The 238,101-nt window shown below is 43.4% G+C and overlaps 2 protein-coding genes across 2 annotated transcripts; both read right to left on the reverse strand.

The window, feature by feature from the left end:
• Positions 1 to 452: 452 nt before the first annotated feature.
• Positions 453 to 152,101, reverse strand: LOC309550377 (uncharacterized protein). Its single transcript, XM_082250772.1, has 21 exons — positions 151,968 to 152,101; positions 145,754 to 145,950; positions 144,877 to 145,039; positions 122,003 to 122,152; positions 113,402 to 113,562; positions 109,347 to 109,523; positions 98,458 to 98,599; positions 96,839 to 97,023; positions 81,778 to 81,919; positions 78,593 to 78,766; positions 77,334 to 77,387; positions 60,261 to 60,329; positions 52,799 to 52,995; positions 42,668 to 42,830; positions 33,168 to 33,317; positions 20,481 to 20,641; positions 13,504 to 13,680; positions 10,530 to 10,671; positions 10,016 to 10,200; positions 2,933 to 3,074; positions 453 to 635 (listed from the first exon to the last, which is right to left on the reverse strand). The coding sequence occupies exons 2-21, from the start codon at positions 145,925 to 145,927 to the stop codon at positions 457 to 459; spliced, it is 3,087 nt and encodes a 1,028-aa protein (XP_082106898.1). The 5' UTR covers positions 145,928 to 145,950; positions 151,968 to 152,101; the 3' UTR covers positions 453 to 456.
• A 25,459-nt stretch (positions 152,102 to 177,560) lies between these two features.
• LOC309551314 (cytochrome P450 2B11-like) lies at positions 177,561 to 205,798 on the reverse strand (the record flags this gene model as incomplete). The annotated part of the gene is made up of 9 exons (XM_082251849.1): positions 177,561 to 177,739; positions 181,027 to 181,168; positions 184,928 to 185,112; positions 189,890 to 190,031; positions 191,231 to 191,407; positions 192,904 to 193,064; positions 196,703 to 196,852; positions 199,591 to 199,753; positions 205,625 to 205,798. The coding sequence occupies 9 exons, from the start codon at positions 205,796 to 205,798 to the stop codon at positions 177,561 to 177,563; spliced, it is 1,473 nt and encodes a 490-aa protein (XP_082107975.1).
• Positions 205,799 to 238,101: the final 32,303 nt, after the last annotated feature.

A 238,101-nucleotide genomic window follows, 5' to 3' on the forward strand; every position in this document is an offset into this window, starting at 1 on the left:
TAGACTCATTGATTGATTCATGGTTTATTTAATGGACTTTAGCGCTGTTAGTGCGTGAATGAAGCTTTAGCGCGGAGCTGTTTGAATCTTTATGCACCTATATACATGTAGTAGAATACATATTGGACTAAATTTATGAAGACATTTTTTTTTTTTTACAATTTTTTTATTAGATATGTTTTATAGCAGAATGTAATATATATATATATATATATATAATATATTTTTTTTTTCAAAATCGTTGGTCTTTTTTGCTTTATAGCGCAAAAAAAAAAAAAAAAAACGCAGAGGTGATCAAATACCACCGAAAGAAACTTCTATACATAAGTAAAAAAGTACATACATTTTATTTGGGTACATCATCGCACAACCGCGCAATTCTCAGTTAAAATAATGCAGTGCCTTATCCCAAAAATGTCCTGGTCATGAAGGGTGGTAAATCAACTGAAAAACTGATTAGCTGTGAGGTATTGCACATAGTTGGTAAGGCTTCGGTTCACTGAGTGCTGCTTGTACTGGAGTAAGGTCTATCTCTACCCCAGGGGGAGACTGGAAGGTGAAGTTCTGCACAAGGGATGTAAAGAAGAGGAAAAGCTCCATTTTGGCCAAGGTTTCACCAACACAACTTCTTTTGCCTAGAGAAAGACACAAGTATACTTTAGAGCACAATCAACTGCATTGCTTAGATCTTGCGTGGGCACCTGTTGATCTGTTTGTTGGCAAGTAGACATACGTAAAAATAAAGGTTAACTAAAAGCAATTCAAATAATGAAGATCAAGTATTATCAATCAATCAATAAAGAAATAAATAAATAAATACAGTAGTCCGATTGCAATAAGCTTTCACAATGGTTTAAGGGTTATACAGTAATGATTCAGTGCCATTCATCTTCCCTCATTCTAATACATAGGGTGTATTAGTAATACCAATTCCTCCTAGGGGACATTGGTAATGTATGGGCTTGGGGGGACTTTTACTGGCATCATACTCAGAAATGTACAACTGCATAAATATTTTGTAAAAAAATTCTTATATTTTATTAATATCTAAAAAAAGACATTGTGATTGACACATTAACTTTACAAAACATACATAAAGAAAAAATAATAAATACATGACCAACAAAAAATTGGGGACAATTCAAAGTTGTTTGACAAGTACGATCCTCCTTATTTTGGTGTGGGGCTATTGGTGCCGCTACTTAAATCCTTGCCCAACATGTTTCGCTATACAAAGCTTCTTCAGGGGCGGATAAACTTGATAAAGATATCATTACTGTCTCAGTTAGCTTGTCACTTTGGTGATTACATGTAAACGTGGAGGAGATGGGGATGGACCAATATAGCAAGAACGTGCTGCTTAGATTTAGCTTGGCGGTAGCAGCATCAGATCTGTATTAACGGCTGGGGAGACATTTCACCCTGATGATATACAGGGACCTGCACTTAGCGATTTAAACAGGAGGCTGGGGGCATTTTTCACCAGTTGGAATACCAGAGTACTTATATCTGTTTCTCCCCAGAGACAATACAAGCTAAATCTAAGCACCACGTTCTTGCTATATTGGTCCATCCCCATCTCCTCCACATTTACATGTAATCACCAAAGTGACAAGCTAACTGAGACAGTAATGATATCTTTATCAAGTTTATCCGCCCCTGAAGAAGCTTTGTATAGCGAAACATGTCGGGCAAGGATTTAAGTGGCGGCACCAATAGCCCCACACCAAAATAAAGAGGATCTTACTTGTCAAACAACTTTGAATTGTCACCAATCTTTTGTTGGTCATGTATTTATTATTTTTTCTTTATTTATGTTTTGTAAAGTTAATGTGTCAATCACAATGCCTTTTTTTAGATATTAATAAAATATAAGAATGTTTATACAAAATATATATGCAGTTGTACATTTCTGAGTATGATACCAGTAAAAGTCCCCCCAAGCCCATACATTACCAATGTCCCCTAGGAGGAATTGGTATTACTAGAACAATACAATTCTGGTATGTAGGTATCTATTATAATAATTTAACTAAATACAATAGAGCACAATCAAATTAAGTACATAGGGTGTATTTATAAAAATTGCATGTACATTTGTTCGTGCAAAGGGGGAGCGGGGGGAGGAGACCATTGTTATTAGGCTATATACCCCAAGCTTGTTTTTCATAGAATGGAGAATTAAAATACCCAATTTTGCCACTAGATGGTGCTAAGTATCATTACCTATGATACCTAGTGCCATCTGGAGGCCAAATGCAGTACTCTCATTTTAAATCAGTGAAAAGCATTTGACCAGCACAGGATATAGCCCTATACCAATGATGGCGAACCTTGGCACCCCAGATGTTTTGGAACTTAATTTGCCATGATGCTCCACTACACTGCAGAGTGCATGAGCATCATGGGAAATGTAGTTCCAAAACATCTGGGGTGCCAAGGTCCACCATCACTGCCCTATACCATTATTTTCTTTGTTCCATTTGCACATAAAGAATATAAATAGGCTCTCACTGGGCAAATTACATTCAATGAATACACCCTATTGTGATAAACAAGTAATTTATCATACATTTGATTGTTTAGAATGATATTTTTAGAAATAAAAGTTTAATACAATAATAAAATGAGCAATTTAGTAAATTTTAAATGGATTTTTTTATTAGGACAGATTGTCTCATTTTGACAAAAATGATCAATCATACATTGATTTCAGGACGATGTGATCTTTTCATAAAAGCAGTTATTTCAAATATATTTGTTACATAGTTATGAGTGCACAGGTCCTGTAATGAGAGTAAGAAATACTTAACCGGCTCCAGTAACAGCGTTCGTCAAACTTTTTTTTGTAAACATTTTGTAAGTAATAAAAATGACTGTATATACTGTCCAGTTTTTGAAATTCTCATCATCATGATCTGTTTAGACTTACCTATAGAAAATGGAAGGAAGGCATCATTCTTTTTAAAATTTCCCCCTGCATCAAGAAAATGCTCTGGATAGAACTCGAAGGGTTTTTCAAAATAGGCTTCATCATTTAGTACAGAGTACAGGCAAGGGAAAACAGAAGTGCCCTGCAAAGATAAAGGTCAATTAAAAACTGAACATACAGTACACATATTTTATATAATATACATTTCCAGCTGACAATGATTAAGCATCTGTGTAAGTTTATATAAATCCTTAAACCATGGTATGGGGATTGTAGTAAAGCAAAATTCTGAATTTTCAAGGCGGTGTATTAAAGCTCACTTAATGTCTTCAAATGTATTACTATTAGGCCTCTTGCACAATGCAGCTTAAAAAAGCTCAGTACAGCTTCTTTTTTTTTTACCTAGCTAAAATACAGCCCATTCATTGTAATGTGCCTATGCACATAGGAGCGAAAATGAGCGCTGTGCATTCTTCAGTAAAAAAAAAAAATAGAAAAAACTGCATTTTTGGTCAGTAATTTACACCTCATGCACGCAAATGTGCACAAATGTGCCATTTAACATAATGCACAAAAGCAAGAACGTGAGAATGCGTTTCCACGCATTTGCTCAAAAATGCGTGCATGCGCATGAATGCATATGCGCGTAAATACGCGCAAATACATAAAAAAAAAAAAACAGATGCAAAAGTAAATGGTCAAACAGGGTATATTGTGTGCAAGAGGCCTTATGCAAGCATGCTGCATACACTTTTTTGCATTTTTACAGAAGTACTGTAGCAAGGGCTAAAATGCCTTGTGAAGAGTCTCACGCTGTTTTCACACTCTGTGTACTGCTCTAATCTACAGCGCTGCTTAGAGACCTCCAGTGAGGATAAATGGAGCAGTGTATGGTGGTAGGGGTAGTGTTGGCATGCTGGAGTCCTGGGCAGCTTCCTATGTGTGAGGGCAGCATTCCAACTCTTCAGCATGCCGTGTCTGCTAGAGCAGGGCATTTTAACACTTGCTGCAGAGCCTAATGTAAAAATACTAAGAAAAAACATGTGTATGTATTACTGTACATGCAGTATGACTGGTCAATTCAAATTTGCGAAAAGGCCACATAGGCCATGCACTTGGGTGTTCAAGGCTGAGAGGTGGAGTGGAAGCTTTCAATGATGAGATAAGATATTTAGGCCCACCAGTAGTTAATCATTAGTATAATAGTTTACATACTAGTATAATTGTTGACATACATTTTACTCTAATGCAACCAGCATTGAAAAAGATATTAGACATTACCACTTGATGACCACCATGTTAAACTCCCCTTCCGATCCAGGCAATTTTTTAGTTTTCAGCAGCATTGTCATATTTTCAATGACAATTACTCAAATATACTGTACTCAAATAAATTTTATGCCATGTTTTGAGACAGAGCTTTCCTTTGTTAGAATTTTTTTTTTTACTATATATTGTAAAGAAAGAAAAAAAAAAGATTAAAAAAAAAAAAAAAATTGTAGCTTTTCTTATAATACTGTCAGTGCATATTATTTAGTCTGTGTGAAAGTCAAAGCATCTACAAAAACCTTATGTACTAATTGCCAATATCAACTCTTGAGACCCTAAAATGCCATGACAGTACAAACACCACAAAAAATGCCCCATTTTTCAAAAGTAGACAGTACAATGTACAAACCCGATTCCAAAAAAGTTGGGACACTGTACAAATTGTGACTAAAAACAGAATGCAATGATGTGGAAGTTTCAAATTTCAATATTTTATTCAGAATACAACATAGATGACATATCAAATGTTTAAACTGAGAAAATGTATCATTTTAAGGGAAAAATCAATTGATTTTAAATTTCATGGCATCAACACATCTCAAAAAAGTTGGGACAAGACCATGTTTACCACTGTGTGGCATCCCCTCTTCTTTTTATAACAGTCTGCAAACGTCTGGGGACTGAGGAGACAAGTTGCTCAAGTTTAGGAATAGGAATGTTGTCCCAGTCTTGTCTTATACAGGCTTCTAGTTGCTCAACTGTCTTAGGTCTTCTTTGTTGCATCTTCCTCTGTATGATGAGCCAAATGTTTCCTATGGGTGAAAGATCTGGACTGCAGGCTGGCAATTTCTGTACCCAGGTCCTTCTTCTATGCAGCCATGATGTTGTAATTGATGCAGTATGTGGTCTGGCATTGTCATGTTGGAAAATGCAAGGTCTTCCCTGAAAGAGAAAACGTCTGGATGGGAGCATATGTTGTTCTAGAACTTGGATATACCTTTCAGCATTGATGGTGCCTTTCCAGATGTGTAAGCTGCCCATGCCACACGCATTCATGCAACCCCATACCATCAGAGATGCAGACTTCTGAACTGAGTGCTGATAACAGCTTGGGTTGTCCTTATTCTCTTTAGTCGGGATGACATGGCGTCCCAGTTTTCCAAAAAGAACTTCAAATTTTGATTCGTCTGACCACAGAACAGTTTTCCACTTTGCCACAGTCCAGTTTAAATGAGCCTTGGCCCAGACGCCGGCATTTCTGGATCATGTTTAGCTATGGCTTCTTTTTTGGCCTATAGAGTTTTAGCCGGCAACGGGGAATGGCACGGTGGATTGTGTTCACCGACAATGTTTTTTGGAAGTATTCTTGAGCCCATGTTGTGATTTCCATTACATTAGCATTCCTGTATGTGATGCAGTGCCGTCTAAGGGCCCGAAGATCACGGGCATCCAGTATGGTTTTCCGGCCTTGACCCTTACACACAGAGATTGTTCCAGATTCTCTGAATCTTTGGATGATATTATACACTGTAGATGATGATAACTTCAAACTCTTTGCAATTTTTCTCGGAGAAACTCCTTTCTGATATTGCTCCACTATTTTTCGCCGCAGCATTGGGGGAATTGGTGATCCTCTGCACATCTTGACTTCTGAGAGACACTGCCACTCTGAGAGGCTCTTTTTATACCCAATCAAGTTGCCAATTGACCTAATAAGTTGCAAATTGGTCCTCCAGCTGTTCCTCGTATGTACATTTAACTTTTCCGGCCTCTTATTGCTACCTTTCCCAACATTTTTGGAATGTGTAGCTCTCATGAAATCCAAAATAAACAAATATTTGGCATAACATTTCAAAATGTATCACTTTCAACATTTGATATGTTATCTATATTATATTGTGAATAAAATATAAGTTTATGAGATTTGTAAATTAGTCCATTCATTTTTTACTCACAATTTGTACAGTGTCCCAACTTTTTTGGAATTGGGTTTGTATTTATTAGGATGCTTGGTGAATTTTTTGAAGTTGTAATTTTTGTCACAATTTTCTTTTTTTTTTTTTTTTTATCAAGAAAGACTTTATTAAACATTTACATAAAAAACATAACAGTAACAGGGTCCAAGACCGGTTCACCCCCTCATTGCTTACAAATAATACAGATGTCAATTCCCTCCAACACCCAATCAGCAATTATACATAATACCAATAATTAATAACTCTCCCTTTTTTTTTATATATATTTTTTTGCCGTATCAAATAACAACCCGCTGTGTCGAGACCCACCGGTCCTCATCCACCATACTGGTTATCAACATCCTCTTTCACTTAGGTTTTCTCCTACATTTGCCCACCACCCACCAGCAGCCTATCTAATACCAGGTCCATCGGTTCCAACCCCGGCATAGCTAGCCAGGGGGCCCACAGCTTGTCAAATTTGCCCAAATTTCCCCTTTGTCACAATTTTTTATAAAATAAAGAACATAAATAAAATTTGATTTTATTTCCCAAAGTTGTCAATTTAATGTTTTATAAAAAAACGTTTTAAAGTTATTGCTCACACACGAAATAGGCATTCTTTAATCTACACCCCAAAACACATTAATTATTAATTCATAAGATATTTCTCACAAACAGCTTGGGCATACTTAGAAAACATGCCAAAACATATTCTGCTATGGGGCTACCACATATGTGAGATTTTTTTTTTTTTGTGCAGCCTTGCTGCACAATGGCACCATAATCCAAGGAGCACCTTCAAGCTATAGAGGCATAAATTACACATCCAATTTCCTGAATAACTATCACATGTTCGGAGGCCTTGTAGTGCCAGGGCATTAGAAACTCCAAGACCACATTTGGGAGAGGTAACACTGAAAAGTATTTTTATGAGGCATGGAGAGTCTTTTAAATATTTAATTTTACACCCCAAAACACACTCTTCTACTCCTCCTGAGCATGGTGATACCACACAATTGAGACTTTTTCACTGCCTAGAAGTACAGAGGGGCCCAAAATCCAAGGAGCACTTCCAGGTTTTTAAGGGCCGTATACTGTAAATTACATTTTATTTCCTGACTACAATCACATTTTTTGAAGCCTTGAAATGGAGAAGCATCTACAAAATAACACTATTTTCTAAAGTAGGCCCTCTAAAGTATCTAATTACAGGCATGGTGAGTCTTCTGAAGATCACATTTTTTGGAAAAATAAGAAATCTACTTAAATTGTGTTGTATTTTTTGTTGAAGGCTGAGAAGATGGGAATGCCTTCAACACATCTCTACATGACTACTGAGTGGAGATTCTGCAGCTGCAAATCCAACTCTCTAAACAAACGCTAGAGCGTTACAGTTGCTGACTTTCAATGGTCTGATGACGCTAGGACTGGTGTGTCAGTGATCAGGAACACTGTTGCTGGCTTACACTGGTCTGGGGATACTGGTACTAATGTGGCAGTGAACGGGAACATTGTTGCCTACTCACAGTGGTCTAGTGATACAGGAGCTAGTGTGGCTTACACTGGGTTGGTGACATTGGGACTTGGGTGGCAGGGATCAGGAACATCGTTGCTGGCTGCACTTGTCTGGTGTGGTGGTGATCAGGAACACTGATTCTGTCTACACTAGTCTGGTGACACTGACTGGTGTGGTGGTGACCAGGGACACTGTAAATGACTGCACTGGTTTGGTGAAATATTCTGGTGTAGAGGTAACCAGGGACACATTAGCTGCATTAGTATGGTGAAATTATACTGTTGTGGCTTGTAATCAGAAGAACTGGTTGGCTGTGCTGGCATACAGTGTCCAAGTGGTACAATATCCCAATAACACTGAACTGCTTTGGTGACAGTGTGTGAGACTTCATTCACACAGGGTGAACTATCACATACACCTGTGCAGGACCTATCACTCACACTCATGCAGATGTCAAATTGGGAGCAGCATCTGTGTCCATACAATACATCAATGAAGCTCTTTGCACATGGATGCATGGAACACCTGGGCATCCTTGCGTGGGTGATCACGGCCATGCACGGGCGTACATTATAGTATGCCCCGTGTGAATGGTCACAGTCACCAGTGCAGTGTCACCACGGTAGCATTTTATGCTATATTGCTGTGACTAGTGATCAGAGAAACTGGGGGAGAATTAATAAAACTGGTACATACAGAATATGGTGCAGCTGTGCATAGTAACCAGTCAGCTTCTAACTGCTTGTTCTGCTTTGACAATAAAAGCTAGAAGAGGATTGGTTACTATGCACAGCTGCACCAGATTCTGTGTGTACCAGTTTTAGTAAATTTCCCCCAGCATCTGGCTGCACTGGCATGCAGCGTTAACAGAGCAGCCAGCCAGTGTTTCCGATTACTAGTCACGGCAGTACAATGCCACTATAGTGACAATGCATTGCTCTATTAACTGACTTTTTTTTGTACACTGTAGGAAACACTCTGTTTCCTCTCACAGCCAATCACTACAACATACAGCCCATGTTTACAAGTGTGATCGCTGCAATTGGTCACAGTGATCACATGGCACAGGACCATTGCCGTGTACCCAGATAAGTAATCTGCTGTGTCCGAAGGACACACCCATCACAAAGCGTGCAGCTTTGTGCCCTGGAGGGCACAAACAATCAGAAAGAGTAGAAGACATTTTCATTTGCCTATTGAGTCTTTTGTAGATAAAATTGTCTCTCTTTATCGTGTAGCTACATCATGTTATTCAGTATACTGGAATATGCATCAATTCCTCTTTTTAAACTGCAATTGTTAAAAAATGGCGAGAAGACTATGAGGATCATGTGACCTAATCTCTGAAGCAAACTTTATGGGCCTTTCACAACAAATATTTTTCACTAAATTGTTTGTTTTAACATGTACAAAAAAAGGAATGCAGACCAATACATGTGTCCACATTCAGTAGGGCAGTACAGTTTCTACTCAAAGTCCTCAGAACCATTATATTAAGGCATAGACAACTAGTGGCTCTGGACCATTTGCAACAAAGCAAGGCCAAAATGGAAGACATTAACCTGCACCCCCCAGGACACATCAATAGATGAACTCTAGAAGGACAGAGCTAGTTCGAAAGTGAAAATGTACTATATCTACACTACCCAAAATAATGAAAAAAAAAATAGAGAAAAAGAATGCTGCAAGCATGAATGGAGGTGCGGGGGAGAGAGGTGTGGATGATGGGGTGGGGGGGGGGGGTTGTGTGGTTGGGGAGAAATAGACCAAGTCTCCCATCCCTGGGGGTCAGTCAATCACCTACTTGGGGCTTTGCCTGCAAAGCTCCAGAGCAGGTTGGGAGTAGGCTACCTATGGGGACCAGATTTTAAGAAATTTGGGTATCTAGCAAAAATAGCTATTACTTTTAACTTCTTAAAAAGTTAACACAGAAGACTTCCATGAATGGGAGATGACTTGTTTGTTGACAATAAACATGAAGATAATACATTTTGCCACAGCACGCAGGATTTTTGGATTGGTTTGTTTATTAGGGTTACTATAGAATCTTTCCTCAAGTTACAATTTAGAATTATGTATATACCTGAGTAAACCCAAAGCCTCTATGCCCTGGGGCATGGCAATCAAACATGAAGCAGTGTACCTTCTCACAACTCATTTTTACGAATAATTTATTGTAATACATGTACTGCATTGTCTTTATTCTGCTGCCTTCTACTTTGACACTTTAAATTGTGTTGTGTGAAACTCTTGGCCTGAGTGTTGCTGTAGATAAAACCTGTACAACACTATTATAACAACAGCTACTGAATTTTGCAAAATAAAGTAACATGTAGTTACCTTTGGAATAAAATATCCTCTAAATGTGACATCGTGATTAGCTTCATGTGGAGTCCCAACTGGTACAATATCTGCAAATCGCTGGATCTCATGAATTACGGCATCAGTATACGGCATTCTCTTCCTATGCTCTGCTTGAGGTTGAGCTGTGCCAATAATGTTATCAATTTCATCTTGAACTTTCTCTGCCAAGTGATAGATATTTTTACTGTTTAGATTATATTAAATGAAAATGACTTTAACAAATTTAGATATGTACAGTATATGTTCTCCATTTAGGCAAATTTCAGATCATCTCCAGACAAAAAATCACCCTCTTTTGAACAGCTCTCTCACACATTCTGCACTTTTTTCTACCTTCTAAACCATATTTTACTCACCTAAGTCCCCCATCCAGGTCTCTTGCTGCACCGTTTTAAAATGCTGAAGACTGCCAAGAGGGGTATTTTTTCCCAGTGATGGGCTTTATTAAAGTGAAATAACACAATAAATTAATTAAAACTTGTTTTCTTACTTTGTATTTCTGGATATTTTATCATTAGCAGGATTGCCCATCTCATAGTGGTGGTGGTTGTGTCCATTCCGGCAACAAAAAGATCATACACCAGAGCAACTAAGTTATCATTGTAAAAATACTGAGAGGATTCTGTTTTTCCCTAGAAAAAGTCAAATAAATAATCAATGTAGTGCAATTAGTTCCTTTCTATCTGACGGTTCACATGGCATATGTTTCTGTTCTAATGGAACCAGGGTTATCTAACAAGTATTTATATTTTGTATAGGGGTAGGGGATAACTTATGTGCCTGGTTAGTATGTTCTAAGTATTTAAAGTAGATTTAATCTGGAAACATCATGCTGCAGCCTTTTTAGTCCTTTATAAAGTGTATAATTTATTATTAAGTGCCGTCAAGTTATAGTCAACTGGCCAACACATAGATAGGGTTTCTCCAGATGATCTGTCTTCTTTTTGGGTCTTTAATGTCTTCAAGTTTATTCAGCACCTTATTGCTGGTCATCTTTTTCTTTCCCCTTACCTTTCCAGAATAATTTTATTTTCCAAAAAGTTGGTTCCTCTCATAATATGTCCAAAATAAGACAGCTTCAGCCTAGTTATCAGTGCTATAATTCTTTAGCAACATCAAAGTTCAAAGGTATCAATAATCTTCTAGCCTTGCTTCTTCATTTTTTAGCTTTCACATCCATGACAAAAACAGCAAAGCCTGGACATTTCTGATCTTTGTACAAACTGGTGCAATTGTGCATAGGAACCAATCAGTTTCTAATTTCAGCTTGTTCAGTTAAGCTTTGACAATAAAAACATAGAAGCTCATTGGTTACTATGAACAGCTGCACCAGATTCTAGTAAATCTCCCCCATAGTTACTTTGATGTTTTTCTTTTGTAGCTCTTTTATTCTTGCTCTTATAGACCAATCTTTGTTGCATTTCTTTACAACTACGTTATCCTAAGAGTCCGTTGACACTATGAGTCCATTCACACTAATACGACTTGTCAGGCAACTTGTCAGCCTGACAAGTCATGGACCGTCGCGGTCTTATTGTGTGGTACAGTAACGGTTCTAATAGGAGCGACACAAGTCGCTCCGACTTAGAAAAAGGTTCCTGTACTACTTCGGGGTGACCTGGAGCGACTCGCATAGACATTAATTTTAAGAAGTCCGTGCAAGTCGCACCGAAGTCGCGCTGCACGCGACTTCACAGGTCGCCCCCGAAGTCGTGCCGCTTCAGTGTGAATGCGGTGTAAATATCTATGTCTTCAGTATCAACTTTGAAATTAACTATCCTTTCTGTTGTCATAACCTCAGGTTTTTTTTTTATTAGCTTAAGTCCCATCTTTTTCATTCAGTTCTTTAACTTTCTCTTTGAGGCTTTTGAGGACCTCTATATTTTCAGCTGTGAGCATGTAAACAATTTCTGATGTTTACCAATGCTAAAACCTTTATCATCTTACTCCATCCCTTCTGGAAGAATATTGTATAACTTTTATAATATATAATTTAGGAAATAATGTGGATAATGTGGGCTCTGTGTATATGGATGCGAGTATGGCACTGGACCCACTAGAAAATTGGAGAGTACTGAGATGTGAGTGCTAAAGTGTGACTCACTAGTGGAGGAAGGGTAAGTTACAGCTAATGAGCATGTTAATAATCTTTAAAAACTCTAGTCAAGTTTTGTATTTAAAGTGATTCTAAAGGCTGTATTAAAAGAATATATAATATGATATATATATATATATATATATATATATATATATATATATATATTTATATTTATATATATATATACCTGCTTTGTTTAATGGTTTTGCACAGAGCAGCCCGATCCTCTTTATTTTGGGTCCCCCGCCAGCGATCCTGGCTCTTCCCCCCCCCCCCCCCGCTCAGTGCCCCTAAAACAAACCATTTGCTATATGCTATAGGGGCACTTGCCCAGGCTCCCTCCCGAGCTGCACTCTTGTGAATGAACATTGTCCATTCACATAACGCGCATGGCTCAGCCTTGTCCCCCTCTCTATCCTCATTGGCCCACTCCTCACTGTGAGCCAACGAAGAGAGAGAGACCGGGGAGAGCCGCTGCTCTCATGTGCATTGATAGATCAAAATGGAATCAGGTAAGTATAAGGGGCTGCTGCTGGGAGGGGGGGGGGGGCGCACCTAGAAGGTTTTTTTAACTTTAGGCCAGGTCACACTGGTGCAACATGCATTCTGACTTTAAGAGCACAAGTCACATGAAAAGTTCTGCCCCATTAAGTGCAATGGAACCGTTCTTATAGGAGCGACTTGAGTCACTCCAACTTGGAAAAAGGTTCCTGCACTACTTTTGCTGCGACTTTGGTTAGACTTGCATAGACTTCTGGTAAAGTCGTATATGCAAGTCATGCTGAAGTCAAGCTGGAATCTCGGCTTCCACGTCGTGGCAGTGTGAAACCAGGACTTATGCATTTAATGCATTAAGGTAAAAAAACCTTCTGCCTTTAGAACCACTTTAAATACAGCTGCCAGGAAAAAAATATTTATGTAAATCCATGAATGCTGTATATGCATCTAGAGGGGCCTGAACAAATCATCCGTCCTCCTCAACAATAGGGCCCTCAAATCTCACAACATTCTAATCTATAGGTCTGAGCACTTGGTGTGTTAAAGACCAGACCAGTCCTCCAACCTCCTGCCCATTTCCATTGGCCCATCACTATAAGTGGGCTCACTGGTCAATGCAAAGGTTTGGGGTATGGTGGCTTGACCTTCAACAATGTACAGGTAAGTAAAGCACTAAAAATCATTCTACTATTGACAGATAAACCTACTACACAGCAATAAGACTATATAAATAAGTTTCTTACAAATACCTGCTCTAAATGTGATTGATTTAGAGGAACATTTTTTTTTCCTATTATTTGAGAATATCCTATCTAGATGTCAAATGCTGCAGATCATTCAATGCGTCACTATAAAATGTGATCCTTACCTCTTGCTGCTTCACCAGGAAGGCATCAATGAGATTCCTCTGGTCATTTACATCTAGATTTTTTTTCTGTTCAGTGAATGTTACTCTTATGAAGTCATGCAACTGTCTTAAATTTTCAAAAATTTTTTGGTGAGGTCCTGGAAGCAGGTCTAACAAGGATGGAAAAAGACTGTAAAGCTTTAAAAAAAAAAAGAAAAAAAAAACATAGGGAAATTATTGAAAACATTGTTGTAATTTGATAGCCTGTGAAGAATGAGGGTAAAGAACATATTGTAATTGCTTCTCCTGGGGATGAAAATTTTAGCATATATTAAAACGTATCACATTTAAAGTTAAACGTCTGTAAGAAATAAAAGGTCTGCTTTATGGCCAGGCCCTCGCCCCCCAAAAATCCTAAAAATAAAGCACTGACAAAAAAAAAAAAATAGGATAAGAAAATATGTACTTCGGTCCCAGCTTCCAGCTCCCTGGAAAAAGTGGTGGTTAAAATCCCTTGAGAATGTCCTTGGCAGAAGTTGCATCTTTGTGGGATTTCAAGCATCCAGGAGGCACGTTGACACCCATTACACCACCCAGGAAGAGCGGTAGACTGTAGCCAAGGTTTTTTTTTTTTTGTCAAATCTTTATTTTGGAAGATTTTTAAAACAAACAGTAAAGTGGACATTACATTTTCTTCAAAGGTCCACTTTTAGGCCTTTTCCTGTCCATTATACCTACATGTTCTTTGGATATTACCACTACAATAAAGTGAGGATAAGTCACGGGATAGGTAGGTGTATTTTCTATTCCTGAAAGATAGATAATGCTGCAGAGAGGAAACTATGCCCTGGTTTTTGCCTCCAGTTATTTCTCTGGAGCTTGTTCTCAATATCCGCTACTATTTCTCAAAATTACTGCAACATTCAACTCTACTGAAAAAGAACCTGCTAGAGCTACAATGGTAAGGAAAATGTAAATGTTCAGGAGGAAAGGCATAGTTGCTAATCAAACACACACTTGGTATCTTCAACTACCTTTTTGTATAGTATAAGTGATCAGCACCTCACAAATAGGTGAGAACTCAGGCATGTTTAGATCCTTGTCTGAGCCAACCTGAGCAAGGCCACCAGGAAGCTGTCACTGTATGAGCAGCCAATATATTTACTGCCCCATAGTTGCACGTATGCACACCCCTTTTGTTAATGCAGCTGTGGAGACAGGAATATCCCAGCTGCAGATAATTGATCCAGTACAGTGACAGCTTCCTGATGTTCTCACTCAGATTGGTTCAGACTAGGATCCAAACATGCCTGACTCATGAACAATAAAAAATCCATATTTTATTATTACGCATAATGGTCACACATTAGCTGATATCATCTAAAAATTCTAGCATTTGAAATACTATAATGGGGAATATGTAGGATATTCTATCTATCTACATAAACACACATACACAAACATTGCTGACATATTGACCAGGCCAGAATTTGTCCAAGCCTGCTATATTCTAAATAACAAAAAGAATAGCTAATGACTCTTTGCTATGTTAATTTTATGCAAGATCACCTTGGCCCTTGAGGACCAATCTAATTGAACATTTCAAATGGTACTTTGTTTACATACTTAAGGGTGATAAAGAATGTAAGCTGACCATTCAAGAAGTATTTATTGATGGTAATTAGACTCGAGGGCTATTCACTGGAAATGGTGACTTGTTTACCTAGTAAACATATTAGAGACCTTAAAGTGTTACTAAACCCAGGGCCCTGCATTCACTATATCTGGTCTCCCTCAGTACACAGAACATGGAAATGCATTTATTTTAGTAAATATAAACTGCTAAATATATTTTCTCATCAGCAGTTAGAACAGTCTTGTGATTTCTATCAGTGTCTGGTTAAAGCTTGTAGGAGGAGTTTTCATTCTCCCACGATTGTCCCATGATAATGCAGGAGCCCTGACCCTCTGTCTAGACAGTACTGATTGGCCCTGTGCTCTCTAGCAATACACAAGAAACTGAGCATGTGCAGCCTGTCCTCTGGCTCTGTAAATATCAGGAAATATATTGGAGTCAGTGGAAGAAGGAGATGATCAGAGAAGACAGGATTGAACAGCCTTTTTACACAATGCAGAGGATTCTTAGGTTCCACAGTGAGTATAACAAGCATGCTTTATTACATATACAGACTGATTTTACTGTTGTGGGTTTAGTAACACTTTAAATGCTATTGCCAGTAATTACAAGTAGGGTCTTTTCATCTTGATTAACGACAACAAGATCAAAAAGTGTTTGGTCAACCATTTTGTCAGGGAAATGGCTGTTGGAGAACTGAAAATGTTGCCAATAGTTTAAATGGGCGCATCCCCGTGCGCCCTGGTGCACGAGCGGCGAACGGGTGTACACAAATGCACAACAGCACAAATTGGCGAGCGCACATGCGCAATAGCACGCTCCATGCGTGCAAGATGCAGCCACTCGCTGGCCTATAAAAGACTGCTGTGGGATCCATTAGATTGCTGCATTGTCATCAGCCTCCCTGTGTTCCTGGGCTTCTGTGTACTTCGCTTGGATTTCCCGTTATGACCCGGCTTGTTCCTGACCTGCTTGAGCTCCTTCTCCTGGCCTTGACCCTCTGGCCTGCTTTACCAACCTTGCTTCTGTTTGATCAATCGTGTATGACCCCAGCTTGTCTCAAGGACTCCTCTACACTTCCTGCCAGTCTTCCTGTGTATTACCCCGGCTCATGTTATGGACTTTGCTATTACCTCCTGCCTGCTTTCCTGTTATGACCTCAGCCAAGTTCCTGTTTCTGCTACCTGCCCTATCCCTGGACTGACTACCAGTGTTTGATCCTCAGCCCGGTCTTTACCACTGCTTCCTGTATGCACATGTTTGCCAAGTTCTTCTGGAGCTCCTGTGAGACATCTGTCTGGCTGTGTTTCCTGACTTCTCCAGTACCCACCAGGTGTCCACCGGTCCAGCTCTTCATCACTCTTTGGGCAACCTGTGCTTCTTTGGTTGCTACACCTCCTGTACCACCTTCAGGGGTGTGCTACACTTAGCCACAAAAGGAGCCCTCTCAGCACCTTGGCCTCGGATCAGGTAAGCGACACATTTAGAAACCCCTTCAGTGTTAGACACTAATATTTCAGGGGAAGTTTTTAGCTGTTAAAGACTCGTTCACACAGCCTTTCATTTTTAATTATGGAAGCACAAGTCTAAATTATAACACACATTGCATGCATGGAAGCTACCTAGGTGCATATTACAGATTGGACATAGTATGCTGGATTGTAGTGTCTCTATGCTTGCTATGACAGGAGAAACTGGGTTCTCTGATGGTGTCTGACTGTTGCATGAATATTCCAAGTACCCTGTCATCTACCTCGTCTGTACTTCTGTTGGCTGTTCTGAAGTCTAAATAAATGCATCTTTCTGAATGAACCAAGTTGCTGTGGGAATAATTCACTTTCTTAGATGGGGAGTTTTGCTTTCTATACCAGCTAGCGAACTCTTGTCTCAACAATATTTATAATAATAATTATCACTCATTCATCCTTTCTATATGACAACACATAATCCTGCCACTTACCAAGCAATCTAATGCAGGTAAAGGGCAGCTGCTTAGTTCAATAATTGAAATCAGGGCCTTCTTTAATGAAGGGCAAAAGAGGCAGCTGCCCAGGGCCCAGTCATTGTTGTGGGTCACCAAAGCAGCTGCCCCTTGAGCCTGTGCCAGTGTTGCCATACATTAGACTCCTGCTCTCCACTGTCAGGCAAGCAGTGGTTGGTTGCTGGGACCACCCAGCATCTAGCAACCAATCACGTGGTTACTATGACTCCGCCCCCTGGCATTCAGAGAGAGGAACTTTCTCCTGCAGTCCTGGGCTGGCTGCTGTCACACCTCCCAGCTCACTACTGTAGCTGTCAGTGGTTGGCTGCTAGCAACAAACCACATAGTTTGCCTGACTCCGCCCCCAGTGTGGAACTTCCTCCTTCACCTGGCTGCTGCTAGTGCCCCCCCCTCCACATGTAATGAACTCGAAAAAGGTAAGGAGCTGCTGGAGGCTTATGTTTAATGTTGGAGGTGGAGCAGCTCTGGGGCCCCTGATATAAGATAGTGTGTGGGAACCCTACTGTGGGAGGTGGACCTAAGGACCCTGATGTAAGCGTAGGGAATTTCTGAGGACCCTGATGTACAGACATGGGCTCTGGGGACCCTGATGTACAGAGTGGGGCTCTGGGGACCCTTATGTAAGGAGGTGGGCACTGGAGACCCTTATGTAGGAAAGGGAGCTCTGGAAATGACCCTTATGTAAGGAGGAGAGCTCTGGGGACCCTGATATACAGAGGCAGGCTCTGAGGACCCTCATGTAAGAAGGGAGACACTGGGGACCCTTATGTAAGGATTAGAGCTCTGGGGACCCTGATGTATGGAGGTGGACTCTGGGGACCCTGATGTAAGGTAGGGGGCTTTGGAGACCATGGTGTAAGAAGGGGAAGCTCTGGGGACCCTGATGTAACAAGGGGGGCATTGGGGACCCCAAAGGAAAAAAGGAGATAACTTTGGGGACCCTGATGTTAGTATGGGGGCTATAGAGACCTTGATGTAAGGAGAGGGGCTCTGGGGACCCTGATGTAAGAAGGGGGAATGCTGCTGGGGGCCCTGATGTAACAAGGGGGGCTCTGAGGACCCCAATGTAGGGAGGAGGGCTCTGGGAATCTTGATGTAATGAGGGGGGCTCTGAAGACCCTCATGGAATGAGGGGGCTCTGGGGACCCCGATGTAATGAGGGGGACTCCTGGGACCCTAATGTATAGAGGGGATAATTCTGGGGACCCTGATGTAATTATGATGGCTATAGGGACCTTGATGTAAGGAGGGGGCTCTAGGGACCCTGATGTAAGAAGGGGGAGCTCTGGGGACCCTGATGTAATGAGGGGGGCTCTGGGGACCCTGATGTAAGGGAGGGTAACTCAGGGGACCTTGATGTAGGAGGTTGTGGCTCTGGGGAGCCTGATAAAAGAAGGGATAATTCTAGGGAGGGGACCCTTAAGAAAGGGGGAAATGTGTGGACCCTTATGTAAGCGGCAGTTGATCTGATGTAAGGGTGGGGAAACTCTGGGGACCCTGATCCAAGGAGGGGAGCACTTGGGACCTTGATGTAAAGAGGGGGCTCTGGGAACCCGAATATTTATATATATATATATATATATATATATATATATATATATATATATATAAAAGTGAGTACACCCCTTCAATTTTTTTGTAAAAAAATATCTTTTAATGTGACAACACTGAAGAAATTACACTTTGCTACAATTTAAAGTAGTGAGTGTACAGCTTGTATAACAGTGTAAATTTGCCAAGACCCTGAAACTGAGCTGCAGCACGGTGGCCCAGACCATACAGCAGTTTAACAGGACATGTTCCACTCAGAACAGGCCTCACCATGGTCGGCCAAAGAAGTTGAGTGCACGTGCCCAGCATCATATCCAGAGGTTTTCTTTGGGAAATAGACGTAAGAGTGCTGCCAGCATTGCTGCAGAGGTTGAAGGGGTAGGGGTGTCAGCCTGTCAGTGCTCAGACCATACGCCGCACACTGAATCAAATTGGTCTGCAAGCCTCTTCTAAAGATGATGCACAAGAAAGCCTGCAAACAGTTTGCTGAAGACAAACAGACTTGGCATTTACATGTCAAGTCCAAATACTGCTATCTTTTACATGTTTTATGCAGATTTTTCACTAGGATAGCCCTACTGCTTTTCCCTGTGGCTGATCAGGATGAGATATGTCTGACCAACTTTTGATAAGGCGGGGGTCAAAATTCTGGTGCGTTCTCTAAGGTGTACAGGGGTTTGCAGAGGTGGAGAAGAGCACTGAATGTTGTGGATTACTTGGTACAAAATCTGCAGTAAAAGGAAGTGGAGTGGTTTGTTTACACATGGGCACTGAAATAATGGATGGAATTCAGCAATCAGCATGGGGAACTTTTTCTGAGCACTTGGGCACTTTTTAAAATAGTTGTGTACATTTTCTGAATTTATATGAACCTCCTAAAAACGAATCTGCTAGAGCTAAGATGGTAAACATAGCACTGAATGGTCCATAAGGCATAAGGCATAAGTGATAGAAGGTATAGCTTGAAGCTGAATTCTGGGTTAAGCAAATATTTTCTAAATACAGAAGCTATGTATATTCTTGAATCATGGAGTGCTTTGTGTATTTCTTCCAGAACTGTGCAGTAATCCAGTGTGAGACGTTATCTCTGTGTAGGAGCTTCCTGTAATAAAGACCAGTCACTGCTGCTCTCTCTCCTTGTGCAAGGCGACTTGTCTTGTCTCCGCCCCCTCCTGTAGTTTCCAAATAATCTGTAGTAGGTAGACCCGCAGGGTCCCTTCCACAGCTGTGCTCTCTGCACAGGCCATGTACAGCAAAGTGATGATGTCACCACTATTTTATCAATGGAATATCTGGGTTTACAAAGGCATTTGATGCACACACAGTTGCTTTATATTCTTTATGCCTTTGTGCCTATTGAAGAATATATTTAAAGTAAATCTTTTGTGGCCAGAATTCATCTTTGAAAACAGATTTTCAAAAGGGAATGGGAAATGCACAATTTTAAAAGAGCACGTGATATAGGAATATCTTCAAATCAGGCCACATGCTCTGGGCATTTCCATTTACTTTCTATTGTATCTTTAGGACAGGATGTGAAGGGCAAATCTCGTAATGAGAGCAAATGAAACAAGGCAGGGGTATCAATCGATTCCCCCCCCCCCCCCCCTATTAAAAAAATATTTAAAAAAAAAAGGTTTTGTTTAGAAAAACTCTATAATGATGTTGCAATTTTTCTGTACGTTCACAACTTTTCCAAATTATGTTTGACAGTGTTTTTACCTTGGGTCATTGATGGTGATCCAATGGTGACCAAGCAGTAAATCAATTCAAAACACTTTTCAACCACATATACACAAAGCAACTTACCATGCCCGCAAGGGAACCCATAAGCTTTGAGTTTTCATTAACCAAACCCATGAGTCTCAGTATAGTGGGGTCATCATAACTGAAGCGATGACCAAGTAGTATGGAGATGATTATATTGGTCACTGCAGCATTAAGAATGGTCAGATTGTCAAAAGGTTTACCTAAAATAAAAAAAATAAAAAAAGTAAAAACAAAAAGCATGATTACATAGCAACTAGAAACAGAGTTCACCATGGGGAAAATACATAAAAGAATAGACTACTTCTAATTATCAATGTTGTCATCTAGCATTCAAACATCATCATAAACATATTTTTTTCACTTTTGATAGAGGGGCTGTTGCACATAGAAGGTTTTTTTTATCTTAACCACTTGACCTCCGGAAGATTTTCCCCCTAATGACCAGGCCGTTTCTTGCGATACGGCACTGTGTTACTTTGCGTGGTCATGCGAAATGTGACATTTGCGCGGTCATGCAACTCTTTACTCAACCACTTGCCGACCAGCCGCCGCAGTTATACAGCAGCAGGTTCCCACGAATTGCCATACCTGTATAACGGTCAATGGGAGCGATCCTGGGGGCACGTGCGCATGCCCACTTGCCAGCAGGGGAGCCTTTTCATGGGGCCGGCGGCTGTGATTGCTGCCGAGCACCCGCGATGGCTCCTCGTGAAGAGAGAGCGGCGGTCTGCTGTTGTAAACACAGCACACCATTGTTCTCTCAGGAATCAATGCAGATCTCCTGTGTTCCTCCTATTTAGGATCTCAGGTCTCTGTATTGATTTTTACAAGCCCATCCCCCCACACAGTTAGAAAACACCCCCTGAGCTCACACTTAACCCTTTGATCGCTCCTGGTGTTAACCCCTTCCCTGTTAGTGTCACTATTACAGTAACAGTGCATATTTTTAGCACTGATTACTGTAGTAATGTCAATGGTCCCCCTAAAAGTGTCAAAAATTTCAGTTAGGGGTCCGATCTGTCTGCCGCAATGTCGCAGTTCTGATAAAAATTGCTGACCGCTGCCATTGCTAGTAAAAAAAAATAAAAAATAAAAATGACATAAATCTTTCCCCTAGTTTGTAGACACGATAACTTTTGCTCAAGACAATCAAAAGACACTTATTGGGATTTTTTTTACCAAAAATATGTAGCAGAATACAAACTGGCTAAAATGAAGAAAACATTTGATTCTTGATTTATTTGTGGGGGGAATATTATATAGCAGAAAGTGAAGAACATATATATTATTTTTTTTTCTGAATTTGTCGCTCTTTGTTTGTTTATAGCGCAAAAAATTAAAATCGCAGATGTGATCAAATACTGCCAAAAGAAAGCTTTATTTGTGGGAGAAAAAGACACAAATGTTATTTGGGTACAGCGTGACACGACCGCACAATTGTCTGCTAAAGTAGCGCAGTGCCGAATCACAAAAAATGGCCTGGTCATTAAGGAGGAAAATCTTCCAGTCTAGAAGTGGTTAAATAAAAGTGATGTCCTTTTTTCCCCCCCACAAATAGAGCTTTCTTTTGGAGGCATTTGATCACCTGTGTGGTTTTTATTTTTGCGCTATAAACAAAATAAGACCAACAATTTTGCTCTAAAACATATCCAAAAAAAAAAAGAAAATGTAATTTCTTCATCAATTTTACCGTCCGGATAGACCCGTATTTACTATTGCCCTGGTGTCACAAGTTATGACAGAGTGGGCAAAACGACTACGTGGGGACCTGGAGGGGGAACAGCTCCCCCCTGCCTTTGCAAAGCTGGCAGATGAGTTGGTCCAAGGGCTACAGTTTGACTGACACCTCTTTGGATGCCACTCCCTTGATTTCTAGACGGTCTGTCTCAGTGGTGGTACCGTGCATATTATCTGGCTGAAATGCTGGTCTGCGGATCAGACTTCTAAGAATGCCTTATCCGATCTTCCATTTGTGGGGGATCGGCTGTTTGGAGCTTCCTTGGATGACATCATCAAAGGCCTCACAGGGGAAAAAGTACTCTTCTTCCTCAGGCTTCCAAGGGTAAGGAGTCCTGTCGCAGACAGGGGCCTTTCTTTTCGGCTCACAAGCAGCCTTTTTGTCCCTGAGGGTCCCAAGACAAGGGATCCAAGCCCTTCAGGGCCTCCGCTGGGGGTTCTAAGAGGTCTTGGTCCGGCAAGCCATGAGCGGGTTCTGCCAGACCTGCGGACAAATCTTCCTCTGCATGAAGTTGGGATCTACGGAGTCTTCCCCCGGTATAGTCACGATCAGCGATTTATAGTGGGACTGCGATATTTGACAAATTGGACACTGAAACTTTTTGGGGACCAATAAAACTAATACAGCGATCAGTGCTAAAAAATATGCACTGTTACTGTACTAATGACACTGGCTGGGAAGGGGTTAACATCAGGGGTGATCAAAGGGTTAACTGTGCGCTCAGCCAGTGCTTGTGTACTGTGTGGGAGGTGCTTTTACTAGGGGAAAGCGTTGATCTATGTTCCTGCCTTGCAGGAACACAGGATCAATGCCTTCCCTTCTGACAGAACGGTGATATAAGCAGATTGCTGTTCTGGCTCTATGCCTAATAATCAGAAGGTGTTGACGGACATCGAGACCGCGGTAACCACAGATCAGCTCCCGCTGTGTATAATCACAATAGGAGCAGGTCGCCAGTGGTGTGCATGCGCACCTCAGACCCAGAAGTGCAGGATCATGTATTAGGAACCTGATCTTTCACAGGAGAGCGGTCTTGACACCGTATATGTAAGTTATAGAATGCATTATGGTAAAAAAACACTTCCACCTTTAGTCCCCGTTCACACTGGGGCGACCTGTGAAGCGACCTGGTCGCCTCACAGGTCGCCGTAGGTCACCTTCCATAGGGAAGCTGCGGACCCATTCTAATAGGAGCGACACAAGTCGCTCCGACTTAGAAAAAGGGTCCGGAGCTTCTTTGGGGCGACCCGGAGCGACCTGCATAGACTTCAATGTTATGAAGTCCGTGCCGGCCGCTCCGAGGTCGCGGCGCGCTGCTCGCACCGCGACCTCGGAGGTCGCCCCTGGAAGTCGGATTGCCCCTATGTGAACGGGGCCTAAGAACCACTTTAAAGGAAACCATCTATAGGTTACAAACAAGTTGAATTTGTTTGTAAGTTGGAACAGGTACATTTTTTTAAGTTTAGATTCAGCCAAAAGAATATTTTTTTTATTTTTTTGGATAGCATAGGAAAGGGTTAACACCCCTGTACCATTTGTTTTTCTGTCTGTACCCCTGTTCAGAAGATTTCACCTCACTTTCTGTCCCTATGACAACTGTATATTGAACATTTTGGGTTGTTGTGGAAACAAGGATTGGTGATAAATCTTCATTGGAGATAGCTTTTTCCCATGGGAACTCTTACAGAAGTGAATTTCCCTTCCTAGGGGTAGATTTCTCCTCACTTCCTGTTGTCTCCCTCCGTTTGTAAGTAGGAGTCATTTGTAAGTCGGATTTTTGTAACCCAGGGACCGCCTGTATAGTATTTATAAATTAGGTTGTCCATCTTCTCTCAGGTTTAGATGGATTGATCTCAGACAGCTTGAACCATGAATGTAGCTTGCCAAATCCATAAGTCTTGGCACTGTAATGCTTCATGATAAATTTATATTTTCATATTAAATTAAAAGTGGAGCAACAAAAACAGAATTCAAAGAGAAAATTGTTAGCTGAACATAGAATCCTTTAGCATTGCTCAGCCGCAGTAAAAAAAAAAAGTGTTATAAATCAAAATTGCTGATAAATCATTGCTTTAAACTCAATAAAAAATGAGTCAGAGCTGTACTGAGCAGGCTGGTGGATGATTCCACAGTCTATCAACCGTTGCCAGACATATGCTGGGTGGACCTCCTGGTGGATGGATCCACCGTCTATCAACCGTTGCCAGGCATATGCTGGTTGGACCCCCTGGTGGATGGATCCACTGTCTATCAACCGTTGCCAGACATATGCTGGTTGGACCCCCTGGTGGATGGATCCACTGTCTATCAACCGTTGCCAGACATATGCTGGTTGGACCTCCTGGTGGATGGATCCACCGTCTATCAACCATTGCCAGACATATGCTGGTTGGACCTCCTGGTGGATGGATCCACCGTCTATCAACCGTTGCCAGACATATGCTGGGTGGACCTACTGGTGGATGGATCCACCGTCTATCAACCGTTGCCAGACATATGCTGGTTGGACCTCCTGGTGGATGGATCCACCGTCTATCAACCATTGCCAGACATATGCTGGTTGGACCTCCTGGTGGATGGATCCACCGTCTATCAACCATTGCCAGACATATGCTGGGTGGACCTCCTGGTGGATGGATCCACAGTCTATTAGCCGTTGCCAGACATATGCTGGTTGGACCTCCTGGTGGATGGATCCATCGTCTATCAACCGTTGCCAGACATATGCTGGGTGGACCTCACTATGGGGAAGGGAATGATTTTGAAATTACTATTTCTGTTACCAATTACCCGTACCTAAGAGAACTAAATATTACTTTTCATTCTCTGTAATTGTATGCGTGCGATATTACTCACTGGCGCTATACTTAGGAGCTCAAAATATATATATATATATTTTATTTAATCCCTTTATAGCAGTGTAGGCATGCTATTGATAAACACCATTTCATCTTAAGCCCCTAAAATGGACTCTATCATCTTCTTGTAGGCAATATAAAGGGTCATATGTTGTCCCAAGTAATTTCCTTTCAGTCCCAGTATCATGGTGCAGTCATCTCTGACAGACCACTTCATACCCCAGGGAATTCTAGTCCTAGGATTCCGTTTTCTTATACATCTGGAGGCACCGTCTGTTTATCCGTGGGTTGACTCCCCTTCTCTCTCCAACTCTGGTGGGAAGAGTTGCACTCCCTAGAGGAGGAAGGATCATTCTTTTATACTATTGTCGCTTTTCCACTGCATGGAACCGTAACGGTTCGGCATGCTTTTGTGCTTTTCCACTGCTGGTACCGCATGGTATAGTGTCGGAACGGTTCGGTACGATACGGTATAGGTTTGCTTTTCCACTGCATGGAACCGAACGGTACGGTACGGTACGGCTCTGAAAAAACAGTACCTACTCAATTGTGGTTCCAACAGGTACCAAACTGGTACCATATCCCACAATCCTTTGCATGCAGTCACTACTAGCCACTGATTGGTCAGAGAATCCCACCCACCCCGTTGTTATCCCACCCACTTAACTTTAGTACTACTTTAGTGGAAAAGCAAACCTATACCGTACCGTACCGAACCTTTCCGACACTATACCATGCGGTACCAGCAGTGGAAAAGCAAACCGGGCCAAGCAGGGCCGAGTAGAGCTGAGCCGGTACTTGCAGTGGAAAAGTGCCATAAGTCATGTTATCCATTAGAAAAGTCGAATGGGAGGCGCATGCGCGGCAGCTCCCTGAATGGAGGCTTGATCAGAGAGCTCCGTCACGCCGCGGCACATTAGACAGCCCCGCTGCCTACACGAGCAGGTCTCCGCCTTCACCTGGCACCGATCAACTCCCGGTCACCCAGCGCTCCTCTTGGGAACCCCGATGCCCGACTCCCAGGCTCGTGGGGACCATTCTCAAAGCTCCAACCTGACGGCTCCCTGCCCCCACAGCCCCAAGATGGCGGCCGCATCACCTCACAGCACGGGATCCGATGAGGGGGAGGACATTGCGGATGCTTCCACGCTCCAGCAGCAGCTCAGGTCAGTCTCTGCCCCACTGGACTTGCCACAGATACTGTCCCCAGCCTCTACGATCTCCCTCCTGGTGAGGACCATGGAGGAAATCTCACAGTCCCCAGCTAGGGCCTACCCGGACCTCCCAAGCCTGCCACAGGGATCACAGCCTTTCCCTGTTCCTAACCAGCAGGACTTCTCTTACCTCATGGCTACATTTTCTCAAATGCTCTCTCAGGGTCTGGCACAGACGGCCTCCCAGATCACTTCCGCCATTCACAATGATCTACAGAGCCTGGGATCCAGAATTGAGGCGATAGAGCTTAAAACTGACCAAACTGTAGTTAAAGTTAACCAGAACTCGGCCAGAATGCAGGATTTGCATGATCAACTCGACACGGCCCTGTCCAAAATTGATGAGCTTGAAAATAGATCCAGACGCTATAATTTTCGTATAAGAGGTCTACCTGAGAGTATTAAGAACGTTGATGAAGCTGTCACCTCCTTTATCCGGGACTTGATCCCTGACATTCCACCACACCGCCTTGAGCTTGATAGAGCTCACAGGGCCCTCAGAGCCCCCCTCCCCGATGGATCCCCCAGGGACATTATTGTGAAACCGCACTTTTACAAAGTCAAGGAGGCGGTCATGAAGATCTCTAGAAACTCAGAACGACTATCTATCCAAGGCCACCCCATTCAAGTTTTTGCGGATCTATCCCCCACCACTATTCAGAAACGGCGGGCTCTTAAGCCGCTTCTCCAAGTCCTGCAACAAAAATCTCTTAAGTATTGGTGGTCCTTTCCTTTTCGCCTCACTTTTTTTCATCAGCAAAGGACCTACAGTTTCTCGACTCTCCCAGAAGGGGAACAGACCCTCTTGAAACTTGGCTTCATCTCCCAGGAATCTGCCACTTCCGCCCCACAACGAAGCTCCGGTTCCTTCAAACTCCCTCTCCTCAGAGCCCCCTGGTACCGACCTGGCAGCTGCAACATTTCAAGAGGGCCAAAGATGCTAGACCAGCCTGAAGATTTTCCTGACCTGACTGGCATTTTCCTACTTTTAACAGGACTCACACCTGTTTGATGGTCTCTGGGGCCCATCCCCATTGAGACTTGACCTGACTGTTCCCCTTTGGGGCATTCTCGGTTGCTATGTGTTGAACTTTTAATTGTTTATCTGTTTTTTTCCATATTTAATGCTTTTTCGCGGGTGTTATTCCTTTTGCTACTTTTTATCCATATACAGCCTTTTTGGGGACACCTATTACCCTCCAAAATTTATTTGTTCGCTTGGGGGTCTTTTTCCCCCTTTTTGCTTTTCTTTTTTTTTTTGTTTGTTTAACAGTTTTTTGGCGGCACCTATCATCCTCTTTTTTGGGGTGTCTAGCCGTAGCGGGATCTCTGCTGCACCTCACTCCCTCTCTGCATGGGACTTTTTCCCCCACGCGGTCGGGGACTGATGCCTTTGTCACTCATGGGCATCTCTGGGTTTCAGGTTGAGTTAAGGTTTGGCTTACCTCACCTGAATTGGGTTGGGATTTTTTGGTACTATTGTTTGCATGTACTCATATTTATGTGGCTTTCTCTTCTCTCCCTCTCTTCTCTTCTTGTTTCTTTCCCCTTCCCCTCCTCCCCCCCCCCCTCCGGTCACCAGGGGATTTTTTATTTCTCCGCCACAGGGTTTAGGCCTTCGAGGATCAGCTCCCAGTGTACACTCGGTTTCCTGCATCAAGTTGCACAAGACTCATCGCTATGCTCCACCTCCAGCACTCTACGTTCTTCTGATACGATGAACCCACCGGTCACCTCTACTCGTCCCTGGAAGATCTCTTCCCACAATGTCCAAGGGATTAACTCCCCAACTAAGAGACGTAAGCTTTTTAATCTATACCACTCTCACCACATTGATATTGCACTCACACAAGAGACTCATTTCCCGGCTTCTTATAGACCTTTGTTCGTCCACCCCAAATACCCCCAATTTTATTTAGCGAACGCCACTGACAAAACTAGGGGAGTGGGGATTTTTTTTGCACGCCACGTCCAATTCGACCTTCTAAGGAAATTTGAGGACCAGGAGGGCAGGTATTTGTTGCTGATAGGACACGTGGGGGGGACCAAATACTCCCTTCTCTCCTATTATGCCCCCCGAATAAAGGTCAGGAACTTTTCTTCCAACACCTAGCTACACATATCCTACCCCAAGCCGAAGGTATACTAATCATGGGAGGGGATTCCAATATAGCCTTGGACCAAAGCCTAGACAAATCGCGTCCAGGTAATCCTTCTTTCTGCCGCCCTCCCAGACAGAGCACCCGGATTGCTAAGTTGCTCTTCTCAGAGGGGCTGGTAGATATCTGGCGGGAGCATAACCCCAATGCCAAGGACTATACACACTTCTCATCCCCACATAACGTCTTGTCGAGGATAGACCATATCTTTGCCTCTGCTAAGACTATCCCTCAGACGGTGAAGTCTTTTATCAGGGACTCCCCTATCTCGAGCCATGCGATGGTTGTTTTATTAATAAACCGCACCCACGTTCAGGATGGTACTTTCAGGTGGCGTCTTAACGAAGCTCTCTTGAGCGATCCCGTGCAATGTGCGGTTTTGTCCAAGGAACTGGAGGAATACTTCTCTACTAATGTCACTCCTGAGGTCTCCCCTGAAACCATTTGGGCAGCGCATAAGGCAGTGATCAGGGGGAAAATAATTCAAATTACCTCTAATCTTAAACGCCAGAGACGGGCTGATCTTGTGAAATTAGAATCAGAGTTTCTTGCACTCAGTAAATCCCACAAAAAGGATCCTACCCCAGCTTCCAAAACACGTCTGGAAGAATCCAGACTTCGATTAAATTTAGCACTAACGACTGTGGCGGAGAAGCAGCTTCGCTAGTCGGGAGCAAAATTTTATGCCTCCTCAGACAAAATAGGCCCCAAGCTTGCAGTCAAGCTGTCCCCCAGACAGCGATCCCTCACAATTCCCAAAATTAGAACGACACAGGGAACCTTGTCCCAAGATCCACAACAGGCTCTGCGATCATTTCACTCCTTTTTCTCAAAATTGTATGACTACAATTCTTCCTCTCCCTCCCGGGAAGCGCCGTCCTTTCTGGACGATTTACCCCTTCCAAACCTTAGCCGAGAACATGGGAATTACTGGAGGATCCCATCTCCGAATTAGAAATCTTGAGTGTTATCAAGGCCTTGCGGACGGGCTCCGCTCCTGGTCCTGATGGGTTCTCCACAATTTATTATAAGGCTTTTGGACCTACTTTAGCTCCCCATCTATGCAGGTTTTACAATGCTTTACGGAATGGTGAGTCTGTTGAGAGAACTTTGAACTTGGCATATATTTCGGTCATTCCCAAACCGGGCAAAGACCACAGCGAAGTAAGCAACTACAGACCCATATCTCTCATTAACGTAGACTTAAAAATCTTAACGAAGGTCCTCTCCAACAGACTCTCCACCTTCATTGGTAATTATGTTCATAAAGACCAATCAGGATTTATCCCAGGGAGACTGGGATCTGACCAAATTAGGAGAGCTATAGACCTCATTTCTCTGGTCAACTCCAGGTGGGACAGCGGTTCCCCTCAAGAAGCTCTGATTCTATCCCTCGATTTACAAAAGGCTTTTGACTCGCTCTCTTGGCCCTACCTCTTCGAGACCCTTTGGAGATGGGGCTTTGGCACCAAGTTCCTCAACATTCTACAGGCCCTCTATTCAACCCCCTCGGCCCAAATCCGCATTTTAGGCCACTACTCCGACTCTGTTTCTATTAAGAGGGGCACCCGACAGGGTTGCCCCCTTTCCCCTCTCATTTTTGCTATAGCAATGGAATCCCTAGCGATAGCGATTCGCCACCACCCAGACATCCGCGGGGTTCGATGTGGTCCGACGGAACACAAATGTGCGCTTTTTGCGGACGATATTTTACTTTTCTTGACATCCCCTATCACTTCGATCCCTAACGCTCTGCACCTACTTCGTAAATTTTCCCTAGCCTCCGGCCTCATGGTAAATTTCTCTAAATCTATGGCACTGAATATATCCATTCCAATTCCCTCCCTCGAAGCTTTGAAACCTTCCTTCCCTTTTCTGTGGTGTAAGTCCTCGATCCCTTATTTGGGGGTACTTCTGACCCCATCGATCGATACCTTATACCAGGTCAATTATCCTCCTTTATATAAAAAACTGAAAGCTGACCTAGCAAGCTGGGATCATCACAATCTCTCCTGGCTAGGTAGAATTAACTCTATCAAGATGACACTCCTCCCGAGGATTTTATATTTTTTTAGATCTCTTCCCATCCCCATCAATAAACGCCATTTACTAGACTTACAATCCTGTATAGTCAAATTTGTTTGGAACAAAAAGGGTTATCGCTGCTCGAGGTCGATTTTATTTAGACAAAGAACACGGGCGGGTTGGCTTTGCCCAATCTTTGGAAGTATTATCAAGCGGCCCAACTGGCCCAGCTCTCTCTGATTTATACACGAGGACCTAAACCTGACTGGATTCAAATAGAGAGGCAAGCGATCCCCCACCACACACCGGACTATATCGCTTGGTGCCCGCCCAAGCTGCAACCAGCGATACCAGCACCCACCCTCTCGCACTCGATCAAATTATGTAGACAACTCTATCAACTCGACTCACTGGTCTCGCCTATGAAACCGTTGAATCACCTATTTCACCACCCCCTGTTCTTACCTGGGCATGACATTAAGGCATTTCAATGGTGGACGAACAAAGGTCTATATCGAATTGGGCACTTTCTCACACCCTCTGGCCCACTCTCCCTCTCCCATTGCATCTCCAAGCTTAAGATGCCGGCCTCAGAACAATTCCGGTTTCTTCAAATTTCCCATTTCTTGCACTCAATGTGGTCAGACAAGCGTATCCCTCCAATTTTGACTCCATACGAACGGTGGTGTTCTGAATCTGCTGAATTGAGGGGGGGCATATCGATTATTTATTCTGCACTGATGGAATCCCCCGATAAACCAGCTTATGCACTTATATGGGAACGTGACTTGCAGGTGGAATACTCACAGCAGGAATGGTACCGCATTTTCCACAGAGCCTTTAAGGGCATACTCAATATATCCCTCATTGAAGCGAACGTTAAAATACTAACCCGGTGGTATCTAGTCCCGACCCGTCTGGCACTCATGTTCCCTAACACCTCCCCACTATGTTTCAGGGGGTGTGAACATCAGGGCTCTTTCCTTCATACATGGTGGTCATGTCCCAAAATTCGTTCCTTCTGGAACAAATTTTTTCATTTACTCCGACTGGTCACAAGCCTCCAGATTCCGCAGACCCCTCAAGTGGCCTTCCTGCATGATTTTCCTCACAGATACCCCAAACATCTGTCCACCCTACTGTTCTTCATGCTCCTAGGCGCTAAGTTCACTCTGGCTAGAGCCTGGAAAAAATCCTCAGTCTCCCTCAATTCTGCCAAACAGAAGATTTCCTGGATAATGTCCCAGGAAAAGATTGTAGCCCTTTTACAGGACCGAGTGGACAAATTCGAAGCTACCTGGGATCCCTGGGTGCGCTACCTACAAGTTGAGCTGTAATCCTCCCGGGCCTGCAGTTTGGGATGAATCCCTCGGTGACTCTCTGCTTCCCTCTCCCCTTCTATCTTCTTTCTACTGATCCTTCTCTCCCCTTCTTCTACCTTCTTGTTTTACCTCAACATCCTTTTGCAAGTTAAAGCACTGCTGTTCCTCCATGTGGAGCCGGCACCCCACTAGTATATATTTTGGTATGGGTACAGGGCCCTTTTCTCCTGCAGGGGCCCTGTCATATTTGGACGGGCAACCTGGTCCCCAAATGTGTCGCAACCCACGTGGGTGCTTGGGGTCAGGGTCTCGCCAGGTTCTTTGGCTCCCGGGAGGACATAGTGGTGTACCACCCTTCTTGAGGTAATCTTGGTATTGTGACTCATTGCTAAGCCGCACAAATGTCTCATGTTCTTCAATGCCATGTACGTTCTATTACTTGATTCTTGAAGTTGTTTCACCTAGCTTGTGTTATGATAACGTTCAATTACCATTTCTTTTGTTGTCAATAATGACTGTCTGTATTTTCATTTTTATCTCCAATACAATATTTGAAAGTAGAAAAGTCGAATGGACGTAGAGAAATATTTAGTGGTTATATGAGAAGATTCTAATTATAGCATCAACTACTCATATCTGTGTTTCTCCTGATGAAGCAAACTACTGATTTTGCTAAACGTGTTGAGATCGATATGGAACAGATTGATAATGACAGAGTATCAGAATGTCAGCAATAGATGGTTATATTTTGTATGTACATATATTCAATTTTTCATTGATGAATATCATTGACACTGTTAAGATTTTTTCATGATCTATTTTTATATGTATTTTTTCATGTAATAAATGTATGTACTTTAAATGCACGTTGTGTGTCTCTTCAAAGTCCTGTGGGCTTCTAGTCTCTGTCCTTGAGTATCTTGGTGATGTCAAAACTCTTCACCACCAGTATAAAGACCTGGCTTGGGACACTATCATATCTGCTGGACATAGTTTGATGAGCCCTTAATGTTCAAGGCCAACAGACATTTTTTTCAGATATCCAGTGGCTCAGTTGGGAGTGTTTGTATGTGGAACTCTTGGATGTGCTTATTGTTCTTTTACAAACACTTCTAATGTTCCTCACAAGATGAGCATTTGGGATGGGTTCAAACACCCATATGTGTCAGATATGGCAATCATCATGGAAAAAACTTATCCAAGAATAGGAATTGAAAGACAGCCTGATCTGCCCATATAGAAATACATGGAAATGGCTATCAAGGAGAAACCTGTAAGATCATTCCAATAACAAATGAGGATACATTTGCAAAAAAAAGCAAAAACTAGTAAGTAAAAGACAATCAAATAGATTTTTCTCACAGAACATAGGGCATAAAATGAATAATAAAGACCGATCAAAACAATCACCTCCATAAGATTTCAGTGTCTGCACTAAACATTCAGCTTCTTCACAAATCTTGTCTTCTATAGCTTTTTTTCCCATCCCGTAATCTCGGAGAGTTGAAAGTGTGAATCTTCTCATTACTTTCCAGTTCTCACCATTAGAAAAAAAGACACCTATACAGGAGAAATGTAATATTTTTTTTTTTTTTTTCTGTCAACAAATATAACGACCAGGTAAAAATGCTGCCCAAAATACAGATCCAGGGTTGTTTATAGAATCACAAAATGGTTCCTATTGTTTACTTTATCTTATCTTGGGACCTTAAGGGCTTACTCACACTTGACTACATTTTTAAAACGTAAATGCTCCTATAGCGTTAGTATGGGTATCACATTCGCTTTAATGAGCTTCAGTATGGGCGTTAGACAGGCATTTTCCAAGCGTTATTGAGGAGTTAGAAAGTGCTCCCCAAACTAACTATGGGCAATTCTGAAGCATTTGATGAGTGTTAAGGCACATTAAAACTGCTCCACCAATGCCTATTCGATTACAGTTAACCACTTCAATCAATGTAGCCCTATGTCAGCTCGGAGAAGTGGTTGTACCGGGTTGATGCCTGCAGCTAGAGGCATCATCCTGGTACCATTTTTTAGAGCCGGCGGTCGGCTTTCAGGAGATAACAGCTGATGTAGTTCAGGAGCCGCTTGGCCGTTATCCCAGTGAGCCGCCTTCCACGGCTCTGCCCGGGTCTCCCGTCCCACCGGGAGGCCTGAGCAACCAGCCGACACGTCCGCCGGCTGGTTGGAGTCCTGATAAAAGCCGAATTCGGGTTTGATCGCATTTCCGATGTAGTAACCCGGAAGTGGCATGATGGCTTTACGGCCGAGTTACTCGGCGGCTAAACGCACCCAATTTAAAAAACTGTCAGTATTCAAAAATGCAGATTTATGCATTTTTAATACATTAAAGTGCAGTGGAGGGGTCTTTTAGACCCCCGATCCCTCCATAAAGAGTACCTGTCAATGCCTATTACTGTCACAAGGGATGTTTATATTGCTTGTGATAGCAATAAAAAAGTGATCAGATTTTTATTTTTTTTTAACTGTGCTAAAATTTAATAATTAAATAAATAGGGAAAACATTTTTTAAAGTGCCCCAGTCACTGTAAGCTCGCGCACGAAAGAAAATGCATACATAAGTTGTGCCCGCAAATGAAAGCGGTGTTAAAACCGCAAAGTATTGCCGCAATCGCCAGAGCGAGAGCAATAATTCTAAAACAAGACCTCCTCTGTAACTCCAAACTGGTAACCGTTAAAAAATTTTAAAGTGTCACCTATGGAGTTTTTTATGTACCGTAGTTTGTCGCCATTCCGCGGTTGTGAGCAATTTTCAACCGTAGCAGGTTAGGTATCTATTTACTCGGCGTGACATCATCTTTCACAATATACAAAAAAAGGGCTAACTTTACAGTTTTGTTTTTAAATGCAGTGAAATGCATTTTTTCCCAAAAAAATGGCGTTTGAAAGACCGCTGCACAAATACCACGTGACAAAAAATATTGCAACAACCACCATTTTATTCTCCAGAGTCTTTGCTAAAAAAAATATATATATATATATATATATATATAATGTTCTAAGTAATTTTCTAGCTAAAAATACAGATTTTAACTTGTAAACAACATGTCAGAAATGTGCTCGGTCCAGAAGTGGTTAATAAGCTTATCTGAACGCCTCACAACTGCTCCCCAACTGCCTGCCAGAGCATTTGTGAAGCATTACCATAGACTTGAATGGGAGTTGTTCAAACACCTCTTGACTAGGGTTGAGCGGACACCTAGATGTCCGTGTTCGACGGGTTCGGCCGAACTTTAAAAAAAAGTCCGGGTCCGTGTCCCGGACTTTTACCGAACTTTTCCCGGACACCGAACCCCATTGAAGTCAATGGGGACCCGAACTTTAAGGCACTAAAATGGCTCTAAAACACCAAAGGAAAGGGCTAGAGTGCTGCAAATGGCAGCAAAACGTAATTAAGAGCATGGCAAGTGCTCTGCAAACAAATGTGGATAGGGAAATAACTTAAAACAACAAAAAAAAACAGAAAAATAAAACAATGTTCTTATTCATCTCTGAAGGACGAGGCCCATATGGAGTAGGAGGGAGGTTGAGGTGGTGGTGGATGTGGCGGTGACATAGGCGTGCGCACAGGGTGTGCTGGGTGTGCCTGGGCACACCCTAATCACCTAGGGCACATAGCATTGCCAGTGAGGAGATGGGAAAGATCTCCCTGGGACCTGCTCTGCTCTATTTCTCCTTGCCTACAGGTACATGGCCCCGATACATTACTCTCCCTGCTGGCAAACACATGCATGTGTATTTCAACTTTGGGGTGCACACCTTAATGCAATAGGCTGCGCACACCTATGGGCGGTGTAGGTGGAAGCGGCGGTGGAGGAGGACCAGGGCCGGATTAACAGCATCATGGGCTTGGTGCTGAGGATTTTGAAGGGCCTTAAGGGCCGTGCCTTGCCATGCACCCAGAGGAGGAAGGGTGCAGCCATGCATGCCTAATTCAACATGGGATGCTGTCTCTGAAGCCCATAAACACATCCATGCATCGCCAACTGTCCCTCCTTGTCCGGCCTTCACGCTGTGTGGGGAGGTTCTGAGGGTGCTGCCTGGGGAAGCGAGCATAGAAGCCAGACTTCTGTGTTTACAAGTGACAGAAGAGCGGTAACAGTGAATATGGCCAACCCGGGGCCTATATAAAAGGTAGGGGCCTGGAGCTGCAGCTCCAATAGCCCCTACATTAATCTGGCCCTGAGGAGGAGGACGAGGTAGCCAACACTGCTTCTTTTCAAAAATTTTAAATGAGGGTACACCCCAAAAGAGTGAGAAAGAGCAAAAATGGAACAATGGGTGGGTAAGGTCGGTATCCATTGCTATTCTGCATAAGGTACGGAAAAGTCCCGTGGGATCCATGCCTGGTTCATTTTAATGAACGTGAGCTTGTCCACATTGTCTCTGGACAGGCGGCTGCGCTTGTCTGTTATAACGCCCCCAGCCGTGCTAAATACCCGTTCAGATAATACACTGGCTGCAGGGCACGCCAGCACCTCCAAGGCGTAAAGGGCAAGCTCAGGCCATGTGCCCAATTTGGAGACCCAGAAGTTGAAGGGGGCAGACCCGTCATTCACTACATGTAGGCGTGTGCACACATACTGCTCCACCATGTTGGTAAAATGCTGCCTCCTGCTAAGACGTTCCATCTGAGCTGCTGGTGCTGCTGTTTGTTGTGGCGTGCTGACAAAGCTTTTCCACATTTCGGCCATGCTAACCCTGCCTTCTGAGGTGCTGGCGGTGCCCTGGTTGCGTTGGCGACCTCCTCCTCCTCCTCCTCTGCCTTGTGCTTCCACTGTGGCCCCGCTGTCAGATGGGAATGCCAGCAGCATGGCGTCTACCAGCGTGCGCTTGTACTCGCGCATCTTGCGATCGCGCTCCAGTGAGTGAATTAAGGACGGTACGTTGTCCTTGTAACGGGGATCCAGCAGCGTGGCCACCCAGTAATCAGCACAAGTTAGAATGTGGGCAACTCGGCGGTCGTTGTGGAGACACTGCAGCATGTAATCGCTCATGTGTGCCAGGCTGCCCAGAGGCAACGAAAGGCTGTCCTCTGTGGGAGGTGTATCGTCCGTGTCCTCTGTATCCCCCCAGCCACGCACCAGTGATGGCCATGAGCTGGCCTGGGTGCCACCCTGCTGTGAACATGGTTCCATCTCCTCCTCCAGCTCCTCCTCCTCCTCATCCTCCTCATCCTCCAGAACTGTGCCCCTGCTGGACAATTGCGTCCCTGGCGTTTGCGTGTGCAGGAACCCACCCTCGGAGCCCCTTGCGAATGACTGCCCTGAAAGCCTTGGAAATGTTACCTCTTCATCCTCCTCCTCCTCCTCATCCTGTGCCACATCCTCTTCCATCATCGCCCGAATTGTTTTTTCAAGGAGGCATAGAAGTGGGATAGTTAAGCTGAGAACGGCGTCATTGCCACTGGCCATGTTGGTGGAGTACTCAAAACAGCGCAACAAGGCACACAGGTCTCGCATGGAGGCCCAGTTAAATTAAATAGCGGAATAGAAAATATGATCCAAAAAAAGTGTATGTATATCACACGTACACAACCACACTGGGCCCCAATTACTATTGTTTGTACCCCTAAAAGGCTAGATGAGGAGTAGGGGGAGTATGGAACAGGCAGCACCCTCAAACCTTCAGAAGTATGAGATGAACCCCAACAACTTGGAAAGGTGGATCTCTCTCACACGTACCAACACAGACTATCCCCCAATTTAACTGATCCCCAAAGGTTTTTGATTAAATAGCGGAATAGAAAATATGATCCAAAAAAAGTGTATGTATATCACACGTACACAACCACACTAGGCCCCAATTACTATTGTTTGTACCCCTAAAAGGCTAGGAGTAGGGGGAGTATGGAACAGGCAGCACCCTCAAACCTTCAGAAGTATGAGATGAACCCCAACAACTTGGAAAGGTGGATCTCTCTCACACGTACCAACACAGACTATCCCCCAATTTAACTGATCCCCAAAGGTTTTTGATTAAATAGCGGAATAGAAAATATGATCCAAAAAAAGTGTATGTATATCACACGTACACAACCACACTAGGCCCCAATTACTATTGTTTGTACCCCTAAAAGGCTAGGAGTAGGGGGAGTATGGAACAGGCAGCACCCTCAAACCTTCAGAAGTATGAGATGAACCCCAACAACTTGGAAAGGTGGATCTCTCTCACACGTACCAACACAGACTATCCCCCAATTTAACTGATCCCCAAAGGTTTTTGATTAAATAGCGGAATAGAAAATATGATCCAAAAAAAGTGTATGTATATCACATGTACACAACCACACTAGGCCCCAATTACTATTGTTTGTACCCCTAAAAGGCTAGGAGTAGGGGGAGTATGGAACAGGCAGCACCCTCAGACCTTCAGAAGTATGAGATGAACCCCAACAACTTGGAAAGGTGGATCTCTCTCACACGTACCAACACAGACTATCCCCCAATTTAACTGATCCCCAAAGGTTTTTGATTAAATAGCGGAATAGAAAATATGATCCAAAAAAAGTGTATGTATATCACACGTACACAACCACACTAGGCCCCAATTACTATTGTTTGTACCCCTAAAAGGCTAGGAGTAGGGGGAGTATGGAACAGGCAGCACCCTCAAACCTTCAGAAGTATGAGATGAACCCCAACAACTTGGAAAGGTGGATCTCTCTCACACGTACCAACACAGACTATCCCCCAATTTAACTGATCCCCAAAGGTTTTTGATTAAATAGCGGAATAGAAAATATGATCCAAAAAAAGTGTATGTATATCACACGTACACAACCACACTGGGCCCCAATTACTATTGTTTGTACCCCTAAAAGGCTAGATGAGGAGTAGGGGGAGTATGGAACAGGCAGCACCCTCAAACCTTCAGAAGTATGAGATGAACCCCAACAACTTGGAAAGGTGGATCTCTCTCACACGTACCAACACAGACTATCCCCCAATTTAACTGATCCCCAAAGGTTTTTGATTAAATAGCGGAATAGAAAATATGATCCAAAAAAAGTGTATGTATATCACACGTACACAACCACACTAGGCCCCAATTACTATTGTTTGTACCCCTAAAAGGCTAGATGAGGAGTAGGGGGGGTATGGAACAGGCAGCACCCTCAAACCTTCAGAAGTATGAGATGAACCCCAACAACTTGGAAAGGTGGATCTCTCTCACACGTACCAACACAGACTATCCCCCAATTTAACTGATCCCCAAAGGTTTTTGATTAAATAGCGGAATAGAAAATATGATCCAAAAAAAGTGTATGTATATCACACGTACACAACCACACTAGGCCCCAATTACTATTGTTTGTACCCCTAAAAGGCTAGATGAGGAGTAGGGGGGGTATGGAACAGGCAGCACCCTCAAACCTTCAGAAGTATGAGATGAACCCCAACAACTTGGAAAGGTGGATCTCTCTCACACGTACCAACACAGACTATCCCCCAATTTAACTGATCCCCAAAGGTTTTTGATTAAATAGCGGAATAGAAAATATGATCCAAAAAAAGTGTATGTATATCACACGTACACAACCACACTAGGCCCCAATTACTATTGTTTGTACCCCTAAAAGGCTAGGAGTAGGGGGAGTATGGAACAGGCAGCACCCTCAAACCTTCAGAAGTATGAGATGAACCCCAACAACTTGGAAAGGTGGATCTCTCTCACACGTACCAACACAGACTATCCCCCAATTTAACTGATCCCCAAAGGTTTTTGATTAAATAGCGGAATAGAAAATATGATCCAAAAAAAGTGTATGTATATCACACGTACACAACCACACTAGGCCCCAATTACTATTGTTTGTACCCCTAAAAGGCTAGATGAGGAGTAGGGGGAGTATGGAACAGGCAGCACCCTCAAATCTTCAGAAGTATGAGATTGTGTTCACTGTACCCCACAAAGATTGAGTTCACTGCACCCCACAATGATTGTGTTCACTGCACCCCACAAAGATTGTGTTCACTGCACCTCACAAAGATTGTGTTCACTGTACCCCCCAAAGATTGTGTTCACTGCACCCCACAAAGATTCTGTTCACTGTACCCCACAAAGATTGTGTTCACTGCACCCTAAAAGGATGTTGTTCACTGCACCCCACAAAGATTGTGTTCACTGCACCCTAAAAGGATGTTGTTCACTGCACCCCAAAAAGATTGTGTTCACTGTACCCCCCCAAAGATTGTGTTCACTGCACCCCACAAAGATTGTGTTCACTGCACCCCAAAAAGATTGTGTTCACTGTACCCCCCAAAGATTGTGTTCACTGCACCCCAAAAAGATTGTGTTCACTGTACCCCCCAAAGATTGTGTTCACTGCACCCCACAAAGATTCTGTTCACTGTACCCCACAAAGATTGTGTTCACTGCACCCCAAAAAGATTGTGTTCACTGCACCCCAAAAAGGATGTTGTTCACTGCACCCCAAAAAGGATGTTGTTCACTCCACCCCAAAAAGATTGTGTTCACTGCACCCCACAAAGATTGTGTTCACTGCACCCCAAAAAGATTGTGTTCACTGCACCCCAAAAATGATTTTGTTCACTGCACCCCAAAAAGGATTTTGTTCACTGCACCCCAAAAAGGATGTTGTTCACTCCACCCCAAAAAGATTGTGTTCACTGCACCCCAAAAAGATTGTGTTCACTGCACCCCACAAAGGATTTTGTTCACTGCACCCCAAAAAGATTGTGTTCACTGCACCCCAAAAAGGATGTTGTTCACTGCACCCCAAAAAGGATTTTGTTCACTGCACCCCAAAAAGATTGTGTTCACTGCACCCCACAAAGGATTTTGTTCACTGCACCCCACAAAGATTGTGTTCACTGCACACCAAAAAGGATTGTGTTCACTGCACCCCAAAAAGATTTTGTTCACTGCACCCCAAAAAGATTGTGTTCACTGCAGCCCAAAAAGATTGTGTTCACTGCAGCCCAAAAAGATTGTGTTCACTGCACCCCACAAAGGATTTTGTTCACTGCACCCCACAAAGATTGTGTTCACTGCACACCAAAAATGATTGTGTTCACTGCACCCCAAAAAGATTTTGTTCACTGCACCCCAAAAAGATTGTGTTCACTGCAGCCCAAAAAGATTGTGTTCACTGCAGCCCAAAAAGATTGTGTTCACTGCACCCCAAAAAGATTGTGTTCACTGCAGCCCAAAAAGATTGTGTTCACTGCAGCCCAAAAAGATTGTGTTCACTGCAGCTCACACACAGAAAAATGGATGTGGATCACTGACACCTGCCTATCTCCAATCCCACACCACACAGCAATATCGATTGTAGTTTGTAGAACACAGTTTCCCTAAAATTCAGCAGACTCTGTCCCTAACAGGATTGAGAAGAGATCGTAGATCAGGATTGAGTGCAGATTCACCCCACCCCCCACACAGCAATATCGATTGTAGTTTGTAGAAGACACTGACCCTATAATTCAGCAGACTCTATCCCTAAAATGCCTACAACTCGCCCTGCCTAAACACTCCGACCTGTCCCTCAATTCTATCCGGACACAAATGGTTTTTTCCTGCCTATCTTTCCCTAATCAGCAGCCAGCACATTGATGTGTGCTCTGTCCCTTAGCTAAGCAGCAGAATGACGCTGCTGCGGCGGCTGCCTCGAACTTATAAAGACTTGGTCACATGCTTCAGACGGCCAATCACAGCTACTAAGACATTTGCAGGCATGGCTGGGATGGCTTAAGGCACACCAGTTAAACGATTGTTGATTGGCTGTTGAAAGCCCGCCATGAAAAGAGCGCCAAAGCATGCAAAACCCGGAAATAAAACGACCGAACACGGATTTTTACCCGAACATACAGTAAAGTGTCCGTGTCCGTGTTCGGGTAAAAAAAATCCAATTATTCGGTACGAACACGAATAATACAGTCCGTGTTCGCTCAACACTACTCTTGACTCAACATGAGGCTTTAATTTTTTTAGGTGACGGAACACTAATGCCTCGTACACACGTTGTAGGCTTGTTAGTATGATGCTTCCAACAGCCGACAGCGCATTTTCGGCCGAACAGAATCTGTTGTGCAGGCATTAAAATTTTTGTATGCCAACACCAGAACGGCCGATTGTTCGCCAGTCAGTACAGATTTCGGCCGACAGACAGCCGATTAGCAAGACTGGGCATGCTCAGAAAATAAAAAACACACGGAAAGTTAACCATCACATGACATCTCTTCTGCAGTCGGCTGTTGTTGGCCGACAAAATTCGTGTGCAGTCTTTAGCAGTTTTCAACAGACAAGACAGCCCTGGACAAAAGACGGCCGATCATTCGGCCGACGATCGGTACGTGTGTACGAGGCATAACACTTCATGTTTTGATAGTGTAAACAGCACTGTGTGTTGTCTGTTGTATCTTGTGCATAGGCATTTAGGGGCATTTTTAACGTCTCTCAAATGCCTGCTTTTAATGCCAGTGTGAATGCAGAAAACATACATTTCCTAAAGGATATCTAGAACCAAGAACAAAAATGTAAAATATTGCTGCCTGTCAGTACTGTCAGCTGTAGTGGCTGCGTTACTTTTCTCACCCCCCCCCCCGCCCCCCCCCCCGCTCTTTTCCTTTATTTTCCCCTGGTGATTCTGCCAGTAACAATATTACTGTCATATGGTAAAAATGCTCACTTTCTGTGCTGTATCTTTGGAGAAACGGTGCTGTGTTCCTAGGACGGGATTACAGATCCCCACCCTCCGCATCTCTTTGCAACATGGGTAAGCTATTTTGTAGTCCACGGAGATAGTTGAAAACATTGCTAACTAATAACAGTGAGCACAAATTATCAGCCTCCTGGATTTCTGTAATAATGTACATGAATCATATTGTTTGCCAAAAAAAAAAAAAAAAAAACATAGTTACCATTGTCTTTTGTGGATTTAGAAAATAACACCAGTTTTGGTCTGTTAGAAAATTCATCACCATGGGTGAGTAGAGCATCTTTAACAGTGTCATAGCCAAACAAGAAGACAACTTTTTCCCTTCCGAAATGAAGAGTGATTACTGTGCCATACTTCTTAGGTAGCTGTAAATGCAACATACAGTAGAAGAAACACTTAATGGTCTAAAATTGGCATTAAAGCAGAAGTACATGTTAATACCTTAATTTTTCTCCTGCAATGATTAATGTGAGCGGAGTTCAGCCTTATGTGTCAAAATGAAAAAATTCCAGTTTTTCTACCTTTATTTTGCAGTATTCAGTGCTGTCACATGACTTCACTTCCTCTTCCTGCTGAGTCCAAGAGCAGCAAGTGGGTGTGGTTACTCAAAGCTAGTGACATCACTTCCAGGGAGGGGCACTGTTCATGTGTAGCCAGTGGGTGTATACAGAATGTACAGAATGGGAGGAGCTGATCAAAGCTTCCCGCCCAGTGTCTCTCATCAGTAAGGATGCATTGTACATCCTAGTTCATGAGAAAAGGAAGAAATAAAAAACATCCATCAACACAGAACACAGAGGAGGGGAGGAAGCACATATACAGTATAGCTGTGCTGGGCTTTGAATGAAGACTACCATTGGAGAAAGACACAGGGGGGGGGGGGGCACTGCCAGTGTAGCTGGAAGTGCTCTGGGGTCTCAGCTCACAGTTTACAATCATAGTACAGGCAACCACACTGAGTCTACATGTCCCCTAGTGCGATTGGTCAAGCGACTTTGGGCACAAAAAGTTGCATGACAAGTCACAGCCTATTGATTTCAATGGCACCCTTTCCCACCTATGTTCCTATCTATGCGACTTTGAAAATCAGCAACTTTGAAAAAGGTACCTTCACTACTTTGTTGCAATTTTTGATGCAACTTTGATCCACAGAGTGTAAAGTTCGATCAAAGTTACATAAAAGTCGCACTCTAAAGATTCTTAATGCGATCTAATAAGATCTAGTATTTGCTTTTAAACTATGCTACATCACGTATTGTTATTGCTTTTTGATTCATACAGTTTTCTTGATGTTAGAATGTGATTGAAACCTCATCACACTTGTTAACACAGACGTTACTTTGAATTTGCTGTATGCAAGTTTTTTTCTTTATGTTAATCCTCAATAAAGATATTTTGGAAAAAAAAAAAAAAAAGTCGCACTCTAAATCACAATAGTGGAAACGTAGACTAAAGCTTTGTTTCCACTAGTGCAACTTTTCATGCTACTTTGGACTCACAAAGTTGCCTGGCAATTCACAGCCCATTAATTTCAATGGCATCCATTCCCATCTATGTGACTTTGAAAATCAGGAACCTTGAAAAGGTACCTGAACTACTTTGAGCCAGAGAGTGTAAAGTCACACTCCAAAGTCACACTCTAGCCTAGTGGCTACGTTTCCACTAGTCTCTCTCCTCCCCTCTCCCCTAAACTAGGCTATGAAGAGGAGATCATGTTCTGTGAAGGATAGGAGTAATAAGAGGGATGGGGGTGGGGTGGGGGTGTGGCTGGGCAGGTCTAGGCATGTCTGTCTGACTAAGAAAGACTGACAACCTTTTCAGGAAGTGAAAGACAGCTTAGCAAATTCAGATAAAGGGAGATAGCGTTGTCGGTGAAGAACATGAAGAAGCTGATTGATAAGACTTTCTAAGCTACACAAGCAGCTAGCCAGAAAATGAATAATATCAAAGATAAAGATATTTAACATACTATTAATAGGAAAAATTTCATTTTTGACTGGAGTTTCCCTTTAAAGATGCAACATTTATTCTTTGATGTCTGTATATCCCTTATCCCAGACATACCGTATTTTCCGGCGTATAAGACGACTGGGCGTATAAGACGACCCCCCTAATTTTCATCTACCGGTAATACTTCTACTTAGGTTACCTTGGAGATATTATACTCGGCGTATAAGACGACCCCCCATTTTTGGGGGATTTTTTTGAGGTTCAAAAGTAGTCTTATACGCCAGAAAATACAGTAGCTGCCGTTTCTTCAGGTCCCCTATTCCCAGAGCCTGCAGCCACATTCAGGTTGAAGAGGGGATGCGTATTGTAAATATATTATATATACACACACACACAGTATCTCACAAAAGTGAGCACAAGCCTCACATTTTTTTGTAAATATTTTATTATATCTTTTCATGAGACAACACTGAAGAAATGACACTTTGCTACAATGTAAAGTAGTGAGTGTACAGCTTGTATAACAGTGTAAATTTGCTGTCCCCTCAAAATATATCAACACACAGCCATTATTGTCTAAACCTCTGGCAACAAAAGTGAGTACACCACTAAGTGAAAATGTCCAAATTGGGCCCCGGTGTCATGTGACTCCTAAGTGTTACAAAGTCTCAGGTGGGAATGGGGAGCAGGTGTGTAAATTTGGTGTTATCACTCTCACTCTCTCATATTGGTCACTGGAAGTTCAACATGGCACTTCATGGCAAAGAACTCTCCGAGGATCTGAAAAAAAGAATTGTTGCTCTACATAAAGATGGCCTAGGCTATAAGAAGATTGCCAAGACCCTGAAACTGAGCTTCAGCAAGGTGGCCAAGACCATGCAGCGGTTTAACAGGTTCCACTCAGAACAGGCCTCGCCATGGTCAACCAAAGTGGTTGAGCGCATGTGCTCAGCGTCATATCCAGAGGTTGTCTTTGGGAAATAGACGTATATGAGTGCTGCCAGCATTGCAGACTGAAGGGGTGGGGGGGTAGCCTGTCAGTTCTAAGACCATACGTCACACACTGCATCAAATTGGTCTGCATGGCTGTCGTCCCAGAAGGAAGGCTCTTCTAAAGATAATGCTCAAGAAAGCCCTCAAGCAGTTTGCTGAAGACAAGCAGACTAAGGACATGGATTACTGGAACCATGTCCTATGGTCTGATGAGACAAAGATAAATTGATTTGGCTCAGATGGTGTCAAGCGTGTGTGGTGGCAAACAGGTGAGGAGTACAAAGACAAGTGTGTCTTGCCTACAGTCAAGCATGGTGGTGGCAGTGTTATGGTCTGGTGCTGCATGAGTGCTGCTGGCTCTGGGGAGCTACAGTTCATTGAGGGAACCATGAATGCCAACATGTACTGTGACATACTGAAGCAGAGCATGATCCCCTTCCTTCGGAAACTGGGCCGCAGGGCAGTATTCCAACATGATAACGACCCCAAATACACCTCCAAGACAACCACTCCCTTGCTAAAGAATCTGAGGGTAAAGGTAATGGACCGGTCAAGCATGTCTCAAGACCTAAACCCTATTGAGCATCTGTGGGGCATCCTCAAATGGAAGGTGGAGGAGCGCAAGGTCTCTATCATCCACCAGCTCCGTGATGTCATCATGGAGGAGTGGAAGAGGACTCCAGTGACAACCTGTGAAGCTCTGGTGAACTTCATTACCAAGAGGGTTAAGGCAGTGCTGGAAAAAAAAGGTGCCCACACAAAATATTGACACTTTGGGCCCAATTTTGATATTTACACTTATGGGTGTACTCACTTTTGTTGCCAGCGGTTTAGACATTAATGTCTGTGTGAGTTATTTTGAGCGGACAGCAAATTTACACTGTTATACAAGCTGTATACTCACTACTTTACATTGTAGCAAAGTGTCACATGAAAAGATACAATAAAATATTTACAAAAATGTGAGGGGTGTACTTACTTTTGTGAGATACTATATATATATATATATATACACACACACAAACCCAATTCCAAAAAAGTTGGGACACTGTACAAATTGTGACTAAAAACAGAATGCAATAATGTGGAAGCTTAAAATTTCAATATTTTATTCAGAATACAACATAGATGACATATCAAATGTTTAAACTGAGAAAATGTATAATTTTAAGGGAAAAATAAGTTGATATTAAATTTCATGGCATCAACACATCTCAAAAAGTTGGGACAAGGCCACGTTTACCAGTGTGTGGCATCCCCTCTTCTTTTTATAACAGTCTGCAAACGTCTGGGGACTGAGGAGACAAGTTGCTCAAGTTTAGGAATAGGAATGTTGTCCCATTCTTGTCTAATACAGGCCTCTAGTTGCTCAACTGTCTTAGGTCTTTTTTGTCGCATCTTCTTCTTTATGATGCGCCAAATGTTTTCTATGGGTGAAAGATCTGGACTGCAGGCTGGCCATTTCAGTACCCGGATCCTTCTTCTACGCAGCCATGATGTTGTAATTGATGCAGTATGTGGTCTGGCATTGTCATGTTGGAAAATGCAAGGTCTTCCCTGAAAGAGACGACATCTGGATGGGAGCATATGTTGTTCTAGAACTTGGATATACCTTTCAGCACTGATGGTGCCTTTCCAGATGTGTAAGCTGCCCATGCCACACGCACGCATGCAACCCCATACCATCAGAGATGCAGGCTTCTGAACTGAGCGCTGATAACAACTTGGGTTGTCCTTGTCCTCTTTAGTCTGGATGACATGGCGTCCCAGTTTTCCAAAAAGAACTTCAAATTTTGATTCGTCTGACCACAGAACAGTTTTCCACTTTGCTACAGTCCATTTTAAATGAGCCTTGGCCTAGGGAAAACGCCTGCGCTTCTGGATCATGTTTAGATATGGCTTCTTTTTTGGCCTATTGAGTTTTAGACGGCAACGGCGAATGGCACGGTGGATTGTGTTCACCGACAATGTTTTCTGGAAGTATTCCTGAGCCCATGTTGTGATTTCCATTACAGTAGCATTCCTGTATATGATGCAGTGCTGTCTAAGGGCCGAAGATCACGGGCATCCAGTATGGTTTTCCGGCCTTGACCCTTACGCACAGAGATTGTTCCAGATTCTCTGAATCTTTGGATGATATTATGCACTGTAGATGATGAGAACTTCAAACTCTTTGCAATTTTTCTCTGAAAAACTCCTTTGATATTGCTCCACTATTTTTTGCCGCAGCATTGGGGGAATTGGTGATCCTCTGCCCATCTTGACTTCTGAGAGACACTGCCACTCTGAGAGGCTTTTTTTATATCCAATCATGTTGCCAATTGACCAAATAATTTGCAAATTGGTCCTCCAGCTGTTCCTTATATGTACATTTAACTTTTCTGGCCTCTTATTGCTACCTGGTAAAACAAGATAACACAGCGCTTGCAGAATAATTAATATAAATAACCAAACAAGTGGTACATTTAAAAAGGTGCAAAATTTTTCATGTATAAAGTACAATATGTGACCATAAATGTAAAATAATTAATAGTTAATAAAGTGTCCAGTGCATGAATAAAGTCCACAAATAAAAGTTCAAGTGCACTAAAGTGCAAAATGACTGCAATAATTAAAGTACAATGAAGTGCTCCAGTGCAAAGGTGCTAGAAGATGATCACTCGTGCCAGGTGACTTGAACCCCTTTAGGAACCCTACTCACCAGAAAGGATGGACCCTTGTTAGGGGTCAAAAACGCTTGTATTTAAGTAGGATCATCTAATCTGTACTTATAGCTGATAAGTTTAATAGCATGCCAGGTCTTCTCCTAATTTGAATGGTATCCTTTCAATTTGGTGGCCGATTGAAAGGATACTTTATTAACTATTAATTATTTTACATTTATGGTCACATATTGTACTTTATACAAGAAATACTTTGCACCTTTTTAAATGTACCACTTGTTTGGTTATTTATATTAAATATTCTGCAAGCGCTGTGCTATCTTGTTTTACCATTTCTTCAGAGTTTTTACTTGGTGAACAGCAGCTGCACCATTTAATTATTCTACATATATTTTATTTTTTTGCATTACACCATATTTTAGCGCGGGTTTAAATTCACTTTCAACATCTTATTGCTACCTGTCCCAACTTTTTTGGAATGTGTAGCTCTCATGAAATCCAAAATGAGCCAATATTTGGCATGACATTTCAAAATGTCTCACTTTCAACAATTGATATGTTATCTATATTATATTGTGAATAAAATATAAGTTTATGAGATTTGTAAATTAGTCCATTCCTTTTTCACTCACAATTTGTACAGTGTCCCAACTTTTTTGGAATTGGGTTTGTATATATATATATATATATATATATATATATATATATATACATACACTACTCAAAAACATTAAAGGATCACTTTTTAATTTACTCAGAGTGTAGCATCAAAAAAAAAAAAAAACACACACATATACATATATATATATATACATATATACACACTGTATATAAATCAATTAGAGATATAAAAACAACCCCTCAAATAATACAGTTGTTAGTAAGCCAAAGAGTGATCCCTAAATGCTAGACTGGAGAGGGTCTTGTCTAAGGGACAAATGGTACAACAACAGTATGTCAGTCTGAATTAAAGTGGTTGTAAACCTCTGAAATAAAACATTTAACAAAGCATATTCTTCTATAGTGTGTACTTGCCTCTATCCAAAACATCTAGTGTGATTTATGCCTTTCCCTGATGGTCAACAAATTGAAGTCCAGTTTCGGCACTCAAGCACCCAGAATAAGTTCTTTCTAACCCAGGTATAGGTGCCTGCACTGGGTCCCAAGCAAATCCTACTGTTCCACTTCAATGGGGTGCAGTAGGTTTTAGCAAGTGGCCTCTCAAACTTCTGGGGTAACAGCTGGTCCCCCTTTGTTGTCCTTTGGTGGCTCTGCAAAGTCAGCGGCAACAGAGTTCTCCCCAACAATCAGGCGGCAGCACTGCTCAGCGACATTCTCTCCAGCAATCTGGTGGCAACAACACCCAGCAACAGTGGCATTCTCATGTACCAGGAGATGTTCGTTACTCCGCACCTCTGATGCAATGGCAAAAACTTCTGATAACAGTTTGCAATATGGTCTGTCTCCTACAATGTCCTCACCACATATGCTTCAATCCATTTTCTCTCTACAGAGCCCTGGTCATGTTGAGATATGTAGCCCCCTCCTGCAATTTAAAAACAGAAGTTCAGGATGTCTATTACCTACATCTTCAACAAGTCATAGTTGAACCCTGTCTCTCTCTGCCTACAGATGCTCCTGTCCTTAAAGTGACTGTAAACCCACTTTTAAGACTTTAACCTATAGGTAAGCCTATATTAAAGCTTACTTATAAGTGCTATAAATATCTCCTAAACATGCACCGTTTAGGAGATATTTACAGTGCATGCAACTGATGAAGTCATCGGCGCATGCGCTCTGAAGGAACGGCCACCCCTGCCATTCCTTCAGAGCCCAGTGCCGTGAACGGCAGCTCCCGCGCGCATTTTTTTCATTTTTGGGGGAGTTTACTTCCTCTTTAATAGCTTGAGAGGAAGAAGAAAAGAAGTGAAGGGCAGCAGCAGTGGCAGTAGTCAAGTCCCTACTGCCAAACAGAGCAGAGCTGTGGACAAAGGGCTACATCTGTATGCATATGCATCTATTGAACTTAAAAGAACATTCCACTTTTGCTAAAAACATTTGCTAAATTCCTTGTAATGAATGTAGTTCAAATTGGAGGTGAATATTTTTTTCTCCACAAAATTGGAACAGCAATTTAGTGGTGTTTGTGGACATGTGTTAGACACAAAATGAATTCTAGAGCTTGTGTTATACTACACTAAACCTTTCAACCACCATGTAAATTATTGCACAATTTCTGAAAATAAGCATTTGTGTGTTTAACCACTTAAGCCCCGGAAGATTTTACCCCCATTCCGACCAGGGGGTATTTTGCGATTCGGCACTGCGTGACTTTAACGGAGAATTGCGCGGTCGTGCGACGCTGTACCTAAACGAATTTGGCGTCCTTTTTTTCCCACAAACAGAGCTTTCTTTTGGCGGTATTTGATCACCTGTGCGATTTTTTGATCACGCGCTATAAACAAAAAAAGAGCGTCCATTTTGCAAAAATAGCAATATTTTTCCCTTTTTTTTATATGAAATTCCCCCAAAAAAAAATGTAAAAATCAAAATTTTTTAAAATTTTCGGCCAATTTGTTTTATGCTACCTATGTTTGGTAAAAAAAAAACGCAAAAAGCGTATTTTGATTGGTTTGCGCAAAAGTTATTGCGTTTACTAACTAAGGGAAAGATTTTTGTCATTTTTGTTGTTTTTTTTTTTAACGCGTAATGGCGGCGATCTGCGTTTTTTTTTGCGGTACTGCGACATTGCGGCGGACAGATCGGACCCTTGACTGACATTTTTGACACTTTTGGGGTTACCAGTGACATTTCTACAGTAATCAGTGCTATACATATGCACTGTTACTGTAAAAATACACTGGTAGTGAAGGGGTTAACTTTATTTGAGAGGGAGGGGCTGTGTGTGTCCCTAGGGGCGTGATTCTAACTGTGATTGGCTGGGGCTTCAGCTGTATGCAGAGTGATCAACGGATCTACATAGTAGATCCAGATGATCAGCTCTCATACAGCGAGGAGAATGACAGGCAGCTTGTTTACACAAGCTGCCTGACTTTCTCCCTCTCCCCCGCCGTTCGCAGAGTGGCCGGCGGACATCGGGTCCGCCGGTCACACGCGCGGGGGGGTCCGTGACCACTCGGGAGCGGGAGCGCGCCTCCGGGGGCGCACGCTCGCTCCCTAGACCCTCACAAGCTAGTGACGTAGACCTACGTCACTTTGCCTGTGAGGGGCTGACCGCCGACGTAGATAGTCGTGCGGCGGTCGGCAAGTGGTTAAAGTGATTGTAAAGGAAACATTTTTATTTAAAAAAAAAATAAAAAATTAACAAATGCAGCCTGATCCTCCTCTTCTCGGGTCCCCCGCTGGCCTTGGATCTCATGCACTTTGCTGGATCAGGATCGGGCTTAGGTAATTATTAGGGGGACTGAGGGGGGAGCTGCACACTGAATGTTTTTAAATGTTTCTATGCATGAAGGTAAAAGCCTTCAGCCTTGAAAAACACTTTAAGGCCCCTTTCACGCATGCTGTTGACGGATGAAAAGCGGGCATCAATGTATCTCTATGTAAAAACGGATGACAACGGATGATCATCAGTTAACATCCGTTTTCATCCACTTCCGTCAATGTCCGTTTTTTTGAAAAGATGAATACCCTATTTTTCATCCGTCCAAAAAAACGGATCGGACGAAAAACAGATGACAAACGGATGACAACGGGTGACAACGGATGAAAAACGGATGACAAGGGATGAAAAACGGATGACAATTGATGAAAAGCGGATGAAAAGCGGATGACAACGGATAAAAAACAGATAACAACTGACAAAAAACAGATGAAAAACGGATAACAACTGACGAAAAACGGATGGAAAACGGATGGAAAACTGATACATTTTGACAGTATTCTATCCTCTCAGAGGGAGTAGCAAGAAAAACAAAACAAAACAAAAAAATTGTACTTGACACGTGTTGGTGAAGTCCATCTTTTTCTAGGCATGGCACTGTACATTGTGAAGTAATCTCTTCACTAATGGTTTATTTAGCTTAATACTCGCTACCTGGCCCTGCTATCTGGAATCCAGTGGCAGACCTACTTTCTGTGAATTTGGTTTGTTATACAGTGTTCAATAGAATAGGCTTGTCCATCAGTGAAGCACTGAGTGAGCTCCAGCACTAACAAGATGATCAAGATTGAGGTAGGTCCTTCCTCTTATGGCTAAAGGTCTGGAATGCTTTCTAGAGTGGTAGGCCACAAATCAGCATCAATAATTGCCTAAAGCCCAATTATAGTGACCCAATTTGAGCTCAAAATATAAAATAGGTGATAAAAATGATGCTGGTAAAGCCAGAGCGGCTCAAACAGAAGAAACTAAGGAATTGAAGGAATGTGGTAGAAAACATGAAACTAAATTTGCTGTTATTTCTATACAGAGCTTGCAGGTACATAAGACTGTAGGAACCCTTGTGAGTTCCTGACAAAGACAGATTGGCCATGTGGCATTATGGCAAGTAGGCTTACAGATAAAAGATCCAACAAACTCAAAAGGGAGTCCAGAGTATTTACTTAAGAAGGAGTCTTATGAACTTTATATTCAGCACTGTGAGGCATGTTCAAAAGGTAGAAGAAATGTGGGCCAAATGCCCAATGTTGATACTGATACATGAGGTCTAAAAAAAAAAAAACATATCAAAATATACCTTGACAGCAAGAGAATATGGTTGTATTACCTCCATAAATAATTTGTAAGGACCTTTGATGGCAAGCATGTGCAGATTTCCAATGATGGGTAAAGGTTTGGGCCCAGGAGGTAAATTCTTGTGTTTATGTCTCCTCTGGTTGTTGTAAACATTGGCCAAGAAGAGGATGACCACAACAGATAAAAGGATTGTGACGAGCTCCATGGAGAATATGTTGCATGTGATATCTAAGGAAAGGAAAACAAAAACACCAGATTAAATGGAGAAGAAAATAATTGGGATGTCTGTTATTTTTTTTTTTATTTTATAGTGGTCTGTATTCCCGCATAGATATGCCCTCTTTGTATGTCTTGGTGACCACTGTCACCAAAACAGAAGAAAATGTAAATTTAACATTTTAGAGACTAAGCAATAGCATGCAATGTCAGGCTGCAGCTGCCAAAGCCGGCAGAATATTAGCATGCATAAAGAAAGGGATGTATTCCAGAGATAAAACTATAATCCTACCACTTTATAAAACACTGGTCCGGCCACATCTGGAGTATTCTGACCAGTTATTGTCACCAATCCTCAGAAAGGATGTGCTGGAACTGGAGAGAGTCCAAAGAAGGGCAACTAAACTAATTAGGGGATTGGAGGACCTTAATTACAAGGAGAAATTACTTAGCGCTTAATTTATTCTCTCTGGAGAAGAGATGCCTGAAAGGGGACATGATGGAGATTTACAAATACCTCAACGGTGATCCTAGCATAGGAAAAAACGATTTAGTCTCAGGGAGTGTAAGAGGATACGTGGCCACACAATGAGATAAGAGGAGAAGCGGTTTAACCTCAAAGCAGGGTTCCGGCCTCAAAAATTTTTTTTTGATAAAAATACCCCCCGGGACAGTCAGGGCTAGTGCATTGCAGCAATGATAGCCTCTGAACTGTCCCAGGTTTCACTTACCTTTTAGAAGAAATACTTACCTTGAAAATTTCTTGTCAAGCTCTGTCATCTCAGGTGTGGGCAGCTGAAGCCAGGGCATCCTCTTCGGTGTCCTCTTCGGTCCCAGAATGTCCTGCACCGGCCCCGCTCGTCAGTTCCGGTGCAGGCGTGTCATCTCTGCACAGCTTCTGGGCATGTGCATTGACTCCTGGGAGCGATGACATTCAGCTCCCAGGAGTCAATGCAAGCAGGAAGAGACGGCACACGCCGCAGCCGCAGAGGGAGGAAGTGGAAGGAAGGTAAGTATATTTTCTTCAAAAACAAGGTAAGTAAATGAAAAAAAAATCGGGATTATCCAATTCTTTTTTAGGTGATTTTCAGCAAGCGGATGGACCAAAGTTGTTTTTGAGGCCGGAACTCCGCTTTAAGCTACATAGGGGATTTTTCACTGTCAGGGCGGTAAGAATCTCTTCCCAATTGGTGGTATCAGCGGGGAGTATCGATACTTTTAAAAGACTCTTGGACGTGCATCTCAAAGAACACAATATCATCGCTGACACACACACCTGCACAGGTTGAACTGGATGGACTGCTGCCTTTATTCAACCTTAACTACTGTGTAACTGCTATATAACTATGTAACTAGAAGAAGAGATGAAGGTTATTCTTTCAATGGAGGGACCTATTCCGGTCACATCTGTCTAACATAGGAATCCCCCTCACACTGTAGAGATCTCTGTTGCATCTCCTGAGCAGAAAGTGAAGGGAAATCTCCCTAAGAGGACACAAACAAAAAATAAACTGACTATAACCCTTCCCTACTCTAACTAAAAGCAAAGAAAAGTATGTTTTTTTGGCTATGCCTACACTTTAACTCATTGTCTTACCTATTTAGAGAAAATCAGGTTGTGAATCCTAATCAGTATAACGTGGTATATTCTTTCGGCCAATGGGTCAGTCAACGTAGGATTTCTTTTTACTGTTCTGCATGTTTTTATCCATACTATTATCCACATATACAACCAATCAATACAACTTGTGTATAGTGGTATATATACACACATACATATATTTATATACACACCTAGACATATATAGGTGTGATAGTAGCAGAAATATATTACTGTAAATGATTTCATTAGCGCAAGCATATATTTCTGCTGCTATCACACCTATATATGTCTAGGTGTGTATATAAATATATGTATGTGTGTATATACACCACTATACACAAGTTCAGAAAAAAAATGCCCAGGTGTGTTTTTCCTGGCATTTTTTGGGGGGTTTTGGAGGCAGGCAAAACATCAGAACTTGTGCACAGTACCACTATACACAAGTTCAGATGTTTTTCTTGACTGCAAAGAACCCAAAAAAATGCCTTCTATTAAACCGGCAAGGTGTTACAGCAGCGGAGCCAACCTCCTGTGCTGAAAGTTTTCTAATACAAACAATCTTTTTTTTCATGGTCCTGGACATGCTACAGAGCTGAAACTTCACATGTACCCCCCAGATACTAAATCCAAAGTAAAAATCAAAAAATCTCTTTTTTTTTTTTTTGTTAATTTTTCAATAATTGGCTTTTTTATCAAATATGACAATTTTTAAGAACTTTTTTTGTGTGATTTTGTGTCTGGGGGGTCTAAAAGGTGTACCTGTGAAGTTTCAGCTCTGTAGCATGTCCAGAACCAGAAAAAAAGATCATATAGGTGTTAAAGTTAAAGGAGGGTCCCGACCCACATCCCTGTTCTACTGAAAAATTATCTTTTTTTTTGTCATGGTTCTGGACATGCTACAGAGCTGAAACTTCACATGCACACCTTTTAGACCCCCCAGATACTAAATCCAAAGTAAAAATCAAAAAATCTCTCTTTTTTTTTCATTTTTTCAATAATTGGCTTTTTTATCAAAAATGACAATTTTTAAGAACTTTTTTTTGTGTGATTAATAGTTAATGGGGCATGACCCAGAACCCTAGGCACTTTTAAGGGGCATTTATTGGGTTTTAGGGCTTAAAAATGGTGTTTTTTGATTACCGAAGTTCGGGTCCCATTGATTTCAATGGGGTTCTGAAATCCGAACCGAACTTTTGGAAAATTCGGGTGTTCTGGTCGAACCGAACTTTTCAAAAGTTCGATCATCCCTAGTAAGGACTCGTTCACACTATGTGTAATGACCTGCATTTTTGTGCATTGATAAACACAGATCACCACTAGGGCACATAAAAAACAATTGTTTTCTACATGCCCCATTCACACCACAATTGTGGTTTGATATGGGGTGTAATGCAGTGCGCAGCATGTCTGCATTTTTCTGCACAGCATTGGATGTCACCACCACTCTAAATAAAGTAAAAAACAAACAAACAGTGCACTGTAACAATTATCGCACAGCCTCTGCCGGAGATTGCACCACATTAGCCTGAACAGAAACTGCAAAAACGACAGAGGGTCTCAAAGACAACCCCCAACATTTCCAGATGGCCACACAAAAGCAACCAGCTTTTACACATTGAGTTGTATTGCATCCCCCCCAACACACATTGCTGGTTAGAGTTGTGTAAATCTCAGAAGTGGCTGGATAGGAATACAAATCCTACACATAGGGTAGGATCTCTACAGGAAGTGAATCAGCCACCATTTTGAGATAGAGCAAGGCAGCAAGACATGTTTTTCTCAATCTCTCGCCATCACCCCTGAGAGAGCTTAAAAATCTCAGACTTGGAGAGCAGCCCTCAGAATTGGAAAATTTGCTCTCTTAAAGATTCGCTGGCCACCTGGAGATTATGGGATCCTGATCCATTTAAGGCAGACTGAGCACCATCCTTGATTGAAAAATAAGGAAAGATAGGCGAGGAGCCCTGAGTATTTATCACCAGGCACATGATCTGATATATGGAAGTTAGCGATTAGCACACCCAGAGGGGTACACGAGTGAGAAAAAGCACCCCACAAATTTAACACGGTGTTAGGTGGAGGGTATATACCTCGATGAAGTCTTTTATCACCTGGATATAGTATTGAAATATCTGCATTCCATCTTTGAACTTGTTTGGGTCACCTCCGGCACTTTATAAAGGACTGTGTGACTTTTTTGTTCCAATGCACTGAGCACTTTACCTTGTCACCCTATTAATTGTATGTATTTACACTATTTCAATGAGCTAAGAGTGTGAGTTCATTTTTTTATCATATTTATTACACTAATGCACTTTACACCTGATTGACTTATATGCAAACGAACACTACTATTCATTTTCTCCTATTTATTAGGTATCTAAATATTTACAAAAAATATTTATTATTTATAATATTCACTAATTCACATTTAATCTGCACTTACGTATTTATTCAGAGGTTCGTTAATTCACTTCCCAGAAGCGCGGTATCCCCCACCTCTCAATGTCAGCTCTATTACGCGAAATGACGTACCTGTACATTGTTTCGTGTAATAGACAGTGGGGCCAGAGGCATGCTTGTGCTGATTGGCCAAAGGGGTAGCCAATCAGCGGGTCCGGCGGACACGATGTCTGACGGCCACCCGCGGTTGCTCCACCTAGAGACAGCTCGGCGGGCTGCCAATGTAAACAAGGCAGACCGCTGTTCTGTCACAGATGAACAGAGGGATTCTGTGTTCTTGCTATTCAGGAACATGGATCTCCATGCTCATCTAGTGAGTCCATTCCCCACACAGTTATAAAGCATTGCCAGATCAGGAAGGAATTTTTCTCCTGCTGTAGCAAATTGAGTCATGCTTTGGTGGGGTTTTTTGCCTTCCTCTGGATCAACTGCTGGTATAGGATTGTGTGGTTGTGTTTTCTTTACTGTTTTTTGTTTTTTATTGGTTGAGCCGGATGGGCTTGTGTCCATCCCTCAAATTTTTGTAAATATTTTATTACATCTTTTCATGTGACAACACTGAAGAAATGACAATTTGCTGCAATGTAAAATAGTGAGTGTACAGCTTATATAACAACAAATGTGAGTACACCCTTAAGTGAAAATGTCCAAATTGGGCCTAATTAGCCATTTTCCTTCCCCGGTGTCATGTGACTCAGGTGTGACTGGGGAGCAGGTATGTTAAATTTGGTGTTATCGCTCTCATTCTCTCATACTGGTCACTGAAAGTTCAACATGGCACCTCATGACAAAGAGCTCTCTGAGGATCTAAAAAAAGAATTATTGCTCTTCATAAAGATGGCCTAGGCTCTAAGAAGATTGCCAAGACCACACAGCGGTTTAACAGGACAGGTTCCACTCAGAACAGGCCTCTCCATGGTCGACCAAAGAAGTTGAGTGCACATACTCAGCGTAATATTAACCTCCCTGGCGGTATGATTCTGTCAGGAATTCTGTTCCAAAAGCGGTACAATTCTTTTCATGGAAATTTGGCGTTATGTATTATAGGCCTACAATTCTTAGTAATTACTGACTTAAACCTGACCAAAACAAGACTCTAGTAGACATCCCAGATGTGATAAATTTGAAACACAAACAAGTGAATTATAATTGAATCAATAATATTATTTTATTATTTAATATATAATATATAATAAAATTATATTATTGATTAGATTATAATTCATGCGCTATATATTATATATATATGTGTGTATATAGATATATATATATATGTGTGTGTGTATATATATAGGTATATATATATATATATACCTATATATATATATATATATACATATATATGTATATATATATATATATATATATATATATTTGCATAACGCATGAATTATAATCGAATCAATAATATAATTTTATATATATATATATATGCATATATATATATATATATATATATATATATATATATATATATATATATTTGCATATATATATATATGCATATATATATATATATGCATATATATATATATATATATATATATATATATATATATATATATATATGCATATATATATATATATATATATATATATATATATATATGCATATATATATATATATATATATATATATATATATATATATGTATATATGTATGCATATATATATATATATATATATATATATATATATATATATATATATATATATATATATGCATATATATATATGCATATATATAATATAAAATGTGTTATGTGCAACGTTTTTTTTTTTTTTTTTTTTGATTTTCCCTCCCTAGTTCCGCTCCCATGCAGCATTGCTGCTGCAGGGAACGGAACTAGGAAGTCCTCCTACCGACAGACGAGCGGCGGAGATCTCGCTGGCGGTCACAGCAATGAGAGCTCATCGCTGGATCGCCAGGATAAGGTAAGAGAAGCTCCGCTGCGCTGTCTGCACGCTCTGCCCATTGACCCCGAGCGTGACTCGGGGATACCGCTAATAGCAGAAAATTCCTACCCCGAGTCACGCTCGGGTTTACCGCTAAGGCGGTTAAGAGGTTGTCTTTGGGAAATAGACGTATTTGCAGAGGCTGGAGGGGTGGGGGTTCAGCCTGTCAGTGCTCAGACCATACGCCGCACACTGCATCAAATTGGTCTGCATGGCTGTCGTCCCAGATAGAAGACTTTTCAAAAGGTGGTACATAAGAAAGCCCGCAAACAGTTTGCTAAAGACAAGCAGACTAAGGACATGGATTACTGGAACCATGTCCTTTGGTCTAATGAGACCAAGATAAACTTATTTGGTTCAGATGGTGTCAAGTGTGGGTGGCCGCAACCAGGTGAGGAGTAGAAAGACAAGCTTCTCTTGGCAACAGTCAAACAAGGTGGTGGGAGTGTCATGATCTGGGGCTGCATGAGTGCTGCCGGCACTGGGGAGCTACAGTTCATTGAGGGAACCATGAATGCCAGCATGTACTGTGACATACTGAAGCAGAGCATGATCCCCTAAACCTGGGCCGCAGGGCAGTATTTCAACATGATTCTCACCCCAAACACACCTCCAAGACCACCACTGCCTTGCTAAAGAAGTTGAGGGTAAAGATGATGAACTGGCTAAGCATATCTCCAGACCTAAACCCTATTAAGCATCTGTGGGGCATCCTCAAACGGAAGGTGGAGGAGCGCAAGGTCTCTAACATCCACCAGCTCCGTGATGTCGTCACGGAGGAGTGGAAGAGGACTACAGTGGCAACCTGTAAAGCTCAGGTGAACTCCATGCCCAAGAGGGTTAAGGCAGTGCTGGAAAATAATGGTGGCCACAAAAAATATTGACACTTTGGGCCCAATTAGGACATTCTCACTTAGGGGTGTACTCACTTTTGTTGCCAGCGGTTTGGACATTAATGGCTGTGTGAGGGGACAGCAAATTTACACTGTTATACAAGCTGTACACTCACTACTTTACATTGTAGCAAAGTGTCATTTCTTCAGTGTTGTCACATGAAAAGATATAATAAAATATTTACAATAATGTGAGGGGTGTACTCACTTTTGTGAGATACTGTATGTAACCACCACACCTATAGCAAGGGCAATATTCAACTTTAGTCCAAGCTCCAAGCTCCACCATTTGTTTTATATACAGACTCCCCGTACTTAAAACTAAGCAACTCTAAAAATGTAAACACTTCCCTTTACTCACAGTTCTGTGCCGTAGGTTTACCCTGCTGTCCTCTCTTCCCGGTCTCTGCAGAGAAGACGTTTCCCGTATACAGTCAGTATTTATGTTTCTGTAGTGATCGCCTTTCCTCACATCCTCCTTCAGCAGACCTGGCAGAATTTCAACTTCTCTCAGTCTCCACCCAGCTACAGAAAAAAAATAAAAATACTGTAGTGCAACTCTGGCTGGGGAATTTAGCAGTTTGCAAAACATTCAACTTTAACCTCCCTGGCGGTATGATTCTTTTGGATTTTAGGTGCTGAAAGCGGTACCATTATTTTAGGTGCTGAAAGCATGTAATTCTTGTGAATGAGCAGCCCAAACCAACTGTATACATTTATTATACATATTATATATATATATATATATATATATGTATGTATACATATATTATGTATACATATATTATATATATATATATATACGTATATATATATATATATATATATATATATATATATATATATATATATAATGTATACAGTTGGTTTGGGCTGCTCATTCACAAGAATTACGTGTGTATATATATATATATACGTGTGTATATATATATATATATATATATATATATATACATATATATGTATATATATATATATAATATGTGTGTGTGTATATATATATATATATATATATATATATATATATATATATATATATATGTATATGTGTATATATATACGTATATATATATATATATACTGTATATATATGTATATATATATATATACTGTATATATATGTATATATATATATATACATATATTTACATAAAAAGTACAGTAAAACTGCAGGAAAGGGCACTGGGGGGCAATGTAATGTGATTTTATTTTATTTTGAACGATATCAGTGTGTTTGGTGCATTTTACATTCGAATTTGCCGCCGGTTCCACCCCCCGGCCGACGTCACGTCGCCGGAGACGGAAGCCGGGGCTCGCAGACGATCGGGAGAGAGCTCCGCCGCCGCACACCGCTCGCAGACATCGCTGGATCCCGGAGAAAAGGTAAGTAAAACCTTCTCCAGCATCCAGCGATCTTCCTAGCGCTACCCCGAGTGTGACTCGGGGTTACCGCTTTTGGCACTAAAATCTTACCCCGAGTCACACTCGGGAATACCGCTAGGAAGGTTAATAAATGTGCTTAGTACAAAGGTCAGTGATTGTGCGATGGTAAAAATAGTGACTTAGTGGTTAGTATTGTGGTTTCTTCACACCAGTTCCATTAAATACTTAAGGACCAGGCCTATTTCTGATACTTGTTGTTTACAAGTTAAAATTCATATTTTTTGCTAGAAAATTACTTAGAACCCACAAACATTATTTTTTTTTTTTAAGCAGAGACCCTAGAGAATAAAATGGAGATCGTTGCAATACTTTATGTCACTCCGTATTTGCACAGCGGTCTTACAAATGCAATTTTTTGGGAAAAAATACACTTTTTTTAATTAAAAAAAATAGGAAAAAACAATAAAGTTACCCAAATTTTTTTCTATAATGTGAAAAATAATGTTACGTTGAGAAAATAGATACCCAACATGTCATTCTTCAAAATTGTGCACGCTCGTGGAATGGCGACAAACATTGGTACTTAAGATCTCCATAGGTGACAATTTAAAAATTTCTTCAGGTTACCATTTTAGAATTACAGAGGAGGTCTATGGCCAGAATTATTGCTCTCGCTCTAACGATCGTGGCAATACCTCACATGTGTGGTTTGAACACCCTTTACATATGTGGGCGCAACTTGAGTATGCGTTCGCTTCTGCGCGCAAGCTCGGAGGGACGGGGCACTTTAAATTGTTTTTTTAACTTATTTATTTTACCTTTTATTTTTACACTCTACCTTTAACTTGTATTCCTATTACAAGGAATGTAAACATCCCTTGTAATAGAAATAAGCAGGACAGGTCCTCTTTAAAGTTCGATCTGGGGTTAAAAAGACCTCCGATCTCATATCTACACTTAAAAGCAAAAAAACCCAAAAGAATGTAATTTTTTTCATCATGAAAAAAAATGGGCCCATTTAGGCCGTTGGTGGGGAGCGATGTATGATGTTGCTCCGGTCCTCCAAGGCCATAGAGTCAAGTGGGGGCCATCTTGCCCTCACTCGACTTCCTACCTGGGACATGGATTGACCGGATTGTTTTCCCCACTACCGACGGCTCTGGTAAGCGGGGAAAATGACCGGGAAATGGCAGTGGGACACCTCTCCCGCCCCCCATAAAAGTGATCCAGCAGCAAATCCGCTCCTGGGACCACTTTTTTGTGAAAGAGGACTGCCCACCCTGTAAGAAAATACTGAGGTTATGGCGGCTATTTTCTAACATAGCCCCGGTATTTAATGTCAAAACTGCGGGGGCGGTCCGAAAGTGGTTAAACTGCTTTGACCTGCAGGGATCTATCCAGGCTCATCACCACTCAAAGAACAATTGTTTGCTGTGGGTTGCGATGTTGACCACTTCAGCTCTGGAAGGATTTACCCCCTTCATGTCCAGGTTATATTTTGCAATGCGGCACTGCATTACTTTAACTGACAATTGCGCAGCCGCGCGACGCTGTACCAAAACAAAATTGATGTCCTTTTTTTTCCCCACAAATAGATCTTCCTTTTGGTAGTATTTGATCACCTCTGCAGTTTTAATTTTTTGCGCTATAAACAAAAAAATAAAATGATAATTTTGAAAAAAAAAAAAAGACAATATCTGCTATAAAACACATCCAATTAAAAAAACGTGTAAAAAATACAATGTCTTCATAAATTTAAGCCAATATATATTCTGCCACATTTTGGTAGAAAAAAAAAATCCCAATAAGCTTATATTAACTGGTTTGCGCAAAAGTTATCGCGTCTACAAACTATGGGATTATGCAAAATCTGGATGTCAGGTATTTGAAGAGAAGTAGCTGTAAAAAGAAGCCCTCATATAGAGCTGGTGCTCCATCTGCTGGACAATCTTTGGTACTGCAGCCATTATCTTTTTACTAACTGTCACTCTGGAAAATGTGACATTGGATTTACTGCACACTGGGAGACATTGTTTTATTTTTTATTTTAAATAAAGGACATTTTCAAAAGCATAGGTGTTTCTATTTACAGTTTCCTTTTTCTTTTTTTAGTGAATGAGTAAATTTACAATAGGGTGGGATATCTGGAAACCCCTTATTCTAAAGAAAAAAAGATATGTATGTACTCACATCCAAATAGCTTTACACTATAACCCATCAGGTGCTAACGGAGTGTGATCACATGTTGCGCCCTCCTGGGTTATGGTAGGATTGTTAGGTAAATTTAGTTTGGCTCCTCTGTAATCAGTGGAGCAGGGGTTTATTGGCTAGGGCTGCTCAAATTTTCACAGGCTGCTGCTCTGTTTCTTTTCCTTGGATCTGGGACTCTCTGGAAGTTTACAGAATAGTGGATGGGAGGACAGAGGCTGCAGTCTGAATATTTTTAGGACTTCCACCAATCCCTGGGAAGGTGTGCCCAGAAGGTGGGTGAGGAACCCATAAATGGTTTGAGCCTGAGCAGCAGGGAGAGATTGCAGCATGCTGAAGTCAGGCAGCATTCCAGGGTTGAGGCAGGAGGAGGAGGAGACCCCCTGTTGAGGGGCCTTGCCTTCCTGGGCAGAAGCCAGGGAAAGAGCCAGCAGAAGGCCTTGAGGGTTCCACCTAGGCTTAGCTGGGGGGCAGGAATCCAGGAGAGAGCTCATGGGAGAACAAACTCCTAGATTGCTTTGTGAGCAAGAGATTGGCAAAAATGCTGTGTGCCTGATTGTGTATGCACTAAGGGGAGGAAATAGGCCCAAATTACCAGCGGCTCTCTAGGGATGTTCTACACCCTGGGCCAGCCCTACCATGGGTCCTGATGGGTCCATTGGACCCAGGCAGCACTTGGAGAGGGGCAGAAAATTGACTCCCAAGAGTTTTTTCAGCAGTTTTGTGTGTCATCAGTTTGCAGTATATTACGGGCGGCATTTCCCCATACCATACTGCCGTCCGTAGTGCAAACTGATGAGTATGAGGAGGGGGAGGGTTTCCTCTGGTCCCTCACGTGATCCTGGTGTGGGCAATGATATCAGACATCAAAGAACTCCATCTTACGCAGAGCAGGCTGGATCTTCAAGGGCAGTGGGCGTGGCAGACACAAGAGGAGGACTGAGGACAGACAGTGGGTGTTTGGTGGACCAGTCCAGTAGAAAGTTATGGAAGAAGATAACAATATATATAATATTTTCTAAATTTTATATTTATATCAAATAATTGGATGTGGGGGCCTTTTGTTGGGTGCTATTTTTTTTTTTTTTGGGGGGGGTGAGGGGGGTTGCAGAATTTTATTCTTGGTCCCAGGCAGCACAATGTCTTGGGAAAGCCCTGTCTACACCAAAGAAGAACCATCCCCCTACACCCATTTATTGCAAACTTTGCATAAAAACAGAAAGTTTTGGTTCACACACAATGCGATACTTGTTTAGGCTTGCCAACTGTGTCAACGTAACTCCTCTCGCATACTTCAGTGGATATTGTGTCAAAATCTTGCAGATAAACACAGGTGTAGGAGAGCCCTAAGGCCTCATCAACACTGGTGTACTGCAGCGTATACCTGTGCTAGGATAGTGTTTACCCACAAGGGGATGCACAGGTGTTCCATGCATCCAACACCTACAAATAATCATACGTGAAAAAATATAATCAGTGAAAAAATACATACAGAGTTCTATAAAATCATAAAAAATATGTTATTGCACTAAGCACGTCCATGCAAATATATATATATATATATATATATATATATATATATATATATATATATAAAGTGCTGAGACCGTTTTCACATAAAGTGCAAATATTATAGTTCAAACGGCGAAGAACGTAATAATCAAAAAAAGTTTGTGAAATAAAGTGCCTTCAGATTTCTTCCAATACATATGAGACCAAAACTCCAGTGCTGTCACCACACTCCTGATTGCACCTGTGCCCCTCCAGTGTGCTCTCAATGCTATCACCTTGCACTTATGACCCAAAAACAATTTAGGTCTTATAGTGCTTTTTTATTTAAATTCACATCATCCGCCTCTGGTCTACACTCTACTCTGTGTCCTCTCTGGTGTCCCCTGGATTTAGGGTGTATGTCCCTTGTGTGTCAGACTCCTACCCAATTGACTGTTCTGGATCAATCCTCTACTGCCAGTTCCAGCAATATCTCCTCTCTATTTCCTCCTGACATATATATTTCCTATTCTCCTCAGCTCCATCTAGTGGCCATAGTGCAGCATTTATTACTTCCCCATTTATTACAAGATGAATAGCTCTGTGAATTTTTAAATGTTTTTTATCTTTTTAAACGTATAAATGTTAACTGACAATCTTATATGTAGCACCCTTCTAGGTAGGTGCTAGTGAGAGAGTATAGTTTTTTGGCTCTGTCTGCCTATCAGAGGAGCACCAGGCAAATCTATATTGCTCTCTGCTTATTGGGGTGCAGGATCTGTTAGTGAGGTCTGCTCAGTGTGCTTAGTATGCAATTCATTATGTCTAGAGAGTGATTCACACTGGTCCAATAGGGAGGCCTGTTGGACAGTAGGAGGAAACCTGACAAATGGATGCATAGGCTTTGGTACAGTCCTGGTGATTGGCAGGGGCGGGTTGCCTCGGTGCATTCTGGGAGCCAGGAGCACATGTGCTTCAAGGTCTTTAGCTGGTGAGCAGAATCCTGGAGGGAGGGTGGTGGCTGCCTCCTCCTCTGTAGCAGTGGCCTTGGGGGGGGGGGGGGGTGTCACCCTGAGGGCCAGAGGAACGGCGCTGAACCCAGAGGTCCAGAAGAGCTGACTGAGGGGGAGACACTGGAAACCCTAGCAAAACAGTATTGTGAGTACAGGGGATCGTGTTAAGGGGCCTGACCTGAGGGGGGCCACCCCAAGAGTAGGATAGTCAGCGGACGAGTGCCGGCAGTCAAGAAAGAGGATACTAGGAGAGTATCCTGAAGACAATTTAGTGCATCAAGTCATATGGAAAGAGACTTAACCCTAAACCCACCTAAGTGACAAGTTGGATTAACAGCCTGGCTGTACCGAGAGTTAGAAGTCCTCCATTTTGTGAATAGTTAATCCCTAATTTATGAAATATCACAAAACAACTACATACCCCTGGACGGATTATTGACTGAGCCAAGAAGTAAAGTGATAGACTGTTAATGTCAAAGTTGCTATTGGTAACTCAGGGGGAACCGTAAGTGTGAAATTCAGCAGTCCTCAAGGGGGCAGTGCTACATATAATATAGTTTACTTTTTCAGATGAGTTAATAATCCTGACTTTAAAGCTAAACCACCTTTTTATCCACATATTATATGTATGAAGATGAACTCCTAGCATTTATAAAAGGCACAACTTACAACTCTGTAATCATTAAGCAATCATTAAATGTATTGTTTTTTTTTTTTTTAATGAAAGTAGTGTAAGCACCTGAAGGAGCCAGTAAGGTGTGCTGAAGTGCAAGGAGCCATGTTGATAGGAGGAGAGAGCAGAGTGACAGAGAGATGGGCTAATCAGTCTGCTGCTGCTCTATACACCATCCAGTTACAGGGTAGGGTGTGGAGGGGACTTGCAAATCAACTGCAACAGAAAAAGATCAGGTCTATTTCCCTGCTAGACAGGGCTGTGCTGTAAAACAGAGCTGTGTATACTACAACAGCTCCCATATACTGTATGTATTACATCTGTATGTTTAGCTGTTTGCTTGGCGTTTAGCTTAAGTGTAATCTTTAAACCATTTTCTAATTTTTATCTTTTTTGTTGTTGGCCATGCACATCTTTAGCAACAAGCAATGGTTGACCAGAGTTTATTCTGGAATTATGAAATATTTGCTCCAGGTTGTGTTTCACCTTTGTGCTACCTTTATCTTCTCTATAACACACAGACGGTAAATATTTCTGCTGACTATTCTGTTTGCCGGTTGTATGCTCTGCAATAGTACTATAATAAATTGTGCAATGATATCTATGTCATTTTTTTTCTTTGTGCTGTCTATATGTATTGCTATAAATAAGACATATATCATGGGTATTTGTTTTTGCTATAGGATATTGTTTTTGTTATGTTTGTTTAAAGACAGAAAATTGCTAATTTTATAGAACTTATAAACTATATAGCTGAAAGAACTCATGTTGAGGTCCTCGATGACGCCCTGTGGGAGGGCGAAACGCGTTGACACCATTTTCCTTCACGGAAAGCACACTGGTTACGATGTTACCGGAAGACTCCTTGCACTTTACATGCTCATTTTTATCTTTTGTCCTGTAAGTATATTTCTACTGCACAATAAATACTAGTCTTACAATACTTCAAGCGTAACTCCACTTTTGTTGAGGAAAAAAACATTCCCCTCTGGGTGATCTCTGTACATTACAAGGATTTTACTGAAACTTTGTTGCAGATTCCTACCTTTTGTTATTCTGAAGAAATCTCTGTTTGTTCCTCTGTGCTGAGTGGGTCAAATGGGAGTGGTTTCATAATTATCTATCAGCTGTACAGCTGCAGGTCTCTAAAGAGGAAAGCTGCTGGGCCTGCATCCCTTTAGATGTGTTCCTATTGGGAATATCTCACCAAAAATGACATTTTTGTTGCAGGGGATGCCAGAAATCTGACTTGTATCTTAGTGCAGACTTCTGGGAAAATTGGTGAGCCAATCACACAAGCAGGAAATGATGTTTCTGGGGGTGTGGTCAGTATACATTCTGTGTACAGAACACCTCCAGGTAGCCATATTGCATTGCATTTTCAGAAAATTACAACAGCTGCAGATTGAAAAGGAAAGGTAATTTTTAATAACATTCAATTACAATATGATTTCTGCAATTGTATACGCTATATTGTTTTTTCTTTATTTGCTGATTTACTTTCCCCACAAAAGTGGAGTTACCCTTTTACTGTTGGCTCCCTTTTTTATTCTGAACTTGGTTAGCACCCTGAATGTCTGCGAGCCACACTGGGTAGATCCATATCAGACCCTTGTGGCCTGCCATTCCATATACCAGATCTACGCCTGTTTGACCCCCAGACTGAAAAGCTGGGAGTCCATTACCTTTTAGTGGGGATACAGGAGGGGTGCCACATCACGGAGCAAGTTTATTTGGAGCACATTAGCACTTATAAGAAGATTGGCGCACAAGAGCACTTTATTATATTGAGACAATATTTTAATATTCATTTCTTTATTGGACTGTTTTTGGACTTTTTATTGGATTTTTTCATTTGTATTTTTTTTCACAGTTTTAAGCACTTTACTTATCTATTTTTTATCTTAATGCATAGAATGCATTAAGATAAAAAAAAAACCTTCTGCCTTTACAACCACTTTAAGGGTCTGGTATGGATTTCCTAGGGGGACCACACACATTTTTTTTTTTTCATGAGGCCCCCCTTAAAATTAACACCATACTAAAAAAAAGTCTGCAAAAAGTATGCATTTTGAGGGGGACTCTATGCATTTTTGCTACAGGAAAAGTGACATTTACAGAGGAAAAAATGTAAAATTCACTGCTCCCGGACAAATTTAATTTTTGGGATTTTTTTCACTTGTATATGTTCTCCAGGGCAGTGCCCTCCCTATTCTATTTTTTGACAACCCTTTACAGAAAAATACATTATTTGGCGCAACAAGGGGGCAAGAAAGGGGTATAAAGTCCACTGATATTCAAAGTCCTGAGGGATATAGTCCAATAGTATCCATATCAACCACAAGAACACGTTGGTGAAGAAAAGCTCACTTCTTCGGCCGCTCAGTCATAGGTGCAAGAAGAAGTCAAAACACAGGAGGTGGAAACCACAGGTGCCAGCTAAATGTAGCAGTTGAAAAAAAAACATTAATACTGATAAAAGTAATGCACTCACAAAGGAAGCATAAATTAAGCATGTAGAGCTGTAAATATCTGTCCTCACCAACACAAAGTCTTAGGCCTGGTCCACCAGGTGGTTAGGGACTGTGGTCCAGCTGATCAGTAGCACTGAGGGCTCCCAGGGCCTGTGGAACAAAGTCAGGTGGATGTGACATCACGACCAGAAGTAAACGTAATGGGCGAACATGGTGATGCCTTGTGGAGCATGTGCTACTTTTTCTGGCCATGGTGGCTTTTTGTTGGCGGAGACAGATATTTACAGTGCTACATGTTTGATTTATGCTTCCTTTGTGAGTGCATTACGTTTTTTTTTTTTTTTACTGCTACACTTAGCTGTCACCTGTCTTCTTCCCCCACTGTGCTTTGATAACCCTTTACCTATTAGCCCTGAAAATGCACCTTTTTGATTTGACAATTGATTTTAATGGGGTTCAAATTCAGCATCTCAACTTCTTTGAAGGGCCATTTGGCTCATACAAATTGAAGAGTATTATGGAGGCTACTGCATAGAAAAACATTTTAGACATCTCTGCACTACCACCCTGATGTCAACAGCTTGGGAAAGGCCCTTTTCTGTTCCATCATGTCTGTGCCCCTGTGTATAAAAATCCAGCTCCGTAAAGACATGGTGTTATGCAGTTAGGTGTGGAAGAACTCAAGTAGCTTTAAAAGAGCTCTGACCTCCACCAAACTGAACATGTTTGGAATAAATTGGAGCATCAATTGTGGGCAAAGTCTATTCCTCCAACATCAGTACCTGACCTCACAACTGCTGTTTTGACTGATAGGAGACAGATTCCAACAGTCATATTACTAAAATCTTAGAAAGGCTTCTCAGAAAAGTAGAGGTTAGGAGGGGGTGCAAATCTATATTAATGCTCGTGGCCTAGGAATGTGCAGGCAGGTTGCAAAATGTACACAGTTTAGTTAGGCAGCAGCTGGCCCGGGCTAGGGAAGGGGTTAAGTGTTTTAGCTTCATCCCAGGCTTTTGGTCCTAACCGGCCTACATATGCCATAAAAAGGTGATCAGCTAAGGTCCGAGGCTGCCACCAGCTGCCGGAGTGGGAACAGGAGTTCAATATCTGTGCTGCTAAAGGAACCAGGGATTGTGGAGGACATCTAAGCCATGGACAAAACCAAAATAGACTCTTACCTCATTGAGGTATGCCAGAACTAGCCTTCTGCACTGTAGCCACCATTTGGCTACAGTGCGATTGGCATTGGCAAGTGGTTTACCGTTATGAGCCTGGTCTGAAGTTGTCCAAAGGGGTGCATGTTGGTTCTGACCTATTCCAAAAGAACCAGGGTGTGTAATGCACTATGGGGTATGAAGTAACAGCACTACAAAAGGTTAATTCGGCAAGATAAGAAGAGGAGTGTAGTTGCTATGGGTTACCAAGTGGAGTAAGAAGCTACAAGCAACCAGTCATTAGGCCTGGCACCTGGTAATGTGGGGGTCGATGTCTGGCTCCCCTTCTAGCGGTCAGTATCCAACAGTAACTGGATCTGAATCAGCATTACGAAGATATATGGCCTGATCGCAAGGTACGGAATGGTAAAAGGCCCATGTTAGGTGCTCAGTAGGGTTGCTCCCTCATCCCACTAAACCAGGACACATAATAATTACACAGGTTCTGAGGCTAATATAATGTACATAAGGCACTTAGTGAGTTTATTACCACCTTAATTAACCACAGAACCTGTGTAAATAATGTGTCCTGGTATTAAGGGATGAGGTGGCAACCCTAGTGCTCAGTGGGACCCCATTCTGTTACTGGGAGTGAGATAACAGAGGTACGCTGGACTAGTGGAGTGGTCGCAGGCTCAGCACATCCCTCCTAATGCAAATATAGAAGTTACAGTGTGTAGAGACATGGGACAAGTCACTTTTCAGAGGAACTCTGCACTTTATTACTGCACACAGTGAAGACTCATCTCTAAGTTTAGGGACTGCCTTAATATCAGATTGTTCACATGACCGCAGTCTCCGCCTGGTCCTGGCCATTGATGAGTGTGCTCCACTCGGGAGGTACTCCCAGCTGCATGGGCGTAGATGGCCCTGTCCACAAATCTGATCCCCAAGAAGGACATATTCTGTAGGGGTGATGATCAGGTGCCCACAAACGTATTACCATGTAATAGAAGTTGGTTTAGTCTAAAAATGTGTTTAGTTACATTCCTAACTAATGAAGAATATGGTGACAAATTGCTACATCACCTTCACTTTCTGAAATAAACTCAGGCAACCTTCTCACAAACCAGGAAACTCCCTTCACACCTGTCAACAAGAAAACTCGCTTTACCTCAGACAGAAAGAAAACTCAATTCACCTGCATAATGTTAGGCAACATAATCATTAGCTAAAACTCCTCTGACCTCTTCCCTACCCATTTCCCTTCCCATTTGTGTGTGTTTTAATCAAAAGGCTTGGCACTAAGCCAAAGACATTACATGGTAGTTGTAACATGAATGCCAAAGATTATCTTTCCCTGGGCAATATATAAACTCATATTACCTCTCAATGCAGCAAGCAGACACCCTATGTTAATGCCCATGTAATCTCAGAACAACAGAGATAATCAAAGATTATTATTTTATATATATATATATATTTTTTTTTTTTATTATACAGGATTTATATAGCGCCAACAGTTTGCACAACGCTTAACAAAATTAAGGCAGACATTATTACAGTTACACTACAATTTGGAACAAAAGGAATCAGAGGGCCCTGCTCGTTAGAGCTTACAATCTAAAAGGGAGGGTCAATTGATACAAAAGGCAATAGCTGTGAGGGATGAGCTGATGGAGCAAGTGAAACAGTGTTATTAGTTAGTAGCCGGGTAGGCTTCTTTAAAGAGAAGGGTTTTCAGGGATCGTATATATATATATATATATATTGCCCTTGGATGTTTCCTTTATATTGATGTTTGCTCTCATCAGAAGGTATCAGTACCACCCAATAGACACTTTAATAGGAACCTGCAATTTGCCCACACATTTCCATGAACTCTAACACAACTCCATATAGTAAAATATACACCAATCAGCCATAGCATTATGACCCTCCATCTAATATTGAGTATGGCCCCCCTTTTGCTAAAACAGCCCTGACCCATTAAAGTGGTAGTAAACTCATCCAAGAAAAAAAAAAAACCTGCAAGACAAAGGCATAATGAGCTAGTATGCACCGCACTTACTTTAGAACGAAGCCCCGACACGGACCCCCGGACATCGCTGTGGGCGCTGACATGATCCCTCAGTGTCTCTTCCGGGTTTGGCGGCTCCGTCGCTGTGATTGGCCGGAGCTGCGATGACGTCACTCCTGCGCATGCAATTCCCCCGGGACCTTCAGAGCGCATGCGCCGCACTCGTCAGCGGCTTCATGCAGTGGTAATATCTCCTAAACCGTGCCGGTTTAGGAGATATTAATTGTAACTACAGGTAAGCCTTATTATAGGCTTACCTATAGTTAAAAGTGAAAAAAGCGGTATACTGCCGCTTTAAGGCATGGACACCAAAGTAACATCCATATGAATGGCAGGGAACAAAGAATACATAGTGGCGCAGGCAGGGAACATGTTACAACTGAATAATGTCCATAGAGCAGTCTAGAAGACTACCCTGATTGTCCATATGAAAGATGGGGCACACAGCACAGTCTTTAGACTCAGGGCCAGCCTGGAGGGGAATGGAAGCGATCTCCAAACATGCAATAAAACAGAGAAAACTGGCGCCTCTGACTATAAACTGTGAAAGATTTGATGTAGCAGGACACAATAAAAACTCACATCAGAGTATGTAGAATCAGGCACATGGGATGTCCGGTGTATGTGGTCTACTTGAGGCCGCCTTTTTGGTGACGCATACACGGAAGACGTTGCGGCTCACCCTGCGGTCCAGCCCTCAGATTCGTCCCTCCACACCATCTTCATATCCTGCTGGACAGGACTACGACACAAGTGGCATTTCAAGACCAAAAAGGTGCTCCTGTGCAGACCGGACATTCCATGTGCGTGATTGTGTCCTGCTACATCAAATCTTTCATAGTTTATACTCAGAAGCGCCTTTTTTTTATGTTTTATCACATGAATGGCAGGACCCAAGGTTTCCCAGCAGAACATTGCCCAAAACATCACACTGCCTCTGCCAACTTGCCTTCTTCTACCTCATCCTGGTGCCATCTCTTCCCAAGGTCAGTGACGCACACGCACCACCACCCGGGCATCCACATGATGTAAAAGAAAACGTGATTCAACAGACCAGGCCACCTTCTTCTATTGCTCCGTAGTCCAGTTCTCAAGTTCATGTGACCATTGTAGAAGCTTTTGGCTGTGGACATGGGTCACCATGGGCTTCACAGCCCCATACACAACAAACTGTGATGCCCATTTTTTTCTGCTTTTACCACATCAACTTCATGGACAACATGTTTACTTTCTGCCTAATTTATCTCACCAATTTTCAGATTCTATTGTAGCAAGATATTCCCTTTATGTGTCACTGGTCATAATGGTATCGCTGATCAGTGTATGTATTTATGTAATTTATGTACTGTATGTAGGTGTATTAAAACAGCAACTTATTCCTCAATCCCTTTCTCTGCAGCCTCCGCTGCACTGAACAGAGAATGAACAGAAGGCTCTGTACAGAGTCCCCTGTTCATTCACAAACTGAAGCATAGTAAACATGGTGTATTATGCTTCACTTGTAAATAAGCACAGTGAAGGATTGGTACCAATCACTCACTGCGTTCATTCACAAAAAGAAGGGGTAGGTAAATATATCACCGGCCATTTCCCCCGCTCTCCATCCTGAAGATCCCCTGTTCTGTGTGCCCACAGCAGCCAGCAGGAGAGGAGTGAGGGGAAACCAATAGTGCTGTGGGAGGTGAGGAGCACAGGGGGGGGGGGTCCAGGCAGCAGGGAGATTGAATCCTGGACAGGGAAGTTTATCAGATGTGGGGCAGGACAGGGGATGATCATTGTGGTGGAGGCAATTATAAGAACCAATCCTGGTGTGTGTCTCATGTCATGGTTCTTGGAATTGCCCCCGCCACATTGATCATCCCCTCTCATGCCCACATCTAATTTCCAGGCCCCCGGGACCATTGGCTCATGGGGTGATTATGGTATGCCCAGGCACACCCGACACACCCCATGCATATTCCTATAACAGTACTACACAATGGATACATTTTATTGATCCCTTTAACAATGTAAGTCTACAGCCAGCTGACTAATTGAAAAAACATACTTCCTATTTTGCTGATTTAACAGTCAACAGGACCCAGGAAACAAATATTTTCAATGACACCTTAACAAATCTCAGGAAGCAGACACCAGATGCCAGCTGTAGTTTTTCTGTATTACAAAATATTTCTTTGGTTCAGCAGTTTTAGAACATGATTATTAATATTTTGGGAAAGAAGATGAGACACCCTGCATTGGCTCTCCAGATTTTGGTATATTAACTATTGATCTATGTTGTATCATTAAAACTCAAGGTGACCTAACTTCTAAATTTCACACTCCCAGTAAGGAAATACATTTTGAAATCAATGTTTATTATGTACCTTAATACAATGTACTTATGCATGTGTAGGCTCTTGAATTATGCACTATAAACAAGGAGGGATAGTAAAAATATCTCCCCATATGAAATTGTTAACCACTTTAGTTCTCACATCTGAACACCTTCTATATCCCGAGCAATTTACATCTCTGCTATGGGTCTATTGATTTGGCAACAACGTTGTCATTACCTAAAGCGACTGTAGCCTCAAAAAAAAAAAAAAAGCTCCTGTTCCTTTTCAAGCATGAATAACAGTGTAGTGCTGTTGCAGTGTAATTTGTCCCTTTCTATGTTCTAAAATACCTGGTTGATCCTGCCTGTTCCTGTGTTCACCTATGTAAACTGACCGTGCTAATCATGGCTGTTTATCCATGATACCGTGGTCAGTTTACGCACCTCCGTCATCCCACTGTGTGTTCTGAGTGTCTCCCCTCTCCCCCTCCCTCCCTGCCTGTCATTTCAAGTCTGTGTAGTGAGAGCCGATATCCTCCCCGCCCCTCCCCTCTGCTCTGGTCTCTATTCCGCTGTAACACATAACTCCATTACTTGTATCCTCTCTGTTTTACCAAGCTATAAAATACTATGTGTCAGTTTTTTTTTTTTTAATTGCCAGATAAATTTAGAGTGCTCTCTGCCTACCAGGGAGCTGGATTTATTGATAGGGTCTGCTCATGGTGCTCAGGTGCAGCTCAGCTTGTCTGAATGTTTCACACTGGTCCAATAGGGAGGCATATTGAACAGCGGGAGGAAACCTGACAAGTGAGCACATAGGCATTGTTACAACCCTGGTAAATGGCAGAGAAAAGTGCCTCGTTGTATGTTCGGTGACTGTATAAATGCCAGGGGCACGTATGCTTGGGGTCTTCAGCTAAAGAACAGGGTCCCAGAGGGAGGGAGCAGCTGTCCCTCCTGTGTAGAAGCTGCCATTGCGGCCTTAAGTGGTCAACCTGAGGGCCTGAAAGTCAGAGAGAGAGAAGCTGAACCCAGAGGTCCTGCAGAGCTGACTGGAAGGGAGACACCAGTAAGGATCTAATTCAGCCTACAGTGAGTACAGATCTGTGTCATGGGGCCTGTCCTGTGAGGGCCACCTCCTTCTGCTAGAAGAGTCAGTGGACGAGTATCAGTCAAGGGGATGCTAGAGAGTGTCCTGAAGATAAAGAAGTTGCATCAAGTCTGCTGCTAGAGAGAGCAAGAAGACTTCATTCTTCCATACAAGGGGCAGTATGGTTAAAGCGGCGTGTCTCCTTCCACAAGTAAACCCGTGAGGCCAAGTGACAGCTGTCCTTATCTACTGTGAATAGTTCAGTTGGAGTATCCCACTATTGCCTTCTCCCATCCAAGTTCCAACAATAAATACAAAACCAAATACCCCGTTTATTGAGTATCGAGCAAATGGGAGTAAGGATGGATGTTCCCTAGTGACTGCCTGTAAGGTAACCAGAGGGAGGCCCAAGAAGTCATCACACAGCAAGCCCTATGGGGACAGTGCTACAATTATAATCCCAAATACTATCTTTCACAGCACCGGTCTGCGGCCACGTGACCCCCCTCTGCTGGCCGACTATGGTCAGAGGGGAATCTCAGCCCCTCCCGCTGCTCTCCTTGATTGGGGAAGGAGAGCGGAAGGAGGTCACATGACCACAGAACGGCGCTGTGAAAGAAGGTATTTTAGATTATAATTTTTAAAAAGCTGACACTCAGTACTTTATAGCTTAGTAATACAGAGAGGATACAAGTAATGGGGTTACGTGACTTCACAACCACTTTAAGATACAAGTAAGACAAAAGTAAGACAAAGTAATACATATATTTTATATGAAACAAGGCTTTCTTTTGGTCATATTGTCTTGCAAAAAATATTTAACAAGTTTTCAAAAGACAAAACACATACCAATAATAATAATAATTATTATTATTAATATTAAAACAAAACAGTGTTTGTTCATTTAAAATACTGCTACTGTAGATAAAGGTATACATATTACCCTATAATTTGTCCCATGTAATATAACAATTGAATATGATTATCCTACAAAGCATTGAAAAGTTCTTTTTACAAATTAAATAAAGGTTTTTTTTTTTCATTTTGCACTTTTTTTTATTGTGACACTGAATTAACTTATAAAATAAATAAAACCAGAAAGTTTAATAACACTTTGGCCCCGTTCACATAGGGACGACGCTACTTCGCACCGCGACCTCCGAGGTCGCGGTGCAAGCAGCGCGCCGCGACCTTGGAGCGGCCGCCACGGACTTCATAACATTGAAGTCTATGGCGGTCGCCTCCTGGTCGCCCCAAAGAAGCTCCGGACCCTTTTTCTAAGTCGGAGCGACTTGTGTCGCTCCTATTAGAACGGGTCCGCAGCTTCCCTATTGGAGGCGACCTATGGCGACCTGTGAGGCGACCAGGTCGCCTCACAGGTCGCCTCAGTGTGAACCGGGACTAAAGTGAAAGGGGGAAGAATGAGTTAAGGTTAACTAGGGGTAAAATAGGGGTTAAATAAAAACATTTTATTAAAAAAAAAAATATATATATATATATATATATATATATATATATATATATATATATTTTTTTTTTTTTTTTTTTTACTTGTCAAGATGCTTAAACTTCTGTCATAAGCAGATAGAAGCTCATCTGCTTGATCTGCAAATCAATAAATTATTGAAACAGTAAATACAAAAGTAAGGCCCCTTTCACAGGGGTGCACCGTCCAACGGAGTCCGTTCTGCTCAGCGGCGGATTGATCTGCCGATCCCGACTGAACAGGCGGATGACAGCTCCGTCTCTGCTCTGTGTGCAGAGACAGAGCTGTCAGATCCCTGCTGTCCTCTATGGGGAGATCGGATGAGAATGGACCGCCTGTTCATTCTCATCCGATTCCATCCGATCCGTTCCTCCAGACGGATGGAAAATAGGGTTTCCATCCATCCGGATTTCACGGACAGGATCAGAATCGGATAGCAGCGGGTGTCAGCGGAGATGTCTCCGCTGACACCCGCTGCTCCATAGGGATGCATGGAGGATCCGATCAGGTCCGCCTGAAAAACTGACAGGCGGATCGGATCGCCCGTGTGAAAGGGGCCTAACAAAGTTACCTTGTATATTTCTAAATTATGTCTACACTATATTACCAAATATATTGGGACGCCTGCCTTTACACGCACATGACCTTTAATGGCATCCCAGTCTTATTCCATAGGGTTCAATATTGAGATGGTCCATCCTTTGCAGCTATAACAACTTCAACTCTTCTGGGAAGACTGTCCACAAGGTTTAGGAGTCTGTCTATAGGAATAATTGACCATTCTTCCGAAAGCGCAGGTGAGGTCGGGCACTGATGTTGGACGAGAAGGCCTGGCTCGCTGTTTTAACTATGATTCATCCTAAACCTTGTGGACAGCCTTCCTAGAGGAGTTTAAGATGTTATAGTTGCAAAGAATAGGCCGACTCATTACTGAACCCTACGGACTAAAATTGGGATGCCATTAAAGTTCATGTGCGTAAAGGCAGGTGTCCCAATACTTTTGGTAATATAGTGTATTTACCTAGCAGCTCCCAACTGCTTTTACAGTGGGGATTTGCTGGCAAAGACAAAGGGTTAGCAGCAGAGAGGCCAAAGGACAAGATCCTCCACAGATGGCTTGTGAAATGTGATGAGCAGTATTGGGCATGCATAGTATGTCAAGTGTCCAGTTAAACAACACAAAGGAAACAAACCTATAAAGCAGACATTTCAGAAATATTTTTCTGCAGGTCCAGTATATTTTTTCATTATGTCTTTTTTATTAAATTAGAGGTTTCTAAACTGAGCTTATGTTATAATACTTTGGTTAAATAAACTGATTAGCTGCGAGGTATTGCACAAAGTTGGTAAGGCTTCGGCCCACGGTTTCCCTCCACTGCTGGTTCAAGGTCTATCTCAGCCCCGGGGGGAGCCTGGAAGGTGAAGTTCTGCAGAAGGGATGTAAAGAAGAGGAAAAGCTCCATTTTGGCCAAGGTTTCACCAGCGCAACTTCTTTTGCCTACAGAAAGATACGAAAGAGAGCAATCAATTTTAACTGCATTGCTTAGTTCTCGCCAGTGTTAATTTCGTCGACTAAAACCGACTAAAACGTTTTTGTCGACTAAATTAACACAATTTTAGTCGACTAAAATACGACTAAAACTAAAACAATTCAGATGACTAAAATACGACTAAAACTAAAATGGCATTTTAGTCAAAAGACTATAACTAAAACTAAATTGAAATTTGCTGCCAAAATTAGTGCATGCTCAAAGCTTAATGCCATAAATAATAACATATTAGATTTTTCACTCCAGGACCAGCAGTAGTATATAATGAGTTTGGAAATTGTAGAGAAATGCTTAAATAATGCATTACAAATTACAATTGAACTACACCCATTCGATTATTGATGACTAAAATGAGTTTTAGTCTACTAAAATGTAGGACGTTTTAGTCAACTAAAATGTACTGGAGTTTTAGTCGACTAAATACGACTAAAACTAAAACACTTGCAGAAGACTAAAATGGGACTAAAACTAAAATGCCATTTTAGTCCTAAGACTAAAACTAAATTGAAATTTGCTGCCAAAATTAACACTGGTTCTCGCTTTTGTTCCTGTTGTTCTCCATGTTTCCAGGCAGGCACACATGAAAATGAAGATCAACTAAAAGCAACATAAAACACAGAAGATTAATTACTATTAAAGAGGTTGTAAACTAGTTTGTTTTTTTTTTTTTACACCCTGCAAGAGAAAGACATAATGAGCTAGTATGCATCGCATACTAGCTCATTATGCAATACTTACCTTAGAACGAGCCCCCGCCGTGCCGCTCACTCACCTCTATGACGGGCGACATGTCCAGTCGCCCGTCTTCCGGGATCGCGGCATCCGGCCATCTGATTGGCCGGAGCCGCGGTGACGTCACTCCCGCGCACGCGCGCGGGAGCCGACAGTCTCGGCACGGGACTCTGAAGGAACGGCACGATCGGCCGTTCCTTCAGAGCGCATGCGCCAGTGACGTCACTGGCGGCATGTAAGGTAAATATCTCCTAAACGGTACATGTTTAGGAGATATTTACAGTACCTATAGGTAAGCCTTATCATAGGCTTACCTATAGGTACAAGTTTTAGAGGAGGGTTTACTTCCTCTTTAAAAAAATATACACTATATTGTCAAAAGTATTGGGACGCCTGCCTTTACACGCACATGAACTTTAATGGCATCCCGGTCTTAGTCCGTAGGGTTCAATATTGAGTTGGCCCACCCTTTGCAGCTATAACAGCTTCAACTTTTCTGGGAAGACTGTCCATAAGGTTTAGAAGTGTTTCTATGGGAATGTTTGACCATTTTTCCAGAAGTGCATTTGTGAGGTAAGGCACTGATGTTGGACGAGAAGGCCTGGCTCGCAGTCTCCACTCTAATTCATCACAAAGGTATTCTTTCGGGTTGAGGTCAGGACTCTGTGCAGGCCAGCTAAGTTCCTCAACCCCAAACTTGCTCATCAATGTCTTTATGGACCTTGCTTTGTGCACTGGTGCGCAGTTATGTTGGAACAGGAAGGGGCCATCCCCAAACTGTTCCCACAAAGTTAGGGCATGAAATTGTCCAAAATGTCTTGGTATGCTGATGGCTTAAGAGTTCCCTTCCCTTACCTTCCCTGGAACTAAGGGACCAAACCTTACCCCTGAAAAACAACCCCACACCATAATGCCTGCTCCACCAAATGATTTGGACCAGTGCACAAAGCAAGGTTCATAAGGACATGGATGAGCTTGTTTGGGGTGGAGGAACTTGACAGGCCTGCACAGAGTCCTGACCTCAACCTAATAGAACACCTTTGGGATGAATTAGAGCAGAGACTGGGAGCCAGGCCTTCTCCTCCAATATCAGTGCCTGACCTCACAAACATTCCTAAAGACACACTTCTAAACCTTGTGGACGGCCTTTGCAGAAGAGTTGAAGCTGTTATAGCTGCAAAAAAGTGGGCCAACTCAATATTGAATCCTACGGACTAAGACTGGGATGCCATTAAAGTTCATGTGCGTGTAAAGGCAGGTGTCCCAATACTTTTGACAATATAGTATATATGTAGATAATAGTAATTGTTTCGCAACAAGCTTTCTCAATGACACCATCGTTAGGCAGCAACAGGTTGCAGTCATGATTTGGTGACAATTATCTTTCCTCATAACTATACACAGTGGTGTATTTATAAAAAGAAATCCATAGCATTTCACCCAAAGTACATGCACATTTGTTCTTTGCAAAGCGGGGAAAGAAATTATGTTATTGTATTAGGTGTGTTATCAGGCTATTTCCTTCGAACAGCACAGAAAAAACTTAATAACATTCAATTTTGGGCCCATTTACATAGAACAAGTATATACATGAACTTTCACTGGGCAAATTAAAAATGTTTTACAATACACCCAATAGTGATTAAAACCTAGTTATCATAGATTTAATTGTTTGAAACAATGTTTTTTTTTTTTTTTTTTTTTAAATAAAAGTTTTATGCCACAATAAAAAGACTGATTTCATCTATTTTTAATGATTTTTTCATTAGGGCAGATTGTCCCTTTTCCATGAAAATCATCAATCACATATCAAGGTATTTCTAAATTTCAGTACAACTGATTTCAGGAAGATGAGACCTTTATGTGATCTCTTTATAAAAGTGATAGTTATTTTGAGCAATCGCATCGTTACATAATTATGAGAACATAAGAGTGCATGGGTCCTACAATGAGAGGAAGAAATAACCGGATCAGGTAACAACGCTCTTCAGACTTTTTTGTAAACTTTTTGTAAGTAATAAAAACTACTGTGTATACCAGTGATGGCGAACCTTGGCACCCCAGATGTTTTGGAACTAAATTTCCCATGATGCTCATGCACTCTGCAGTGTAGTTGAGCATCATGGGAAATGTAGTTCCGAAACATCTGGGGTGTCAAGGTTCACCATCACTGGTATATACTGTCCAATCTTTGAAATTCTCATCATCATGATCTGTTTAGACTTACCTATAGAGAATGGAATGAAGGCCTCATTCTTTTTAAAATTTCCTTCTGCATCAAGAAAATGCTCCGGATAAAATTCAAAGGGTTTTTTGAAATAAGCTTCATCATTCAGTACAGAGGACAGCAACGGGAAAACAGTAGTGCCCTGCAAGGATAAAAGTCATTAAAAAAATTAACACACGCAACAGATCATTGATTGACTACAAAGGTGAAAGGATACAGATTTTTTTATGATCTGTCACCTATTACCCTTGCCAAGTGATGTTCCTTTCTGCCTACTAGGGATGGGCTTCGTGTTCGAGTCGAATGGCGAACAAATGGGCTTCTTTGTGGGAACTTTGAGTTCCCGCATCCATAGTGCACTGTGCACTGGCAGTGCTTTATGTGATTGGCCAAAGCATGGACTCTGCCCTCCATGCTTTGGCCAATTAAATCATCTGTGCCATGATTGGCCAAAAGCAGGTGCCTTTAGCCAATTATGGCTCAGGGGCAGCTGTTAAACTCACTACAGCTTTCCCTGGAGGAGTTCCACTTTTAAATCACCTGCTGGCCAAGGGAATCAAACCCACAACCTCTCAATTGAAAGCCTGGTATTCTACCACCTACGCCGCCGTCAAGCCTGCTTAGGCTGAACACACTCTCACTAACTAACTAACTAACTAACTAACTAACCAACTAACTAACTAACTAACTAACTAACTAACCCTACACACAGTGCACGGCAGCCGCCCCTGAGCCATGATTGGCCAAAGGCAGGTGCCATGTAACGTCAGTTACATGAGTTCTCATGGAAACTAACTTTTCATGAGGTGGGTTTTCTCAAGTTTGCTTTGAAACATTTTCCAACTTCCTTATGCTTCTGATCCCTTGGGGAAAGCAAGTGTTACTATATTGATAAAAACATACAAAAAAGTTATCTCTTGCGGGTACACCCCTCACATTATTACAATGTACATGCTCCTAATTCTGCTCAAATTAACTTTTTAAGCAAGGTATTCGATCCACATTTCGAGGCACCTAACCCATTTGTCATAGAAGGTGGGGATTTCAATCTAACTTTTTTGCCCAATAGCGACAGGTTGACTTTATCTGGGGGAAACCCACCTTCCCAGACTATTAAAATGTCAACTACTTTTCGCCAAATGATAAGGGCACATGGTCTTTATGATTCATGGTGGGTCAAACACCCACAACAAACAATTTCTTATCTATTCTCTAATACACAAGATGCATTCTAGACTAAATTATTTTTCAATCACAGCACTTTTACTCTGTTTCTCTTTTGAAATTAAATTTCCTAGTCAGACCATGACTCCATCATCCTAGAGTGTACAAGGTGTCTACTTTGTGGGAGGCTCACAAGGCATTTCTTAGAGGTCATTGTATTTCATGTGGCTCTTATCTCAAATGAGACGATAACTACCGTAAAACTATTTTACGTGAGCTTTTGTTGACTGTATCCACAGTAGCTTGCCCGCCCACTGTTACTTCCAAAGGGAATAGTCCCAAAGACCTTGACCCAAAGAAGGCTGAAAGATCCCTTCTCTGGATAAATCAAAAATTCTATGAATATGAAAATAAACCACACAGGCCACACACAGGCCACACACAGGCCAGTTCTGTCCATGCCTGAATTTACTCTTCAATCTGATGTACCTACCGTACCTAATCTGATGAACCGTACCTAATCTCTGACTAAGATGGCTAAAACCTTTAAGAAATATTACAGTAAATTATATGGTTGCATCTCCCCTGACCTAAACCACCCCTCCCCCTTTTTAAAAGGCAAACAATTGATACCTTTATGTCTTCTCTTAAACTGCCTAAACTCTCCGCAACTGAATTGCTCTCATTTAATTGCGGATATTACTATGGAAGATAGAGTCAAACAATTATCCCTTCACAAAACCCCCGGACCAGATGGCCTGCCTTACTAATATTACAAAACATTTCTCCTGGTGTTGACCATTGGAATTATTTAAAGTGATTCTAAAACCTTAGGGTTTTTTTACTTTAATGCATTCTATGCATTAAGATAAAAAAATCTAAGCTGCATGTGTAAATCGGGGAAGGACTTGGCTTCTATGTCTAACAATAGACCAATCACCCCACTAAATTCGGACTAGAAAAGTTTTAGAATAACAGGAGGAGGTAACACTAAATGAACCATAGATTGTATAGATATTCTGAACAAATCCCCTACACCTGCTTTGTTGCTGAGTCCGGATGCACAGAAAGCATTTGATAGATTGAGTTGGCCTTATATGTTTTCTGTTTTGCAATGCTTAGGATTTAAAGGCTATTCAAGCACTTTATTTCACACTAACCTTGCAGGTCAAAATCCCACATGTCAAATCCTCCAGCTTTCCCCTGTATAATGGTATTAATCGGGGTTGGCCATTATCCCCTTTGCTGTTTATACTAAGCATAGAGCACTTGGCTGAAGCCATATAACAAATATACATGGGGTCAAAGTTAGAGATTGATAATGCAAAGTATCTTTATTCACGGATGATGTATTGCTGACACTTACAGACCTGTTAAGTTGTCGGAGGAAAACGTTAATTCTTCCTAAACAAATGTCTTGTCCACCCTCACCCACCACCCACATCTCTCCTTCCCAGCTCTCATCCTTACAACTTACATGCTAATTATCAATACCACTGGTTTACAGATTCTCTTCAATACCTAGGTGTTTTTATCACCCCAATGTATGCTCCTTATCTGAAGCAAACTTCCCCCTATTGTTTTGGCAAAATTTGAAACATTGAGATAATTTTACACTCTCTTTCTTGGGAAATATTATGACTCTTCAAATGTCTATCCTTTTTAAGTTGCTATACTTATTTGAATCTCCCCTGTACATAGCTTGCACAATATGTACCGTATTTAATATGGATTCCAATCTCAGTTCTATTGTAAGGTTAGTACCATAATAAAATTGTTGTTCTGGAAATAATGGTGCCAGTACAGCTATAGCGGGGGCTGGAGGTGGATCCCTACAATGACAACAGTGCTTCTCCTTCTTCCCCTCCAACAAAAGAGGCTGAATGACAGCAAATCACCTCCATGGGGAGAATTAGAAAGGTCCCCCATTCCTGGGGGGTCAGCCAATCACCTGCTTGTGGCTATACCTGCAAAGCTCCAGAGTTAGGTTGGGAGTAGACTATCCATGGGGACCAGATTTAAAGAAATCTGGGAATTTAGTGAAAAAGCCATTCATTTTAACTTTAAATATTTAGCAAAGGAGGCTTCGATTAATGGACTAGGGTTTGTTTGTTGGCATTAAACACAAAGAAAGTGGATGGTTAACCTCGCGCTTATGGTAAGGGGTAGTATAACTAAATGAGTGTATAAGTATAAATATAAATGTGTAATAGCTGCTGCTGAAAAATAAAGTGCAAGTAGCTTTAAAGTGATCAAGAAAACAAAGTAGATCAGCGCTGCTATCTATAAATAAATATCTCTAATAAATACTCGATTGTGCAAAGTGATAATTGTGCAAATATCAAATCTGAACAAGGGGGAGCATCATTATTGCACTCAAGCAAAAGGAGCACAGCAACACTTTCTAACTTGGTTTGCACTGAAAGACTGTTCATTCAGATTTATATTTGTTTACTCATTTCACTCCAGCGCAAAGGACTTTTTGGTTTTCATTTGATGGTTATGAATAGGGTTGAGCGGACACCTAGATGTCCGTGTTCGACGGGTTCGGCCGAACATTAAAAAAAAGTCCGGGTCCGTGTCCCGGACTTTTACCAAACTTTTCCCAGACACCGAACCCCATTGAAGTCAATGGGGACCCGAACTTTAAGGCACTAAAATGGCTCTAAAACACCAATGGAAAGGGCTAGAGTGCTGCAAATGGCAGCAAAACGTAGTTAAGAGCATGGCAAGTGCTCTGCAAACAAATGTGGATAGGGAAATAACTTAAAACAACAAAAAAAAAAACAGAAAAATAAAACAATGTTCTTCATCTCTGAAGGACGAGGCCCATATGGAGTAGGAGGGAGGTTGAGGTGGTGGTGGATGTGGCGGTGTCATAGGCGTGCGCACAGGGTGTGCCGGGTGTACCTGGGCACACCCTAATCACCTAGGGCACATAGCATTATCGCTCTGTTTGCCAGTGAGGAGATGGGAAAGATCTCCCTCGGACCTGCTCTGCTCTATTTCTCTTTGCCAGCAGGGAGAGTAATGTATCGGGGCCATGTACATGTAGGCAAACACATGCATGTGTATTTCAACTTTGGGGTGCACACCCTAATGCAATAGGCTGCACACACCTATGGGCGGTGTAGGTGGAAGCGGCGGTGGAGGAGGACCAGGGCTGGATTAAGAGCATCATGGTCTTGGTGCTGAGGATTTTGAAGGGCCTTAAGGGCCGTGCCTTGGCATGCACCCAGAGGAGGAAGGGTGCAGCCATGCATGCCTAATTCAACATGGGATGCTGTCTCTGAAGCCCATAAACACATCCATGCATCGGCAACTGTCCCTCCTTGTCAGGCCTTCGCGCTGTGTGGGGAGGTTCTGAGGGTGCTGCCTGGGGAAGCGAGCATAGAAGCCAGACTTCTGTGTTTACAAGTGACAGAAGAGCGGTCACAGTGAATATGGCCAACCCGGGGCCTATATAAAAGGTAGGGGCCTGGAGCTGCAGCTCAAATAGCCCCTACGTTAATCTGGCCCTGAGGAGGAGGACGAGGTAGCCAACACTGCTTCTTTTCACAAATTTTAAATGAGGGTACACCCCAAAAGAGTGAGAAAGAGCAAAAATGGAACAATGGGTGGGTAAGGTCGGTATCCATTGCTATTCTGCACAAGGTACGGAAAAGTCCCGTGGGATCCATGCCTGGTTCATTTTAATGAACGTGAGCTTGTCCACATTGTCTCTGGACAGGCGGCTGCGCTTGTCTGTTATAACGCCCCCAGCCATGCTAAATACCCGTTCAGATAATACACTGGCTGCAGGGCACGCCAGCACCTCCAAGGCGTAAAGGGCAAGCTCAGGCCATGTGCCCAATTTGGAGACCCAGAAGTTGAAGGGGGCAGACCCCTCATTCACTACATGTAGGCGTGTGCACACATACTGCTCCACCATGTTGGTAAAATGCTGCCTCCTGCTAAGACGTTCCATCTGAGCTGCTGGTGCTGCTGTTTGTTGTGGCGTGCTGACAAAGCTTTTCCACATTTCGGCCATGCTAACCCTGCCTTCTGAGGTGCTGGCGGTGCCCTGGTTGCGTTGGCGACCTCCTCCTCCTCCTCCTCCTCCTCCTCTGCCTTGTGCTTCCACTGTGGCCCCGCTGTCAGATGGGAATGCCAGCAGCATCGCATCTACCAGCGTGCGCTTGTACTCGCGCATCTTGCGATCGCGCTCCAGTGAGTAAATTAAGGACGGTACGTTGTCCTTGTAACGGGGATCCAGCAGCGTGGCCACCCAGTAATCAGCACAAGTTAGAATGTGGGCAACTCGGCGGTCGTTGTGGAGACACTGCAGCATGTAATCGCTCATGTGTGCCAGGCTGCCCAGAGGCGACGAAAGGCTGTCCTCTGTGGGAGGTGTATCGTCCGTGTCCTCTGTATCCCCCCAGCCACGCACCAGTGATGGCCATGAGCTGGCCTGGGTGCCACCCTGCTGTGAACATGGTTCCATCTCCTCCTCCAGCTCCTCCTCCTCCTCATCCTCCAGAACTGTGCCCCTGCTGGACAATTGTGTCCCTGGCATTTGTGTGTGCAGGAACCCACCCTCGGAGCCCCTTGCGAATGACTGCCCTGGAAGCCTTTGAAATGTTACCTCTTCATCCTCCTCCTCCTCCTCCTCCTCCTCATCCTGTGCCACATCCTCTTCCATCATCGCCCGAATTGTTTTTTCAAGGAGGCATAGAAGTGGGATAGTTAAGCTGAGAACGGCATCATTGCCACTGGCCATGTTGGTGGAGTACTCAAAACAGCGTAACAAGGCACACAGGTCTCGCATGGAGGCCCAGTTATTGGTGGTGAAGTGGTGCTGTTCCGCAGAGCGACTCACGCGTGCGTGCTGCAGCTGAAACTCCACTATGGCCTGCTGCTGCTCGCACAGTCTTTGCAGCATGTGCAAGGTGGAGTTCCACCTTGTGGGCACGTCACATATGAGGCGGTGAGCGGGAAGGCCGAAGTTACGCTGCAGCGCTGCCAGGCGAGCAGCAGCAGGGTGAGAACGCCGAAAGTGCTCACAGACGGCCCGCACTTTCTGCAGCAGCTCTGACATATCGGGGTAGTTTTTAAGGAACCTCTGCACCACCAAATTCAGCACATGCGCCAGGCAAGGGATGTGCGTCAAACCGGCTAGGCCCAGAGCTGCTATGAGATTTTGCCCATTATCGCACACCACCAGGCCGGGCTTGAGGCTCGCTGGCAGCAACCACTCATTTGTCTGCTGTTCCATGCTCCTCCACAACTCCTGCGCGGTGTGTGGTTTGTCCCCCAAACAGGCAAGTTGTAAAACTGCCTGCTGTCGTTTAGCCCTGGCCGTGCTGAAGTTGGTGGTGAAGGTATTACGCTGTCCGGATGAGGAGGCGGTAGAGGATGAGGTAGCGGAGTAGGATGAGTTAGGAACAGGAGGCAAACTGAAGCGCCCTGCAATCCTCGGTGGTGGAAGGACATGCACCAAATTGCTATCCGCCTCAGGCCCATCCGCCACTGCATTTACCCAGTGTGCCGTTAGGGAGATATAACGCCCCTGACCGTGCTTACTGGTCCACGTATCGGTAGTTAGGTGGACCTTGGCACAGATGGCGTTGCGCAGTGCACACCTGATTTTTTCCCCCACTTGGTTGTGCAGGGAAGGGATGGCTTGCCTGGAAAAGTAGTGGCGGCTGGGCACGACGTACTGTGGGACAGCCACCGACATAAGCTTTTTAAAACTGGGCGTCTCCACCAGACGGAATGACAGCATTTCAAAGGCCAATAATTGTGAAATGCTGGCATTCAGGGCCAGGGATCGCGGGTGGGTAGGGGGGTACTTCCTCTTCCTCTCAAGTGTTTGGGAGATGGAAAGCTGAACACTTCCACGGGACATTGTGGAGATGGTTGTTGGTGACCCAGGTGGTGGTGTTGCTGACAGATCGTCTGTTTGCGGGGTGGCAGGTGCCGGTATGACTACAGAGGTGGCTGGAGCGGCCGAGACTGCAGCAGAAGAGGAAGCAGGATGAGCCAGAGACGTTTCTTGGTTTTGAAGGTGTGTACTCCACTGCAGCTCGTGCTTTGCACTTAGATGCCTGATCATGCAGGTTGTGCTCAGGTTGAGAAGGTTTATGCCTCGCTTCAGGCTCTGATTGCACAGGGTGCAAACCACTCGTGTCCTGTCATCAGCACATTTTCTAAAGAACTTCCACGCTAGAGAACTCTTTTGAGCTGACTTTGGTGCGCTCGTTCCCTTGCTGCGTTGGGCAGTAGCAGGCGTAGTGTCTAGGGCACGGCCGCTCCGCTTCTGCACCCTGCTCCCTCTTCTGCTGTGCTGGTGGCTCTGTGCGACCACCGCCTCTTCCTCCAAAATACTCAGGTCACCTGCATGACCTTCATTCCATGTGGGGTCGAGGACCTCATCGTCCTCCACATCATCTTCCACCCAGTCTTCACCCCTGCCCTCCCTGTCGGTCTCCACAATGCTGAACGCCGCAGCAGTTGGCACCTGCGTTTCGTCATCATCGGAGACGTGCTGTGATAGTCCTTCCATGTACTCATCTTGAGAAATAAGTGGTTGGGCATCGCTGCACTCAATCTCTTCCACTTCTGGGGCAGGGCTAGGTGGATGGCCCTGGGAAACCCTGCTGACAGAGTCCTCAAAAAGAATAAGAGACTGCTGTATGGCTTGGGGCTCAGACTGCTTGCCTGATTTGCAAGGGGGTGAGGTGAAAGACGGTTGGACATTGGCTGCAGGTGCCAACTCTGACCTTTCTGTAGTAGACTGGGTGGGAGACAATGTGAAGGAACTGGAGGCACTGTCAGCAGCAAACCAATCTACTATCACCTCTCAGTGTTCTGGCCTCATCACTTCTAGAGGCGTATGATGCCCTACCAAATACTGCTGCAGGTTCTGTCGCCTACTCACACTTGAGGAAGGTGTTTCACTTGTGCGTGTAGCTGGCACAGATCAACCACGTCCTCTCCTTGCAACAGGAGCTCTAGCAGCAGCACCACGACCCCGGCCACGGCCCCTATTTGACGCTCTCCTCATATTTCTGAAATTTAAGATCTTGCCCTAGAAAGGTCTTTATTGAATAGCAGAACAAAAGAACAACAGTATCGCACGGGTGTATCTCACAGTCAAATATGCAAACTATGCCGCAATTTAATGTTTTTTACACCAAAAGGGTGTGTATTGAATAGCGGAATAGGATAAAAAACTGTGTATCTCACACGTACAAACACAGACTAGGCCCGATTAAATTTTTTCCTACCCTAAAGGGAGGATGAGGAAGAGGAGTATGGAACAGGCAGCACCCTCAAATCTTCAGAAGTATGAGATGAACCTCAAAAACTTGGAAAGGTGGATCTCACACGTACCGACACAGACTATTCCGCAATTTAATTGATCCCCAAAGGTTTTTATTGAATAGCGGAATGGGAAATATGATCAAAAAAAGTGTATGTATCTCACACGTACAGAAGCACACTAGGCCCCAATTACTATTGTTTGTACACCTAAAAGGATGGATGAGGAGGAGGAGGAGTATGGAACAGGCAGCACCCTCAAATCTTCAGAAGTATGAGATGAACCTCAAAAACTTGGAAAGGTGGATCTCACACGTACCGACACAGACTATTCCGCAATTTAATTGATCCCCAAAGGTTTTTATTGAATAGCGGAATAGGAAATATGATCAAAAAAAGTGTATGTATCTCACACGTACAGAAGCACACTAGGCCCCAATTACTATTGTTTGTACACCTAAAAGGATGGAGGAGGAGGAGGAGGAGGAGTATGGAACAGGCAGCACCCTCAAAGCTTCAGAAGTATGAGATGAACCCCAAAAACTTGGAAAGGTGGATCTCACACGTACCGACACAGACTATTCCGCAATTTAATTGATCCCCAAAGGTTTTTATTGAATAGCGGAATAGGAAATATGATCAAAAAAAGTGTATGTATCTCACACGTACAGAAGCACACTAGGCCCCAATTACTATTGTTTGTACACCTAAAAGGATGGAGGAGGAGGAGGAGGAGTATGGAACAGGTAGCACCCTCAAAGCTTCAGAAGTATGAGATGAACCCCAAAAACTTGGAAAGGTGGATCTCACACGTACCGACACAGACTATCCCGCAATTTAATTGATCCCCAAAGGTTTTTATTGAATAGCGGAATAGGAAATATGATAAAAAAAAAGTGTATGTTTTTCACACGTACAGAAGCACACTAGGCCCCAATTACTATTGTTTGTACACCTAAAAGGATGGATGAGGAGGAGGAGGATGAAACAGGCAGCACCCTCAAATCTTCAGAAGTACGAGATTGTGTTCACTGTACCCCACAAAGATTGTGTTCACTGCACCCCAAAAGGATTGTCTTCACTGCACCCCACAAAGATTGTGTTCACTGTAATCCACAAAGATTGTGTTCACTGTACCCCCCCAAAGATTTTGTTCACTGCACCCCACAAAGATTGTGTTCACTGTACCCCACAAAGATTTTGTTCACTGCACTCCACAAGGATTGTCTTCACTGCACCCCACAAGGATTGTCTTCACTGCACCCCACAAAGATTGTGTTCACTGTACCCCACAAAGATTGTGTTCACTGCACCCCAAAAGGATTGTCTTCACTGCACCCCACAAAGATTGTGTTCACTGTACCCCACAAAGATTGTGCTCACTGTACCCCCCAAAGATTTTGTTCACTGCACCCCACAAGGATTGTCTTCACTGCACCCCACAAGGATTGTCTTCATTGCACCCCACAAAGATTGTGTTCACTGCACCCCAAAAGGATTGTCTTCACTGCACCCCACAAAGATTGTGTTCACTGTACCCCACAAGGATTGTCTTCACTGCACCCCACAAGGATTGTCTTCACTGCACCCCACAAAGATTGTGTTCACTGTACCCCACAAAGATTGTGTTCACTGCACCACAAAAGGATTGTCTTCACTGCACCCCACAAAGATTGTGTTCACTGTACCCCACAAAGATTGTGTTCACTGTACCCCACAAAGATTTTGTTCACTGCACCCAACAAATATTGTGTTCACTGTACCCCACAAAGATTGTGTTCACTGCACCCCAAAAGGATTGTCTTCACTGCACCCCACAAAGATTGTGTTCACTGTACCCCACAAAGATTTTGTTCACTGCACCCCACAAAGATTGTGTTCACTGTACCCCACAAAGATTGTGTTCACTGTACCCCACAAAGATTTTGATCACTGCACCCCACAAGGATTGTCTTCACTGCACCCCACAAGGATTGTCTTCACTGCACCCCACAAAGATTGTGTTCACTGCACCCCAAAAGGATTGTCTTCACTGCACCCCACAAAGATTGTGTTCACTGTAATCCACAAAGATTGTGTTCACTGTACCCCACAAAGATTTTGTTCACTGCACCCCACAAGGATTGTCTTCACTGCACCCCACAAAGATTGTGTTCACTGTACCCCACAAAGATTGTGTTCACTGCACCCCAAAAGGATTTTCTTCACTGCACCCCACAAAGATTGTGTTCACTGTACCCCACAAAGATTGTGTTCACTGTAGCCCACAAAGATTGTGTTCACTGTACCCCCCAAAGATTTTGTTCACTGCACCCCACAAGGATTGTCTTCACTGCACCCCACAAGGATTGTCTTCACTGCACCCCACAAAGATTGTGTTCACTGTACCCCACAAAGATTTTGTTCACTGTACCCCACAAAGATTGTGTTCACTGTACCCCACAAAGATTTTGTTCACTGCACCCCACAAAGATTGTGTTCACTGCACCCCAAAAGGATTGTCTTCACTGCACCCCACAAAGATTGTGTTCACTGTACCCCACAAGGATTGTCTTCACTGCACCCCACAAAGATAGTGTTCACTGTACCCCACAAAGATTGTGTTCACTGTACCCCCCAAAGATTTTGTTCACTGCACCCCACAAGGATTGTCTTCACTGCACCCCACAAAGATTGTGTTCACTGTACCCCACAAAGATTGTGTTCACTGTACCCCACAAAGATTTTGTTCACTGCACCCCACAAAGATTGTGTTCACTGCACCCCAAAAGGATTGTCTTCACTGCACCCCCACAAAGATTGTGTTCACTGTACCCCACAATGATTGTCTTCACTGCACCCCACAAGGATTGTCTTCACTGCACCCCACAAAGATTGTGTTCACTGTACCCCACAAAGATTGTGTTCACTGTACCCCCCAAAGATTTTGTTCACTGTACCCCCCAAAGATTTTGTTCACTGCACCCCACAAGGATTGTGTTCACTGTACCCCACAAAGATTGTGTTCACTGTAATCCACAAAGATTGTGTTCACTGTACCCCACAAAGATTTTGTTCACTGCACCCCACAAGGATTGTCTTCACTGCACCCCACAAAGATTGTGTTCACTGTACCCCACAAAGATTGTGTTCACTGCACCCCAAAAGGATTTTCTTCACTGTACCCCACAAAGATTGTGTTCACTGTACCCCACAAAGATTGTGTTCACTGTACCCCCCAAAGATTTTGTTCACTGCACCCCACAAGGATTGTCTTCACTGCACCCCACAAGGATTGTCTTCACTGCACCCCACAAAGATTGTGTTCACTGTACCCCACAAAGATTTTGTTCACTGTACCCCACAAAGATTGTGTTCACTGTACCCCACAAAGATTTTGTTCACTGCACCCCACAAAGATTGTGTTCACTGCACCCCAAAAGGATTGTCTTCACTGCACCCCACAAAGATTGTGTTCACTGTACCCCACAAGGATTGTCTTCACTGCACCCCACAAAGATTGTGTTCACTGTACCCCACAAAGATTGTGTTCACTGTACCCCCCAAAGATTTTGTTCACTGCACCCCACAAGGATTGTCTTCACTGCACCCCACAAAGATTGTGTTCACTGTACCCCACAAAGATTGTGTTCACTGTACCCCACAAAGATTTTGTTCACTGCACCCCACAAAGATTGTGTTCACTGCACCCCAAAAGGATTGTCTTCACTGCACCCCCACAAAGATTGTGTTCACTGTACCCCACAATGATTGTCTTCACTGCACCCCACAAGGATTGTCTTCACTGCACCCCACAAAGATTGTGTTCACTGTACCCCACAAAGATTGTGTTCACTGTACCCCCCAAAGATTTTGTTCACTGTACCCCCCAAAGATTTTGTTCACTGCACCCCACAAGGATTGTGTTCACTGTACCCCACAAAGATTGTGTTCACTGTACCCCACAAAGATTTTGTTCACTGCACCCCACAAAGATTGTGTTCACTGCACCCCAAAAGGATTGTCTTCACTGCACCCCACAAAGATTGTGTTCACTGTACCCCACAAGGATTGTCTTCACTGCACCCCACAAGGATTGTCTTCACTGCACCCCACAAAGATTGTGTTCACTGTACCCCACAAAGATTGTGTTCACTGCACCCCAAAAGGATTATCTTCACTGCACCCCACAAAGATTGTGTTCACTGTACCCCACAAAGATTGTGTTCACTGTACCCCCCAAAGATTATGTTCACTGCACCCCACAAGGATTGTCTTCACTGCACCCCACAAGGATTGTCTTCACTGCACCCCACAAAGATTGTGTTCACTGTACCCCACAAAGATTGTGTTCACTGTACCCCCCAAAGATTTTGTTCACTGCACCCCACAAGGATTGTCTTCACTGCACCCCACAAGGATTGTCTTCACTGCACCCCACAAAGATTGTGTTCACTGTTCCCCACAAAGATTTTGATCACTGCACCCCACAAAGATTGTGTTCACTGCACCCCAAAAGGATTGTCTTCACTGCACCCCACAAAGATTGTGTTCACTGCACCCCACAAAGATTGTGTTCACTGTACCCCACAAAGATTTTGATCACTGCACCCCACAAAGATTGTGTTCACTGCACCCCAAAAGGATTGTCTTCACTGCACCCCACAAAGATTGTGTTCACTGCACCCCACAAAGATTTTGTTCACTGTACCCCACAAAGATTGTGTTCACTGTACCCTACAAAGATTTTGTTCACTGCACCCCACAAAGATTTTGTTCACTGCACCCCACAAAGATTGTGTTCACTGTACCCAACAAGGATTGTCTTCACTGCACCCCACAAGGATTGTCTTCACTGCACCCCACAAAGATTGTGTTCACTGCACCCCACAAAGATTGTGTTCACTGTACCCCACAAAGATTTTGTTCACTGCACCCCAAAAGGATTGTGTTCACTGCACCCCAAAAAGATTGTGTTCACTGCAGCCCACACACAGAAAAATGGATGTGGATCACTGACACCTGCCTATCTCCTATCCCACACCACACAGCAATATCGATTGTAGTTTGTAGAACACACTGACCCTATAATTCAGCAGACTCTATCCCTAAAATGTCTACAACTCGCCCTGCCTAAACACTCCGACCTGACCCTAAATTCTATCCGGACACCAATTTGTTTTCCCTGCCTGTCTTTCCCTAATCAGCAGCCAGCACGTATGTGTGCTCTGTCCCTGAGCTAAGCAGCAGAATGACGCCGCTGCGGCTGCCTCGAACTTATAAAGACTTGGTCACATGCTTCAGACGGCCAATCACAGCTACTCATACATTTGCAGGCATGGCTGGGATAGCTTAAGGCACACCAGTTAAACGATTGTTGATTGGCTGTTGAAAGCCCGCCATGAAAAGAGCGCCAAAACATGCAAAACCCGGAAATAAAACGACCGAACACGGATTTTTTACCCGAACATACAGTAAAGTGTCCGTGTCCGTGTTCGGGTAACAAAAATCCAATTATTCGGTACGAACACGAATAATACAGTCCGTGTTCGCTCAACACTAGTTATGAAATATTGATATTAAGATTGCTATATTGCACAAATTCAGATTTGATATTTGCACAATTATCACTTTGCACAATCGAGTATTTATTAGAGATATTTATTTATAATAGCAGCACTGATCTACTTTGTTTTCTTGATTATACACAAAGCTAAACATTCACAATGGTACGCAGGATTTTTTAGACCAGTTTGTATAATAGGGCTTCTATGGAATCCTTCCTCAAGCTACAATTCAGAATTGTGAATATAAGTGAGTAAAACTGAGTCCGTAGCCCTTGTGCCCTGGGAAAAACCACCAAACATGTTAGCAGGCCTTTGATTCTTGGCCAACAATGACCATGCTGGCTCTGGGCCCCTCCTATAGATCTCTTGCTGGGAATGAGATAGGGTACCCAAGCTGCCATTTTAGGTCACTTACATTCCCCTGGCCTGAAGCCCACCTGCAGAAATAAGGAACTCCCACACGTTCAGCCTTTTAACGATTTTTACTGTTGGATGCATAATTAACAATTCCTTATAACGTGACTTTCACTTCTACTACTTCAGGCCCAACATCAGAAATTTTGCACAGTGTAGAATTAACACTAAAACAGGATGGTCACCCAACTCTTCCATTATCCTCACTGCAGGGTTTTCCAAATGAGTTTATTAGGGGCCTACCCCGAAGGGTTCACTACCTTAGGCTACAGGCTTGCATATACGTATACCGGGGTAGCCTCTTCCATCTCCAGAATATATAGGACTTACTAACTCCATCCATCATACCCACCCAGGGGAGGGGCCTTACTGGAAGGGGTATCAATACCTACTTGCAAACATATAGCATTGTATCTTCTCTAAATACTTTGTAAAAACTAACTTTTACAAGTAATTTCTATTAATACATGTATTGGTGGATTCTTCAATGAATTATCTTTATTCTGCTGCCTTCTACTTCAGAACTTTCATTCTGTCATGAGGAACTCGGCCTGAGAGTAGCTGTAGATATAACTTGCACAAAACTATTATATCTATTGAATGTTGCAAAATAAAATAAGAAAAAGAGTTTTCACCTTTGGAATGAAATATCCTCTAAATGTGACATCTTGAATCGTTTCATGTGGCATCCCATTTGGTGCAATATCACCAAACCGCTGAATCTCATGAATTACGGCATCAGTATACGGCATTTTCTTCCTATGCTCTGCTTGAGGTTGAGCCGTGCCAATAATGCTATCAATTTCATTTTGAACTTTCTCTGCCAAGGAATGGATACTGTTTACACTATAATACATTATATTAATTGGACAAATTTAGACATGTATATGTGCTACATTAGGCAAATTTCAGCGCATCTCCAAACAAAATTGAACCCCCTTCCCATAACTCTGTCATACATCTTGCACTTTTTTCATACCTTCTAAATCATGTTTTACTCACCTAAATCCATTGTCCAACTCCCTTGTCGCAAAGCTTTGAGGTGTAGGAGATTGCTAATCCAGCTTTGCTAAGGAGTCCATGCTGGCCAGTCCCTAACAGTAACCTTGCTCTGATGTTACCACTGGAATTCCTATCCTGGATCCTATGAGAACCCCACCACTAGACAGCCAATAGGAAATGTCCATGTCAGACAGGCAGTGATGTGGGCATGTGAAGAAAGACCTATGTCCTGTAAACCACAGAAAAAAGAAAGCTCAGAACTTGAGCATCACATGATTATGGACATAGATGAGTAAACAATTAGATTTTTTTTTTTAATACCAGGGATTCGTTAGGAGTGGGGTTAGGGGAGCTTTAAGGAGGTGCTACAGGTGAACTTAAAAAAAAAATAAAAAAAAAAAAAGTTTCAGTTTATCCTATTGGGTATGGAAATAAAGAAACAAAAGATGAGGGTATTATTGACTCAACTGTACTTTCTATGTTATTAGTTATAGTGGCAACCATATTACATGCTTAAGTGAGTTAATCATCCAAGCAGCATGGTGTCTGCCAATAGAAACCTTCTTCTGAAAATGCTAGTTGCTTTGGCTTTTAGTCTGATCCTCTGAACTGCGTATTCAACACAATCAGTTACTGATCCAGAACAAGAACACAATTTAAAAGATTAGGACAATCACAGTAATGTTCTCATTTCTTAAGTCATTCTGGGCTAGTTCCTTAAAGTAATGAAGCCATAGAGTTAGCTTTACAGGCATTAAGCCAGTACTTTCAGAAGAAGACATCAGTAATAGCAATCTGCACATTACTGGGTGTCTGACTTCAGAAGCTTTCCCCTTTCCATTGAAAGTTATGCCTTCATTGGACAAAGGGAAGAAAGGTGGCGGGGCTTAGACCTGAATTCACAGCAGAGAAACTTGTATCTTCTGGTTACAGGAGACGGTGGCCTTTTTTCAGAATGTTCACATCACTGCCTGCATGATGTGGACTCTACTTTGTGGCTGTGTAGAGGCAGAGTCTTCTCAGGGTCCATAAGAGGAGTAAGCCGTAATATTAGCACTAGGAGACTTTTGGGGACTGAGATGCCACACTTAAGTGAGTGAAGCTTGCTTTACATAGTTGAAAAAAATTAATACAGCTGAATGGGTGACCGGGTGATGGGAGGAAGCAGTGGGAGGGGGGTTAGTTTTTGCCCCAGTGATGGGCTTTTACAATGAAATAACGCAATAAAAAAATTAAAAACGTCATTCCTTACTTTGTATTTCTGGATATTTCATCATTACCAGTATTGCCCATCTCATAGTGGTGGTGGTTGTCTCCATTCCGGCAGCAAAAAGATCATTCACTAGAGCAATTAAGTTATCATTGTGAAAATACTCTGAGGATTCTGATTTTCCCTAGTGAAAAGAAAAATTAATAATGAATGTAGTGTGTTTTAATAGGCATTCTTAGTTCCTGCTTATCTGAGGATTTTTAATGCATTTTTTTGTGTATAAATTGAACCAGGGGTTATCCAACGAGTATGTAAGGGAGCTTGCGATTGGTGCCAAACTGCTCAAGTCTCCATTCTGTTTCTTCTTGGATAGGACAGCTACTCAACTGCTAGTAGTTGTATCCTTTGCCATATTGTGTCAAACCCCTGGCCATAGGCCCACTCATGACATCCCTGGCCATAGGCCATAGCCCATAATATTTTAGAATAAAGCAATGTCCGCACAAGTAATACACTTCCAGCACTTTACTGTATTGTCTCAAAGTTGGCCATGACATGTAACATCACTGACAGAATTCTTGGGCACAGAACATTATATACAGGAGCAGACATTCTGTAGCTGTCATTTGGCCACAGAACGCCAGAGCATAATTTGTAAGCCATCTTCGCTTATCACCTCCTATTTCTTGTGAGCACAACAGTGTCGGGACCATTACTCCCTGTATACAGTCCACAGCATTCAGCTTCAATCACCGAGTAGGAACAATGTTCCCTCATGTCAGAGGACACTGACCTGGCCTCAAAGGCTTTTTGCATCCTGCTCACAGTCCAAAGACAACTGTAAAAGAGTCAGAGTGACTGCAGCTGGTCTTTCTAGGTGTTGAACTACCTCACTCAGGACTACAGCCTTGTTAAGGGCCCTTGGCAGTAGATGATTGAATTTGAATATCTCGGGGTGTATTTGGCTCCCAACTCTCTAGGTTCCTCCCATCCTGGTACCTATATGGGCACTAATTGCACCCATTACATCACAAAAGGACAGTTTCCTCTTAAAGTTGCCTAGCACCTACTTACAGTATATTATTCCCTCTACCACACTATATTGGGAAAAAAGCTACATAAGAGTAATTAAGCTAACTGCACCTGCCTACAGTTTTCTATATTTTATGGCGGTATGTGAACTAAAGAACTAGCACGTTCTTAGTATTTTTAGATTTAATCTTGAAAAACCATGCTACATTCTTTTTTAGTCTTTTATAAAATGTATATTTTATTTTTAAGTGCCCTCAGGACGTAGTCAACTATTGCAGACCACGTGGAAAGGCTATCCCCAGAATGATCTGTCCTCTGTTTGGGTCTTTAATGTCTGCAACTATATTCAGCACCTTATTGCTGGTTGCATTCTTCTTTTCACCTACCTTTTCCTGCATTGTTTTCTTTTGAGTTGGTTCCTCTTATAATTAGGGTTGAGCGGACACCTAGATGTCCGTGTTCGACGGGTTCGGCCGAACTTTAAAAAAAAGTCCGGGTCCGTGTCCCGGACTTTTACCGAACTTTTCCCGGACACCGAACCCCATTGAAGTCAATGGGGACCCGAACTTTAAGGCACTAAAATGGCTCTAAAACACCAAAGGAAAGGGCTAGAGTGCTGCAAATGGCAGCAAAACGTAATTAAGAGCATGGCAAGTGCTCTGCAAACAAATGTGGATAGGGAAATAACTTAAAACAACAAAAAAAAACAGAAAAATAAAACAATGTTCTTCTTCATCTCTGAAGGACGAGGCCCATATGGAGTAGGAGGGAGATTGAGGTGGTGGTGGATGTGGCGGTGACATAGGCGTGCGCACAGGGTGTGCTGGGTGTGCCTGGGCACACCCTAATCACCTAGGGCACATAGCATTGCCAGTGAGGAGATGGGAAAGATCTCCCTGGGACCTGCTCTGCTCTATTTCTCCTTGCCTACAGGTACATGGCCCCGATACATTACTCTCCCTGCTGGCAAACACATGCATGTGTATTTCAACTTTGGGGTGCACACCTTAATGCAATAGGCTGCGCACACCTATGGGCGGTGTAGGTGGAAGCGGCGGTGGAGGAGGACCAGGGCCGGATTAACAGCATCATGGGCTTGGTGCTGAGGATTTTGAAGGGCCTTAAGGGCCGTGCCTTGCCATGCACCCAGAGGAGGAAGGGTGCAGCCATGCATGCCTAATTCAACATGGGATGCTGTCTCTGAAGCCCATAAACACATCCATGCATCGCCAACTGTCCCTCCTTGTCCGGCCTTCACGCTGTGTGGGGAGGTTCTGAGGGTGCTGCCTGGGGAAGCGAGCATAGAAGCCAGACTTCTGTGTTTACAAGTGACAGAAGAGCGGTAACAGTGAATATGGCCAACCCGGGGCCTATATAAAAGGTAGGGGCCTGGAGCTGCAGCTCCAATAGCCCCTACATTAATCTGGCCCTGAGGAGGAGGACGAGGTAGCCAACACTGCTTCTTTTCAAAAATTTTAAATGAGGGTACACCCCAAAAGAGTGAGAAAGAGCAAAAATGGAACAATGGGTGGGTAAGGTCGGTATCCATTGCTATTCTGCATAAGGTACGGAAAAGTCCCGTGGGATCCATGCCTGGTTCATTTTAATGAACGTGAGCTTGTCCACATTGTCTCTGGACAGGCGGCTGCGCTTGTCTGTTATAACGCCCCCAGCCGTGCTAAATACCCGTTCAGATAATACACTGGCTGCAGGGCACGCCAGCACCTCCAAGGCGTAAAGGGCAAGCTCAGGCCATGTGCCCAATTTGGAGACCCAGAAGTTGAAGGGGGCAGACCCGTCATTCACTACATGTAGGCGTGTGCACACATACTGCTCCACCATGTTGGTAAAATGCTGCCTCCTGCTAAGACGTTCCATCTGAGCTGCTGGTGCTGCTGTTTGTTGTGGCGTGCTGACAAAGCTTTTCCACATTTCGGCCATGCTAACCCTGCCTTCTGAGGTGCTGGCGGTGCCCTGGTTGCGTTGGCGACCTCCTCCTCCTCCTCCTCTGCCTTGTGCTTCCACTGTGGCCCCGCTGTCAGATGGGAATGCCAGCAGCATGGCGTCTACCAGCGTGCGCTTGTACTCGCGCATCTTGCGATCGCGCTCCAGTGAGTGAATTAAGGACGGTACGTTGTCCTTGTAACGGGGATCCAGCAGCGTGGCCACCCAGTAATCAGCACAAGTTAGAATGTGGGCAACTCGGCGGTCGTTGTGGAGACACTGCAGCATGTAATCGCTCATGTGTGCCAGGCTGCCCAGAGGCAACGAAAGGCTGTCCTCTGTGGGAGGTGTATCGTCCGTGTCCTCTGTATCCCCCCAGCCACGCACCAGTGATGGCCATGAGCTGGCCTGGGTGCCACCCTGCTGTGAACATGGTTCCATCTCCTCCTCCAGCTCCTCCTCCTCCTCATCCTCCAGAACTGTGCCCCTGCTGGACAATTGCGTCCCTGGCGTTTGCGTGTGCAGGAACCCACCCTCGGAGCCCCTTGCGAATGACTGCCCTGAAAGCCTTGGAAATGTTACCTCTTCATCCTCCTCCTCCTCCTCATCCTGTGCCACATCCTCTTCCATCATCGCCCGAATTGTTTTTTCAAGGAGGCATAGAAGTGGGATAGTTAAGCTGAGAACGGCGTCATTGCCACTGGCCATGTTGGTGGAGTACTCAAAACAGCGCAACAAGGCACACAGGTCTCGCATGGAGGCCCAGTTAAATTAAATAGCGGAATAGAAAATATGATCCAAAAAAAGTGTATGTATATCACACGTACACAACCACACTGGGCCCCAATTACTATTGTTTGTACCCCTAAAAGGCTAGATGAGGAGTAGGGGGAGTATGGAACAGGCAGCACCCTCAAACCTTCAGAAGTATGAGATGAACCCCAACAACTTGGAAAGGTGGATCTCTCTCACACGTACCAACACAGACTATCCCCCAATTTAACTGATCCCCAAAGGTTTTTGATTAAATAGCGGAATAGAAAATATGATCCAAAAAAAGTGTATGTATATCACACGTACACAACCACACTGGGCCCCAATTACTATTGTTTGTACCCCTAAAAGGCTAGATGAGGAGTAGGGGGAGTATGGAACAGGCAGCACCCTCAAACCTTCAGAAGTATGAGATGAACCCCAACAACTTGGAAAGGTGGATCTCTCTCACACGTACCAACACAGACTATCCCCCAATTTAACTGATCCCCAAAGGTTTTTGATTAAATAGCGGAATAGAAAATATGATCCAAAAAAAGTGTATGTATATCACACGTACACAACCACACTAGGCCCCAATTACTATTGTTTGTACCCCTAAAAGGCTAGATGAGGAGTAGGGGGAGTATGGAACAGGCAGCACCCTCAAACCTTCAGAAGTATGAGATGAACCCCAACAACTTGGAAAGGTGGATCTCTCTCACACGTACCAACACAGACTATCCCCCAATTTAACTGATCCCCAAAACTTTTTGACTAAATAGCGGAATAGAAAATATGATCCAAAAAAAGTGTATGTATATCACACGTACACAACCACACTAGGCCCCAATTACTATTGTTTGTACCCCTAAAAGGCTAGATGAGGAGTAGGGGGGGTATGGAACAGGCAGCACCCTCAAACCTTCAGAAGTATGAGATGAACCCCAACAACTTGGAAAGGTGGATCTCTCTCACACGTACCAACACAGACTATCCCCCAATTTAACTGATCCCCAAAGGTTTTTGATTAAATAGCGGAATAGAAAATATGATCCAAAAAAAGTGTATGTATATCACACGTACACAACCACACTAGGCCCCAATTACTATTGTTTGTACCCCTAAAAGGCTAGATGAGGAGTAGGGGGGGTATGGAACAGGCAGCACCCTCAAACCTTCAGAAGTATGAGATGAACCCCAACAACTTGGAAAGGTGGATCTCTCTCACACGTACCAACACAGACTATCCCCCAATTTAACTGATCCCCAAAGGTTTTTGATTAAATAGCGGAATAGAAAATATGATCCAAAAAAAGTGTATGTATATCACACTTACACAACCACACTAGGCCCCAATTACTATTGTTTGTACCCCTAAAAGGCTAGATGAGGAGTAGGGGGGGTATGGAACAGGCAGCACCCTCAAACCTTCAGAAGTATGAGATGAACCCCAACAACTTGGAAAGGTGGATCTCTCTCACACGTACCAACACAGACTATCCCCCAATTTAACTGATCCCCAAAGGTTTTTGATTAAATAGCGGAATAGAAAATATGATCCAAAAAAAGTGTATGTATATCACACGTACACAACCACACTAGGCCCCAATTACTATTGTTTGTACCCCTAAAAGGCTAGATGAGGAGTAGGGGGGGTATGGAACAGGCAGCACCCTCAAACCTTCAGAAGTATGAGATGAACCCCAACAACTTGGAAAGGTGGATCTCTCTCACACGTACCAACACAGACTATCCCCCAATTTAACTGATCCCCAAAGGTTTTTGATTAAATAGCGGAATAGAAAATATGATCCAAAAAAAGTGTTTGTATATCACACGTACACAACCACACTAGGCCCCAATTACTATTGTTTGTACCCCTAAAAGGCTAGATGAGGAGTAGGGGGGGTATGGAACAGGCAGCACCCTCAAACCTTCAGAAGTATGAGATGAACCCCAACAACTTGGAAAGGTGGATCTCTCTCACACGTACCAACACAGACTATCCCCCAATTTAACTGATCCCCAAAGGTTTTTGATTAAATAGCGGAATAGAAAATATGATCCAAAAAAAGTGTATGTATATCACACGTACACAACCACACTAGGCCCCAATTACTATTGTTTGTACCCCTAAAAGGCTAGATGAGGAGTAGGGGGGGTATGGAACAGGCAGCACCCTCAAACCTTCAGAAGTATGAGATGAACCCCAACAACTTGGAAAGGTGGATCTCTCTCACACGTACCAACACAGACTATCCCTCAATTTAACTGATCCCCAAAGGTTTTTGATTAAATAGCGGAATAGAAAATATGATCCAAAAAAAGTGTATGTATATCACACGTACACAACCACACTGGGCCCCAATTACTATTGTTTGTACCCCTAAAAGGCTAGGAGTAGGGGGAGTATGGAACAGGCAGCACCCTCAAACCTTCAGAAGTATGAGATGAACCCCAACAACTTGGAAAGGTGGATCTCTCTCACACGTACCAACACAGACTATCCCCCAATTTAACTGATCCCCAAAGGTTTTTGATTAAATAGCGGAATAGAAAATATGATCCAAAAAAGTGTATGTATATCACACGTACACAACCACACTAGGCCCCAATTACTATTGTTTGTACCCCTAAAAGGCTAGATGAGGAGTAGGGGGGGTATGGAACAGGCAGCACCCTCAAACCTTCAGAAGTATGAGATGAACCCCAACAACTTGGAAAGGTGGATCTCTCTCACACGTACCAACACAGACTATCCCCCAATTTAACTGATCCCCAAAGGTTTTTGATTAAATAGCGGAATAGAAAATATGATCCAAAAAAAGTGTATGTATATCACACGTACACAACCACACTAGGCCCCAATTACTATTGTTTGTACCCCTAAAAGGCTAGATGAGGAGTAGGGGGAGTATGGAACAGGCAGCACCCTCAAATCTTCAGAAGTATGAGATTGTGTTCACTGTACCCCACAAAGATTGAGTTCACTGCACCCCACAATGATTGTGTTCACTGCACCCCACAAAGATTGTGTTCACTGCACCTCACAAAGATTGTGTTCACTGTACCCCCCAAAGATTGTGTTCACTGCACCCCACAAAGATTCTGTTCACTGTACCCCACAAAGATTGTGTTCACTGCACCCTAAAAGGATGTTGTTCACTGCACCCCACAAAGATTGTGTTCACTGCACCCTAAAAGGATGTTGTTCACTGCACCCCAAAAAGATTGTGTTCACTGTACCCCCCCAAAGATTGTGTTCACTGCACCCCACAAAGATTGTGTTCACTGCACCCCAAAAAGATTGTGTTCACTGTACCCCCCAAAGATTGTGTTCACTGCACCCCAAAAAGATTGTGTTCACTGTACCCCCCAAAGATTGTGTTCACTGCACCCCACAAAGATTCTGTTCACTGTACCCCACAAAGATTGTGTTCACTGCACCCCAAAAAGATTGTGTTCACTGTACCCCCCCAAAGATTGTGTTCACTGCACCCCACAAAGATTCTGTTCACTGCACCCCACAAAGGATTTTGTTCACTGCACCCCAAAAAGATTGTGTTCACTGCACCCCAAAAAGGATTTTGATCACTGCACCCCAAAAAGGATGTTGTTCACTGCACCCCAAAAATGATTTTGTTCACTCCACCCCAAAAAGATTGTGTTCACTGCACCCCACAAAGATTGTGTTCACTGCACCCCAAAAAGATTGTGTTCACTGTACCCCCCAAAGATTGTGTTCACTGCACCCCACAAAGATTCTGTTCACTGTACCCCGCAAAGATTGTGTTCACTGCACCCCAAAAAGATTGTGTTCACTGCACCCCAAAAAGGATGTTGTTCACTGCACCCCAAAAAGGATGTTGTTCACTCCACCCCAAAAAGATTGTGTTCACTGCACCCCACAAAGATTGTGTTCACTGCACCCCAAAAAGATTGTGTTCACTGCACCCCAAAAATGATTTTGTTCACTGCACCCCAAAAAGGATTTTGTTCACTGCACCCCAAAAAGGATGTTGTTCACTCCACCCCAAAAAGATTGTGTTCACTGCACCCCAAAAAGATTGTGTTCACTGCACCCCACAAAGGATTTTGTTCACTGCACCCCAAAAAGATTGTGTTCACTGCACCCCAAAAAGGATGTTGTTCACTGCACCCCAAAAAGGATTTTGTTCACTGCACCCCAAAAAGATTGTGTTCACTGCACCCCACAAAGGATTTTGTTCACTGCACCCCACAAAGATTGTGTTCACTGCACACCAAAAAGGATTGTGTTCACTGCACCCCAAAAAGATTTTGTTCACTGCACCCCAAAAAGATTGTGTTCACTGCAGCCCAAAAAGATTGTGTTCACTGCAGCCCAAAAAGATTGTGTTCACTGCACCCCAAAAAGATTTTGTTCACTGCAGCCCAAAAAGATTGTGTTCACTGCAGCCCAAAAAGATTGTGTTCACTGCAGCTCACACACAGAAAAATGGATGTGGATCACTGACACCTGCCTATCTCCAATCCCACACCACACAGCAATATCGATTGTAGTTTGTAGAACACAGTTTCCCTAAAATTCAGCAGACTCTGTCCCTAACAGGATTGAGAAGAGATCGTAGATCAGGATTGAGTGCAGATTCACCCCACCCCCCACACAGCAATATCGATTGTAGTTTGTAGAAGACACTGACCCTATAATTCAGCAGACTCTATCCCTAAAATGCCTACAACTCGCCCTGCCTAAACACTCCGACCTGTCCCTCAATTCTATCCGGACACAAATGTTTTTTTCCTGCCTATCTTTCCCTAATCAGCAGCCAGCACATTGATGTGTGCTCTGTCCCTTAGCTAAGCAGCAGAATGACGCTGCTGCGGCGGCTGCCTCGAACTTATAAAGACTTGGTCACATGCTTCAGACGGCCAATCACAGCTACTAAGACATTTGCAGGCATGGCTGGGATGGCTTAAGGCACACCAGTTAAACGATTGTTGATTGGCTGTTGAAAGCCCGCCATGAAAAGAGCGCCAAAGCATGCAAAACCCGGAAATAAAACGACCGAACACGGATTTTTACCCGAACATACAGTAAAGTGTCCGTGTCCGTGTTCGGGTAAAAAAAATCCAATTATTCGGTACGAACACGAATAATACAGTCCGTGTTCGCTCAACACTACTTATAATATGTCCAAAATAGGACAGCTTGAGCCTAGTTCACAGTTCAAATTCATCAATAATTTTCCAGCCTTGCGTCTTAATTTTTCAGGTTTCACACCAATGATAAAAACACCTTAGACTGGACTATTTGGATCTTTGTACTTATAGACATATATTTACTTTTGATGTTGTTTTTTAGTCTTTTATTATTGCTCTTATAGGCCCGTCTTTGTTGCACTTCCTAAGTACTACTGTGTTGCATTTCTTAATGACTACTGGATCCATATATCTTCATTATCATCTTTTTTTTTTTTTTAATTAGTTAAAGTAATTGTAAACTTGTAAAACAACCCATTCAGTTTAAAATAGAAATGAAAGCTAAAACATTTGTGTATAGATATTAAAAAAATAAACATTATAAATGCCCTTTTCCCCTTTTTTATAAGTAATCACATTCCCTCTGTTCTCAGCTGCATAAGAGCTGGGGGAGGAGGAGCAGCAGCACACTGAGTTTCCCAGTGAATGGCTGTGGAGCATGTCAGGTCAAGTCTGATCATTGGTGGAGTGCATGCTGAGCTCCTAGCATAACTAGAGAATAGTGATGAGCTGAAAACTAAAAAAATCAAAAGTCCTCATTTTAAAGGCTTAAATGCAAGTTATTGCCCAAAAAAAGTGTATGGGGGTCTGGGTCCTGCCCTGGGGGACATGTACCAATGCAAATTTTTTTTTTTTTAAACGATCATTTTTACAGGAGCAGTAATTTTTAATGATGCTTAACGTGAAACAATAAAAATGAAAAATTCCTTTAAATATCGTGCCTGGGGGCTTCCCTTAATGTGCCTGTAAAGTGGCGCATTTGTGCAATGTATGTAGCCTGCTGCAGCAATACTGACATTTCTAAAGAAAAAAAATGTAATTTAAACTTGCTCGCGGCAATACAGATAGAAAACATGAAAAAAAAAAAAAAAAACGGCGTAGGGTCCCCCCCAGTCCATTCCAGACCATTATCCAAGCAAGCAGCCTGGCTGGACAGGATAAGCGAGCACCCCTCCCTCCTGAATCATACCAGGCCACTTGCCCTCAACATGGGGAGGGTGCGTTGGGGTGCCCCCCAAAGCACCTTGTCCCCATGTTGATGGGGATAAGGGTCTCTTCCCAACAAACCTGGGCTGTGGTTGTGGGGGTCTGCAGGTGGGGGCTTATCGGAATCTGGAATCTGGGCCCCCAGATCCCAGCCCCCCCACCATGCGAATCGATATCAGGTACATCGTACCCCTACCCATTTACCAAAAAAGTCTACATAAAAAATCAAGACAAAAGCCAGTTTTCCTTTGTGAATCACGTCGTCCGCTGCAGAGGCGGGCAACGTGATTGACGATGGATTTACATTGGGGACACTATTTTTTATTTTTTAATAAAGGACTTGTTAAAAACTGGCTTTTGTCTATATTTTTTATGTACACTTTTTTGGTGAATGGGTAGGGGTATGATGTACCCGATATCGATTCACATGGGGGGGGGGGGGTGGGCTGGGATCTGAGGGCCCCCTTCTTAAAGGGGGCTTCCAGATTCCGATAAGCCTATACATGAATCCATGATGCGTGTACAGCATCCTGGAGGAACCTCAACTTATCTTCAGTCCTTGCCCATAGATCCCTCACATCTCACAAACTTTCAATTTTTAAAGGTCTGAGCACTTCTGAGTTTGTTAATGTCCAGCCCAGCCCTCCAATCTCCTGCACATTTCTATAGGATGGGTGAGCTCACTGGTCATTGCAAAGGTTTAGGGTGAGGTGCCTTGGTCTTCAACAATGTACACAAAAGCAAAGAATTAAAAATCTTTCTGGTAATATTATCTACAGATGAACCAATTACAAAACATCAAGGCTATATAAAAAAAAAAAAAACATTTTACAAATACCTGCTTTAAATGTGGTAGATTTATAAGAACTTTTTTTTTTCATTTTATTTGAGAATATACATTTTGGATATTAAATGAAGCAGATCATTCAACTTATATCTAATTAAATTAATTAATTAAATGCGACCCTTACCTCTTGTTGCTTCACTAGGAAGGCATCAATGAGATTCCGTTGGTCATTTACATCTAGATTTTTCTTCTGTTTAGTAAACTTTACTCTTATGAAGTTTTGCAACTGTCTCATATTTTCGAAAAGTTTTTGGTGAGGTCCTGGAAGCAGGTCTAACAAGGTTGGAATAACATTGTATAGCTATAAAAGAAACAAATATACATACAGGTATATGTGACAAACTCACTCAGGACAGGGGCTTTTGGAGGGGACTGCAGGCTAGCCTCTTGCCTACTGACTATGGGCCCTGGCTTTTGAGGGAACACTGCTCTTTGTGGGGTGTATGCTGGGGGGGGACCCTTGGAGTAATGTTACTTTGGATTTAAATCCATGTCTCCCCTAGAGACACAGACTCTGGGACTCTAGGCCTAGGATCAATGTTAAAGGCCTAGCTGCCTATTGCCAATAGGGGACTTCTCCACATATCATCACCAGCTCACCAGTTCCACACATTGTTGATTGTGGTGATTACCTCACTTATTGTCTACTGTGGGGATGTGTTTACACTTATAATAATGTGTATTGTACTTCAGGAGCTCAATGACGGCAAGTCTGCTAGTTAATTAGCTCAATTTAATTAAATCACTGTCATCTATTAATTGCTAGTGGGAAAGTAGAATACTGTTTGTGTTGGTTTTGTCTTAGATATTTTTATTTATTTTTCTGTACACAATTTCATCTGCATATGAAGATGTAATCAGGCACCTTACCGGGTGGGGTATATATTCGGTGTGAGTTTGTTCAATAAATGTTCCAGATCTCATACAAGCTATTCTCAGCTAGTTTTGTATGGGGACGGCTAGAATATCTGATATCTATTTTCAAGACTGAAGGAAACGGTATACTGACGGAATCCCACAAGCACATTATGGGGTTGCAGTTCCGTTGTAGTTTATAATTAAAAATATACTTGAAATTTGATAGACTGTAAAGGGTAGGCTAAGAAAGAAACTGTAATTTTCTCCTTGGGATGAACAAGCAAATAGCAAATAGTAAAACTATTACATTTAGGCTTCAATTCACACTTGCAAAAAATGTTAACATTGACATTAACGCAAACCAAACCACCTATAGTGTTTTTGATGCGATAAATGCACATGCCGGCCTTTTGGAAAAGCTAATGTTTAAAATTTCTTGAGAATACCCCACAGCTCATGGCAGAAGTGCATCATTGTGGGGTTTAAAGCATCCAGGAGGCATGGTGACATCAATCACACCTGCCAGGAGTGTTGTAGGCTATGGCCGAAGGCTTTTTTTAAATCTTTTTTTGTCAACCCTTTCATTTATTTGGTTTTTAAAACTAACTCTGTTTTGAAGGGGTGGGATGAGCATTTTCTTGGAAGGTCTACTTTTAGGTCTATTCTTGTCAAGTACACCTCCATTTTATTTGGCTAATAAAACAACAATATAGTAAGGGTAAGTCATGGGATAATTTGGTGTTTATCCCATGACTATCCCTATTTGGTGTTTATCCCAAGATAGATGATCCTGCCAACGGGAAACCATGAAAATACCAACGAAAATGGCCGCACTCCGACAGATATAATGATGCTTCTTTATTGAACCAACTGAAGACAATACAGGATACAAAAAGGTAGGTGGGTTTCACACGTAAAGTCATGCTTGTTCAACAAGCACAACTTTACGTGTAAAACGCGTTTACTTTTTTGTTTCCTGTTTTGAATGTCCGTTGGTTCAATAAAAAGCATCATTTTATCTGTTGGAGTGAGGCCATTTTTGTTGGTATTTTCAAGTTTGGTGGTGGTGAGCCGAGGAGAGCACCCACAGTTATTTGGAGCCTTCCTAATTGGCATGAGTGGTGTGTATACCTGTTGTTAACGGGACACCATGCCCTGGTTTTTGCCTCCGGTTTTCTCTCTGGAGCTTGTTCTCAATATCTGCTACTATCTCAGAATAATATATAATATTATATAACTCTCCTAAAAACGAACCTGCTTGAGCTATAATGGTAAGGAAAGCGCTAAATGGCCAAAGAGGTAGAACATAGTTGCTAATCCAACAAAATGCACTGCATCACCTTACTTGTATAGTATAAAAAAGTGATCAGTACCTCACAACTATGGATGAGCTCAGTCATGCTCAGTTACTAGTCTAAACCAATGTGAGTGAGGTCACCAGGAAGCCATCACTGTACTGAGCCAATCTTAAGCAGCTGAAGCATTTACCATCCTTATATACATGCACCTTTGGGCAGGGAATGCCCCAGCTGCAGATGATTGGCCTAGTACAGGGACAGCTTCCTGGGGGCCTCTCTCAGATGGGTTTGGACTAGGACCCGAGCATGCCTGAGCTCATTTTTACAAACAAACCAAAAAATCATGATTTTAATATTAATCATTAGTTAAAAATCATAATGGCCAAACATTAACTGGTATCATCTAAAAGTCCAAGCATTTGAAGTACCATAATCCTGCAACTCAGTGAATTACTCTATTGCAAGTAAAGGGCAGGTGCTTACTTCAATAACTGCAATGTTCAACGCCCATTCAAAAAAAAAACCTTATGCAGACTATGTATTTCATCGAAATACTATGCACAAATACTTTTTGGAAATTTGACGTTTCACATGCTTGTGGATCATGCATTCCCTGTCAACAGCGGGCCGCCGACACCTGCTGATCGTTCTGTACACAGGCAGAATGGCAGTCTACCTATGTAAACAAGGCAGAACGCCATTCTGTCAGTAAAGAAGGCATGGATCCTGTGTTCCTGTAAAGCAGGAACACGATCCATGCCTTCCACTAGTAAAAGCACCTCCCCCACAGTTAGAAACACATCTTAGGCACACAGTTACCCTTTGATTGTCCCTAATGTTAACCTCTTCCCTGCCACTGTCATTAGTACGGTGACAGTGTATATTTTTAGCACTGATCACTGTATTAGTGTCACTGGTCTCCAAAAAAGTGTCAAAAGTGTCAGTAAGGGGATTATTTACTACAGCTAAAGAGCAAAATTAGTCACAATTCTCCATAGAAACCAATCAGCTTCCAGGTTTTATTGCCAAAGCTTGATTGAATAATTTGAGGTTAGAAGATGATTGGTTTCTATGCAGAAATATGACTAATTTTGCACTCTCTAGCATTAGTAAATAAACCCCTTAGTGTCCAATTTGTCTGCCACAATATCACAGTCACACTGTTAGTCACTAATCGCCACCATTACTAGTAGAAACAAAATATTAAATAAAAATTCCATAAATATATCCCATAGTTTATAGACGTGATAACTTTTGCCCACCAATCAATATACGCTTATTAGGATTTTTGTTTACCAAAAATATGTAGAAGAATACATATTAGCCTAAACAGATAAAGAAATTTGATTTTTTATATTTTTTATGAGATATGTTTTAAAGCAAAAAGTAGAAAATATTGTTTTTGTTCTTCAAAATTGACGTTCTTTTTTTGTTTATTTAGCGCAATATATAAAAACCGCAGAAGTGATCAAATACCACCAAAAGAAATCTCTATTTGTATAAAAAAAAAAAAAGGACATGCATTTTCTTTTCTAGTACAGCGTCGCACGACCGCGCAATTGTCAGTTAAAGTAAAGCAGTGCTGTATCGCAAAAAACAACCTGGCCAGAAAGGGGGGGGGGGGGCGGTAAATCTTCTGGAGCTGAACTGGTAAACTATAACACCTGCTCTTTATCATTGGTGAGATTTAGCTATTCTCTATTTGTCCTGGTGATGTTCAATCAGTGATGGGAAATTCCCAATTTTAAAAGATCGGAAGTCAGGAATTGAAGGGAAATCTCATGAATGATTCTAATCAATCTCCTTTTCCCCTGCCTATAAAAGATCAAAAGAAAGTTTTGCTTAGGAAAAACTCTATAATAACATTGAAATTGTTCTGCATATGCGCAACTTTTTCAGGTATGCCATGTTTGGCAGTTTCTTTTTCTTTGATCATTGATAGTCTTTTAGAAAATGTTCTATGGGGATCAAATAGAAAACCAATTTATAACACGTCACCCACACACATACAAAAGAAACTTACCATTACCGCACAGGAACTCATAAGTTGTATGTTTTCATTAATCATACCCATGAGTCTCAGTATAATGGGATCATCGTATTTGAATCGATGACCAAGTAGTATGGAGATGATTATATTGGCCACTGCAGCATTAAGAACGGTCAGAATATCAAAAGGTTTACCTGGAATTAAAAAAAACAAACAAAAAAAAAAAAAACATGATTTGTTAGCAACATGGAGCCACATTCATACTGAAGAAATACATGGAAAAAAAAACTGTAGTCGGTCCACAGCGCTGGCAGAGAGGATTCTGCATCTGATCAAACAACAGAAATTTTTTACAGGCACACTAATTCCTGAAGACGCCAAATACAGTGAAACTGGTCACTTCTGGGTCCTGTGTGACTGCCCATCTGGGCTGCCCCTGAGAGCGAGGCATGAACCGCACGCTAACGTTGAAATACCAGGCTCCATATGCACATGCTGTATACCTAGTGCCAGGATTTAGGCACAATTACATGTGAGCGCAACCTTTTTATATTTGTTTTTAACCACCAATAAATATACTACACTAAGAAGTCCTTCTTATTATGTCACCTGTGGAGTTAATTCACTTAGCCTAGCCATACCCCTAAGGCAGTGATAGCGAACATTGTCACCCCAGATGTTTTGGAACTACAATTCCCATAATGCTCATCTACACTGCAGAGTGCATGAGCATCATAGGAAATGTAATTCCAAAATAACTTTTGCGCAAACCAATCAAAACACGCTTATTGCAATTTTTTTTACCAAACATACGTAGCAGAAAACAAATTGGACAAAAATGTTAAAAAAATTAGATTTTTACATTTTTTTGGGGGGGGGGGGGGAATTTCATATAAAAAAAATATGAAAAATATTGTTATTTTTTCAAAATTTACGCTCTTTTTTGTTTATAGAGCAAAAAGTAAAAATCGCACAGGTGATCAAATAGAAATAAAACTCTGTTTGTGGGGAAAAAAAGGACGTCAATTTAATTTGGGTACAGCGTCGCACGACCGTGCAATTGTCCGTTAAAGTCACGCAGTGCCGAATCGCAAAATAGGGCCTTGTCAGGAAGGGGGTAAAATCTTCCGGGGCTTAAGTGGTTAATTTACAGAACATGCCCACAACTTTGAAGATGTTTTTTTTTTTTATTGTGAAGCAAACAACAAATAGGACAAAATAACAGAAAAAGTCAATGTGCATAACTATTCATCCGCCTAAGGTCAATACTTTGTCGAGCCACCTTTTGCCCATTCCTTGCAAAACTGCTCCAGCTCCTTCAGGTTAGATGGTTTACACTTGTGAACAGCAATTTTTAAGTCTGACCACAGATTTTCTATTGGATTGAGGTCTGGGCTTTGACTAGGCTATTCCCCTTAAACCACTCAAGTGTTGCTTTAGCAGTGTGTTTGGGGTCATTGTCTTGCTGGAAGGTGAACCTCCGTCCTAGCCTCAAATCATGCACAGTGTTTGGTTAGCGGTGCCTCTTGCTTAAGTGTTGCAGCCTCTGGGGCCTTTCAAAAAAGGTGTGTATATGTAATGACAGATCATGTGACACTTAGATTGCACACAGGTGGACATCATTTCACTAATTATGTGACTTCTGAAGGTAATTGATGGCACCAGAGCTTTTATGGGCTTCATAACAAAGGAGGTGAATACATACGAAAATGCCAATTTTCTGTTTTCTATTTCTAAAAAATAGTTTTATGTATATATTTTTCTCATTTCACTTCACCAACTTAGACTATTGTGTTCTGATCCATCACATAAAATTCAGATTAACAAAACATTGAACTTAAGGCTGTAATGTAGCAAAATATGTAAAAAGTCAAGGGGGTGAATACTTTTGCAAGGCACTGTATAAGCAGAAGGAAGGGGGGTTTAAATCAGAGTCATGAATACCGGCAACAGGGTGGTCTGGTCTAGTGTGCATCACAAAACATCCCACGATGGCAATGTGAACAGGCCTAATGAACCAGGAAAGGGAGACAAAAGTACATGGGTTGACCTTTTGTTGCTGGCCCCCTTGCCATCACAGGTGTTTACGGTGTACATGCGGCAGAACACAGTGGAATAGAGAAGGCATGGGTGGCGTAGAAGGAAGTGTCCAGGACTGTGAGAATCTCTAGAGTGGTTGCTCAGAGGTCTTTATAAGCTGTGAATGATGGAAGCTGAAGGCTTCCTTTGTCAAAAGACTCAGACCTGAGGTTTGTGGTAGGGTCCTTTATACTCGTGAAGATCAAGTATGCGAGAGACGTGTTGACAAAGTTGTAGCCCACCAAGGGCAGGGATCGGGTAGCCCCTGTTGCCTAACAGGTAAGGACATTATAATACAATTAGCCACCACGAAGGAGCAGGACCAAGCCTCAGGATGAATGTAGAATAATGAGGGTGTATATCCAAACACAAAAAAAAAAACAGAAAACCAAGTAGTTTAGCTCCAGTAGGGTTAACCACAAATTGGAAACTATTGGGAAATATTACTTATCTCCTCAGGTGATGACGCCGAGCATCATCAGTCAGGCATCATGTGGGGTCTCTGGTGAGCTGAAGAGGCAGTCGGGCTACCTTCAGTAGGAGCCCCCGTATATCAGGACTTGGAGGGGTCGCGGGGGTCCATCTGCGATGACAATGTTGTTGACCATGCCATTCCATGGAATCCTCTGAAGTGTTGGTGTTCCATGACTCAGGGAGATGGAGAGAGCGATACCATCCATGTGTAGTTGCCGAGAGGCAGAAGCGGAACATCCATTTGTATGTGACACTTCTGGCTCAGAGAGAATCCAGCAAGAGTTGGAGCTCTCTTCTCTGTTGCAGAGTTATGTTAGAGAGGTCCTGGTATAACTGAATTTCCATGCTGCAATAGAGAATGTGGCATCTCTCTCTGGCTCATCATAGATATCTTTTATGGGGAGCTCATTAGGCAAGACACAATGTTGCAGAAAAAACATAAAAGACTGAGTAGCCAAGGAGGTGTTCTCAAGCCAGACTAAATTAGTCGGCGAGAATCAAATTTGGACACGCACCACACGGTCAGGTGGGACCGGGAACCTAGCGCAACCTAGGAGGCATAAACAAAATGGGTAGGAGTTGGAGGGACAGTGAGATCCCCCCAGGAATGGTTGCAATAAGAGGCTCACTGGGATTACGGTGCAAACGGAATAACTTTATTAGTGAAGATGTACATACATGGATAGAATAAATAATCAATCAGTAAAACAAGTGTGGGGGCTCATCAGGAGAACTGATTGACTCTGTGGACCCCTATGGGTGTCAAGATCATACAGACAGCAAATGGAACACGTGTAGGTCCCCGCCCATCCAATCCCAAAATAGCACTGTTTAGGACGAGCTTGGTGTGATAAGTCGGGGCAAGCCGACCTGAAAATCACTCTGAAAGCCCGAGCAACTGTGCTTGTGGCCAGGAAGAAGACTCATAAGGAGCCCTGTGGAGAAGGCGCCTGGGTATGCCCGAGAAGAGTGTAAGAAATGTTGGGAAAGTCACTCAGAGAGTGACTAAATGTCATCAAGTGTAAACAGTACATCACAGACAAAGGGCAAAGTGCGGCAACATGATCTCATAGAATGTCAAACAACAAGGGCAAAATTCCTGTAATGTGAGTTTCATAATCTAGCTAGAAACCTCCAGAGAAAACCGGGCCCCATAGGGCAGTTCATGGCTTCCAGTGCCAGAGGGATCGTGGCTGAACAGCCAAATTGCTTAAACAGCAGGTGGTAGTATATGGTAGAGTGTGTTGGAGGGATCCTGGCTTAAACAGCCATACAGCTTAAACAGCAGTGGGAGGAGGGTATGTCTCCAAAGTGGGATCCCCCGTGTAAGACAAAGAGGGAACTATAAATTAGTCCCAAGTAGTGGCTGATCGCCAAAGATCTTTACCTACTGACTGGCTATCCAGGGTATGGCAGAACTGGAACAATAAGGGAAAGTATTGGAGTCAATCTGCATCGGGGGAGTCCCGATCGGACCATTGGCTGGGGTTGCTAGGAGTTCCGGGGATATGGTATGGCGACCGTACTCAGTAAAAGATCCAGGTGTGGATGTGTGGAAAGGTATATATAGGTCTTACCAGGGATCACCCGTACTCATCCGTGGATTCAGGGATGTCCGTGCCGAACCCCGCACTAAGGTCAATATCAGGGAGAGCATACGTCGGTGATGAGTTGTCCAGTAGTCCGTTGGGCTTGTTACTGCCAGTGACGTTAGGGCCTTCACCGTCAGAAGAGCTGTAGGGACCGGCTCGATTCCGTATCCGGACGAAATTCTGGCGCTGCTTCCGGGTCGCGGTGAAGAGTTTACCGCCAGTCAGTATAGATCTCTGCAGGGACGAAGGGTGGGCGGGGCGTCAACGTGTGATGTCGACGCGTTTCGCGTGCTTACGCACGCTTCCTCAGGACGTCATCACGTTCTCCGGGGTACGTTTTTATAGGCTGTGTCCGTAGAAACCCCAATCAACAATTAGGTGCTCCCGGAGACTTTCGGACTGAGGCCATCTGGTGGTAAAGATGTAGTACTACCACTGCATTATTGTAATGCATTGCAAGTTCTGTTCCCGATGTCGGCCAGAAACGACCATGTAAAAGCCTGGCGGTAACAAGTGATAAAAGAAGGGATGGGGGGGGGGCGCCTCCCCCTTTTTCCTTGCAGGGGGGGCAAACAAGATTCTCATGTCACAAGGCCAGGGTCTATGTAACTTTAGCTCCTGCTTAGCAATAGCTGAGGTAAAGATGGACCATACAATGTACAAATAACATGGAAAAAATGAGTAAGAACATAATCCCATAAGTAGACCGGCATGTACTGGGTTACAACTCATGTGCAGAGCATGGTCATCTTTTCAGGATGTGAGATTGTACATTCTGCTCTATGGCTCGTTGGAAAGATGGATATATAGTTATATCATAGGTATATTTCCAAAAGGCACAGAAATCATGAAAAATAGATGGAAATTAGGGCATATCCCTTTGCTGGGGGAGAAGAAAGATGAACAGTCGAGAACTAAAATGGAGGGAGATTTTTAGTCAGAGTTGATGAAGGGCCATTGGCCCAGTTGTGAAGATATGATAGGTGGGGGTCGTGTCTAGGGGTCCAGAAAGATCTTAAGGCTTAGCTCATTATTAAGTCCGTAAGGCGTGAGTGTGGAGAGCCGAAAGATCCAGGCTTTTTCCTCTCTAAGGAGTGCCTTGTCAAAGTCCTCCCTCCGGGGTGAAATATTGAGGGCCCAGAATCCCTTGACTTTCAGGCCCCTAGTATTGCCTCCGTGAAATTCCTGAAAATGTTGTGCGAGTGGAGTGTCCTCCTTCAGCCTTATGCTTTTTAGGTGTTCCCCTATCCTGATTCTTAAAGTCCTCTTGGTTTTGCCTATATAGTGTTTGCCACACGGGCATGTGATTTGGTACAGGAGTTTCGAGGTACTGCAGTTGATGAAGGAGGCTATCTTGAATTTTTTCTTTCCTGTTGAGTCAAAGAAGACTAAATGATGCATGGAGAGTCGATGTCTTTGCCTCTTGAATGGAGGGAATGGAAGTCGCGGAGGGTTGGCCGAGAAGATCATCAAAGATCACCACTACTGCTTTAGATATGTCACCTGGTTTGATTGATTCTGGGAGATCGCACACTCTGATGTTGTGCCTGCGCCCCTGATTATCAAAATCTTACAGTTTCCTGTAGAAGTCATGGAGGTGGTAAGAGGAAATTTCAGCAACTTGTACCTGCTGAATGCCTACCACGTGGTGACTAGTCATATGCTCCACCTCCTCTAATCTAGAGCCCAGAGTCTGGAAATTACTGCAGAGATCTGCTATGGCTGTAGTGAATGTGTCCTTAATGACAGCTACTACAGCACGGACACCTACATAGTGGGTGAGCGGCTGAGGAGAGGTCTTGCTGCGGGAGACTGCCACTCCCAGAAACTTGGGAGGAGGGGAACACATCTCCCGACAGGGAAGGGGAGGAAAATGACACATATATTTCAGCTTAGTTACTGTATGTGCCAATGTCTTGGGGGTGTGGGATGCAGAAGAACTCCGCGGACTTTCCTCATTGTGAGTCGGGTGTACTCTCATCTAGACTGCAGGAATAAACTAGAGCAAGTCCTCATCAAGTGAGAGCTCTGTATTCAGGCAGCCATCATGGATCAAGGCCAAACCACACCCCCCATGCAGGTGCCTTTAACTGTGTTCGGAGTGCTCAAATACCAGATTTGGTTTGCAAGGTGCTGACTAGCCCAGAGAGAGTGTTTAATGTAGACTGCCGGGCTGTTATTGTGGCATAACTCTCTTTAGCCCAGTATGTCAGAGTGCATGGTGCTAATTGCGGAGTCATGAACACAGGAAACAGGGGACCCGAGAAAACATCGCCTCCATCGGGGGGTGAGCGCTACATTAATCAAATTATCTATTATCATTGAGGATTCAAACAACATCATCCAAAATTCACACGTTTTTATCACTGAACCTTGTTTAAAAGATGTGTCAATCTTGAATCAAAACCTTGAAAATCTGAATGCTAGTGCTAAAAAAAAAAGTATCACCGACTCAATTGGTTTTGTTGCAAGTGTACTCATATGGGTACAACCACTTCAAGCTTGAATTTTGGATGAAAGTTGTGAATTTTGGGTGAAAAATTTGATAAGCACACAATTAAAGGAAACCATGCATTTATAAATTGGGTTGACCCTCCTCTTTGAGGCATATATAGCTTGATCTCCAACATCTTAAACCATAAATTTGGCTAGCCAAGACCATAAGCCTTGGCTTTAGGCACTGTAATGATTTATGGTACTGTATAATTTTAATATTACACTAAAAGCAGCACAAAAGATTCAGAATTCACAGAGAATATTCTTTGCTGAACCTAGGAGCATTTAGCAGTGGACAGAGTCAGTCAGCAAAGTGTTGATAAATCATTGCTTTTAACACAATTAAAAATGTATCACGGAAATACTAAGCAGATTAATCCATAGTTCATCATCCATTGCCAGACACATGCAGATTGGAACTCACCAGACTTGTATAAAGTACTCGAAATTTCTACTTGAGTAAAAGTACAAGTGCTCGATCAAAAAATGACTTGATTAGAAGTGGAAGTGCTCGCAGAAAAAGTTACTTAAGTAGAAGTACTAAAGTATTCAACATTTTTTTTACTTAAGTATTGCAAGTAGTTTTTTCAAAAAATTTGCTACTTAAGAACTAAAAGTAAAAAGTACCAGTAGTTATGAAAAAAAATTTCTACTCAAGTACTGAAAGTAAAAGTACAAGTACTGTGTTATGTAGTTATTAAAGAAAGAAGTCAAAAGTTTGAACATCATATTATTTTTTATTATTTCAAATGATTTATTCAAATGATTAACCTGTGTTTGTTAGTAGTTTCTTGATGCACTTTAAGCGCTGTAGCACCATTTATTTGTTTGTTTCATATTTTCTTTTTATTGGAAAGATTTGGTATAGCAGCTTTTATTATACACAGCCTTTATTTTCGTATGCGCTGATTTACAAATGACATTATACACATTTTTTTGAGCTTTATGCAACCTGCCATCTACTGTTCTGGCAGTGGTAATTTTTTTAAAAGTAACGAGTAACTATGCAGCACAAAAAAAAATATCGGAGTAGAAGTATCGAAATCATCGAAAAAATGTAGTGAAGTAAAAGTAGAAGTAGGAGAAAAAAATTATACTCCAGGAAAGTACAGATACCGCATTTCGGTACTTAAGTACAGTACTTAAGTAGTTCTACTTCGTTACTATACATCTCTGGAAGATGGAATGATTCCAAGATCGCCATTTCTGTTACCAATTGCCTGTAACTAAGATAAATAAATAATACTTTTCATTATTTTTTACCTGTATGTGTGTAGTATTACTTACTTGAACTACAGTATATTGAGAGGTTTAAAATCAATTATTGTGTGATTTTTTTTTTTAATAAATTATATAGGAGTGTAGTCATGCTATTTGTAAATGTATTTACATCACAAACACCTAAACTAGAGTGTCTCATCTTTTTGTAGGCAATATAAATAATCATATCTTAAGTAATTTCCTTGCAGTGCCAGTATATTGGTGATATCAGAACTCATCACCACCAGAATAAAGACCTGGCTTGGGACACTATAATATCTGTTGAAAATAGTTTGATTATTAGCTATTACAAATGAGTCCCTGATGTGCAAGGCCAACAAACATCTTTTCATATATTTAATTGCTCATTTGGGAGTTTTGTTCAAACGTGGACCTCTTGGATGTGCATATTATTCTTGTCTAAACACTTCTAAAGTTCCTCACATGATGAGCATTTGGGATGGGTTCAAACATCCATATGTGTCAGATATTATAATCATCATGGAAAAAAATGCTTAAGAATGAGCAGTGACAAATAGCCTGATCTACCCATATAGGAACACATGGAAATGGTTATCAAGGAAGAACCTGTTAGATCATTCCAATAACAAATGCAGACACATTTGGGAAAAAAATCCAACAGTAAATAAAAGCTAATCAATGTTCTTTTTCTCACAGAACACAAGGCATAAAAAGAATAATGATAAAGGCAAAGATGCATCAAAATAATCACCTCCATAAGTTTTCAGTGTCTGCACTAAACATTCAGCTTCTTCACTAATCTTGTCTTCTATAGCTCTTTTTCCCATCCCGTAATCTCGGAGCGTTGAAAGAGTGAATTTTCTCATTGCCTTCCAACTCTCCCCATTAGAAAAAAAAATACCTACGTAAGCAGGAAGAATGTAATATGTTATTGGGTGTCAAAAAATATAACTATCAAATACAAATGCTGCCCAAAAGATCCAGGGCTGCTGATATCAATATTAAACAGTTTCTAGTGTCTACTTTATCCAAACACAAGAACAGAAAAAAACACACACATGCTATAATAAATACATACATCCCCCCCCTTAAATTACTTTATTCCAAGCAGCTGTAAGCAGCTGGAAGCAGGAACCAGATGACAGCTTGCTGGACTGTGAGCTGTAGAAGGCTGGATGGGCAAGATACAGGGTAGGACAAGCTGGGTCTGTAATGGTCAGGCAGATCAGGCATAGATGGTAGACAACAGGATGGTCAGGTAACCAGCCAAGTCAACAATAGGAGATGGATCAAGCAGAAACAGGAGGCAAAAGCTGTATCCAAAGACAAGCCAAGGTCGGGGCAGGTAACAGACAAACACAGGTCAGAAGTAAGCTGGATCAGAATCAGAGGTCACACGGAATCAGGAACAACACACAGAAGCTGCAGACCAAATAGCAATGAGCCTGTACTGAACCTGTTTAAATAGCCCACTTGGCGCCAGAATTAGTGACAGATACGTGCACACATTGATGAACGAGGGCCCGTGTGCACTTATGTGCGCCTATGCCCACGGCTATGCACATCTGCCTGACCAGTTGTCGGTCTGCGCATGCACATATGTGTGCACCGAGAGACCCCCCCATCTACACTACGAACATGCCTTCGCTGACAACCCCTCCTTCCAGGTCAATCTGTCTCAAAGTATAATCCCCCCAGGTCAGTTTGTCCCCCAGTACACTGCCCCCACACCCTCATTAATCTGTACTCCAGGATAATCCCCCTCCAGGTCAGTCTGTCCCTCAATACAATCCTCCACTCTGACCCCAAGGTCATATGTGTGCCCCAAGAAACTCAGTATGTCCCCTATGTCCCCCAGTACAACCCCCTATGTCAGTCAGACTGACCTAAGGTGATTGCACTGGGGACTAACTGACCCCCAGTACAATCTCTGCAATAGTTTATTTTTTCGGCATTGCAATAGTTGCACAAATGTTTTTCAAATCACTGTTTTTACTCAAAGTACCCTACAATCATTAGCGCACATAAACACAACATACCTTACAATATTCCTGTTAAATTCCTATTAAGGCCTCATTCACATGTGATGTACTATAGTAGTGTTGAGCGAACACGGACTGTATTATTCGTGTTCGTACCGAATAATTGGATTTTTGTTACCCGAACACGGACACGGACACTTTACTGTATATTCGGGTAAAAATCCGTGTTCGGTCGTTTTATTTCCGGGTTTTGCATGCTTTGGCGCGCTTTTCATGGCGGGCTTTCAACAGCCAATCAACAAGCGTTTAACTGGTGTGCCTAAGCCATCCCAGCCATGCCTGCAAATGTATGAGTAGCTGTGATTGGCCGTCTGAAGCATGTGACCAAGTCTTTATAAGTTCGAGGCAGCGCCGCAGCGGCGTCATTCTGCTGCTTAGATCAGGGAGAGAACACACATCAACGTGCTGGCTGCTGATTAGGGACAGACAGGCAGGAAAAAACCATTTGTGTCCGGATAGAATTGAGGGACAGGTCGGAGTATTTTAGGCAGGGCGAGTTGTAGGCATTTTAGGGATAGAGTCTGCTGATTTTTAGGGAAAGTGTGTTCTACAAACTACAATCGATATTGCTGTGTAAGGTGGGGTCTGCACTTAGTCCCAATCTACGATCTCTTATCAATCCTGTTAGGGATAGAGTCTGCTGAATTTTAGGGAAAGTGTGTTCTACAAACTACAATCGATATTGCTGTGTGGGGTGGGGTCTGCACTCTGCACTCAGTCCCGATCTACGATCTCTTATCAATCCTGTTAGGGATAGAGTCTGCTGAATTTTAGGCAAAGTGTGTTCTACAAACTACAATCGATATTGCTGTGTGGGGTGGGGTCTGCACTCTGCACTCAGTCCCGATCTACGATCTCTTATCAATCCTGTTAGGGATAGAGTTTGCTGATTTTTAGGGAAAGTGTGTTCTACAAACTACAATCGATATTGCTGTGTGGTGTGGGATAGGAGATAGGCAGGTGTCAGTGATCCACATCCATTTTGCTGTGTGGGCTGCAGTGAACACAATCTTTTTGGGGTGCAGTGAACACAATCTTGGTGCAGTGAACACAATCTTTTTGGGGTGCAGTGAACGAAATCCTTTTGGGGTGCAGTGAACACAATCTTTGTGGGGTGCAGTGAACACAATATTTTTGGGGTGCAGTGAACAAAATCATTTTAGGGTGCAGTGAACACAATATGTGTGGGGTGCAGTGAACACAATATTTTTGGGGTGCAGTGAACAAAATCCTTTTGGGGTGCAGTGAACACAATCTTTGTGGGGTGCAGTGAACAAAATCCTTTTGGGGTGCAGTGAACACAATCTTTGTGGGGTGCAGTGAACACAATCTTTTTGGGGTGCAGTGAACACAATCTTTGTGGGGTGCAGTGAACAAAATCCCTTTTGGGGTGCAGTGAACACAATCTTTGTGGGGTGCAGTGAACACAATCTTTTTGGGGTGCAGTGAACAAAATCCTTTTGGGGTGCAGTGAACACAATCTTTGTGGGGTGCAGTGAACAAAATCCTTTTGGGGTGCAGTGAACACAATCTTTGTGGGGTGCAGTGAACACAATCTTTGTGGGGTGCAGTGAACACAATCTTTTTTGGGTGCAGTGAACACAGTCTTTGTGGGGTACAGTGAACACAATCTTTGTGGGGTGCAGTGAACACAATCTTTTTGGGGTGCATTGAACAAAATCCTTTTGGGGTGCAGTGAACACAATCTTTGTGGGGTGCAGTGAACAAAATCCTTTTGGGGTGCAGTGAACACAATCTTTGTGGGGTGCAGTGAACAAAATCCTTTTGGGGTGCAGTGAACACAATCTTTGTGGGGTGCAGTGAACACAATTTTTGTGGGGTGCAGTGAACACAATCTTTTTTGGGTGCAGTGAACACAATCTTTGTGGGGTACAGTGAACACAATCTTTGTGGGGTGCATTGAACAAAATCCTTTTAGGGTGCAGTGAACACAATCTTTGTGGGGTGCAGTGAACAAAATCCTTTTGGGGTGCAGTGAACACAATTTTTGTGGGGTGCAGTGAACACAATCTTTTTTGGGTGCAGTGAACACAATCTTTGTGGGTTACAGTGAACACAATCTTTGTGGGGTGAAGTGAACACAATCTTTTTGGGGTGCAGTGAACAAAATCCTTTTGGGGTGCAGTGAACACAATCTTTGTGTGGTGCAGTGAACACAATATTTGTGGGGTGCAGTGAACAAAATCCTTTTGGGGTGCAGTGAACACAATCTTTGTGGGGTGCAGTGAACACAATCTTTGTGGGGTGCAGTGAACACAATCTTTTTTGGGTGCAGTGAACACAATCTTTGTGGGGTGCAGTGAACAAAATCCTTTTGGGGTGCAGTGAACACAATCTTTGTGGGGTGCAGTGAACACAATCTTTTTTGGGTGCAGTGAACACAATCTTTGTGGGTTACAGTGAACACAATCTTTGTGGGGTGCAGTGAACAAAATCCTTTTGGGGTGCATTGAACACAATCTTTGTGGGGTGCAGTGAACACAATCTTTTTGGGGTGCAGTGAACACAATCTTTGTGGGGTGCAGTGAACAAAATCCCTTTGGGGTGCAGTGAACACAATCTTTGTGGGGTGCAGTGAACACAATCTTTTTGGGGTGCAGTGAACAAAATCCTTTTGGGGTGCAGTGAACACAATCTTTGTGGGGTGCAGTGAACAAAATCCTTTTGGGGTGCAGTGAACACAATCTTTGTGGGGTGCAGTGAACACAATCTTTGTGGGGTGCAGTGAACACAATCTTTTTTGGGTGCAGTGAACACAGTCTTTGTGGGGTACAGTGAACACAATCTTTTTGGGGTGCATTGAACAAAATCCTTTTGGGGTGCAGTGAACACAATCTTTGTGGGGTGCAGTGAACAAAATCCTTTTGGGGTGCAGTGAACACAATCTTTGTGGGGTGCAGTGAACACAATCTTTGTGGGGTGCAGTGAACACAATCTTTTTTGGGTGCAGTGAACACAATCTTTGTGGGGTACAGTGAACACAATCTTTGTGGGGTGCATTGAACAAAATCCTTTTAGGGTGCAGTGAACACAATCTTTGTGGGGTGCAGTGAACAAAATCCTTTTGGGGTGCAGTGAACACAATTTTTGTGGGGTGCAGTGAACACAATCTTTTTTGGGTGCAGTGAACACAATCTTTGTGGGTTACAGTGAACACAATCTTTGTGGGGTGAAGTGAACACAATCTTTTTGGGGTGCAGTGAACAAAATCCTTTTGGGGTGCAGTGAACACAATCTTTGTGGGGTGCAGTGAACACAATATTTGTGGGGTGCAGTGAACAAAATCCTTTTGGGGTGCAGTGAACACAATCTTTGTGGGGTGCAGTGAACACAATCTTTTTTGGGTGCAGTGAACACAATCTTTGTGGGGTGCAGTGAACAAAATCCTTTTGGGGTGCAGTGAACACAATCTTTGTGGGGTGCAGTAAACACAATCTTTTTGGGGTGCAGTGAACGAAATCCTTTTGGGGTGCAGTGAACACAATCTTTGTGGGGTGCAGTGAACAACATCCTTTTGGGGTGCAGTGAGCACAATCTTTGTGGGGTGCAGTGAACACAATCTTTTTGGGGTGCAGTGAACAAAATCCTTTTGGGGTGCAGTGAACACAATCTTTGTGGGGTACAGTGAACACAATCTCATACTTCTGAAGATGTGAGGGTGCTGCCTGTTCCATACTCCTCCTACTCCTCATCCATCCTTTTAGGGGTACAAACAATAGTAATTGGGGCCTAGTGTGGTTGTGTACGTGTGAGATACATACACTTTTTTTGATCATATTTCCTATTCCGCTATTCAATAAAAACCTTTGGGGATCAATTAAATTGCGGGATAGTCTGTGTCGGTACGTGTGAGATCCACCTTTGCAAGTTTTTGAGGTTCATCTCATACTTCTGAAGATTTGAGGGTGCTGCCTGTTCCATACTCCTCCTACTCCTCATACATCCTTTTAGGGGTACAAACAATAGTAATTGGGGCCTAGTGTGGTTGTGTACGTGTGAGATACATACACTTTTTTTGATCATATTTCCTATTCCGCTATTCAATAAAAACCTTTAGGGATCAATTAAATTGCAGGATAGTCTGTGTCGGTACGTGTGAGATCCACCTTTCCAATTTTTGGGGCGCATCTCATACTGCCGAGGTTTTGAGGGTGCTTCAGTCTGCCTCCTGCCTGCTCCTCCTACTCCTCTTCCTCATCCTGCCTTTAGGATACAAAAAATTTTAATCGGCGGGGCCTAGTCTGTGTTTGTACGTGTGATATACACCGTATTATACAATTTTTCCTATTCCTAGGAACTAGGAAGGGGGGGCAAAAAGTGGAAATACAAGAGTCCAATTGCCCCCCGAAACAATGCCAGAACAGGTCAGAAGCACAGAGGTTAAGAAATGATAAGCTCAGAGTCCTGTCCACAAATGCTCGCAGTTTAGGTAAAAAAATCAATGAACTTGGGTCAATAATGGCATCTGAGAATGTAGATTTAGTGGCTGTTACGGAGACATGGTTTAATGAAAGAAATGACTGGGACATAACCATACCAGGGTACTCTTTATACAGAAGAGACAGAGAAGGCAAGAAAGGAGGAGGAGTGGCCCTGTATGTGAAAGATAGCATTAAATCTAACCTAATACAAGTTGGTGAGGCCAACATAGAGTCAGTTTGGGTTACGTTGCAGTTTGCTAATCATGCAGTAACTCGTGTAGGTGTGATATATAGACCACCTGGTCAAGTCAAAGAACTAGATGATCTACTAGTTGAAGTAATAGCTAAAATGACAATGAAAGGAGAAGTTATCATTATGGGAGATTTCAATCTTCCAGATATAAACTGGAAAACCAAAATAGCAAGTTCTACCAGGAGTACAGATATTCTAAATTCCCTACTGGGGTTGTCTCTGCAACAAGTGGTTGAGGAGCCAACCCGGAGGGAGGCCATTTTGGATTTGGTATTCACAAATGGGGATTCGGTATATGATGTCATTGTAGGCGAAACCTTGGGATCTAGTGATCACCAGTCAGTGTGGTTTAATATAAGAACTGTGAAAGAGTCACACCACACAAAAACAAAAGTTTTAGATTTTAGAAAAACAGACTTTTCAAAAATGAAATTAGTCAAAAATTAGTCCTTATCAGACTGGAACGGATTACATGGAGTCCAGGAGAAATGGGACTACTTAAAAGGTGCATTATTGAAGGCAACAGAAAATTGCATTAGACTTGTCAGTAAAAGCAAAAAAAGGAAGAGACCACTGTGGTACTCAGCAGAAGTGGCCCAAATCATTAAAAATAAAAAGCTAGCATTTTGTAATTATAAAAAAACCCAGAGCAATGAAGATAAGGAAATCTACAAGATTAGGCAGAAAGAGGCCAAGCAAGTTATAAGAACTTCTAAAGCGCAGGCAGAAGAAAAACTAGCTCAGTCTATGAAAAAGGGGGATAAGACATTCTTCAGATATATAAATGAAAAAAGGAAATTAAAACAAGGAATAACTAAATTAAAAACAAAGGACGGAAGGTATGTAGAAGAGAATAAAGGGCTAGCCGACTGCCTTAATGAATACTTCTGTTCAGTTTTTACAGAAGAAAAAGAAGGAGAAGGACCTCCACTCGAAAGGACGACTAATGAATCATTTGATGCATGTGTCTTTACAGAGGAAGAGGTTCTAAGATTGCTGTCTAAAGTGAAGACAAATAAGTCACAGGGTCCTGATGAGATACACCCAAAATTATTAAAAGAGCTTAGTGGTGAGCTGGCAAAACCATTAACAGATTTATTTAACCAATCATTAGTAACAGGAGTCGTCCCGGAAGATTGGAAATTGGCAAATGTCGTGCCCATTCACAAGAAAGGTAGTAGGGAGGAATCAAGCAACTATAGACCAGTGAGTCTGACATCAATAGTAGGCAAATTAATGGAAACCCTATTAAAGGATAGGATTGTGGAACATCTTAAATCCCATGGATTGCAAGATGAAAAACAACATAGGTTTACTTCAGGGAGATCATGTCAAACAAATCTTATAGATTTTTTTGACTGGGTGACTAAAATAATAGACGGTGGAGGTGCAGTAGACATTGCATATCTAGATTTTAGTAAGGCTTTTGACACTGTCCCACATAGAAGACTTATTAATAAACTGCAGTCATTGAGCATGGACTCCCATATTGTTGAGTGGATTAGGCAGTGGCTGAGTGACAGACAACAGAGGGTTGTAGTCAATGGAGAACATTCAGAACAAGGTCATGTTACCAGTGGGGTACCTCAGGGATCTGTACTGGGACCAATTTTGTTTAATATCTTCATAAGTGATATTGCAAAAGGCCTTGATGGTAAGGTTTATCTTTTTGCTGATGACACAAAGATATGTAACAGGGTTAATGTTCCTGGAGGGAAACGCCAAATGGAAAAGGATTTAGGAAAACTAGAAGAATGGTCAGAACTCTGGCAACTGAAATTTAATGTGGATAAGTGCAAGATAATGCACCTGGGGCGTAAAAACCCAAGGGCAGAATATAGAATATTTGACACAGTCCTGACCTCAGTATCTGAGGAAAGGGATTTAGGAGTAATTATTTCAGAAGACTTAAAGGTGGGAAGACAATGTAATAGAGCAGCACGAAATGCCAGCAGAATGCTTAGGATGTATAGGGAGAGGTATAAGCAGTAGAAAGAGAGAAGTGCTTATGCCGCTGTACAGAACACTGGTGAGACCTCACTTGGAGTATTGTGCGCAGTACTGGAGGCCATATCTCCAGAGGGATATAGATACTCTAGAGAGAGTCCAGAGAAGAGCTACTAAACTAGTACATGGATTGCAGGAAAAAACTTACCAGGAAAGGTTAAAGGACCTTAACATGTATAGCTTGGAAGAAAGAAGAGACAGAGGGGATATGATAGAAACTTTTAAATACATAAAGGGAATCAACTCGGTAAAGGAGGAGAGCATATTTAAAAGAAGAAAAACTACCACAAGAGGACACTGTTTTAAATTAGAGGGGCAAAGGTTTAAAAGTAATATGAGGAAGTATTACTTTACTGAGAGAGTAGTGGATGCATGTAATAACCTTCCTGCAGAAGTGGTAGCTGCAAATACAGTGAAGGAGTTTAAGCATGCATGGGATAGGCATAAGGCTATCCTTCATACAAGATAGGGCCAGGGACTATTCATAGGATTCAGATATATTGGGCAGACTAGATGGGCCAAATGGTTCTTATCTGCTGACACATTCTATGTTTCTATGTTTCTATTCCGCTATTCAATATACACACTTTTGGAGTGTAAAAAATTAAATTACGGCATAGTCTGTATCGGTACGTGTGAGATACACCTTTTAAATTGGTTTGGCGCATCTCCTTCCCCCGCCAAGGATTGCAGGGCGCTTCAGTTTGCCTCCTGTTCCCAACTCCTCCTACTCCTCTTCCTCATCCTGCCTTTAGGTTACAAAAAATTGTAATCGGGGCCTAGTCTGTGTTTGTACGTGTGAGATACACCGTATTATAAAAGTTTTCCTATTCCGCTATTCAATATACACCCTTTTGGAGTGTAAACAATTAAATTACGGCATAGTCTGTATCGGTACGTGTGAGATACACCTTTTAAATTAGTTTGGCGCATCTCCTTCCCCCGCCAAGGATTGCATGGCACTTCAGTTTGCCTCCTGTTCCCAACTCCTCCTACTCCTCTTCCTCATCCTCCCTTTAGGGTACAAAAAAATTTAATCGGGCCTAGTCTGTGTTTGTACGTGTGAGATACACAGTTTTTTATCCTATTCCGCTATTCAATATACACCCTTTTGGTGTAAAAAATATTAAATTGCGGCATAGTTTGCATATTTGACTGTGAGATACACCCGTGCGATACTGTTGTTCTTTTGTTCCGCTATTCAATAAACACCTTTCTAGGGCAAGATCTTAAATTACAGAAATATGAGGAGACCGTCAAATAGGGGCCGTGGCCTGGGTCGTGGTGCTGCTGGTCGAGCTCCTGTTGCAAGGAGAGGATGTGGTCAATCTGTGCCAGCTACACGCACAAGTGAAACACCTTCCTCAAGTGTGAGTAGGCGACAGAACCTGCATCAGTATTTGGTAGGGCATCATACGCCTCTAGAAGTGATGAGGCCAGAACACAGAGAGGCTATAGTAGATTGGTTTGCTGCTGACAGTGCCTCCAGTTCCTTCACATTGTCTCCCACCCAGTCTACTGCAGAAAGGTCAGAGTTGGCACCTGCAGCCGATGTCCAACCGTCTTTCACCTCACCCTCTTGCAAATCAGGCAAGCAGTCTGAGCCCCAAGCCATACAGCAGTCTCTTATTCTTTTTGAGGACTCTGTCAGCATGGTTTCCCAGGCCCATCCACCTAGCCCTGCCCCAGAAGTGGAAGAGATTGAGTGCAGCGATGCCCAACCACTTATTTCTCAAGATGAGTACATGCAAGGACCATCGCAGCACGTCTCCGATGATGACGAAACGCAGGTGCCAACTGCTGCGGCGTTCAGCATTGTGGAGACCGACAAGGAGGGCAGGGGTGAAGACTGGGTGGAAGATGATGTGGAGGACGATGAGGTCCTCGACCCCACATGGAATGAACGTCATGCAGGTGACCTGAGTAGTTTGGAGGAAGAGGCGGTGGTCGCACAGAGCCACCAGCACAGCAGAAGAGGGAGCAGGGTGCAGAAGCGGAGCGGCCATGCCCTAGACACTACGCCTGCTACTGCCCAACGCAGCAAGGGAACGAGCGCACCAAAGTCAGCTCAAAGGAGTTCTCTAGCGTGGAAGTTCTTTAGAAAATGTGCTGATGACAGGACACGAGTGGTTTGCACCCTGTGCAATCAGAGCCTGAAGCGAGGCATAAACCTTCTCAACCTGAGCACAACCTGCATGATCAGGCATCTAAGTGCAAAGCACGAGCTGCAGTGGAGTAGACACCTTCAAAACCAAGAAACGTCTCTGGCTCATCCTGCTTCCTCTTCTGCTGCAGTCTCGGCCGCTCCAGCCACATCTGTAGTGATACCGGCACCTGCCACCCCGCAAACAGACGATCTGTCAGCAACACCACCACCTGGGTCACCAACCATCTCCACAATGTCCCGTGGAAGCGTTCAGCTTTCCATCTCCCAAACACTTGAGAGGAAGAGGAAATACCCCCCGACCCACCCGCGATCCCTGGCCCTGAATGCCAGCATTTCAAAATTATTGGCCTTTGAAATGCTGTCATTCCGTCTGGTGGAGACGCACAGTTTTAAAAACCTTATGTCGGTGGCTGTCCCACAGTACGTCGTGCCCAGCCGCCACTACTTTTCCAGGCAAGCCATCCCTTCCCTGCACAACCAAGTGGGGGAAAAAATCAGGTGTGCACTGCGCAACGCCATCTGTGGCAAGGTCCACCTAACTACCGATACATGGACCAGTAAGCACGGTCAGGGGCGTTATATCTCCCTAACGGCACACTGGGTAAATGCAGTGGCGGATGGGCCTGAGGCGGATAGCAATTTGGCGCATGTCCTTCCACCACCGAGGATTGCAGGGCGCTTCAGTTTGCCTCCTGTTCCTAACTCCTCCTACTCCGCTTCCTCATCCTCTACCGCCTCCTCATCCGGACAGCGTAACACCTTCACCACCAACTTCAGCACGGCCAGGGGTAAACGACAGCAGGCAGTTTTACAACTTGCCTGTTTGGGGGACAAATCACACACCGCGCAGGAGTTGTGGAGGAGCATGGAACAGCAGACAAATGAGTGGTTGCTGCCAGCGAGCCTCAAGCCCGGCCTGGTGGTGTGCGATAACGGGCGAAATCTCATAGCAGCTCTGGGCCTAGCCGGTTTGACGCACATCCCTTGCCTGGCGCATGTGCTGAATTTGGTGGTGCAGAGGTTCCTTAAAAACTACCCCCATATGTCAGAGCTGCTGCAGAAAGTGCGGGCCGTCTGTGCGCACTTTCGGCGTTCTCACCCTGCTGCTGCTCGCCTGTCAGCGCTGCAGCGTAACTTCGGCCTTCCCGCTCGCCGCCTCATATGTGACGTGCCCACAAGGTGGAACTCCACCTTGCACATGCTGCAAAGACTGTGCGAGCAGCAGCAGGCCATAGTGGAGTTTCAGCTGCAGCACGCACGAGTGAGTCGCTCTGCGGAACAGCACCACTTCACCACCAATAACTGGGCCTCCATGCGAGACCTGTGTGCCTTGTTGTGCTGTTTTGAGTACTCCACCAACATGGCCAGTGGCAATGACGCCGTTCTCAGCTTAACTATCCCACTTCTATGCCTCCTGTGGCACAGGATGAGGAGGAGGAGGATGAAGAGGTAACATTTCCAAGGCTTTCAGGACAGTCATTCGCAAGGGGCTCCAAGGGTGGGTTCCTGCACACACAAACGCCAGGGACACAATTGTCCAGCAGGGGCACAGTTCTGGAGGATGAGGAGGAGCTGGAGGAGGAGATGGAACCATGTTCACAGCAGGGTGGCACCCAGGCCAGCTCATGGCCATTACTGGAGCGTGGCTGGGGGGATACAGAGGACACGGACGATACACCTCCCACAGAGGACAGCCTTTCGTTGCCTCTGGGCAGCCTGGCACACATGAGCGATTACATGCTGCAGTGTCTCCACAACGACCGCCGAGTTGCCCACATTCTAACTTGTGCTGATTACTGGGTGGCCACGCTGCTGGATCCCCATTACAAGGACAACGTACCGTCCTTAATTCACTCACTGGAGCGCGATCGCAAGATGCGCGAGTACAAGCGCACACTGGTAGACGCGATGCTGCTGGCATTCCCATCTGACAGCGGGGCCACAGTGGAAGCACAAGGCAGAGGAGGAGGAGGAGGAGGTCGCCAACGCAACCAGGGCACCACCAGCACCTCAGAAGGCAGGGTTAGCATGGCCGAAATGTGGAAAATCTTTGTCAGCACGCCACAACAAACAGCAGCACCAGCAGCTCAGATGGAACGTCTTAGCAGGAGGCAGCATTTTACCAACATGGTGGAGCAGTATGTGTGCACATGCCTACATGTAGTGAATGACGGGTCTGCCCCCTTCAACTTCTGGGTCTCTAAATTGGGCACATGGCCTGAGCTTGCCCTTTACGCCTTGGAGGTGCTGGCGTGCTCTGCAGCCAGTGTATTATCTGAACGGGTATTTAGCACGGCTGGGGGCGTTATAACAGACAAGCGCAGCCGCCTGTCCAGAGACAATGTGGACAAGCTCACGTTCATTAAAATGAACCAGGCATGGATCCCACGGGACTTTTCCGTACCTTGTGCAGAATAGCAATGGATACCGACCTTACCCACCCAGTGTTCCATTTTTGCTCTTTCTCACTCTTTTGGGGTGTACCCTCATTTAAAATTTGTGAAAAGAAGCAGTGTTGGCTACCTCGTCCTCCTCCTCAGGGCCAGATTAACGTAGGGGCTATTGGAGCTGCAGCTCCAGGCCCCTACCTTTTATATAGACCCCGGGTTGGCCATATTCACTGTTACCGCTCTTCTGTCACTTGTAAACACAGAAGTCTGGCTTCTATGCTCGCTTCCCCAGGTAGCACCCTCAGAACCTCCCCACACAGCGCGAAGGCCGGACAAGGAGGTACAGTTGCCGATGTGTGGATGTGTTTATGGGCTTCAGAGACAGCATCCCATGTTGAATTAGGCATGCATGGCTGCACCCTTCCTCCTCTGGGTGCATGCCAAGGCACGGCCCTTAAGGCCCTTCAAAATCCTCAGCACCAAGCCCATGATGCTCTTAATCCGGCCCTGGTCCTCCTCCACCGCCGCTTCCACCTACACCGCCCATAGGTGTGCGCAGCCCATTGCATTAGGGTTTAAATACACATGCATGTGTTTGCCTACATGTACATGGCCCCGATACATTACTCTCCCTGCTGGCAAAGAGAAATAGAGCAGAGCAGGCCCGAGGGAGATCTTTCCCATCTCCTCACTGGCAAACAGAGTGATAATGCTATGTGCCCTAGGTGATTAGGGTGTGCCCAGGCACACCCGGCACACCCTGTGCGCACGCCTATGACACCGCCACATCCACCACCACCTCAACCTCCCTCCTACTCCATATGGGCCTCGTCCTTCAGAGATGAAGAACATTGTTTTATTTTTCTGTTTTTTTTTTTTTGTTGTTTTAAGTTATTTCCCTATCCACATTTGTTTGCAGGGCACTTGCCATGCTCTTAATTACGTTTTGCTGCCATTTGCAGCACTCTAGCCCTTTCCTTTGGTGTTTTAGAGCCATTTTAGTGCCTGAAAGTTCGGGTCCCCATTGACTTCAATGGGGTTCGGTGTCCGGGAAAAGTTCGGCAAAAGTCCGGGACACGGACCCGGACTTTTTTTTAAAGTTCGGCCGAACCCGTCGAACACGGACATCCAGGTGTCCGCTCAACCGTATACTATAGCGTACACCCATGTGAGGGCCATGTTTACACACACAGGGATGCACAGATGTTCCATGCATCCCAGTGCAGGCAGTCCCATGCATGTCAATTCAGATGCAGCATCTGCATGGACACAGTTATTGCTCCCAATCTGACATCTGTGTGGGTGTGGGTGCAAAGCCCCGAATGCAAAGAGTGTGAGTTCAGAGACATGCACCCTCACCCACATGGAAGTCAAATCCAGAGCAGTGACTTTCCATGCAGCCGCTTCTTCTCAATTGACATGTACAGGACTGCCTGCACGGGGATGCATGAAACAACTGCGCATCCCTGTGCAGGAAACCACAGCCTCGTAAGGTTGTATGCTGTAACATAGAAAAAAAAATGTAAAGTCAGCGTTTAGCGGAAAAAGTAAAGAAAACATCAACTAGAACTAAAAGGTCAATAAACCAAACCGTCCCTGTAAAATAGTAAAAACAGCGCTGTGCTCAAACACAACAATAAATAAAATCAACAAAAACTATGTTACAATATATATAAATATATCCAGTGAAGAATCCAAGTGAACAAATGGTTACTGTCCCTTTAAATAACATGAAGCATTAGTGTGTAAGTAATATATAATTCAGTTTATCTATATATCGTGTGACCACCTTTAAACATACACTATATTGCCAAAAGTATTAGGATGCCTGCTACACGCACATGAACTTTAATGGCATCCCAGTCTTAGTTTGTAGGGTCCAATATTGAGTTGGCCCTCCCTTGGCAGCTATAACAGCTTCAACTCTTCTAGGAAGGCTGTCCACAAGGTTTAGGAGTGTGTCTATGGGAATGTTTGACCATTCTTCCAGAAGCACATTTGTGAGGTCAGGCACTGATGTAGACAAGAAGGCCTAGCTCTTAGTCTGCACTCCAATTCATCCCAAAGGTGTTCTATTGGGTTGAGGTCAGGGCTCTGTGCAGACCAGTCAAGTTCCTCCACCTCCAAACTCATTAATCCGTTTCTTTATGGACCTTGCTTTGTGCACTGGTGCGGAGTCATGTTGGAACAGGAAGGGGGCCATCCCCAAACTGTTCCCACAAAGTTTGAAGCATGAAATTGTCCAAAAATGTCTTGGTATGCTGATGCCTTAAGAGTTCCCTTCACTGGAACTAAAGGGCCAAACCCAACCCCTGAAAAACAACCCCACACCATAATCCCCCCTCCACCAAATGATTTTGAGCAGTGCACAAAGCAAGGTCCATAAAGACATGGATGAGCGAGTTTGGGGTGGAGGAACTCGACTGGCCTGAACTTGCTCCTAAGAACAAGATGCTGTGATCCATCCTTCTAGGAAAAATATCAAAATGCCCATATGCTGCCAATAATTTAAGAAGCCACATCTTCTAGTGAGTGTGGTGTGTTGGTGGTTATCACTAATTATATATATTGTGGGGGATTAGCTCGGTAGCGGGTGTGGATAACCCCTTTTGGGGGGGGTTCGTCACACAGGGAGATAGCCGAGGAGTGGTTGAAAACAACAGTTTATGGTTTATTCGTCCAATTTCTTCAAAACAGTGCATGCAGCAAAAACATCAAAATAAAACAAAACACAAAATAAATCCTGGCCACTGTGGGCGTCTACCTTCTCACACACCGGAACCTATCTAAGGAGTCTTCCCAACCTACTCTTTGGGCAGACCCTGCGGGTTCTACAGCAGACACTCAAATGTCCATTTGTGTTTTCTTTACACAGAAAAAAATTCAACACCTCACCTTTAGAAGTCTCTCATCTGACTGCTCTCCCCAGCTTACACAGCCTCAGGAGACAGCAATCAATAGACTCCCTTTGGACAAGTTATAGAGATCTTAATTGCCTCATTCTGAACAGCTGAAAGTGTTCTCAACTTCCGTACACCTTCCTGCCTACCTCTGCAGCCGACACCTGATAGCAATTAGTGAATTGTCTAAACCAAGCAGAAATATATCTCCCGTCAGTGACAACACCCATAGATTTTCCTGACTTCCTGTCACATACCCCCCCCTCTTGTTTCAACCCTAGGGTTGGGACACAGGTTGACAGGCACGCATGTGCACGGGACAAACCATCTGCATTCCCCATTTGAACACCGGGGCGATGCGTTACCACAAAACTAAATTCCTGAAGGGCCAGAAACCACCTATTTATTCTCCTATTGGTCTCCTTGTTCTGTGCCATCCACTTCAATGGGGCGTGATCCGTCACCAGTTCAAACTGTCTACCCAGGAGGTAGTATCGGAGAGAATCCAAGGCCCATTTCACCGCCAAACACTCTTTCTCAATGGTGGCATAATTCTCTTCATGGGCCTTCAACTTTCGGCTGAGGTACATAACAGGGTGTTCTTCCCCATTGATAATCTGGGACAGTACAGCTCCTAAACCCACATTTGATGCATCTGTCTGGACCACAAAGTCTCGTGAAAAATCAGGCGACTTTAAAACTGGCTGGCTACATAAGGCCTGTTTTAAAGCCTGAAAAGCTGTTTCTGCCTCGGGAGTCCATTTGATCATGACAGACTCCTTCCCTTTGGTCAGATTGGTCAGGGAAGCAGCCTGTGAGGCAAAATGGGGAATAAAACGGCGATAATAACCTGCAATCCCCAAAAATGCACGAACCTGTTTCTTGCTGGTGGGACGTGGCCAATCCTTAATAGCTTCAACTTTGTTTATTTGGGGCTTGATTAGACCTCTACCAATGGTATACCCCAGATACTTCGCCTCTTCTAGCCCAATGGTACATTTTTTTGGATTGGCTGTAAACCCAGCTTTCCAGATGGAATCCAACACAGCCTGAACTTTTGGTAAGTGTGAGTCCCAATCCTCACTGTGAATGACCACGTCATCGAGGTATGCAGCAGCATAGGCTAGATGAGGCCGAAGGGTCTTATCCATGGTGCGTTGGAATGTGGCAGGAGCATTCTGTAACCCAAAAGGCATCCTCCGATATTGGAAAGATCCGTCTGGAGTTACAAATGCTGTTTTTTCCCTGGCCGACCCCGAGAGAGGAATTTGCCAATAACCCTTGGTAAGGTCTAACGTGGTCATGTACCGGGCAGTGCCTAGGCGATCAATTAGTTCATCTATGCGGGGCATAGGATAGGTGTCAAACTTAGTGATTTTATTCAGGCGGCGAAAATCATTACAAAACCGCCAACTTCCATCTGGTTTGGGCACTAAGACAATGGGACTGGACCAATCACTATTTGACTCTTCTATCACCCCCAACTCAAGCATTTTTTTTACTTCCTGGCGAATGGCATCTCGCCGGGCTTCTGGAATTCTATAAGGCTTTAACTTGACCTTATCCCCTGGGGTGGTGATAATGTCATGTTTAACTCCCGAGACCCAACCTGGCAGGTCTGAAAACTTCTCCCTATTACGGAGCACAAATTCTTTAACCTCCTGTTTCTGAAGTTTGGACAGAGTCTCTGCTATCCCAACTTCAGGGACAGCCAGGTGAACTGGAGCAGAAACTCGGGTAGTCTCAGCGACCAAGGACTCTCTATCCTTCCATGGTTTTAACAAGTTCACGTGATAGAGCTGCTCAGGTTTTCGTCTTCCTGGTTGGCTAATTTTATAATTCACCATCCCTATTTTCTCCAATACTTCATAGGGCCCCTGCCATTTGGCTAGGAATTTACTTTCGACCGTGGGGACCAACACCAACACCCTATCACCAGGTGCAAAAGAACGGACCTGGGCCCCACGATTGTAAATCCTTTGTTGAGCCAACTGGGCTTGGGCTAAATGTGCCTTCACAATCGGCATCACTTGGGCAATTCTATCTTGCATTTGGGCAACATGCTCAATCACACTTCGATGAGGGGAACTCTCACTCTCCCATGTTTCCCTGGCAATGTCAAGTAGGCCCCGGGGGTGCCTCCCATACAGCAACTCAAACGGAGAGAACCCTGTGGATGATTGGGGAACCTCTCTTATGGCAAACATCAGATAAGGGAGCAGATAATCCCAATTCTTTCCGTCTTTATCCACCACCTTCCTCAACATTTGTTTTAACGTTTTATTAAACCTCTCCACTAACCCATCTGTTTGAGGGTGATATACTGAGGTACGTAACTGGGTCACTTTCAGGAGTTTACAAAGTTCTCTTGTCACCCTGGACATAAACGGGGTGCCCTGGTCAGTTAGGATTTCCTTAGGTAGACCCACCCGGGTGACAACTTGAAATAACTCCTTGGCTATGGTTTTAGCAGAGGTATTTCGGAGAGGAATCGCTTCTGGGTAACGGGTGGCATAATCCATTATCACCAAGATGTGCTGGTGCCCTCTTGTGGACTTCAGTAAGGGCCCAACCAAATCCATGGCGATCCTCTCAAAAGGAACCTCGATAATGGGCAGGGGTACCAAAGGACTACGGAAATGGGGCATGGGTGCATTAATCTGACACACTGGACAGGAAGAGCAGTACAATTCCACTTCCTTAGTGATCCCAGGCCAATAAAACCTCTGGGTGATTCTCTCCCGGGTTTTTTCTGCTCCCAAATGTCCCCCAAGAATGTGCCCATGGGCCAGTTCCAAAACCATCTTGCGGTACGGTTTAGGCACTACCAGTTGCTCAACAGTGTCCTCTATCCTCTGTGACACTCGATATAAGAGGTCCCTCTCAATAATGAAGTAAGGGAGGGCAATCCTCTCGTCAGGGTTAACTAGCTCCCCATCTATCTTCACTACATTCTCCCGGGCTCTTAGCAATGTGGGGTCCCTCAATTGCTCAGTGATAAAATTTTCTCGGTGCACTTTAAGGTCATCCAACCCTAACGGCCGCTGTTCCTCTTCTGAGGTAGCAGGCTCCTCCCTAGGGACTGGTGTTTCCCCGGCTAAGACTGAGCACGGAAACTCAGGATAATCCTCACAGTTAGAGGATTCTGGAGTAGATGGTTCAGGCTCAGAAGAACCACCTACTGGGGAATCTGGGCAATCCCAGAGTTCCCAGAATTTTGGGAAATCCCTTCCCACAATGGCGTCATGTGGCAGTTTGGGAACTAAACCCACTTGGTGACACAAGTTACCGAGGGAGGTTTCAAAGGAAACTGTAGTCACCGGATATTCTCGAGTGTCCCCATGTACACAAACTACCGCCATTTTCCTAGGATGTACGTTTTTTTTCACCACTAGATCACTTCTCACTAAGGTAACCAGGCTACCTGAATCCAACAATACCACAACATCTTTACCATCTAAACACATTCTATATAAAGGTTTCTCATTCCCCTTTACTGCAGTGTATGTGGTTGCAAAAAAGGACTGTCGTCTCTCTGTCAGAAAGTCACAATGCATGGGTTCATCATCCACTGGGCAAACCGCTGGGCAAACTGCTGCTACATGTCCCTCTTCCCGGCAACGGTAACAAATCAACCTTCCAGTCCTCTCCTGTGGGATGGGTCTTCCAGGTCGCTCTCGCCAAACATTAGTAGTAGTCCTACTAACACCTCGAGTTGCTCTTTGGATCCTCTCTCCACCCCCATCCCCTGACGCAGTCTTACTTATAGGTGGGGAGGGTCTGGTCTTGGGGTGAAAAGTCTGTGCATCTCTGGAAAAAGAGGTCAAATTCTCAGTTGTTAGGTACCTTTCGACCAGGTCTACTAATTTGTCTGCGGTTTCCGGACCACCATGGCTTACCCATTTCTGCAGGGTGTTAGGAAGAGACCTAAGAAATTTGTCCATGACTACTCGCTCCAAAATTTCTGGTCCGGACAGAATTTCTGGCTGCAGCCATTTCTTAGCCAAATGGATGAGGTCATACATCTGCGACCGGGGTGGTTTCTTCAGCTGATAACTCCAATTGTGGACCCGCTGAGCACGGACATCCAAGGTTACCCCAAAACGTGCCAATATTTCCACTTTTAATCGATCATAGTTTTTTGCATCTGCAAGTTCCAAGTCAAAATATGCCTTTTGGGCTTCTCCAGCTAATAGGGGGGCCACTAGTCCAGCCCACTGTTCTTTAGGCCAACTCTCTTTCTCCGCTGTTCTTTCAAACGTGGTCAGAAACATCTCAGGGTCCTCATCTGTAGTCATCTTTGGCAATAAGTGGTTTACCCGAAAAGTCGGTATGTTACTGGCCTGACTCCCAACCTCGGTCTGCTGTCTCTGAAGCTGTTTCACAATGGCCTCCATTTGCTGCTGGTGTCTCTGTTCCACGCCTTCAATGGCCTCTCGGTGAGCTTGTTGTTGAGCTGCAAAGCTCCGCTGAAAATCCGCATTTGCCTGCTGTTGAGCTGCATTTGCCTGCTGTTGGGCTGCATTCGATATAATCAGTTGTTTCAGTATTTCCTCCATTTTTTTGGGTTTACTTTAACTGCCCGCATCCTCCACCATATGTGAGGGATTAGCTCGGTAGCGGGTGTGGATAACCCCTTTTGGGGGGGGTTCGTCACACAGGGAGATAGCCGAGGAGTGGTTGAAAACAACAGTTTATGGTTTATTCGTCCAATTTCTTCAAAACAGTGCATGCAGCAAAAACATCAAAATAAAACAAAACACAAAATAAATCCTGGCCACTGTGGGCGTCTACCTTCTCACACACCGGAACCTATCTAAGGAGTCTTCCCAACCTACTCTTTGGGCAGACCCTGCGGGTTCTACAGCAGACACTCAAATGTCCATTTGTGTTTTCTTTACACAGAAAAAAATTCAACACCTCACCTTTAGAAGTCTCTCATCTGACTGCTCTCCCCAGCTTACACAGCCTCAGGAGACAGCAATCAATAGACTCCCTTTGGACAAGTTATAGAGATCTTAATTGCCTCATTCTGAACAGCTGAAAGTGTTCTCAACTTCCGTACACCTTCCTGCCTACCTCTGCAGCCGACACCTGATAGCAATTAGTGAATTGTCTAAACCAAGCAGAAATATATCTCCCGTCAGTGACAACACCCATAGATTTTCCTGACTTCCTGTCACAATATATATATATATATATATATATATATATATATATATATATATATATATATATATATATATATATATATATTATATGTTATATAACTGTGTGTTATTTAAAGGGACAGATATTATTTTTTCATTTTGCTTTTTAATTGCACAATTACCAATCACACATTATTGCCCCATGTCATTAGAAGAGACAAAAAACATTTATTTACTTGGATTCTTCATTGGATATATATATATATGTTTTGTGGCATAATTTTTGTTGTTTTTATTTATTGTTGTGTTTGTGCCCAGCACTGTTTTTACTGATATGGTAGAATGTGCCCTGTGTTAACGAGGCCTTTCTATTTTTTTTTTTTTTTTTACAGTGTTATTTTATTTTTATTTTTATTTTTTTTTTATTTATTTTTTTGGGGTGGGGGGGAGGTGTGACGGTAACCGTCAATATGAGTGAAAGACAGATAATTATTGGTTTGGATTGCTTCAAGGGGGACAGTAATATTTGTCAAACATCTTCATATAGAAATATGAAGATTTAATACCACCTTACACAGTGTATTCCATGTGCTTGTCTGTGAGAGAGACACAGTCATTGGCAGACTTCCCTATTGTTTGTGTATTGGGAGGGAATGTGGATTGTGCCTGTCTCATTGTTAATGACCTCAAATTGTTCTGTCTGCCTTAAGATAAGCTTATTATGGGATGTATGATGTATATGTGTATGTGGATTGGCTGCTAAGGGGGAGGGGGGATTGTCTCACAGTGTATATCTTTGTGTACACTGTATGGGAGTGTAAAACTCTGTTTTCATTGGATTGTGAATGTCAGTGCCTGTTTTCAACAAGGTCCACCTGGGTGGTAACCTTGTGGGGGAGAACTGTATAAAAGTATGTTTCTTGTTCAATAAAGTTGAATTATACTTCACCCTCAATCTTGAATCCTGTGTCTGATTGGGGGAATATGCTACAAGGGATTGCTATGTCCTTCATACTCCCTTGGATAATCACTAAGCTCTTGTAAGAGCTTGTGTAAGAGCTTGTTCCTGTTCCTGCTGCACTCTCTGGGGAAAGAGAGGTTCATCCACAGGAACCTGGAGCCTTGTCATAGGTCCAGGTTGGGTAGGAGACGGCGAGACCCTAACCAAGCTGTGGGGTCTGAAGTGGTTATGGTGTCTGATGGAGTGCTTGGAGCCCTCGGGAAGCAGTAGGAGCATCCGTCAACAAAGGTGCCCGGTCGGGGTGCTGGTTGATCCGTTACAGGAGGCTTTGGTGAAACATCAGGGCCTCAATGCCTCAGCTGCACTACAGATAAAAAAAATAGTAGCCTCCGTGCAGAGGCTCTTATTTATTCATAAACTGGAGCATAGTAAACACAGCTTACTACTCTTCAGTGATGAATAAACACAGAAGCAGTTGGTACCGATCACTCATTGTGTTTATTCAGGAAGAGGATGGTAAGCATGAAATGTATACCAGCTAACCCCCTCCATTCTCTATCCTGAGACATTGATCATCCCGCTCCAGCAGCAGCACGCTGGAGAGGGAGGTGGGGGAAGCTGGCCAGCAGCACTGCAGGGAGAGAGCTTTGGAGGATCAATGGGGGAAGGGAACAGTACGGGGGTGGCAGTCAAAGTAGTGGGGGATCTATTTAAATAATTAAATCCTCCTGTATCTCCCCTGCAACACCTGAAGCCGATGGGAGGGGAGAGAGGGAGATATAAGCAGCTACAGGGGAGCCACAGGGGATCGGTGCTATGTAAGAGGGGCATATAAGAGCAGAGGGGGGCATTTTAGGAGATAGTGGGTGGAGGGGAGCAGTGGCAGAATCACAATGTGTGCATTGTGTGCTAGTGCACAATGGGCCCCATCCCCCATCAGGTCCCAGTACACACATGGATGATATGCCACTGAGTAACATTCTTCCTGTCATAGAGTGAAAATGCTTACATACTGTACTGTATCTTTGGAGAAGCAGTGTTGTCATGCTAGGACAAGATTACAGGCCCCTATCCCCCCATGTCTCTTTTCAACATAGGGGAAGGTGTTCTGTAGTACACCGAGAAAGTTGGAACTGATAAAAGTGAGCACAGGAAATTATAAGCCTACTGGATTTCTTGTGGGATCAACAGGCTGTCTTCTGCACCCATTAAACGGAGTACAACAGACAACAAGTAAAGCTCAACACATTAATCATATTTATTGTTTTTTACTAAAGATAAAAAAAGATAAAAAAAAAAAAAAAAAAGATTACCATTGCCTTCTGTTGTTTTGGAAAATATTGCCATCTTTGGTCTGTTACAAAATTCTTCACCATGGTTGAGTAGAGCATCTTTAACAGTGTCATAGCCGCACAAGACGATGACTTTTGCCATTCCGAAATGAATAGTTAATACTGTGCCATGCTTCTTAGACAGCTGTAAATGCAACATACAGTAGAAGACATAATTAACGGTCTAAAATGAATGTTAAGGAAATTCTCCACTATTATGTGTAAACACATCATTTATTTTTGATGCCTGTGTACCCCTAAAGAAATTGCTGTTTTTTCAGGTCCCTCATACCCAGAGCCTGCAACTCTACAAGCAGCACCATGCCCCTTGACAAATGACTTACTGAAGCTCTCTCCTGGGCAGAGAGGCAAGCCACTAATCAGCATCAATAACTGTCTATAGCCCAACTATGGTGACCCAACTTGAGCAAGAAATATATAGGATATATAGGATATATACCAATGTTGCTGGTGATGTCCAAAGGGCTCAAACATGAAAAAGTAGGAAATTGGGTGAATGTGGTAGAAAACACCAAAACAAAATGTACAGCTGTTCCTAGATAGAGTTTGCAGGTACAAAAGACTTTAGGAGCCTTGTAGGTTCATGGCAAAGACAGATTGGTCATGAGGCACTATGGCAAGTGGGCTTACAGATATAAGAAGCAAATAAAATAAAAAGAAGGCCCAGACTATTTATTTAACCAGGAGACATATGATCCTTATTTTCAGCACTGCAAAGCATGTTAATAAGGTAGAAGGAATAGCGACTAATTGCCCCATATTAATTAAAAAATCATATATCAAAGTTGGCCTTGAAAGCAAGAGAACATCAGTGAGTTTGGCAAGATGGCTGTATTACCTCCATAAATGTTTTGTAAGGTTGTTTCATGTCAATTATGTGCAGATTTCCAACGATGGGTAAAGGTTTGGGCCCAGGAGGTAAATTCTTGTGTATATGTCTCCTCTGGTTGCTGTAAACATTGGCCAAGAAAAGGATGACCACGACAGATAAAAGGATTACACTGAGGTCCATGGGAAACGTGTTGCCAATGATATCTAAGGAAAGGAAAACAAACACCAGAGTAAATGGAGCTAATTGGAACTTCTATTATTTTTTAATGTCTGTCTGTGTTCATATGTGTGCCCTCTTTGTTTGTCCTGATGACCACTGTCACCAAAACAGAAAAAAATGGAAATTCTAAATTTTAGAGATGTCACAAGAAGAGATGAAGGTTAATCCTCCAATGAAGGCACCTATTCCAGATACATTCATCTAACAGAGGAATCTCCCTCACATTGTAGAGATCTCTTTACACTTCCTGTTGCATCTTTGCAGTGGAAAGTGAAGGGAAATCTCCCAAAGAGTACACTAAAATATAAACTGACAAGGGGATCAATTTATAAAAGCATATTGCATACGGTATTTAGGCTACGTGACACATTTTCCCCAAAAATCGCATGTGATAGTGAAAATGTCAATTCATTATCCCTTTATGTGGTATTTACCTCAAAAAGCAAAAACACTCAGTAATTACCGCATTATACAGGGTTAAACCTAATTCACTAAAGGAAATAAATATTAAATGCATTCTTTAATTAAGTAATGGTCGAGGCATGTGAAATTTAAGGAATGTATGAAGTTTCAGCTGGTTGATAAAGAGCTGGCACCTACCAGCATCCTTAACAACCAGTGTAAGTGGCCACAGTAATCCCCAACATTGGTGTAAGTGGCCACAGTAATCCCCAACATTGGTGTAAGTGGCCACAGTAATCCCCAACATTGGTGTAAGTGGCCACAGTAATCTTCAACATTGGTGTAAGTGGCCACAGTAATCCCCAACATTGGTGTAAGTGGCCACAGTAATCTTCAACATTGGTGTAAGTGGCCACAATAATATCCAACATCGGTGTAAGTGGCCACAGTAATAATCCCCAACATTAGTGTAAGTGGCTACAGTAATATCAAACATTGGAGTAAATGGCCACAGTAATCCCCAACATTAGTGTAAGTGGCCACAGTAATAATCCCCAACATTGGTGTAAGTGGCCACAGTAATAATCCCCAACATTGGTGTAAGTGGCCACAGTAATCTCCAACATTGGTGTAAGTGGCCACAGTAATACTCCCCATCATTAGTGTAAGTGGCCACAATAATCCCCAACATTGGTGTAAATGGCCACAGTAATCTCCAACATTGATGTAAGTGGCCAAAACAATAATCTCCATCATTGGTGTAAGTGGCCACCATAATAATCCCCAGCATTGGTGTAAGTGGCCACAGTAATAATTCCCAGCATTGGTGTACATGGCCACAGTAATGATCCCCAACATTAGTGTAAGTGGCCACAGTAATCCCCAACATTGATGTAAGTGGTCAAAGTAATAACCCCCAACATTAGCGTAAGTTGCCACCATAATAATTCCCAGCATTGGTGAAAGTGGCCACAGTAATGATCCCCAACATTAGTGTAAGTGGTCACATTAATAATCCCCAGCATTGGTGTACGTGGCCACAGTAATGATCCCCAACATTAGTGTAAGTTGCCACAGTAATCCCCAACATTGGTGTAAGTGGTCACAGTAATAATCCCTAACATTGGTGTAATTGGCCACAGTAATAACCCCCTGCACTGATGTTGGTAGCAAAATAATACCAGTCACATTTGTGGTCAGTAGTATTCATTGGCAGGGCTTTTAACCTGACCCATCGTCCTCCTCCCACTCCCACCGCACCCCACATTGGTGACATTGATAACAGTGTTATCAACCCCCCCCATTGCTGGTCAGAGTTGGGTAAATCTTAGTAGCAGCTGAATTTGAAAACAAATTCTACATACACACACACCTTGCTGGTCAGCAACCACATGCCATCAGTTTCATTTTTATTATTTCTTAATTATTTGCATGAAGGTATGGTGCAGGGCTGGATCTAGCCTGTCTGATGTGGGGGTGCAGTAAAAAAAATATATCATGGGGCAGAGGATAGGAGATAATCAGGGTAATGTATAGGGGGTAACCAGGCCTGAGGATAGGAGATAATCAGGGCAATGTATAGGGGGTAAGCAGGGCTGAGGATAGCGTCAGCAGTTTGTAGGGTAGTGTACAGGGGTCAGCAGGCTTGAGGACAGGGTTCAGTTTTTCAGGCGGACCTGATCGGTTGCTCCATGCAGCCCTATAGAGTGGCGGATGTCAGCGGAGACATCTCCGCTGACACCCGCTGCACTCCGATCCGATCCTGTCCATGAAATCTGGACAGATGGAAACCCTATTTTTCATCCTTCAATCTGGAGGATCGGATCAGATAAGATCGGATGAAAACGGACAGGCGGACTGTTTTCATCGAGTCTCCCATAGAGGAGAGTGGGGCTCCGTCTCTGAAAAGTAAGGGGAGACGGAGCTTTCATTTGCCTGCTCAGGGGGGCTCGGCGGATTGATCCCCGCTGAGCTAAACGGAGTCTGTCGGGCCCACCCCCCATCTGAAAGGGGCCTTACTCTCCATTATCCATAAGGTTAACATGAAGGTTTACACTTCCTTCCCTGTTCCCATACACTATAGCAGAGGTCTCCAAACTATGGCCCTCCAATTGTTCAGGAACTACAATCCCCATCATGCCTAGTCATGTCTGTGAATATCAGAGTTTTACAATGCATCATGGGATTTGTAGCTCTGCAACAGCTGGAGGGCCATATGGTGCTTTTCCACTGCATGGAACCGAACGGTTCGGCTCGCTTTTGCGCTTTTCCATTGCATGGTACCACATGGTACGGTGTTGGAACGGTTCGGTACGGTACGGCGGCGCTTTTCCACTACATGCAACTGAACGGTATGGCTCGCTTAAACAGTACCACCTCAGATGTGGTTCCAAGAATGCCGTACCGGTACCATATCCCACAATCCTTTGCATGCAGCCTTGACTGTTTGTCACTACTAGCCACTGATTGGTCAGAGAATCGTTGTTATCCCACCCACTTTACTTTAGTGGAAATGCAAACCGTACCAAACCGTACCAAACTGTTCCAACACCGTACCATGCGTTACCATGCAGTGGAAAACCAGAGCCAAGCAGGGCCGAGTGGAGCCAAGCCGGTACTTGAAGGGGAAAAGTGCCAATAGTTTGGCGATCCCTGCACGATAGGATTCTACTTGCTTTACATTTCCAGTAATTAGACTATACACTTAAAGTGATTGTAAAGTTTAAAAAATAAATAAATAACAAACATGTTTTACTTACCTTCTCTGTGCGGTTGGTTCTCGAGTCCCACTTTGCTGCTCCTGGCCCCTCCCTCCTGTTGAGTGCCCCCATAGCACACAGCTTGCTATGGGGGCACCCGAGCTGATCTGAAGCTCTGTGTGTCCATTCAGACATGGAACTGCCGTTTGGCCCCACCCCCTCTCTCTCCTGATTGGCTAACTGACTTTGCCAATGGCGGCACAGCTGTGTCCCAGACAATCGGGAGGGAAAGTCCCGGAAGGCCGAGGGACTCATGGATATCGCTGGACAGAGAAGGACCTCAGGTAAGTAATAGGGGGTGCTGGGGAGGCTGCTACACCCAGAAGGTTTTTTTTATCCTAAAGCATAGAATGCATTAAGATAGAAAAACCTTCTGACTTTAACCAGCAGCTCAGTTTACTGAATAAATGGCATAGATATAAAATTCCTCTTTACACAGTGAGGTTCCAGCAATCACATGGCAGTGCCACAGGTTATTTGGTGAACATCATTCCTCTTTAACCACTTCAGAAGCAGACACTTTCACCCCCTTCCCAGACCAGTTTTCAGATTTCAGCGCTGTCACACTTTGACAATTACTCATTCGAGCAACACTGTATCCAAATTAAATTGTTATATTTTTTGAGACAAATAGAGCTTTTTTTTATATAAACTACTGGGCTTTTTTTTTCTTCCAAATAAAAGAAAAAAAAAAAGGTTTTTTTTGATTGTTAAATTATTTATTTGCAAAATGTTATTTCTTCATAAATGTACGTCTTCTACAGTACATTTCTTTAGTAAAAATCACCCAAATCAGTGTATATTATTTAGTCTGTAGGAAATTTTATATAGTCTACAATCTATACAGTATACATATATTTGAAAATTGATCAATCCTGATGTATTGACGGCCTATCTAATTTCTGGAGGCCCTAAAATGCCAGGACAGTACAAATATACCACAAATTACCCCTTTTTGGAAATTAGACAGTTGGAGGTATTTAGTATACAAGTTCAAATTTTTTTTGCAATTTTATGGAAAATTAAGAAATTAAATACATATTGGGTTTTACATAATGTCGCCAAAGGAATGCAGTGCCATCATATGACTGGTGTGGCAGTGATCAGGGACACTGACTGCTGAGTGTGTAAAAAAAAAAAAAACATTTATTTTATTTTTTTTGACATACTGTTATAATAGTCACTCTGTACTATTCTGGGCAAGTGATCAGGATTTATTTGTATGCTATGATTGCTTATTACAGTGATGATCACAGTTATATGCAATCATTTTTATGAATGGCATCCATTCATTCATTGTGTGCTATTGTGAAAGCTGTGATTGGCCACAGCTATCACATGGTACAGGTGCACTGTGATTGACTCTGTCTGTACCATGTGATCACTGTGACCAATCACATAGATCAACTCAATAGCACACAATGAATGCCTATGAATAAAAGACTTTCATTATGTATGACTGTGATTGGTCACAGGGATCACATAGTTTCCAGGCCAGCCCGGTACAATCCTCTGTCATCTGCTGTATCATCGGCCGTCCTTTGTCTATAGACAGTTAAGTATTAGGCAGGATTTGGGCTTTGTGGTGGTGTCTCATACCTTTTAGCGCGTGAATGTTCCCAAGTGATGTTGATTTTATCTCTATACAGTCAAGTTTCAGGGTCCTGCCAAGGGGTACCTCACTAATGTTTAGTACTACATCTGTCTATATCTGGTCCTTCTCCTTCCCATGACCAATCTCCAACCACACAACCTCTTCCTGCTTAAATACCCCCTGCTCTGGGAAGCTTCAGAGGACAAATGACAAACACCACATCATGTAAACCCTTGCATCACAAAACAGCAGCTTATAAATACACATATAAATACAAGTAAAAGGAAAAGTACAGGCAGAGCTTGTTTGACTGTACTTCTCCTGTGGATCAAAGGAGTGCATTTTTCAGCAGACAGCGGACTGAATTCCTTTGTCTGCTGACATCGCAGAGCTGTTTAGGCTCAGGCAAGATCTCAACAATGGAGTCAGGATCTGCCCACATGCCTGGACTAGCACCCAGGTCAGCCTGGACTGTCACCTGGCTCAGCCTCTCAGCGAGCCACTGAGAGTCTAAACCAGTCGCCCCCCACTCCCGCCCCCACACCACAGCCCAGAACTCCAGTGAGTGGGGAGGGGGGGGGGATAGAATGACAGTCACCAGCTCCCTGCTCGAGGAGCTCTGAGAAGCAAGCGATTGGAGGTGCTTGATTGCTCGGTTCTTAGTCTTAGAGGTGCTGGGGACAGATACAGCATCTGACCAATGCTGCATCGGACTAGATAAGTATGATTATTAAATTATTAAAATAAAATAACATTCTTCATTTTTAATCAACCTCAGCATTTCATTACCAGATCACACGCTTCCATATTGCTCTTTTTACCTGATGACATCAGGTAGGACTATAATCCTACTGTTATGCACAGATCACTCTGTTCTACAATACCAGCTTCATGTCAGTTTCTGGTTTTGTAGGGGAGAGTGTATCTCAGCACCCGGCACCCTGCTGCCATTCTGCAAGGTGCCAAGCAAGTGGTGGACCCAGTCCAAGATGTGGTGGCCTGCTCACAGAGAGTCGGCAAGCTGTGTGTTGGGCATCAAGGACTCAGTGAGTCACTGACCTTAGACAAGTATGTAGACAGTAAATTCTTCAAATGTAATTGTAATGTACAGCATTTCTGTTGTAGGTCAGGTGATTTACTATGCCAGGATAAAGATAACAGCCTCTTAAAAAAAAAATGTTAATAACAGTTACCATATTACTGTCCTCCACAATAAACTATTTATCCAAGATAATACTTTACTCACAGTTCTATGCTGTATGCTTATCTTGTTTTCCTCTCTTCTGTGTCTCTGCAGAGAAGACTTTTCCCGTATACACAGTCAGTATTTAAGCTCAGTTGTGACCGCCTTTTCTAACATTCTCATTCAGCAGACCTGGCAGAATTCCAGCTTCTCTCAAACTCCACTCAGCAATAGGAAAAGATGTGTGCCTCGGGGATCCTTGGAGTGGCTTTGCTTCGAATTCGGGTCCATGTCTCCCCGAAACACACAGCCTCTGGGAACCCAGAGCCTGGATACAGATTTGGGTCCTCTGTGCCCAAATAATCAATGACTACTTCACCCCCTCCTAGATTCAAAGACTCACAATTGATGTTAATATAATCAGCTCAAAACAACCTGATGCTGGGGTCCCCTGCTATATTTTGGTAAAGTGTCTTTCCCTCATTTTATAATTCCCCATTGTGTGCCTCCCAGGTGTGAACTCATTGAGTCACCTATTTTTTGTCTGCCCGCTAGTATTGTGTTCACTTCAACTTGTTACCAAACTATTGTGGGTTTTTTTGTGTTTATTTTTATGTTAGCTGTTCATTAGATGTACTGGTATTATTGTTTAGAGTTTGCATTGTTTAAGATAATGTGACCAAGCTCTTACCTAATTTTGTGCAGTATAAATTCTGTGTGCGTTTTCAATAAAGTGAGTTCCAGTTTGCACCTAAGCCAGTGTTGTCTAGTTCTTAAGAGCAATTCTCAGCTATAATACCTGGTTCCTGGTTCCAGAGTGGAGGAAGCTGTAGCTTGGTGGAAGCACCCAGGCGGGGTGCGAGGTGGTCCCTCACAAGTGCCTTATATTGTAACTATGAAAGACACCTCCTGTACACATCAGGCACCAACCTAGATCATTTGATCATGTGTGTAAGTCCTCTGCCTGCCTAAAGCCCCGTATTCATGTATTTATAAAACACACACTGGTAGTTTGACTAAAAATGTGATTTAAAACCAGGTTTTTGTAATTAGACAACATTTTGAGTCTAAATGACAGTGGTTTCTGCTGGTGCCCTATCAAAATATACTCAGCTAACCATACTCCATTACCAATTCCCTGCTACACCTGAGCCCTCTGCATATTGCTGTAATGGAAAAGGACTTGAGCAGCCAATCACCAGACCTGAACACTGTCATGTGTGGCAATGAGGGGCAGTGACATCATACATCTGGGTTACCTCCAACACCATCTAACATCAGAGCTTGCCTAGGGTGGACTCCTGCAGTGGGTAAATGGGGAGGGAGTGTGGATTGGTAAGTACACAAGGCTGGTGTAGGGTGGTTGTGGTGGTGTTGGGGGGTAAGCAACAGAGATTGTTACTTTTCCCGAAACAAATTTTCAGTATATAGAGTAGATCGTTAAAGCTCTGTTTGTTGGGGCTATTTACCTTCACTTCTTCTCCTGAAGACACAATTTTAAGTAAGAGTAAATATTCTTTTTTGGCCAGTCTGCCAGAAAAACAGGTGTTTCCTTAAATATTTCTCATCACCACCTGTTCCCAACAAGGGAATCTTAATGAATGGGCACACCTGGGCACTGCCCAGGGTCCCCAGATGCATGGGGGCCCCATGATCAGGGCCAGGAGGGGGGAGAGGTTGCATCGGCAATTTGGCCGCTCTTCTTTGACAGGAGTAATTGCTATGTCACTTCTGTTGGAAGGAGCAGCTGCTAGCTTCTGCAGGAGAGAGCATTCAGCTTTCTCCTCTCTCCCACAGGGGCAGAAGAAAGCTAGCACTGAGACTAAGAAATCACCCCAGTCTCAGCATGGGAGAGGAAGGAGGAGCTGCCTTCATTGCAGGTAGCAACATCAAGTGTGATGTGTGAGAACAAGGGGGAGCACATCTCTATGTATGGGGGCACTGTGAGGGGGGGACCTGATGTAAGGGGAGACTGTAATTGGGGGACCTGATGTAAGGGGACACTGTGATGAGGGAACTTGATGTAAGGGGACACTGTGATGGGGCAGCTTAGCAGGCAGCAGGTCAGCTAAGACTACACTTACACACTTCCTTTTGAATTATGAAATAAATTTAGGGCCAACATCTACCCATGCAAAAATCCTTCATATTTTTATTATTTTTCTAATGCACCGCACCCTTCTACTATTCTTGCCTTCTCTACACCCCCTACCTCATAGAGCTATCTCTCATGGCTCAACTCCAGTCTCAGTGTAGCCAATAAAGTAAGGTGTACTATACCCTGGGCAAAACTAAGTGTCGGTAGGTGCAGTTTACTTTCTCCACTGTAGGTGAAACACAACTGTGCAACATTGCACAAGGAGAGGCAATCAAGAGGAACCTAGCTCCTCTATGGTTTCCTGGGTCACAGGGGGCAGCTATTCGATTGGATGTTGGCACCCCATGTGACTCTGTTGGCCATCTTGGGTCAGTCAGAGTCTTTTTAAAACCCTGGCTTCCAGGCTTCGTGCACATTTTGCATGTGACTAGAGTAGGGACAGGTCACCCATCTGTCACGGAAAGTGCTTAGTGTCAGGGAGAGGTTCCAGGAGGAAACTTTACCTATAATATGTTGCCAACTTTCCCTATAAATATTAGTACCCAGTTATTTTATGTACAACTAGGAAAGAATCCAGGCTTTTTTTTAAAGCACTCTACTGAGCTGCCCAGAACCACCTCTGGAGGGAGTCTATTCCACATTTTCACAGTTCTTACTGTGCAAAAATCTTTCCCTATTTGGAGACAAAATCTCTTTTCCTCTAGAGTGCCCCCTTGTCCTCTGTGATGACCTTAAAGTGAATAACTCAACACCAAGTTCACTATATGGACCCCTTATGTATTTATACACGTTTATCATATCCCTCCTTAACCACTTGCCGACTGCCGCACGACTATTTACGTCGGCAGTCAGCCCCTCACAGGCAGAGCGATGTAGTACTACGTCGCTAGCCTGTGAGGGTCTAGGGAGCGAGCGCGCACCCCCGGAGGCGCACTCCCGCTCCCGCACGGTCACGGACTCCTCCACGCGTGTGACCGGCGGACCTGATGTCCGCTGGTCACTCGGCGATCGTCGGTGCAGAGGGAGAAAGGCAGGCGGCTAATGCCTCAAGCCACAGCCAATCACAGTTAGAATCACGCCCCTAGGGACACACATAACCCCTCCCTCTCAAAAAAGTTAACCCCTTCACTACCAGTGTAATTTTACAGTAACAGTGCATATGTATAGCACTGATTACTGTAGAAATGTCACTGGTAACCCCAAAAGTGTCAAAAATGTCAGTCAAGGGTCCGATCTGTCTGCCGCAATGTCGCAGTACCGCAAAAAAATTGCAGATCGCCGCCATTACGCGTTAAAAAAAACAACAAAAATGACAAAAATCTGAAAAAATGACAAATAACTTTTGCGCAAACCAATCAAAATACGCTTTTTGCGATTTTTTTTTTTACCAAACATATGTAGCATAAAACAAATTGGCCGAAAATGTTAAGAAATTTTGATTTTTACATTTTTGGGGGGGGGGGGGGGCAATTTCATATAAAAAAATTTGAAAAATATTGTTATTTTTGCAAAATTGTCGCTCTTTTTTTGTTTATAGCGCATGATCAAAAAAATCGCACAGGTGATCAAATACTGCCAATAGAAATCTCTGTTTGTAGGAAAAAAAGGACGTCAATTTCGTTTGGGTACAGCATCGCACGACCGTGCAATTGTCCGTTAAAGTCACGTAGTGCCGAATCGCAAAATAGGCCCTGGTCAGGAAGGGGGTAAAATCTTCCGGGGCTTAAGTGGTTAATCTCCTCCTTAATCTCCTCTTCTCAAGAGAGAATAAATTCAGTTCCTCTAAACTTTTCTCATAGATGAGCTCCTCCGTGCCTCTTATCAGTTTGGTTGCTCTTCTGTGCACTTTCTCTTGTTCCTCTATATCCTTTTTGAGAACTGGTGCCCAAAACTGATTTGCAGTTTTTTATCCACCCCCACGCTACATAATTACTGTATGGACTGTCAGGGCCTGAAAATCCTCGGTTTCTGTTTCAGCACCACCTGAAAAATGTTACTCGAGTATATTATCTCTCATCTCTAACTGAGTGATGATTCATATGTGTTTTATGTTTGACTGTTTATTTTCCCACAGTTCAAACATGACAGTTTTTTTTTTTTTCATATTCAGTTTTTGCATATCCTGATGTATGACTTGCTTACACATACTGTAAATGTTACATTATTTTGTGACATGTGGAGATGTGTTTATATTATTGTTAAAAATCAAACTAATTAAAAAATGTAAAAAAAATAAAGTTTGAATAACCAGTTCATATTTTAGGAAACAATCAACTATGCACAAAATAGACTGGAAATTTGTTTTATTGTTAATTATATATTCAAGGGCACCATACATCACTATTTCAAGTCATCCTTTACAATTATTGTCAATCTCTATCAAGTTATTTACCAAGCCTGAAGACCAGAGTAGTGAGGGGCTTCTATCAATGTGGATATGTTGGCAAGGAAATGGTCTATGGGAGACAGACCAGGATCTAAATTGAAAGGCCTGAGCAACACTGCTGTAGGTGTAAGCCTGGAGGCTAAATAACTGTTTAGTTGCTAAAGTGAACCAGGAGATGAAATATTTATTTTGTGTTAATGGTGAAGACCCTCTGCATGGGAAACCCATGGTTTTTTTTTTCTGGAACTTTGTTTTACCTTACCTTTAAATAAAAGTGGGCCAACAACACCTTAAAGTAGTACTTAAAACAGGACCCTGCATTCACTATATCATGGTCTCCCACAGTACACAGAACATGGAAATGCAATTGTTTTAGTACATTTAAACTACTAAATTGTCATGGTCTTACCTTCTTGCTGTTCTCCTTCGTTTGACATGTGCTGGCGGCCATCTTGGTTTCTGGGTTTCTTGTAGCCTCCCACCCTGCGGCTCCTCCTTCCCACTGGGAGGAGCTGGATGCCTAGCTCATATATATAGGAGGTCTGTGGCTTCAGTTCCTTGCTTGGTCCTCCTGTGTTCACATGCTTCTAAGACTGCTGCTGGTTCCTGATCCTGGCTTCGTCTGACTACCCTGCTGGTTCCTGATCCTGGCTTCGTCTGACTACCCTGCTGGTTCCTGATCCTGGCTTCGTCTGACTACCCTGCTGGTTCCTGTTCCCGGCTTCGTCTGACTACCCTTCTGGTTCCTGACCTCTGGCTTCGCTAGGACTCTGCCTCGATTTCGCCATCCGTTTGGACTTTTGCTTTACAGCTTGATTTTCAATAAAGCCTTCTTATTTTCACTTATCTGTTGTTGTACGTCTGGTTCATGGTTCCGTGACATTAGGACCAAGCCATGAATTCTGACGGTACAGGGCCATCCTCGCTACCCACGCTGGTTGCCAGACTTGATCAGCAGGATCACCTGTTGGGTCGGTTCGCCGTGGCGTTGCAAACCCTGCTTGAACGCACGGCTCATTTCGCTCCCGTTGCCGATGGGTCGGTTGTCGCTCCTGGGCCCGCTCCTACTGCCGCTCCGGTTGTTGCGCCAGAGTCTACCCCGACACCTGTTGTTGCGCCTGCGGTGTTTCGGGGTATGACCGGTTCTGCCCCCCTTCCACAGCGCTTTGGGGGAGAGCCAACTCAGTGCCGAGGTTTCCTTAACCAGGTGGGCATTTATTTCGAGTTGCTGCCACATGCCTTTCCTACTGAAAGATCAAAGATGGGCTTCTTAATTTCGCTGCTCTCGGACAAGGCCTTGGCCTGGGCCAGCCCTTTATGGGAGAACAACAATCCGGTGGTTGCCGAGTTTTCCGGTTTTGTTGCTTCTCTTCGGAGGGTATTCGATGTGTCGGCTCGTGCTGCCTCTGCTGTGAAGCTCCTTATGTCCATCAGACAGGGTTCACGATCCGTAGCTGAATACGCCATTGAGTTTCGTACCCTGGCAGCAGAGGTGGGCTGGAATAATGAGGCTCTGGTCGCTGCTTTCTCTCATGGTCTCTCGGATGCCTTGAAGGATGAGGTTGCAGCTAAGGACCTACCAGTGGAGCTCGAGTCTCTTATTTCTTTCTTGATTTTGATTGACACCAGACTCAGGGAGAGACCTTCCTTTAAGGAGAGTCTGCGGAGGCCTCCTAACAGATTGGCGCCTACCTTTGCTGTCCCACCCGTGCCTCCCTCTCCTCCCACGCCTCCTGGGGATGACTTGGCTGGGGGTGAACCCATGCAGCTGGGCTTTGCTCGCCTGTCTGAGGGGGAGAGGGTACTCCGAAGACGCGAGGGTCGATGCATGTACTGTGGTCTCGGTGGGCATTTTTGGTTGGCATGTCCGAACCGTCCGGGAAACGCTCGCACCTGAGATCCTGTCGGGGGCAGATCTTGGGTGGAGTCTCCTCGTCCCCGGTTTCCCGTGTTGACAAACCACTGATCACTGTTGTCCTCTCCTGGGTCAGGGGCTCAGTGACGACCCAGGCGTTGGTGGACTCTGGTGCTGGTGGTTTGTTCATTGATAGTGTGTTCGCTGCTGCCAATTCCATTCCTCTGCAGGCCCGAGGTTCTCCACTGGCTCTTGAGGCGATAGACGGCAGACCCCTTCTGCCGCCACACGTGACTCATGAGACCCTTCCAGTGGGGATAGCCATTGGTGCCGTTCACAGAGAGTCGGTCTGCTTCCAGGTTATTTCGTCTCCACACTACTCGGTGGTCTTGGGGTACCCCTGGCTCCAGAAGCATAATCCGACTTTTGATTGGAGATCGGCCGAGATCCTCTCGTGGTCACTGCAGTGTGGGGCTAGTTGCATCCATGGGCCTGTCAAGTTGCTGTGTACTTCCTCGGACTCTCTGTTGCCTCCTGAATACGAGGAGTACCAGGATGTATTCGATAAGGTGCGCGCGGTTGCCCTACCTCCACACCGCCCATACGATTGTGCCATCGAGTTACAACCTGGTGCCGTTCCTCCTCGTGGCAAGGTCTATCCACTGTCGGTAGCGGAGAATGAGGCCATGGAGGAGTACGTGAAGGAGGCGCTTTCACGCGGACACATTCGCAAATCCTCGTCCCCGGCAGGGGCTGGATTTTTCTTTGTGAAAAAGAAGGGCGGTGAGTTGAGGCCTTGCATCGATTACAGGGGTCTCAATCGCATCACGATCAAGAACGCTTACCCGATACCCTCGATTTCCGAGCTGTTCGATCGCCTTAAAGGGGCCACGGTCTTTACCAAACTTGACCAGAGGGCGGCATATAACCTCGTAAGGATCAAGGCGGGCGATGAGTGGAAGACCGCGTTTAACACCAGGACCGGTCATTATGAATCCTTGGTTATGCCCTTTGGGTTGTGCAATGCGCCCGCAGTCTTTCAGGAATTCATTAACGATGTTTTCCGTGACCTGTTGCAGCAGTGTGTGGTGGTCTATTTGGATGACATCTTGGTATATTCTGAATCCATGGAGACCCACATTCTGGATGTCAGACGAGTGTTGCAACGGTTACGAGAGAACAAGCTGTTCGGTAAGCTTGAGAAATGCGAATTTCACCGATCCCAGGTAACCTTCTTAGGTTACATCATTTCCGCTGAGGGGTTCTCCATGGATCCTGAGAAGGTTTCGGCTGTCTTACAGTGGTCCCAGCCCAGTGGTCTTCGCTCCCTGCAGCGCTTTTTGGGCTTCGCCAATTATTATCGGAAGTTCATCAGGGACTTTTCCATGCTAGCCAAGCCTCTCACGGATCTGACCAGGAAGGGCAGTAATTCCCAGGTCTGGCCGCTCGAGGCCATCCGAGCTTTTGAGGCTCTAAAGTCCGCCTTTGTGTCGGCTCCGATTCTGTCGCATCCCAACCCTGGGTTGCCCTTTGTCCTCGAGGTGGACGCGTCTGAGACGGGAGTAGGCGCCCTTCTGTCTCAGCGTAGAACACCAGAGGGTCCTCTGCTTCCTTGTGGGTTTTACTCCCGGAAACTGTCTTCCGCGGAGTGCAACTATCAGATTGGTGACAGGGAGTTATTGGCCATCGTGCAGGCCCTTAAAGAATGGAGGCACTTGCTCGAGGGTTCGGTGGTTCCGGTCCTCATCCTGACGGACCACAAGAATCTGACCTACCTTTCTGAGGCCAAGAGATTGACACCACGTCAGGCCAGATGGGCTCTGTTCTTGTCACGTTTTAATTACGTGGTCTCCTACCTACCCGGTTCCAAGAACATCAGGGCGGATGCCTTATCACGGCAGTACTCCGACCTGTCCAGGGAGGAGTCGATTCCGACTTCGGTCATACCTCCGAATCAGATCCTGGCCGCCATTCGCACCAGCCTGACCTCTCCCCTGGGTGAGCAGATTTTGGCGGCTCAATCTGGTGCTCCCTCTGGGAGACCCAACGGCAGATGTTTTGTGCCTGAGGAGTTGCGCACTCGGTTGTTGCGAACCTACCATAACTCCAAGACCGCGGGGCATCCTGGAAAGAATCAGCTGTCCTGGGCTGTTTCACGTCTGTTCTGGTGGCCTTCCCTATGTTCCGACATCGCCGCATATGTAGCGGCATGCTCCGTTTGTGCCCAGAGTAAGTCCCCTCTGCACCTTCCGTTGGGCCTTCTGCAACCCATAGCCACCGGGGAGCGCCCATGGTCACACCTGGGGATGGATTTCATTGTGGACCTCCCTGCATCCCGAGGCCATACGGTCATTCTCATGATTGTGGATCGATTTTCCAAAATGTGCCACTGTGTTCCTCTCAAGAAGTTACCCTCTGCACAGGAGTTGGCCACGATTTTTGCCAGGGAGGTCTTCCGGTTGCACGGTTTGCCCAAGGAGATTGTGTCGGATCGGGGGAGTCAGTTTGTGTCCAGGTTCTGGCGCGCCTTTTGCTCCCAGTTGGGGATTCATCTCTCCTTCTCCTCGGCCTACCACCCTCAGTCCAATGGGGCCGCAGAACGATCCAATCAGGCCTTGGAGCAATTCCTTCGTTGCTATGTCTCCGATCACCAAGACAATTGGGTTGACCTCCTGCCTTGGGCTGAGTTTGCCAGGAACACTTCCTCTGGGACGTCTCCCTTCATGGCCAATTATGGGTTCCAACCTGCCGTGTTACCGGAGGTATTCTCTCCCCAGGATATTCCGGCTGTGGAGGATCACCTTTCCGTCCTACGTGCTTCTTGGGTACAGATCCAGAAGTCCCTTGAGGTCTCTGCGCAGCGCCAGAGACTCCAGGCTGATCGCAGACGAGCGCCTGCTCCTTCCTACCAGGCCGGAGACCGTGTATGGTTGTCCACCCGCAACCTCAACCTTCGAGTGCCCACTCCCAAGCTGGCGCCTCGCTTTGTTGGTCCCTTCCGAGTGCTTCGCAGGGTAAACCCGGTAGCCTATGCCCTTGCGCTTCCTCCTGGCATGCGGATCTCCAACGTGTTTCATGTCTCCCTGTTGAAGCCACTGGTGTGTAATCGTTTCACTTCCTCGGTTCCTCTGCCTCGTCCGGTCCAAGTGGGCAATCGTGAGGAGTATGAGGTGAGCAATATCCTGGACTCACGCCTGGTCCGCGGTCGGGTGCAGTTTTTGGTTCATTGGCGTGGTTATGGTCCAGAGGAGCGTTCCTGGGTTCCCTCCGCAGATGTCCATGCTCCTGCCTTGCTCCGAGCCTTCCACGCACGCTTCCCTCAGATACCGTTCTTTACTCCGCGGAGGAGGGGCCCTTGAGGGGGAGGTACTGTCATGGTCTTACCTTCTTGCTGTTCTCCTTCGTTTGACATGTGCTGGCGGCCATCTTGGTTTCTGGGTTTCTTGTAGCCTCCCACCCTGCGGCTCCTCCTTCCCACTGGGAGGAGCTGGATGCCTAGCTCATATATATAGGAGGTCTGTGGCTTCAGTTCCTTGCTTGGTCCTCCTGTGTTCACATGCTTCTAAGACTGCTGCTGGTTCCTGATCCTGGCTTCGTCTGACTACCCTGCTGGTTCCTGATCCTGGCTTCGTCTGACTACCCTGCTGGTTCCTGATCCTGGCTTCGTCTGACTACCCTGCTGGTTCCTGTTCCCGGCTTCGTCTGACTACCCTTCTGGTTCCTGACCTCTGGCTTCGCTAGAACTCTGCCTCGATTTCGCCATCCGTTTGGACTTTTGCTTTACAGCTTGATTTTCAATAAAGCCTTCTTATTTTCACTTATCTGTTGTTGTACGTCTGGTTCATGGTTCCGTGACATAAATGCCTTTTCTCATCAGCAGTTAGAGCAGTCTTGTAGAAACAACAAGGAACACCAAAGGTGCTTCTAAGTGCAGTAGTTACAGGTGCTTTATTGCCTCAAGGAGATAAAAACACTTAAAGCGGAGTTCCAGGCACAGAAGTCATTTTTTACTAAACAAACATACGGGACAGTCAGGGCTAGCACATTCCACAATGGCTAGCCTCTGATCTGTCCCGGTTCGCACTTACCTTTTAGAAGAAATACTTACTTAAAAAAAAATTTCTTCCACAGCGTTTCCATCTCTCTTGTAGGCAGCTGAAGCCGGCGCGGTCCTCTTCTGTGTCTTCTTCCGCGTCTTCTTGTCCCAGAATGCGCCTGCACCGGCCCCTCTCGTCACTTCCGCTGCGGCGCCGCATTCCTAAACAGCTTCTGGGCATGCCCAGAAGCTGTTTAGCAGGGGAATGCGGCATCGCCCGGAAATGACGAGCGGGGCCGGTGGCGTTGCATTGATTCCTGGGAGCTATGACGTTCAGCTCCCAGGAATCATGGCGAGACAGGAAGTGACGGGGTGAGCCGCGGCTCCGAGGGAGGAAGTACTCTGAGGTGAGTATCTTCGATCTTCAATTACAAGGTAAATAAACAAAAAAAATAGCTATCCAATTCCTTTTCAGGTGAGGTCTACCTAGCGGAGGGGCACAAAAAAAAAAATATCGTTTTTGTGCCCGGAACTCCGCTTTAATAGAAGCAATAGGTGTGAAAGCACCTCAAAGTCATGAAAGTCACTGGGTCACAGCGGTGTCCAGGAGGTGTCCGGCGGATGTCCAGCAGGCTGTATCCCTCTAAGGGGTCTCTGTGTCAGGGGCAGCGCTGATGTGTAGGATCCTTGGCTGGCCAGCAGCGGAGAACCATGGAGGGTGGGAGTAGGAGCAATACAAGCTGTTGGAACCAGCATGGAACACCGATAGTGAGGGGGTCATTGTCTGGCTGTTTCCCTAGCGGACAACATACAAGTTACAGTGTGTAGTAACATGGGACAGCACGTCTCAGAGGAACATTGCATTTTTACTTCATACAGTGATGGTTCATCTCTAAGTCAGGAAACTGCCTTAATGTTAGTTTGGTCACATGACCCCAGTCCCTGCCTGGTACTAGGCATTGATGAGCATGCTCTGTGCAGAAATCAATCTAAGGTCCCTAACTCACATTCATGTACTAGGGTCAATTTAGAAAGGAGATGATTAACCTACCAGTATGTCGTTGGAGTGTGGGAGAAAACCCATGCAGGTACAGAGAGAACATGCAAACTTCAGGCAGGCAGTGTGGTGGTTGGGATTCTAACTGACAATCATAGTGCTGCCAGGCTGAAGATCTAGCCACTGAGCCACTGTGCTGTCTTTTGTGATATTCACTTTGTTTATCGATGTGTAATTATAACTCCAGTGCTGCACACCAAAGGTGAAATCCATACCTGCCCACACCTCAGTGCAAATTGTACCCTCATCTTAAACCTATGACCAACACCACATAGGTCATAATGCACATAGGAACACTCTAGACACCAGAGAATTCAGATGTCACTCATTAATCTTTAGACACTCCACAGATACACATATATTGGTTTGCTGGTTCAAATTCCAACCACAACACCCCCTGCGAACAGTTTGTATGTTCTCCCTGTGCCTGCATGGGTTTCCTCCCACACTCAATCAAAGGACATGTTGGTAAGGTAATTGGCTCCAGTCTAATTTGCCCCTAGTTTGTGTATGAATGTAAGTTAGGGACATTAGGTTGTAAGCTCCTTGAGGGCAGGGACAGATGTGAATGCATATTATATGTAAGGCCCTGCATAACTCAACAGTACTGTACACTGTAAATATCTGTAATAAATACATATACAGCGATGGAAAAGTGGTGTGACCTTCCCTCCAAAGTACCACAGCAAGTGGTATTTTTACAGGCTAGAAAAAAAGTTTTACTCTGAATTTAAAGCACTTTGGAATAATTTGCCTTGATATAAAAATGATTGTTTGAAAGTGGGACGGGACCTGCACATCACGCTTGACGATGCTGACTGGATACAAATTTGGCAGGCTACCAAATCGGCATCCCCAAATATTGTTGCACTCGAGACTAACTACAAAGTCCTTACCAGATGGTATTTGGTCCCAGCTAGGATCTCTAAATACGTGCCTCAGTACTCACCTCGTTACTTCCGGGGGTGCGAATCCCCAGGTACCCACGCACATATATGGTGGGAATGCCCAGTGGTGTGAGCCTTCTGGTCCGAAGTATAAAAAACCCTGTCTACCATATTTGGCACTTCTCTTGCCCCTGTCCCGGCAACTGCGCTCCTGAATCGCAAGCCACCTGACCTCACACGTAGTCAATTTAAACTCTAACTGTATGTCACCACTGCAGCCAAGCAAACCATCGCGAAAGCATGGAAAACCTCCACGCTCTGTCACCTGGCTATGCTGAACAGAGTCACCCAAGCTATGCTACATGCTAAAACGGAAGCAATTTTGTTGGACAAACTGACCCCATACGGAAAGCTCTGGAGGCCCTGGATTGACAATTGCCTGCCGCCAGGCCTTGATGATAGCCTTGTACTCACTTGGTTAAGTGTCCTCATTACCGGCCCTATATTCCCACCTGGGCCCCCATAAGGGGTGCAAGACTCTCTCCGGGCACCTACTATAACCTCCCCCCCTTGACCCTCTCCTACTCACCCTGATTTCCTTCCAGCCCTTCCAACCGCCCCCCCCCCCCCACCTCCCTTCCTGGCCTTCGGCACAACTACTCTAGATATGTATCTTTGTTATGGCTGAGACCCCTTCTTCAATTCTGGTTATGGGTCCATCCACACGTTGTGACCTAGGCCACACCTACATCTAGTGCTTAACCTCTATGCTTCTCAGATGATGAGACACCAGGACGACCCCCCTTTACATATCACATTGTTACCTGTTACTTGTTTGTTATATGCTGCATTTATGTATTTCTATGCGACTTGTACTATCAAGGCATGTACCTAATCTTTCTACCGCCTGTTCCTGTACCTCATTTCTTTTGCCTTTAATCAATAAAAACCGTTTGAACTGAAAAAAATATTGTTTGAAGTTTTAAAATTGTGATTGGCTTGATGTGATATATTATATTAGTATGTGTTGATATTTTGAACAGAGTGTTTGTAGTAGTTTATATATATATATATATATATATATATATATATATATATATATATAATACATATACAGTGTGTGTGTGTATACAGTCAAGACAAAAAATATTGGCACCCCTGCATTTCTGTCAGATAATGCACCACTTCACCCAGAAAATTAGTGCAATTACATATGTTTAGGCATTCTCATGTTTATATTTAAATCTGTTTTATTATTTTAAAAACAACAGCATACAATACAGAATGTGTAAATCACATGGAAGAGAGGGATATCTTCCCAAGTTTAAGGTTACAGAACTGGTAGCAACACGTTCATATTTTTGGAGCATACAAACAGTAAATACAGTAAAACCTTGGTTTGAGAGTAACTTGGTTTAAGAGCGCTTTGCAAGACAAGCAAAATTTTCAAATAAATTTTGACTTGATATACAAGCGATGTCTTGATATACAAGTAGCCTCAAGTCACAGCTAAGTATAAAAGAGAAGAGAGGCGCCTCTAAGTGTAGCAATATGGTTACATTTAATGAAGGTACAACTTTTAGCAATTCACATGGTTGATGATTGGAACAGGCACATCTAAGGATTCAGGCATCCGGGGTAAAGCTGTCCACATAGACCATCCTCCGCACCGCCATCTACGTCATCCCTTCCATGCTGCCCCTCGCTTTCAGATCTCTTTACTGCAGGGTGGTCTTCCCGGTCAGGATTACAGACTGCCAGCTGGCGGTGCAGAAAATAGTCTATGTGGACAGCTTTACCCTGGATGCCTGCATACTTAGATGTGCCTGTTTTATTCATCAACCATGTGAGTTGCTACTTGTTGTACCTTCATTAAATGGAACCATATTGCTACACTTAGAGGCGCCTCTCTTCTCTTTGATACTCTATAGCTCCTGCTGGATTTTGCTTCTAATCCCCTTATGGAAGTGGCTATTTGTGGATGGACATTTTATGCAACCTATCGCAATGCTATAATCTTTTTATATGGACTATAAACTGAAGGACTTATGAATAAATGGTTGTGGAACGAATCATTTGAGTTTCCATTATTTCTTATGGAGAAATTCGCTTTGATATAAGAGTGCTTTGGATTACAAGCATGCTTCCGGAACGAATTATGCTCGCAATCCAAGGTTTTACTGTATTTCAATCTGTAAAGTGTGAACTTTACGGTAGTTAAGGGTCTCGGCATCTAACCCCAATGGGTATAGTGTCGATGCCAGGTAAAGGAAAGTAAGTATAAAGGAGAAGGTACATGTGTAATGATCATTTAGTAACACATAAGTACAGAATTATGTATAGGAGAGCCAGGTGTTCCACTTTGGCTCTGTTTGGTCTGAATAAGGGAGGGAGATGATTCCGTTGAGCAGTGTTTTTTGGTATGGGGCGTTGTACTAGTTATGTGAGTTTAACACTTCTGGGTTGAGCTAACCATGGGGACCAGTGTTTGTGGAATTCATCTCCCGCCAGGTGAAATTTGGAAAAGAGATATTCCATTTGGCATTGCTTGTTAATGGTAATGATGAGCAAGGTGACAGTTGGTGGTAATGGGTCTTTCCATGCCGGGCTAGTGCTGTGCGTACTGCAATTAAGATATGGTGGACAACTGGAATATAGGTTGTGGGCCATGGAAGAGGGTCTAGACCAAAAAGAGCCATTTGTGGAGTTAAATGTTTGTTGGTGTTAGTCGTGCTAGCAATTAAAGCAGATACTTTTTTCCAGAAAGGGACTATGAAAGGGCAGTGATAAAGAAAAAGGAAGCCTAATGCGCTGCCACTGAAGCAATGATAGAAATAATAGGTAGAAAGGTACAAATAATAATGGAATAAGCTGCCAATCCTAGTAGTGTCACCACATACTGAATGGATATGTAAAGAAAATGAATCGGCGATATATTCATAAATTTAGGTTATATTAGGTGTCCAGCCTACGGAGAAAAAACTAAAGAGGATCCAAATGGCTATAAATATCTCCAAGCAGAATATTAATCCCAATATGTGAATGGTAAAGGGAAAGAGTTGTATACTAATACATACATACTATAATATATTAAACATCCATAGTGCTAGAAAATCCTTATAATAAAAACAATAAACAAATCTGTGATATTAAAAAAGAGATAGTGAATATGATGTGCAAAACAGGTGCAAATCTGCAATAATAAAGTGCAATAGTGAAGATGAGTAGGAATAAATAGCTGATATAACGTCATCAAACAGTGACATCAACATATAAAAAGTGTTGTGATCAAAAAACAGCCCATTTCAATAATAATATCACATTTTTAATATCACAGATTTGTTTATTGTTTTTATTATATGGATTTTCTAGCACTATGGATGTTTATTATATTATAGTATGTATGTATTAGTATACAACTCTGTCACTTTACCATTCACATATTGGGATTAATATCCTGCTTGGAGATATTTGTAGCCATTGGGATCCTCTTTAGTTTTTTCTCCATAGGCTGGACACCTAATATAACCTAGATTTATGAATATAGCGCCAATTCATTTTCTTTACATACGATAGGGCAGTCCCACCACACAGGAAAATGTCACAGTTCCTCCAGCATTTCGGAGAGTGGGTTGGGAGAATCTTTGCCGGTCCATCAGGCATGTAGTACCATTTGTGGTATATTTTCATAAAGTTTTCCCAATGAGAGACATTTTTGGAGAGAGTAGTGGGGAGTTGAAGGGTACGGTACCACACCTACGAGGGAAGGAAGGAGATTCGTAATTTGAGTTTCCAATAGACCATGTTGGCAGGTTTGCATGTAGATATTGGCCGGGATAAGATATTATAGATGAAAGAGATTCCCTTGGATTTGTTCAGTGTTTGGGTGTAGAATGAAAGTAATTTCTTGCAGGTTGTTTCCGTAGAAGTAGGCAGTGTTGAGAGGATATGTCGGATCCTGGGAAATATATAGAAATCTTTACTAGATAATCCACAAGTTGGGAGGATCTGTTGAAAGCTTTTAAGGTTTTGAAGATGAAATAAGTCTCCAATTGTTTTGATGCTGAGGACCAATGTTGGATTGATAGGTCAGGTCAGGGGACAGGAGTTGCAAGGAAAGGATTGGAAGTAGCTGTAAGGCATCTATGTGAATCCCTTGTGAGAATTGGTGGATGGCCTTCCAGATCTTGATGGTAGTATTGACCATGGGGAGGAAGGAACGTGGCATTTGGAAGTTCATCCAGATTGCTGCGAGTAGTAGGTTTGGGGCACAGGAGATAGCTGTTGACTCTATTTGAAGCCACGGAGTAGTGGGGTAAAGTGACCACCACTGCTTTTCTTGGTCTAAAATTACTGCCTTATAGTATAGTTTAATATTGGGTGCTCCCAGACCCGCAAAGGCTGTGAGTATAATTAATATTGAGACTTTTAGCCCCGGTTCACACTTATGCGAGTTCGGCGTTCGCATGTAATGTCGGAGCGCACTGCTCCTTCATTAGGTCCGGTTCACACTTATGCGATGCGGGAAGGCTGCGAATCTGCAGCCTGTTCCCGCATCGCACACGCACCCCCGGCAGTTCACACTGCCATATGCGATACGCTGGGGGTGTCAATGTAATCTTAATGACACCCCCAGTTTGATCGCATATCGCAGTGCGATCTTGCAGTTCGCACAGGATCGGATCGCACAAGTGTGAACCGCTGTGCGATCCGATCCTGATGCGGCTGCCAAAAAGGGTCCCTGTGCTTGTTTGCTGCGGGTGCGGTGCGAATTTAGCCATACAAAGTGAATGGTTAAACTCGCACCGCACAGCCGATCGCATGTAATGAAGGAGCAGTGCGCTCCGACATTACATGCGAACGCCGAACTCGCATAAGTGTGAACCGGGGCTTACATGCGATCGGCTGTGCGGTGCGAGTTTAGCCATTCACTTTGTATGGCTAAATTCGCACCGCACCCGCAGCAAACACGCACAGGGACCCTTTTTGGCAGCCGCATCAGGATCGGATCGCACAGCGGTTCACACTTGTGCGATCCGATCCTGTGCGAACTGCAAGATCGCACTGCGATATGCGATCAAACTGGGGGTGTCATTAAGATTACATTGACACCCCCAGCGTATCGCATATGGCAGTGTGAACTGCCGGGGGTGCGTGTGCGATGCGGGAACAGGCTGCAGATTCGCAGCCTTCCCGCATCGCATAAGTGTGAACCGGACCTTAGTCAGGGCTTGTGGGCTGCCCAGATGAAGGAATTAGGAGTTTGTTGGATTTTGGCTAGATCTGTTGGGAGTAGTGGTAGTGGCAATGTCCTGAAGAAGTAAAGTACATGTGGGAGGAAAAACATTTTAGTCAGGGCTATACGCCTGGCCCAGGATGCTTTAATGGATGATATAGATGTACTTGTAGATTGAAGCTTTTGGAGTAGGAAAGAAAGGTTAGTGCCAAGAAGCATGGATGAAGAGGATGTAAGTTGAATGCCCAGGTAGGTCATAGCGGACTTAGGAGCCCAGGAGAAAGGAGATATTTTGGTAATAGCCAATTTGATTGAAGGAGGGAGTGAGACGCCTATCATGGATGACTTAGAATGGTTTAGTTTATACATAGAGACTGCACTGAAACCGTTGAGTACTTGGCACAAAGTAGGGAGTGAATATAACGGGTCAGTGAGTGCAATGATGATGTCATCTGCATATAGACCTATTTTGTGAGCGGTGTCCCCAGCTGAAATTCTGGAGATGAGAGGATTAGAGTGAATTGCCTGAGCTAGGGGCTCAATCACTAGGGCAAAAATCAGGGGTGAGAGTGGACAAGCCTATCGGGTACCATTAGGGATTTAGAAAGAGTCAGAGAGGATGCCTGTAGTCCATACTTTAGCCCCTCTGTAGAATAAAGACCTAGGATGGCTTGTAGAAATGTGCCTTTTATACCAAATTTCTTCAGGGCTTCCTCCAGATATCCAAAGTGGACTCTGTCAAATGCCTTCTCTGCGTCAAGTGAGATCAGCAAAGAAGGCGTTTTGATGGTGTTCAGCCCAGTGGTAAAGGTCCACAAAGCATCGTGTACCATCAGAAGCTTGACGTTGAGGTATAAATCCTACCTGAACTGGGTGTATAAGGTTAGGCATGTGTTGTGCAAGGCTTGTGGCTAGTACTTTAGCGTATACTTTGAGGTCCGTATTGAGAAGGGAGATGGGTCGATAGTTGGCTGGATCATGAGGGGACTTGCCGGGTTTATGAATGGTGGTTATGATGGCTTCTAATGATTCAGATGGGATTTCACCGGTAGCTAAGAATCTAATAAAGGAGTTGCATAAGTTGGGGGCTAGTTGCTCACAATATGTTTTTAAGTATTCATTACTGAAACCATCAGGTCCTGAGGCCTTATGTAAGGGGAGTGTCTTAATGGCAGTCTGAACCTTTTGTATTGAGAAAGGTTGAGCTAGCGTGTTTACCTGTTCAGGGGTTAGAGAGGGGAGATTCATGGGGGAAAGAAAGTATTGGATGGATGCCCGATCCAGTTGCGGTTCAGTGGGGGAGCTGTTTAGATAGTACAGTTTAGAATAGAAAGAGCTGAAACAGTTGGCTAAATCTTTAGGATTCAGGAGTCCTTGGCCTCTAGTGTTTAAAAGGAAAGGGATTTTGGACTGTGCTGCCTTGCGTTTGTATTGTATGCGCTAAGATCTTCCGTGCCTTATTCCCTTGGGAATACTATGTGAGTTTCAGTTTTCTTAGGTAGGAGTCATAGCCACTCTGTAAATAGGATCTCAGGTCAGACATCAATTTACGAAGTTCAGCATTAGTGGTCTCTGAGGGGGCTAATTTGTTGTTTGCTTCTACGGCTCCTATCTTTTCTAAGAAGGTGTTAAGGGTTAAATTGTGTTTTTTCGTCTCCTGGGCTCCCAACCTCAGCAACGTCCCTCGAATTATGGACTTATGGGCATTCCGTAATGTAGTAGGGTTTGAGACTGAGCCAGCGTTGAGAGTAAAGAAGTCCCAATCGCAGATCTGTGCTGGGGGATGATGAGGCAAGTATAATAGATACTGGTGCATGGTCAGACCATGAAATCACCCCAAGTCAGTGTCTAGCAAATAGTCTATAACTTAATTAAAGTTGCCACAAACAATTATTTCGTCTCTGGGGTAATGTTGAATCTTCTGCAAAGCGGTTTTGTAAAAGGATTTTTGGTGGGTATTTGGGGCATAAACATTTAGAATTATCAAGGGTTTGTTGGTGAAACAAGATTAGGAACCTTCCAGAAGGATCTTGTTCGATATGTGATAGAGTGAGGGATACGGTGGAGCGTACCGCAATCATAACCCCTCTCACTTTTTTGTTGGCTTAAAAGGGGAAAATATGTGGGAACAACCTGTGAGTACAGCATGGGGGGTTGACCGAGGAAAAGTGTGTTTCCTGTACCCACATTATATCGGCTTGTTGGGCAATCAATTCCCTCCATAATAGGGACCATTTAAATGGGCTATTTAAGCCCTTGATATTAAGGGAGGTAATTTTCATTGACATGGGAGTAGATTGGGAAGCTGTCAAATTGGCACAGAGATCTAAACAGTCTAGATGGTTACAAACGGTATATCATATAGATCTCGTGGACCAGAAGTGTATTTACAGCAGTTATGCGTAAGCAGAATATGAGCTATATATATATAAAATTGCAGGGCTGTTAATAAAAGTCTTAGCTGGGCAGTACTCACACCCTAATTCAAGGGAAGTCCGCACATAGTCCAAAGTATATACGACTGACCAAATAGAGAGTCCACAGAAATAATTCTGGTGTCAACATGTGAATAAAAAAACAACAAAATCCACAAAAGTGTGATAATGTGATGAGCAGATATAATGAACAGGGGACCAGGTCACACCAGTGATGGAAGTCCTAGAGTAACACCACGTGCATAGCTCCTTCTTCCCCACATGTAGTGCAAACTCACCAGATTAAAATCCAAAAAGGCATATCCAGTATATCATAATCCCCGTCATCATGGCTCCATCTCAGACACTCCACACGAATATTCACACGCGTATACAATAGAGGAGACACCCACCAGTATTAACATAAAAGCAAATCCCATTTATTGGTTAAAATAAAAATACAAAAGCAAACTCACATGCATCACGCCACTGCAAACATCACAGCGGCACAACCAGGAATAGCCACCACACCCAACGCGTTTCTAATGTTGATCATCAGGGGAAATATGAGGTAACTGACATCTACAAGGCAATCTCATACGTTGTAGAGGTTACTTAAACTTGGTTAACAAAGTAGTTACAAACAAATACATAGTAGGATAACCTGAAGAATGCTGTGTGCTTTCACACAATAAAAGTAGGGCAGTCAACCAGAGTGGAAGCAGCTCCTCCACATATTTATGTGGGTGAATTCATCTGGGCCTAGAAATGACCATAGTAGGTTATCCCCTGGCATTAACAAATTTGTCGGTTAGGATTTATTCCTTGTGGCCCACGTGTTTGTAATCTTAGAGGATGACTTGTTCATCTGAGTCTTTGGTGGTGGGCTAAGGATAATACCCCAGTTGTGTAATTGTCCACTATGGTGTTATGGGCTGTAGTGGCTGCCGATAGGTGCTGCTCAATGTGATCTGTACGATCCTCGAAGTAATCAACTCTGTCATGCAAGTGATTAATGGAGGTTCTGAATTCTCTTTGCATGTCAGCCTGTATTGACAACAGCATTGCTTTCAGTGAATGCTCTGATGCAGGCTTATCAGTAGTTGCAAATGTTGCTAGAGATGGAGTGGGGCTGGCAGTAGCTGTGGGACTTCAAGGATCAGCACGTGTTCTTTCTTCTTAAGGAGAGGGCTAGTGTCAGTAGGGGAGGAAGCTGGGAGTGAATACTGCACCTGCCTCTTCCATGTCTGAGGCTGGGTCCCTGTTTAGTGCAGGCATAGGCGTCGATGGCAGCGATGGGATAGCTTCGTCCCAGCCGGTGCCATTTTGAGCCAGTGGCTGAGAAGGCCACATGTAATAATCAAGCAATCTGCCTGATCCTCTTGACCTGGATCTCCTGTGGGTCATGCTCTGGGGGCTGTGGGGTGTTTGTTGCCCCTATCTAAGGGGGAAGGAGCTCAGATGGGATGCTGGATGCTGGTGTGAAGCTCTGTGGAGGAGCAGAGCTCCATGTTCAAGCAGCCATTTCTGTCTGTGGCCAGGCCACACACCCCCATTCTCATGTTTTTTTATTTTGTTTGTATTGGTATGACACAAAAAAATGGAGAAACAAAAATCCAAAATCTGACACATTCCACACAAAACTCCAAAACAATGTTTCACCCTCAATTAGTTATTTAGTAGCACACCCTTTGGAAAAAAATACTGAAATCAATTGCTTCCTGTAACCATCAATGAGTTTCTTACACCTCTCTACTGGAATTTTGGACCACACTTCTTTTGACAATTGCTCCAGGTTTCTCAGATTAAAAGGGTTCCTTTTCCCCAAGTACCGTTTTGAGATCTCTTCACAGGTGCTCTATGGGATTTAGATCTGGACTAATTGCAGCTCAGTACTCTCCATCGCTTTGTCTTAAATAATTTCTGGGTGCTTTTTTAAGTGTGCTTTGGGTCATTGTACTGTTGTAAGACCCATGACCTCTGATGGAGACCCAACTTTTTGACACTGGGACCTACATTGCACCCCAGAATTCTTTGGTAGCCTTCAGATTTTATAATGCCAAGCACACAGTCAAGACATCCAGTGCCTAAAGCATAAAGCAACCCCAAAACATCAGTGAACCTACACCATGTTTGACTGTAGGGAGTTTATTCTTTCCTTTAAAGGACTCATTTATGTTTCTGAAAACAGTAGAATGATATGCTTTACCAAAAAGCTGTAATTTTGTTTTGTCTGTCCACAGCACATTCTCCCAAAATTATTTTGGCTTCCTTAGGTAAGTTTTGGCAAACTCCAATCTGGCTTTTTTATGTTTCTGTATCAGCAGTAGGGTCCTCCTGGGTCTCCTACCATAGCGTCCCTTTTCATTCAGATAGGGACATATGCTGCAAGCTGACACAGTTGTACCCTGTGCCTGAAGGCCAGCTTGAATTTGTATGGAAGTTAAAAGTTGGAAGGTTCTTTATCCACCATTTGAACAATCCTTTGTTGCAATCTTTGATCAATTTTCCTCTTTCGCCTACATCCTTGGAGATTAGCTACAGTGCCATGGGCTGTAAGCTTCTTGACAATGTTGTGCACAGTGGACACAGGAACATTAAGATCTCTGAAGATGAATGTGTAACCTTGAGATTATCCATGCTTTTCCACAATTTTTGTTATCAAATCCTCAGACAATTCTTTCCTACTCTTTCTCTTCTCCATGCTCCATGTGGCACACAGAGACACACAACTGAAAGGTTGAGTCAATTTCTTACCATTTTAGCTGGTTGCTAGTGTGATTTCTATATTGTCAGCACCTGTTAATTGATACAGGTGAGTTTTATTACAAATTTCAGGGGCATCACAAACTTGGAATGCAATTATTTCTTACAATTTTGACCACTTGCCGACCGCCGCAAGTACATATACTGCGGCGGTCAGCCCCTCACAGGCAGAGTGACGTATCGGTACGTCACTAGCCTGTGAGGCTCTGGGGAGCGAGCGTGTGTGACCAGAGGACCCGATGTCCGCCAGTCACTTAGCGATCGTCGGGGGAGAGGGAGAAAGGCAGGCGGCTTGTGTAAACAAGCTGCCTGTCATTCTCTCCTGTGTAGAAACAATGATCATACGGTTCTACTATGTAGGACCGTTGATCATTGTTCCTACAGCTCAAGCCACAGCCAATCACAGTTAGAATCACGCCCCTAGGGACACACACAGCCCCTCCCTCTCAAATAAAGTTAACCCCTTCACTGCCAGTGTAATTTTACAGTAACAGTGCATATGTATAGCACTGATTACTGTAGAAATGTCACTGGTAACCCCAAAAGTGTCAAAAATGTCAGTCAAGGGTCCGATCTGTCTGCCGCAATGTCGCAGTACCGCAAAAAAAAACGCAGATCGCCGCCATTACGCGTTAAAAAAAACAACAAAGATGACAAAAATCTTTCCCTTTGTTAGTAAACGCGATAACTTTTGCGCAAATCAATCAAAACACGCTTTTTGCGATTTTTTTTACCAAACATATGTAGCATAAAACAAATTGGCCAAAAATGTTAAAAAATTTTGATTTTTACATTTTTTTTGGGGGGAATTTCATATAAAAAAATGTGAAAAATATTGTTATTTTTGCAAAATTGACGCTCTTTTTTTGTTTATAGCGCATGATCAAAAAATCACACAGGTGATCAAATACCACCAAAAGAAAGGTCTGTTTGTGGGGAAAAAAGGACGTCAAATTTGTTTAGTTACAGCGTTGCAAGACCGCGCAATTGTCCGTTAAAGTCACGCAGTGCCGAATCGCAAAATACCCCCTGGTCTTTCAGCAGCCAAATCCTCCGGGGCTTAAGTGGTTAAGAAGCTGTCAATAAGTTTGTCCAGTCCATTTTTGGAGTTTTGCGTGGAATGTGTCAGATTGGCCTTTTATTTCTCCACTTTTTTGTGTCATACCAATACAAACAAAAGAAAAAAACATCAGAATTGCAACAGTTTTCTGGGCAAAGTGGTGCATTATCTGAAAATGCAGAGGTGCCAGTATTTTAAAAACGTATTTACATATAACTGTTTTACTAACAATATGAGAAGGGGGGAAGCAACATTTTTAACCTAAATAATATTAGCTTCCCTTAACTTTAATTAGGGCTGATTGGGGTAAATTAGGGTTAATAAGGTATTTAATTAAAACATATTTTATGAAAAAAAACAAAAAGCTTTTTCTTGTCAGGTTGTTTGAACTTATATCATATGCAGAATGAAGCTCATCTGTTTGACCTGTAAATGAATGAAACCGTGTAACTACAAAAGTAACGTAATGTTAATTTATATTTCTCTATTCTTTTTTACATCTGAAAACACTGAAGTCCATTTCCAGTTGCAATGACTACACAGTAACTCCCAACTCCCACTTTGACAGTAGGGAAATCATGGCAAGTAGACATGTGTGCTTTGTTTCCTTCCGGATATATATTCAGATGAATGCTTTGTTATTCAGAGATTCGGATATGTCAAAATAACAAAATTACAGTGTAAACAAAGCTTACTTAATGCTCCGAATAACAAAACAAAATTCGAATTGAAATTTAAATCAAATTTTACATCGAATTAGATTTGAATTCGAACTGTAAATATATTTTTGAAATTAAAGACTGTGTGTGTTTTTAGAGTACCCTTTTGAAATAATGCTGTTTTTTTTTTAAGCCAAATATGATTAAGGCTTCTTTCACACGGTCCGCCTCCGCAGGCGGATCCGTGTTGCCCAGCGGGGATCGATCCGCGATCCCCGCTGAGCCGGGCGGATGACAGCTCCGTCTCCACTTGCAGAGCGGAGAGGGAGGTGTCTCAGCACCCGCTGCCCTCTATGGGGGATCGGATGAGAGCGGACCGCTTGTCCGCTCTCATCAGATCCGCTCCGCTCCGATTACTGAACGGATGGAAAAATAGGGTTTCCATCCGTCCAGATTTCAGCACAGGATCGGATGCGGATGGCAGCGGGTGTCAGCGGAGGTGACCTCCGCTGACACCCGCTGCCCCATAGAGCTGCATGGAGGATCCGATCAGATCCGCCTATAAAACTGACAGGCAGATCTGATCGGACCGCCCGTGTGAAAGAGCCCTTAAAGAGTCGTAATCATTTGATGAAGATTTTTCGTATGTTTTCTTACTTTGCCGCAAACATTTTTGGTTCAACTGATTCGAAATGTATTGATTTGATCGTTTCTAATCAAAAATATTGGTAAATTCAAAGGAAAATTGAAAAAGACAGAAAAATAATTCTGAATATGAATTTTGAATACAGTCTGAACAAATAAACCAAACTTAATGAAGCTAAATAACTAGATTAATGAATCTAAACAAAACAAATGTTTTCATCATTTCATCATGCACATGTCTAATAGCATGTGTGTGCAGAAAGGGGGACAGGGTGTGTGTGTGTGGGGGGGGGGGTTAAGCAGCAGGAAGGACAGGGCATACTATAGATGGTGTGTGAACTTTGATGAAGAGTTTTTAGGCATGTGTAGTCCATCCAAGGTCCACCATTGGTTAAAAAAAGGGCAATAAACATGAATAAAGCAATCGCTTGGGAAATATGCTTCTGCAGATCCAGTACAATTTCCTATTATCTTTTTTTTTTATTTACATTTTTGATAGGTGAGATCTTTCTAAACTGACATTGCTTACATTATATTACTGTGGGTAAACAAACTGATTAGCTGCGAGGTATTGCACAAACTTGATAAACTTTCGGTGCATGAGTTGCCGATTCTGCTGGTTCAAGATCTAAATAAGCCCCGGGGGGAGCCTCGAAGGTGAAGTTCTGCAGAAGGGATGCAAAGAAGAGGAAAAGCTCCATTTTGGCCAAGGTTTCACCAGCGCAACTTCTTTTCCCTAGAGAAAGTCATGACACATATTTTAGAGTGCAATCCACATTCACTGCATTGCTTAATTCTTGTCTAGACACCTTATGTTGCCAGTAATAGGCATACATGAAAAGAAAGACTAAAACTAAAAGCAAACAATGAAGATCAATTACTATAAAATAATAAGTCATTACTGTCATGGTCCATGATCCCCATACTTCCTCCCATTGGGATCTGAGGTGCAGCAAGCTCCCTTTACGAGGTGCCTAGGGGTTGGCCGTGCCAGCCTTTTTCATCTCCAGATCTCCTATTTTACCACCCCATTTGTCACCTACTGGCATGGTTAACCTGAAGTTACGGTTGTTTATTGCTCTCTGTTACCTAATTTTTGATTGTATCTTACATTATTCTTTGTATCTCAAACATTGTGTTACATTTAATTTCTCTAATAAAATGTTTGAAACAGAAAAAAAAAGAGTCAATAATAACTATAATCCAATTGCAACAAGCTTTCACATTGGTACCAGGGCTAGACAGCAACAGTCCTGCAGCACAGAAGGGCACTGATTAGTGGCACTGAGTGCACTGTGTGGGACCGATGTCCCTCTAGCATTTTAAGCCAGAGCTGAAGCCGTCTTTCCGCTATAGTGCTGGCGCCAAGTAGTTAATAAAAGACCACATAGATGAGTTATTGCTGGTAAAAAGTATTTTAGGCAACAGACAGCATGGATTCATGAAAGACAGAAGTTGTCAAACAAACCTGATTTCTTTTTATGAGGAGTTAAGTAAAACCTTGGACAGAGGGGTGGCAGTGGAAGTAGTATACTTGGATTTTGTAAAAGCGTTTGACACAGTTCCCCACACACGGCTAATGTGTAAGATAAAGTCTACTGGCTTGGAAAGATCAGTTTGTAGATTGATAGAAAATTGGCTAAAAGATAGAATTCAGAGAGTCATGGTTAATGATTCTTACTCTGAATGGTCTACGGTTATCAGTGGTGTACCTCAAGGTTCAGTGTTGGGACCCTTACTTTTTAATATCTTTATAAATGATATAGGGTCTGGGAATAAAAGTACCATCTCAGTCTTTGCAAATGATACCAAGCTTTGCAGTGGAATAACTTCCTTACAGAATGTCTCCAACTTACAAGCCTGCCACATGGAAGGTATTTTACCTTACTGCATAGAATGAAGTAAGGTAAAAAATAAACTTGAGGCTTTAGAACCATTTTAATAACAGCATACAATGCCAAGCTGCGGTTGGCATTGCAGTGAGCAAAATCCTTTCTTGTATTAAAGAGGTATGGCCTGCAGAGAGAGAGAAAGACATCATTTTGCACAAATTAGTAAGACCTCATCTGGAATATGCAGTTCAGTCTTGGGCACCAGTTCACAAAAAGGATATTGGGGAACTGGAGAAAGTGCAGAGAAGGGCAACCAAACCGATAAGAGGCATGGAGGAATGATATTATTACTATGTATAAATACATAAGTGGTCTATTTAGTGAACTTGAGTAATTCACTTTAAGGTCATCAGAGAGGACAAAGGGGCACTCTTTATGTCTGGAGGAAAAAAGATTTAATCTCCAAATATGGAAAGGTTTCTTCACACTAAGAGCTGTGAAAATGTGGAATAGATTCCCTCAAGATCTAGATCTGGCCAGCTCAGTAGATAACTTTAAAAAAAGGCCTGGATTCTTTCCTAAATACACAAAATATAACTGGGTACTAATATTTATCAGCAAAGTTGGTCCAGAATATCTGATTGCCTCTTGAAAGATCAGGAAGGATTTTTTTCCCCTGCTGGAGCAAAATTGGATCATGTTTTTTTTTTTTTTTGTTCCCCTAGATCAACTGTGGGTACAGAATAGTGTATATGGAGGTTTTCAATTTGTGTGTGTGTTCTTTTCTCTTTTGGTTGAACTGGGTTGGCTTGTGTCTTTGCCAAAAGGTGGCATAAAGTATTTTAGGAATTTCATATGCTACATAGTGCCATCTAATGGCCAAATTATATATTTTTTCATTTGAATGTACATACACTTTCACTGGACAAATTGAAGTGTCAATTTTTTATGGGTACACCCCATAATGATAAACAATCTATCATAACTTTAAATGTTTAGAACAATGTTTCACCTGAAATGATTGACACAATGATAAGAATGATTTTGTCTCTTAAAATAACTTTGATTTAAGATCATCATATTTTTATAAAAATGATCAATCGTAACAATAATTTTCTTCATTAGACACTTCTGGACCGGGAGGTTTTACCCCCTTAATGACCAGGCCATTTTTTGCGATTTGGCACTGTGTTATTTTAACGGACAATTAAATAGAGCTTTCTTTTGGTGGTATTAGATGACCTGTGCGATTTTTATTTTTTGCACTATAAACGCTATAAAAAAGAGCGACAATTCTGAAAAAAAAAAAAAACAATATTTTCACATTCTGCTATATATCATTCCCAATGAAAAAAAGTGTAAAAATCAAATTTTTTCATCCTTTTGGGCCAATTTGTATTCCGCTACATATTTTTGGTTAAAAAAAATCCCAATAATTGTATTTTTAATTGTTTTGCGAAAAAGTTTTAGATCTATGACATTTTTATTTATTTATTTTTTATAAGTGAAGGCGGCATCATTGCGGCGGACAGATCGGACCCCTAACTGACATTTTTTACACTTTGGGTGTGGGGGGGGGGGGTTGGACCAGTGACAATACTGCAGTAGTCAGTGCTAAAAATATGCACTGTTACTGTAATGACACTGGCAGGGAAGGGGTCAACACAGGGGCGATCAAAGGGTTAAGTGTGAGCCTAGGGTTTTTTTTCTAACTGTATGGGGGAGAGACTTGTGGAATCAACACAGAGACCTGTCTTCCTAAATAGGAGGATCACAGGTGCTAGGTGTTCATTCCAGAGAGAACAATAGTTTGCTGTATTTACAACAGCAGACCACCGTTCTCTCTTTATGGGGAGCGACCGTGGGTGCCCGGCGGCAATCGCAGCCACTGGCCCCATGGACCAGCTTTCCTTATGCCTAATGGGGGCGCTCCTGTGAACCGGCATATCCATATGTCGGTTAGCGCAGCCGAGCCAGCCGGCCGCAGTATATCTGTGACAGGTGGTCCGCAAGTGGTTCAAATGATAGTCTTTTTGAACAGTCATTACACGTTTATAAGAACATAATAGACCAAGGAATACCTAACTGATTTCTTAAAACTTTTTTGCAAACTTTTTTGTGAGCAATCAAAACTACTATGTATCTTATCCTGTCAATGAAATTATCATCATCACATTCTGTTTAGATTTACCTATAGAGAATGGAATGGAGGCCTCGTTCTTTTTAAAATTTCCTTCTGCATCAAGAAAATGACCTGGATAGAACTCAAAAGGTTTTTCGAAATAGACCTCGTCTTTCAGTACAGAGTACAGCAAAGGCAAAACAACAGTGCCCTGCAAGGATAAAAGTCAATTAAAACTGAACATATATATTTATATATAACAGTTGGCAATGATTAGGCACATTAATCAAAATCTTATTTTCCAAAAATAATCTATACACACTAACTATTTAATGGCCCTGCTAACTATTGTTTGTGAAACTTTTTCGTACTGTGTTTTCTGCCTCCTTGTAAAATCCTCTGTGAGCTCCTGAATCTCTACTTTCCCACTCCTCACAATCTGTCTTTTGAAAAGTGCAGTGCATATTAGTTGCGGTCATGAACACTTCTTTCTGCACACTAAAAATCTCATAGTCCATAGTCATTAGTCCATCTCAGGGGCCAGCAAGATAGGGTGGCTACATTCCTACATACAGTGGGGCCATTGAGAATGAACATAGCCACCCTTGAACAGGAAGTCAGGTCATAGCAACAACAAAAACAGAAATCTGGAGATTTGGTGGAGGCTGTATCAGGAGCTTGCAGCTCATGTCATCTGCTGGTCTAATTCCAGCATCCTGGTTTTGGCTATAATACATTTTCCCTGTCTGTCTGTCCACCTGCAAGGTGATTGATGTGGTCTGTCTCTGGATGGAGACCAAAACTGATTTAAGACAGCCAAGCCTGCAGTCCCATACTTCTGAAAGCATTTTTTACACGTGCTCAAGCTCCCTGTCTGTCTGTCCTGCTCTGCTGTTTGGATTCCCCTGTTTATGACCTCAGGAAATATATAGAATTTTCCCTGAACTCCCCTGTTGACTATGAATTGGACCCTGACTACTCTGAACCTTGCTTGCCTGGACTGTAATTGAACCACTCTGCCTGTCTGCCACCTGCAAGTACCTGTTTGCTTCGCTCAGTCTAAGCATGCCCCGGCATGGTGGCCAGGCACTAAAGCATTATGTATAAGACCTAGGGGCAACTGAGTACCGGTAGGCCTGCTTGCCTTATGGGTAGTGATGAGCCGAACACCCCCCTGTTCGGTTCGCACCAGAACATCTCGAACAGGGGAAATGTTCTAGTGAACATATGAAAACGAAAAATCACAAGTTCTCATTTTAAGGCTTAAATGTAAGTGACTATTAATCACCTGCTGGCCAAGGATTCAAACCCACCGCCTCTCACTTGCTAGCCTGTTATTCTAACAGCTACACCACCAAAGCAACTGAGTAACCTAAGACTCTCTCTGCCTAACAATTTTCTATCTGAGTTTGACAGCTCTTTTATAGGGCTCTGACATCACCAGTGCCCCATAATCCACTGCTCAGTTGCAGTGAATAAATTACCGACGTCACTTCAGAAGGGGCAGGACAATTAATACGTTTTAATTAAAATCCATAATTAAAATTAATCGTCTGCTGATCTGGAGATTCAAATTCACAGCCTTTTGTTTGCAAGCCTATTATTCTATCAGCTAAGCAACTGAGCCAGCTGATTAATCTTTGGCTCTCTCTGGCTAACTAACTTCTATTTGAGTTTGACAGCTCTTTTATAGGGATCTGACGTCGCCCCATAATCCATTGCTTAGGTGCAGTGAATAAATTAATGGCATCAATAATTTATTCACTGCACCTGAGCAGTGCATTGTGGGATGGCTTGTGATGTCAGGTCACTATATAGGAGCTGTCAAAATCAAAACAGCTCATTCCGTGAGCTGGTATTCTACCAGCTACACCACTGTCAACTACAGCTAGGCAGGGAAAGTGTATTCAGACTAACTAACTAACTAACTAACTCTTATCTCACCCTACACACAGTGGATGAGATAAAAGTTAGGGAGAGCTGTGAGTTCAATTTTCCCTGCCAGCCAGTGATTTATTTGGAAAGGTAAGTCTACACATTCAACAAAAGTGAATATATATAACATATATCAATCTGTGAAGCCAATTAATAATGCAAATCAATTGGTGCATAAACATAAAAGTTCATAAGTGTCCATAAATATTTTGCAGGTGAGTAGAATTGTATTCTATCCGAATAATACGTGTATCCACCACCGAGTGAAATTCATCCTTACCAAACGGAAATAAATAAGGTGCAACTATATTTTCTTGTGCTGAAAAAATATCCAATCTCCTTGTGAACAAACACCACGTGTAAATCACCAAGAATTAGCCTCTTACCAGATGGTAATAGGTATGCACTTGTTCAGTGAAACCACCGCCTTGCTTCCTCTTTAAAATCCTGAAGTGGGATGTAGAACCGCTCTACCTTTCTTTCTCCACTAGATGGCAACGAGTACCAGCAAGAAACACAGCCTCATCCTTCTTTACAAGCTCACAAAACCACCGTGTATTAAAGGAAAAAAAAGGGCTAATAGTGTATTACCCTTGAGATTTATTCAAAAAACAGTTGATAATGCACTTACAATTAGATGTCTTGTATTCAGCATAAACATAGGCATACGAATTCCTGCAAAGGCTTGCGGCCGGCTGCAGCACGGACCGCAAGTTGTGTGTGACGTGTGCGCCTCCTAATCTTTAGGAGGTGCACACGTCACACACAACTTGCGGTCCGTGCTGCAGCCGGCCGCAAGCCTTTGCAGGAATTCGTATGCCTATGTTTATGCTGAATACAAGACATCTAATTGTAAGTGCATTATCAACTGTTTTTTGAATAAATCTCAAGGGTAATACACTATTAGCCCTTTTTTTTCCTTTAATACACGGTGGTTTTGTGAGCTTGTAAAGAAGGATTGAGGCTTTGTTTCTTACTGGTACTCGTTGCCATCTAGTGGAGAAAGAAAGGTAGAGCGGTTCTACATCCCACTTCAGGATTTTAAAGAGGAAGCAAGGCGGTGGTTTCACTGAACAAGTGCATACCTATTACCATCTGGTAAGAGGCTAATTCTTGGTGATTTACACGTGGTGTTTGTTCACAAGGAGATTGGATATTTTTTCAGCACAAGAAAATATAGTTGCACCTTATTTATTTCCGTTTGGTAAGGATGAATTTCACTCGGTGGTGGATACACGTATTATTCGGATAGAATACAATTCTACTCACCTGCAAAATATTTATGGACACTTATGAACTTTTATGTTTATGCACCAATTGATTTGCATTATTAATTGGCTTCACAGATTGATATATTTTATATATATTCACTTTTGTTGATTTGGTTCACACATAGATATATGTTATATATTCATTATTTATTTGTTGTTTAGCGCACCCCACACCACATATACATTTATCTATATTCAAAAGCACTGAATACCGGGAGCAGCTTCAACACACTATCAGCGCACCCATCCCCCCTTACAAAAGTCTACACATTGTTCTAATCAACAGCACTGTTGAAGGTGACATTAAAGGTTTTTTGTAAAATAACAAACAGGTTATACTTACCTGCTCTGTGCAATGGTTTTGCACAGAGCAGCCCTGATCCTCCTCTATTTGGGTCTCCCAGGATCCAGGTCCCTCCCTCCTGCCTAGTGCCCCCATAGCAAGCAGTTTGCTACAGGGGCACCCAAGCAGGCTCCCTCCTGAGCCACTGCTCTGTGTGCCTATTCACACACAGAGTTGGGCTCGGTCCCATCCCCGCTCTCTCCTTATTAGCTCAACAACTAATTTTTACAAGTAATTTATTTTAATACATGTACTTGTAGATTCTTCCCTGCATTGTCCATATTCTGCTGACTTCTACTTTGTCATTTAGTATTTTGTCATGTTAAAATCTTGGCCTGAGTTACTGTAGATACAGTATATTCTGCACGACACTATTACACAAAAATGTATTGAATGTTACAAAATAAAATAATGTAGTTACCTTTGGAATCAAATATCCTCTAAATGTGATATCTTGAATAGTTTCACGTGGAACCCCATCTGGTGCAATATCACCAAACCGCTGGATCTCATGAATTACAGCATCAGTATACGGCATTTTCTTCCTATGCTCTGCTTGAGGTTGAGCTGTACCAATAATGCTATCAATTTCCTTTTGAACTTTCTCTGCCAAAGAATAGCTAATGTTACTCTTTAGATTATATTTAAATGATAATAACCTTGAAAAAATTTGGACATATATATGTTCTCTATTTTGCCAAATTTCAGCCCATCTTTGGACAAAAATGTACCTCCTTACCACAGTTCTCTCACACATCTTCTGACCTTCAAAAGTATGTTTTACTTACCTAAGTCCACTGTCTAGGTCCTTTGCCGCAACATTTTGAGGTGTGAGAAATTGGTAATCCAGCTCTGAGAATGTGCCCTGATGGTCAGTCCCCAACAGTCTCCTTACTCTGATGTCACTAATGGGATTCCAATTCTGGATCCTAAGAGGACCCCACCACTAGACAGCCAATATGAAAGGTCTATGTCATGCAGACAGTAATGTGGGTATCCAAAGAAAGACATGTGTTCTGTAAACCAGAGAAAAAATAAAGCTTGGGATGGGATAAAGCATGACGAAATCATGGCTTTAAATTAGTAAAAAGTTGATTTTTTTTTTTTTATACGGGTGGGGTTAAGGGGAGGGTTTTTGGAACCCCCAACATCATCTTTTAAGACGAGCTACAGGCAGACTTTATAAAAGAAATTTAAAGCTTAATTTAAGCTCATTGGTTACTGAAACAAGGGGAAAAAAAGATGTCCAGCTTATTTTCTCACCTGCACCTCCTTTCTTATTAGCTCTTGCACAAAATTACATGGACAATTTATTCCAACAACTACAGATATATATCTTCAGCCAGTAGATGGCAGTCTTTATATATTTTTAGCTGATCTCTATGGTTAAACTCTGTCTTTTCTCTGTATAATAAAGTTCCTGTTTCCTGTCTGCAATTAAGCAACAAAGCCCATGTGGGCTGTGCACTGTCTGTTCTGTAGGGCTATATACAGAATTTCTGAAAATAGAAAAAACTCAAATGGCTGAGGGTGTAATTGCCACCATCCATTATTTTTAGTTTACAATTTGCATCCTCTTTTGATGGGATTTTTAAGGCAATTCAAACATCAATATATATTAAAAAGTATATTTTATTTTTTCACTTAAAAAGTAGAAATATAAAAACAGTTTTTCAAATTTCATGAGGTTTTTTTGTATATACAATGACACGTGACACACTGACATCAATCATAAGACGCATCCACTATAAACAGAAAAAAATGACGCCTCCTATGTGCATCTATTGATAAATTCACCCTGCAGCTGGCATCAATTCATGTAACTTCCAAAAATGAATGCTTAGGCCTCATGCACACTGGACATTTTTACAGCAGCTGTTTTTGGCATCAGATGTTTTGTTCTGCAGCCAATAAACACTGCAGCATGTTATTCTATGTGTCCATGCACACATAGGCTGTTATCAGCAGTTTTTGGAAGGGGCGTTTTCTGGCTGTAAAAAAACCCAAAAGCGAGTGGGATTTGAGTGGCATTTTTCAGCTGTAAAAAAGCTCTAGCATTGATAAAGGCCAATAAATGCTGATAAGCAGGGCCGCTGATAGGGCAGTACAACCAGCCCTGTTGTACCGGGCCCGGGCTCCATCAGCTCTACAAGGGGCCCGGGCAGCATCACAGTTAATTTCTGCATGTTCAAAAAAAAAATCGTTTTTTCTAAACCTTTTCCTAATTTGTAATTTCTTGGGGTGTAATTACATTTTCCTGGGCCCTATAATGACAGCAGAAGGGCCCAGGAGGTGAGTGCAGTGGCGGGACTTTTTTTCCATTTTCGGGTCGCATGTATACATAGGATTTAGTTCCATGGTGATTTGCTGCCATATAGTCCTGGCTGCTGCTGTCCACTGCCTTGCCTGGCGGAGGGATACAATAATTCTCTGCTCAGCCCCGCCTCCCCTTACTCAAGTGCAGAGTGTGATCATGTACGGAGGCAGATTGCTCAGCAGCTGACAGGGAACAGCAGGAGGACAGCGTGGCTGGATTGGACACAGTGAGTGAAGAACAGAGGATAGAGTCCTCACTGTGTCCTATGATCTCAGCATAAAAATCACACAGGCTACAGGTGCCCTGTCACATTGTCACATGAATGCTGGGGATGCTGACTTTAAGCTATGACTGTAGTGAGTGTTACTGCATAACAAAGTCAGCATCCCCAGCATCCATATGACACTGTGACAGGGCACCTGTAGTCTGTGTGATTTTCGTGCTGGTGATCATAGGACACAGTGAGATGCTACTTTAAACTTGTTTTTGGGGGACAATAAACATGTGCAGTCAAACCATTCCCCTTTAACCTCTTCCCTCCCATCGATGTATCAGTGTTCTGTCAGAATAGCGCTACCTATCAGATTCTGCTAGAAGAAGTGGCATTCGGAAAGAACAACTTACTGCGCATGCACCATGTGTTCCAACATGGCGACTATGCGTTCCAATAGGTTTCCTAATGTGACAGAACACCAAGCAGCGGCAGACATCTTCTTACACCCACGCAAGTCTTGAATTTTACATTTATTTTAGCAGTAAACTCACCTTATATACTGAAATAGACTATTTCACCGTAACCGAGTGGAACAGTCTATTTCACTATAGAATCAGTTTGTCGCTGAGCAGTGCGGGGTGTACCAAGGTGGCCGTCACCACATTGGCCGCAGGTTTCTCGCTATATTTACTAGAATACAATAATAATACAGATGTAATACTGTGATTTATTCTATAAGGTCAGTTTACTGATAAAATAAATGTAAAATTGAAGACTTGCGTGGGTGTAAGAAGATGTCCGCTGCTGCTTCGTGTTCTGTCACATTAGGAAAGCTATTGGTACGCATAGCAGCCATGTTGGAATGCATGACGCATGCGCAGTAAGTTGTTCTAGTCTGTATATTACTTCCGGTAGCAGAATCTGATAGGTAGCGCTATTCTGACAGAACACCGGCACGTCCCTGGATTGGAAGGGTGATATCTTGGTCATCCCTGTAGCATGATAGCCCCAGCAACTTTGCACAAAGTAACATAAATAATAAAATAAAATGTAAAACCTTTTTAAAGCCCCCATTCCCCCTTGCTCATGCGTAATTGCAAACATGCATGTTGGTCCCGCACATATACGTAAACGGTGACAAACCTGCATTTTGTTTTGAGGCAGGGCCAGGGATGGGGTTGAAGGGGGCCCCATCAGGTAGGCTGTACGGGGCCCCATCATTCCTAACAGCAGCCCTGCTGATAAGCACTTAGCAGCGTTTTTGGCGTTTTTGATTCCATTGCTTTTTTTAAGCCTGGGTTCTGTTTCGAGGTGTTGTTCATGGAACATAGTATGGGTTCACACTGGTGCATGCTGAACACCACATTCCTGTGCACATCACATGTGATGTCTGTGCGATGCGATTTGAGCTTTATATTTTGTATGGCTCAAAATGCATCACATTTGCACCAAAATGTTGTAGGAACCTTTTTTCTCCACACCTAATCACACCCAATGCGATGCGATTCTGGCAAGCGCACTGCATTTTTCAATCTGTTTCGGGGTATCGTTCATGGAACATGAAGCCCCCATTGACGTTGTGCCAATTTAGCATGCAGTTTGTCATGTTGTATCGCATGTTAAATTGGAGCCTATTGCCGGCAACGGCACCGGTTCACACTGAGGGCGGATTTAAAATGATTTAGCTGAATGCATACAATTTCAAACTAGCATGTCAGTACGACTTTGGGGCCACTGACTCAGAACAAGGATCACAGTAATGTTCTTATTTCCTTAGTCATTCTGGGGCAGTGACTCAAAATACTGAAACCATGCATTAAGCATTACAGTCATTAAAGCGGAGCTCCACCGAAAAGGGGAAGCTTCTCTTGTCAGCCTCCTCCACCCCTCCGCTGCCACATTTGGCACCTTTCGGGGGGGGGGGGTAGCAGGTACCTGGTTTTGACAAGTGCCCACTCCTACTTCAGGCTGAGTTTGTCCCAGCGAATTCAGCTGGAAATTCAGCCCCTCTTCCCCTGCCGTTAGGCCATTTACAAAGCACAGCTCACTTCACACATGTGCAGTAGGGAACCGGCTGTGAAGCTGCAAGGCTTCACTGACACATTCCCTTAGCCAAGATGGTGGCAGCAGCACCCTGAGAGTTTATTGAAAAATTGGGTGAGGACACTGCTGGATTCGTGGACAAGTAAGTGACCTAATAATAAAAGTAAGCAGCTACAGTATTTGTAGTTGCTGACTTTTTTTTTTTGTTTTACTGAAGGAGCCTTGAGTTCTGCTTTAAGCCAGAACTTTCAGAAGGAGATATCAGTAACATCAATCTGCACATGTATTTTAAAGCAAACCGGTCAGCCTTTTAAAAAAAAAAACAGAAATTTTGTGTCTTAGGGCAGGCACCATAACATGCCTGTTATTAGTGTTATTAGCCAAGAAATCATCTTGTACATCTGTGAAACTATTTTTACTTTGTTACTAGGTTCCTGACTTCAGCAGTGTTCCCCCATTCACTGGAAGTTGTACTTTCATTAGACAAAAGGATGAAAGGTGATGGGACTTAGCCATGAGTTCACAACAGAGAAACTTATATCTTCTGTTAAGGCAGTGTCCACGTTACTGTCTGAATGATGTGGACACTTTCTCTTGGCTGGCCAGAGGTACGGTCTTCTAAGGAACCAAAAGAGGACTCAGCATTCACATCAGTGCAAGGAGAACTTTTGGGACCCGGATGCCTCACGAAAAAATACAACTGAATTGGTGAGGGGATAAGGAGTGGAAGGTGGTAATTTTATATCCAGTGATAGGCTTTAATTACGATGAAATAACACATTAAATGAAATAAAAACTATGTTTCTTACTTTGTATTTCTGGATATTTCATCATTAACAGGATTGCCCATCTCAAAGTGGTGGTGGTTGTCTCCATTCCGGCAACAAAAAGATCATTCACCAAAGCAATTAAGTTATCATTATGAAAATACTGAGAGAATTCTGTTTTTCCCTAGTAAAAAGTAAAATAAATAATGAATGCAGTGCATTTTTATGGACATAATTTGTTCCTTTTTTATCTGAGGGTTCATGAGGCATTTGTTTGTGTCCTAATAGATCCATGCTTAGCTAACAAGTATCTATTTTCTATACTGGGGATAACCTATATATATATTTGTTCTCAATATTTATAGATTTAACCTTGAAACATCACGCCACAGTCTTTTTCAGCCTTTTATACAAAGTATATATTTTTTTTTATAATGTGCCATCAGGTCGTAGCCAACTCCTGGCAAGTGGCAACCACTTGAATAGGGTTTCTCTGAATGATCTGTTTTTGGGGCTTTAGTGTCTGCAACTTTTTTAGTCACCTACCGCCAAAAAAACTTAAAAACTTCAACTTAGCTCACTGGTTATTGAAACAAGAAAAAATTGTTGGGGATAGTTTTTCACCTGTACCTCCTATCTTATTAGCTCTTGCACAAACATATATATGAACAATGTTCCAACAATTTCCAACAGTACTGAAACATTTATCAGATTATTCTAGCTCTCCTTGATGGAAATTGTAAAATTTCCCCAATATATACCGTAATTTATAGAACAAAATTGATGATAATGGGGGATTTGAGTATGAAGATACATGAATGCAATAAGACCCGCTAGGCAAGTGGGTAGTACAAGGATGTGAGTGCTAGCATGTGATTCACAAGTAGATGATAAGTAAAAGCTAATTAGCATGTTAATATTTTTGTTAACTCTAGTCAAATTTTGAATTAAAGTACTGCCAGGAAAAAATATTTATGTGAATCCATGCATGCCATACACAAACCTAGAGGGGCCTGAACAAATCTTCAGTCCTCACCACTAGGGCCCTCAAATCTTACAAATTTCTTTTCTTCAGGTCTGAACATTTATTTTGTTAAGGACCAGAAAAGACAACCTACTTCCTGGTCAAAACAATGGTTTGGGGAGAAGTGGCTTGACCTTCAACAAAGTCTAGTTAACTGAAATATTAAACATATTTCTTCTTTTATCTTCTACAGATAAACCTACTACACAGCAGTAAGACTATATAAAAGGCTTCTTACAAATACCTGCTTTAAATGTGATAGATTTAAACAAACAATTTGTTTTATTTTCTTTGAGAATATCCATTCCAGATAATGCTCCAGAACAGTTGACTCCTCTTCAGTGAAATGCAATCCTTACCTCTTGCTGCTTCACCAAGAAGGCATCAATAAGATTCCTCTGATCGTTTACATCTAGAGTTTTCTTCTGTTTAGTAAATGTTGTTTGTATGAACTTTTGCATCTGTCTCATATTTTCAAAAATTTTGTGGTGAGGTCCTGGAAGCAGGTCTAACAAAGTTGGAATGATATTGTACAGCTTTAAAAAGAAACAAAAAATGCATCCATGTCATTAATTGAAAATATAATTTGATAGAGATAAGGAAGATACTGTCGTTGTTTCTCTTGAAGATTAACATTTTAGCAAATATTAACAATATCATATTAACCTTCTATTAAATTAAAAAACAATGAAAGCGTGACAGACCTAACTGGGACACGGGCTTTTGCTTTTGGAGGGGACTGGGGCTCTATTCTTTGGTAGGTGCGTGCCTGGGGGACCTTCGGAGTGGTTTTGCTTCGGATTCGGGTCCATGTCTCCCTGTAACACACAGACTCTGGGAACCAAAAATCTGGATACAGATTTGGAGTCAATACCAGCACTGACTGCTTCAAAAAATGTTCCAACAATTTCCAACAGTATTGAACCCCCCCCCCCCCCGACCCAGAACAGCTGTTAACATAATCAGCTCAAAACAACCTGTTGCTAGGGTTTCCTGCTATAATCTATTTACTAAGGTAGATTTACTAAGGAGATGTGACTAATAGAGATGGCCTTGTGGTTCGCCTGGCGGTCGGTTCGTTGCGAATTTTGCTTGTTCGCTACTAGCCAATTTTGCATACACATGGCCATATTAGTTTAAATTGGGGAGAATTTTGACCCATGACACAGCCGTCAGGTGGAACGGGACAGCCAATTGAAACATTTCAGCCCATGGACATGCCCCCTACCTTATAAATAGACCAGAGCAGGCAGCCATTTCACATTCTGGTTTTTGTTAGCGTAGGGAAAGGTCTGCTGTGTTCATGAGGGAGAGATTGCCAGACACAAATAGCTCTGTTAAGATCCACAAAAGTCCTTTTCAGGGCTGGTATTTCGGTATAGGTCTACTACAGTCTCTTTTGAGTTTAGGGACAGGTATCCAGTCTGTGCTTTAGGGACAGTTAGAGATCGGCAGTGACACAAATCGCTCTGTTAATGTCCACAAAAGTCATTTAAAGGGCTGGTATTTGGTATAGGTGTACAGTTTCTGTTCAGTTTAGGGACAGGTATTCAGTGTGCTCTAGGGACAGATCTGCAGTGACACAAATCACTCTGTTAATGTCCACAAAAGTCATTTAAAGGGCTGCACATTTTTCTTACTATCTGTGTCCCCACTGATGAGATTCACCCTCTCTATTTATCCATATGATGTTCAACAAATAATGGGAAATTCACTATTGGAAAAGAACAAGAGGCATGGGGAAATTTTCAAATCACTTGTTCTTGCCATTTTATTGTGTCTTCAGGACAGGAAGTGAAGGGAAATCTCCTAATGAGACATAAAGTGCAAAAGAAACATGACAGGGGCTGTAATGAATATCCACTGCACCCCCCCCGCCCCAAAAAATAAATAAATAAATAAATACAATTTTGCTTAGAAAAACTAGTAATGAAACGGAATTGTTCTGCATTTACATTACCTTGGATCCTTGAATCATTGATCATTTTTTAGAAAATGTTGAATTCAAAACACACACAAAAGAGTAACTTACCCGCATCACACGGGAACCCATAAGCCGTATGTTTTCATTGATCAAACCCATGAGTCTCAGTATAGTGGGGTCATCATAAGAGAATCGATGACCAAGTAGTATGGAGATGATTATATTGGCCACTGCAGCATTAAGGATGGTCAGATTATCAAAAGGTTTTCCTGGAATTTAAAAACAAATCATGGTTACATAGCAACAAGAAACAAAATTCACACTGCAAGTCTAATTAGCAATGTGGTCGTCCAAGATTTACAAAGTCATACAAAATTTACACATTTTTCTCATTCAACCCTATTTGAAAAATCTGTGTATCTTGAATCAAAAGCTTGTTCTTTTACGTTAGTGTGAATAAAAAAGTATCATGGACAGTTGTATTTGTTGAAAGTACACTAAAATGGCTACAATCACCTCAGGCATGAGACTTGGATGACAGTTGTGTGAATCTTGGGTAAAGACATTGATTAACAGTCCCTTAAAGGAATCCAAGTATTTCTAAATTGGGTTGTCCATTTTCTCTCAAGCTTAGATGGCCTGATCTTTGACAGCTTTAACCATATTTGTAGCTAGCCAAATCCTTAGGTCTTGGCTTTAGGCACTGTAATGCTTTATGATGTATTTCTTAACCTCCCTGGCGGTATGATTATTTCGGATTTTAGGTGCTGAAAGCGGTACCATTATTTTGCATGTAATTCTTGAGAATGAGCAGCCCAAACCAACTATTTCCATATTTTTTTTTTTTTTACTGTGCGTTCTTCTTTATAACATCTTGGGTATGATAAAGTTTGAAACACAAAATCATAAATTATAATATAATAAAAAACTATATAATAAGTATGTATGTATGTATGTATACATATATATATATATATATATATATATATATATATATATATATATATATACACACATAAAAAGTACAGTAAAACGGCAGGAAAGGGCACTGGGGGGCAATGTAATGTGAATTTATTTTATTTTGAATGGTATCAGTGTGTTTGGTGTGTTTTACATTTGAATTTGCCACCGGTTCCACCCCCCTGTGAACGTCACATCGCAGGAGACGGAAGCCGGGGCATGGAGAGGATCGGGAGGAAGATCCACCGCTGCATACCACTCGCATACATCGCTGGATCCTGGTGACAAGGTAAGTAACCCCTTTTACAGGATCCAGCGATGCTTCTGGCGGTACCCCGAGTGTGGCTCGGGGTTACCGCTTTTGGCTCTGAAATTTAACCCCGAGCCACGCTCGGGAATACCGCTAAGAAGGTTAAGGGATATTGTTGATAAATATTTCTGTCCCATTTGAAGTCATCGAAACCATGCTCTCAAAGTCCATTAAGTAGTTGTCCATCATTGTGTCTCAGTCACCCTGTGCCCCTAATAGACACAGGGTGACTTGGCCTGGGGAGCTGAAAAAGAAGTTTCCTGACCTCTCTAAGGTAAGCTGGGTTTCACAAGCCCCCTGCCCAAAGTGACTTCTTTCACAGGCACTGTAATTCTTTATGATCTATAGGGAAATCTGATGATCATTGATGAATTACCTATCTATCCACCATTTTGCATGAATACATATTTTAAAGTCTGATCTTTATTATGTGCAAAAAAACATATCTCCTACAGTTATAGAATTCTGCATAGTCATTATAACTCAGAATTCTATGTCAAGACAGAAGCTACATTACATGAAAAACTCAAAGCATCTGAGGGGCCCACCTAATAGGTAATCCACACCCTATCTACTCTTCTCAATAAGAAGAGACCTGTCTTGTGCAACTTTAACAAGCCAATGATGTTGGTACCTGATCTGAATCATATTGTGTCAAGATTATAAAAACAGATATACAATCATAGGATATTTTGGTAGTCTTTGACTTGTAAGCTTGTGGGCAGGGCCTACACGCCCTGTACACGGGGGTACCTTTCACACAGAATGTACTCATCAATGCCCGGGACCAGTTGGAGACTGCGGTCATGTAAATAAGCTAACATTAAGGCAGTTCCCTGACATGGAGTTGAGCCTTCAGTGTGTTCAGTAATTGAAGTGCAGAGTTCCTCTGAAAACTGTCTTGGCCCTATGTCACCACACACTGTATCTGATGTATGTTGCATTAGGAGGGATGTGCTAAGCCTGAACCCATTCCACCAGTCAAGTGTACCTCTGTTACCTCACTCCCAGTAACAAAATGATGTCCCGCTGAGCACATAGCATGGACCTTATGCATGCTCATATTAAATCCTTCACTTCCAATACCTCATGACCAGGCCATAGATCTCTATGACATAGGTTTGGATCAAGTTGCTACTGGAAACTGACCGTAAGACTCGGTCCACACTAGCGCGACTTGTCAGGCGACTTGTCAGCCTGACAAGTCGCGCTCCCTCGCGGTCCATTGACCGCTACAAGACCCGTTCTAATAGGAGCGACACAAGTCGCTCCGACTTAGAAAAAGGGTCCTGTACTACTTCGGGGCGACCTCGGAGCGACTTGCATAGACTTCCATTATGTGGAGTCCATGCAAGTCGCTCCGAAGTCGTGGTGCATGGCAATGCACAAGTCGTCCCTGAAGTAGTACAGAGTCGTGTCGCCTTAGTGTGAACCGACTCTTAGGGAGGCACATTGACCCCTTAACTACTGGAGGACCTGTCACATTACCAGGTACCATGTCTAAGGACTGGTTGCTTATAGCTGTTCCTTCACTTGGTAGCCCAAAGCGACTACACTCCTCTTTTTACTTGCCCAGTTATCTCTTTTATAGCGATGTTACTTCATACCCCATGATGCTACACAGACCTTAGTTCTTTAGATATGCTAAGATGCACCCCTTTGAATAACTTGAGACCAGGCTTAGAATGGTTAATATAACTTTACTGAAGAAGTGCTGCATAAAAGTTCAATATGAACCTTACCATGAATATGATGTCCTTCCCCTAACCCTAACTATAGTAGCTGAGAGTGTAATATGGCATTGTCCATGGCTTAGATGTCTCTGAAAGACTTGGTGTCTTCAGCAGAAGTCATGCTACTATAAACATAACCTGACCAGTATAGCTAGGAAGAGCAAAGAGTCCTGGACCTCAGCCTTCCCCCTATGTATAGCACAGGTGGGCTGGCTGGGACCAAAAGCCCAGGTACTGAGCTTACAACAGTTAACCCTTTCCCCCAGCTTGGGCCAGCCGCTAACTTACTAGAAAAAAACACAGTTCAACCTGCTTAAAAGCTGACCCCCCACACACATGTGTTTACAGCGTGTATCAAATAAAAGCTTATTTGATTTGAATCTAGAGTACTAATTTTTATCTTTACCTGCTCCCAACTTCTGCAATCCCTGCCTAGACAAGGAGAACCCCCCCCCCCCCCCTCTCAGTCTTGTATGACACATAATATGCCCCAGGATGCTGCAGGACCATTCGCACAGTGCTACACAAGCTCATTCTTGCGCATTGGGGAGCTGGCTGTGGTTCCTTAGGAAGCCACAGTCAGCATCCATATCCAAGATGGTAGTGCCAGTTTTCCGCAGCAATAAAAGGAACTGGCTGTGGGAAGACAGCACTAGTACTGTAAGTGCCCATTTTTTAAAACTCAGAAGCTACAGTGTTTGAATTGAAGTTTGTCTTTAAAAGTGACAGACAGCCTGATTTGTTCACAAAGGAACACAAGGAAATTGCCTTCAAGGAAGATCCTGTAAGGTCATTCCAATAACAAATGCAGATACATTTGCGAACAAATTCTAACAGTAAATAAAGGGTAATAAAATTTCTTTTTCTCATAGAACAGAAGATACAGCCACATCAAAACAATCACCTCCGTAAGATTTCATTGCTTTCACTAAATATTCGGCTTCTTCACTAATCTTGTCTTCTATAGCTTTCTTTCCCATCCCATAATCTCGGAGCGTTGAAAGAGTGAATCTTCTCATTGCCTTCCAGCTCTCACCATTAGCAAAAATAACACCTAAACAGGAAGAATACAATATGTTTTTTTGTGCCAACAAATACAACTGTCAGATTCAAATGCTGCCCAAAATACAGGTTGTTGCTAGAAATATCAAATGGTGCGTAATGTTTGCTTTGTCTTATCCAAGGACCCTAACTTTACATTGCACACAGAAAACTTTATTTCCTAAAGGGTATCTAGACCCAAGAACTAACATGTAATATATTGTAGTCTAGCAGTCCTTAATGTGGTTGTACAGGAGGAAGGTTTTTTATCTTGATGCCTTCTATGCATAAAAAGCCCTCTGTGTGCAGCAGCCCCTCAGCCCCCCTAATGCTTACCTGAGCCCCATCTCGATCCAGCACGAGAGTCCCAGACTCTCCATCCTCATTGGCTGAGACAGCAGTGAATTTCCATTGTGTCAAAGCTGCTTGCTATGGGAGCACTCAACAGGAGGGAGGGGCTAAGAGCACAGAAGAGGGACCCGAGAAGAGGAGGGTCAGGGCTGCTCTGTACAAAACCAACTGCACAGAGGGGGTAAGAATAACATGTTTGTTATTTTTAAAAAATAGACTTTAGTATCACCTTAACCACTTGCCTTGTGGGCACTTTGACCCCCCTTCCTGCCCAGGCTAATTTTTAGCTTTCAGTGCTTTGTACTTTGAATGACAATTGTGCAGTCATGCAACACTGTACCCAAATGAAAGTGTTATCATTTGCAGACAGATAGAGCTTTCTTTTGGTGGTGAAGCAGCCTCCTAGGTAGGTGCTATATAAAAGCATTGTTTGCTCACTCTGCTTATCAGGGGAACCTGATCAATAGTTTTGCCTGTTACATGTATCCATGTGTGATTCACTTGGTCTGAGGGAGTGTCCCCGCTGTGTCCAATAGGGGAGCCTGTTGGACAGGGGAGGAAACCCAGCCGTGACACACAGGCTTTTGTGGCTGTCCCAGTGGGAGGGCACAACTGCAGTGCATCCTGGGATAGGTCATAAAAGCCGGGAGCAATGTGACAGGGCATCTTTGATTGGGAAGCCAGTTCCCGGGAGAAGGGTGACGGCTGTCTCTCCTCCTGTCAGCAAGGAAGGTGGCCACAGGCAGTTGGCCTAGTGGACCAGAAGTGTGGTGCTGAGCCAGGAGGTCCAGTGGATGCTGACCAGGGAGTTGAAGGCCGAGCAACCTGAGGAAAACCAGTGTCCGTGAGTACTGGGGAGCTTGCCCAGGAAGGTGACCACTCCAGTGAGGGTCAGTGGACAGGAGCTAGCACGCACAGCAAGTGAGAAAGGGGGTACCACATTTAGGACCCTGAAGGTGCAACACAACAGGATCAATGTCACTATCTTCACTTCAGTGGCAGAGTGAAGCAGTGGCCTTGCTGCATACTTTACAGATAGATGTCCTCTATATTGTGCATAGTTCAAGTTGGAGTATCCCACTCATCCCTCCTCCCATCCAAGTTCCAATAAAAACACAAAAAAACAAATCCCCTGGACTGTTCGTTGTCTAAACCAAGTGTTAAAGTGATAGGATTTTACAGACTGTTGTTATGGGTAACCCAGGGGAATCCAGTCTCAGCAGCTCCCTAGGGGGCAGTGCTACAGTGGTATTTAATCAACACTGTTTTTTATTGTTTGCTAAAGAAATAAAAAAAGACCAAATAGTTTGAAAAAAAAACTTCTTTGTTTCTGTTTTGCAAATAAGTCATTTTTCTTCTTCACTGATGTGCGCTGATGAGGCTGCTTTGATGGGCACTGATGGGCACTGATGAGGCTGCATTGATGGGCACTGATGAGGCTGCACTGATAGGATGCACTGATAGGCTGCACCGATGAGCAATGATGGGCACTGATGAGGCGGCACTCATGGGCACTGATGAATACTGATGAGGCAGCACTGATAGGCACTAATAAGGCTGCATTGATGGGCACTGATAATGAGGCACTAATGAGGCTGTACTGATAAGGCAGCATTGATAGGCGGCACTAAAGAGCACTGATATGCTGCACTGATTATCAGTGTAAATGTCTGCTGTCGCAGGAAAGCCAGTTATCGGCTTTCCTTTCCTTACACAGTGACAGCGCTGAGGAAAGTGCTGATAACTAGCATTTGTTTACATGGAATCAGCTGTGATTGGACAGAGCTGACCACATGGTAAAGGGCTGCTGTGATTGGCCCTTTATCCCGATCTGTCTGAAGGAAAATATTCACAGAGCACATCCAATGTGTGCACTATGGGTGCACAGGGGGACGGGGTTCTGGGAGGACATCAATAGGTGCTCTCCCAGAACTGGATGACCCTGCTGTAGCCGTCTTTCAGCTATAGCGCAATCAGAAAATGGTCCATCATGGTGGCTGCATTAATTTTCTTTTCTTAAGGCTTTTTTCATTTATTTTCACTTGACAATTCTGTCAGTAACACACTTCCTGTCTTAGGATGAAAATGCTCACTTACTGTACTATGTCTATGGAGAACCAGTGTTTTCATTCTAGGACAAGACTACAGCCCACACCCCACCCACCTTTTTACAATATAGAGGGCAGTGTTCTGCAGTCCAAAGTGATAGTGGAGAGCATTGGTAACTGACAACAGTTCAGCAAAGGAAAGGAGTACAGGACATTTTCAGCCTACTGGATTTCTGGCAGCATCGGGTAGGTTTCTGCCCTTATTGAACAGGGTACAACACAAAACAAGTAAAATTCATTTACATTACCATGTTGTTTACCATTAATTAAAGATAAAACAAGGCATGTTTACCGTTGTCTTTCGTTGATTTAGAAAATACCGGCAAAATTGGTCTATTAGAAAATGCTTCACCATGGTTGAGTAGAGCATCTTTAACAGTGTCATAGCCGCACAAGACAATGATTTTTGCCATTCCCAAATGAATAGTTAATACTGTGCCATGCTTCTTAGACAGCTGTAAATACAACATACAGAAGAAGACATAATTAATGCTCTAAAATTAGCATTAAACAAATCCCCCACTATTACGTAAACACATCTTTCAATCTATGATATCTGTGTATGTAGAGGTCTGTTGAACCTAAAGGAACATTTCACATTTGCTAAAAAGATGTGTTAAAATCTTTGCAATGAATGAAGTTCACCTGGAGGTGATTGTTTTTCTTTCTTTTTTTTTTACAAATTAGAATTGAACTTCAATGGCACACAAATATGCGGCCTCTTGGTGGGCGGGCCTTGGTGCCAAGCGGCAGCATATTTGCATGCAATAGTGCAAATACAGCTGTGCCGAGAGCGCATGCCCTGCACGCTCCCGACATAGCTACTAGCGGGTAATGGAGAACTTAAGGATCATGTGACCGTCGTGACATCTAATCACAGTGGTCACATGACCATAAGCCCTGCCCTGCTTCTTGGCTTTCTAAACCCCTTAAAGGGCTAACCTGTGACGGCTCCAAGGGGGGTTACATGGTCAATTTTTGCTGTTTTGATTTTTCTTTTAACTGGGACATGTCAAGGGTGTGTCTTTTGACTTCACACTTTGTGCTAAAAGGCGTCCATTTTTCTCATCCCAAAAAGTTGACAGTATGCCAGCCCATTGTGAAATTGTCTCCTTCCAGTGGGCCTGGCAAGAAGACCAAGCAAAAATTGTACTCCAGACATGGTGATGTCCTTAAAGCCCCGTACACACACGTCGAAAATTGGCAGGGAATTTTCGGCCAACGTCCGATCTGACGATTTCCGGCTTGTTAGTATGATGCTTTCGACAACCAACTCCGACTTTTCGGCCGAAAAAAATCTGGTGTGCAGGCTTTAAAATTTTTGTTGGCCGTCAACATAACGGCTGATTTTCGTGCAGTCAGTACTGATTTAAGCCTCGTACACACGTACCGATTGTTGGCCGTAAATATTCGGCCGACGACCGATCGGCCGATTTTAGGCTTGTTAGTATGATGCTTCCGACAGCCGACAGCGCACTTTCGGCCGAAAAGAATCTGTCGTGCAGGCATTAAAATTTTTGTAGGCCAACACCAGAACAGCCGATTGTTCGCCAGTCAGTACAGAATTCGGCCTACAATCAGCAGATTTGCAACACTGGGCATGCTCAGAGAAGAAAAAAGACAGGGAAAGTTAACGATCACATGACATCACTTCTGCAGTCGGCGGACAAAATTCTTGTGCAGTCTTTTGCACTTTTCAGCGGACACGACAGCCCTGGACAAAAGACGGCCGATCGGTCCGCCGACGATCGGTACGTGTGTACTAGGCATTAGACAGGGAAAAATCTGATGAGCAAGTCTGGGCATGCTCAGTGAAGAAAAAACACAAAGAAAACAAACCAACACATGACATCACTTCTGAAGTAGAATTTTGTTGGCCGAGAAAATTTGTGTGCAGTCTAGGCACATTCCAACCAACAAAACACAACTTGGACAAAAGTCGGACGATCGGTCGGCCGATAATTGTTGCGTGTGTACGGGGCTTAAGTCTATTTTTTTCTAGATGTGATACCACACAGGTGATCTCTTTGCTTCTGCTGCTTTTTAAATCAATACCCACTATTTAGTCCTGCTATCTGGATACTAAAGCCCCGTACACACGTACCGATTGTCGGCCGTAAATATTCGGCCGACGACTGATCGGCCGATTGTAGGCTTGTTAGTATGATGCTGCCGACAGCGCATTTTTGGCCGAACAAAATCTGTCGTGCAGGCATTAAAATTTTTGTTGGCCAACACCAGAACGGCAGATTGTTCGCCAGTCAGTACAGATTTCGGCCGACAGACAGCAGATTTGCAAGACTGGGCATGCTCAGAAAAGAAAAAAGACAAGGAAAGTGAACCATCACATGACATCACTTCTGCAGTCGGCTGTAGTTGGCCGACAAAATTCGTGTGCAGTCTTTTGCAGTTTTCAACAGACACGACAGCCCTGGACAAAAGACGGCCGATTGTTCGGCCGACGATCAGTACGTGTGTACGGGGCTTAACTGAATCTGGTGTACAGTGCTCAAGAAGAAAAGCTTGTCCATCAGACAAGTGCTGAGTAATGGGCCATACACACTATAAGATTTTCTGAAGACTTTTTCCTTTAGATTTACCAAAACCATATAATATGAGGTCAAACCTAAACACTTTCAATGTGTATGCAATCAGGCAGGCCCTTGCACTACATAGAAAAGGTAAATCTGAAGGAAAAAGTCTTCAGAAAATCTTATAGTGTGTATGGCCCCTAAGCCTCAACACTAGAAAGATGATTAGATATACAGTATATGGACAGATATACTCAGCGCTGAACTCAAAAATGTAGTAAGATTGCTGGCTGAACACTAAAGGTCGATCCCAAAAAAAACCCCTCTAAATAAATCAAACACACAAGTGCAGCGCAATCATAAATACTGCAAACAATTCCACACAATCAATGGAATACTATATATTGGACAAGCACCAGTCCATATGGTTAAATATAAAATGTAAACTTCAATCAGTACAGGTTGCAGTCAGAGACCTCAGCTTGCTAGATGGAATACCATAGAAATTGATTAGAACCAGTCCATAAGGCCCCTTTCACACACGGAGTCCGTCAGGCGGACTCCATTTTTCTCAGCGGGGGATCGATCCGCTGATCCCCCACTGAGCAGGCGGATGACAGCTGTGTCTCCATGCTGTGCGTGGAGACACAGCTGTCAGGTCCCCATGCATCTCTATGGGGGAATCGGATGGGAACCGACCGTCTGTCCATTCTCATCCGATCCGATCCGCCAGGCGGATGGAAAATAGGGTTTCCATCCGTCCGGTTTTGACGGATCGGATGTCGTCTTCGCTGACATTTGATGCCCCATAGAGATGCATGGGGCGTCCGTTCAGATTCGCCAAAAAAACTGACAGAACGGACTACCTGTGTGAAAGGGGCCTAAAGCCAAATGAGGAGAGCAGAATTCAATCAATACAAGTTGCAGTCAGGTGAAAGAGGAGTTCACCAAGGTGCAAACAGGGTACTAATATCCATGCATATGATGATCATAGTGCTCCTATATTCCTGTAATTAAAGCATTATCAGCCTCTTACCTCCAGACTCGGACCCTGCAGGGTCAGACAGCATAAAATCAAAATTGCTTCAGTCTTCTATAGCTTTAGATGGCTGATTCTTGACCTCTTCCACGGAGTACATGTTTTTCTAGATGTGATACCACACAGGTGATCTCTTTGCTTTTGCTGTGTTTTAGATCAATACCCACTATTTAGTCCTCCTATATGGATACTAACTGAATTTGGTGTACACTAGGAAGATGATTAGATATGCCTAAATAGCCTGGGATGCTCTGTACAAAGACAGGCCATCAATAATTGTCCAATATCAAACTTGGTAAGGCAATTTCAGCTGAAAATACAGTGTCTTGAAAAAGTATTCATACCCCTTTAAATTTTCCACATTTTGTCATATTACAACCAAAAACGTAAATGTATTTTATTAGGATTTTATGTGATAGACCAACACAAAGTGGCACATAATTGTGAAGTGGAAGAATGATAAATGGTTTTCAAAATGTTTTACAAATAAATATCTAAAAAGTGTGGTGTGCATTTGTAATCAGCCCCCCTGAGTCAATACTTTGTAGAACCGCCTTTCGCTGCAATTACAGCTGCACATCTTTTTGGGGATGTCTCTACCGACTTTGCACATCTAGAGAGTGACATTTTTGCCCATTCTTTTTTTTCAAAATAGATCAAGCTCTGTCAGATTGGTTGGAGAGCGTCTGTAAACAGCAATTTTCAAAGTCTTGCCATGGATTCTTAATTGCATTTAGGTCTGGACTGTGACTGGGCCATTCTAACACATGAATATGCTTTGATACAAACCATTCCATTGTAGCTCTGGCTGTATGTTTAGGGCCGTTGTCCTGCTGGAAGGTGAACCTCCACCCCAGTCTCAAGTCTTCTGTAGACTCTAACAGGTTTTCTTCTAAGATTGTCCTGTATTTGGCTCCATTCACCTTCCTATCAACTCTGACCAGCTTCCCTGTCCCTGCTGAAGAAAAGCTTCCCCACAATATGATGCTGCCACCACCATGTTTCACAGTGGGGATGGTGTGTTCAGGGTGATGTGTAGTGTTAGTTTTCCGCCACACATGGTGTTTTGCTTTTAGGCCAAAAAGTTTAATTTTGGTCTTATCTGACCAGAGCACCTTCTTCCACACGTTTGCTGTGTCCCCCACATGGCTTCTCGCAAACTGAAAATTGGACTTTTTATGACTTTCTTTCAACAATGGCTTTCTTCTTGCCACTCTTCCACAAAGGCCAGTTTGTGGAGTGCACGACTAATAGTTGTCCCGTGGACAGATTCTTCCACCTGAGCTGTGGATCTCTGCAGCTCCTCCAGAGTTACCATGGGCCTCTTGGCTGCTTCTTTAAATAATGCTCTTCTTGCCCAGCCTGTCAGTTTAGGTGGGTGGACATGTCTTGGTAGGTTTGCAGTTGTGCCATACTCTTTCAATTTTTTGATGATGGATTTAACAGTGAGATTTTCAAAGCTTGGGATATTTTTTTAAAACCTAAAGCCTAGTACACACGCAACGAATTTCCACTGACCGGACGTCCATCTTTTGTCCAGAGTGGTGTTTTGTTGGTTGGAATGTGCCTAGACTGCACACGAATTTTCCCGCCCAACAAAATTCTACTTCAGAAGTGATGTCATGTGTTGGTTTGCTTTCTTTGTGTTCTTTCCTCTCTGAGCATGCCCAGTCTTGCTCATCAGATTTTTCCCTGTCGAAATCTGTACTGACTGCACGAAAATCGGCCGTTGTGTTGACGGCCAACAAAAATTTTATAGTCCGCACACCAGATTTTCTTCGGCCGAAAAGTCGGAGTCGGTTGTCGGAAGCATCATACTAACAAGCCGAAAATCGGCAGATCGGTCGTCAGACGAAAAATTCCTGGCCGAATTTAGACTCGTGTGTACAGGCCTTAAGCCTGCTTTAAACTTCTCCACAACTTTATTCTTGACCTGCCTGGTGTGTTCCTTGGCCTTCACAATGCTGTATGTTCACTAAGGTTCTCTAACAAACCTTTAAGTGCTTCACAGAACAGCTGCATTTATACTGAGATTAAATTACACACAGGTGGACTATTTACTAATTAGGTGACTTCTGAAGGCAATTGGTTCCACTAGATTTTAGTTAGGGGTATCAAAGTAAAGGGGGCTGAATACAAATGCATGCCACACTTTTCAGATATTTATTTGTAAAACATTTTTAAAACCATTTATCATTTTCATTCCACTTCACAATTATGTGGCAATTTGTGTTGGTCTATCACATAAAATCCCAATAAAATACATTTACTTTTTTGGTTGTAACATGACAAAATGTGGAAAATTTCAAGAGGTATGAATACTTTTTCAAGGCACTATATTTAACACGTGGTACCATAGTTATTAATGACGTGTCTAAGGCTCAAAAGGAAACAAAATAGAACTAAATGTTGGGATTTGGTGGAAAACATGAGGCTAAATTTGCAACTGTTCCTAGATAGAGCTTGCAGGTACTGCAGGTCTGTTAGGGTCCCTGTGAGTTCCTGGATAGATTGGCCATGTGGTACTATGGCAAGTGACCTTACAGATATAAGAAGCAACAAACACAAAACGATGCCCAGAATATTTAACCAGAAGCTCTATGATGTCTATATTTATCACTGTAAGACATGCACAGCAGGTGGAGAGGACTGCAAACCAAATGCTCCATCTTGATACCTATCTTTAAAAACCTTATATCAAAGTTGGTCTTGATAGTAACATGGCATCTGTGAGTTTGGCAAGATGGCTCTATTACCTCCACAAATGTTTTGTAAGGTTGTTTCATGTCAATCATATGCAGATTTCCAATGATGGGTAAAGGTTTGGGCCCTGGAGGAAAATTTGTATACTTTTGTTTCTTCTGATTGTTGTAAACATTGGCTATAAAGAGGATGACCACGAGGGATAAAAGGATTGTGATAAGATCCATGGAGAACAGATTGTCAATGATATCTAAGGAAAGGAAAAAAAACATCAAATAGTAAACAGAAGAACTAGAACCTCTGACATTTTTACTGCTGTCTGTATTCATGTTTAGATGTGCACTTTTTGTTTGTCCTGGTGAACACAGTAATCCTCCAATGAAGGCACCCAATCCAGTCACATCTATCTAACAGAAGAATTCTCCTAAATTGTAGAGATCTCCTGTCACTTTCTGTTGCACCTCTGGAGTAGAAGAGGCAGAAAAATCTCCCCAAGAAGACATAGACAACAAAAAATACACTGATAAGGTTTTTCTGGTACAATTAATTCTATTGAAAATATAAAGAAGTACAATGCAAGAGTCACCCACAAAAGGGCCCTTGTACAGTCACATATATATGTAAATGAAAATCACTTACGCCTTTAAGCAGGAATTGTTGAAAAAGGTGGGTGCATGCATGACTATATAGTGAACAATTTGGCCTAACAGGTAAGGCTGTTGGCTTACACTACTGGCTGGGTCAAAAGACCCAGGCATAAGAACATGTGAGGAAAATATTAGGAGAAAGCCAGAAAGGGATGCAGAGAAAAATCTGATTCTGGGTCAGGGATAATAGAGGTTAGGGCTGGATGATTTATCCTGGCAGCTCTCTGGTGCCCCCTCCCCCCCAGTTCTAGAATGTTGGAGAATATTTTAGAAGTTAGTGGGCAGAAGTTAGGAGAGGTTGCCTTAAATATTTATGGGCCCTTAGCCAATCCCCAGGAAGTGGGCCTGGCAGGGAACTAAGAAGCCCTTAAATAGACATGAGCCATGCCAGCCAGGGGGCTGGGTGGAAGATGGAGAAGCAGTGCTGAAGGGAGTCTGTCGGTTGCCCTTGATGGACCACTGTGGGGGGGTACCTCGGCCTTGTGCTCAGGAGGCTGGCCGGGCAAGATCCTACCACAGGAGGCAGTTGGAGGAAAACTTTTGAATAAGGCAGCAGGATCAAAGAGAGAGTGCGTAGATCAGCATGGGACAGACATGGGGAAAGACTGCCATCTGTAGCAGGTCTCTCTTGAAGACCGCAGTGTGCCAAGTCTTTATCTAACCCGCCCTGGGAAATCTCCAGTGTGTGTCAGTCAGGTAGACTGGAAAGAGGAAGCAGCCAGGTGGGCTGGTGAAATGGAAGTGCAGGAGGAAGAAGAAGAAGAAGCTGTAAATAGGGAGGAAGTTGTTCCTGCTTCTGTTTGTTGGACATTTTTCAAGTTAGGCAACCCATAATTCCTAACCCCATCCAAGTTATTATCCCCTTAATAAAAACAAAAAAACAAGCTAAAGGACTGATTTCTGTGTCTGGATGCAAGAAGGAAATCCTGTGTGACTGGCTATGCAGCAATAGGGAACCCTGATATCTGCAACTGCTACAGGGTAGTGCTATACCAACTTCATATCAGTTACTGGTTCTGTAATAGAGAGAGTGTCAGTGTCCCAGCACCCGACACCAGTGGCGGAACTACCAGAGTCACAGCAGTCACCATTGCGACTGGGCCCTTTAGTTCCGCCACTGTGGGGGGCCCGGCCTGGCTGCCAGCACGTCAGTCCGTTCGTCTGTTCATTCATTCATTCAGCAGATTTGGGGGTGTGGCCGGCCACTGAGTGAAGGCGGAGCTGAGCACTGGAGTCTCAGAAGTGAAGCCCCGCCTATCCTCTCCAGGCAGAGAGAGAAGCCGTGTAGGCTGGCCAGCTGACACCAATTGAGTTAAGGGGGAGAAGCTCTTCCATCTCCCTCACCACCACTGCTGTCACTAATCCCACCCCCCCTCATCACCACTGCTGTCACTAATCCAACTCCCATTAGCAACACCACTGCTACTCATCCCATCCCACCACAGCCGCTGCCACTGATCTCATCCCCACCACCACTGCTGCCACTATTCTCATTCCCCCCACCACTGCTGCCACTGGTCTCCTTCTCCCCCACCACTGCTGCCACTGATCTCATTCCCCCCAACCACCACTGCCAATGATCCCACCATCCCCCACCACTACCGCCACTGATCCTATCCCACCACCCCTGCCACTCATGCCATCCCAACACTACCCTTGCCACTGATTCCATCCCACCACCGCTGCCACTGATCCCATCCCACCACTGCCACTGATCCCATCCCACTACCACTGCCACTGATTCCATCCCACCACCAACGCTGCCACTGATCCCATCCCACCACCGCTGCCACTGACCCAATCCCTTCCACTACCGCTGCCACTGTTCCTATCCTCCCCACCATCATTGCCACTCATCCCATCCCCTACCACTACCACCACCACTCATCCCATCCCACCACCGCTGCCACTGATCCTGTCCCACCACCAACCCTGCCACTGATTCCATCCCACTATCACCTCTGCCACTCATCCCATCCTATCCCCCCACCACTGCCACTCATCCCATCCCATCCCCCCCATCACTACTACCACCACCACTGCCACTCATCCCATTCCATCTACCCCACCACTACTGTTGCCACTGATCCCACCCCCCCCCCCACCACTGCCACTCATGCCATCCCTTTATCGCTGCCACTTACTCCATTCCCCCCCCCATCACCGCTGCCACTCATCCCATTGAATCCCCCCCATCACTACCACCACTGCTGCGACTCATTCGAACCACATGCTCCAGGGGGCCCATGCCTCACCCCTGTACACCTAGATAGGAGGGGCAGAGGAACCAATCCCCCTTCCGTCCGCTGCAGGAAGAAAATATAGGGGATCAGTTCCTCTATATGCCTCACCCGCCGCCCGTTCTATCCAGGTGTACGGGGGTTATGCATGGGGCTGGGTTGCCCCAGGGGTCAAGGGGGCCGTTAATGTTTTTTTGCACCAGGGCCCTGAAGGTTCTAGTTACGCCTCTGCCCGGCACCCTGCTGCCAGTCTGAAAGATGCTCAACAAGTGGTGGACCTGATCTAGGACATGCTGGAATACGCACAAAGAGCTGGTGGGCTGTGTGTTGGAAACCAGGGACTTAGAGAGTCAATTACCTTAGACCAATATGTAGATAGTAAAATCTGAAAAGTCTGACCTTTTGTACAAGATTATAGTTGTAGGTCAATAATTTACTTGGACAAGATAAATATAACAGCCTGATAATAAAAATAAGATTAAACAATAACAACAGCTACAATATTACTATTCTCACAGTTTTACTTTAATATAAAAGGAGTTTAAAACTAAACATTTAGTCTAGGTAAACACTTCCCCTTTACTCACAATTCTATGCTGTATGCTGATCCGGTTTTTCTCTTTTCTGCGTCTCTGCAGAGAATACTTTCTATTTATACTCTGTTGTGGCAGTCTTTTCTGACATTCCCCTTTAGCAGGCCTGGCAGAATGCGAACTTCTCCCAGTCTCCGCCCAGCAATGAGAAAAGTTGTTATAATACGACACTGGCTGAGGAATTTAGCATTCTGCAGAATTTGCTCTCATGTACAAAGGTATTAGCTTTGTTCAAAAGTTAGTGAGAGGTTGACAGTAAAAAATAATGGCTTATTGGTTAAAATGAGGGCTCATTCATACCAGTTTAGTAAAGCTGTATTGATCTACAGAGATCTACTTGGTCTCAGCATCAGGACACACAATGAACAATTGTTTTCTTTGTGCTCTTCTCACAACATAATGCTGCCTTTCCTTGGAGTGCAGTGTGTTGCATAAACATAAAGACTTGCTGCATTATTCTGCAATGCATACAACCTTGCCTGAAGACACCCCCGGTCACCGCCCAATAAAGTTAACCAGGCAGTTTTATTGGAGGGGTGCTATGTGGGTGCTGGTAGAATAGGTGGGTGAGCTAATGCTAAGGCTCTTAAGGGTATGGCCAAAACTGACTGAAAGTCAATCCCCTTTATATAGACAAAATAGGGCCTTGGGGCACACAGAATTGGTTTTTGGAATAAAACAAGCCCAAATCAGACCAGCAACGATAGGAGGTTAGCAAGTGTCAGGGTCAGCAATAACCCCCAGCAAGCATAAGGGCCAGCAATGATAATCCCAAGTACATGTCCAGGCATAACACCCAGCACAGTATAACTATTAACCCCTGACACAAAACAAAAATAAACCCCCAGTGCAGCACAAAACTGAACCACAAGCATGGCATGATAATAAACCTCCAATATTGCACAATAATTAACCCCTTAGCATGGCACAAAAATTAAATCCCATCATGGCACAATAATGAATCGAAAGCATGGCATAGCAATGCTCCACAAGCATGGCACAATAATAAACCTCCAATATTACACACTAATTAGCCCTTAGTACGGCACAACAATAAATCCCAGCATGGCACAATAGGGAACCACAGCACAGTAATAAACCCCCTGGAATGTGCATTTTTAACCACCAGGACTACACAATAATTAACTTCCAATATTCTATTATAAATAACCTCCAGAAATATAGCAGTCAGTGTGTCCCCTTCATTGTGAAATATACAGCAGAGCATACTGTATATAGTGTAGTGGTCAGCACTATATAGCATGTAATGTGTGGGGTCAGGAATGAGTACCACAATACCTTGTCAGTGTGCCCCCTGTACAATGGTGACAAGTGTTTTCCCCCTGTACAATGCATACAGTGGGGGAGAGAGGCAGTGAGCAGTATACAGTGCATATCAGAAGTGCTCCCTTACAGTGCCCAGAGCAGGAGTGCTCCCTTACAGTGCCCAGAGCAGGAGTTCTCCCTTAGAGTGCCCAGAGCAGGAGTGCCCTCTTAGACTGTCTAGAGCAAAAGTGATCTCCTAAGAGTGCCCAGATTAGGAGTGACCCCCTTAGAATGTCCAGATTATGAGGGATCCCTTATCGTGCCCAGAGCAGCTGAGTGCCCAGAGCGGCACTGCCTTACTAAAGAAACTGAGGGTAAAGGTGATGGACTGGTCAAGCATTTCTCCAGACCTAAACCCTATTGAGCTTCTGTGGGGCATCCTCAAATGGAAGGTAGAGGAGTGCAAGGTCTCTAACAAAATGTGGTTGGAGATTTTAGCGAGTTGCAGTTTTTCGGCAGAACACCGGCCACAAGTGTGTATGGTCGCGTAATACAGAAGCTCCGGTGGAGATCAGCTCATCACAGCAGCGCCTCTGCACTAAATTGTCCAGGACCTGTCAGCACACATTCCGCAGCTCCTAGGGATGCCTTAGACGGCAGATTTTTTCCCCAGAGCAGGCAAGTCAGGGGACCGGGTTGGAGAAGAGGAGGACAGAATGGTGCATACCCCCTCCTCCTTCACAACACAGGACATTCCACTCCTCAAAGCCCTCAGAACCTCACACCTCTACCTCAAAAAGAAGATAAGGTCTCCCAGAAAAGGCCAGCCATGTCCTCTGCTGCATCACTTCTCTCCAAAGGGCCAGTAAGTAAGAAGTAGTTTGCTTCTACAGTCACACTCCATTGCTGTCCACTCCTTGGATCAATTCCCTGCCTCAGACCAACCTCAGTAGTCTCAGAGAATACCATAAAAGAGATGTGCCTTTCATTAAAAAGAGATCTACAGGCTGAGCTTGGTAAGATTTTATCCAAGTTGCAAGTACACATTGACCAGGTAGAGGAGAGAGTTGATATCATTGAAAGAAAACTGGGAGACATTGTTAAAGCACACAATGACTTAGTGGATGGTTTTGAATAGTACACTACTGACATTCAGTGGCTAAAGAACAAAATTGCAGACCTTGAAGACAGATCAAGGAAGAATAACTTATAATTTAGAGGGAAAGTAGCAACACTCTCGGCAATAGCCCTTCACTGGAAAACTACTATAATTCCATTTCCATAAATTATTGCTTGGATTGATGAAATTTAAATTTGGAAAAAAAAATTGATACACTAAACAACAGAAAGGAATTATTCGATCTAAAAGGGATCCTTGGTTTTTTCATAGACTTTCATATAGTAATTAGATTACAAATCCTGATTGCATTGCGGGTAGGGTTGAGCGAACCCGGACTGTATTATTCGGGTCCATACCGGATAATTGGATTTTTGCTACCCGGACACGGATCCGAAAACTTTACTGCATATTTGGGTTTAAAATCTGTGTTTGGTAATTTTATTTCCTGTTTCGTATGCAATGGCGCACTTTTAATGGCGCGGTTTCAACAGGCAATCTGTTCTAGTGTAGGGAGAGAGCACACACAACGGTGCTGGCTGGTGCTGATTAGGGACAGAGACAGGAAAAAAAAAACATTGTGGCTGAAAAGAATGTAGGGACAGCTCGGAGTGTAGGCAGGGAAAGATAGAAAAGCATTTTAGGGACAAGCTGGAGAAAGTAGGCAGGGAGAGATTAGGAGACACAGGACAGAACAATCGTCCGTTAGCGATCTACATCGATTTAGCTGTGTGGGGGGTGGTGCAGTGAACAATCTTTTTGCCCTCACTTGAGCCCACTGAGGGCTTAAATTTACAAATTTAAAGGGGAATTTTTTTTTTCCCTTCATAGCCTGCTACTGACCGTGACATAAAACATAGGACACTGCTGTGTTCACATGTGCTATTGAAAAATCACCAATTTTATATACTTTTTTCTATTCCGCTATTCAATATACACCCTTTTGGGGTGAAAAAAATTAAATTGCGGCATAGTCTGTATTGGTACGTTCGAGATACACCTTTTAGTATAATTTTTTTCTATTCCGCTATTCAATATACACCCTTTTGGGGTGAAAAAAATTAAATTGCGGCATAGTCTGTATCGGTACGTGTGAGATGCACCTTTTAAATTTGTTTGGCGCAACTCCTTCCACCGCCGAGGATTGCAGGGCGCTTCAGTTTGCCTCCTGTTCCAAACTCCTCCTACTCCTCTTCCTCATCCTCCCTTTAGGGTACAAAAAATTGTAATTGGGGCCTAGTTTGTGTTTGTACGTGTGAGATACACCGTTTTATATACTTTTTTCTATTCCGCTATTCAATATACACCCTTTTGGGGTGAAAAAAATTAAATTGCGGCATAGTCTGTATCGGTATGTGTGAGATACACCTTTTTATATACTTTTTTCTATTCCGCTATTCAATATACACCCTTTTGGGGTGAAAAAAATTAAATTGCGGCATTGCATGTATCGGTACGTGTGAGATACACCTTTTAAATTTGTTTGGCGCATCTCCTTACACCGCCGAGGATTGCAGGGCGCTTCAGTTTGCCTCCTGTTCCGAACTCCTCCTACTCCTCTTCCTCATCCTCCCTTTAGGGTACAAAAAATTGTATTCGGGGCCTAGTCTGTGTTTGTACGTGTGAGATACAACGTTTTATATACTTTTTTCTATTCCGTTATTCAATATACACCCTTTTAGGGTGAAAAAAATTAAATTGTGGCACAGTCTGTATCAGTACGTGTGAGATACACCTTTTCATATACTTTTTTCTATTCCGCTATTCAATATACACCCTTTTGGGGTGAAAAAAAATTAATTGCGGCATAGTCTGTATCGGTACGTGTGAGATACACCTTTTAAATTTGTTTGGCACATCTCCTTCCACCGCCGAGGATTGCAGGGCGCTTCAGTTTGCCTCCTGTTCCGAACTCCTCCTACTCCTCTTCCTCATCCTCCCTTTTGGGTACAAAAAATTGTATTCGGGCCTAGTCTGTGTTTGTACGTGTGAGATACACCGTTTTATATACTTTTTTCTATTCCGCTATTCAGTATACACCCTTTTGGGGTGAAGAAAATTAAATTGTGGCATAGTCTGTATCGGTACGTGTGAGATACGCCTTTTCATATACTTTTTTCTATTCCGCTATTCAATATACACCCTTTTGGGGTGAAAAAAAATTAATTGCGGCATAGTCTGTATCGGTACGTGTGAGATACACCTTTTAAATTTGTTTGGCACATCTCCTTCCACCGCCGAGGATTGCAGGGCGCTTCAGTTTGCCTCCTTTTCCGAACTCCTCCTACTCCTCATCCTCCCTTTAGGGTACAAAAAATTGTAATCGGGGCCTAGTCTGTGTTTGTACGTGTGAGATACACCATTTTATATACTTTTTTCTATTCTGCTATTCAATATACACCCTTTTGGGGTGAAAAAAATTAAATTGCGGCATAGTCTGTATCGGTACGTGTGAGATACCCCTTTTAAATTTGTTTGGCGCATCTCCTTCCACCGCCGAGGATTGCAGGGCGCTTCAGTTTGCCTCCTGTTCCGAACTCCTCCTACTCCTCTTCCTCATCCTCCCTTTAGGGTACAAAAAATTGTAATCGGGGCCTAGTCTGTTTTTGTACGTGTGAGATACACCGTTTTATATACTTTTTTCTATTCCGTTATTCAATATACACCCTTTTAGGGTGAAAAAAATTAAATTGTGGCACAGTCTGTATCAGTACGAGTGAGATACACCTTTTCATATACTTTTTTCTATTCCGCTATTCAATATACACCCTTTTGGGGTGAAAAAAAATTTATTGCGGCATAGTCTGTATCGGTACGTGTGAGATACACCTTTTAAATTTGTTTGGCACATCTCCTTCCACCGCCGAGGATTGCAGGGCGCTTCAGTTTGCCTCCTGTTCCGAACTCCTCCTACTCCTCTTCCTCATCCTCCCTTTAGGGTACAAAAAATTGTATTCGGGCCTAGTCTGTGTTTGTACGTGTGAGATACACCGTTTTATATACTTTTTTCTATTCCGCTATTCAGTATACACCCTTTTGGGGTGAAGAAAATTAAATTGTGGCATAGTCTGTATCGGTACGTGTGAGATACGCCTTTTCATATACTTTTTTCTATTCCGCTATTCAATATACACCCTTTTGGGGTGAAAAAAAATTAATTGCGGCATAGTCTGTATCGGTACGTGTGAGATACACCTTTTAAATTTGTTTGGCACATCTCCTTCCACCGCCGAGGATAGCAGGGCGCTTCAGTTTGCCTCATTTTCCGAACTCCTCCTACTCCTCATCCTCCCTTTAGGGTACAAAAAATTGTAATCGGGGCCTAGTCTGTGTTTGTACGTGTGAGATACACCGTTTTATATAATTTTTTCTATTCCGCTATTCACTATACACCCTTTTGGGGTGAAAAAAATTAAATTGCGGCATAGTCTGTATCGGTACGTGTGAGATACACCTTTTAAATTTGTTTGGCGCATCTCCTTCCACCGCCGAGGATTGCAGGGCGCTTCAGTTTGCCTCCTGTTCCGAACTCCTCCTACTCCTCTTCCTCATCCTCCCTTTAGGGTACAAAAAATTGTAATCGGGGCCTAGTCTGTTTTTGTACATGTGAGATACACCGTTTTATATACTTTTTTCTATTCCGCTATTAAATATACACCCTTTTGGGGGTGAAAAAAAGTAAATTGCAGCATTGTCTGTATCAGTACGTGTGAGATACACCTTTTGAATTAGTTTGGTGCATCTCCTTCCACCGCCAAGGATTGCAGGGCGCTTCAGTTTGCCTCCTGTTCCGAACTCCTCCTACTCCTCTTCCTCATTCTCCCTTTAGGGTACAAAAAATTGTAATCGGGGTCTAGTCTGTGTTTGTACGTGTGAGATACACCGTTTTATATACTATTTTTCTATTCCGCTATTCAATATACACCATTTTGGGGTGAAAAAAATTTAATTGCGGCATAGTTTGCATATTTGACTGTGAGATACACCCATGGGATACTGTTGTTGTTTTGTTCCGCTAGTCAATAAACACCTTTCTAGGGCAAGATCATAAATTACAGAAATATGAGGAGAACGTCAAATAGGGCAGTGGCCTGGGTCGTGGTGCTGCTGGTAGAGCTCCTGTTGCAAGGAGAGGACGTGGTCGATCTGTGCCAGCTACACGCACAAGTGAAACACCTTTCTTAAGTGTGAGTAGGCAACTGAACCTGCAGCAGTATTTGGTAGGGCATCATGCGCCTCTACAAGTGTTGGGGCAAGAACAAGTACAGGCGATAGTAGATTGGGTTGCTGACAGTGACTCCAGTTCCTTCACATTGTCTCCCACCCAGTCTACTGCAGAAAGGTCAGAGTTGGCACCTGCAGCCGATGTCCAACCGTCTTTCACCTCACCCCCTTGCAAATCAGGCAAGTAGTCTGAGCCCCAAGTCATGCAGCAGTCTCTTCTTCTTTTTATGACTCTGTCAGCATGGTTTTCCAGGGCAATCCACCTAGCCCTGCCCCAGAAGTGGAAGAGATTGAGTGCAGCGATGCCCAACCACTTATTTCTCAAGATGAGTACATGGAAGGACCATCGCAGCATGTCTCAGATGATGATGAACCGCAGGTGCCAACTGCTGCGGCACTCAGAATTGTGGAGACCGACAAGGATGGCAGGGGCGAAGACTGGGTGGAAAATGATGTGGAGGGACGATGAGGTCCTCGACCCCACATGGAATGAAGGTCATGCAGGTGACCTGAGTAGTTTGGAGGAAGAGGCGGTGGTCGCACAGAGCCACCAGCACAGCAGAAGAGGGAGCAGGGTGCAGAAGCGGAGTGGCCGTGCCCTAGACACTACGCCTGCTACTGCCCAATGCAGCAAGGGACTGAGCGCACCAAAGTCAGGTCAAAGGAGTTCTCTAGCGTGGAAGTTCTTCAGACAATGTGCTGATGACAGGACACGAGTGGTTTGCACGCTATGCAATCAGAGCCTGAAGCGAAGCATAAACCTTCTCAACCTGAGCACAACCTGCATGATCAGACATCTAAGTGCAAAGCACGAGCTGCAGTGGAGTAGACATTCCACCAAAACCAAGAAAGGTCTCTGGCTCCTCCTGCTTCCTCTTCTGCTGCAGTCTCGGCCTCTTCATCCACCTCTGTAGTGATACCGGCACTTGCCACCCCGCAAACAGAGGATCTGTCAGCAACACCACCACCTGGGTCACCAACCATCTCCACAATGTCCCGTGGAAGCGTTCAGCTTTCCATCTCCCAAACACTTCAGAGGAAGAGGAAGTACCCCCCTACCCACCCGCGATCCCTGGCCCTGAATGCCAGCATTTAAAAATTCTTGGCCTTTGAAATGCTGTCATTCCGTCTGGTGGAGACTCACAGTTTTAAAAGCCTTATGTCGGTGGCTGTCCCACAGTACGTCGTGCCCAGCCGCCACTACTTTTCCAGGCAAGTCATCCCTTCCCCGCACAACCAAGTGGGGGAAAAAATCAGGTGTGCACTGCGCAACGCCATCTGTGGCAAGGTCCACCTAACTACCGATACGTGGACCAGTAAGCACGGTCAGGGGCGTTATATCTCCCTAACGGCACACTGGGTAAATGCAGTGGCGGCTGGGCCTTAGGCGGATAGCAATTTGGTGCATGTCCTTCCACCACCGAGGATTGCAGGGCGCTTCAGTTTGCCTCCTGTTCCTAACTCGTCCTACTACGCTTCCTCATCTTCTACCGCCTCCTCATCCGGCCAGCGTAACACCTTCACCACCAACTTCAGCACAGCCAGGGGTAAACGACAGCAGGCAGTTTTAAAACTTGCCTGTTTGGGGGAAAAACCACACACCGCGCAGGAGATGTGGAGGAGCATGAAACAGCAGACCGATGAGTGGTTGCTGCCAGCGATCCTCAAGCCCGGCCTGGTGGTGTGCGATAACGGGTGAAATCTCATAGCAGCTCTGGGCCTAGCCGGTTTGACGCACATCCCTTGCCTGGCGCATGTGCTGAATTTGGTGGTGCAGAGGTTCCTTAAAAATTACCGTGATATGTCAGAGCTGCTGCAGAAAGTGCGGGCCGTCTGTGCGCACTTTCGGTGTTCTCACCCAGCTGCTGCTCGCCTATCAGCGCTGCAGCATAACCTCGGCCTTCCCGCTCACCGCCTCATATGTGACATGCCCACAAGGTGGAACTCCACCTTGCACATGCTGGAAAGACTGTGCGAGCAGCAGCAGGCCATAGTGCAGTTTCAGCTGCAGCACGCACGCGTGAGTCGCTCTGCGGAACAGCACCACTTCATCACCAATTACTGGGCCTCCATGCGAGACCTTTGTGCCTTGTTGCGCTGTTTTGAGTACTCCACCAACATGGCCAGTGCCGACAGGGCAGCCATCAGGGGGGGACAGCCCATACACATGTATGGGGCCCGAGCGTTCCGAGGGGCCCGGCCGCCCGGGCCCCAACCAACGAGACCTAGTTGTTGCTGTTGTAGTAACTAGCAATTTCTAAAGCAGGGAGGCTGCAGAGTAAGCCGATGCAGCTAAAGGGATGTTTCTTTGCTGAAAATATGAGGCTGCCTCTTTGTTGGATTAGGATGTCTCTTTGCTGAATATATGAGGCCGTCTCTTTACTGGATTGGGATGTCTCTTTGGTGAATATATGAGGATGTCTCTTTGCTGGATTGGATTCATTTTCATATATTAGGTTGTAAGAGTGTTAAATTAGAAGTGGGTGCACTGAAGGACTCGGTGGGATGGCCAGTGGGCGGATTCGGTGGGACGGCCAGAGGGCGGGCCCTGCGGAATGTTGGTGGTCAGTCCTGGAGGGGCCCAGGCCTAAAGCTGTATAAGGGGCCCCAACATTTCTGATGGCTGCTCTGCTCAGACATCTGACTTGTGCTGGAGAGGCTGCGACGGCACAGGCACCTTACTACATATAATGTTTGGATGCAAATGCCTCCGTAGCTTTTGGAATGCAGTGGCCAGACTGATAGCCCAAGTCACAGGTCTGATTTTCTTACTTAAAGCAGATCTTGCGATCTTGAATTTTCGAATTGATAGTTTCCCCAAGCAACATAGACCAATAATAACCCACATTCTAATAGCAGCTCGGCTAGCTATCACATCTAAATGGAGGTCTCTCGAGGCACCTAATATTACAGATGTCATTAGTAGAGTGCAAACACACTGCTCCTATGAGGAATTCTTTGCCTTTCGCAATGGTTCTCTTAAACGATTCTCGAACGTATGGTCGGATTGGTGTGCACGGTTCCCGAAAACACCCTAAATAGGGTGCAGCCCGTGTTCTTACTGTTTTCTTGATGACGACTTATCAGTGATATGTTTGGTGTTTTTTTGTACTTTTTCTGTTTATTTTTAGTTTATTTCCCCCCTCTTTCTTTTCTTCTAATTGCTTGCCTGAACCCTTTCTCCATACTTCACACTGTTTCTTTTTGCTCCTCGATCTATCCAATACTGCTGATTAGGTGTTCACACCTTTCACCAAGGCCCACCGGTGGAACATCACCTTCATACGGGTAATGCTCCCAGGTATTTAGCTGAGGCCTGGATGAGGACACAGTTATTGCTCCCATCGGGGGTGTCCGAATCTAGGTCTCATCATGATCTAACCTCAGACACAGTTGTGGGACGCATTTGTATCTCGCTACCTCGGGTGGTGGTTTATTTGTCACACTGATGCCTTGTTGATCTACTGCTGTGTAGGATTATTTGCACTAGACAAATGTCCCTACTAATGTATGAACACTACGATCTTGTCTTGTTTTTGCATTGTCCGGCTGTTGGACACTTTGACTGTTCGTAAGCTTTTCCTTACCTTGTTTAAAATTTAATAAAAACCAATTGAATGAAAAACAAATGGATATTTTTTTTTTTTTTACTTACCTTGTTATTGAAGAAAATATACTTACCTTTCTTCCACTTCCTCCCTCTGCGGCCGCAGCCCGCGCCATCACTTCCTGCTTGCATTGACTCTTGGGAGCTGAAAGTCATCACTCCCAGTTAGTTCTGGTGCAGGCGCCTCATTCCCTGCTAAACAGCTTCGACGCAACGGAAGTGACGAGCAGGGCCAGTGCAGGGCATTCTGGGACCGAAGAGGACGCTCTGGCTTCAGCTGCCCACACCTGAGATGGCAGCGCTGGACAAGACATTTTCAAGGTAAGTATTTCTTCTAAAATTTAAGTGCAACCAGGGGCGGTTCAGAGGCTATCCATTATGAAATGTACTAGCCCTGACTGTTCCGGGGGTATTTTTATGAAAAAAAGGTTTCCGAGGCTGGAACTCCGCTTTAAAGAATAAGTTCACCTTTTCAGAAAAATAATAAATGCACATTTTTGTACCTCACCCATCGCTCTGTCACTCTCCTCATTTGAGACACATTGCAGTTGTCTTTTCTCTCCAGGTTCCCCAAGGATAGCTGTGATCTACCGCCCCCCCCCCCCCCCCGGACCGATATTAGCCTTTCTTAATGACTTCTCTGCCTTGCTACCCTACTTTCTTTCTTCTGAATTCCCCACAATCATTCTCAGTGACTTTAACATTCCCAATAATACTAATACTCCTGCTACTTCCAAACTTCTTAATCTAACTTCCTCCTTTGACCTGAAGCAATAGATACATGAATCAATGCACTCTGACGGCAATACCCTTGACCTTGTTTTCTCCCACCTATGCACTCTGTGTAAACTCTCCAACTATCCTTTCCCTCTCTCTGATCACTACCTTATTAATTTCACTATCTCCCTCCCCTCCCCTTCCTCTCCCTCCAACCACCTAACAGTTACCTGTAATAACCTTTTCCCTCTCAACCCTTCTCTTCTCTGCACTGCCACTGACCACCTCTATGACAAAACCTCACCCCTGTCCTGCCCAAACCTATCCACTTCTGTCCACAACACTACACTGTCATCCTCCCTGTCCCCCCTCACCACACAAAGATTTAGCCCCCGACAACCTTGGCAAACAGATGACACTAGATGTCTGAAAAAACATAGCCTTGCTCTTGAGCGCCTGTTGTGTAAGACTAAGTTTTAGAAACTATTAAACCTAAACCTAAAAGTATTAAATCTATTAAACCTTTATAAACGCTATTACACCATGGAGAGTGTCTTTTACGCTTCTAATTAAACTGAGTAGGGATGATCGAACGGTTCGGGGTCGACCATCGGTTCGACCCGAAGATTGGGTGTTCGAAATTCGGCAGAATTCCAAACTTTTTGCGGTAAAAGTTCGGAATTCGGTCACCATAACCGCCCAAAATGCAATGGGACAGGAAGTGGGCTTTAAAAGCCTGTGATTGTCCCAGAAAAGTCAGTAAAAGCCAATGACGGGGCAGAAGTCTGCTAGGAATGTGATTGGACTGACTTCGGGGTCCAGAGGCCAATCAGGAGTGAATACGCCCCCCCAGTATATAACATAGCCCCGCCTAACCTCTAGCACTGTAATACAGAGGCTTTTGAAGAGAGTGGAAGCATTTGTGTTTCTCCTGCTTTGTTACAAAGTTTTCTGCATTGCTTGTAAAGCTCCAGTGTCATTTTGCAATTATCTTCTGCTGTATGGAGCTGTTCTTTTAGTGTGAGGAAAGGGATATGCAGTGTAGTTAGGGTACTATATACCACTATAGTTAGATTCAATAATCTAGTTTTTGTAGGGATATTTTTAAGTGTCAGGGTTCCGTCTAGTGAGCACGTTGCACTGCTGATATATCTACAGCAGGTATACGTGCTTGCTAGTCAGCTATTGTGCTAAATACCACACCCCCTTACAGGAAGCACATGGTGACCCCACTCTGCCATGTCAGGGTGACCGGAGTTTAGGGTGACCTGGCTCTGCCATGCCAGGGTGACCCCACTCTGCCATGTCAGGGTGACTGGAGTTTAGGGTGACCTGACTCTGCCATGCCAGGGTGACCCCACTCTGCCATGTCAGGGTGACCGGAGTATAGGGTGGTGGTTATATTGTACGGTGGTTCCTATAACTGACACCAATGACCCTGCATTAAAGGCACTGTGTATTGCTCTGGCACTACATGAACAAAGACTTTTGAAGGACTCTGTTCTTGCTTAGTTGGCTGTTTTGGATTATTTATGCAATTTATGCACTTTATTTATTTGCACTTTATTAAAGGAGGGTAACACCATCCCTGCGCTACTGAAATTCTAAGAAAAATAATCTGTTTTTGTTTCTGGTTCTGGAAATGCTACAGAGCTGGAACTTCACAGGTACACTTTTTAGACCCCCCAGACACAAAATTCAAAGAAATCAAATTTTTTTTTCAATAATTTTTTCAATAATTGGCTCTCTATCAAAAATGACAATTTTTAAGAACTTTTTTTTGCCTGATTCATAGTCACTGGGGCATGACCCAGAACCCTAGGCACTTTTTTGGGGCATTTATTAGGTTTTAGGGCTTCAAAATTGTGTTTTTTGATTCCCGAAGTTCGGGTCCGTTGATTTCAATGGGGTTCTGGAATCCAAACCGAACTTTCGGGAAATTCGGGTGCTCTGGTCGAACCGAACTTTTCAAAAGTTCGAGCATCCCTAAAACTGAGCACATCGGAAGAGCCCACCAGGAGTACAACAGAGGAAATAACAGTTACCAGAGAGACCCACCAGCCTGATAGATCTTAAGAGGACCCCTAAAGGCAGGAGGGGGCAGACTAAGCAACTGCAAAAGATACCTACATATGCTGTTACCTTACAGCAGTAAGGGGAGAGGCTAAGGAGCACATAGATGTCACATCACTGGGAAGAAGAGACATCAGACAATATATTCTAATGGTGAAGGGATGCACTGTTATTTAATCACGACACATTTAATACATGGACTTTTTTAAAAGATTGCTATTTTTATTATCACTATTATGTTATATCACATGAGCTTTTAGATACTAGCCACCACATTGTTTTTAGCACATATTAGTGGCATAGTTTGTTGGCACTGATTATACCTTTTGTTTGACTGGGATAATTTGCTATCATTGTGATTTTTTTGTTTATGTATTTGAGTATCCACAAAAGTTTTTTTCGTTAACTATTGATCACATTGACTTCACAACAGCGCAACACCAATACTGTTTCATTTAAGTTTTAGAAAGATTTCAAACAATATAAATCTACCTCTAAAAATACAATTCCTGCCTCCTCACTGCCGAGCAGACCTATTTTATCACTCTCATTAACAACTTATCATCCCCTCCCCGTCAACTCTTCTCTATTGTCAACTCTCTACTTCATCCTCCACTGCCTCCACCCACTAACTCACTTACTGCCCAGGAAATCACCAATCACTTCAAACATAAGATTGATACAATTTGTGAATAAATCTCCACTGTACAGATACCTTATCCACAGGTACAATCATTACTTTGCTTATTCAACCTCACCACTATAGATGAGGATGCTAAACTTCCAACTAACCACCTACCCCCGGACCCTGTTCCCTTGCAAATGCTATGTTCACCCTCTTGCTCTATTCTACACTCTCTAACTCACATCTCTACCTCTCTCTCTCTTCTAGCATCTTCCCCAAGTATCTAAAACATGCACTAGTCACCGCCATACTTAACCGGTTGCCGACCGCCGCACGACTATATACTGCGGCGGTCAGCCCCGGCCAGGCAGAGTGACGTATCGGTACGTCACTCGCCTGTCACTGACTTGCGAGCCTATAGCGAGCGGGCGCGCGCCCGCCGAGGCGCGCGCCCGCCGCGGCTCGTTCACAGGCAAGTCAGTGCGTGTGACCGGCGGACTCGATGTCCGCCGGCCACACTACGATCGCTCCTGTGAAGGGAGAAAGACAGAGCAGCTTGTGTAAACAAGCTGCCTGTCAGTTCTCCCTGTGTAAAAGTAAAGATCTGACCGTTCTACTATGTAGAACGGTTGATCTTTGCTTTTACACCAATAGCAATGTCCCTACACAGTAGAAAGCACGCCCCTAGGACACACTTAACCCCTCCCTTCCCAATAAAGTTAACCCCTTCCCTGCCAGTGTCATTTTTGCAGTAACAGTGCATATGTATAGCACTGATTACTGCAGTAATGTCACTGGTAACCCCAAAAGTGTCAAAAATGTCAGTCAAGGGTCCGATCTGTCCGCCGCAATGTCGCAGTACCGAAAAAAAAATCGCAGATCGCCGCCATTACGCGTTAAAAAAAAAACACCAAAAATGACAAAAATCTTTCTCTTTGTTAGTAAACGCGATAACTTTTGCGCAAACCAATCAAAATACGCTTTTTGCGATTTTTTTTACCAAACATAGGTAGCATAAAACAAATTGGCCGAAAAATGTTAAAAAATTTTGATTTTTACTTTTTTTTTTGGGGAATTTCATATAAAAAAATGTGAAAAATATTGTTATTTTTGCAAAATTTACGCTCTTTTTTTGTTTATAGCGCGTGATCAAAAAATCGCACAGGTGATCAAATACCACCAAAAGAAAGCTCTGTTTGTGGGAAAAAAAGGACGTCAAATTCGTTTAGGTACAGCGTCGCACGACCGCGCAATTGTCCGTTAAAGTCACGCAGTAAAAAATCGCAAAAAAACCCCTGGTCCTTTAGCAGCCAAATCCTCCGGGGCTTAAGTGGTTAAAAAGCCCTCACTGGGCCCCACCAATCTTAACAACTTAAAGCCCCGTCTCCTTGCTCTTCTTTTTATCCAAACTCCTTGAATGTTTGGTCTATAACTGACTGAGTGACCACATCACTGAGAATAACTTTCTCAATCCTCTTCAGTCTGGATTTCGCCCTTAACACTCTACAGAAATCTAAAATTCACAAACGATCTTCTAACAGCTAAATCCAATGTACACTTTCTGTACTTCTACTCCTGGACCTTTCTGCTGCCTTTAGTACAGTTAACCAACCCCTCCTCCTGAAAAAAACTCCACACCTTTGGTCTCCACGACGTAGGTACCCATCCTACGTATCCAACCTCACATTTAGCTTTACTCACAATTCTACTTCCTCCTCCTCTCTTCCTTTCTCTGTCTGGGTAACCCAAGGTTCTGTTCTTGGACCTCTCCCATTCTCGATCTACCCTCCTCCCTGGGTCAGCTGATAGCCCCCCATCGCTTTCAATATAATTTCTATGCTGACGACACCCAAATGTATCTCTCTACCCCTCAGCCCACTCCTTCAGTCTCATTATGTATTACTAATTTACTGACAGATATATCAGCCTGGATGTCACATCACTTCCTCAAACCCAATTGTTCCAAAACTGAGCTCATAATTTTTCCTCCCCCACATGCCTCTTCCCCTGATCTCTCTGTCAAGTTCAATGGCACAACTATCAGCCCATCCCTGCATGTCAAGGTTCTAGGTGTAATCCTGCACTCTGAACTATCCTTTTGGCCCCAATAACTGTCCAAATCTTGCTACCTCAACCTCTGAAAAATCTCCTCTTCTTAACCAATGACACCACAAAGCCCCTAGTCCACAAAGCCCCTAGTCGACTACTGAAACTCTCTTCTCATTGGCTTACCTTTACATGGGCTATTCCCCCTTTAGTCCATTATGAATGCTGCTGCCAGGCGCATCCACCTTACCAACCGCTCAGTGTCTGCTATTTCTCTCTGCTAATACCTCCATTGGCTTCCGCTCACTCAACAAATTAAATTCAAAATACTAACAACAATTTACACAGCCATACACAACTCAGCCTCCAGCTACATCACTTGCCTAGTCTCAAAATACCAATCTAATCATTCACTTCGTTCCTCCCAAGACCTCCTGCTCTCTAGCTGCCTCGTCAGCTCCTCCCATGCTCACCTCCAGGACTTTTCCAGAGCCTCTTCCATCCTATGGAACTCCCTATCCCAATCTGTTAAATTATCTTCAACTCTGTTTGCTTTTAGATGATCCATGAAAACCCTCCTCTTCAGAAAAGCCTATCCTGCCCACATCTATCAACTGTAATTTGATTTGACTGTTAGATACTTTGATTTTATCCATCAGCTCACTCCCCACAGTTATTACCTTTTGTATCACTTGACCCTCCTAGATTGTAAGCTCTAACTAGCAGGGCCCTCAAATTTCTCCTTGAATTATTTTACACCTGTACTGTGCCTCATGTAAAGTGCTGCCCAAACTATTGGCACTATATAAATCCTGCATAATAATAAATAATAATAATAGTTGACTCTCTTCATGTTGATGTACACCTTTGCTGTCACTGTTGCATTTAGGAGGGACATACTGAGCTGATGCCCACTCCACCTGCCGAGCGTATCTTCGCTACCTCACTCCCAATACCGGACTGGGGTCCAGCTGTGTGCCTAGTGCATTCTCCATGCATGCACTCACTTAGCTCCTATTCTTTTGTACCTGTGCACAGGTAGAGAACTCTACGATGCTGATCTGCTCCCAAGGTGGACCACCCATGGAGAGAGTGCCGACAACAACTCCTCCTGCAAGAGATTATCCCACCTGCCTCATGTACACACATTTAGGACAGGCTGCACTTGAAACCTTTGTTACCCTAGGTAACCACTTGCTGTTTTTCTGTACTGCATTAACTCTTGTGCTGCTGTCTTCATACCCCAGTGTGCTTCAACTGACCTAACTGTAAACTATGTGGGCCATTTACTTGCAATAAACCTCTTTAGTAGTTTCAGACCAGGCAAAGAGAAAGTTTCAAAAAAATTACTTAAATCTCCCAGCATACAGAACAAAGTGCACAGTCTTTTCCTAACATCCCTAATCCCTGAGGCGTATTAGCTCCCCTTAGCATACTTGTATAGGATAGAATCTATTATGGCAGTATCCATAGTGGCAGATCTCCAGAACTGATGTCTTTGGGCGTCTTGCAGATCTCAGAGGCCCAGTACTCTGTAGAAGGCTCTTTATCCATGGGTACTTTGGACTTAGCAGTAGAATGGATGGACAGACTCAGGCAATGGCAACATTTGCTAAACTATACACACCCCCTTGATCAGATTCCTGTCCCTTTTAATACCACACAGCACCAGGGGGTCAAACCCAGGAAAGCCCACCAAGAAAGACCCGGGAAGCATATTAACTCTAACCCTCCTGGCTGGGGAAGCATTAAACGTAACCTGCTAACACGTTTAATAGTCTGCTGTTCCTCTATTCACTGTTGAGTTACAGGGTGGGGTGTGGAGGAAAGTTTGCAACAGAAAAAGATCAGGTCCACTCCTTGCAACAGAGCTGTATAACTCTTATTACTGGGTAGACAGAAAGTAAGTCCAGCAGCAATCACCTCAAGTAATTGCTGACTGTACAAACAACCACAGATAGCTGCTTGCAGGTGCCAAAAACAGCTGCAGGGATCAGCAAATTCCTTCTAGTGTAATTTGTACTGATGCTAGTCACCTATGCTGACCTTTGTAACCTAAAACAGCTCCACTATATGTATTTCATCTGTATGTTTAGCTGTTTGGTTGGTGTTCAGTTGTAAGTGTAATTTGTTCGGTGTTCAGTTTTAGGTGTAATCTATGGATCATTTCCTCCTTTTTTTGACAGCTAACAATTGTCTTTAGCAATAGGCAATGGTTGACCATAGTCTATTCTATAATTATGCAATATTTGTTGCTCCAGAGTGTATCTCACCTTTGTGCTACCTTTATCTTCACTATAACACACAGACAGTAAACATTTCTGCTGACTATTGTGCCTGCAGGCTGTATGCCCTGCAAGTAGTACTATAAGAAATGGTGCAATACAATCTATGTGATCTCATTTTTTCATTGTGTTGTCTTAAAGAGGTTGTAAGCCTCCCCCAAAAAAATTCCAAAAATAAAAACCTGAAAGACAAAAGCATAATGAGCTGGCATGCATCGCACTCCTGGCAAGCCCCCCCCCCCCCCAATGATAAGGGAATGTCTTTGGGTATTGTTCAAGGGGCATATTCACACTTATATAACCCTCTTTTTCTGGCCAAGGTCCGATATAGACTTTTAGAGAGAGTTCATACATTTTTTTTTATTCAATTTTTATTGAAGCTTCAGGAAAACAACACAAAACAAGTAATAGGAGAGCAGGGGTAAATAAAAATGAGTGTGTGTGGGGGGGGGGGGGGTTACATACATACATATAAGACCCATCATCACATAAGAGCATAGTTACAGGAGTCTACGTTCAGGAGTCATGCAATAAGTAAATGTGCAATAAACAATCATTTAACGGTCCATGGTAGCCATGTTCCCAAGCTCGTTGGAATGACGATGCCTTGTTCAATCTGTTGGCAATAAGGCATTCGTGTTCATATGTGTGGTTTACGTATGTGACAACCTCTGCAACATTGGAGATGGAGGATGATTTCCATTTCCTAGTGATTTGAACTCTGGGAGCAAGGAGAATGTGTGCCACAATGATTCTGAGATGAGAGGGGAAGTTATCTATTAGAAGGTTCAGAAGGGCCAAGGCGGGGTCTGGTAGGGTGAGAATGCCTGTGACGAAAGATCGGAGCTTAAAGATCTGGTGCCGAAAGCTGGTAAGGCTTTTGCAAGACCACAAAATATGGAGAAGATTTCCCACTTGGCCACAATCTCTCCAACAAAGAGAGAAGTGTGATGGGTAAAATGCATGTAGTTTGAAGGGGGTCAAATACCATCTGGATAGCACTTTGTAAGAAAGTTGCCAGTGGTTTGCGCAGTGAGATACGGAGTGTTTTAAGAGGATTGCCCGTCTCCATTGGTATAAAGGTCTTGTGGAGGTCAGTTTCCCATTTCAAAAGGGGGGCAGTCTTAATGAGGAGGTCTTTATGTTGGAGTGTTTGGTAGAAGAGTGAGGTGCCCTTTGCTGTCAGTGGGCTATTGGTAAAGAAATTCCATAGTCTAGTGTGTATTTTAATGGTAGGGATAGGGTAGGATTTAATGAAGCATGTGATGCAAAGATAGTTATACTGTTCACAAGGAGGTAAGGGGAGATCAGAGAAAGGTTTTAGGGAGGTGCCTTTTTGGATCTGGTCAAGCCATAGAATGTTGTTATCTAACCAGTGTCGGAGATGTAGGTATGGTATGAGGACTGTCAATGTTTCGAGGGGAATGCGGACGGAGGACTGGATGGTGGGTGGTTAGCGAGACAAGACTAGCGGGCGCCAGCAGTCTGCCATCAGAATAGTGGGCAACGAGGGTACATTTGTTAGGGCCTGTTCTGCTAACATCCATTTAGTGTCAGGGTGGGAGGAAAACCAGAGTTTCATGTGTGTCAGCTGCGTGGCTAAATAGTAGTCATGAAGATCTACCATCCCCAGTCCCCCCACTTTTTTATGTTTAATGATTTGGGACCAAGGACAGTGTGGTCTCTTGTCCTGCCATATGTATTTTTAAAATAATGATTGTAGAGACGATAGGTAGGAGGTGGGGACCGGGAGTGGCAGAGCGCGGAAGATATATAGTACCTGTGGAAGCACCATAATTTTTAGTGCGGCTATTCTACCAACCCAGGATAGTTCCTTATACTGTTTCTGAGAGAGGATCTGAGACACTCGCTGAATCAGTGGTTTGTAGTTGGGCTTCACTATATCATCTAGGGAATGAGTCAGCTGAATTCCCAAGTATGGGATAGAAGAGGAGGTCCATCAGTAGGGAAGTGATTTTTCTACGTGGGCCCTGGTGGATTGATGGGTGCCCAAGTCTAAGATAAGGGATTTGTGAAAGTTAACTTTGTAGTAAGAGATTCTACTGAAGCCTTCTAAGATCCGGTGTGCAAATGGGAGGGATACGATAGGATTGGTAACTTGTTAAGGGATAGGTCACATCGTCAGCAAATAGGCTGACAACGTGAAATTTTGAAACCTTAGATATGGGGGTTGGAGCGCATTGCCTCTGCAAGGGGTTAGATCATGAGATTAAAAATGGAAGGGGAGAGGGGGCATCCCTGCCGCGTCCCATTGGATATACTAAAAGGGCAAGATAAGAGTCCAGAGGTATATACCTGGGCTGTCGGGGATGAGTAAAGGGCCATAATTGCATCCAGGATCATGCCCCAGAAGCCAAATTTGTTTAAGGTGAGTCTCATGTAGTTCCAGTGAACTCTGTCAAACGCCTTCTCTGCATCTATGGAGAGAAGCAGAGAAGGCGTTTTCATGGACTGTGCATGGTGTATCGGGTTTAGGATTCTACTGGAGGCATCGGGAGCTTCTCTGCCTTTCATGAAGCCCAGCTGGTCTGGTTTAATTAAGGATGGGAGGAGCGTCGCCAGTCTATTTGCTATCAGTTTTGCATAGATTTTCATGTCCACGTTAAGTAGTGAAATGGGCATGAAATTTGCCGAGGTGGCGGTGGACTTCCCCGGTTTGGGAATAGTGATAATGTGGGCTGCAAGGAGTTCATGAGGGGGGGAAGTAGACCGAGGGAGATCTTGGAACAATTTGAGAAGGTAGGGGATCAGAGTCGGGGCCATGGCCTTGTAGTAGGCATTAGTGAAACCATCTGGTCCAGGGGCCTTTTCGCAGGGCAGAGCTTTGACAACTTTAGTAAACTCTTCAGCAGTGAATGGTTAGTTGAGAGTCTCTAACTGGGGTTCCATGAGGGAGGGTAGGTGTATGGAGTTAAGGAAGTGCGCAATGTCGCCATCAGAGGGATGGTAAGTCGATTTGTCACATTTTAAATTATAAAGGGAACTGTAGTAGTCCGTAAAGGCATTGGCAATGTCTTGTGGATTGACTAATTTGGACTTAGAGAAGGCATCTTTGATTTGAGTTGGCGTTGTTTGAGTTTACGAGCCATAAATTTGCCCGCTTTATTATGCAGGTGGTAATAGTTAAGTTTTAGGGAGTGGAGCATTTTATCATGGTCCTGTATTAGAAGCAGTCTCAGATCTGCTCTGAGAGTTCTGAGAGTGCTGTGGAGGTGGCAATTTTATTTTGGGCTTCCAGCGTGTGTATTTCGTTAAGGAGTAACAAGAGTTTATGCTGATATTTCTTTTTTCCTTAGCGCTTAATTGAATGAGGATCCCATGCATGTAAGCCTTATGGGCATTCCAGAGGGTAGTGTTAGAGATATCAGGGGTATTATTGGTAGTGAAGAAAGCCTCCAGATGCTCACGTAGTAGTTTGGCGTGTTTCGGGTCTTGGACTAATCTATTGTTGAACCTCCAAATGCGGGTGGTGGGGGTGGTAGGGTGGAGGGCAAAGGTGGCCATTACCGCGGCATGGTCCGACCATGTAATGTTGTAAATGTTGGCAGATGCTCCCTTTTGTAGGAGCCATTTGTTGACTAGTATGAGGTAAATTCTGGAATAAGAGCTATGTCTATGGGAGTAATAAGTGAAATCCCGTTCACTGGCATGTAGACATCTCCACAGATCGTACACATCCTCTCCGCGCAGCAGGCCACCTTGTCCGCTTCGGGATCTGGAACTACATTAAGTCTCCATACATTATAAGGTTCCCCTTGCGGATCCTCGAGACCTTCCGGAAAAGTTTTTGGAGAAATCTCAGAGGATGCGCATTGGGGGCATACAGTGATACTACAGTAAGTAACGAGTTGTCAATAGAACAAACAAGTATGATGTATCTACCATCCACGTCGATGAGGGAATCGTGAAGCACACATTTCACAGAGTCTCTAATGGCCAGGAGGATACCTCTCTTCTTGACAGGAGCTGTTGACAGGATAGAATGGGATTGGTGCAGCGCTAACACAATTGAATCCACAGTCCATACAAATGTTCAAATGGATCAAATACAAAAGTGCAGTAAACAAAAGTTCATCAGAGAGTGCTCCAATAAAGAAGGGAAACTGTCCACCACTTCAAACTTGGAAAAAGCCCCGAGTGCAGGAACCGCCACCAAGATAATAAATGGCCTCTTACCAAATTGCAATGACCCCCATTACAAGGATCAAAGACAGCCTGTGTGATCAAATCAGTGCCCAGATCGACATGTATCGATTCCCAGTGTTCCCTCAGCAGCTCCGACCGGAACAAGTGAACATAAGGAAAAGAGGGACAACTCCAATAGTGAAGTACGTTCACAGGTTTATTCAGTAAAAGCAGAGTGGCAACTCACGTTTGCATGAAGAAATCACAGCATGTCTCGGAGCTATACTCTCAGAACCTTTGTTTCCAACCAATAAAATGGCCGCCGTGTCTCCTTGCTGGCCTCAGCACGACGAACCGCAGGCTCCTCCTCCAGGACAGGATGACATGGGGATATGCTGGGTGTTCACAGCGCTAAGTAGCGTGTTTTTGGAAATGAGTTTTTTGGATCATTAGTAGGTCGGCACTATGTTTCGCCAGTTCCATCCAGATTTTTCTCCACTTAGCTGGGTGAGTGAGGCCATTGGCATTCAAAGTAAGGAGTATAAGTCCCATTGGTTGGTCGGGTACGGTAGATGATATTGGTATGTAGGAACATCTTAGGGAAGTGGTCTGAGGCCACAAGGTTCTTGGCGGAGAGGTGGCGTTCTGAGGGAGACGTCAAGTCGGACAGGAACAGAAGTAGGAGGCATTGAGATAGCTTGGCAGCTGACAGCAAATCAGTGAAGTTGCGGGTGGCTTGTTGATGGATCCGTAGTTGGGAGGAGGAGAGCAGGTAACCCTAAAGGAGAGAGACGAACATAGGGGGCCTAAAAAAGGGAAGACATTAAAAAATAGGGCTTCGGGCAGCGGAAGCTGCAACATGGTAATAGGGGTGGTAAGCAAGATGCTCAATACAAAGTCTGGTGACCAGGATGATCAAAACAAGAGACCAGGGACTTAGTATGGTAATCCGGTTGAGGTTTGGTTGTTCAGGGGACCTCGGGTAGAGAAGAAGACTGCCCCTGGGGGAAGGCCAGGCTTGCAGATAGAGGGTTGCGGCGGGAGGGTGGTCCGGGAGGGGACAGTGACTGAGGCAGGATGTTCCAAGATGTAAGGAGGGCTATGCCCTCATCTAAGGATCTAGTCATGGAAGAAGAGCCATCGTGGGTGATGATTAAAGTTGCGGGGTATTTCCAATTGTAGGAAATATTGTGGTTACGGAGAGCCTTTATGACAGTTGCAAGGTTCTGGTGGCGGAGCATGGTATGTCTTGAGTAATCTGGAAAGATTTGGAGGGTTCCCAAATTTTCTGGGAGGGACCCCATCTTTCTAAAAGCTTTGAGTATTTTTTCCTTAACCTGAAAAAAATGGATCCTCATGAGGACATCTCTGGGTGTTTCCTTAGGTAGATGGGCCGGTTTGGGTATATGGTCCCGTAGTGGGGCAGTTGAGCTTGTGTAATGGATTCTGGAATTCCCCTCACTTTAAGGTTGTTCCAGCGGAAACGTTCTTCCAGATCCGCAACCTTATCCTTTAGCCATTGTATGTCCTCAGAATGAGTATCGTGGGCATCTACCATAGCATTAAAGGAATGGGCACACTCAGAGATCTGTTTCTCCACTCTAGAAACTCTGGAATCTAAGATGTGTACTTCTGATCTGCACTGGTTAATGCCTTGCAGCAGGTCAGTTTGGAGTGAAGCCCTCAATGACAGGAGCGTGTCCTTAAGGGTGATGTCGGAGATGGGTTGCCCAGTGGTGGGAAAAGCGGCAATAGGTATCCTTCCAGTGTCCATCCTGTGGAGATTGTCTGTAATTCCTTCATCAGCCCAAGAAGAATGTGGAACGTCACCACCCACGTCTTTTCTGGGTTTGGATTTAGCAGGGCTACCAAGGGGGAGGGCACTTACTCCAGGTCTGGGGGGGAAAGAACAACTACAGCTTTTGTGGTTGTTTGGCTTCCCTGCGGCAGCGTGGCATTCTCAGGCGGATGGGGGGAAGTGTTGCGTCAAGTAGGAGTGTATACTGCACTGGGTAGGTCCCCTTAACAGTGGATCGCCCTGGTTTCTGGGGTGGGTGGACTTACATAGGTCCGGATGCGGTGATGGAGTCCGTAGGCCTGATGGGCGGTGGCTGGTACTCAAGCCGCGGTGCGCCGGAGGAGTCTGTCTCGCGGTTAGGCCTCAGTGTCCGGGATGGAGCAATCCCCGCAGCCGACCGGCGCAGTGTACGTCCAGGACACGCCCCCCAGTTCATACATTTTTTATGTGTGTTTTTTTGTATGAAGACCCCTCTTAAAATTTATATCAGACCTTAAGGTTCTGGTATAGATTTCCTGAGGAGACTTCACACATTTTTTTTCTTTTTGTTTTTTTTTTGGGGGGGGGGGGGTCACACTTGAAATCCATACCAGACTCTGGTATTTTGGTGAAAACTCTACACATTTTTTTTACAGCAAGAGTGGCATTTAGAAAGACAAAATGATACAGTTTGTAAATATAAAATAGAAATAGGAGCCACATAGGAAATATAAACCAGAAATGAGAAATTATTTTTTATTTCTTAGAAATGTCAGTGCTTTAAAAAATCACTGCTCATATCTGAATTGAATAAAAAAAATATGTTTTTTTTTTGCTCTTATACCTGTTCTTTAGGACAGTGCCCACCCCATACTATGTTTTGACAATCCTTTGTCTATTAGCCCAGAAAATGGGAATTTTTGATTTGACAGGTTTGGCTCCTTTTTATTTCAGTGGGGGCTCAGGTTCAGCATCCAAACTTCTTTGAAGTTCCGCAAACCCTGCTCAAACTGAACCCATGGCAGTTTGGCCCATTGCTATTAAAGAGCACTATTAGGGCTACTGCATACAACAGCATTTTAGACAATTCTGCACTTTCACCCTGGTGTCAACAGTTTGGGGAAGGCCATTTTCTGTTCCAGTAAATGGTAAGACTTGGTGTAAACACTTTGTTGTGGCGGAACTAGAGCAGCCTTCGCAGATTCCTGACCTTCACCATACTGAACATCTTTGGAATAAACTGTAACACCAATTGCGAGCAAGGTCTACTCCTCCAACATCAGTACCTGACCTCACAAATGCTGTTTTGACTGAATGAAGACTCTCCAAAAATCTTGTGGAAAGCCTTCTCAGAAAAGGGAAGGCTGTTACAGCTGGAAAGAGTAAGGGAGTGAAAAACCATATCAATAATTGTGGCTTTGGAATGGGATATCCAACAAGGTCATATAGGTGTATTGATCAGGTGGCCACAAACATTTTGCTATGCAGTGTAAGTTTACTTGATCTAAAAATGTGTTTAGCTACATTCCTAACTAACTAATGAAGAATAAATCTACAAAACAACTACATCACCTTCACTTTGTGTAATAAACTCAGTCAACCTTCTCACACAAGGAATCTCCCTTCAACTCTGTTAGAAAACTTGCTTCACCTTTGTCAACAAGAAAACTCGTATCACCTCAGCCAGAAAGGAAACTAATTTTACCCATGTAATGTTGCAGAACATAATCATTAGTTAAAACTCCTCTGACCTCTTCTCTACACTTGTTTGATGTAATTAAAAGGCTTTAGTAAGCCAAAGAAATGACATGGTAGTTGTAATATGCATGTCAAAGCCTGTCTTTCCCTGCACAAAATGTGCATAGAAAATGAACTCATGTTTCCTCGTAATGCAGCAAGCAGACACCCTACTTAATCCCCACTCAATCTTAGTAGAACAAAAGATATAATTAGTGAATATCACCCTTGAATATTTCCCTTATATTGATAAATAAACAATAGTGCAGCGCTAAATGATGCATAAGACAAAATAGTTTTTAGTAACTGTTGGTTCAGAGATATCGCTCTAGATACCACAAAATGATAAAATAAGCCATAAAAATGTTAGTTATTTTATTATATTTTTGAATTGATTCTTTTTGGAGTTCCCCTTTATTGGTTCTCATTTTTTTGATCAGGTTGACAAATGGGATTATTTTGTCCTTAGTTTTAGAATCCCTGATTTGTTCATTGCTTTGTTTGCATTTCATCATGTCACGCTGAGTGGTTATCGCTGACATCACTTCCGCTTTCGCTGCTGGGACTGTTATGGTTATCACCAGGTCCTATTACGGTGCCTGCGCATGTACTATAATCACGCCAGGTTTCTAGGTCTCCTAGAACGAGGCTTGGTTAGCTTGTGCCACCTCCCTGCCGCTTCCAATTTGAACTGACAGAGAGGTTTGAAATGTACATTTTCATATAGTATTTGTCCCTTGTGTTCCTCATAACGAGGCTTGGAGAGCATGCATCCATGCCATCTTGCTACTCACAGGAAGTGACTGACTTTACACGATTAAGCCCAATTGAGGAGCCAAAGGTAATTCTAAATGTTGAGGCTTACTTGAAAGGTATTTATTTACAGCCACACCGACAGCATGACACCCCAGAGGACGTCTTATGAGACGAAACACTGCGTGGGGGCTGCTGCAGGTGTTGCTGTGATTCTGCCTGGATGATTTTATGCATAAACTAGCGCTTTTATGTTGGATCTACTGTATGTAAGTGTTCCTATTTTAGATTACATTTCTTTTTACAGGAGTACACACTATGTGGAGTCTTCTATTTTTGTTGAGCTCACAAGGAGGATAATATCCGGTCTGTGTTGCCATCATAAGAGGATACTTTATATGCTTTGATATGAGATGTCTGGTGGATGCTGAGGAATACTGAACCCTTTCCCTTGCCAGTGATATCATGATTGTCATTCATACATACATGCGCAAGTGACCTAAAGAGTGTAAGCTCTATTTGGTCATAATTGACTGGTAAGTCCCCCCCCCCCCCCCCTGTTTCATATATTGGTGGAGGTTATACAAATTGATAACAGTGAAGACACTTAATGCAAGAGAAGTTTTCCGCACATTTGCACTTTGGTGGTTTTTCCTTATAGCCACAAAGACTGCTTTATCAACTTTTTTGAATTTGATGCACTTTATATTCACAAAATGCACTTTACAATATGTTTAATACCATATTGATGTTTTCTACCAGCCCTTTCTGGTTGGCATGAATTTCATTTATATACTTTGTATATATGCACTTTATAACATTTAGATCATGTTATTTATTTATTGATTTGCTATGTTTTATCCTTTATTTATTTTGTTATTCTTTTTTTTATAATTTTGTTATTTTACACCAGCGCCACAATATTTGTTTTTATAAACCACTCTAAACAATGTGAGATATCAATAGCATTCTAAATGTGATAATCAAGTGATAATAAAGTGCAAACAAAAAAATTAATAAACACAAAAAATCAATAGTCCAATAATCAATTGTCCTTGTTCTGAAAATATGAGTCCCATAAAGGATTAGATTGGTATCACCCGTGAGACAATGGAATATCCACCAGCAACCTGTGGTCCATCACCAATGTGTAAATCCAGCATGCTTACCGGAAAATGTAGACTTATATACTGCAAGAATTGAACTAAACTAAATCAATCCAACCATATCCAACACTTCCTGACGCCTGTTATAGATATCCAATTGACCCGGAAATTAGTGGAAGAAATCAATTCTCATAGGACACACTCCCGACACATAGATAACCTCATCAGGCAAATTCGTAGCTCACAGATACGTGTGGGAGAGATAGCAAGCATCTGCACATAGTGTAAAACTGTTTAAAACCAGCAGAACATTCTGCCTCCTCCTGCATGCCCGTCACAGTCTCACCATGAGACATAGGCACCTCAGTCCGGATTGAGGCGCCTATTTGAGACGCCGCTTGTCTCGTGGTGAGACTGCGGTGGGCATGCAGGAGGAGGCCATCTTGGAGGAGTGAGTAATTTTGGGGCTATCATCTTCCTTACTAATGGGAGCTGTTATGCTATTGGGAACAACTTTGGGGAAACAATTTATGCTCTATATCTATATAATATCATCTTTATTATTTACTAGACCTATGGAATATCCCCTTATCGATTAACTATACCATGTCTGGGCACCCCATGGAATCTTAAGGGTGAATGATACTACCATATGGCAGCTTGTTGATCTCCTCCATCCTGGAACACAACATCTTCCCTTCCATTCTTGTCCTCCGCACATGACCCACAGTCTTTCACCTATACAAAGCCATAACCTCAAGGGGTAAATGATTTATGGCTTCACTGTTTGTCAGTAATGATCCTATATGTGGAGGTTAAAGTAGTAACTAATCTCATATACACATACTTTCTTTTTCTCGTCTTGTCTCTTTCTTCCTATATACAGGATTATGTCTGGCAATAGTGTGTGATCCATCTGTATTTATACAGGGCACCGATACAATAGCATTCTCCTATTGGGGGACCTGCTTTCCCTTAGGGATTTATTTTGAGGCCAACCTCTGTTCCAGCCTAACAGGTTAGGTTAGATCCTTATGCTCATCTGTATAACCTCATGGTGTGGGCCCTTTTTCACCATATATATTTCCCTCACCATATATCTGTTTAACTAGTTGGCAGGCGGCTTATAGGTGCCTCCACACTCGCCTTGGGGACATGCTCGGTCTTGGGCTCTATGCTGTTTCTCCCCACATTTCATCTTGGTATTGGAGGCACTGCATGATAAGGATCCTTGATGAAAATGTTTCCTGCTTCCTATATTTGGAGCAAAAATATTGATGTACATTATATTGATGATTACATTGTATTTTTCTATCCACTATAGTTAAACTGCTAGGACTTCTGAAGAAGCGGCTTTTGCCCACGAAACATGTCAAGTATGGATAGGCATGGACATGGCATGTATAGCTACACTATGCTTAGGATTGGATGATACGGTTACCTTGACTGGCCAGTCCTTAGCCCATTCAGCATGCTTTGACTGTAATTAGGTGGATAGTTAGTCCTTCTTGTGTAATGCTGTTGTTTGGATGAACTGTATTGTATGGATATTTTGTTTTAAATGAATACGT

The sequence above is a fragment of the Pelophylax lessonae genome (genome assembly GCF_965119305.1).
Source record: "Pelophylax lessonae genome assembly, chromosome: 3".
In the NCBI taxonomy this organism is placed as follows: Eukaryota; Metazoa; Chordata; class Amphibia; order Anura; family Ranidae; genus Pelophylax; species Pelophylax lessonae.

Bases quoted from the DNA above. Each gene is read 5' to 3' on its own strand.
- LOC309550377 (XM_082250772.1), bottom strand. From the start codon at position 145,927: ATGGACCTCAGTGTAATCCTTTTATCTGTCGTGGTCATCCTTTTCTTG. The intron at 81,920-96,838 runs GTGAAAACTCTT...TTATCCTTGCAG, and splicing joins GAGGATATTTCATTCCAAAG to GGCACTACTGTTTTCCCGTT. The intron at 20,642-33,167 runs GTGATTGTTTTG...TTTTTATTTTAG, and splicing joins GACACTGAAATCTTATGGAG to GTAAACCTTTTGACAATCTG.